The sequence below is a fragment of the Notamacropus eugenii genome, chromosome 1, assembly GCF_028372415.1.
Source record: "Notamacropus eugenii isolate mMacEug1 chromosome 1, mMacEug1.pri_v2, whole genome shotgun sequence".
NCBI lineage: Eukaryota > Metazoa > Chordata > Mammalia > Diprotodontia > Macropodidae > Notamacropus > Notamacropus eugenii.
In genome coordinates, this window is record NC_092872.1 from 539,191,997 (window position 1) to 539,480,354 (window position 288,358).

The 288,358-nt window shown below is 36.6% G+C and overlaps 1 pseudogene; it reads right to left on the bottom strand.

The window, feature by feature from the left end:
* Window positions 1–52,211: 52,211 nt before the first annotated feature.
* On the bottom strand, window positions 52,212–213,901 carry LOC140518807 (ras-related protein Ral-A pseudogene; annotated as a pseudogene).
* Window positions 213,902–288,358: the final 74,457 nt, after the last annotated feature.

Below are 288,358 nucleotides of genomic sequence, written 5' to 3' on the forward strand. Positions count from 1 at the left end.
GAAAAGGCAAATAAATGACTGCAAAAAATGGGATAAGGGAAGGAAGGGTTTTTAAAAGGGAGGGCAGATTGTTGGAAGGGGCAATCAGAATGCTCTGCATTTTGGGGTGGGGGAGGGGAGAGATTGAGAGAAAAATTGGAACTCAAAATTTTGTGGAAATGAATGTTGAAAACTAAAAATATATAAATAAACAGTTAATAAAAAAGAAAGACTTTTGAGATAGCTAAAACCACAGTATGGCAGTAATTAGGCATAGATTAACATCTCACACCACATACGAAGATAAGGTTGAAAGTGATACAAGATTTAGACATAAAGCATGATTCTATAAGCAAATAAGTAGAGGAAATGATAGCTGAACTGTCAGATCTGTGGCGAAAGGAAGAATTTATGATTAAACAAGTGTTAGTGAATATTATGAAATGCAAAATGGACAATTTTGATTATATTAAATTAAAAAGGTTTTGTGCAAAGTAAGACATACAAAGAAGATTAGAAGAAAATAAAAGAGCTGGAAACAATTTTTTACTGTCAGTGTTTCTGATAAAAGCTTCATTTCTGAGAGAGAGAGGGAGAGAGAGAGAGAGAGAGAGAGAGAGAGAGAGAGAGAGAGAGAGAGAGAGAGAGAGAGAGAAAACTGAGTCAAAATTATAAAAATACGAGTCATTCCCCAATTGATAAATTGTCAAAGATATGAACAAGCAATTTTCAGATGAATAATTGAAGCTTTCTCTCTCTCTCTCTCTCTCTCTCTCTCTCTCTCTCTCTCTCTCTCTCTCTCTCTCTCTCTCCACATACACATACACACAAGTGCAAAAGTAGAGAGGACCTGCTATTCATGCACAGGTTGTGTTTGTCTTTTGTTCTAGAAGATCATGACATCAGGGACATGATGACATGAATTGCAGTTGACAGCCAGATATTTATCAGGATGACTAGAGATGACCCAGGATGCAATGCGACACCATGACCATTTTAGGTTGCCCTCTCTACTCGTCTGTTCTCCTCCTCTCTTGTCTCTCTTTACCTGGAGTACTTTGTCCAGAGAAAGATACATTCTGTTGGCCAAATGATGCCTTCTTTCTTTCGGGTTTACTGGCTTGATTTTTTACTCAAAGACCAAATCTTAGGCTCAGCCCTCTGGAGCTCATAGGTTGGAAAATATGTCCCTTCCCTTCTACCAAAGAGTGAATGTAAATACTAAATAGTAGCTGTTTCTCTTTTGGCCAGAAACTCTGAGGGTCGTCTCCTCCCAGTTTGATCCTTTTTTTTTTTTTTTATTAAAGGGACCATGCCTTGAGTAATTACTTAAAGAAGTTTATTCACTGAATAGGTATATCTTATTCAAAGTGAGAATCTGAAAAAAGCCTTAGCCTCAAGCAGTTATAAAAATGGAACCAAAGGAATGAAAAAAGAAGACAACATGAAATTTCTCATTGGGAAAAACAACTGACCTGGGAAAAGGTATTGGAGAGATAATTTAAAAATGATTGGACCACCTGAAAGCCATGACACACACATAAAAATGAACTAGATATCATCTTTCAAGAAATTATCAAGGAAAACTGCTCTGATATTCTAGAACCAGAGGACAAAATAGAAATTAAAAGAATCCACTGATTACCTCCTGAAAGAGATCCCAAAAGGAAAACTCCTAGTATTATTGCAGCCAAATCACAAAGCTCCCAGATCAAGGAGAAAATGTTGCAAATAGTCAGAAAGAAAAAAATAATCAAATATTGTGGAAACAATCAGGAAGACAGAATATTGAGCAACTTCTACATTAAGGCACTTGGAATATGATATTCTGGAGGTCTTATGACCTAAGATTAAAACGAAGAATCAGCTACCCAGTAAAACTAAATATAACCCTCAAAGGAAAAATGGACATTCAATGGAATAGATGAAGTTCAAGCATTCTTGATGAAAAGACTAGAGTTAAATAGAAAATTTGATGTTCAAAGAGAAGAAACATGAAAAGGTAAACAGGAAAGAGAATTCACAACGACATATATACTTATATATGTGTGTGTAGATAGGTAGGTAGGTAGGTAGGTTGGTAGACAGAGGGCACAAAGACAGGTGAATATGAAGGATGATCTCTAAAAAATAAAATCAAGTGGTGCGAGAGAAATGTACTGGGAGAAGGAGATAGGGAAAGGTAGAATGGGATAAATTATTTCACATAAAAGGCAAGAAAAAGCTTTTGCGCTGGACAGGAAGAGGGAGAGGTGAGAGTAAATGAATGAATTTTACTCTCACTGAATTTGGCTTAAGGAGGGTATAGCATGCACACTCAATTGGGTATGAAAAATCTATCTTACTGTACAGGAAAGGAGGGGGAAGGAGAGTAATGATAGAAGGGAGGGGAGATTAAGTAAGAGGTAATCAGAAGCAAACACATTTGAAAGGAATCAGGATTAAAAGAGAAAAAAAGAATAAATGAGGGGAGGATAGGATGGAGGAAAATATACTTAATCTTTCACAACGTCTCTATTATGAAAGTATTTTGCCTGACCACAAATGTATAACATATAACAGATTGTTTACCTTCTCAATGACGGTGTTTGCTGAGGGAAGAAGGGAGAGAATTAGGAACTCAAATTTTTAAAAATAAATGTCAAGAAACTGTTTTTACATGCCACTGGGAAATATATATGCAATGGGGAATAGAAATTTATCTTGTCCTACAAGAAAGAAGCAGGGAAGGTGATAAGAGAGAGCGTGTATGGGGGTTGAAAGGAGGACAGATTTGGGGACAGTATAATCAGAATGCATGTCATCTTCAAATGCGGGAGAGGAGATAGTGAAAGAAAATTTGGAATTCAAAGTCTTGTGGACATGAATGTCAAAAAATTAAAATTAATTAAAAATTTAAAATTCTTGGTAAAACAATAAACATGAGTAAAAATGAACAAAATAATACACACATACACTCAAGTTAAACTCTGTATCTTAAAAGATTGTTCACTCTATCATCTCTTACTTAGCCTGTTAAAGTACTAATCTAATTGATCCCTCAGCTTCCAATCAGTCAACCAGTCAACAAGCATTTGTGGAGTGTTTATTGTACGCCTGACCCTATGATGAGCACTTGGACTACAAAAAAAGGGTTATAATTGGCAAGGGTAGCAATTACCAATAAAATGCTTCTCTCAGCTCCTTAGCCAAAAGACAGTGAGTTGCAGCAAATCATCCCTCATACAGTTTTGGGAAATACAAGAGAACAAAGAACAGGAAGCAATAGAAAACAATACAATTGTTACAAAGACTGAAGTGTCATAGATGATGGAAAACCATATGATTAGTTGGAACTGTGGAATGCAGGAACAGAAACAATTCTGAAAAGCTCATTTTTAGCATCCACTTGTATGACTACTTAGTGCCACAGTAGCAGCAGACCAGACTTTCTTGCAGGACAGCTAGTGTTTTTGATATAACACACTTCCCGGTATCTATCTGCATCTAGCAAATCTTATTAGAAAGATAATAGATCTCTCTTAATTGTGAATGGGCATTAGTAAGATGTCTCCCTCAATTGTGTATGGGAAGTAAGATGTGAAGAGATAATATATTTCTTTGAAGTATGGTGATTTATGGGGCAACAGTTCCATAGGGAAAAGTGAACTTCTAAATTTACCTCAGAGACACATGGCTTAGGCAGTTGCACAATTGAATCAATTGTAGAACGAAATCAAATGTAAAATTAAAAAATATATATCTGAGTTTCTCCTAAGGAAAATAGCTAGTCCCTGGTTACAAGGAACCACAATGAAAAGAGAGATACAACATGAAAGCAAACTTACAAACAAGCTAAATGGGAGATAATAAGAGAGGGAAGGGACTAGCAATATATGAAGAAAGACTCCTTGTAGAAGGTGAGATTTTTACCTGTGACTTAAAGAATTTCAGGCAACTTAAGAGATGAAGATAAGTGAGAAGATAATTTCAGGCATAGAAAAAGAAAGAAAATTCCTGAAGTTAAAAAATGTGATATCTTGTGGGGGAACTGTAAGAAAGTCGGAATCTCTGGAATACAGAATACATGGGTGTTATGGAGAGGAAATTTAGATTTAAGGATACTAGCAAAGCAAGGAATTAACTTATGGCTTTAATAGACCCTAAAAGGGCTTTAAATGCCAGACTGAAGATTTTTAAATGATACTTACAGGTGACAAGAAGTCTTAGGAGTTGTTTTTCTTTTTAATACATCAATCACTAAATAAAATAATCAATAAAAATATTTACTGCATGCCTGAAAATATAGTAAGGACATGAATACATAACTACACCTACACTTCAGGAATTTCAATTTGGCATTTGATCGACAAGGAGACCAACTAGAAGTCTACTGCAATAGTCCCAGAATGAAGTGGAGGACCATAAGGTAGTGGTGGCATGAGAAAAGAGATAGGGGGAAGGGGATAGATAAAAAAGATTTACAAAAATTGAAATTAATGGCAACTGACTATATAAGGGAAATGAGAGGGTGTGAAGCATAAAGGATGACATCTCCTTTAAAAGCCTGTGTAACTAGAATAGGGATATTTCTAGTAATAAAAATGTTAGGAGTTTAGAAGGAGGAGAGACTTGCCTATAAAAATAATGAGTTCACTTTTGAACATGTTGAGTTTAAGATGCACACAGTACAGCCAGTTTGAAATGTCTAAGAGGCAGCTGGGGCGAGAAATTTGGAAATGAGAGTACTGTAGGCCTAGATAGTAGATCAGAGAGTCATTAGCTTAGAGATGGTGACCTTATGGAAGCTGAGAAGATTATCAAACAAAATAGTAGAGAGGTAAAAGAGAGGAGGGCTTGGAAGAGAGAGAGGTATAGACATAGGATTAGTCAGTGGATATGACCTGGATGTAGCTCTAGCAAAGGAAATAGAGATGAAATATTCTGACAGAAAAGAAGAGAACCAGGAAAGAGTAGCTCTTCTGCACTTGAAATCTTCAAAGACCAAAACAAAACTTGTTGGAGCTTTTGTAGATGAAGTTCTTGACTTCATTTGCACTGGAATATATAACCATTGATGTATCTTCCACAAATTTGTTTCTGTCTTTGTATTTCCTGGGCTAATCACTGTACCTGAAATATAATTACAAATGCATAAGAAGTCATTGTTATCTATTTTTTTTTTTTTACTGAAATAGTTCGGAGATATTTCATTTTGTCTTAATAGTACCTTTCCACTGCAAATATGCTTTACACCAAAGCAGATTGCAACTTATATATGATTTAGTAGGTAACTTTCAGAGAGTTTCCTGAAGCATATAAGGGTAATTGATTTCCTCAGGCTCTCAAAGCGATTATGTGTCAGAGGCCCAATTTGAGAACCCAAGCTGAGCCATCACTGACATCTCTTTCTCTTTGTTCTTACATAGTGCTTTCCTTTCCCATACTGGAAGGCTAATGGGAGCAAAGCCCACTTCATTTGAGATTTCTCTCCTTTCTATGTGTAGCCAAAAATCATTCTGTCTAGTAACCAACATATTGCAAACCAACCAATTCATTCCAGGCTAGCCTTTATGCCAGTGACTAAACCCAAAATGTTACACCTGCTTGTTATCATTCTTTTGCTGACTATAGCCAAAATTAATTCTCTTGAGCAACCAGGTGGATGGCAGATGGAAACCCTCAACAGCCTCTTTTACAAGTCCCTAAAGGACAAAAGAGAAACATGTTGCTAAGAGGAAGAACGAGTACCAGCTGGAAATGGATTTAGAATGAATGAAAGCATCCATTGTAGGAATCTCTAATGACACACAGGTTTTATTCCCCACACCTGTACTATGCCTCCTAACAGTTCATCACCGAATTATGAAGATCCTTCCATTTTATCTGGAAATGGATTCGTAAGAGAAAGGAGTTAATTATTCATAAATGTGAATATCATGTTCATCTTTCCCTATTTCCCCACTTCTTTTCTTCTTTGTTTTGATTTATCAAAGCAGCGTACATTCTAGAGGTAGAAAACCTAGGTTTAAATCTTTGCTCTTGTGCTTAATACATGTCCTTAATTATGTAAGAGTAGCATACTGCAAGTAACAAACTGAAACACCCTCCAAAAAGAAGGCTGAAACCTGTACATAAATTAGTAAATTAATTCTAAAGAGTTTTCTAAAGAATATAAAGTTCCTTGTTCAAGTTACTCAGCTTCCCCAAGTTTTAGTTCCTTTATTTATAAAATGAAGGTATTTGGACTTCAGATCTCTAACATGACTTTCAGTTCTAATTCTATAATACTAGAAACAAATGAACATTTTAAAAATTATTTTTTTCTCATATGTAAAAACAATTTTAACATTTTTTTACTTTTAAATTCCAAGTCCCCTCCTTTCAGCTCTTTCTCTTTTCCTTTGCTTTCCCTTCCTTGAGAAAGCAAGCAATTTGAAACAGAGTATACATGTGCAATCATGCAAAACATATTTCCATATCAGCACATTGCAAAAGAAAATTCAAACCAAAAAAAAAAAAAAAGAAATTTAAAACTAAAAAACATACTTTCATTTGCATTCCAACACTATCAACTTTTTCTTTGGAGGTGGATACCATTTTTCATCATGAGACCATAGGAATAGTCCTGGATCATTTTATTGCTAAGAATAGTTGTTGTTTACAGTTGAATGTCATACATTACTGCTGTTACAGTGTACTCCCCAGACCCAGAACGCTTTCCCTCCTGTTTTTTTTTTTAATCCCTGACTCACCTTAAAATTCATTTCCAGTGCTACATTCTTCGAGTTGCACGTCAGTTGTTAGCACTGCCTAAGTCCCCTGAACCATAATTTGAAGATGTTTTGAATATGTGTGAATATATTTTGCAGTGTATTATTGTGCATAGTGACCTGACCTGAGCATCTTGAAGACCTAGTTTTAAGTCTGATCTACATCACATAAGACAATTATAAATAATAGAACTATTTTCGAAGGTGACAGCTAAATCTCAGATCAAAAATTTGAATCAATTTTTACAATCTTAGATGAAACTTACTCTTTCTTACTATTAACAAACCTGAAAATTACCACATCTTGGCTGGGAAAGATCTTAGTTCCACAAACTTTATAATTTCAGAATTGTATTACATGCTTTCAGGAGGGCTGATAAGATTTTATGACCTCACCCAAACAAAAAGGACCAAGGAACCTCAAACTTCTGGATAACTTAAAGAGGACTTTGCTCCTCTTTCTTCCAATAGTACATTATTATTGTCATTATTATCTAATTTTATTATTTATTTTATTCTAAATTTAAGAAATAAAACATGGATTTTCATAACAGTAGAATAAAAAAAATTATTGCACATGAAATTGCTAATATATTATGTATGACTTGCTATTCCGTATATCTATATAACAAAGTTATCATGTAGTATATTTTCTTTTCTTTTCTTCTTTCCAACACTACTGCCCTAGATGGGTTCCATCTGAAAAATACACAAGCACACACACACACACACACACACACACATGCACATGCACACACACAGATGCATATCATCATTTTGTACATATTCCAATCTATCAGTTCATTCTCTGGATACAGATACCATTTTCAAGAAAAATATAGTACATTAAATATTTACCAGTTTTTAAGCATTTTTGCCATATTCTTTTAACAGTTCAATTTATAATCTAAGTGTCCAAATAAAAAATATGTTTATTTTCTATCTTTGATACAACTGTATCCCAATTCACAACATAATACAATAATAACAAAAATATATGTGATATCATGTATTTAAACATGGAACAAAACTTATAGCTAGTCAGATGACATCGATACAGCTGAACATGTATCCTGAGTTAAAATCACACCTCAGACATTTACAAGCTGTGTGCTACTAGGCAAGTCACTTAAACCTGTCTACATCAGTTTCTTCATCCATAAAATTAACTAGAGAAGGAAATGGCAAACCACCCCAGTATCTTTGCCAAGAGAATCCCAAGTAGTGACAGACATGACTGAACAATAATAAGATTAATAAAATGAGTATTGATCCAACTAATAAATTTCTGAAATTTATTTTAAATCTGTTTTACTGGATTTAGGCATTTAATCGCATATTGTGTTTTGTTTTGTTTTGTTTTGTTTGCAAACCACACATTATTACATTTTATTTCCCCTCCAAACCCACACTTTTTCTGCACTCCCTTGTTTCTTTCTTTAATTGAATTATTTTATTCATTTTCAGTGTTTGACAATAGCTTCCATATATGAGATTTTTTTTTCACTCCCTTTGCCTCATTTCCCACTCACTCTCCACTTCCTCTATGACATGGCTTACAATTTTATATAGATTCTACACATACATTCTATAAAATACATGTTGCATAGAAAAATTGCAATGAATGGGAGAAACCATAAAACAAAACAAAAGAAAATTGTCTGTTTCTATCTGCTATCCAGTTCCATAATTCTTTCTCTGCATGTGGAAGGCATTTTGCTCAAGAATCCACTGGAAATTATTTAAGCAATGCATTTCAATGAAGTACTAAGTGTCTCTGAAAAATTCCTCGCATATTGTGGTTGTTGCTGTATACAAAGTTCTCCTGGTTCTGCTCAATTTCACTCAGTATCAATTCATATAAGTCTTTCCAGGCTTCTCTGAAGTCTTCCTACTCATTGTTTCTCATAGCAAAATAGTATTCCATTACGTTCATGTACCACAACTTGTTCAGCCATTCCCCAATTGATGAGCATTCCCATGATTTCCAGGTTTGGGACACCACAAAGAGAGCTGCTATAAATATGTTTGTACTTGTGGGATCCTTTCCCATTTCTATGATCTGTTTGGGACAGAGTCCCAGAAGCAATATTGCTTGGTCAAAGAGTATCCACATTTTTGTAGCACTTTGGGCATAGTTCCTTATTACTTCCCATAATGGTTGAATCAGCTCACAACTCCACCAACAACGAATTAGAGTTCCAACTCTCCCTCATCTTCTCCAACATTTATCATCTTCCTTTTTTGTCGTGTCAACCAATCTGATAAGTATGATGTGGTTATTCAGAGTTGTTTAGATTTGCATCTCTCTAATCAAAACTGATTTAGACCATTTTTTCATATTATTATAGATAGCTTTAATTTCTTCCTCTGAAAATTCTCTGCTCATATCCTTTAACTATTTATCAATTGGGGAATGATGTTTATTTTTGTACGTTTGACTCTGTTCTCTCCACATTTTAGAAATGAGACCTTTATCACAAACACTAATTGCAATAATTCTTTCTCAGTTTTCTGCTTCCCTCCTAATCTTGGTTGCATTGAGTTTGGTTGTACAAAATCTTTTCAATTTAATGTTATCAAAATTATCCATTTTGCACTCCATAATGTTTTCTATCTCTTGTTAGGTCATAAATATCTCCATTCTCCATAAATCTGACAAACATTATTCCTTACTCTCCTAATCTATTTATAGTATCAATCTTTATACCTAGATAATGTATCTATTTGAACTTTATTTTTGTATATGGTGTTAGGCATTGGTCTGTGCCCAGTAGCTGCCACACGGCTATCCAGTTTTCCCTGTAATTTTTGTGAAACAGTGAGGTCTTATCCCAGAAACTGGGGTTAACCAGACAGTAGAAAGATATATTCATTAACTAATGTGTTTTGAGTATCCAACATACTACACTTGTATACCCCTCTTTTTCTTAGCCAGAACCAAGTGATTTTGATGATTGCTGCTTTAAATTCAATTTGAGATCTGGTGGGGCTAAGCCACCTTCTGTAGCATTACTTTTCATTAGTTCCCTCGATACTCTGGACCTCTTGTTCTTCCAGATGAATTTTGATATTATTTTTTCTAGCTCTAGAAACATAATTATCTGGTAGTTTGATTGGTATGACACTGAATAAGTAAATTAATTTAGGTAGAATTGTCATTTAAATTGTATTAGCTCCACCTACCCATGAACAACTGATGCTTTTCCACTTACTTGTAACTGAATTTATTTATGCGAAAAGTATTTTGTGATTGTGTTCATATAATCCCTGGGTTTGTTTTGACAGATAGACTCCCAGATATTTTGCAGTGTCTACCATGACTTTAATTGTGTTTTCCCTTTCTATCTCTTACTGTTGTTCTTAGTAATACATAGAATTGCAGATGATTTATTTGGGTTTATTTCGTAGCCTGCAACGTTGCCAAAGTTGTTTATTATCTGAAGTAGTTTTATACTGTTATATTGATTCTCTGGGATTCTCTACGTGTATCATCATATCATCTGCAAAGACTGATAACTTATTTTATTCTTTGCCCATTCTAATTCTTTAAATTTCTTTTACCTCTTGTATTGCTACAGCTAGCATTTCTAACACCAAATTGAGTAACAGTGGTGATAATGGAAAGCTTTATTTCATCACTGATCTTATTGGGAATGCATATAGCTCATCCCCATTGCACATAATTCTTTCTGATGCTTTTAGGTAGATACTGCTTACTATTTTATGGAAAGATCCATTTATTCCTGTTTTCCAGTGTTTTCAATAGAAATGGATGTTGTATTTTGTCAAAAGCGTTTTCTGCATTTATTGAGATAATCATGTGGTTACTGTTGGTTTTGTTATTGACATGATCAACAATGAGAATAATTTTCTAATATTGAACCAACCCTGCATTCCTGGTATAAATCCTACCTGATCATAATGTATTATTCTTGTGATAGGTTGCTGTATTCTTTTTCCTAATATTTTATTTATAATTTTTGTGTCTATATTCATTAGAGAAGTTGGTCAATAATTTTCTTTTTCTGTTTTGTCTCTTCCTGGTTTAAGTATCAGAATCATATTTGTATCAAAAAAAGAATTTGGTAGGACTTTTTCTTCTGCAATTTTCCCAGATTGTCTATATGGTATTGGAATTAACTGGTCTTTAAATGTTTGATAAAATTCACTTGTAAATTCATCTGGCCCTGAAGATTTTTCCGAGGGAGTTCATTGATGGCTACTTCAATTTACTTTTCTGTAATGGGGTTCTTTAAGTACTCAACTTCCTCTTCTGTTAATCTGGGCAATTTATGTTTTTTAAAATAGTCATCCATTTCATTTGGATTGTCGAATTTATGGGCACAAAGTTGGGCAAAGTAATTACTAATTATTATTTTAATTTCCTCCTCATAGAAGATAAGTTCACTTTTTTTCATTTTTGACATTGGTAATTTGTTTTTATTTTTGTTTTTTTTTTTTAACAAAGTTGAACAATGGTTCATCAATTTTATTGGATTTTTCATGAAATGTACCCTTAGTTTTATTTATTAGTTCAATTGTTTTCTTAATTCCAATTTTGATTATCACTGCTTTGGTTTTCTGTATTTCTAATTTGGTATTTACTTGGGGATATTCAATTTGTTCTTTCTCTAGCTTTTTCAGCTTGCATGTCCAATTCATTGATCTCCTCTTTCTCTATTTTTAATTCGTGTAGGCATTCAAAGATATAAAACTTCCCTTAAGGACTGCTTTTGCAAAATTCCATAAGGTTTGGTGGGTTGTCTCATTATTGTCATTCTGAATGAAGTTGTTGATTGTTTCTATAATTTGTTGTTTAACCTAATAATTCTTTAGGATTAGATTGTCTAATTTCCAATTAGTTTTTGGATTATATTTCCCTGGCCTTTGATCAAACATAGTTTTTATTGCATTATGATCTGAGAAGGATGCATTGACTATCTCTGTCTTTCTACACTAGACTGTGAGGTCTTTATGGCTTAATACATGGTCAATTTTTTTATATGTGCTATGTACCACTGAGAAAGAGCTATATTCCTTTATATCCCCATTAAGTTTTCTCCAGAGATCTATCATATTTACCTTATGCAGAGTTTTGTTTACCTCTTTAACTTCTTTCTAGTTTATTTTGAGTCTAGATTTATCATCTTCAGAGAGGGGGAGATTGAAGCCTCCCACTAGTATAATTTTGCTGTCTAATTTTGGAGTCCTGTAACTCCCCTAACTTCTACTCTAAGAATCTGGATGCTACACCCTTAGAAGTTTACGTATTTAGTAATGAAATTGCTTCCTAACATTTTGTTACTTTGGCAGCATATAGTTTCCTTCCTTTTCTATTCTAATTAGATCTATTTTTGCTTTGTCTGAGATTAGGATTGCTACTCCTGCTTTTTTTACATATGCTGAAACACAAAATATTCTGCCTCAAACTTTTACCTTTACCCATTGTATTTGCCCCCGTTTCAAATATCTTTCTTCTGAACAACATATTATTGGATGGTGGTTTTTAATCCATTCTGCTATCCATTTCCATTTTATGGGATTCACATTCACAGTTATGATTACTACCTGTGTCTTTCCCTCCATGTCCTTTCCCCTTCTTCATGCTTTTAATTCTCCCTTCTTCCTTCCCCTCCACAATACAGTTTTAATTTATGACCCCCACCTTCCTCAGTCTTCCCTCCCTTCTTTCAGCCCACTTCCCTTTTAATCCCCTTTTCCCTTACTACCTCTTCCCTTCCTTTTAGCCTATTCTCACTTATCTTTCTCCCTTCCCATCCTACTGCCTATAGAGCTAGTTACATTTCTATACTTACCTGAGTTTTCTGTACCCTCCTTGAATCCAGTCAGATGAGAGTACCCCTCAAACAATGTTCATCTCCCTTCCCTCTTTCCCTGGACTGTAATATATTTTTGTGCCTCTTCCTGTGATGGAATTTATTTTTTTTCTGCCTCCTTCTTTTCACATCTCCAATTATAATCCTTTAACTCCCTTAAATTCCTTTCAGGAGGTGAATGGTGGATTCTTTCAATGACGATTTTTCCCTCTGTATCTAAGACTTCTGGACAATTTTCCTTGATGATTCCTTGAATGATATTGGCCAAGCTCTATTTTTCATCCTGGCTTTCTGGTAGATAAATAAGCATTATTTTTTTCTCTGCTGGAACTATTTTTCAGGTCAGTTGCTTTTTCAATTAGATATTTTAATTTTTTTTCTATCTTTTCATTCTTTAGATTCTGTTTGACTGATTCTTGATATCTCATAGATTCATTATCTTCTACTTGTCTGATTTTAGTTTTTTATCAAACTGTTTTCTCCAGTTAATTTTTGCATCTTCTTTTCCATCTATTCAATTTTCCTTTTAGTAGTTATTTTTTCCAGTTAGGTTTTGTACTTCTTTTTCCATTTGTCCAATTGTCCTTTTAATTTCTTCTGTGGTTTCTTTTTTCATGTTTTGAAGTCATCAGTCAGTTTTTCTTCTGTTTCTCTAATTTGGCTTTTAAATTCCTTCCCAAGCTCTTTCAAGAAGGCTCTTTGTACTTCTGACCAGTTCATATTCCTTTCTGAAGTTTCAGATAGGAGTACAGTCTCAATGCTGACCTCTTTGGTATTTGCGTTTTGGTACTTGTCCCCTTAGAAAGATTCTATGTTCTTTTCTTTTCTCTTTAACTTCTTACTCATGATAATCACTGTTTTCCTGACTTTTCAAGTAGATCACTGCGTCTGGAGAACAGGGAGCTCTGTCCCACGGTTCTTGTGCCTAACACTTGAGACTTGGTGTGTTGTGGCCTCTGGTTCTTTCAGCTAGAATCTAAAATGATGCAGCTTACCTGGTGCTGAACTGGCTGGTGCTGGAAAGCAGAGACCAGGTGTTTTTGAGTTTCCCCACAGTTACCCTGGAGCTACCTCGTTAAATGTGGGGGAGGGTTGGTCTGGCCACAGGAGGTCTCCTCTGCTCAGTTAGAACATAATTAAGCCCAGTTGTTGGTGATCCCCTCTGGGCTAGTGTCTTCCTGATTCCCCTGGGGTGCTGAGGCACAACTGGGTTCCTGGTGTTAGCAGTTGCTAGCTTCACCCCCCTAGAGGCTCAGGGTCTTCCCCCGATCTGTTGAGGTGGGGTTGTCTGGAACAGCTTTGATCTTTCACTGGTCCCCCTTCAGTCACAGCAAGAAGGACCCTCCTTAGCAATCTTCCTAGCATCAGGTACTAATTGTCTGCTTATCCTTTCAGCTGCTTCCACTGTTTCAGGATTTTTCCTGGGGAGATATTCTTTGGGCTCCTCAAGGTCAAGAAGGGGGAGAGATAGCAATTACCGGATTCCTCCACCATCTTGGTTCCCAGAACCAGAAAATCCACATATGGTTTCAATGCTAAATAGCAAATGCAATTTGCATTAAGTTCTCACTTACTACAATTATCCCAATGTTAGACTACATCTTACTTAATTGAGACAAGAATAAATTCAGTTAAAGCTGAATCTATGTTTACAAATGGAATCATATAGCACTTCAATTTTCCAAAGGTGCCTCTGTTTTAGGTTAGGTTGTGTGAAAGAAAAAATGATAGTGACATTTCTAGACCTCCATAATTTTTCTTCATTTTATTTTAGATCATGCAAAGAGATAAAACAATATCCCTTCTGTTCTAAATCTTCTCCCCAATTTCCCTTAGGCTTTTCAGTTGCAATTCTGGAAAGGTTAAAGATAGGGCCAGAAAATTACATATTAGAAGAAGAGGATGTTTACTAGTAGGATAAAGACAAAGGGTTGAATTCCTGCAACTATTCAAATTCCTAGAAGTTTTTTTTTTTTTTTTGTAATTCTAAAGTCGTTACAGTAAGGGAAGTACTGAAAAAGTCCCTGAACACTTGTAAAGTAGGCATTTTTCTAAAAGCTTAAATTAATCCCATGTTCCCTGACATAAGACTCCATCTTCCTTTACCTTTTCTACCTATTTTCCTCCTAATTCTACTTATTTAAAATTCTTTCTCTTACAGATCTTTTACCTTCACTGTCAACTTGAGTCCATTTCATCTTATTTCCAGCCAGATACTAGTGCAACATTCCACTGAATCTTTGCTGTTGTTCAGCCGTTTTTCAGTATCTCACTCTTTGTGACCCCATTTGGGGTTTTCTTCAACAATCATTGAAGTGGTTTGTCACTTCCTTCTCCAGTTCATTTTAAAGATGAAGAAATTGAGGCAAATAGGTTTAAATGATTTTCCCAGGGTTGTGCAGCTCATAAGTTCTGAGACTAGATTTGAACTCAGGAAGATGAGTATTCCTGACTCCAGTCCTGACACTCTATCCCCTGCCCAACTATCTGCCCACTGAAGTTGTACCATGTAACTTATCTAAACAGTTAAATCCTGTTGTATCATTTCAAACTAGCTTCAGATTTGGTTAAAATCTAGTTGCCTTATTGCCCTCCAGGAAAGAGGAGAAAAATTGGATGAGTTTAACCTTAATCTTCACACTTTCGAAATCTAAGATGTTTTAGGAATTGCCATACTTTGGAAATATCTAGTTAGGGTACATGTTATCATAACTTTCTACAGACTAGAAACAAAGCTTTCTTCCTTTCTTATATAACCATTATTTGCCCTTCCAGTTTGGCCAGAGTCATAAAGGGGAGGGGGAGAGAGAGAAAGAGAGAGAGAGAGAGAGAGAGAGAGAGAGGAGAATTTTCTTTTTTGAAGGTTTTGAAAATTCCTCAGAAAATACATTATTTTCCCTTTGGCTGATAAGACCACTTGTTTCCCACTGAAAGTTAGTCAAAAGAGAGTATACATAATTTTCTAAAAGCAATCCTATAGTCTTTACTTTGAGTAACAGAAAGCCCTTTGAGGAGTGGAGGGCAGTGTTCAGCCCAGCAAACACATAGTTCATTTGGCTTGTTCAATGGTCAATCTCAATTTCTTTAATATATAACAATAAAATGTTTCAAATTTAGGACAAATTGAATTACCAGTTGAATCCCTTGCAGGCTTAGACCCTAGCCATAGTAAACCAGCTTCAGGTTGAAGTGACTGAATCTGCAGTAACAGCAGTGGCAGCTTTTGCAGCACTCATTACACAGACAGTAAGGGAGTCAAACAACTGGTCAGAAGAAGATTACACGGTTGTGTTTTTTTTGTAACCCTGAGGCAGGACTCTGTTGTTTTTCCCATACTTGGAACCAGGGTACCATCTTGGGTGCCAGTCCCAGAGAAAGGGGGAGCATTAGCATAACAGAGCTTGAAGCCACTGTGAAGAGAGGACCATCTTCACAATTATAGGGCATAAAAAACTGCTTGTGATGACTTACAGACCAGATTACCTGCATGAAGTTTAGTAAAAATCTCTCATTAGATCAGACCACCTTGGAAGACCAGAAAACTTTCAGGTCCTTAGAAGAATCTCTGAAAACAGCTGCATAAAACCTCTGAAACTTTGGCCAGTGCACTCTCCACCCTAGAACAGAACTCTACATTAACAATGAGTTATAAATGAAATATTTTGCTGGAAAAAAATGAGCAAACAATGGGAATAAAATTTCTAACCATAGAAAGTTACTGTAGTGATAAGGAAGATCAAAACACTCACTCAGGAAGATAACAAATTCAAATTTCCTATATCCAATGCCACCAAGAAAAATAAGAATTGATCTCAAGTCATGGAAGAGCTCAGAAAGGATTTTGAAAATCACATAGGAGAGGTAGAGGAACAATTGGAAAGAGAAAAGAAACTGATACAAGAAAATTATGAAAACTGAGTCCACAGCTTGCTAAAGGAGACAAAAAAATTACTGAAGAAAATTACACTTTTAAAGACAGACTAGGCCAAATGGTAAAAGAAGTTCAAAAAGGCAGTGAGAAAAATGTTGAAGGAGATATGGAAAAATAGGTAAAACAATACCTTGTTGGTTGAACTGTGAATTAGTCCAAATATTTTAGGGAGCAATTTGAGAACACACCAAAAAGTAAATTATACATACCATTATATCCAACAATTCCATTACTGGATTCATATCCCCAAAGAGATCAGTAAGCTAAGGCACAGAAAAGTTATGTGATTTGGTGATGCCTCTATATTTCTAATACCCTTACATGTGTACATATAATTTTCCCATGTAGATTAGGGTTAATTTTTTAAAGAAAATATCTCCTGATAAAATTAAGTTGGTTTTGATTCCATTTTATAGTTGTTTCTATTCTGTATCACCCCCAACATGTTGTAAAAGTGCCTAGCCCATATTTCTTTGTTTCTGAGTTAAGTTCAGAAGTTTAACTTTCCCCTCTGAACTTTGTTGTCCCACAAATCACCTTAATTCAAAGAAACATATTTTCTCTACACCTCTTACTGCCCAAGTACCATGAAATTAGACCTGTTATCTCAGGAACAAGCCATTCAAGAAGAAGGTAGACACTAGGAAGTATGTTATCTATGCAACATTGGTCGTCCTTTAAGACAATATGGCTTAGTATCTATTCATGTGGATTCTACCAATGAGTCTTCCTTAGCAATAAGATGTTAAGTGGGGCTATTTTTAGCCTACATTCCTAACTTCCATCAAATTGTCTGTAATCTATATTTCACACTTAGCAACCAATAATATCCTTTTATGCTTCCTTTTCTTTATTCTCAAGTACTTTTCTACTTCAGGGTCTTTCGTTATTGAGACAGACCACTGACTCAATTTATTGGTTACTGATTGCATATCCAATAAATTGATCATGCACAGGTTATTGTTCCCCAGCTTACATCAATTTCCAAATATAACTCTCCTTTTTGTTTTTATTTCCAATAAGGGAAAGCTCCAAAAGATATAAAAAATATTTATTGAAGTTCATTTTGTGGTGGCAAAGAATTGGAAACTAAGGGGAAACCCATAAATTGAGGATGGTAGACCAAATTATGACATTTGAATGTGATGGAATATTATTATGCTATAAGAGATTATGATGGTTATGAGTTCAGGAAAACCTGAGAAGACTTGTATGAACTGATGGAAAATAAAATTAGAGTGACCAGAAGAATAGTAACAATAATACTATAAAATTAATTAACTATTGAAAATTAGTAAATCTGAGCAATATAATGATCCACAATAATGCAAAAGGACATATAATAAAAATTCTATCCTCAAATTTAAACATATTTTTTCTCTTTTTTTCTCTTTTGTGTGTGTGAACATTGTTAATATGGTAAGGTTTTGCATAACTTCATACATGTAATAGATATTGCAATCCTTGTCTCCTCAGTGGATGTGGTAAAGCATGAAGAAAGTGAATTATTTAAAACTGACAAGAAAAATAAAAGGAATAAAAATCAATGTAGAATGAGTTCATGTAGTGTATCATCTTTCCTAAGACTTCAGAACTGGTCTTTCTCCTTGACCAGCATTTTACTCTTTACCTGTTAATCTTAGATTAGAAGTTGATGTTACTTGAGCTCTCTTATAAATCTCCTTGCAACCAGTTCAAAGATCTCTAAACATCAAAGCAAATCAGAAACATTTAGTTTACCAAATTAATAATCTTATCTTCATTTTAATTAATATTGAAGTATATTGGGAAAAGTGCTGGACCCATAATCATAAGAGAGTTGAATTCTATACCTGAGAGCTCAATAAATAAATATCTTTTAAATACTTACTATGTTCCTGGAATTCTATTTGTCATTTTATATAGAGAAACAAACAAACAAAAAAATGAGATCATTCTTGTCCACAAGAAACCCATATTCTAAATGGGAAAATGATATGTATATATGTAATAATATATGAAATACAGAGATTTGGCTTTGTCATTTAATTTGTATGTAACTTAGCTTCCAGATCTGCAGAAGAATATCAGTGAATTGTGTTTTTATTATTTATTTCACCTCACTATGAAGATAAAATGAAATAGCACAGAAAATACTTTTCAAAGTCTAAAATGCTATATATAATCAAAGTTGTTAGCATATCTAAAATTAGATTTTATGTGCCTGATGGTACTTCAAAGGTACCTCCAAGCCATATCAAAGGGCTTCTACTAATAATGCAATGCGGTAACAAAATGAAACTAAGCACTTTAAATAAAATGAGAAAATCAGCTTCCCGTTGTGATTTAGGACATTATTTCCTGTCTATTTTAAATTTAGATTTTGTTTTAGTTTGCCTAATACATGCTGAAATCCATTCACCAAAGTTTAAGAAAAGTTCTGGGATAAATGAATGAATGTTTGAATGAATGAATGAAGCAGTATTTATTAAACATTTCCTATAAACTAAGCACTATGCTAAACTCTAGGGATATAAATAAAACCAGATAAGACACTTGTCACCAGGAAGTCACAGTCTAATGGAGGGAGGCCAACACATAAAGGAGAGCTAGAAGAAGGGAGAGGGAGATTATACAGCTGGGCAACATGGTTTGGTACTTGTTAGAGAGTGGTGCAATGGCCCTTTGAGGAAAGCTAAGGAAAAAACCACCTACCATAGTACCAATCCGGGGTGCAGCAACTCACTTCTAATAGAATGGCAATGACCATAAAATAGGGGGCAAGGTTTGCAAATGGCAGGGGAAAATGTCTCTCAGGATGATGTGGAGAAGAATGCTTACATTTTCTGTGATGATAGGGTAACTCTATATCACAAGTTTCCTATCAAAATTTCATTTTGAGTGTTCCCACTGGAATTTATGTTTATTCATCTCTCCCCCCTTCTCTATTTTTCAGTTACATATAATGGCACAATAGACCTGCCTTTCTTGGCAAGGCTTATTAACTGCATCTCTTTCATCTTAATTCTAACAATTTCTTTTGGATAGCCAATTTTATATTTCTTTCTAAATGACAGTCAACCATTATGAGAAAGTTGACTTCTGCTAAGGTAATAATGAATTAATGTGTCAGCTTCCAAGTTTACATTATTCAATGTTTGTAGTAGCTTCTTATAACCTAACGTCTTATCTCAAAGTAACGTCTACTTCTATAATTTCAAGCCCCTAATAGAGACTATCGGATTTAATATTTTTGCACAATTTAGTCTACAAATATCACTAAATCTTACCATGTATATGTAGTACCAGGCCATAGAGTTCACCTATATAATGGGGCTTACCTGTGGCTCATCATATGGTACATTCAACCTCATCCATTATTAAGTTGAATGTATGCCTTGGATATCCATGGTGACTTCCAGATTCATGGTAGTTTTATATAAAACAAAATGTTGTAAAGACTATGGAAAGGGAAAATGAACAGAAAAAAATGCAACCCTGATGTTTCTCAAAAGGAGAGACACATGTGGGAAATGGTATAAAGGAAATTCCCTTTCCACCTTGCAGAAGGTATGTCAAGATGGAAACACTGAAGCGTGTTGCGGTCATTTGGGGAGATAATCTATCCTGATAGAGAATCCTTTAATAACATGATACATTAAAACCAAAATTCAGCTATAGCCTCTAATGAAATTACCGTCTTAGATTTCAGAAAACATTGAGTGCAATTCCCTAATGTTAGATATAAAACAAGGCTTAGAAAAGTCCCATGATTTAACCTAATGTTAAATATTTAGTTTTTTCCAAAGCCAGAACTAAATTAATTTCTTTTGCCTCACGCCCTTTCAATCTTATAGCAATAGTAATAACTATGTATTTTGTTTGTGACAATTGGGACCAACACGATTTTGAAGGCTTGGTAGTTTTTCAGAAGTAAGAAATGTATGAACCCATATGTAAACCCATATATCTATATCCATATCTATATCTATATCTATATCTATACCTATATCTATATCTATATCTATCTATCTATCTATCTATCTATCTATCTATCTATCTATCTATCTATCTATCTATACATCATGCATATAAATTTTATTATTTTAAATGCAAGTGGTGCCAGTCTAAAATATGTTTATTTTATATTTTAAAAGTAAGCATATTTCCACTATATGTCACACCAACAAATCTCTCTGTGAAATTATTTTTACTATGAACTGTAATTATCCTCCATGAATGAGTAGCACCTCAGATTCACAAAACCTTCATTGGAAAATAATACATGATTGATTCCATCCCTTACCTGAACAAAGAACACCCAATTAATATTCGCTAAAAGTGACCATCCAGATATTGCTTGAGGACCCTTGGCTTAAAGATGTAAATATAAGATGGTTATCCTGAACGGGGTTGTTCAATGAAAGTCATTTAGTGGGAGTCTTAGAAACACTAAAGTTTTATTAATGTTCTTATCATAATGATGGGCAAAATTGTTGGAATGAGAAGGAATGTGCCTTTCAACATTACAAATACGTTTCAAGCACTGTTAATAATATCACTTGAAGTGTTTCATTTTCCATCAAAAAATAACTCATCTGAAAACTTCCTAAAAATTAACTAATTGTGTATACAGAAATTTCAAATCAATGAACAAATGGATATATTGTCAATCAACAAAATTCTAATGGGGCATCTAAAATATCAAATAGTCATGGAATGAAAATTTGTCAGGGGTTATCATGTATGCTTTTATAAATTTTATGTTGGCATGAAGTGATACGTCAGATTTACATGCTAACTTTATAAAGAAAATTCAACTTGGAAAAATGCATAGATGGAACACGAAATGTTTAAAAAAGAATATAATTGCTACCTTGGGAAATTATTAATTGATTTAAAAAAAAACTTAATTAAAGTATAATCTTAATGAACTCAAATCACTGATTGATCCCTTTTGAGTCATAGAACTATACAAAGAGAAAACTTTCTCAGGCCATGACTACAGACTTTTATGAGATTATCCATTGTGTTCATGAGATCTCTTGATCAGAGGGATTTAATGAGATGATATGCATGGCTCAATATTATTGTTTCTTAACTACTAGAAAATCTGCTAAACATTGTGCTAAAATAAATAATTAAACTTAGTGTCATTTGATTTGGAATGGGCAGGAACTTTTCTGATCAGATGTCATATTTTTTTTTAATTTAATTATGCTATTTGCTCTAACAAATCAGTGGTTTGAACACAGATGGCTGATTCCAGGGTGTGCCTATGTTAGTAACAAGTCATGTTCTTCTTGATAAATACAAAAGCAATTTCATTTTTCATGTTCTTATTTGGTGTTGCCATATCAATGACCATCTAATACCTTTCTTAATTTATTCATGAGTTATTGGCATTAGGCTTCTGTGAAGTATTGCATTATCTCACTTCTGAACCATGTTTTCCAGTATAGGATTCAGAGTTGGATGGGACCTTAGAGGCCATTTAATTGAAGTCCACCAATTTAAAGGTGAAAAAAAGATGCTTCAAAGAAGTTATATAAGAAAACTACAGTAAGATACACAATGTCAGATGTAGAATATGAATGTGAGTTCCTCATTTCTGCAAAAGGGCTCTTTCCATTTTACTTTGTTGATCAGTAATCATGGTGGGAAAACGCAATGATCTATCTCAGTTAAACAATTTATTAGGTCAAAATAAGTATTTATTTTCATCATCCTCAAGTTTTCTCTTGTTTACTTTGGTCACAACCTCTCAAAAGTATGTTGACTTACTTTGAGAGTATTTATGGAATCCTGTAAATAATTCCTCTACACCTTTATTCTAATTCAAAAGATGACAGAGCATAAGGTCCAAGCGTTTGCAAGGGGATCTTTTTTGTAAATATTTATTATGAATCCTGAAATATAAACTGCTCATTGTCACATGAAATTATATATTTTAATTTCAACTATGTGTTTTTATTGATTTATGCACAATCAGTCCTAAAACCTCTATTAAGCTCAGGTATTGTGCTAGATAATGTAGAAAAATGAAAAAAAAATGACAATTTCTGCCCTCTACAAAGTTGCATTTTGTTAGATGTAGAAAAGATAGGGGATGGAGCCAAGGAGACAGAGTAGAAAGACACACATACTCTAGTGATTCCCCCACAGCCCACAAAATACCTGTAAAACATGACTCTCAATAAATTCTAGAGTAGTGGAAGCCACAGAACAACAGAGCAAAAGAGGCTTCCAGCCAAAAGTAACCTAGAAGGCAGACAGGAAAGGTCTATCTCACGGGACACTGAGCAGAGCAGAGCCAAGGCCTGGACATGCAACACTGGGAGGAAGAGGACCTGAACAGCCTTCCAGGGCAGAGTTCTCAGCAGGACAAGTCCCAGATACCTCGATCCACAAATGACAAAGAAAGCTCCAAAGGTCAGTGTGGGAGAGCTTTTCCAGAAGGGTGAGAGGGGAACGGGATTTCTAATGGCAGCAACGGCAGCAGCAGACTGCTGGCAGGGATTTCCCAGCTGGGCAAGAGAGGAACTGGGTTCATCCAACAATAGCCCCAAGTTGCAGAGGAAGTAGCAGCAGCAGACTTCAGGCAGCTACCGTGGCAGGGAAGCAACCTGGGTCCATTGTACAGGCAGTTGATCATAAAGCCTCTGGCGGTAGGGAGCAGCTGATCTAAACCTCAGCCCTCAGTGATGGCCCCACCCCCATCCAAAGCACCAGGGGAATCGAACAGGTGGGTCTAATCTCAGTCTTGAACACAATACAGGGGAGACAAGGGGCAATAGGACCATCCTCTTGACACAGAATTAAGAAGACAAGTAACTGGCTGGAAAAATGTCCAAGAAAGGGCAAAAATGTTAGACCATAGAAGGTTACTTTCTTTGTTAACAGGAATCTCCTCCCATAATTTCAAATGAGGAAGAACAAAGCATACTGTCACAGGAAGTCAAGGCCCGTGTCTCCAGGGCCTTAAAAGTGAACTTAAATTGGACTCAGGCAATAGAAGAGCTCAAAAAACGAATTAGCAGCTTACTAAAGGAGAACCAAAAAAAAAAAAAAAATGCTGAGGAAAATATCACCTTTATTTTTTTCCTTTTTAAAAATATATTCAATATATTTATTTTTAATGTTCTACAATCACTACCATAAGACTTAGATTTGATTCCTCCTCCCTACCCTCCATCAGTCCCCTCCTTCCCTAAGACAGCATAAAATTCTATATAGGATCTACACATACATTCCTATGGAATACATTGTCACTATAGTCATACTGTGCAGGAGAACTAAAATAAATGGGAGAAATCATACAACAAACCAAAACATAATGTTCACAGACACACACATACACATACAGACAAAATAATCTGCTACATTCTGTGACTGAATTCCATAGTTCCTTCTCTGAATGTGGAAGGCATTTTGTCTTAGAAGACCATTGGGAATTTTTTTTTTTAATGTCCTTGCATGGCTATGAAGATCCAAGTCTACCAAAAAAATTCTCACACACTGCAGTCGTTGCTGTACACAAAGTTCTCCTGGTTCTGCTCCTTTTGCTCAGCATCAGATCATGTAAGTCTTTCCAGGCCTCTCTGAAGTTTTCTCTTTCATCATTTCTTATAGTGCAGTAGTACTCCGTTACTCTCATAAACCATAATTTATTCAGCCATTACCCAATTGATGGGCAGCCCCTTGATTTCCAGTTTTTGGCAAGTGCAAAGAGTGCTGCTATAAATATTTTTGTACATGTGGGACCTTTCCCATTTTATGATCTCTTGGGGATACAGTCCTAGAAGCGATGTTGCTTGGTCAAAGGATATGCACATTTTTGAAGCCCTTTGGGCATAGTTCCAAACCACTCTCCAGAATGGATGGATGAGCTCACAGCTCCATCAGCAATGAATTAGTGTTCCAACTCCCCCACATCCTCTCCAAAATTTATCATTTTCCTGTTCTGTCATGTTTGCCAATCTGATAGGTGTGATATGGTAGCTCAGAGTTATTCTGATTTGCATCTCTCTACTCAAAAGTGATTTAGAGCATTTCTTTCATATTACTACAAATATCTTTAATTTCTTCCTTTGAAAATTGCCTGTTCATATCCTTTGATCATTTATCAATTGGCAATGACTAGTATTGTTGTACATTTGACTCAGTTCTCTATATATTTTAGAAATGAGGCATTTATCCTGAGATTAACTATAAAAATTCTTTCCTAATATACTACATCCCTCAGAATTTTGGTTGCATTGGGTTTGGTTGTGCTAAAACTTTTCAGTTTAATGTAATCAAAATTTTCCATCTTCAACTTCATAATGCTTTCTATCTCTTCTTTAGTCAAAAATTCTTCCCTTCTCCATATATCTGATAAATACATTATTCCTTGCTCCTCCAGTTTGTCCATGGTATCAATGTTTATACCTAGATCTTGCATCCATTTGTACTTTATTCTTGTGTACAGTGTCAGGCATGGGTCTGTGGCTAGTTTCTTTCACACTGTTATCCAGTTTTCCCAGCAATTTTTGTCAAACAGTGAGTTCTTATCCCAGAAGCTGGGGTCCCTGGGTTTATCAAACAGCAGATTGCTATATTCATTGTCTATTGTATATTGAGCACCTAGCATATTCCACTTGTCTATCCTTCTGTTTCTTAGCCAGTACCAAGTGGTTTTGATAATTGCTGCTTTATAATACAATTTGAGATCTGGTAGCTCTAGGCTACCTTCCCTAGCATTTCTTTTCATTAGTCCCTTTGATATTCTCTGTACCTTCTGTTCTTCCAGATGAATTCTGATATTATTTTATCTAGCTCTAGAAAATAATTGTCTGGTAGTTTGATCAGTACGATTCTAAATAAGCAAATTAATTAGGTAGTATTGTCATTTTTATTATATTGGTTTGGCCTACTCATGAGCAACAGATGTTTTTCCACTTATTTAGATCTGACTTTGTTTCTGCAAAAAGTGTCTTGTAATTGTGTTCATAAAGTCCCTAGGTTTGTTTTGGCAGGTAAACTCCCAAATATTTTATAGTTTTTACCTTAGCTTTAAATGAGATTTCTCTTTCTATCTCTTGTTGTTGGACTTTGTTACTAATATATAAGAATGCAGAAGAGTTGTGGGGCTTTATTTTTTGACCTGCAACTTTGCCAAAGTTGTTTATTATTTCAAGTAGTTTTTTTTTTTACTCTGGCATTCTCTAAGTATATCATCACATCATCAGCAAAGAGTGATACCTTAGTTTCTTCTTTGCCTATATTTATTCCTTCATTTTCTTTATCTTGTCTAATTACTACAGATAACATTTCTAGTACCATATTGAATAACAGTGGTGATAATGGACATCCTTGTTTCACCCCTGATCTTTTTGGAGATTCATCTAGCTTATCTCCATTGCATATAATATTTGATGAAGGTTTTAGTTAGATACAGTTTATTATTTTATGGGAAGCTCCCTTTATTCTAATGTTCTCCTGCGTCTTTAATAGGAATGGGTGTTGTATTTTGTTGAAAGATCTTTCTGCATCTATTGAGATAATCATGTGGTTTTTGTTAGTTTTGTTGTTGATATGATCAATAATGCTAATACTTTTCCTAATATTGAACCAGCCCTGCATTCCTGGTATGAATCCTACCTAATCGTAATACATTATGCTTGTGACAAGATACTGTGTTCGTTTTCCTAAAATCTTATTTAAATTTTTTTCATCTATATTCATTAGAGAAATTGGTCTATAATTTTCTTGCTCTGTTTCGTCTCTTCCTGCTTTAGATATCAAAACGATATTTATATCATAAAAAGAATTTGGGAGGACTCCTTCCACAATTTTCAAAAATAGTCTATTCAGTGCAGGAATTAACTGTCTTTTAAATATGTGATAGAATTCACTTGTAAATCCATCTGGCCTTGGAGATTTTTTCCTACAGAGTTCATTGATGTTTTGTTGAATTTCTTTTTCTGAGATGGGGTTATTTAAGTGCTCAATTTCCTCTTCTGTTAATCAGGGCAGTTGTGTTTTCTAAAATACTCATCCATCTCATTTAGATTGTCAAATGTTTCCGCATAAAGTTGGGCAAAGTAATTTCTAACTATTGTTTGAATTTCATCCTCATTGGAGATGAGTTCTCCCCTTTCATTTTGGATATTAATAATTTCGTTTTCTTCTTTCATTTTTAAATGAAATTTACCAAGGGTTTATTAATTTTATTAGTTTTTTCATAAAACCAACTATCAATTTTATTTTTTAATTCAGTAATTTTCTTAATTTCAATTTTATCAATCTCTCCTTTGGTTTTCAGTATTTCTAATCAGGTATTTTCTTGCGAATTTTCAATTTGTTCTTTTTCTAGCTTTTTCAGCTGCATGCCCAAGTCATTGGTCTTCTCTTTCTCTATTTTATTTATGTAGGCATACAAAGATATAAAACTTCCCTAAGAACTGCTTTTGCAACATCCCATAAGATTTGCTAGGTTGTCTCATTGTTGTCATTCTCTTGAATGAAGCTGTTGATTGTTCCTATGATTTGTTGTTTAACCCACTCCTTCTTTAGGATTAGATTATATAGTTTCCAATTGATTTTGGATTTATCTTTCCATGACCTTTTATTACATATAATTTTTATTGCATTACTATCTGAGAAGGATGCATTGAATATCTCTGCCTTGCTGCACTGGATTATGAGGTTTTTATGTCCTAGTACATGGTCAATTTTTGTATATGTGCCATATACCGCTGAGAAAAAGGTATATTCCTTTCTATTCCCATTCTATTTTCTCCAGAGATCTATTATAGCTACTTTATCCAGAATTGTATGTACATCTTTAACCTCTTTCTTGTTTATTCTGAGGTTAGATTTATCAAGTTCAGAGAGGGGGAGGTTGAGGTCCCCCACTGGTATAATTTTGCTGTCGGTTTCTTCCTTCAACTGCCCCAACCTCTCCTCTAAGAATTTCCATGCTATACCACTTGGAGCATGCAAGATTAATAATGATATCGGTTCATTGTCTATGGTGCCTTTCAGCAGGATATAGTTTCCATCCTTATGTGTTTTGATTAGATCTATTTCTGCTTTTGCTTTGTCTGAGATTAAGTTTGCTATCCCTGCTTTTCTTATATCAGCTAAAGCACAATATATTTTGCTCCAAACTTTGATCTTTACCCTGTGTACACCCTCGTTTCAAATTGACTCAATTCATTGCTGAGACTAAATCAGAGACATCTTTAGTTTGGGGAAAAATTTTTAGTCTAAGTTTTCTAGAGTCACGTAACCTCGTGCAAAATTTGGTGTTAATGTAAAAGTTGAGGTTTTAATGGCAAATTTGATTTTTTTAATTTTATTTTTATTTTTTAATGTTTAACAATCACTGCCATACAATTGAGATTTTATCCCCCCCACCTATCCCCCACTACCCCCCTCCCTCCCCGCGACTGCATACAATCCTGTATAGATTCTACATATACTTTCCTATTGAGTATATTTTCACTATAGTCATGCTATGTAGTCAGACTAAAACAAATGAAAGAAATCGTATAAAAAATCAGAACATGATACACAAACACATACACATGCACAGACATGATCTGCTACATTTTGTGAGTGACTTCCATATTTCTTTCTCTGAGTGTGGAAGGCATCTTGCCTTGAGAACCACCTTTGGGATTTTTTTTTTTTTATAAGATGTTTTTGCGTTATTACAAAAATCCAAGTCTACCAGAAAAAACTCTCACACACTGTGGTCATTGCTGTGCACAAAGTTCTCCTGGTTCTGCTCCTTTCACTCAGCATCAGGTCATATAAGTTCTTCCAGGCCTCTCTGAAGTCTTCTTGTTCATCATTTCTTATGGCACAATAGTACTCCATTACATTCATATACCATAATTTATTCAGCCATTCCCCAATTGATGGACATCCCCTTGACTTCCAGTTTTTGGCAACTACATAGAGTGCTGCTACAAATATTTTTGTACATGTGGGACCCTTTCCCATTTTTATGATCTCTTGGGAATATAGTCCTAGTAGCGATATTGCTGGGTCAAAGGGTATGCACATTTTTGTAGCCCTTTGGGCATAGTTCCAAATTGCTCTCCAGAATGGTTGGATGTGCTCGCAACTCCACCAAGAAAGAATTAGTGTTGCAACTCTCCCACATCCTCTACAGCATTTATCATTTTCTTGTTCTGTCATGTTTGCCAATCTTATAGGTGTGATGTGATACCTCAGAGTTGTTTTGATTTGCATCTCTCTAATCAATAGTGATTTAGAGCATTTTTTCATATGATTATAGATAGCTTTAATTTCTTCCTCTGAAAATTGCCTGTTCATATCCTTTGACCATTTATCAATTGGGGAATGACTTGTATGATTATACATTTGGGTCAGTTCTCTATATATTCTAGAAATGAGGCCTTTATCCCCAAGCTTAGCTGTAAAAATTCTTTCCCAATTTACTACATCCCTCCATATTTTGGTTGCATTGGGTTTGGTTGTGCAAAAACTTCTCAGTTTAATGTAATCAAAATTATCCATTTTGCATTTCATAATGCTTTCTATCTCTCCTTTAGTAAAGAATTCTTCCCTTCTCCATAGATCTGATAAATACACTATTCCTTGCTTTTCCAGTTTATTCATGGTATCAATCTTTATAACTAAATCATGTACCCATTTGGACTTTATTCTTGTGTACGGTGTCAGATATGGGTCTATGCCTAATTTCCGCCACACTGTTATCCAGTTTTCCCAGCAATTTTTGTCAAACAATGAGTTCTTATCCCAGAAGCTGGGGTCCTTGGGTTTATCAAACAGAAGGTTGCTATATTCCTTGCCTACCGCATCTTGAGTGCCAAGTCTATTCCACTTGTCTACCTCTCTGTTTCTTAGTCAATACCAAGTGGTTTTGATAATTGCTGCTTTATAGTACAGTTTGAGGTCTGGTAGCGCTAGGCCACCTTCCCAAGCATTTCTTTTCATTAGTCCCTTTGATATTCTGGACCTTTTGTTTTTCCAAATGAATTTTGATATTATTTTATCCAGCTCTAGAAAGTAATTGTCTGATAGTTTAATTGGTATGGCACTAAATAAGTATATTAATTTAGGTAGAATTGTCATTTTTATTATATTAGCACGGCCTACCCATGAGCAACTAATGTTTTTCCACTTACTTAAATCTGACTTTATTTGTGCAAAAAGAGTCTTGTAATTGTGTTCATATAATCCCTGGGTTTGTTTTGGCAGGTAGACTCCTAAGTATTTTATACTGTCTACCGTAGCTTTAAATGGGATTTCTCTTTCTATCTCTTGCTGTTGGACTTTGTTGCTAATATATAGGAACGCAGAAGATTTGTGTGGGTTTATTTTGTAACCTGCAACTTTGCCAAAGATGTTTAGTAATTCAAGTAATTTTTTACTTCAATCTCTGGGATTCTCTTGGTAAATTATCATATCATCTCCAAAGAGTGATAACTTAGTTTCTTCTTTGGCTATTCTTATTCCTTGAATATCTTTATCTTGTCTAATTGCTACACCTAACATTTCTAGTATCATATTGAACAATAGTGGTGATAATGGACAACCTTGTTTCACCCCTGATCTAATTGGGAATGCACCTAGCTTATCCCCATTGCATAAAATGCTTGCTGAAGGTTTTAGATAGATACTGCTTATTATTTTATGGAAAGTTCCCTTTATTCCTACGTTCTCCAGTGTTTTTAGTAGGAATGGGTCTTGTATTTTGTTAAAAGCTTTTTCTGCATCTATTGAGATAATCATGTGGTTTTGGTTAGCTTTGTTGTTGATGTGATCGATAATGCTAATAGTTTTCCTAATATTGAACTAGCCCTGTAGTCCTGGTATGAATCCTACCTGATCATAATGTATTAATCTCGTGATAAGAAGCTGTATTCGTTTTGCTAAAATCTTATTTAAAATTTTTTGCATCTATATTCATTAGGGAAATTGGTCTATAATTTTCTTTCTCTGTTTTGTCTCTTCCTGGTTTGGGTATCAAAACCATATTTGTATCATAGAAAGAATTTGGGAGGACTCCTTATACCCCAATTTTCAAAAATAGTGTATGTAGTATTGGAATTAACTGTTCTTTAAATGTTTGATAGAATTCACTTGTGAATCCATCTGGCCCTGGAGATTTTTTCCTAGGGAGTTCATTGATGGCTTGTTCAATTTCTTTTTCTGAGATGGGGTTTTTTAAGTATTCAACTTACTCTTCTGTTAATCTGGGCAATTTGTATTTTTTAAAATATTCATCCATCTCGTTTAGATTATCGAATTTGTGGACATAAAGTTGGGCAAAGTAGTTTCTAATTGTTGTTTTAATTTCCTCCTCATTGGAGGTGAGTTCACCCCTTTCATTTTTATTATTAGTAATTTGATTTTCTTCTTTCTTTTTTTAAGATTGACCAAAGGTTTATCAATTTTATTAGTTTTTTCATAAAACCAACTATTGGTTTTATTTATTAATTCAATAGTTTTCTTAATTTCAATTTTATTAATCTCTCCTTTGGTTTTCAGTATTTCTAATTTGGTATTTACTTGGGGATTTTCAATTTTTTCTTTTTCTAGCTTTTTCAACTGCAAGCCCAAGTCATTGATCTCCTCTTTCTCTATTTTATTTATGTAAGCATTCAAAGATATAAAGCTTCCCCTAAGAACTGCTTTTGCAGTATCCCATAAGATTTGGAATGTTGTCTCACTATTGTCATTCTCTTGAATGAAATTGTTGATTTTTTCTATGATTTCTTCTTTAACCCAACCCTTCTTTAGAATTAGATTATTTAGTTTCCAATTGATTTTGGTTTCTCTTTCCATGGCCTTTTATTACATGTAACTTTTAATGCATTATGATCTGAAAAGGATGCATTGATTATCTCTACCTTTCTGCACTGGATTGTGAGATTTTTATGTCCTAGTTCATGGTCAATTTTTGTAAATGTTCCATGTACCTCTGAGAAAACGGTATATTCCTTTCTATTCCCATTTAATTTTCTCCAAAGATCTATCATATCTACCTTATCCAGAGTTTTATTTACCTCCTTAACCTCTTTCTTGTTTATTTTGAGGTTAGATTTATCGAGTTCAGAGAGGGGGAGGTTGAGGTCCCCCACTAGTATAGTTTTGCTATCAATTTCTTCCTTCAACTCCCCCAACCTCTCCTCTAAGAATCTGGATGCTATACCACTTGGAGCATACATGTTTAGTAATGATATTGCTTCATTGTCTATGGTGCCTTTTAGCAGGATATAGTTTCCATCCTTATCCCTTTTGATTAGATCTATTTCTGCTTTCGCTTTGTCTGAGATTAGGATTGCTACTCTTGCCTTTCTTACATGAGCTGAAGCACAATATATTCTGCTCCATCCTTTGACCTTTATCCTATGTGTATCCCCCCGTTTCAAATGTGTTTCTTGTAAGCAGCATATTGTTGGGTTATGGCTTTTAATCCATTCTGCTATCCGTGTCCATTTTATGGGAGAGTTCATTCCATTCACATTCACAGTTATGATTACAATCTGTGTATTTCCCTCCAACCTCTTTCCCACCATTTGTGCTTTTAGCTCTCCTGTCTCCCTTCCCCTCCTCAATTGTATTCACTTTTCTCCCCCTCCTTCTGCAGCCTTCCCCTCCTTCTTTTAGCCCCCCTCCCTTTTACTCCCCTTTACTCTTATTGTTTCTTTTTTCCCTTTTAGCCACCCTCCCGTTTCTTCCCCCTTCCCCTCCTGCTACCTATAGAGCTAATTAAGATTATCTACTTAAGATTATTGTTCCCTCCTTTGAACAAATCGGATGAGAGTACCTCTCAAACAATGCTCATCTCCCTCCCCTCCTTCCCTCTACTACAGTTTTGTACTTCTTCCTGTGATACAATTTGCCATTTTCTGCTTCCCCCTTTTCACACCTCCTATTACAATCCCTTCTCATACTTAAATCATATTTTTGACATGACATCATTTACTTTATGCCCGTTCCCTCTACATATATCCCTTTTATCATAATAGCTGCACAGTTCTCAAGATTAACAGGTATCATCTTCCCTTATAGGGAGGTAAACAGTTTGCCCTAATTGAGTAGCAAGTTTTTATTTTTTTTTTTCCCCTCTGTTTACCTTTTTATGATTCTCTGGAGACCTGCATTTGAAGATCAAATTGTCTATTGAGTTCTGGTGTTTTGGTCAGGAAGCTCTGGAAATCCCTTATTTCGTTGAATGACTTTCTCCTTGCCTGAAATGTTATGCTGAACTTTGCTGGGTAGTTGATCCTTGGTTGAAGTCCCAACTCCTTTGCCTTACGGAATATTGGGTTCCAATTCTTTCGATCTTTTAATGTAGAAGCTTCAAGGTCCTGTGTGATCCTGACTGTGTGTCCTTGATATTTGCATTGTTTCTTTCTGGCTGCTTGTAGTATTTTCTCCTTCACTTGATAGCTCTGGAATTTGGCAACGATATTTCTTGGGGTTTTGAGTTTGGGATCCCTTTCGGGAGGGGAACGGTGGATTCTTTCAATGACTATTTTGCCTTCTGATTCTAGTACTTCTGGGAAGTTTTCCTTGATGATTTCCTGAAGATATTGTCCAGACTCTTTTCTTCTTCATGGGTTTCTGGCAGGCCAATAATTCTTAAATTTTCTCTCCTGGATCTCTTTTCCAGGTCAGTTGTTTTTCAATTAAATATTTTACATTTTCTTCTATCTTTTCATTCTTTAGATTTTGTTTGACTGATTCTTGTTGCCTCATTGAGTCATTAGTTTCTACTTGCCCAATTCTAATCTTCATCGTATTGTTTTCTTCAGTTAGCTTTTGCATCTCCTTTTCCATCTGACCAATTTTTCCCTTTAAGGAGCTATGTTCTCCATTTAATTTTTGTACTTCTTTTTCCATTCGACCAATTTTCCCAGTTAGGTTTTGGGTTTCCTTTTCCGTTTGATTAACTCTTCCTTTTAGGGAATTATTCTCTCCAGTTAATTTTTGAACTTCCTTTTCCATTTCTTCAATTTTCCTTTTCAGAGTGATGTTCTCATCAGTGAATTATTTTTTTATAATTTTAAAATCATTGGCCAGTTTTTCTTTTATATCCTCCTTCAGGTGTTCCAGGTAATCTAGTTGTGCTTGCGAGAAATTCATAGTCCCATCTGAGGTTTCAGATGGAAGTACAGTCTCAGCTCTGACCTCTTTGGTGTTTGTGTTTTGGTCCTTATCCCCATAGAAAGATTCTATGGTTTTTTCACTTTTTGTCTGCTTTTTCCGATTCATGATGGTGGCTGAGTGTTGTAGCTTCTGGTTCTTTCAGTCAGAAGATACAGATCTTTTAAATTGAGCTGATGTGTGTCTAGGCTAAAAGCAGGCTTTTTTCTTTTTGTTTCCCAGATCAACCCTGGGGTTAGCTTGTTAGGTGTGTGGGAGGGGTGGTCTGGTCTCAGGAGATCTCCTCAGCTGACCTGAGGCAAAGGCAAGGTCAGGGGATGGTGATCCCAGCTTCCCTATTGTCTTCCCTTTTCCCCTGGAGTGCTGGGTCACGCCTAGAAGCTAATGCGTGTTCCCGCCCCTCCTGGGGCTTGTCTCTCCTCTCTGAGGCTTGCCTGGGTCTCAGTGCGAATTTTCTCTGCCCTGGGTCTTCTGTCCTTCCAGATCGCCTCCGCCACAGTAGGAAGAATCCCCCTTTGCTATTTTTCTAGCCTCTGGTGTTATGAGACTATTTGCCCCCTTCTGCTGTTCCCGCCGATCCAGAATTTATCTGGGGAAGAATTTTATGGTTTTTTCACTGTCATCAGGGTGGAGGAGAGAGCATTTACTGCTCACTCCACCATACTAGCTCCTGGAAGTTCAAGTAGTTGACTTACTGAAGTTTAGTCTTCAGGCTGAAGGTTTCAAGGGCTGCTGCACTGATGTCTGGCGCTCAGCGGCTCTCACCGGCTCGGTTTGGTTTGTGACCTGCTCCGCTGGTTTCGCCCGCCACTCTCGGGCTTCTCAGGTCCCTTCTGCCCTGCTGCCCCAACCGCGCTGCACTGTGCGCTGGGGGCTTACCCCCGCGGAACAGATCCTTCCCGTGGACCTTCCAGTCTAATCTGGGTTCTGAATCTGTCAAAGTCTGTCACCCACTGGATTCTACACCTCCAAAGTCTGGTCAGATTCTCCTTTCAGAGATATCCAGGGGAGTTTTTCCAGGAGCTTAGGTGAGTCGTTGCTTTCACTCCACCATCTGGTAAATTTGATTTTATGGTTGTTATTTAATCAGGAACTAGAGCATGTATAGAAAGGCATTTAAGCCACTTACCACTTGCCTCAAAAGATATTCTTAAGCCAATGTGAAATTATAGTCATGTCTGAAAACTGGTTATTGAAACTTGCTACTTTAAGATTCTATGGGAGTATTAACTGACTGTTCTTCTGAGTCTCACTCTAGGTATGGATAGCAAGAAACGTGGTCTGAGCCTCCAATCCATGATGCCAGTAAGCCTGTGAGATGCTGGTATGAATTGTAAAAGCTGATCTCATAGGAACGACAGGAGAGCAGGTGTTGAGCCTGGGCTGAGGTAGTATTCTCCTGATGCAATTTCCCCACTGATACCTGCCAGACTTTAAGTTTGACTGAATGCAAGTTGACAATCTACTCCTGCCTGGAATTGACATGAAGACGGGGAGATATTGTTTCCCTGCAATGTCTCTACTCTTAGTGGCAATTTCTTATAGTCAAAAGGTTTGTAAGCTTAATACCAGACCCATTAAATTTCAGGCTGTTGGTAGGGAACATCCAAGGTTAAGTCTAAAATCAAGCTATTAGACTTAGGACTTTGGACCAACAAAAATAAGTTAGAGGTCTTTAATTCTTAGTAACAGCGTGGAGACAATTAGATCAAGTGCTTGGGAAGTTAGCATAAAGAGTTATTATTTGTGTCTCAGTTGGTTAAGGTTTAAAAAAATATTCGTTTTTGTTCTACATTGTAAATGCTTTCAAAGAAGTATCACCTGACCAAAAGTTGGAATTGTTTTATGTGATATGAACTGTGTTAAAAATGAAAAATTAAAAAAAAAACATAAAATAATTAAAGAAAGGATTAGTAACAGTTTACAATCCACTTTATGATATTCTTTTAATGTAACTGCAGAAATGGAGGAGAGTCACACAGGACTAATGACCATTTTATGCTTTTTATTCCTTCTTGTGTTACAATGGATAAAGAGTTCATCACCAAGGGAGAGGCAATTTGTGGTGAGGAGCATCTCTGTGTTTACATAGAGTTCTTTTTTTTGAAAGCATAACTAGTCTGTTGCCAGGAGTTTTTCCCCCCAAATTTTGTAGCATGCAGTGCAGGAACTTCCAGAACGTGGAGTTCATAGACCTAATCTTGAGGAAATAAAGATTATTTCAACGCCAGGACTACCTGGAGATTACCTACAAATGGTTCTATAGATATTCCTGTTTTTAGCTTTCATCATTCTGATTACATCAAGACCTAGAATGATCAAAGTTTTTAAATGATAGTGGCAATCACTCAATATAATATAACCTAACAACTGCTAGGTGAAAAATTCAATGAATCATAACTGACTATTTTTCATCTTAGGTCCAGGTAAATTGAAACTCCACTATATATACATCTTGGACATGTAGATGGACAGTTGTTTGAGAATAGAATTTAATAAAATTGCAAAAGCAAGATGGATTGCATTTGAGAAAAAGAACACTCACTTTCAATGAAATAATTCAATAAGCTTTTCCCTAAAACACACTTTATTCAATGCTAATTCAATTCAGTTCATATTAATTATGTACATCCTACACACAATACATACCTACTTGATCTCAGGAAGAAATGGATCCAAGGTTAGCATCTTACACCTCATGACCCTTTGACATTAGGAAAGTCACTGAACTTCTCATTGTTCCTGAAAACTTTTGGATTGTACTGTAACACAAGACAGTTACTGTTCAGCATTAGTGCAGGAGATTTTATTTGAAGAGCTTCTTACTCTGGTTTATTCAAAGCCTTGATCTACTCAACCTCCTGAAAAGAAATAAAGATAATCATATATATGCTGCTTGTCTAGATATTTATTTAGAGTTTCTAATAAGGTGCTTGTTTGTGAAAATTGTCACCAGCATACTACAAAACATAAAATTTTGTCAATGTGCACTGCTTATTCTGATTCAGAATTATTAACCTATTAATCTATCTGCTCATACAATAATCTTCAGTAACTATGGTAATTCAAGATGATTGAAGTTTTGACTTCATATACCTGAACTGTCACCTACATATTGACATCAATAATGAAAGTGACATGAGATTCCTTTCTCTGGTGTGATAAGTATAAAGTGGAAAAGGTGTTTGTGTTTGTGCATGCGTTTATAAATGAGAGGAACTACTCAAATTGAGTAAAGAATTTCAGCAAGTATCTCAATTTACACATACGTTAAATTTGTTAACAGCTATCAGTAAATGTTCATACTATACACTGAATAGAATTTCATTCCAAGTGAAAATGACCTTATTTTAGTGTGAGCTGGCCTGAACTTTAATGGAATCAAGAGAGTGTTCAGAGGCATGCAGGCAAATGTTATTAAATTTTCTGTAGGTACTGAAATAATTTTAGAGATAGTGCCAGTTTAATATTCTTTAATATTATCTGAATAAAATTAGCAGTAAAGAAAATAAATGCAATTTTTCGTTAGATATGGGTCAGATCAACCACATGCTTACATAATAATTTTGGAGGTATTTTTATATAGTATGTCTAGGAGTCATCAAATTGTATGTGTTACTTGTTTGTGTTTGGCCCATGAGCCAAGAGTGTATTTTCCCCCCAGTTTTAAATAATATTTTCTTGTATTTAGAAATGTAACAAAAACCACAATTCTTGGCTCACAAGAAATAAAAACCCCAAAAGATTTTCTTTGGCTTTCAAATAGTTTAATGAGCCCTAATTTAGACACATCCTTATTTCATAGGTGAAAAATATATCAGTCCAACAAAGCAGAAACATTACTTACATTCTTATGATTACTAAGTGTGCAATCCAGGATCAGAACACAAGTTTTCATAGTCCTACTAGTAAGGACTGAAATATCCTACCCACCTTGGTAAATGAAGAGAGTGAAACTGAGGAGACTCAAATCTCCTCAGTCACCTAGGTGAAGTAGATCCTACATTAATAGCCCCAGCCTTTTTCCTAGCTTCCGAAAGTTTCAATATCAGTTCCACAGGGGTGAGCCCACAGTGCACAGTGCAGTGAGTCCAGCGCAGCAGAGCAGGATGGCCCTAGGAAACCTGAGACAGCAGCAGGTAGAACTGGCAGACCTCCAGTCCAGGGTGAGAGACCAGCAGAGCTAAGCAAGTGACAGCCTCTGAGCACCCGATATCAGCCCAGGAGTTCCTGAGACTTTCAGCCTGTGCATTAAACGTTTCTAAGTCACCTTGAACTTCTGGGTGCCAGGATGGCTGAGTGATCAGTAAATGTTCTCTCCTCTCCTCTTGAGGACTTTGAAAGAACCATAAAATATTTCCCCAGAAAAATCCTGGATCAGCGGGAACAGCAGAGGGGGTAAATACTCTCATAGCACCTGATGCTAGGAAAATAGATAAAAGGGATTCCTCCTTCTATGGCGGAGGGAAAACCAGAAGGAAAGGGGCCACAGGGCAGAGGAAACTCGCACTAGGACCCAGGCACGCCTCAGCGCCAGGAGAGAAGTCCCAGGAGGGGTGGAAACTCTCATTAGGATCTAGGTATGCCTCAGCACTCCAGAGGAAACAAGAACACAATAGGGGAGCTGGGATCACTGTCCCCTGAGTTTGACTTTGCCTCAGCTGAGCTGAGGCAATCTCCCTTGAACAGACCACCCCTCCTCTATGTTTAACGAGTTAACCACAGGGCTAAGAGAAACACAAAACAAAAACCTGCTCTTAGCTTTTCCACACAAGCAAGCTCAACACCAAATTCTGCAGCTTCTAACTGAAAGAACCAGAAGCCACAATACACAATCAACATCATGAACAAGAAAAAGCAAAAAAAAAAGGGCGAAAAAACCATAGAATCTTTCTATGGGGACAAGGACCAAAATACAAATACCAAAGAGGTCAGTAGTGAGACTGTACATTCATTTGAAAATTCAGAAGGGACTATGAACTGCTCACGTACACAAAGAGCTCTCCTGGAACAACTGAAGAAGAAAATAAAAGAAAAACTGGCCAATGACTTTAAAATTATAACAAAAGAATTCACTGAGGAGAGCATCTCTTTGGAAAGGAAAATTGACCAAATGGAAAGGAGATACAAAAAATAACTGGAGAAAGTAACTCCTTAAAAGGAAAAATTGGACAGATGGAAAAGGTGATGCAAAAGTTAACTGAAGAAAACAATTTGATAAAAATTAGAATTGGGCAAGCAGAAACTAACTACTTTATGAGACAGTAAGAATCAGTCAAACAAAATCTAAAGAATGAAAAGATAGAAGAAAATGTAAAATACTAACTGGAAAAATAACTTATCTGGAAAATATATCCAGGAGAGAAAATTTAAGAATTATTGGTCTGCCAGGAAGCCACGATGAAAAAGAGTTGACAAAACATCTTCCAGGAAATCATCAAGGAACACTGCCCAGAAATGCCAGATTCAGAGGGCAAAATAGTCATCGAAGGAATCCACTATTCACCTCACATAAGTGATTCCAAACTCAAAACCCCAAGAAGTATCGTTGCCAAATTCCAGAACTATCAAGTGAAGGAGAAAATACTACAGGCAACCAGAAAGAAACCATTGAAATATCGAGGAGCTACATTCAGGATCATACAGGAACTTGCAGGTTCTACATTAAAAGAATGAAGGAATTGGAATTCAGCATTCTGTAAGACAAAGGAGTTGGGACTACAACCAAAGATCAACTACAAAACAAACTTCAGCATAACGTTTCGGGAAAGGAGATGGTCATTCCATGAAGTGGTACAGCATCTAGATCCTTAGTGGAGAGGTTGAGGGAGTTGAAGGAAGAAATTGACAGCAAAACTGTACTAGTGGGGGACCTCAACCTCCTGCTCTCTGATCTTGAGAAATCTAACCTCAGAATAAACAAGAAAGAGGTTAAGGAGGTAAATAAAACTCTGGACAATGAAGATATGATAGACCTCTGGAGAAAATCGAATGAGAATAGAAAGGAATATACCTTTTTCTCAGTGGTACATGGCACAAATACAAAAACTGACCATGTACTAGGAAATAAAAACCTCACAATCCAGTGCAGAAATGCAAAGATGATCAATGAATCCTTCTCAGATCATAATGCAATAAAAATTATGTGTAATAAAAGGTCATGGAAAGATAAACCAAAAATCAATTGGAAGCTAAATAATCTAATCCTAAAGAAGGAGTGGGTTTAACAACAAATCATAGAAACAATCAACAACTTCATTCAAGAGAATGACAATAATGAGAAAATCTATCAAATCTTACAGGATACTGAAAAAGTAGTTCTTATAGGAAGTTTTATATCTTCGAATGCCTACATAAGTAAAATAGAGAAAGAGGAGATCAATGACTTGGGCATGCAATTGAAAAAGCTAGAAAAATAACAAACTAAAAATCCCCAAGTAACTACCAAATTAGAAATACTGAAAACCAAAGGAGAGACTAATAAAATTGAAATTAAGAAAACTGTTACATTAATGAGAAAAACCAAGAGTTGGTTTTATGAAAAAACTAATAAAATCAATAAACTTTTGGTCAATTTGATTTAAAGAAAGGAAGAAGAAAATCAAATTACTAATATCAAAAATGCAAGAGGTGAACTAACCTCCAGTGAGGAGGAAATTAAAACAGTAATTAGAAATTACTTTACCCATCTTTATGCCCACAAATTCGATAATCTCAGTGAGATGGACGAGTATTTTAAAAAATGCAATTGTGCAGATTAACAGAAGAGGAAATTGAATACTTAGATAACCCCATCTCAGAAAAGGGAATTGAACAAACCATCAATGAATTCCCTAGTAAGAAATCTCCAGTGCCACATGGACTTACAAGTGAATTCTATCAAACATTTAATAACAGTTAATTCCAATACTGTATAGACTATTTTTGAAAATCGGGGAAGAAGGAGTCCTCCCAAATTCTTTCTATGATATAAACATGGTTTTGATACCTAAACCAGGAAGAGACAAGCACTGAATGAAAATTATAGACTAATTTTTCTGGTGAATTTAGATGTAAAAATTTTAAATAAGATTTTAGCAAAATGAATACAGCATCTTATCATGAGAATAATACATTATGATCAGAGAAGATTCATACCAGAAATGCGGGGTCAGTTCAGTATCGGAAAACTATTGGCATTATCAATCATATCAGCAACAAAACTAACAAAAACCACATGATTATCGCAATAGATGCAGAAAAAGCTTTTTGACAAAATTTAAAAGCTTTCAACAGCACCAATTCTTATTAAAAACACTGGAGAACATAAGAATAAAGGGAAATTTTCACAAAATAATAAGCAGTATCTACCTAAAACCTTCAGCAAACATTATATGCAATGGAGATAAGCTAGATGCATTTCCAATAAGATCAGGGGTGAAACAAGGATGTCCTTTATCACTACTATTATTCAAAATGGTACTAGAAATGTTAACTGTAGCAATTAGACAAGACAAAGAAATTGAAGGAATAAGAATAGGCAAAGAAGAAACTAAGTTATCACTCTTTGCAGATGATATGATGATATACTTAGCGAATCCCAGAGATTCAAGTAAAAAACTACTTGAAATAATAAACAACTTTGGCAAAGTTGCAGGTTAAAAAATAAACCCACACAAATATTCTGCATGTCTATATATTAGTAACAAAGCCCAACAGCAAGAGATAGAAAGAGAAATCCAATTTAAAGCTAGGGTAGACACTATAAAATACTTGGGAGTTTGCCTGCGAAAACATACCCTGGGACTATATGAACACAATTAGAAGACACTATTTGCACAAATAAAGTCAGATTTAAGTAAGTGGAAAAACATCAGTTGCTCATGGGTAGGCCAAGCAAATATAATAAAAAAGACAATTCTGCCTAAATTAATTTACTTCTTTAGTGCCATACCAATTAAACTATCAGATAATTATTTTCTAGAGCTGGATAAAATAATATCAAAATTCGTCTGGAATAACAAAAGGCCCAGAATATCAAAGGGAGTAATGAAAAGAAATGCTAGGGAAGGTAGCCTAGAGTTACCAGATCTCAAACTGTATTAAAAAGCAGCAATTATCAAAACCACTTGGTATTGGCTAAGAAACAGAAGGGTAGACAAGTGGAATTGACTAGGCACTCAAGACACGGTAGACAATGAATACAGCAACCTCCTGTTTGATAAACCCAAGGGCCCCAGCTTCTGGGATAAGAACTCACTTTTCGACAAAAATTACTTAGAAAACTGGATAACAGTGCAGCAGAATCTAGACATAGACCCATGCCTGACACCATACACAAGAATAAAGTCCAAATGGGTACACGATCTAGGTATAAAGATTGATACCATGGACAAACTGGAGGAGCAAGGAATAATACATTTATCAGATTTATGGTTTGAGTAAAGAAGAGACAGAAAGTGTTATGAAATACAATATATATAATTTTGATTACATCAAACTGAAAAGTTTTTGCACAACCAAACCCAATGAACCCAAAATTAGGAGGAATGCAGTAAATTGGGAAAGAATTTTTACAGCTATTCTCAGGGTTAAAGACCTCATTTGTAGAATATACAGAAATAACTGAGTCAAATGTACAACAATACAAGTCATTTCCCAATTGATAAATGGTCAAACGATATGAACAGGCAATTTTCAGAAGAAATTAAAAGTATCTATAATCCTATGAAAAAATGCTCTGAATAACTTTTAATTAGAAAGATGCAAATCAAAACAACTCTGAGGTACCACATCACACCTATCAGATTGGCAAACATGACAGAACAGGAAAATGATAAATCTTTGAGAGGATGTGGGAGAGTTGGAACACTAATTCATTGTTGGTGGAGCTGTGAGCTGATCCAACCATTCTGGAGAGCAATTTGAAACTATGCCCAAAGGGCTACAAAAATGTGCATACCCTTTGACCTAGCAATATCGCTTATAGGATTGTATCTCCAAAGATCATAAAAATGGGAAAGGGTCCCACATGTACAAAATTATTTATAGCACCACTCTTTGTAGTTGCCCAAAACTGGAAATCAAGGGGATGCCCATCAATTAGCCAATGGCTGAATACATTATGGTATATGAATGTAATGGAGTACTATTGTGCCATAAGAAATGATGAAGAAGATTTCAGGGAGTCCTGGAAGGACTTACATGATCTGATGCTGAGTGAAAGGAGCAGAACCAGGAGAACTCTGTGCACAGCAAGGACCACAGTGTGTGAGAGTTTTTTTCTGGTAGACTTGGAACTTTGTAACAATGCAAGAACTTAAAAAAAAAACAAACCTCCCAGTGGTCTTCTAAAGCAAAATGCCTTCCACACTCAGAGAAAGAACTATGGAATTCATTCGCAGAATGTAGCAGATCATTTGTGTGTGTGTGTGTGTGTGTGTGTGTGTGTGTGTGTGTATGCGTGCATTATGTTTTGATTTGCTATATGATTTCTTGCATTTATTTTAGTTCATCTACACAACATGACTATAGTGAAAACGTATTCAATAGGAAAGTACCTGTAAATCCTATATAGAATTGTATGCCGTCTTGGGGAAGGAGGAGAGTGGTGCAGGGTAGGATGGGGGGGGGGGGCAAAAATCTAAGCTTTTTGGTAGTGGCTGTAGAACACTAAAAATAAAAATAAATAGTTTTTTTAAATTATACTGTGTTATGTGAATGCTTGCTTTATTCCATAAGTTAAGAATAAAATAAAAATTAAAGAAAGTTAAAAAAAGAAAAAGAAAGTTTCAATATCAAGTAGTCATCAATTCCTTAGGCTTCTCTCTGTCACACCCAGCAAGTGAAGGAATCATGAAAATGTAAGAAGCCTATATTCCACCATTTATGATGTGATTTTATATGCCTTTATTTTTTAATTCATTAACAATTGATTTTAATTTTGCTTTGATCTTGTAATTTCATTGGTGAAAATAGTCACCAGTGAGGTGGCTACTTACTCTTTACCAAAGTAGATCTTCAATATTTGAGCAATTAATCATATTAGAGAATCAAGTGAGGACAATCAGGTGATAAATTACTTGTCCAGAATCATACTAGTATTTGTCAGAGTTCTAATATAAATCCAGGTCTTCCACTTGACTCTGAGGCCAGCTCTCTTAACTTTATGCTATGTTTTCTCTCATACTTATAACTAATTTATGACAGTGTTTCTCTTAATCTTTTCTCCAATGTTATTTGCCTTAAATTCTGAGATTTAGCGTAGTTTAAGTGTCTCATCTCCACAAGAGCAAAGCAGATTTTCTATTTTTTTTACTATACCTTCTTATTTACTGCAGCTTTGGCATATGCTTTGAGATATTTAAATTAAATGTCATTTTGATATTTAAATAAACGAATCTGAATTGAGGCATAATGATTACTTTCAATATGTCATCACTTAAGGAAGATGACATAATTAAGCGTATTTGTTCCAGAGGAAAAGACCTGCTCCATTTAGATAACATGTCTATACAGGGAGAAGACAATAGTAAAATTAAGATTTTTGCAATGTTGCAAACTGAAAAATAGTCATGTAGAAATAGAATGTAGAATTTTCTGCACAGTTTTGGCAATGTGATTAACTTACTGAACTGTCAATAAATATCAGGCTTTTAATTCAATAAAAAAAATTAGTACTTATGTGCAAAGCAAGGAATCACCCTAACATAAATTTCAGGGCTGGAAATACCTAGGTTTATGTCCCCAGCTCTGACATAGTAACTTAACTCTAGGCAAGTCATTTAACTTTTCAATTCACCACTTTGAAATGTATCTATATAATCACCACTTTGAAATGTATCTATTATTAATTTTTCAATCACTAAGCATTTGTTAATCTTGATATATATTAGGTATTGTATTTTATTTGGAATTACAAAAAAAATACTACCCATAACAAGTTTACATTCTATTTGGGCTATTCACAAAGAAGCAAATATAAAATTGTAATTAAAGGAATGGTGGAAGAGGAAGGTAATACCTGTTTAAAGAATCAGGAAAGATCTCTAAGAAGTGGTTCTTGAACAGAGACTTAATGGATTGTAAGGTATCCAAGAGGGGGAGATGAAGGGGTGCAGAACTTGAGGTATGAGGAACATAAGTGTATAGGCACAGAAATAGAAATGAAAAATAATGCATGGTGAAAAACAAATAGGTCAATTTGCCCTGAAGGTAAGAGTATGTAGTCTGAAAAAGAAAAATTACATTAATCTCTGAAAGTCTTCAAGTGACAGATAGAGGCAACAAGAGCCAACAAAGTTTCTTGAACGGGTAAGCCACATTATCAACTGGCTCTGATCTTCATTAGAGACAGGATTCCTCAAACAAAGGATTGTTTATGCCTGTAGAAGAAATCCTGAATTCTTTATTTTTTTTTATATTCTCAACACACTTCCTAAATTCTATAGAGAACAAAAAATTTTAGAGTGGGAAGTGATTTCAATATCACTCCAATCCAATTCATGTGCAAGGTTTCTCTACTAACATACCTGGCAAGTGTGCATTTAGGTTCTTCTTGAAGATCTCAAAAAAGAGGCAACCCAGCGTAGCCTAAGGGAGTCTATTGTAATTTTACAGAACTTTTTTTCTGGGCAAATCCAACCCCCCTCCCCAATATCAACTTAAGTCACTTATTAGCAACATTTCTTTCCGTTTCTGTCCATTGGACCATAACACAGTAAATCTAATCCCTCTTCTTCATGAAAGTACTAAAATACTTAAAGATACAAATCTAAATTAAAACCAACACCACTGCCACACACATATCTTCATGTATCTTCATTTCTCAGGTCTGTTTCCAGGTTACGCAACCTTTCCTCATATGACAAGAACTTATTGCCAAAATTATACTGTCTTTTCTGTCTGACATTTCACTATTTCACATTCATACAGGTCTCAAAGTAAAGTTGCAAATAGGTGTTTAATGGTAAAGTCCTAAACCTAGCTTAAAAATTTAACAGTGTAATAGAAACTTTAATATTTCCAAAAAAAAAAAAATGATTTTAATTTATTCAAGCAAAATGATGTGAAAATCATTGGAAAAAGTTTTTGCATTTAAATTTTAAGCTTGTATGCACTAAAACATCCAAAAGTATCTATTGGATTTAACATAAAATTATTTTGCAGCCTTTGGAGTAGTCATTCCATTGGTACTGTCAATATTCCCACTGAGAAGGAGATTCTGACAAAATTTTGGTATAGTACATTGCCTAAGGAAATCATTATCTATGTCTTGTTGTCTTATACTCCTATAATAGACCCAGATAAAGCTATCCCATAAATCTTAACAGCTCTTTCTTTGACCCATGAACTCCTCAGATTGCAATTCCCTTCCATCACACCTTTGACCATATGCATATAATTTTCTTATACTGGAAACAACAGAAGGCAATCTTGCCTATACGTGTTGTCTTTTTGCACAGCTGAATAAGGACTCACATTCAGTTATGGAATTTTTCATCAGTACAATACTGGAGAATAAGAAATCACTAAAAAAAAACCTTATTCTAAAGAAATATATACTTCATAAGGCATACTCAGACACTGTAAATAATCTGTGAATTCACTTACATAAGCTCTCTTCAGATATTTCCACATCTTACTTTATGAAATTCTGTGAAGATAAAAGCAAACAACTTGTACCTGCTGCTAGAGCTTCTGATAATGAAGTCTGGGTTCTTTTTAATCCTCTTCAAGTGGTACTACTATTTCTTCTCCTAGATATCTCTACAATATCCCAGCGATCTCTCTTCCCTGGAAGCCCACTATAGCCTTGGTCTTTTCACACTGAGGTAGCCTTTCCATTTAGAATTCTTCCCCTGATTGCTTAGTTCTCACTAGAATATTCATTTGTAAGGAGAATAACCAGGCACCCATGTCTTCATTGTACTACAAAACATACTAATAATATACCTTCTGAATTACTTTTCTACCATCCCCTCCCAATGTCATCTCCTATTTTCAACCTTCCTTCCCCTCTCTATCTCATTATAGCTTCTTTTTGTGTATTTTATTCCCTTCACTAGAATATAAGTTCCTGAGGGGGCAGAGCCAAGATGGTGGAGTAACATCATGGACTTTCTAAAGCACTGTCAACAAACTCAGCCAAATACATGCAAAAAATATCTCTAAACAAATTCTAGAGCTGCGGAATCCACAGAATGATGGAGTGAAGCAAATCTCAGCCCAAGATAGCCTGGAAGGTAGCCAGGAAGTGTCTATAGTGCCATGCTGGGAGGAGGGTACAGTACAATGTGGGTTGCAAGTGCACAGAAGGAACCTGAGCAGACCTTAGCGGGACTGAACCTCTCACACCTGGTGGCTTCTAGACTTCATGACCCCAAAATGCTGAGGAAAAATTGGAAGGTCACTGCAAAAAGCCTGGGGGACCAATGCAGGAGAGTGGAGTGATCCAACCCCAGTCCCAGGGTAGCCGACCAAGGAGAGTGTGGAGGAACCCACAGAATCAGCAGGGTCAGCTTCAGCTACTGTTTCTGGAGCTCTGGGCCCACAGAATGTGGAGGTATTAAGCAATTGACAGTACACCCACCCACCCCTACTGGAAGCAGAGAACTACCTTGACAAAGAGCTAAAAGATCAAGTAAATGCCTGGGGAAATGAGCAAAAACTGGAAAAAGAATTAGACTATAGAATCTTACTCTGGTAATAAAGAATATCAAAACAGGCAAACAGAAGAAAACAAAGTCAAAGCTCCTCCATCTAAAGCCTCCAAGAAAAATATAAATTGGTCTCATGCCACGGAAATCTCAAAAAGAATTCTGAAAATCAAATAAGAGAAGTAGAGCAAAACTTGGGAAGAGAAATGAGAGTGATGCAAGAAAATCTTAAAAAAACGAGCTAACTGCTTGCTAAAGGAGACATTAAAATGCTAAAGAAAATAATACTTTAAAAAATAGACTAACCTAATGACAAAAGAGATCCAAAAAGTCAATAAGAACAAGAAAGCCCTGAAAATCAGAATTGTCCATATGGGAAAAAAAGTTCCAAAAGCTCACTGAAAAAAATAATTCCTTAAAGATTGGAATGGAACAGATAGAAGCTAATGACTTTATAAAAAATCAAGAAATTAAAAAAGAAAACCAAAGGAATGAAAAAATAGTAGACAATGTTAAATAACTCATTGGGAAAAAAATGACCTGAAAAATAGGTTTGAAAAATTATGGGAATAGCTGAAATTCATGATGAAAAAAGAGCCTAGACATCATCTTTTGTGAAATTATCAAGGAAAACTGCCCTGATATTCTAAATATTTAAATAAATATTGAAAAAAATCCATCGATCACCTCCTGAAAGAGATCCAAAAAGAAAACCTCAAAGAAATATTATAGCCACATTTCAGAGTTCCCAGATCAAGGAGCAAATATTGCAAGCAGTCAGAAAGAAACAATTAGAGTATTGTGGAAATAAAATCAGGAAAACACAACATCAAGCAGCTTCTACATAAAGGCATCCATGGGCATGAACTATGATATTCCAGAAGTCAAAGGAGCTAGGATTAAAATCACAAATCACTTACCCAGAAAAGCCGAGTATAATACTCTAGTGGGGGGAAAAACGGTCATTCAATGAAATAGACTTTCAAGCATTCTTGATGAAAAGACCAGCACTGAACAGAAAATTTGACTTTAAAACACAAGAATCAAGAGAAGCATGAAAAGTTAACAGGAAAGACAAATCCTAAGGGAATTATTAAAATTGAACAGTTTACATTCCTATATGGAAAGATAGTATTTGCAATGCTTGAAACTTTTCTCAGCATTTGGGTAGTTGGAGGCATTACATACATGTCGACAGAGGAAACAAGGTGAGTTGAAGCGGAAGGGATGATATCTAAAGAATAAAATTAAGGGATGAGAGGAATATATTGAGAGGAGAAAGGGAGAAGGAATGGGGCAAATTATCTCTCATAAAAGAGTCAAAAAAGTTTTTTTCAAATGACAGGAAAAGTGGAGAGTTGAGAGGGAAAAAGTGAAACTTATTCTCACATTTGTCTTAAGGAGGGAACAACATGCACACTCAACTTGGTATGAAAATCTATGTTACACTACAGGAAAGTAGGGGATAAGAGGATAAGTAGGGTGTGGGGGATGATAGAAGGGAGGGCAAATGGGAGGAGTGGGTAAATAGAAGTAAATACTTTTGGGGACTGAAAAGATCAAAAGAGAGAGTAGAATTAATGGGCAGCAGGATAGAATGGATGGGAATATAATTAGTCTTTCACAACAAGACTTTGACGGAAGTCTTTTGTGTAACTACATATGTATAACCTATATTGAATTGCTTGCCTTGTCAGTAGGGATGGATGGGGAGGGAGGAAGGGAGAGAAATTGGAACTCAAACTTTTAAAAATGAATGTTAAAAATTGTTTTTACATGCAACTGAGAAATAAGAAATACAGGTAATGGGGTATAGAAATCTATCTTTCCCTATAGGACAATAGAGGTGAGGATAAGGGAAGAAAATGGTGTGATAGAAGGGAGGGCAGATTGGGGAAAGAGGTAATCAGAATGCACGGTGTCTTGGTGTGAGGAGAGGGGAGAGATGGGCGAAAAAATTGGAACTCAAATCTTGTGGAAATGAATGTTGAAAACTAAAATTAAATAAATAATTAAAACAATGTAAAATTAGATTATGAGCTCTAGACCAGGACCTTTGGTTTGCACTTATATTCCTAGCACTTAGCACACTGAATAAAGGCTTATTAACTCTACACACTCTCAAGTTTATCTCATTTGGTAAGTCAATTTGACAGAGGCATCTGGAGATCATAGAGATCTGCATTTGGAACCTCAAAGATATTAATTTTAATCTTATTTCAACCAGCCAGCTTCTTTGAACAAGTGACAATCTGTGTCAACTTTAGCTTTTTTTCCCCTTCATTTATGAAATGAGAATTAACATAGTACCTACCGCATAAGATTTGTGAAAGGACCAAGGCTCAGATCTGATTGCAAAGAATAGCATATATAAATCCAGCTAAAGATATAGATAAAAGATAAAGGTGTATATGTTTATGTGTATATTTAGCATATGTGTGTGTGTGTGAAAACTTCTTTACAAGCCTTACAGTATTGTATAAATGTTACTATGATCTTTTTGGATATTAAGAAATTTGAAAAAAAAATAGACTTTGAATTATAGCCACTTCTTTCTCAGAAGTCAGATATGGTATTATATTTGTACATTCTTAATAACAAATCTTATCAGAGGTAATCATAAAGTTTTTGCACAATTAAATCTTTATTTGAGAGGTACAAGTTCACTGACACGATTTTCCTTCTTGATCATTTTCAAAGGTAAAAGAATGTGTTAGATACACCTGAGACACTGGAGAGCAAGAACCAAAATGCTGTCAAAGTTAAGGATTCCAGATATGCAGAAATAATTGTCTTAGCATGGTAAATATATTCATCTCTGAATTAATTTTCTAATCTGTAAATGTTGGTTATTCTTTGAAATTTTTTTCCTATTTATCTCAAGGCACTTAAAGATATTTTATTCTTTCTTCAAAGAGATTGCACTTATATTTTCAGTTTGATTGTTTATTTTGAAAGGTTCTCAGGCATACTAACCATTGTACTAGTCAAACTGAGTGGTATTTATGACATATTTGTATGTATACACATATACATGTATTTCTATTTTGTATGATTTCTGATATGCTTTATTCCATAAAATTACTCTTCTTTCCTTCATTGATGATAAATCCATGTATTAAACAGATTACTTCCAATTGAACAGAGGTCCTTTTTCATCTATACAAATGACTGTATGCCTGTAATCTTATAGAATATTTAATGATACCATAAGATAATTAGGAGCCCAGTATAATACATTGCATCTTCCATTCACAGACAAGCTTGAATTTTCAATCATTCAAATTTTCTCAAAGCATATTAGTTCATTAAGTAAAATCTTGTGAATCACTTCTTAAAATATTTTGCTAACTTTAAAGCATTACGTAAATATTAGTAATGATTATGAACATAGTCATAATGATTACTTTCCTTATTGCCCTCTGGGAAGCAGCACCCTTAGGGAAAGTACATGCAGTATATAATAGAACTTTGAGAAGAAAGCTCTTGTCACTGGCATTTTCCTCTAAAATAACATCATTCTATCTTTGTTTTCTCTCTTCTCACACTCCTGGAAAGTCATAACTAGTGGTCTGCTGAAAGCACAGAATCAAGGAATCCAGGGATTCAAGATTCAAAATGGACCTCAGATGTCATTCTGACCAACCTACATATGTAGTTGGCTGTATCTGTAATACAGTCTGTTTCATTTTAAATATTTAAATGTATTATTCTGAGATTGGAACCATAGACTTCAGGTTGCTTTTACTGTTACAAGGTCGTTTATTTGTTTATTTTGATGTGGTGGTTGTCATGGTAGTTTTGTGTTTGTTTATTTTTGCTGCTGTTTTGCATTTCTTATTATTGTTTATTTTTCATTCAATCAGTACCACATTTTGCCTCTTTGCAACTTCCATGCTTACTCCTGAATTGTACTGTGGTAGCAAACAAAAGTCAAATCCCTTCTCCACTTGTGAACCTTTCAGTTATGTGAAAACACCTATCATGTTACTCTGAGGCTTCTCTTCTCCAAGGTAAATATCTACAATTCCTTCAGCTAATATCTTGTAAGAACCCTCTCCTAAAGGAACACATGAGACAAGTCACATGAGTGAACCATCATGATATTTAAATCCCTAGGCATCTATGAAGTATTAGATAGGGGTCCTGGATTATGTGGAGGCATAGAAAGTGAAAGATTGAGAAGCTCGCGAATCTCACTTGTAAATTGATTACTTTGCTTCAAATTCAGTCTCTGTAGAATAATAATGTGCCAGTACCAGATGACCAACTCTCTGTCTCCTTCTCGTCTCATATTCAATACTTACAGTACACAATGGTGGAAATCTTGAAAACATTGTACTGTTCGATTGTGGTTTCTTATCTATTCTGCGGTCTCCTATTTCATAAGTGAATTCATCACATTCATAGTCACAGTTATGATTACTAACTGTGATTCCTTCCATATAATCTTATTCTATTTATCTTTCTCTCTCTTTCTATCCCATCCTTCTAAAGTTTATTTTGCTTCTGATCACTGCCTTTATTCAAACACCTTCCATTTTATCACCTGTTCACCTTTTATCCCCTTCCTCTCATTCTTCCTTATTGGGTGAAAGAGATTTCTATCTCTAACTGATTATGATTGTCTAAATCAATCTATCAGTTGATGATCTATTGATATAAATCTAATAATCTATCAGTCTCAATTATCTATTGATCTATATCTGTAAAAATATAGATCTAGATTTATATGTATGTATATATATATTTAATTACAATTCTGTACATTTATCTAGATTTGGATCTATAGACAAATGATGAGAGTTAACTTTTGCCTCCTCCTCCAATTAACAGGTGTTCTCACTACATGAAAACACTCATATTCATTCCTCTCTTTAATATGTTGCACCCTAATGGAAATGCTTTAAAATTATATTTGTTAGTGTGTTCCAGGTTAAGGAAGAAATTTGTTGCTGGCTTTTAAAATACTGGATCTCTCTCTGATCCAGTTAGGCAAGCTTTTCCTCTTCTTTCCGTTCTTTTCTTTACTGTCTTCCATCTATTAGGGTAAAATTTCCTTTATTAAATATTTTTTCAACATTAGCATGTATTTTGGTTGTAATCTCTAGATAGCTGACATTCTACTGTTTGGTTCTGGTTTTGTTTTATTTTTGCATCTTCTACAAAAGCTTGTCTTTTATTTTTTAAATGTGATTCATTATTAACTAGAAGGGAATGTTCTCATCATCTTTGACTTCTAAAATCTGCTTCCTAAAGTCAGCAATTGATGCAAAAGATTTCAACTCTCTTACAAAGAAGACATATAGAAAATACTCCCCAATTTTGAAGTAGTTGTCCCTGCTGGCAGAATAGTCTTTGGTTACAGCAATATCAAGAATGTTGATGTGAACACCTTCTCCATTCTGGACTACCTTCTTTCAGTAGCCATCAGCTTTGGTTGGCTCACAGTGTCCCAAAACTTATCCTACATGAACTGTAGTGTCAAAGTAGATTTCCCTAACCACTACTGACCACCATAATGACTTTGTTTAAAACTAAAGAATTTGGGGCCTTGGGCTTATTTGCTGCCGTATTTGGTTATGGAAGTACGCAAGGAGGAAATGAAACTCTGTAGACTGGCAGGGTTTGAGGCAGGCAACCATCCAAGGTAAAGCTGTTGCCTTCACTGCAGTGGCCACCACCACTACAAGGCTGGCTCCTGCTGGCAATTGCTTCCCCTGGCTTTTTATTCCTTGCTTTATTTGAGGGGAGGTAATAAGGGTTAAGTGATTTGCCCAGGGTCAAACGGGTGGTAAATGTCTTATGCCATATTTGGATTGAGATCTTCCTGACTCCAGGGCCCTTACTTTATCCACTTCATCACCTTGCTAACCCCTACCACATTTTGTTTCATTTTGAGGATCCATTTATATTTTCAGTGTTCCGAACCTGAATATAGTTTCACTCACTGGGGTACAAGGGTACTCAAACTCACCAACATAACTCGTGAAGATGATCTCAGATCTCTTGTACTTCAGTTCATTCCTTAGACTGTGTGTATCTATCCAGCCCAAATGAGTAATATTCTGGAGTATAGACCAGAGACCTCACAAAGACTTACTTGTCCTTAGATGGGGGGAGGGGGGTACCTTGTGACCATGCTATGTTTGTAAGCATAGTAGAGTACCTTAACTACAATTCCTACAGATACATTCCAATGATGCAGAGTAATTGGTAGAGCCACCCTTGAATGAGATGTAATCAGAGACCTCCTGGGCAATTTCTTCAGCTGTGAGGACAAAGACCTTATCAGATTTCACTGGTGGTGACACCCAACATTACTCCACGAATACGTATGCTATATTTCTTTGCACAGGGGAAAAGGTCTTGCTCTCTTCCAGGGTTACTTTGTCAAATGGACTCCTGCTGGGAAATACCCCTTGGCCCTCTGTAAGATGGTAGTGTTTCTCAGGGGTACACTCAGCTTTGCTTCTGGGATTGCTTGAAGGAGAGATCATTGGTCATTTGTTGAAAGAGGACATATTGTTCAGAATCTGAGGAATGAATGCTCCTACACCAGCTTCCACTCCTAAGAATGACAAACAACCCCGCTCTTTGACAGTCTTCCAGACCTACTCCTTTGTACTGCCTCATGTACTAAGTTGACATTTCTAATTTGTGTGGTCCAGTTCCTGCCAGGGGTAAAAGTATTATTTGCTTTTTGCTTTTTTCATACCAGACGGCCTCTACTCCTTCCAAAGACAACCTAATCAAGATAAGAAACTCACTGTACAATGCCACCCCCAACCTTGTCTCCTCTGATCACTTTTTTTTCTACATATCTTAGTTCGTAATGTGTGATTATGGAAATCTGGGTAAGAAAAACTAAGAAAATAACGTAGATGATAGATAACCACATAGATAATAGATAGACAGACAGAGAGATAGATAGATAGATAGACAGATGGGGAGAGAGAGAGAGAGAGAGAGAGAGAGAGAGAGAGAGAGAGAGAGAGAGAGAGATTATTGATAGACAAATGAACAAATCAATTACTGAATGAATTAAATGTTTAGAGGATGTGAATATTGCCACTAATAATTAAACTCTAACCCTTAAACTTCATGGAAAATATGGAAGTATGGAAATAGCATCAAGTGGGAAAAATGTTTTATGAGACTAGACCCTAAACTGATGTTGTTCTATATTTCATAGATTAGCAAAGTGATTAAAAGACCTTTGAAAAAATGGTAGCTTTTTAAATATAGTTGTTAATTTTTAAAATTGCCATTTAGTTTGTTTCTTTAGTTTTTTTATTAAGGATTATAACATTCTTAATAAGGAGATATTTAATAAATGTTTGACTTTTTAATTTTTTAGACATTATTTAAGTGCACACTCTAAAGAAATATTATGTGCACATGTATAACTGTTACACAACAACTTGCAGTTCTAACATATTGTTTACTATTTGTAAGCAATCAAATGTTCCTTATGTGATTGTACCAATGTCAGCATTCACTTTGATGATACTTTTTCTATTCTGTTTTCTTCTCTTCTTAAATTTCTCGTTTACAAATGGAATGTTAACACATAGGATTAAGGGTAAAATTTCATATTTTCCATTACCAAAAGGTATTCAAGTGATAGGTCTACAGGTTATATCTCTTAATGCTTATCTAGCCTGGTCCTTCAAAAGTATTGCTTAGACCTCACTCAGACTTTTTTTTTTCTATTTTGGTAGAACCTGATAGAGCTTGTGTTTCACTGTCATAGCCAGTTTGTATGAATTTTAAGAAGACCATGACAATATACCTAGCACATAGGCAAGAAGAGATCCCAAACACATATGGGAAACTTTGACCCTGTGCAGGATATAGGAATATGTGCCAATTAACAGTCTTGTCATTCCCTACCTTATAATTACTGCTGTTTATATGGATCACACATTATGGGTGAATTGAGGATGGGTCTTACAACTAGATGTGGTACTCCAGGGTGAAGAGCTGTCAAAAGGTACAGGCCATATATTGAATAGAAAACAAGCTGAGAAGAAGAGCAACTCTGTGTTTTTGACTCCAGGGACAGAGTGGGGCCTCAGTTTGAAACATCAATGTATTGTGAATCTTGTAGCATAATAACCATAGTAGGAATCCCAGACAAAATATGAGCCTGAAGTTCTGCCACTAAGACTATTTAGTCTTAGCTAATCCTAAATAATGGATAGATCAAAGAACAAATCACAATTTGATCAAAGAACAAGCTGATTAATAGTTTCATTAAATATAGTGACAACAATGTGACAACATAACATGTTCTTAATCTAGCTGAAGTAGTAGTGGTGAAAAAAAAACAATTTCATCAAAAAAAGAGAATCAGTAGGTAAATGAATTAAGAGAACATCATTTCAAAACTGGAATACTACCAAATTACGTAGCCAAAGGCAAATCTAGGAAATCAAGAAGGATAATTACAAAATTAAGAGAAAAAATTAGATTCACATATAAAATTAGGAACATTTTTAAGGCAATAAAATAAACAAAATGTTAACTAATGTTTAAAGAGAAAGAAAACCAAATTACGAGTGTAAAAAATGAAAAGAGACCACACACAATGAAGAAGAAAATAAATTAATAGAAACAATTTCACCCAAGTATATATCAACAAAACTGATAGTATTATTAATTAAATAGATGGATATTTGCAAAAATATACCTGTTCAAGTTAAGGAACTCACTAAATAGAAGCTATAAATAATTTAATATTAGAAAAATAAATTGAACAGGGCATAAATCAACTCCAAAATGGGGATAGGGAACCCAAGACTGGATGAATTTACAAGTGATTTCTAAAAAGGTTTTTCAGAAAAATTAATTTCAGCATCATATAAACTGTTTAAAAATAAGCAAAGAAGCATTCCATACCAAATCCATCGTGCAATACAAACATAGTTTTGATGCCTAAGCCACAGTGACACAATACCAGGAAGAAAAACATAGAGCAACATAAATACTGGATACTGATGTAGAAATTTAAACTACATATCACAAACACACACACATACATCTATGTATGTATGTCTATGTATGTGTCTATGTACACACATACACACACATTGTGCTTAGGTTAAATTTATAATAGAAAATAAGGGTTGATTTATTAGAAAGAAAACTATAAACTTAATAGGTCATATTAATAACATGAACAGTTATCATATGATTGATTCAACAGATGCATAAGAAAACAAGATTCATCACTGCATCCAATTCAACACATACACACACACAAATACACATACACAGGAATATGAGAAAATCAAATTATTCTGATTCTATTCTGTAATTGATTCTCCTCTGCATCACCATAAATATGTTGTAAAAATTGCCTGATCCATGCTTCTTTGTCTCTATGTTAAATTCAGAAGTTACTTTTCTTTTCTATGCTATGTTGTCCCATAAATCACGTTAAGTCAAAAAAAAATGTTGTCTCTACCCTTCTCATTGCTCACGTACAACTAATGTAGACACATTATCTTATTAATAAATCTTGAAAAAAGCACATTAGTAACTCTAAGTATATTATCTATGCATCACCAGCTGTCTTTAAAGAAAGTCTGGACTGTAATCAATATGACCCTAACTAACTCTGCAGGTATATACCACCAATGACTCTTCTATTGCACAAAGATAGAAGGAGGAGTTGTTGCTATTCCTGATTATGTCTCTTTTCTCCAATGTTGTTGTTTTCCATCATCTATGATATTTAAGACTTTGCAAACAATCAAATTGTTTTATGCTTCCTGTTCTTTGTTCTCTTCCCAAAATTATATGAAGGCTAATGAGCCCTATTTATAGACTTTTACAGAAAGGCCATTAACCAAATTATTGGTTAATACTAACCTAACTAATAAATTGAACATACTCAGACCAAAGTCTATCAGTGTTCCTTAATTTTCAAATGTAACAAATATTTACACCTTCCCAGAATATGATGAGTGATATATCTAAAGTTATTACTCAGAACCCTTCAATTCACATAGACCACAGGACTTTTTATTGAAATTAGGTGTAATAAGAACATGTCCATTATCATTATGACTGTTCAACATAGTTACAGAAATTCACTAAATCAATAAAACAAGAGAAGGAAACAGAAGGAATAAATACAGTAAAAAGGAAACGAAATGGTTACGTTTATAGATAATGCAATAACTTGTTTAGACAACTTAAATAATAAAAAAATAAATAATCTCCATAGTGTAGAAGGAAAAACAATAATCTAAAAAAAACTTTTTTTTTTTTACATATTACCAATAAAACCTACAAGGAAGAATTAGGGGAAAAGTGAATTCCATTAAAAATATCTACAGAGAAGTGTAAAACCAAGATGGCAGAGTAAATGAAGGGAGTCATCTGAGCTTTGATAAAATTCCCTACAAACGACTTTAAAAATAATGCCCCCAAATTAATCTGGAGTGGAAGAAAAAACAAAAGGATGAGGTGAAACAATTTTCCACCTCAAGGCAAGATAGGAGGTTTGCAGAAAAGGTTTGTCTCACTGGGGAAAAAGTGGAGCAGAGAAGATGGTGGAGTGATTAGTAATTGCTCTCTCCCTCTGCTTGTGGACCTTGACAAACCGAGAGAATGTCTACCTTGGAAAAACCCTGGAAGAGTGGGAGCAGCAGAAGGGTCAAACAGACTCTTAGCCCGTGAGGCTAGGAAGATCACTAAAAAAGGTGCCTCTTGCTGTGGCTGAAGGGGGGCCAGTGAAGGATCACAGCTGTCCCAGACAGCCCCATCACAGCAAACTGGGTGAAGATCCTCAGCAACTAGGGGTTGAAGTCACCAACCATCAACATGAGGACTCCAGGCATGCCTCAACACCCCAGGCGAATTGGTAAGATATTATCACAGTTGAGATCATGAACTGCTAAGCTTGCCTATACCCTAGCACAGCAAAGGAGACCTTCTGTGGCCAGACTACCATTACACTCCTCCATACTTAAAAAGCTAACTCCAGGGTAAGTCTGGGGGAATCCAAAAAGAACTCATCTGATCTCTGCTTTTCAACACCAGACAGATCAGCACCAGATAACCTGCAACACTTTGCCTTCTAGCTGAAAGAACCATAGACCACAACACAAAAAACTTCATGTTCTAAGCACAAGAACTGTGGGGAAGAATCCCCTGTGCTGAGACACAGTGATCTACTTTGAAAGCAATAATTATCATGAGGAAGAAGCAAAGTCGAAAAGAAAAAACCGTAAAATTTTTCTATGGGGACAACAACCAAAATACAAATACCAAAGAGGTCATGTGTGTGTTCATCCTTCCTTGCCAAAGAAGAACATGCCATCAGAGAAATAATGACATGACTTGCACTTGACTTTGTTTTGAGTGAGGGAGGGCTGTGCAGGTCACTAGCCTCACTTCTCCTCCAGAGCCATCTGAATCCAGTGGCCAGATATTCATCAAGATGACTGGAGATGACCCAGGATGAGGTGATTGGGGTTAAGTGACTTGCCCTAGGTCACACAGCTAGTGAGTGTCAAGTATCTGAGATGAGATTTGAACTCAGATCGTCCTGACTCCTGCACTGGAACTCTATACACTACACTACCTACCTGCCCAGCAAGTACAAGCTAATGAATCTATGAGACACCAAAAATCAGTGAAACAGAATTGAAAGAATGAAAAGACAGAAGAAAATGTAAAATATCTAATTGGAAAGACAACTGACCTGGGAAATATATCCTGGAGAGAAAATTTAAGGATTACTGATCTACAAGAAATCCACAATGATAACAAGGGCTGAAACAAAATCATCCAAGAAATCATCAGGGAAATTTTCCCAGAAGTCCAGGATCTAGAGGGCAAAATAGTCATCCAAAGAATCTACTATTCCACTCCTGAAAGGGATCGCAAACGAAAATCTCCAAAGAATATCATTGCTAAATTCCAGATCTATCAAGTGAAGGAGAAAGTACTGCAGGCAGCAGGGAAGAAGCAATTCAAATATCGTGGAGTTACAGTCAGGATCACACAACACCTTGCAGCTTCTAATTGAAAAGAATGAAGGAACTGAAATATGATATTTCATAAGACAAAAAAGCTGGGAGTACAACCAAGGATTAATTACCCAGCAAAGTTGAACATAATATTTCAGGCAAGGAGATGGACATTGAATTAAATATGGGATTTCCAGACATTCCTGATGAAAAGGCCAGAACTCAACATAAAATTCAATCTTCACATGCAGGTCTGAAGAGAGGCATAAAAAGGTAAAGATCGGGGAAAAAACTTGTTACTCAATATGGGAGAACTGTTTACATCTCTGTAATGGAATATGATGCTCATTAATAATGAGAATTGTATATTTATTATGAAATATAAAAGAGATGTACATAGATAGTGGGTATAAATTAAATGATGTGAAAAAATGTGATTTAATGGTATGAAGGGATTGTAATGGGAGATGTGAAAAAAAGAGGCAGAGAAAAATTACATTACAGGAAGAGGCACAAAAATATATCACAGCAGAGGGAAAGAGGGGAGGGAAATGAGCATTGTTTGAGAGGTACTTTCATCTGATTGGATTCAAAGAGGGTACAACAAATTCATTTAAATGTAGAGATATAATGAACTCTATAGGCAGTAGGAGGGAACAGGGGAAAGAGTAGAGAGGGGAGAAGAAAAGGGAGGGAAAAAGTAGCAAGGGAAAAGGGGATTAAAAGGGAAGGGGCTGAAAGAAGGGAGGAAAGACTGAGGGATGTTTTGGTCAAAAATTAAAACTCTAATGTAGAGGGGAATGGAGAGGGGGAAAGGAAAAGCATAAACAAGGGGAAAGGGGATGAAAGAAAAGACACAGACAGTAATCATAACAGTGAATGTGAACGAGATGAACTGCCTCATAAAACAGAGAAGGATAGCAGAATGGATTAAAAACCATGCTCCAACAATATGTTGTTCACAAGAAAAATATTTGAAACGGTGGAAAACACAGCAGGTGAAGGTAAAAGGTTGGAGCAGAATATTTTACGCTTCATCTGATGTTAAAAAAAAAAAAAAGAGATAGCAATCCTAATCTCACGGAAAGCAAAAGCAGAAATACAACTAATTCAAAGAGATAAGGAAGGAAATTATATCCTGCCAAAAGTCACCAAAGGCAAAGAAGCAATTTCATTATGAAACATATATGCTGCAAGTAGTATAGCACCCAGATTCTTAGAGAAGAAATTAAGGGAGTTACAGGATGAAATAGACGACAAAATTATGCTGGTGGGGGACCTCAACCTCCCCCTCTTTGAACTTGATAAATCTAACCACAAAAGAAATAAGAAAGAAATTAATGAAGTAAGTAAAACTCTGTATAAAGCAGATATGACATATTTCTGGAAAGAATTGAATGGGAATAGAAAATAATATACCTTTTTTTCAGTGGTACATGGCACATATACAAAAATTGACAATGCACTGGGCCATAAAAACCTCACAATCCACTGCAGAAAGGCAAAGAGAGTCAATGCATCCTTACCATATCATAATGAAATAAAAATTATATGTAATAAAAGGCCATGGCAATATGAATGAAAAAATTAAGTGAAACTAGACAATCTAATCCTAAAGACTGAGTAGGTTAAATTGCAAATTATAGAAACAATCAACAACTTCCTACAAGGTAATGACAATAATGAGATAACCTACAAAATCTTATGGAATATTGCCAAAGCAGTTCTTAGCGGAAGTTTTCTGTTTCAATGCCTACATGAATAAAATAGAGAAAGAGGAGATCAGTTTATTACACTTGCCACTGAAAAACACAGAAAAATAACAAATTGAAAATACCCAAATAAATAGCAAATTAGAAATACTGAAAACCAAAGGAGAGATTAATAAAATTGAAACTAAGAAAACTATTGTACTAATCAATAAAATTAAGAAGGTTGTATGAAAAAAATGATATAATTGATAAACATTTGGTCAATTTGATTTAAAAAAAAAAGAAAGAATAAAACCAAATTACCAATATCAAAAATGAAAAGCGTGAACTAAGCTCCAATGAGGAAGAAATAAAAACAAAAATTAGAAATTACTTTGTCCAACTGTATGTCCATAATTGCAACAATGTAATTTATATGAAAGATTATTTTAAAAAAAATATAAATTGCTCAGATTAAAAGAAGAGGAAGTTGAGTAGTGAAATAAACATCTCAGGAAAGGAGATTGAGCAAGCCATCAATGAACTCCTTAGGAAAAAATCTCAAGGGACCAGATGGATTTACAAGTGAATTCTATCACACATTTTCAGAACAGTTAATTCCAATACTATGTACACTATTTGGGAAAATTTCAGAAGAAAGAGTCCTAACAAATTCATTTCATGGTACAAATATGATTCTGATAACTAAACCAGGAAGAGCCAAAACAGAGAAAGAATATTATAGACGAATTTCTCCAATGAATATGGATGCAAAAATTTTAAATAAGATATTAACAAAAAGAATGCAGTAACTTCCCTCGAGAATAATACATTATAATCAGGAAGGATTTATACCAGGAATGCAGAGCTGGTTCAATGTTTTAAAAAGCGATTAATGTTATTGATCATATCAACAATAAAAGTAACAGAAACCAAATGATTGTCTCAATAGATTCAAAAAAGCTTGTGACAAAATGCAGCACTCATTACTATTGCAAGCAATGAAGAACACAAGAACAAATGGAACTTTCCGTAAAATTATAATCAGTGGGGGATCTGGCAGAAAGATGTATATACTCTAGTGTTTTCCCCACAGCCCACATAATATCTGTGATAATGATTCTTAACAAATTCTACTGCAACAAAAGTCATGGAATAACAGAGTGAAAGAGGTTTTCAGCCAATGGTAACCTGGATGGCCAAGAGGAAAGAGCTATCTCAAGAGACTCTGAGCAGAATAGAGCCCAGCCCTGGCCACGCGTCACTGGGAAGAACAGGACCTGAACAGACCCCCAGGGCAGAGTTCCCAGCAGAGTGGATCCCAGATACCTCAACCCACAAGGGACAAAGAAAGCTCGAAAGCTCAGTGTGGGAGGGCTTTTACAGCAGAGTGAGAGGGGAATAGGTTTTCTGATGGCAGCAACAGCAACAGCAGACTGCAGGCAGCTACAGTGGCTGGGAAGCAACCTGGGTCCATTGTCCAGGCAGTTCAGCATAAAGCCTCTGGTGGTAGGGAGAAACTGATCTAAACCTCAACCATAAGTGATGGCCCCAGCCCCACCCAAAACCGCCGGGGAATCAAGCATCTTAGTTCAAACTCAGTCTTGAACAAGATCTAGGGAGAGAAGGGGCAATGGGATCACCCTCTTGACAAAGGATTCAGAAGTCAAGTAACTGGCTAGGAAAATGGCCAAAAAAGGAAAAAAATAAGACCATAGAAGGTTACTTTCTTGGTGAACAAGTGTCTCCACCCATCCTTTCAGATGAAGAAGAACAAGGCATACTGTCTCAGAAAGTAAATGCCCCTGCCTCCAGGGCCTCCAAAATGAACTTAACTAGGCTCAGGCAATAGAAGAGCTCGAAAAACAAGTTAGCAGCTTCTTAAAGCAGAATCAAAAAAGTGCGGAGGAAAATAACACCTTTAAAAAGAGGCTAACTCAATTGGAAAAAGAGGTCCAAAAAGTCAATAAGAAAAAGGAGGCATTAAAAAACAGAATGAGCCAAATGGAGGAGAAGGGTCAAAAGCTCATTGAACAAAATAGTTCTTTAAAAGAGAATTGAATTCAGGGAAGCTAAGGACTATAACAAAACCAAAAGTTTGAAAAAATAGAAGATAATGTGAAATATCTCATTGGAAAAACAACTGATATGGAAAACAGATCCAGGAGAGACAATTTAAAAATTATGGGACTACCTGAAACTCATGATCAAAAAAGACCCTAGACATTATCTTCCATGAAATTATCAAGGGAAACTGTACTGATATTCTAGAACCAGAGGGAAAAATAAATATCGAAAGAATCCACCTATCGCCTCCTAAAAGTGACCCGAAGAGAGAAACTCCTAGAAATATTGTGGTCAAATTTCAGAGTTCCCAGGTCAAGGAGAAAATACAGCAAGCAGCTAGAAAGAAACAATTCCAGTATTGTGGAAATGCAAAAAGGATAACACAGGATCTGGCAGCTTCAATATTAAGGGATCACAAGGCATGGAATAGGATATTCCAGAAGTCAAAGGAACTGGGATTAAAACCAAGAATCACTTGCCCAGCAACACTGAGTATAATACTTCAAGGGAATCAAAGGTCACTCAGTGATATAGAGGGCATTCAAGCATTCATGATGAAAAGAGCAGAACTGAAGAAAAAAATTTGAATTTCAAACACAAGAACCAAGAGAAGCATGAAAAGGTAAGCAGGAAAGAGAAATCATAAAAGACTTTCTAAAGCTGAACTGCTTGCATTCCTACATGGAAAGAAAATATTTGTAACTCTTGAGACTTTTCTTGGTATTAGGTTAGGTGGAGGGATTGTGCATACACGCATGCACACACATGCGCACACACATATAGACAGAGAGTACAGGTTGTGTTGAATCAGAAGAGATGATATCCATAAAAATTAAATGAAAATTAAGGGATGAGGGAGGAAAATACAGGGAGGAGAAAGGGAGAAATGGAATAGGGCAGGCAATAACTCATAAAAGAGATAAGAAAAATCTTGTTCAATAAAGGAGAAAAGGGAGAAGGAGAGAGGAGAAAAGTGAAGCTATTCTCTCCACATATGGTTTAAGGAGGGAATAACACGCTCACTAAATTTGGTAAGAAAATCTCTCTTACACTACAGGAAATTAGGGGAGGAGGTGACAAATGCAGTGAGAGGAATAATAGAAGGGAGGGCAAATGGGAGAAGGGAGTAACTAGAAATAAACACTTTGGGGAAGGGAAAAGTTCAAATGATGGAACAAAAAAAAAAACAAGGGAGGATAGAGTAGGATAGAGGACAATGTTGTCATTATTACACAACGTGATTACTATGGAAGTTTTTTGCAAAATGACACATATTTAGTACGTATGGAATTGCTTGCTTTCTCTGTGGGGATGGATAGGGAGGCAGGGAGGGAGAGAAGTTGGAATTCAAAGTATTAGAAACCAATGTTGAGAATTATTATTGCATATAGCCGGGAAATAAGAAACACAGGTAATAGGATATAGAAATCTATCTTGCCCTATAAGAAAAAAAGAGAAGATGGGGATAAGGGAAGGGTGGGGTGTGAGAGAAGGGAGGGTACATTGAGGGATGGGGTAATCAGAATGCAAGATATTAGGGGGTGGTTGGAGGGGAGAGATGGGGAGAAAAACTGGCCATGTTACAAAGGGCTGTAAAAGCAATTAGTATTAAAACAAATGACTGAATTAATTACTGAAACTAAATCAGAGATATCTCTAGTTTGGGGAAAAAAAATTTAGTCTAAGTTTCCTAGACACAGGTTACCTCGAGTAAAATTTGACATTGATGGAAAACAAAGTTTTAATGGTAAATTTGATTTTATGATTGTTATTTAATCAGGGACTGGAACATGTATAGAAAGACATGTAAGCCACTTAAGACTTACCTCAAAAGTAGCCAATGTGAAATCATAGTCATATCTGAAATCTGGTTATTGGAACTTTCTACTTTAAGATTCTATGGGACTATACTGTTCTTCTGAGTGTAACTGCAGGTATGTATAGCTAGGAAGGTGGTCTGAGCCTCCAATGAACTGCAAAAGGTGATCTCATGGGAAGGATGGGTGAGAGGGTGTTCAGCCTGGGCTGAGGTGGGATTCTCCTGACTCAATTTCTCCACTGACAACTGGCAGACTGACTGAATGAATGCAAGTTGACAATCTACTCCTGTCTGGAATTGACATGAAGTTAGGGAAATATTGTTTCCCTGCAATGTCTCTCCTCTTAGTGGCAATTTCCTATAGTCAAAAGGTTTGTAAGCTTAATATCAGATGCATTAAATTATAGATTGTTGGTAGAGGAACATCCAAGGTTAAGTCTAAAATTAAGCTATTAGATTTAGGACTTTAGATTAACAATGACAAGTTAGGGTCCTTTTATTTTTAGTAATAGTGTAGAGACAATTAGGTCAAGGGCTTGGGAAGCTAGCATACATAGTTGCTGTTTGTGTCTCAGCTGGTTAATGTTAAAAAAAAATAAATTCGTTTTTGTTCTATATTGTAAATACTTGCAAAGACGTATCACATGACCAAGAAACTGGAATTGTTTTATGTGGCATGAACTGTGTTAAAAATGAAAAAAAATTAAAAGCAATATCTACCTAAAATCATCACAAAGCATTATAAGCAATCGGGACGACAAGGTAGATGCATTCCCAATAAGATCAGGGGTGAAACAAGGATGTCCATTATCACCACTCTTATTCAATATGATATTAGTAATCCTAACTGTAGCAATGAAAGAAGAAAAAGAAATTGAAGGAATTTGAATAGACAAAGAAGAAACTGAGTTATCACTCTTTGCAATGATATGATGATGTACTTAGAGAATCCCAGAGAATCAAGTATAAAGCTACTGGAAATAATAAAAACCTTTGGAAAAGTTGAAGGATGAAAAATAAATAAATCATCTGCATTTCTATATATTACAAAGAAAGCCCAACTGCAAGACATAGAAAGAGAAATTCCATTTAAAGCTACAGTAGACACCATAGAATAGCTGGGAGTCTACCTGACAAAACAAACCCAGGGACTCTATGAACACATTTACAAAACACTTTTCACACAAATAAAATCAGATCTAAGTAAGTGGAAAAACATCAGTTACTCATGGGTATATTAAGCTAATATATTAAGAATGACAATTCCACCTAAATTAATTTACTAATTCTTTGCCATAACAATCATAACAACCAGATAATTACTTTTTAGAGCTAGAGAAAATAATATCAAAATTCATCTGAAAGAACAAAAGGTCCAGAACATCAAGGGAACTAAGGAAAAGAAGTGCAAGGGAAGGTGGCCTAGCCCTACCAGATTTCGACCAGTGGACCAGGTTAGGTACTCAAGACACAGTAGTTAATGAATATAGCAATATACTATTTGATAAACCCAAGGACCCCATCTTCTGGGATAAGAACTCACTGTTTGACAAAAATTGGTGGGAAAACTGGATAATAGTGTGGGAGAAACTGGGCAAAAACCAATGCCTGACACCCTACACAAGAACAAATTCTAAATGGATACATGGTTTAGGTATAAAGATTGATACTATAAAGAAAAATAAGGGGAACAAGGAATAGTGTATTTATCAGATTTTTGGAGAACAGAAAATTTTGTGATCCAACAAGAGATAAAGAACATTATGAAGTTCAAAATGTATAATTTTAAATTACATTAAATTGAAAAGTTTTTGGCACAAACAGATACAATGCAACCAAGACTGGGGAGAAGCAGAAAACTGGGAAAGAATTTTTGTAGCTAGTGTCTGTCATAAAGGCCTCATTTCCAGAATATATAGAGAACTGAGTCAAATGTAGAAGAATACAAGCCATTCCCCAATTTATAATGGTCAAATGATATGAATAGGGAATTTTCAGTGGAAAAAATTAAAGCTATCTATAGTTAATTGAAAAAATTCTCTAAGTCATTATGGATTAGAGAGATGCAAATCCAAACAACTATGAGGAACCACATCACACCTATCAGATTGGCTAACATGACAAAATAGGAAGATGATAAATGTTGTAGGCCATGTGGGAGAATTGAAACACTAATTCTTTATTAGTGGAGCTGCAAGCTGATCTAATTATTCTGGCCCAAAGGCCTACAAAAATGTGCGTACCTTTTGACCCAGCAATATCGCTTCTGGGACTCTATCCCAGAGAGATGATAGAAATTTGAAAGCGTCCCACGTGTACAAAAATATTTATGGCAATTCTCTTTTCGGTGGCCAAAAACTGGAAATCAAGGGGACGTCCATCAATTCAGGAATGGCTGAACAAGTTGTGATATATGAATGTAGTGGAATACTATTTTGCTATGAGAAACGATGAACAGGAAGACTACAGAGAGGCCTAGAAATACTTATATGAACTGCTACTGAGTGAAAGAAGCAGAACCAGAAAAGCTTTGTACACAGCAGCAATCACAGTGTGTGAGGAAATTTTCTGATAGACTTAGCACCTCACTGAAATTCACGGATTTAAAAAATTTCCAATGGAGTCTTGAGGCAAAATGTTTTCCATATTCAGAGAAAGAACTATGGAATTGGTTCCCAGATAGAAACAGATCATTTTCTTTTGTATTATGTTTTCTTTTGTTTTATGATTCTCCCTTTCATTTTAATTCTTCTATGCAACATGTATTTAACAGGAATGTAAGTGTAGAACCTATATAAGACTGTACCCTGTCTAAGAGAAGGATTGAGGAGGGAGTGGAAAAAAATCTCAGCTATTTGGAAGTGATTGAAGAACACTGAAAACAAATAAAATCATCACTTTAAAAAAGTGGAGCAAATTCAAACAGAGGGTGTATCATGGCCAGTCAGTAGCTGGCCTTTGGTGAGACTGAATCTTTGGCAGCCCAAAAATGGTTAGCAGATCAAACAACTTGACAGAAGGAAATTATAGTACACCTTTTACAGCTCTCAGTTCAAGACTCTGTTTCATTGCCAAAAAATGATTCCACATCAGAATCCCAGGACAAGGAGAAGCACTAATACATTAAAGAATCTAGTCATAGCAGAGAAGTGACCCTGATCACAGTATAAGGGCAGAAAAGACTGCTTCTGTTGGTTCACAGACCATAAGCTGGGAGAGGAGTGAGCACACCTCTTCTTACATTATGTCAGTTTGGAAGAGCTGAAAACTTTCAGACCATCAGAACCAGTTCTGCAAACAGCTACGTACAACTCTGAAGTTTGGGCTAGTGACCACTTAACTCTCGGAGCAAAGCTCATTATGAACATAAGGTTAAAAATCCAGTAGTAAGTTGGAAAAATGAACACTTGACCAAAAAAAAGAGAACCTGACCACAGAAAAGTTATATAGTGATAGGGACGATTTAAACAGAAACTCAGAAGAAGACAACAAAGTCAAAACTGCTGCATCCTAAGCCAGAAAAATATACACATGTGAATTGGTCCCAGGACTAAGAAAGACTTCTTTGAAGCTCTAAAAAATGATTTTAAAATCATAGAAGTAGAGGAAAAACTTAGAAAAAAAGTGATAGTGATGCCAAAAAGTGGTGAAAAAAAGTCAACAGTTCAGCAAAGGAACTCAAAAATATACTGAAGACAATAGCACCTTAAAACAAAACAAAATACACCAAATCGTAAAAAAGAAAAGAAGTTCACTGAAGAGAACTCCTTAAAAATCATAGGTGGCCAAATGGATTAAAAAAATGTGCAAAATATTCACTTAAGAAAGTAGAATGAGGAGGGGGAGAAAGCCAAGATGGCAGAGTAAAAGCAGGGACTTTTTGAGCTCTCCCTCAAACACCTCTAAATAACTTTAAAAATGACTATAAACAAATTCTAGAATGAGAGAACTGTCAGAATGACAGAGTGAAACACATTTCCTGTCCAAGACAACCTGGAAGGTCTATAGGAAATGTGTGTTATACCAGAATAAGAGAAGAGTGAGGTCCAACTTGGAATATGCCAGCACAGGCAGGGCAGAGCTGACTCACTGGCAGCTGTAGCAGTTCCCAAACTTCTCAACCCACAAACACCATAAGCAACTTAGAGAGTCAGTAGGAAGAGTCTGTCGAACGTGAGTGAGAGAGGAGCAGAGTCTGTCCTCAGGCCCAGTGTGGTGACAGCAATGGCTGTTTCCAAAGTTCTTGGCACATAAACAGTGGGGGGTGGGGGTGGATCAAGTGCTGATTGAAGGGGGATAGAAGGGATATATTTGCTGTCAGTGAGTCAGAATTCCCTTGCTCCCCTATGCTTGGATCTGAGTCACAGTGCTAGGTGTCTGCCCTGGGTCAAGGAGCAGCCTTGGTGTGATGGAACTTGTTGTGGTAGCAGTGGGGGCAGCCTCCTCACAGTTCCAAGGCAGACGAATTCTTGTGCTTACTCACAGACAAGAGCACAGACTAGTAGAAGAGTAAACACCTCTCTGACCATACCACCTTAGAAAAACTGAAAATTTACAAGGAGCTAGATGTGTGTCTGAAAACAGCTGCATAAAACCTCTGAACCTTGGGACAGTGCACGATCTACACTGAAGGCAGAGCTCTACCCTAACAAATTCAAGAAATTGACTGGGAAAATGAGCAAACAATGGGGAAAATAGACTATAGAATCTTACTTTGGAGACAAGTAAGACCAAAATGTACAAAAAGAAGAAGACAGCAAGGTCAAGTTTCTTACATCCAAAGCTTCCAAGACAAATATGAATTGGTCACAGGTCATGAAAGAGTTCAAAAAATATTTTGAAAATCAAATATGAAAGGTAAAGGAAAATTGGGAAGGGAAATGAGAGTAATGAAAGAAAATCATGAAAAAAGAGTCAACAGTGTGATAAAGGGGAACCCACTAAAATACTGAAGAAAATAAAAAAACTAAAAAAATAGACTAATCCAAATGACAAAAGAGGTCCAAAAAGTCAATGAAAAGAAGAAAGCCTTAAAGAAGCAGAACTGGCCAAATGCAAAAGGAGGTACAGCATCTCACTGAAGAAAATAATTCCTTGAAAATTAGAATGGAGTAAATGGAACCAAATAACTTTCCAAGAAATCAAGAAATTATAAAAATAAAACATGTAGAATAAAAAAATGTAGAAGACAATGTGAAATATTTCTTTGGAAAAACAACTGACCTAGAATCTAACCCAAACTTAGACCTAGAAGAGAGAAAAACAACTGACCTAAAGGCAGGAGAGAGAATTCAAAAGTATTGGGCTACCTAAAAACCATGATCAAAAAAGAACCTAAACATTATTTTTCAAGAAATTATGAAAGGAAAACTGCCCTGAATAATTTTACCCCCAGAGGGAAAAATAGATTTTGAAAGAATGCACCAATTAGCTCCTGAAAGAGATCCCGAAAATAAAACTCCTAGGAATACTATAGCCAAATTTCAGAGTTTCCAGGCCATATAGAAAATAGTGCAAGAAGACAGAAAGAAGCAATTCAACTATTGTGGAAAAACAATCCTGATAATATAAGATTTAGCAGCTTCTACAATAAAGAACTGGAGGGTTTGGTACACGATATTCTGGAGGGTAAAGGAGATAGGATTAAAAACAAAAATCACTTACCCAGCAAAACTGGGTGGAACACTTCAGAGGGCAAAATGGACATTCAATGAAATAGAGGACTTTCAAGCATTCTTAATGAAAAGAACAGAGGTGAATAGGAAAATTTATTTTCAAGTATAAGAATCAAGAGAAGCATGAAAAGGTACATAGGAAAGAGAAGTCATAAGGGACGTATTAAAGTTGAACTGTTTGCATTCCTTCATGGTATGATATTTGTAACTCATTAGACCTCAGTTTTAGGGTAGTTGGAATATGTATATATATATATATATATATATATATATGTGTGTGTGTGTGTGTGTGTGTGTGTGTGTGTATGTGTGTGTGTGTATTTATTATGTATGTGTGTATATACGTGTGTACATATATACTTACATATGTATGTATAGAATGAGAGAGAGACAGCATGCAAAGTGTGAGTTTAATATCAAAGGATGGTATTTAAAAACAAAACTAATGTGAGAAAATTTAATGGGAGAAGGAGAAAGGAAGAGATGAGATGGGGTAAATTATCTGACACAAAAGAGTCAAGAAAAAACTTTCATAATGAAGGGAAAGCCAGGGAAGGTGAGAGGGAATGAATGAACTTCATTCCAAAAATACTTGGCTGAAGGAAGGAATATCATACTCACTTGAGTATGGAAATCTATCTTACCCTACAGAAAAGTAAGAGGTTAGGTGATAAGCAGAGTGTGATAGAAACGAGGGAGAATGAAGGGAGGGTGCAATGAGAAGCCAGCATTTTTTAGTTTTTTGTTTTGGAGGGACAGTGTCAAAAGCCCAAAGTTATCCAAAGAATAAAAGAGGATGAGATAGGATGGAGTGCAATATAGTTAGCCTTACAGAACATGATTGTCATGGAAAGGTTTTGCAGGACTACACATGTATAACATATCAAATTGCTTGCCTTCTCAATTAGGGTGCGTGGACAGGGAAGAGGGGAAAAATGTGAATATCAGTTTTAAGAGTAAATGTTAAAATTTGTTTTTACATGTGAATGGGAATTTAGATATGCACACAATAGGGTATAAAAACTTTCCTTGCCCTACAGGAAAATAGATGGAAAGGGGATAAGAGAACAAAGGGCAGATTGTGAAAAGATGTCATCAGAATGCATGCCATCTTGGAATAGAGAGAGGGAGAATATCAGGAGAAAATATGGAACCTAAAATCTTGTGAAAGTTGATGTTGAGAACTAAAAAATAAATTGATTAATTAATTTTTAAAAAGGAAGTCAAATTACCCAATTGGAATAGGAGATACCTAAACCTTACTGATGAAAATAAGTCACTAAAACTTACAGTTTGTCAAGTGGAAGCTCATGACACCATGAGACATCATGAAACAATAAATCAAAACCAAAAGAATGAGAAAAATAGAAATATCTAATTGGAAAAGCAACTGACCTAGAAAATAAATTAAGGAGAGATAATTTAAGAATTATTGGACTACCTGAAAGCCATGATTAAACAAAAAGAGAGAGAGAGTGAACCTAGATGTCATTATTTCAAGAAATTATCCAGGAAAACAGCCCTGGTATCCTAGAACAGGAAGGTAATGTAGAAATTGAATGAATTCATCAATCACCTCCTAAAAGAGATCTAAAAATGAAAACTTCCATAAATACTATAGCTAATTTCAGAACTACAAGGTCAAGGAGAAAATATTACAAGCAGTCAAAAAGAAATAATTAAAATATCATGGATGCATCATCAGGGTAGCACAAGATTTAGTAGCCTTTACACTGAAAGATTCAAAGGTTGTTTTTTTTTTTTTAATGTAACAGTCTGGAAAGCAAAGAAATTAAGATTATAACCAAGAATCACCTACCTAGCAAAACTGAATTTAATCCTTCAGGTGGAAAATTGAATATTTAATTAAATAGAGAACTTTCAACTATTTCTGATGAAAGGATTAAGTCTGAATAGAAATTTGACTGCCAAATACAAGATTCAAGAGAAACATTAACAGCCTCTAATGAAGGCCTCATTTCACAGACATATAGATAATTGAGTCAGATTTATCAGATTACAAGTTATTATCTAAATGATAAATGGTCAACGATAGGAACAGATAGTTTTCAGATGAAGAAATCAAATCGGCCTTCAGTGATATGAAAAAATGCTCTAAACTACTCTTTATTAGAGAAATACAAATTAAAACACCCACATCTATCAGATTTGCCTATGTGAAAGAAAAGAAAAATGATAAATGTTGGAGAGGATGTGAAAAAAATAGAACACAAATTTACTATTGTTGGAGTTGTGAACTAACTGAACAATTCTGTAGTGCAGTTGGGAAATGTGCCCAGATAACTACAGAACTATTGATACCTTTTAATGCAGCAAAATCACCATTAGGTTTGCATCCCAAAGAAATTAAGAAAAAAATGGAAAGTGACCTACATGCACAAAAAATTTTATAGCAGCTTTTTCGTGGTGACAAAGTATTAGAAGTTCAAGGGATGCCTATCAATTCAGGAATTGCTGAACCAGTTGTAGTATATGATTGTGATAGAATACTGTTGTGCTCTAAGAAATAATGAGCAGGAAGGTTTCAGAAAAAACATAGCAAAGTGAAGTAAGCAGAACCAGGAGAACAGGGTATACAGTAGCAGTGGTACAGTATGATGATAAACTGTGAACGATTGAGCTATTCTAAGGAATACAATATTCCAAGACAATCCCAAAAGACTCATGGAGAAAAAAGCTACCCACAAGAGAAAGTACTTATGGAATTTGATTGCATATCAAAGCACATTTTTTTCAACTTTATTTCTCTTGTGTTTTTTTTGAAGGGGGGAGTTATGTATTCTTTCATAACATGAATAACATAGGGAGCCAAGATGGCGAAGTGAGAGCAACTACTCACCCAAGCTCTTAGACAAACTCCTTCAGATACCTCTAAAAAAGAGGATCTGACCAAATGTTGGAGGTGCAGAATCCAATAGGAGACAAACTATGGCAGAATCATGGACCAGGAAACACTGGAAGACCGACAGGAAGGATCTATTGCACAGGGGTGAGCCTACAGCACACAGCATGACTTGGCTAGGCAGGAAACCCTCAGAGCAGCTTCAGGCAGCAGCAGCATGGCCAAAAGGCACAGTGGCAGCTCAAGGTAGGAGACCAACTGAGTCTAATGAGTGGCATTCATTGAGCCCCAGGTATCAGCTACAGCCACTCCCGAGATTTTCAGCACCCAGATTAAACGTTTGTAAGTGACCTACTTGATCTTCCAGGAGCATAAGTGGTGGATTGATCTGTAAATACTCTTTCCCCCTCCTCTTATTAACATCTAAAGAACCATAAAATATTTCCCCACAAAAATCCTGGATCAGTGTGTGTTTGTCCTTCATCGATGAAGAACACCATGCAATCAGAGAAATAATGACATGACTGGCACTTGACTTTGTTTTGGGTGAGTAAGGGTTGTGCAGGTCACCAGCCTCTCTTCTCCTCCAGAACCATCTGAATTCAGTGCCCAGATATTCATCAGGATGACTGGAGATGACCCAGGATGAGGCAATTGGGGTTAAGTGACTTGCCCTAGGTCACACAGCTTGTGAATGTCAAGTGCCTAACACGAGATCTGAATTCAGATCCTCCTGACCCCTGCACTGGTGCTCTATCCACTATACCACCTAGCTGCCCCTAATCAGCTACCCTGGATCAGTGGGCACAGCCGAAGGGGAAAAAAATCACGTAGTACCTGAGGTTGGAAAATAGCTGAAAGGGATTCCTCTTACTATGGCGGAGGCTAACCAGAAGGAGAGGAGGCCCAGAGGCATGGAACTGGCTACAAGAGGATATCCAGGGGTAGTGGAAACTCTCTCTAGGACCCAGGCGTGCATCAGCGTTAGAAGATGAGCCCCTGTGGGGTGGACACTCACAGTAGGACCCACGCATGACCTGAGCATGTCCTTGCTCTAGCTCAGCTGAGGACACCTCCTGTGACCAGAGCACCCTTCCCCCACACTTAACAAGGTAACCAAAGGGCTAAACCAGAAAAGACAAAACAAAAAGAAAATCAAAGGCACCTGTCCTTAGCTTTCTCAAACTAGCAGCTCAACACAAGTTCTCCAGAGGCCACAGCACACAAAACTCACCATCACAAGCAAGAAGCAAAGAAGGAGGGAAAAGACCATAAAACCTTTCTATGGGGACAAGGACCAAAACACAAATACTAAAGAGGTCAGTATTGACACTCCCATCTGAAATTTCAGAATGGACTATGAACTGTTCACATGCACAGACAGCACTACTAGAACAGCTGAAGTAGGAAATAGAAGAAAAAATAACCAAGGATTTTCAAAGTATGAAAAAAAGAATTCACCGAAGAGAACAGCTATTTAAAAAGGAAAATTGAACAAATGGAAAAGGAAGTATAAAAACTGACAGGAGAAAATAATTCCTTAAAAAGAAAAATTGAACAGATGGAAAAGGAGATGCAAAAGTTAAGTGAAGAAAACAATTTGATGAAAATTAGAATTGGACGAGTAGAAGCTAATGACTCCATGAGACATCAAGATCAGTCAAGTAAAATCTAAAGAATGAAAAGATAGAAAAAAGTGTAGAATATCTAATTGTAAAAACAACTGACCTGGAAAATAGATTCACGGGAGAAAATTTAAGAATTATTGGCCTACCAGAAAGTCATGATGAAAAAGGAGTCTGGACAATATCTTCCAAGAAATCATCAAGAAAAACTGCCCAGAAGTACTAGATTCATAGGGCAAAGTAGTCATGGAAAGAATGCACCACTCACCTACCAAAAAGGACCCCAAACAAAAAAACCCCAAGAAATATTGTTGCCAAATTCCAGAAATATCAAGTGAAGGAGGAAATACTGCAGGCAACCAGAAAGAAACGATTCAAGTATTGAGGACCTACAGTCAAAATCACACAGGACCTTGAAGCTTCTATATTAAGAGACTGAGGAAATTGTAATTTGATATTCTGTAAGGCAAAGGAGCTGAGACTACAACCAAGGATCAATTACCCAGCATAGTTCAGCATAACATTTCAGGCAAGGAGATGGACATTCAACGAAATAAGTGATTTTCAGACTTTCATGACCAAAAGGCCAGACCTCAATAGAAAATTTGATCTTCAAATGGAGGTCTCAAGAGAGGCAAGAAAAGGTAAATAGGGGAAAAGTAAAATTTATTACTCTCTTTGGGCTAACTTTTTACATCTCTACAAGGGAAAATGACACTTGTAATCCTGAGAATTGTACATCTATTATCAAGCACAAAAAGGATATACAAAGATAGAGAGAACAGGTATAAAGTAAATGATATGATGATAAAAATGTGATTTAAGCATGTGAAGGAATTGTAATAGGAGATGTAAAAAGGAAGAAGCAGACAATGATAAATTATATCGCAGGAAGAAGTACAAAATTATATTATAGTAGAGGGAAAAAGGGAAGGGAGGTGAATATTCTTTGAGAGATACTCTCATCTGATTTGGTTCCCTGAGGGAAAAATTAATTTAATCAAGTATACAAATCTAACTATCTCTATAGACAGTAATGGGGAAAAGAGGAATAAAGAGGAGGGGAAGCAAAAGGGGGGGAAAGTAGTAAGGGTAAAGGGGAGTAGAAAGGAGGGGGGTTGAAAGACAGAAGGGAAGACTGCAAGAGATGGTGGTGAAAAGTGAAAACTCTTTTGAAGAGGGGAAGGGAGACAGGAGAACTAAAAGTACAAATGGTGGGAAAGAGATTGGGGGGAAAGACACAGACTGTAATCTTAACTATGAATGTGAATGAATGAATTCTCCCATAAAACAGAGACAGATAGCAGAATTGATTAAAAGCCATAATCCAACTATATATTTTTATAAGAAGCATATTTGAAACGGGGGGATACACATAGGGTAATGGTGAAAGTTTGGAGGAGAATATATTGTGCTTCAGCTGAGTTAAGGAAAGCAGGAGTAATAATCCTAATCTCAGACAAAGCAAAAGCAGAAATGGATCTAATCAAGAGATAAAGAAGGAAACTATACCCTGCTAAAAGACACCATAGACAAGAAAGAAGTATCATTACATTTCCATGCTCCAAGTGGTACAGCATCGAAATTATTAGATGAGAATTTAAGGGAGTTACAGGAAGAAATAGGCAGCAAACTACACTATTAGGGGACTGTAACCTTCCCCTCTCAGAACTTGATAAATCTAACCTTAAAATAAACAAGAAAGAAGTTAAGGAGGTGAAACAAACTCTGGATAAAGTAGACATGATAGATCTCTGTAGAAAACTGATTTGGGAAAGAAAGGAATATCCCTTTTTCTCAGTGATACATGGCACAAATATAAAAATTGACCATGTACTAGGGCATAAAAACCTCACAATCCAGTGCAGAAAGGCAGAGATAGTCAATGCATCCTTCTCAGATCACAATGTAATAAAAAGTATATGTAATCAAAGGTCATGGAAAGATAAACCAAAAATTAATTGGAAACTAAATAATCTAATCATAAGAAGGAATGGATTAACAACAAATCATGCAAGCAATCAGCAATTTCACTCAAGAGAATGACAATAAGGAGACAACCTACCAAATTATATGAGATATTGCAAAAGCAGTTCTTAGGGGAATCTATATCTTTGAATGCCCACATGAATAAAAAAAGGAAAAAGAGGAGATCAAAAAATTGTGCGTGCAGCTGAAAAATCTTGAAAAAGAACAAATTAAAAATTCTCAAGTAAACGCCAAATTAGAAATACTGAAAAGTAAAGGAGAAATTAATAAAATTGAAATTAAGAAAAGTATTGCACAGTGCACTCGAAGGTGACTGAGTACAAAGATGCACATTCTCTAGCTCATCACTCATAGCCCATAAAATACCTGTAAAAATGACTCTCAACAAATTCTAGAGCAACAGAAGCCACAGAAAAACAGAGTGAAAGAGATTTCTAGCCAAAGGTAACCTGGAAATCAGACAGAAAAGTTCTATTACATGGGACATGGAGCAGAGCAGAGCCTGGACCTGGCTGTGGCACCAGTAGTAACAGGACCATAACAGGCCTCAGGGCATAATCCCCAGCAGCAGGGGAGAGTCTCAGGTCCCTCAACCCACAAGCACCAAAGAAAGCTTCAAAGGTCAGTGTGAGAGCTTTCCCAACTGGGCAAGACTGGAACAGGTTCCCCTCGCAGCACTGGTCTAAGGCAGGTGTAGAGGCAACAATGGTGACAGCAGCTGCAGAATATTTCTGTGAAGCACTCTGCCTAAAGTCCCTGGGGGAATTGAGTAGCTGATCTGAATCTTAGCACTGAGCAAGGTCCTGGGGTGAAGAGGAGCACTAGGACACACCTCTTTACAAAGCATTCAGAAGTCAAGATATTTGGCTGGGAAAATGCCCAAAAAAAGTAAAAAAAAAAAAAAAATAAGACCAAAGAATATTATAATCTTAGTGAACAGATATTTCCTTCCATCCTGTCAGACACGGAAGAACAATGCATACTGTCAGAGGAAGTTAAGGCTTCTGCATACAGTACTTCCAACATAAATGGTCAATTGCCTCAGCCATGAAAGAACTTGCAAATGGAGTCAACAGCTTGCTAATGGAGACATAAAAAAAATGCTGAAGAAAATAGTACCCTTAAAAAGAGGCTAACTCAATTGGAAAAAGAGTTCCAAAAAACCAATTGGAAGAAGAAGACTTTAAAAAGCAGAATTACTCAAATGGAAAAGGATGTTCAAATGCTCCCTGAAAAAAATAGATCTTTAAAAATGAGAGTGGAGCAAATGGAAACAAATGACTTCATGAGAAACTAAGAAATTACAAAAAAAAAAAAAAAACCCTAAGCACTAAAAAATAGAAAATAATGTGAAATATCTCAATGGAAAAACAACTGACCTCGAAAATACATCCAGGAGAGACAGTTTAAAAATTATGGAACTACCTGAAAGCCATGATAAAAAAAAAGATCCTAGACATTATCTTTCATGAAATCATCAAGGAAAACTGCCCTAATATTCTAGAACCAGAGGGCAAAATAAATATTGAAAGAATCCACTGATCACCTCCTGAAAGAAATCCAAAAAGGAGAAACTCCTAGGAATATTGTAGCCAAATTTCAGAGTTCCCAAGTGAAGAAGAAAATATTTCAATTAAACAGAAAGAAATAATTCAAATATTATGGAAATACAATCAGGATAACACAGGATCTGGCAGCTTCTCCATTAAATAAAATAAACCCATACAAATAAACCCATACAAATGTTCTACATTTGTATGTACTAGTAACAAAGCCCAACAAGAAGAGATAGAAAGAGTAAACCCATTTCAAGTTAGGGTAGACACTGTAAAATATTTGGGAGTTTATTTCCCAAAAGAAACCCAAGCACTATATGAACACAACTACAAGACAATTTTTGCACAAATAATGTCAGATTTAAGTAAGTGGAAAAACATCAGTTGCTCATGGGTAGGCCTAGACAATATAATAAAAATGACAATTTTACCTAAATTAATTTACTTATCTAGTGACATATCAATTAAACTATCAGATAATTATTTTCTAGAGCTGGATAAAATAGTGTTAAAATTCATCTGGAAAAAAAAAAGGTCGAGAATATCAACAGGAGTAATGAAAAGAAATGCTAGAGAAGGTGGCCTAGCGCTACCAGATCTCAAATTGTATTATAAAGCAGCAATTATCAAAACCACTTGGTATTGGCTAAGAAACAGAAGGGTAGACAAGTAGAATGTTCTAGGCACTCAAGACACAGTAGACAATGAATATAGCAATCTCCTGTTTGATAAGCCCAAGGAACCCAATTTCTGGGATAAGAACTCAATGCTAGATAAAAATTGCTGGGAAAACTGGATAACAGTGCGGCAGAAACAAGGCATAAACCAATGCCTGACACCGTACACAAGAATAAAATCCAAAGGGATACATGGTCTAGGTTTAAAGATTGATAGTATGGACAAATTGTTGTAGCAAGAAATGGTATATTTATCAGATTAATGGAGAAAGGAAGAATTTTTGACTAAAAAAGAGACAGAAAGCTTTATGAAGTGCAAGATGGATGATTTTGATTACAATAAACTGAAAAGCTTTTGCCCAACCAAACCCAATGCAACCAAATTTCAGAGGGATGTAGAAAACTGGGACAGAAGTTTTACAGTTAATGTTGGTGAGAAAGGCTTCATTTCCAGAATATGTAGAGATTTGAGTCAAATGTACAAAAAAAAAAGTCATTCTCCAATTGATAAATGGTCAAAGGATATGAACAAGCAATTTTCAGAGGAAGAAATTAAAGATATATATAGCCATAGGAAAAAATGCCCTAAATTGGTTTTTGATTAGAGAGATGCCAATCAAAACAACTCTGAGGAGCCACATTACACCTGTCATATCGCCAAACTTGACACAACAGGAAGATGATAAATGTTGGAAAGGATGTGGGAGAGTTGGAACACTAATTCATTGTTGGTGGAGCTGTGAGCTGATCCAACTATTTTAGAGAGCAATTTGGAACTGCGCCCAAAGGGCTACAAAAATATGCATACCTTTTGACCCAGCAATATCTCTTCTATATCTATATCCTCAAGAGATCATAAAAATGGAAAATGAGCCCACATGTACAAAAATATTTATAGCAGCACTCTTTGTGGTGGCCAAAAGCTGGAAATCAAGGGGATGCCCATGAACTGGGGAATGGTTGAATAAATTATGGTATATGAATGTAATAGAATACTATTGCGCTATAAGAAATAATGAACAGGAAGATTTCAGAGATGCCTGGAAAGACTTATATGATCTTATGCTGAGCAAAAGGAGCAGAGCAGAACTTTGTGCACAGCAACGACCACAGTGTGTGAGAGATTTTTTCTGGTAGACTTGGAACTTTGTAACAGTGCAAGAACTTAAATAAAATTCCCAATGATCTTCTAAATCAAAATGCCTTCCCCATCCAGATAAAAAACTATAGAATTCAATCACAAAATATAGCAGATCATTTTGTGTGTGTGTGTGCGTGTGTGTGTATTAAATTTTGGTTTGTTATATGATTCTCCCATTCAATTTAATTCTTCTACACAGCATTACTATAGTGAAAATGTATTTAATAAGAATGTTTTTGTAGAACATATATAAAATTGCATGCTGTCTCAGGGAAGGATGAGAGATGCAGGGGGGAGGGAGGGAAAATAATAATCTAAGTTATATAGTAGTGATTGTAGAACAATGAAAATAAATAAAATTAGTTAATAAAAATGAATAAAATGGAATTATTTTGCATGACTTCTCATGTGTATCCTTTATCAAATTGCTTGCTAGTTTTTTTTATCATGATGGATTAGGGAAGAAAGAGAGAGAATTAAAAACTCAAAATACTTTTAAGTTAATCTTAAAGTGTTTTTTACATATAATTGGGAAAAAATAAAATCTTTACTATAGGTCATATAGGACTATGTGAACACAACTACAAAACACTCTTTTACACAAATAAAGACCAATCTAAATAATTGGAGAAATACTGATCAAACATGTGGTAGACCAAGGCAACACAATCAAAGTGTCAATATGACCTGAAATAATTCATTTATTATTAATCACAGTTATAAAAATACCAAAGGCCTAAAGCATGACGTCTCAAATAGGTTATCAGAGGAAGAATGACATCACGATATATAGATAAAGAAAGATTTCATGACCAAAAGAAAAAGAGATAAGTGTGTCTTAGAAGATAAAATGGACAATTATGAATATATATAATAAACCCTTTTTTTTTTTACATGAACCAAATTAGTGGAGATAAATATAGAAAAGGAACAGGTAAATGGGGAAAACGTTTGGCTTAATTTTCTCTCATAATTCTCATTTCTTACATACATAAGAAATTGATCGAATTTATGAATATGAGCAAATCCACAATTCACTTGTTGCCAAAGCTATTAAGAGGTAGTTTTCAGAAGAAGAAATAGATGCACATGATGCCTATAGGGGGAAACAGATTGGCTAAAGTGTGCCTGTCAATTTCAGATTGGCAAGACAAGTTATGGTTTGTGAATATAATGAAACACTATTATAGGAGAATAAATGAAAAAGAAGATCATTCCAGAGAAACACTGGGAGACTTGATGCAAAATGAAGTAGGGAAACCATGAGAATAATTGACATAATGATTGCCATGTTGTTTTTCATTGGTCGAGGAGGGGGTCTAGTACAGGGACATTGGAAGAAGAATAGCAGATAGCCATTTGAAAGAAAATAAATTTTAATTAAAACGAGAGGTGAACTTTTGGGTAGCCATTTTCCTGGATATGTTGGGGAAGCAGGGATTTGGGGCATTTATGTGCAAGTCCAGTGGAGTTTTCTCAGGTCACAACTGTTGAAAACAATCATCTAGGAATCTAAACAAGTCCTATTTAATTGCTATTTACCTTTAACTGTTTCCCTCAATTATTTCTTTTTTTTTTCAAATTGTTTTTCTGCTTGATTGTTCATAGTGAGATTCAATAGAAATGTGGTCAGTGGGCTGTAAATCTGAATAAATTATGAATCTTAAAAGTGTAAGGGAACAAGGGATTGGCCAAAGGAAGTGTGAGGGAGAGGGTAATAAAGGTTGAGCTACAGACCACTAGTAAAATGATTTACTTATGTGTGTTCGTCCTTCCTTGCCACAGAAGACCATGCCATCAGAGAAATAACGACATGACTTGCACTTGACTTTGTTTTGAGTGAGGGAGGACTGTGCAGGTCACCAGCCTCACTTCTCCTCCAGAGCCATTTGAATCCAGTGACCAAATATTCATCAGGATGACTGGAGATGACCCAGGATGAGACAATTGGGGTTAAGTGTCTTGCCTAAGGTCACACAGCTAGTGAGTGTCAAGTGTCTGAGGTGAGATTTGAACTCAGGTCTTCCTGCCTCCTGCACTAATGTTCTATCCACTGCACTACCTAGCTGCCCCGAAATGATTTGCTTATCTCAGATATCAAATGAAGTACATACTTAGTTTTTTCCCCAGTGAATCTGCTGACTACTCTAATATAATAATTGAAAAAAATATTAATACGTATTTTTACACTTAAATTTTCTCTGGTTTGAGGTATTAAGAAATGGATATCAAAATTTTTTTGAGTTTCAAAAACCTAGATTAGAAAACAAGGCTGGAAAATTTGACTGTCTATTAGGGTTTTAAGAATATAACTCAAGTTTCAACTGTAGAAGTTGGATCAAATAAAGAATAAGGAACAATATGTTTGTCATACAATATTACAGAATTCAATTGAATCAATAATTAAGGCTTCTTGATTTCTGTATTTAACAATAATTAAAATGCTCATTGTACCTGTAAATAATCTATCTGAGGCTGGTTTACATATTGGATACAGATACAATATTTTTTGGGTTGAGATGAGATATGCATTAGATGTCACTGATTATGCCAAGGACAAAACTGTTTAATTTTCATGGTGTCTCCCATAAGTGTTCTTAATTCGATGCCTCTCAGATTACTGTCTCTTTTCACAGCCTCTCAATCCCTAGCAATTTAGAATGCTTATCTGGTCCTTTGACTATTTAAAATCCCTCAGTGTAGGACCTGTTATATATCTGTTATACATAGAGATAACGAGATAACTAGAATGATGGATGAATACATAGATATGCATATGTATGTATGCTTATATGTATATATGTATATGTATACATATATATGTGTGTGTATGTGTAAATGTACATATATATTCTGTATGTATATGTGGTATATATGCTGTAGGTGTGTATGTATATGCTACGTGTGTATATATACACAACAAATTGTGATATATAACTTTTTCCTCCTCTGAACTCCATGCAAATGTTTATGAGAAATTCATAAGTAATGAGCCAGTTAGTCTTCTGAACTATCCATGTTAAAATTTTTCAAAAGTAAATGTCTTAATTCGCCTATTGCCTATTTACCTGCATTTCCAACTGTATAACTGTCTCTTAGCAAGGGTATGCTGGAGTCAACTCAAACCAGCTTTTGAGAGCTGATTATTAAATTCTTATTGTGAGTATTTGAACCTTGGAAATCAGCAACTGCTATGTATCATTGCTTGAGTTATTATTTTGTTGATTGTCTTTTATTTAAAAAATGATAGAAAAAATGTTAATGTACAGATTAAACTTAAAGGTGTACCCTGCTGCATTTTCCCCAAGAAAGCTGTTTCTTAAACATTATCCACTACACCCCTTCTACTAGTTATCTCAAATTCAACATACTCAACAAAGAACATTTTACCTCCTCTACGTTGCCTTCTCTATTTTTTCCCAAGCACAAACATCCTTTAGTCCATTGTACACAGTCTTAGTCATCCTTTACTCCTCACTTTTCATCACTCTTCTAAATCTCATCAATTGCTGTATGTTGGTTTTTATCACAAAAATTATTAGAACCAAATTATTCTCCTGTGTGTGTGATTTATTACACTTATTCACTTGATAATAAAGTTATTGTCTTCCACCTAAGCTGTAAAAATTTTAGGACAGAGAGTATTTTTTGTCATTGTCATTTGTCATAGCATAGTATCTGATGCATAATAGAAATTTAGTAGATACTCAGTAGACGCTTAGTAGACAAATAGTATGTATTTAATAAATTTCATTGATTGATTGCCTTTAAAAAACTCCCAACATGCCCTCTCTTCTCAGCTCCACCTCTTATACTCCCTTGAAGTCTCAGTTCTTATTATTTCCTATATGAGGCAATTGTAGATCCCATCCCCACAACCATAACTTGCATAATTACTGAAATTAGTTTTCATATGCTTTGGATGTATCTAGACTACTTTTTCTCACAAAAAGAATGTAAGATCCTTGAGGGCTGGAATTCTTGTTGTCTTGTCTTTGTTTTCAGTATCTTGCACCTTGACTTGTATATAGTAGACACTTATAAGATTGAATTGAACTAAATTACCTAAGTTCATGCATAAAATTTAAAATAAAATTTAAAACTTTGTTAGAAGTAAAAAAAATTCAAACATTTCATTTAAAAGGGAAGAAATAAAGCATTACTGTTGCCAGTATATTATTTTGGGGGTATTTCCCCTGCTTTGTGAGGGGTCCCAAAGCCTTTTATAAAATCAAAGAAATAGGGTCATCTCCCTGTCCATCACTCTCTCAAGCAACTGTATATTAAAGCTCACAATCCATGAGACATCAACAAAAGAAATCCATCTGCACCTTTAGGATATTTGATACTTCCACTTCACGGGATGGAGAATTCAAATGAATATGACGATGAGGAGAATAAGAGTTGAAATATTGTAGAAAATACAACAACCACAGACTGTTCCAAGTGTACTGCTAAGGATTCTAAATAAATGCTGAAAGCCAATGTATTGAATGGGAGCAATTTCTCCATGAGCCTTAGTCACTGCCATTTTTTTCCTTTATGTACTTAAGTGGGTAAGATTACTCTTGCATTGATATATCGCTATGCATTTAGTCTGCCTGCAAATACCAACACATTGTTCTATGACTTTCAATTTAAGGAGCCCTCTGGTACACAAGCTATTTTTTCACAGCACTCATTTTCCTCAGGTTGCTGGGCTTATGGATAATGTGTCAAACAATACGGTACATTAGAATTGCCAGATATCATGGTTCGCCAACAATTCAAATTAAGGACAGATGGGTAGATACAGCCTAACAGTTAAGAGAATGAATTGATTTGACAGGATTCTATTAAGTCAATTTGGACAACAATAGAGGAAGTTGTAAAAATATTTTCAGTACTTTATGGCTGCTAGAACTCTATGGCTTCCTTCTCTTGAGAAAATTGCTAATTCTCCAAGATCAATACGCAAACACATCTATTTTGATGGCTGGGGCCAAAATTCAGCTTAAACTTTCAGACTTGTTCTTGTGCTCAGATACAAAGAAATACAGTCAAAACTTGCACGACTCATCATTGATGGAATGGCGAAATTGGCAGATATTCTGGAAGACTGAGATCCCACTCCCAGAATTTTATTTTTAATTTTTCTTTCACGCAGAAATTTCAACCTCACCCCCGCCCCAAAATGTATTCCTTATTTTCTTGCTTTCTATGGTTGTATATTTGTAGATAGAGATGCAAATTATGAACTATGGAATATAATGATAAATGAAAAATATACTGCATAACTCTGGGGAAATCTCTTAAGTGTCAGGTGTTTCATTTTCTCAACTATAGAAAGCAATATCCAGCTGGAGTAGGGGTTATATTTCAAGGGAAAAGGGAATATTGCTAGAAGTTAAGCCAGAGGAGCTTTAAAACCTGGTCCAAATCTAACCTTTTATGATTCCACATATTGTAAGAAGTACTGGTTCTGGATTCAGAGAAACAGGATTCAAATCTCACATTGTGTGCTTTCTATTTTTATTATTTTGGGTGAATCATTTCATCTCTGGAGTTTTCCATTTCTTCATCTCTGAAGTCTGAGTGTTGGATTCAGTGATTTGTAAGCTCATGCAAAATTCTGTACCTATGATCCTATGGGACTATGCTCCTAAGGTTCTGTGGATCAACATGTCACCATACTACTCCATACAGTGAACACCTTGCCACTACCGCCACCATACTCCTCAACTCTATTGAGTCTTATGCTGTCAGCATAAAATGTCAGCAATGTTGATCCCTTGAGGACCTAAAGTTCTAAAATTCAGTGACTTCTTGTTTCTTAGCTATGCCAAAAAAAAAAAAAAAGAAAGAAAAGAAAAAAATACAGACTTTTTTAATGCACATCATTAATTTAATGACTTTTTTTTTTTTTACAATGCAAAAGGGTATCTTCATCACAGTCTATAGGTGGAGAGCACAGGGATAGAGAATATCAATGGTTATTTAGCTAAAATGGCTTCATGCCGAACAGCAGCTCCCTTTCCCATACAGAGCCAATAGTAAACTTTGAAAGTTAACAGAGGCTAAGATTTGTCCCTGGTTATCTCACCTATATGATTTGATTCTGTTGTAATGTTCTAACCTCCTTACATGCCTGACATTAAATGATGTTAAGATTAATAGACTTTTGTGCTTAAAAAAAACAAAAAGCAACAACAAAATTGCAATTAAAGAGAGTAGCAGATCATACCTCAAAGATAATTTAGCCTGATTCTCCTCTACCAATACAATTCTATGACTACCTCATTATCAATGTGCATTACCCATTTATGAAACAAATCATGATTAGCTCATTAAGATTTTATATCGTAATATGGCAATGTGTACTTATTTCTCTCATGTCTCAATGTATATGACTGAGTATATTGGAATCTTATGATTATGAATTTCATTAGGAAGGTAGTGTCATGTTCTAGGGATTGCAATGCCATATGATGTATCACCAAAGCAGTATTCACAGCACCAAACATGACTATGAATATGCTATGGTAGTTCTGAATCACAAAATATAATATGTAATAAGGTAGAAAAAAACCCCACATAGTTGAATCTTAATGCCAGAAAGCTAAATCGCAACACCAGAAAAATGAATCCATCATAGCAACAAGGAAGTTAATATACATTATCGCTGCAGCGGACACCTCCATTCCCAAACCTCCCTTCCACCCCTTGTCCTACTGGGGCTATCCACAAGTGAACACAATTCTAGGTGTCTGTCTGCCTGTGTCCTCTTTCTCCCTCTATTCTAACTGCTCTCACTCACTCCTTCCTAGTTCTACTCCACCTTTCTTATTCTACCTGTTCAGCAAACTCCTCCCAACACATATGACTTAAGCTTCCATGTAATTTAAGCATATCATATGGGCCTATTAATGGATGGAAAAGATCTTCAAATTAAACAAGAATACATTAACAATACATTCCAGCCCAAGATCTTTCTTATATATTACATAGGTCAATGGGGCAACTGATGTCAACAGAACTTTACAACAATATAACAGAAATAACCCAAAATAGGCACATAAAACAATATCTTGAGCACAAGTACATTATTGTAATCGAGAAACAATTGGGCCCAAAATCTTGGGGTAAGGGGCCAAGGTCTCTTCTTTCTAGGGTGTAGGATATGTTCAGGTAGGACCTGTACCTTGATGTGACACTGCTGAGCCCTTTTGGGGGCTCTTTCCACCTTTGGTATCCACCTGTTCCACCCAATTATCACCTATGGCTCCAAGAAGCTACAACATGTACAGTGGCCATACCCCAGTAAACCTTTTCTGCAGACAGGTCAAACCAAGTTGCCGGTAACCAAGGGTTCTCAATCACTTTGGTGAGTTGGGGGGAGTATCTACCCCAAGGATGTGAAGACTTTCTCTAGTGGAATGGGCAGATGAGAACAATTTGTTCCAGTGGCCATGAAAGCAAAGGAAACAAGCAATGTGGAGCTCTTAGAGCTTGGTTAGACACTGAACACGCCAAGGTCATGCACTGCATCTGAGCCATTGCCAACCTTCTTGACTGTTCTGCCACTGAACTATGATAACTCCAGAGGAAGAGTGAGGTTGGTGACTTAGTGAAATTCTACCTCACTTAAATCCAATTTGTGTACCAATCAAAAGACATCATTCATACCATTTTGCTATTGTGCTTCAAAGACCTGTGGTAACAGAAAAGTGATGAAGCAGCAGGTGCGGATACACTGGGAGCTGTAGTCACAACCCTGCACACAGGCAGCCCAAACCATAGGATCATTTCTCACTGGAAGCAGCAGTGGGCGTTGGCAGCCTCCTGGGAGTCTGAGTACCCTTTTAAAGATAGCACTGCCCACCTCCTCGAGTGAGGAAGGGGAGTAGAAAAGGTGACCTAAACATTGTCTGCTTATCCAACCCTGGCATGATTACCACAGCAGGCAGTGAATTCCACTATGCAGTTGAAACACACACAAAAAATGTAAAAAATATACATAAACATCTGCAATGATGAGTCCACTCACAATTGACACATGGAACATGTGCACACTAATAGAACACAATCCAGGAGACCTGAAAGAAGAACTGGTCTTATTGCAAGAGAACTCAACGGGTATCACAACCAAATAGCAGCCCTGAGTGAAACAAAGTTGGCAAATGAAGGCCAGCTTACTGAAGTTGGAGCTGGATACACATTTTTCTGGAATGGGCTCAGTGAAGGGGATCACTGTGAAGTTGGTGTGGATTTTGCAATCAAAACCAGTCTAGTCAGCAAGCTGGTATGCCTGTCAAAATGAGTGAATGACAGGCTCATGACAATGCAATCACCACTCCCAGGAAAACACAAAACAACTATCATCATTGCTTATGCTCCCTCCATGACAAACCCTTATGAAGTCAAAGAAAAATTATATGAAGACCTAGAGACGTTATTATAAATGTGACAAAAGAGCACAAGCATATAATTCTGTGTGACTTTAATGCTAGAGTAGGCTCAGACTACCACACTTGGCAGGGACTCCTAGGGAAGAATGGGGTTGGAAACAGCAACAGCAATGGTCATGAACTACTGAGAAGTTGTGTATCCCATGACCTCATCAGCAACACTCTTTCCCATTTGCCTACATGCAGTAAAACCTCATGGATGCACCCTTGCAACAAACATTGGCATCTATTAGATTATGTGATTGTAAGAAGAGATAAACAAGATGTGAGAGTGACAAAGGCAATGTCCGTGATGCAGAGTGCTGGACTGATCATACACTTATCCTTTCTAAGCTAAATTTTGGCATTCATCAAATATGCCTCTTCCAAGGCAAAAATGACTACCAGAAGAATTAATGTCAACAAATTATAGGTCTTCTATGAGTGTGAACAGTTTGTTTCTAACTTGGAAGGAAAGTTAAGCCAATGCATAGTTGGCGACAGTGGAGCAGAAAAGGAGCGGGCAGCTTTCAGAGATTTGGTATACATCATTGCATTTGCTCATCTGAGTCAGAACACTGGCAAACACCGAGACTGGTTTGATGAAAATGATGGGAAAATTCAGAAGGTGCCAAACAAAAAAATGAGAACTCCTCAGAATATAACAGCAAGATAGTTCATCCATCTCTAAGAAGACAGCATTTAATTCCATCAACAGCAAAGTACAAGCAAAGCTTAGTGAGACTCAGGATTTCTGGCTCAGTTGAAAGGCAGATGAAATTCAATGTTTTGCTGATAGTAACAATCCAAAGCATTTTTATGATTCCCTGGAAGCTATTTATGGACCAAAAACCCATGCTGTTTCACAACTGCTTAGTGCTGTTGGAGCCATATTGATTAGTGATAAGTACATGGTCCTAGAGAGATGGGCTTAACACTTCCATAGTATTCTCAATCAGCACTGAGGCTATTGACTGTTTATCTCAGTTTGAAGTCAATCCCTCCTTAGCTGAACTTCCAACTGAAGAAGAGGTTTTTAAGGGCCATTAGGTTCCTTTCTTGTGGCAAAGCACCTGGAGCTGATTCTATTCCAGCTGAGATTTACAAGGTAAGGGGAACTATTGCTCACACAAAAGCTGATTGAAATTTTCCAGGTTATATGGCAAGAGGAGCTTCTCTCCTAGGAATCCAAGGATCCCTTCACTGTCCATCTCTATAATGGTAAAAGGAATAGATTGTCCCACCACAGTCACAGAGAGCTCTCTCTCTTAATCATTGCCAGCAAAATTCTTGCTAGAGTCCTCCTTAATTGGCTTATCTTTCACCTAGAAGATGGTCATATACTTGAGAGCCAATGTGGCTTCAGAAAGGGCCAACGAACAGTAGATATGGTGTTTACTCCCTGACAACTCCAGGACAAATGTCAGGAGCAGAACAGAGGTCTGTACAGAACATTTGTAGATCTGACCAAGACCTTTGACACTTTTAGTTGTGAGGGCTTATGGAAAATTATGTCAAAATTTGGTTGCTCAGAGAAGTTCATCAGTATTGTACATCAATTTCATGATGGCATGTTTGCCTGGGTTCTGGATAGTGAACAATGCTCTCATGCCTTCCCATTCATCAATGGAGTGAAACAGGGCTGGGTGCTTGCTCCTGTGCTTTTTAGCATGATGTTTTCAGACATATTGTCAAATGCTTTCATTGAGGATGAACATGACATAAACTTCACCTATTGTACTGAGGGTAAGTTCTTCAATTTGAGAAAGCTGCAAGCCAAGAACAAAGTGGAGAGAGTGGTGGTGCATGATTTTCTGTTTGCAGATGATTATGCACTCAATGCAATTTCTGAAGTTCAGATTCAACAAAGTATGGATCAATTCTCTGCTGTCTGTGCTAATTTTGGCCTAATGATTAACACCAAGGAAACACAGGCGCTCTCTGCCACCACATCATTCACATGTGGAACCATCAGTTATAAAAAATGGAGATTTAAATGCTGTGTATAACTTCACTCACCTTGGTAATGAACTTTCCAGGGATGTACACACTGACAATGAGGTTGATGCCTTCCTTACCAGAGCTAGCTCTGTGTTTGGGAGACTCCGAATAAAAGTTTGGGAGAGAAGAGGTATTTGACTACCAAACTGAAGGATTACAGAGCTGTTGTGCTGAGCTCATTATTGTATGCATGTGAAACATAGATAGTCCACCAGTGCCATGCCAGGAAACTGAATCACTTCCATTTGAACTGTGTTAAGAAGATTCTGAAGATCACCTGGCAGGATAAGGTATTGAACACTGAAGTCCTTGCTAGAGCTGAACTGCCAAGCATTCAACCTCTGCTTCAGAGAGCACAACTGTGGTGGACTGGCCACATTATCGAATGTCAAATGTATGTTTGCCAAAAAGATTAACTTATGGAGAACTCACCTGGGGCAAGTGATCACATGGTGATCAGAAGAATCAATACAAAGACACTCTCAAGAACTTTAGATTTGACTGTGCAACATGGGAGACTAGCACAGAACCACTCAGCATGGCATGCCCACATCACAAATGTGCTGTGCTCTACGAGCAAAGCAGAATTGAGACAGCACAAAGTAAATATAGGATGCACATATTTGGAACAGCAACCACAAATATTCATCCAGACTATCTGTGTCCAACCTGTGGTAGAGCATTCTGAGCTTATATTGTTCTGATCAGTCACAGTCAGATGTACTGAAACTTTACTTTATCAGAGTGATGTTATTTTGCTCCTTTTTGAGAGCAAAGCACAACAACCAACTTCCTGTTGAAATTGGATATAGAGGTGTCTCTCCCTCATGAGTTCTCCTTCAAGAGGTCAGTTTTTCACCTGGTATTCAGAGCTTGGTCGATTCCAAGTCTGGATGACACAGCACAGTCGTGGACAGGGGGTAACATCAGGCATTGGAGGGTGGAGGGAACAAAGCCTGCAGGAAGCAAGTCTAGCAATCAAGTTTAACAGACAAAAAGTAACAATAAAATAAAAGAAGAAAGAAGGAGACAATGACCAGAAGCAGGGTAGATATAGGTAAGCCAAGCTTCTGGAGTCCATGAACCCACTATCATAACCTCACTCAGGGTAGGATATATGAATTAAGGGTATAATTTGATAATCATCTTCTCCTGAATAAACAGTGATTGAGATATTATTTTTCCCGTGTGTGATAATTTCCCCAGCCTTTGGAACATCGTCTGGCTTCCATATTACTGATACTTTAGCTTCCAATTTTATTCTATCAATAGAACCCAATCCTTCAGTTCCCCTGCTAGTTATTTTGAAAGGAAGGTTAATTTTCACAAGGTGTATTGTTTCACTAAGAATAATTATCGGTGTGTGGGGCGGACCCAAGATGGCGGAGTGAAAGCAACGACTCACCTAAGCTCCTGGAAAAACTCCTCTGGAAATATCTGGGGGGAGAGTCTGACCAGACTTTGGAGGTGTAAAATCCAGTGGGTGACGGACTTTGACGGATTCGGAGCCCAGGCTGGACCGGAGGGTCCACGGGAGGGATCTGTTCCGCGGGGGTAAGACCCCGGCGCACAGCGCAGCACGGTCAGCGCGGCAGGGCGGAGGGGACCAGAGGAGCCCGAGAGTGGCGGGCGAGACCAGCGGAGCAGGAGATAAGCCAGGCCGAGCCGGTGAGAGCCGCTGAGTGCCAGACATCAGCGCAGCAGTCCTTGAAATCTTCAGCCTGAAGACGGACTTCGGTGGGTCACTACTTGAACTTCCAGGAACTGGGATGGCAGAGTGATCAGTAAGTGCTCTCTCCTCCCCCCTGATGACCCTGAGGGAACCATAAAATTCTTCCCCAGATTAATCCTGGATCAGCGGGAACAGCAGAAGGGGGCGGGTGGTCTCATAACACCAGAGGCTGGAAAAGTGGCAAAGGGGGATTCTTCCTACTGTGGTGGAGGCGATCTGGAGGGACAGACGACCCAGGGCAGAGAAAATTCGCACTGAGACCCAGGCAAGCCTCAGAGCCGGGAGACGAGCCCCAGGAGGGGCGGGAACAAGGGTGAGCTTCTAGGCCTGCCCCAGCCCTCCAGGGGAAAAGGGAAGACAATAGGGAAGCTGGGATTACCATCCCCTGACCTTGCCTTTGCCTCAGGTCAGCTGAGGAGATAGCCTGAGACCAGACCACCCCTCCCACATACCTAACATGCTAAGCCCAGGGTTGATCAGGGAAACAAAAAACAAAAGCCTGCTTTTAGCCTAGACACACATCAGCTCAACTTAAAGATCTGTGCCTTCTGACTGAAAGAACCAAAAGCTACAACACTCAGCCAACATCATGAATCGGAAAAAGCAGACAAAAAGTGAAAAAACCATAGAATCTTTCTATGGGGATAAGGACCAAAACACAAACACCAAAGAGGTTAGAGCTGAGACTGTACTTCCATCTGAAACCTCAGATGGGACTATGAATTTCTCGCAAGCACAACTAGATTACCTGGAACGTCTGAAGAAGGATATAAAAGAAAAACTGGCCAATGATTTTAAAACTATAAAAAAAGAAGTCACTGATGAGAACATCACCCTGAAAAAGAAAATTGAAGAAATGGAAAAGGAAGTTCAAAAATTAACTGGAGAGAATAATTCCCTAAAAGGAAGAGCTAATCAAATGGAAAAGGAAACCCAAAACCTAATTGGGAAAATTGATCAGATGGAAAAGGAAACCCAAAACCTAACTGGGAAAATTGGTCGATTGGAAAAAGAAGTACAAAAATTAAATGGAGAAAATAGCTCCTTAAAGGGAAAAATTGGTCAGATGGAAAAGGAGATGGAAAAGCTAACTGAAGAAAACACTACGATGAAGATTAGAATTGGGCAAGTAGAAACTAATGACTCAATGAGGCAACAAGAATCAGTCAAACAAAATCTAAAGAATGAAAAGATAGAAGAAAATGTAAAATATTTAATTGGAAAAACAACTGACCTGGAAAATAGATCCAGGAGAGAAAATCTAAGAATTATTGGCCTGCCAGAAATCCATGATGAAGAAAAGAGTCTGGACAATATCTTCCAGGAAATCATCAAGGAAATCTGTCCAGAAGTACTAGAATCAGAAGGCAAAATAGTCATCAAAAGAATCCACCGTTCCACTCCCGAAAGGGATCCCAAACTCAAAACCCCAAGAAATATCTTTGCCAAATTCCAGAGCTATCAAGTGAAGGAGAAAATACTACAAGCAGCCAGAAAGAAACAATTCAAATATCAAGGACACACAGTCAGGATCACACAGGACCTTGCAGCTTCTACATTAAAAGATCGAAAGAATTGGAACCCAATATTCCGTAAGGCAAAGGAGTTGGGACTTCAACCAAGGATCAACTACCCAGCAAAGTTCAGCATAACATTTCAGGCAAGGAGAAAGTCATTCAACGAAATAAGGGATTTCCAGAGCTTCCTGACCAAAACACCAGAACTCAATAGACAATTTGATCTTCAAATGCAGGTCTCCAGAGAATCATAAAAAGGTAAACAGAGGGGAAAAAACAAAAACAAAAACTTGCTACTCAATTAGGGCAAACTGTTTACCTCCCTATAAGGGAAGATGATACCAGTTAATCTTGAGAACTGTGCAGCTATTATGATAAAAAGGATATATGCATCCTTTTCAGATCATAATGCATTAAAAATTACATGTAATAAAAGGCCATGGAAAGAGAAACCAAAAATCAATTGGAAACTAAATAATCTAATTCTAAAGAAAGGTTGGGTTAAAGAAGAAATCATAGAAACAATCAACAATTTCATTCGAGAGAATGACAATAGTGAGACAACATACTAAAACTTATGGGATACTGCAAAAGCAGTTATTAGGGGAAGTTTTATATCTCTGAATGCTTACATAAATAAAATAGAGAAAGAGGAGATCAATGACTTAGGCTTGCAGTTGAAAAAGCTAGAAAAAGAACAAATTGAAAATCCCCAAGTAAATACCAAATTAGAAATACTGAAAACCAAAGGAGAGATTAATAAAATTGAAATTAAGAAAACTATTGAATTAATAAATAAAACCAATAGTTGGTTTTATGAAAAAACTAATAAAATTGATAAACCTTTGGTCAATCTGATTAAAAAAAGAAAGAAGAAAACCAAATTACTAATATTAAAAATGAAAGGGGTGAACTCACCTCCAATGAGGAGGAAATTAAAACAATAATTAGAAACTGCTTTGCCCAACTTTATGCCCACAAATTCGATAATCTAAATGAGATGGATGAATATTTTTAAAAATACAAATTGCCCAGATTAACAGAAGAGGAAGTTGATTACTTAAACAACCCCATCTCAGAAAAAGAAATTGAACAAGCCATCAATGAACTCCCTAGGAAAAAATCTCCAGGGCCAGATGGATTCACAAGTGAATTCTATCAAACATTTAAAGAACAATTAATTCCAATGCTACATACACTATTCTTGAAAATTGGGGAAGAAGGAGTCCTCCCAAATTCTTTCTATGATACAAATATGGTTTTGATACCCAAACCAGGAAGAGACAAAACAGAAAAAGAAAATTATAGACCAATTTCCCTAATGAATATAGTTGCAAAAATTTTAAATAAGATTCTAGCAAAACGAATACAGCATCTTATCACGAGATTAATACATTATGATCAGGTAGGATTCATACCAGGACTACAGGGCTGGTTCAATATTAGGAAAACTATTAGCATTATCGATCACATCAACAACAAAGCTAACCAAAACCACATGATTATCTCAATAGATGCAGAAAAAGCTTTTGACAAAATACAACATCCATTCCTACTAAAAACATTGGAGAATGTAGGAATAAAGGGAACTTTCCATAAAATAATAAGCAGTATCTATCTAAAACCTTCGGCAAGCATTATATGCAATGGGGATAAGCTAGATGCATTCCCAATAAGATCAGGGGTGAAACAAGGTTGTCCATTATCACCACTATTATTTAATATGGTACTAGAAATGTTAGCTGTAGCAATTAGACAAGATAAAGATATCCAAGGAATTAAAATAGCCAAAGAAGAAACTAAGTTATCACTCTTTGCAGATGATATGATGATTTACCTAGAGAATCCCAGAGATTCAAGTAAAAAATTACTAGAATTAATAAACAACTTTGGCAAAGTTGCAGGGTACAAAATAAACCCACACAAATCTTCTGCATTCCTATATATTAGCAACAAAGTCCAACAGCAAGAGATAGAAAGAGAAATCCCATTTAAAGTTAGGGTAGACAGTATAAAATACTTAGGAGTCTACCTGCCAAAACAAACCCAGGGATTATATGAACACAATTACAAGACACTTTTTGCACAAATAAAGTCAGATTTAAGTAAGTGGAAAAACATTAGTTGCTCATGGGTAGGCCGTGCTAATATAATAAAAATGACAATTCTACCCAAATTAATATACTTATTTAGTGCCATACCAATTAAACTATCAGACAATTACTTTCTAGAGCTGGACAAAATAATATCAAAATTCATTTGGAAAAACAAAAGGTCCAGAATATCAAAGGGACTAATGAAAAGAAATGCTTGGGAAGGTGGCCTAGCGCTACCAGACCTCAAACTGCACTATAAAGCAGCAATTATCAAAACCACTTGGTATTGGTTAAGAAACAGAGAGGTAGACAAGTGGAATGGACTTGGCACTCAAGATGCAGTAGGCAAGGAATATAGCAACCTTCTGTTTGATAAACCCAAGGACCCCAGCTTCTGGGATAAGAACTCATTGTTTGACAAAAATTGCTGGGAAAACTGGATAACAGTGTGGCGGAAATTAGGCATAGACCCATACCTGACACCGTACACAAGAATAAAGTCCAAATGGGTACATGATTTAGGTATAAAGATTGATACCATGAATAAAGTGGAGAAGCAAGGAATAGTGTATTTATCAGATCTATGGAGAAGGGAAGAATTCTTTACTAAAGGAGAGATAGAATGCATTATGAAATGCAAAATGGATAACTTTGATTACATTAAACTGAGAAGTTTTTGCACAACCAAACCCAATGCAACCAAAATCCGGAGGGATGTAGTAAATTGGGAAAGAATTTTTACAGCTAAGCTCGGGGATAAAGGCCTCATTTCTAGAATATATAGAGAACTGATCCAAATGTACAATCATACAAGTCATTCCCCAATTGATAAATGGTCAAAGGATATGAACAGGCAATTTTCAGAGGAAGAAATTAAAGCTATCTATAATCATATGAAAAAATGCTCTAAATCACTATTGGTTAGAGAGATGCAAATCAAAACAACTCTGAGGTACCACATCACACCTATAAGATTGGCAAACATGACAGAACAAGAAAATGATAAATGCTGGAGAGGATGTGGGAAAGTTGGAACACTAATTCATTGTTGGTGGAGCTGTGAGCGCATCCAACCATTCTGGAGAGCAATTTGGAACTATGCCCAAAGGGCTACAAAAATGTGCATACCCTTTGACCCAGCAATATCGCTACTAGGACTATATCCCCAAGAGATCATAAAAATGGGAAAGGGTCCCACATGTACAAAAATATTTATAGCAGCACTCTATGTAGTTGCCAAAAACTGGAAGTCAAGGGGATGTCCATCAATTGGGGAATGGCTGAATAAATTATGGTATATGAATGTAATGGAGTACTATTGTGCCATAAGAAATGATGAACAAGAAGACTTCAGAGAGGCCTGGAAGGACTTATATGACCTGATGCTGAGTGAAAGGAGCAGAACCAGGAGAACTTTATGCACAGCAACAACCACAGTGTGTGAGAGTTTTTTCTGGTAGACTTAGAATTTTGTAATAACACAAGAACTTCTTACCAAAAAAAAAAAAAAAATCCCAATGGAGGATCTCAAGGCAAAATGCCTGCCACACTCAGAGAGAGAAATATGGAAGTCACTCACATATTGTAGCAGATCATGTTTGTGTATGTGTATGTGTTTGTGTATCATGTTCTGATTTGTTATACGATTTCTTTCATTTATCTTAGTCTGACTACATAGCATGACTATAGTGAAAATATACTCAATAGGAAAGTATATGTAGAATCTATACAGAATTGTATGCAGTCGTGGGGAGGGAGGGGGGGAGTGGGGGGTAGGTGGGGGGGATAAAATCACAATTGTATGGCAGTGATTGTTAAACATTACAAAATTAAAAAAAATAATAATAATTAAAAAAAAAGAATAATTATCACTTGATCTATTCTATCAGTATCACAAAACTGTATGCATTTTTCACCTAAATTTTGGAATGTCATAATAATTACTCCTTGAGAATTAGAATTTATCACTCCAGTTGATACATATATTCCTTGAGATGCTAATCCAGATTAAGGTAATATCCATCCAAAATGATTTTTTGGTATTCTCATTCATATTCTGGTAGACATTTTCCTTATTTCTTTCCTATACAACCCAAACGCCGTTAAATAATGTATATCATACCCTGCCAAACCAGGTGTTCCTACACATGGTGCTGGGACATCTGGTCTCAGAGTACTATGCTCAAATTTGGGGATATTATGTGTTTATTGTTTTGCAGTTTGCAAATTTGGGGTCATCATTCTGGCTGGAGGTGTACTTCCTCCCAAAGGTGTATTATTCAAATGAAATAAAGGAGTGGACAAATTATCTTTCCAAGGTTAATAAGAAGTATCAGAACTTAGCTTCCTTAACTGTTCTTTCAATAATCCATTCATATTTTCAATTAACTCAGATGCTTGTGGATAATATGGAATATAATATATCCATTCTATATTGATTTTTTTCACATAGCTAACCCATTAGCTACCGCTCATGATTCAGTGAATATATGGCACTATCCATTTTACTCTGTTTTGATCACTTGATATACTGCCATGAATTCAACATATTGATTACTTTCACCAATTCTAGTACTTTCCAAAGTCTGCCTAGTTCACGGGTTATAGGCTACCACTTTCCAGTGCCTTTTGTGGCCCAAATATTTTGCTATCCCATCAGTAAACCATGAATGTTTCCTTTATTCTTCAGTTAATCCATCATGTCCTTCATTCCATTTTACCAAGGACTGTACCAACTGTTGCTTTGGTTCAGAGGGTGTATCATTTCCCTCAGTAGCTATCTGTACTTTAGATTCATGTGGAGCAGAAACTACAATTTTCCCTATTTTAGATCTATTTTGAATATACAATTTTCACTTAATTATCCTAGCCCATTGTGCACATCTAAATCTGTGACAAATTGGGGTACTCATTACCCAGATCATAATCAGGATTCCAGGCCTTAATACTGTTTCATGGCCCAGAGTCTGTTGTTCAGTCTGTACCAAAGCTCAATACGTAGCTAACAATTACGTTTCAAAGGGGTTATATAGAACTTCAGATGAATGAGTTCCCTAGATCAGTATCCTAAGGGTACATTTAGGCTTTGAGTTTTTGCCATGAACTCCAGTTTGCATGTTCATCTTGTACAGTCAATTGTAATTTCACTGGGCCACTTTGCATAGCCATAAATCTAAGGCCAATTGTATAGCAGCCTTTTCTTCTTCACAAGCCTTACTCTGCTTAAGTCCCTAATCAAATTCATATATTTTCCCTAGGAATTTTACATAAGGGTTTCAAAATCTATCCAAGATGTGGAACGTGGTGCCTCTAATGTCCTAATAATCCTGTAAACTTTTGGGCATCTTTCTTATTGGTGGGGATAGGAAAATCCTGAATCTTTTATTTGGCTTGTGGGAGAATCTTTCACAGCCCCTTATTCCATTGTATACCACAACATTTTACAGTTTGAGCCAGCTTTTGAATTTTTGCAGGGGTAATTTCCCAGGCTTTGCTTTTCATATGCTCAATTAAAAGCATCAAACTCTTCTCTACGTCTTTTGCATTTTTTCCCTGTATTGCAATATCATCTATGGAGTCAGTAAGCTATACACCAAGTAGCTTTAATTTATCCAAAAGCTCAGCTAAAATCCTATGACAAATAGTGGAACTATGCAAATATTCTTTTGGTAAGCAAGTGAAAGAATATTGTCAGCCCTGTCAAGTGAAAGCAAATTGGTCCTATTATTTAGAAACTATTGGGGTAGTGAAGAAGGCACTGACTAAATCAAGAACTGACTATCAAGTCCCATCTTCTTTCTGTATCCTTTCTATTAAGGTAACAGTATCATGAATAGCAGCATACAAGTGAGGAGTTACCTTATTCAGTTATCTGCAATTCACTGTCATCTTCCATGTCCCATGTGATTTTTGTACTAGCCAGACAGGATTATTCCATCAAGTGGTTGTAGGGACTAACACTTCTGCCTCAATATATTCCTTTATAGTATTGGTAATTTCATCTTGCCAATCTGGCACATGATACTACTTTAAGTAATTATTTCACAAGATTCAAATCAAATGATTGGGTCCATTATGATTTTCCCCCATAAACTATTAATTTCTAGGTTCTTTACCACAAATTGGCATCTCTACTTGGGTAAACTTAGAATCATACCTCTCAGCATATCTATTCCAGTGATATATACAAGAAAGGGCAAAATTACCACAATTTATTCTTTCTTAGGTAATTGTCCAATTTTCGTCATTAGTTTGACTTATCTTTCTGATATTTCAGCCTCTCCCAGTCTTGTGATAGTTATAAGAGTTTCTTGTTTAAACTTATCGGATTTTCCAAATATAAGGGAGGCCTTTGCCTCAGTGTATATTAATGCCCTACTTACATTATTTGATGCATTTTTCCAATATATGGTCAAATTGATATGAGGTCCATAATCCCATATGTGTATTTCGTTAATCCGAGCTGGAGTTTGACCAATTTCCTATTCTCCCTGAAGGTGTGACAAAAGTGTATGCAATGCTTCAGGAGGATCTATAGGAAAAGTTCTTACTTCTCTAATCTGTCTAGCACCAAGCCCCTTTTCTTGGGATATTTTGTATAGTTAATTAATTGGAATACTATATATGCTTCCAAAATATACCCAAAGTCTATCTCAATAGAATAGCAAATACTGCTTTTCTTCTCAATGTATTCTGACCGAATATGTTGGCTATTTACTCTTCTCTCTTAAGGAAATTTATCTTTGCCCCAGTCCCCTAAATCATTTAACTGTGAAAGCTTGTCTAGCATGTCTGAAAGAGGGTGCTCTATCTCCCCAATTAGTAGAGTTAGAATTAGGTGCTTGTAAGCAGGAGGAGCTGTCTTCACTATAATATTTCTATGGGAAACTGCTAAGGGGATATCATAGCATGCATCTGCGTTTCTGATCATTACAGCAGTCTTCATTACCTCCTTCTTTAACTTTCTCATACAGTCCCCAAGTGAATACCAGAGTCTATCTCCACTAGGCCACATAGAGACAGTCGCATATTGTCTATTAAAAGTGTCTGCTGCTAAAACTAACAGATTCATCTTATTGTTACCCCCTTGCATATGGTACTTGCATAAGGATTATAACTAATACCTATAATTATCAAGCAATTCATGCTATCTATCAATACTCCAACCCCTTCATCACTGATTTTTATCATCCAAGATATTAAAAATTCTCCCTTCCTTTGGGTGAGCGGACTCAAAATATCTGGTACCCCCTGCTGAGTAAAATCCTCAATTATCTCCCTAAACGCTAGGTTGACCTCTCTGTTTCTCCTACTTTCATCTTTGTATTGAGTATGCTTCTGCCTGAGAAGCCTCTTTCTCTAACATTGCTTGATTTTTCTCCTTTGAATTTGATACATTTTCCTCCCCTGCACTCTGCTGGGAGTTGCTGTGGCAACTAGGTTAGGCCTGTACAAGGATTGTATGTACATTCCTTTTGTTAGTTTTTCACTTCCTCTTAGCTAAATGAACAGTAGCTTTTTCTTCTCATCCTCACCTTGCTCTTCTAAAGTAGAGTCTGAATGCTGAAAATTCCCATCCAAACTATCTAACTCATTCCATCTTAATTTTTTCCTTCAGCAACTCCTCTCTGTTTTCACACATAATAACGGTAACCTGTTAATAAAACCCATCCTCTCCTACACAGTACTGCCAATTCTTTTCCTGGTTTTATTTATATTCCTTGCAAACACCTTTCCTAATCTCTAGGTCCCCTCTTCTGTAGCTTCCATTCCCAATTTTCACATGGTCTGGTGCTTTTAACCCATTCCCTTGCTAAGGAGGAATAAGGTATATCTTCCCATAATTGTATATTCATGTCTTCCTTTAAAGCCATTCTGCCTCCAAATGGAGATTGTATACCTTGTGATCCTGTTTGCGACACCAAATGTATTGCAAATGCAATATTCATAGCACCAACCACAACTATGAATATATCAGTGTGGTTCTCAATCACAAAATATAACAGACTCTCCATATAGAAGGCAGAAGAAAAACATTTATTCAGATACCAGAAAGCCAAATTCCAACGCCAGAAAACTAAATCCATCATAACAACAAAGATTTTAATAGACATTATCAATGCAGTGGACACCTCCATTACCAAATCTACCCTCTCACATCCACTGATACCTTCCCACAAGCAAACACTCACAGTCCTAGCTGTCTGACTGCCTTCATCCTCTCTATCCCTCCTCTCTAACTGTTCTCACTCACTTCCTCTGAGTTCTGCTCCACTCTTCCTGTTCTACCCATTCAATAAGCTCCTCCTACCACATGTGACTTAAGCTTCCAGGTGATTAAATTTGGTCACATAGATTGATTAATAAATGAGAAAGATGTACAAATTAAGCAATAATATCTTAATAATACATATGTGAATAGGGACATTTTTAGAACCTCACCATTATTACAATATCCTTCTTCCTTTGTATTTTAGGTAGGATATATTCCTTGAAATCAGTAAACAACTTGGGTAATCAAACATGTCCTTATTGCATATTCTATTTTGAAAGGAAAAAAAAAGCAGAAATAATTTGCTCATATACACATATATTGAAATTCCACAGAAATCATCCTTAGAGCTTTATAGTTCAATGCATTTCCAAGAAATCATGGGCATCAAGGAACAAGTGATCACATGTCCCCAGAACTATCCATGGACCATGGGATCAGGGGAGTTTTGTGAAATTTCTGGAGCAACCTGGGAGATGGAAAAATGTGAGCTAGTTACAGTGACTAAGGTGAGGCAGGGTAGAAGGAATGTCTGCACAAATCAGAGCATTTCTGTATTCATGAAAAACATTAAATTCCCAAGGCACTGCTGTAGAGCCAATTCTGAATAGTGAAATACAACAGATTCTCAACAAAGGAGACAGAATTAAAACATTTATTCAGAAAACAGAAATCCAAATCCATCATAGTAACAACAATCCATACACAGTAACAATGTAAAAAGGAACACCATCCCCACGCCTTCACCTTCCAGGCTTCCCACAAACCAGCTCCATTTAACAAATCACAAGTAGACTTTCTTAAACAAAATTGAAAGTAAACCTTTTCACTCATGCTAGCCAGCAGCCTGCATCCTTTCTAGCTCAGGCTGCTCTCAAGACTAACTTCCTTTCAACTCTGCTCTACCTCCACCTCCTTTTGTTCCACCCACTCATCAAGCTCCTCCCACCACAGTCTCCATGTGACTCAGACTCATGTGACTCATGCTTCCATGTGACCCAGGCAGGTCGCATGCACCTATTAATGGATGGGAAACATCTTCCCATTAAGAGGCAATATTACATTAACAACAAGCCAAAATACATTATCAATACAACTGTGAAAGTCATAAGACCAAATTTTAATCAGATCTGAGGAGTACAAAGGATATATGTTAGAAGAGTAACTGACTGCAAGCTGCTCACTCTCTCTAATGTACAACCTAGATTGACCCCTCTCACATGATAGATGTGTGATTATGGTCAAGTCATTAAAAACCTTTGAATCAGAGCACCTTGTTCTCCAAGATATTCTGACAGTGATGCTATCAGAAAAAAAAATGTTTTAATCTAATGAGTCTAAATCTTTATTGATCAATGAAAATACTTCACTTGGGCCTATTAATTTTGTAATGTGTTTATTAGTCAAATGACTTATATACACAAAGACCCCTACAAATTGTGAGGATCTCACAATCTCTTGGATAAGCCTTGATTGCAAAGTAGATAAAAAAGAATATTTTTCAGTCTCCATATTTTAACAGAAAACTCAAGTGATAACAAAATTGGCTTGCCAAGGATCACACAACTGGTACTTGTCACAATCAGAAATAGAGAGCAGATTTTCTCATGTCAATTCCAGTACTCTTTCTATGTTAATACATTTTCTGATTACAAAATTAAAACCATTCTCAAAACCCAAATAAATATTATAGTCATAAAATTATTTCATTTACACTAGTCTGGGAAAGGAGAACATCCATTATGAGGGTGGTTCTAATGATTAGTTTAGTATTGAAACTCTTGTCATAAACTCCCTGGGGATCACCCATTCCAAGGCATCATCTTGTTCTGCTGAATCTTGTTTATAACATGATTATGTATAAACTATGAGACTGGAGTGTGGCTACTTAGATGTACCAAGCTAATGGAGAAAGGGATCTCAGTAGAATTCAGGAAGGAAAATTTATCTGTCAAATGTGGAGAAATAGGAGAGCTAGTCTATATTAGTGCTAGCCTGAAGCAAAATTGTCAAGTGTGATGTCTGTCTTTGATATCTCCCTATCTTTCTTCCCTGTGTACTCTTTTCTTCATTACCACCAAGCCCCAGGCAATCAAGGCTTTTAGAATTTATCATTTTCACTGTTATGAAAGAGAAAATGTTGATGATTTGACTCACATTAATAGGTTAGTGAGTCAATAGATTAAGCATGCTGTGATGCTAACATTATAAGAGAGTGTCATTTAGAGAGGATAATTCTCAACTTAAAGGAATGCATCTGTTATGAGAAAAATGTAACTGTCAAGGCCCTCTGTCTCATGAAAGACTTTGCAATTCTTAAGACCTTCCCTTTGCTGGATTAGATAATAACAATAACAAGCAAACAACAACAACAGTAATATACCTTGATGATTACGTAATGACCTAATGACTCCAACGCATTTAATTTTTAATATATTATTTGTTCACAAGATTAGGAGCTAAGTATTATATACATTTTTATCGTCTCAAATCTGGAAATCAAAATGGTAATGTATACAAGTAGATTAAAGATGACCAACAGGACAACAAAGAACTGTCTCTCTTGTCAGTGTACAAAAGTCTAACACTGGTGCATAAATTAATGATAATTTGAATTTTTCACATACGAAATTTGGCATCATCAGGAACACACTGGTATCCATAAAGCCTACCAAAGTGCCAGGATTGCACAGTGGTACAAGGAAAAAGAAAAGAGTATCTCTGAAATCATAGGCACTGAATTTCAATTCCATTTCAGATTCTTACTCTCTGTGTGACTTTACATAGAAGGTTTTATCTCCCTGGGTCAAAGTTTCACCATCTGTAAAACGAGAAGCTTCATCATCCTAGATGATATCCAGCATCTCGTTTAGATCTAATTACATAAATCATCCCCATTCTTACTTATTACTCATTCCCAAGTGATATGGTGATAGCTCTCTCAAAGACAAATGGCAATAGACATGGAAAAATTCAACTTATCGAGTTCTGAGTAGCATCTCTGTAGCTCCACTGAGGAGACCAGTATTTTTTTTTAATCTATTTTTATTTGTTTTGCAATGCGTGAGGAAAAAAAAAACAGATTTGGCCTAGGTTGAACATCTTTGCTTCCATCTTTCAGCTTTTCTCTGACAAAACTCTGAGTATCTAAGAGGTATAAACATTTTCTTAGGGGATGATTGAGAGGTGTCAGATCATAACAACTTTTGCATAATTAATTCCTATGGAATATCATTGAAATTCGTCAAATAATTTGAACAGCTGAAAAAAAAATAAAAGCAAGTGGATTCTTTAGAAGTATGCCTGGAGGGAAGACAGAATGCTTCATAAAAAAGCCCAATTAATAGCGCAGTCTTGTGTCGGTAAGTATGTGTGATTAACATTTGTAACAAGATATGAATTTAACCTTTAATATGATCTCTTTGTTCTTATAAAAGAAGGAGATCACAGGTTAAAAACTGAGCTTTAACTGAGGCCATGTTGCTTAATAGGGCCCATTTTTCTCACGATTCCCTAGAATTTTTTCTTCCAAAATGTGGGCCTAGAATGTACCACCAAGATGAGCAATAAATAAAACGCTTAAAGGAGGAATCATTTTCTGTAGCAATTCTGCTCAGAGTTTTTGTTTCTTGACCATCAGCAATGGGTCAGATGGAGGCCAAACTGTATATTAATCATGAAATCGCAATGTTATGTCTTTTGTGTCACATTTGGGTGGTCAGTTTAAGAAACAAAACTGAGGGAAACAAACAGTGATATGGTCTCAAATAAAGACAGTATGAACAACCCCATCTAGTAGTACTATTTTCTTCTATAATGGGAAGTTCTGGTTTCATGATCTTGGCCTCACCGAGCAAGTCTCTGCACATCAACACTGAAGTCAAAATGAATTGTTTTTATTCCAATGTTTACTTTCACATTCTATTCAGTTTGTGCAATAATCTTGGACTCCCTCTGCAAGTTCCAAAATTGATTTCTTATAGATTTCCTGGAAACATTTTACTAATTGTAATCCCCTGAAGGTCTACATGGCTTCAAGACAGAAGCTATTCTTGTCATTTCAGCTTTTGAGCAGGGCCCCCATGCACATGTTCTATTTTGGTTTTCTACTTAGAATGTTTTATTTTAAAGTCCAAAGTTACTCAAATGTGCAAGTGAATGGAACTACTCTCTGTTCATTTAACTGTGCATGCTTATATAACCATGCTTTTGCCAATTCAGTTCTCCTACTTCACAGCTTAGAATTTTGTTCATCGTAGTAGGAGGTCATCATAAGAACTCAACATAGCTCTTTTTTATTTCTAATAGATGTATGATAGTTATGTGACATGTTAAATCTGCCCATTTTTAAACAGGGCTATCACTATTATTGAGAATTTCTAAGTTTTCTTCCTGTTCCTAGCTTTACTGATTCCATGAATCCTCTGGGCTTAAGCAACATCTGGAGAACTGAGGCAAATAGAACCAAGTTTTGATCACCTAGGTATGGTTATTTACAGGGAAAAAAATACACAACTTCCAGATGGCTTCCTTCTGACACACAAAACACTTCTCTGTTTCCTTCTCCTGGTGATACATATTATACTCTATATACTAGAGTATATATACTCTAGTAAAACATATTCATTTTAATGCATTGTTTGTTTGTGGACTTAGATTTGCAATTTTGTTAGTTATGGTAGAGGGCTTGTAATCTTTGAGGACAAAGCTCCCTCTACCAAAACCGATTGTATTTTGACCTACAACTTATCATCTCAAAGAATTTCCTGTAGAATTCAGAGTTGAATATATGTTGCCAGGTTCCACTGATAGTATGTTTCAGAGAAAGAATTTGAACCCATATTATGGTCAGTTCTCTATCCACTACATTTATTGTTGTAATCAGAAACTAAAATATTTGTTAAATGGAAAATCACATATAAACATTATAGATTACTTGTTATTTTGAATTATCCATACTCTATTTCTAGATCATCAAGTCTAATCAATCCCACCCCTAGGAAAAAAAAAAAAAGCCTGAGGACTAGAAATATTAACTGACTTACACAAAGTCATGTAGGTCCTAAATTTTAGGATCAGGAATTGAACCCAGGTTCTCTTACTTTAAAACCACTGCTCTTTCCATTGTACCATGCTACAGGTGGGTGTAAGTTGACCATATTAATATGAAAATAGATGTAATTGAACACATCATAAAATCTTACAGTTTGAAGGAATATGAATGATCATCTATTCTGATGCACATCTGAACCTGAGAATACTGCTTAATATACTGACAAGGGATTAACTAGCTTCTTCCTTAAATATCTATCACAATAGGAAAACCAATACCTCCTAAGGCAGTAGTCTCACTTAGGAACATTTCAGATTTTTAGGAAATATTTTCCTTATGTTGACTTTTAATTTATTTCTATGTAATTTCCACCCATTTCTCTTAAGTTCTGTCTCCTGGAGGAGGGGGAAAAAAAGAATGTCTGTTTCATATGAGAACACTTCAGTTATTTGAAGACTCACATCTTATTATCCTAAGTTCGAATCTCTTTTCAGACACTGAAGGAGCTGTGTGAAGCTGGACAGATTACTTAACTTCTGTTTGCCTCAGTTTCTTCAAGTATAAAATATGGGTAAAAATGCACTTATCTTCCAAGGTGGCTGAGAAGATCAAATTAGACATTTATAAAAAGGATTTAGCAAAGTGCTTGACACATAGTAGTTGTTCCATGAATGCTTATTTCCTTCCTCTTCCTTCTTGCAGCTTCCCACTCCACAAGTGATTTGTTCCCCATCTAGATTAAATATTCTCCAAGAAATTCAGGGTGCTGAGCCAAGATGGTGGAGTAGAAAGACACACATATGCAGACTGTTCTCACACATCCCATAAAATACCTGTAGAGAGGGACTCTCAAAAAATTTTGGAGTAGCAGAAGTGGAGAACAACAGAGTGGAGGAGATTTCCAGCCCAGGGTGACTTGAAAGGTCCATGGGAAACATCTGTTGCACTGGACATGGAGCTGAGCCCAGCCCAGCCTTGGCCATAGCTGGCCAACAGCACTCTGGGGAAGAATCTCCAGTCTCAGACTCCCCAGTCCTAGCAGCAGCAGGTTCGCAGATCCCTCAACCCACAGGTGCCAAAGGTCAGTGACAGAGTTTTTTCAGCTGGTCAGGAAGGGAGAAGGGCCTTCCCATAGTTCTGGCCTTAGGCAGCAGCCACAGAAGCCACATTGGGCAGGTAACAGTTCCTACAGCCGCCCGCATCCATTGTTGGATGGTAAAACCCCTGGGGGCCCTGAGGAGCTGAGTCTTACCTTAGCCCTGTGTAGAGGCCCTGAGGGAGTTGGTCTGTGTCTCACACTGAATGGCTGCCCTGCCCCCACAGCTTAGCTGAATCTTAGCCCCCTAGTGCTGGCTTGGTGGAAGTGGAGCCAGGTGGCTGTGGAGAGGAAACTTTGCTAAGATTCTGGACACAAAAATCTCTCTCTCCTCCCAGACCAGTGTAAGCTCTTGATAGTGCCACCTAGGAGGAACTGAGATCTTACAGATTCCCAGACTATACCCTACTCTTGACAAAGGACTCAAAAGTCAAGTAACTGGTTGGGAAAATGCCCAAAAAAGGGGAAAAAATAAGGCTATAGAAGGTTACTTTCTTGGTGAACAGATATCTTCTCCCATCCTTTCAGGATGAGGAAGAACAATGCTTACCATCAGGGAAAGACATAAAAGTCAAAGCTTCTGTATCCCAAACATCCAAAATAAATATTCAATGATCTCAGACCATGGAAGAGCTCAAAAAGGATTTTGAAAATAGATTAAATATTCTCAGTTTCATCATCTGATGCTTGTGCATCAAATGGTTTATAACCATAGAGTTTTTCAGAAGTTCTTGCTTATGTAGTAGTGAACCAATTGTGTTATGGACAAAGCCACCTTTGAAAAGTCACCAAACAAATTGGCCCAAGACAAAACCTGGACCTTTTATGAAGTAGACAAAGGTTATTATAGTCACTAACAGACCGTATACAGACCTGTTGTCTGAGTTTAATTTTGAAGGAAACAACACTAGTTTCTAACTATACTAGACTAACTAGTAGTTTTTGACTCTGGCCATTCAACCTATTCTTGATTCAAATAATTATATTATTCTATAATTCATATTTCTCTATCACTTCCCACAAAAATGGTAGAAACATATTTTTCAGCTATTTTGCTAAAATGTAGGCAAACCAACTTGAAGAAAAAAGGAAGTGAGGTTATTTGGTCAGCATGGCAATTCCTTGATCTAGCCATTTATTTCTTTTGTAAACAGTTTTTTTTAATCCAATCAATAAATAATACATATTATATCTTTTCTGAAGTATTAAAATTCAGCTTCTCTTGAAACCAAGACATGCCACCTCTTTACCTATTGGAAGGGATTTCTGATACTATTCTAACTTTCTTATTTAAATTGACACTGTTGACCAGCTAGATAGAGTTTCCAACTATTCTCAAGGTATCTGAGGTATTATTTATTATTATTATTATTATTATTATTATTATTATTATTATTATTATTATTATCTCTGACTAGCTTTATACAACCAATTTCTTTTCAGTAATGCAAAATGATACCCACGTAGATCTCTTCTCATCTTATTGCTATAAAGAGCAAGATGGCATAAAATTAAATTCAGTGTATCTTATGTTTCTATGTAAACACAAGATTCTTAAAAAAACAACAAAAACACAGTATTACATAGCCAGGAGGACAATTAGGATCTTGAAGAGGTAAAAAGAATAAAGAAAATCCATTAAACCTCCAGAATCACCTTTCACCAATCTCTCTTTTAATTCTCTCCCAGCTTTCATGACTATGCTCTTCTCCTTTGTGCCCACAAAGTTTAATTAGAATCTTCCAGCTCCAGTTTTGTGTCCAGTCATGGTTTAAAATGTCAGCTACTGACCTCTGTTCAGGGAGTTTCTTCCTCCTCTTGCAAGTCAGTCTTACAAAGTTGTGGACCTGTCACCTACTTTTCAGAATATATATGGACTTATGGAAAGTTTTTCAAATGCCATTTATAAATTGGGAACGTCAAGAGAAAGAACAAGAGGAGTAGGAGAAGGAGGGTTATAGAGAAGGTTGGACAGTGTAGTACACTGGGTATAGAGCATTCTCCACATAAGGAAGACTTCAATTCAAGTTCAGTCTCTGATACATACCAGCTATGTGAATGAAGAAATCAAAACACAACTTGTTGGTGCACCAGTTTACCCTCTTAAGATTAGACAAAAATATCATACGTGCTTATGCATATATGTATATAAACAAAAATTTTATATATGTATGCATATTAATATATGTGTATACTTAAAATATTTTTGTAAACATATTAAACATATACATAATTATATACACATGAGTATATGTTTGTATTTATTAGTAGTATAGAGGCATATGGAGCTCCCTTTTAGGAGCTTTGCCAGCCCAGAGTGGCAGCTTCCTATGCTTATAAATTAGAGAATTTCTTGTAACCCAAAGAGGTGAAGTGATTTGCCTAGGGAGATCAGATTTTTCTCATCAGGTTTCTATTTTGTAAACTACACTGCCCAATCAAAATATACATATATGTTTCTCCCTAGCAAGAATATTTGAAAAATAAAATCTTGCAGGTTTTTAAAACACAACTCCTACACACTTCCTTCCTTTTCTAGATTTTAGATGCCTATTATGTACTATTCCTCCTCACTCGTGCGTCTTGAAATTGTTAGTTTTTCAAAGCTGATTTCAAAATCAAATCCACCATGAGCTTTTCTGAAAAACAATGTTCTTAGTGCTCCCCCTACAAATTACATTGTATATATTTAACATTGTATGTGTAAATAAATATACATATTTTGTTATTTCTCAGTCTTTTGATTGATGTTCAACCCCTTGTCAGTCCATTTGGGGTTTTCTTGTTAAAGATACTGAAGTGGTTTGCTATTTCCTTTTCCAGTGGGTCGATTTTTTTTCAGGCAATCAGAGCTTAAGTGACTTGCCCTGGGTCATGGAGGTAGGAAATATATGAAGCTGAAATTGACCTCTCTTCTTCCTGACTTCAAGCCCAGTGCTCTACCCACTAAGCCACTAGCTCTCTTCATAAGTACATGTATGTATGTGTCTACATATGCATGTATCCAGTATATACACATATATATGTCTATGTAGTTGTCTCTGAGTATCTTTATCATCTTGCACAGTGATAGAGATGTAATATGAGTTTTTGTGTTCTTGATAAATTGATATATTTCAAAGAAAATCTTTACCTAGATCTTATATGTTTATGAATAGCTCTGATTTTTGCACACAACATCATGAAGCTAGTGTCCACAAATGCTCTCACTGAGTGAAGTAGGATGACAAGAAAGGAGAAATGAATCATAACTCAGTGGGAAAAATGAAGATCTAGATGTCACAAACTCTAATATCCATCTTTTTTATGACTGTTTCATAAGCTGCAAAGCTCTCATGTGCTAAGTGAAGTATTAAAATGTATTTCTTTCTTAAATGAGGACTTAGAAACGTGTGTCACCTGGTGAAGAAGATATATCATTTCTCCAAAGATAAAGAACCCACTTTTGGGGGTTGTTCTGGCAAGTATCATCTTCAAAGTTCCAGGATCAAATAAAGACATTTAATAAAATCCCATTTACTCCATTTTGGTGGAATTTAAATTTTGTCTCTCTCCATTTGAAAAAAGTCTCCTTTCCATAGCATCATATTAGCAAGAATTGCTTGAATTAAATGATTAAAAAAACATCCCTAAGGGAAAAAAAGTCAGATATATTTTATTAGATATCATTTTTGTCAATAATCTTAAGCTATTACCCAACAGACAACATTTTGCTTCAGTAACATTTAACATTACTATTGGATTGTTTTGTGAGAATGGTCTTTGTGTGTATTTTATAAAAATGGTTGTATGCTTACTAAAACCTTTCCTACAAAGAAAAATAAGTTACAGAACAGTGAAAGTTCAGTCATTTCGGGACATATGCAATAAAATTATGTCAATGTATGACATGTAGCCTTGTTCAAGACCACATGTTTACCACCTGAGGACTAACCTTTTGCTGTATGGAAAGGCTCAAAAGCAAGGGATCTGCAAGATCACAATTTTTTCAGCCTGAGAAAATTAATAACAGATTAGCTGCAATGTACAGTAGTTGAAGGAATATCCATACTCACAAAATTAAAGATCTTTTAAGATATTAATATAGCATGAATTTCAAGTGTTAATATTTTGTTTCTTAGATTTTCATAGACAGATCCCTTCATTTATTAAAACACAAGTATGTCTTATGGATTTGAATCAATCCTACATATGTATGTATATGCACACACACACACATACATACACACACACATATACAAAATATATAATGTTAGCTACTTGGAAAGCCATCTACTGTGGAATGGTCTTTGGCATTGAAGAAAAAAATGGAAAATTCTGAAGTTTAAATATTAATGAACTTCAACACAATACAACTTATCAATCAATTTTCCTCACTGCTGTTGGTTTTCTTCCAAAGGACTCAGCAAGCACTCATAGGACATTGGTCCTTTCAACATTCAGAAAGCACCTGCTGACAAGTTTTTGAACACTCATTCAGGGATACTGGCAGGTTTCATCAGTAATTATTAGCAAAGTATAAATTCACCTTTCTTCCTGCTTTCCATTTTCTTTCCTTTCTTCCTTCTTTTCTTTTCCATTTTTTTATCTTTTTATGTGCATATGTACACATTCACATGCTGTGAATAAGAATGAAATGTGATCACATAGTTATGCATTAAGGTTTTAAAGATTTCTGAACAGCTGTAGACCTTAAGTCCGTGTGAGTATCAAATGGAAGGTTCCCATTCGCAAGCCAGAATTTGTACAATTAGTTCATAAATCAAGAAACAGATGGGCACCGTACAGTAGATGGCATGTTAATGGGCGTAAAAGAATGGAGGGTTAGCCCTTCCCTGTAATGAACTTTTGACTCTCTCTGCACTAGGCCTAGGCCAAAGGGACAGGATTGTTTGTTGAGAGTTGAGTAGGGATTCGAGAACCTTATTGGAAAACAGGGCCTTAGGATTTGAATAACAATTAAGTATGTGTGTGGCTTGATTAAACAAAAAAAAGAAAAAAAAATCCAAAAAAACTCCAACAATCTTTCATTCCTTTCCTAGGAAAATTCTGATGTTTGCTCTTCCAGATACAAAGTTGGAAATAAAGACTTTAATAATACATTTTTAAAAATAAGGAACATAAAACCTTCACTGCAGTCACTACTTTTACCACCCCTCCCCAAGCAGACATGAAATCTAAATGCCAGTTTTTATATCATGCCAATACTTATATTTAATCTTAGGAAATTTTATTATATATCATTTAATCTTTTTCTTTTACATGGGAGGGAACATATTTAGCCATTAAAATACAATTAACTTGGATATCTATAGTACAAAAGCAATCACTTTCTTTTTTATTTTATTGTGAACTATTTCAAATCACCTACAGTTCTTATAGTATTCCAGCCTCTTCCAAAGCACTATTCCCTATAATAAACAAAAAAATAAACCTTCTGCAAAACTCAATAATTGAAGATTTCTGTAGTGTTTGATATCTGTAATTCCCAGTCTCTGAAAAAAGGGATGGGAAGCAAGAATACTTTGATAGATAGATAGATAGATAGATAGATAGATAGATAGATAGATAGATAGATAGATAGATAGATAGAAAGATAAGTAGATAGATAGATAGATAGATAGATAGATAGATAGATAGATAGAAAGATAAGTAGATAGATAGATAGATAGATAGATAGATAGATAGATAGATAGATAGATAGATAGATAGAGAGATAGATAGACAGAGAGAGAGAGAAAGATAGGTAGGTAGATAGATAGATAGATAGATAGATAGATAGATAGATAGATAGATAGATAGATAGATGATAGTGCACATCTTGCATGCTATGCATTGTTGAATGTCCTGAAATTCCATTACTCAGTTCAGTGAGAAGGGCAACGATGAACGAAGTGAAAAAGAGTGTCAAATGTGTCCTCTAGTACCTTGCTTTCAACTGGTAAAGATTATTGGAAGTTGGAGAAGTGGGTCAAAAAGAAGGATATTCTGAAGGTTGCACTGAAGACCTATAAATTCTTACTCTTGGTACAATTGCACACCTGTGCAAATTCTCCAGCATATACACGAAAAACATCTCTTTCCCTTCAATACTTAAAGAGTCATTAATTCTATCAATGTGTCTTATTCCTTCATTATCTGGTGAAATGGGCATCGCTTCTGGCATGAATTCTCCCAGTTTCGTATCCCATCCCTAATGCTTAATTACTGTAAGACTTCAGGCAGTTCACTTCAAAGTTCTTTGACTTGAGGTCGCTTGTGTATAAAAAGAGAGGCCTCACTAAGATGGCTTTGGAAGTCCTTTTTTTGACTCTGTATCTATGAGTTTTCATCAATGCATTTGCAGTCAATTCATCTAACATCAATTGATGATCTTTGAATTTGTTTTTTCCAGACTCAAATTCATTACTCTACAACAGAATTGATGAAAATTTGTTCATAACTTAGGCTAATTTTTTGACAAGATTGTGATACTACCCCAAACCCATAAAAGAAGACTTCCCAGTTGTTGATTACTTGATGGAGCTTGTCAGTCAATCAATAAACATATCCTAAGTACCATCTATGTGCCAGGCAGTATGTTAGACCAAGAGATAAAAAGAAAGTTAAAAGACAATCCCTACCCTAAAAGAGTTCACAATCTAATACACTTAGCAACGCTTTACAAATATCCCATTTGCTCCTCACAACAACTCCTCGGTGAAGGTGCTATTATTTTCTTTTCTAAGGAGGAAACCAAAATAAACTGAGGTTAAGGGACAGGATTCCACAGCTAGTAAGTATTTTAGGCAGAATTTGAATCTATGTTCAACCTACACTATAACGAATTTTATTGGAATAGAGTTGCATGCAATATGTGTTTCCTTAATATAGTGGAACCACAGCTTATCCATAATTTTCTCTAAATATATTTGACAATATAACATGATAAACAGAAATGTATTCTGTTGAACATTTTTGGCAATGCAAAATCACAACTGATAATACTTTGATTGATTTTGCTTTCTAAGATGAGCTTCAAAATCATTAATTTACATATTATTAATTTGGTGGTCATAAACAGATGACTTAATTCTTAATTACTTATTAATTATTAATATTAATATATAATCACTTTCTAATCTACTTACACACAGACAACATAATTTCTTTAAGAAATAAAAAGTGAGATACTTTGTTTACTGCATTCTATTCTTTTCTTTAAAAAAAGATAAAAAGATTATTGATGACTCCTCTTGTAGTATACTCTGACTCTAAGCTATACATGCATTGATTTTTACTCAAGAGCTTGACTTTTTCTCTGCCTGGGACTTTTGGTCTGTGGCTGTGATTCAAAAGCCGAGATGTCAGTGATTAATAACATCATTTCACAGGACATGGAACATCCAGACCTCAAATCACTAGACATCATGATAGATTTCCACAAATGACTACTGTGCTCATATTCAAGAGTCAAGTCACAACTGAACCATTTCTACAGTAAGCTACTTATGGTAATGTAAGAAATGGAGGAAAGAAGTGTGCACACACCATAATTTTTAAAAAAGTCTTACGGTAAAAGCTTAGAAAAACAGCAATTGTCTTTATGAAATAAAATTCATTGAGAGAAAACATGATGTAATTCATGGAGCTCTAGAATTGTAATCAAGAAATTTAAATTCTGACAAAGACCTTTGCTAGCTGTGTAAGCAAGGATGAGTTCATCACTTTTAATCTCATCACCATGCTGCTAATTCAAGCTTTGCTTGACAACAACTATGTCAATTTCCCCTCCCCTCTGAGTAGAGGACTTGAGAATGGAATATCAAACTACTTTTAACGCCTTCCTTTCGAGAGGGTTAAAAGTCAACATTCAGTTCACTTTACCTTGCATTTGATGCTCTGCCTGGTTTTATCTCCACAGAATATGATGTGTCCATGCAAAGTACACCCTGTTATCTCTCTCACTTTCCACTTCTCTGCCTCCTTTGGTTTGTTATCTCCCCCTATTAGATTGTAAGCTTTTGAGGGCAGGAACTGCTATTTTTTATCAATTATAAACCCAGTGCTTGGAAAAATGTCTGGCACATATCATGGGTTTAATAAATGTTTGTTGGATTTATTCGATTGGCAAGTTACTGAAATCTCTCTGAGTCTGTTTTGTCATCAAAATAAAAATAAAAAGGGAAATTAATAGAAACAAATTCACAATATATCTGTAATACCCAAATAAAATAATGCAAACGAAAAGTATTGTGACATTTAAAATGGCACATAAATGTTATTTATTGTTGCTTATGATTAGAAAGATCATTCACACAGTTTTCATAGAAACCATGGCAAATACATGAAGACTCCTTTTCAACTGACTCATGAAGGAGTGGAGTAATTAGATCGTTATTCAATAATGGTAAAGGTAATCAATGAGTTTGCTAAAACTGCTTAGAATACCTGAAACCTTCTGTTGTAAGAAAATTTTGACACTGAATATCACAAATATTTTTGACACTCAAAATTTAATGAAGGCCCCTTAAAAGGCATTCAGCATTTATGATTTATTTTTTTATTTTATTTATTTAACTTTTAACATTCATTTTCACAAAATTTTGGGTTCCAAATTTTTTCCCCTTTTGTCCCCTCCCCTCACCAAAAAACACCGAGCATTCTAATTGTCCCTATCACCAATCTGCTCTCTCTTCTATCATCCCTCTCTGCCCTTGTCTCCGTCCTCTCTTTTGTCCTGTAGGGCCCAATACCTTTCTATACCCCTTTACCTATATTTCTTATTTCCTAGTGGCAAGAACAGTACTCGACAGTTGTTCCTAATACTTTGAGCTCCAACTTCTCTTCCTCCCTCCCTCCCCAGCCCTTCCCTTTGGAAGGCAAGCAATTCAATATAGGCCAAATCTGTGTAGTTTTGCAAATGACTTCCATCATAGTCGTGTTCTATAAGACTAACTATATTTCCCTCCATCCTATCCTGTCTCCCATTACTTCTATTCTCTTTTGATCCTGTACCTCCCCATGAGTGTCGACCTCAAATTGCTCCCTCCTCCCCATGTCCTCCCTTCCATCATCCCCCCCATCCTGCTTATCCCCTTATCTCCCACTTTCCTGTATTGTAAGATAGGTTTTCATACGAAAATGATTGTGCATTTTATTCCTTCCTTTAGTAGAATGTGATGAGAGTAAGCTTCATGTTTTTCTCTCACCTGCTCTCTTTATCCCTCCACTAATAAGTCTTTGCTTGCCTCTTTTATGAGAGATAATTTGCCCCATTCCATTTCTCCCTTTCGCCTCCCAATATATTTCACTCTCACTGCTTGATTTCATCTTTTTAAGATATGATCCCATCCTCTTCAATTCACTCTGTGCACTCTGTCTCTATGTGTGTGTGCGTGTGCATGTGCATGTGTGTGTGTGTGATCCCACCCAGTACCCAGATACTGAAAAGTTTCAAGAGTTATAAATATTGTCTTTCCATGTAGGAATGTAAACAGTTCAAATTTGGTAAGTCCCTTATGACTTCTCTTTGCTGTTTACCTTTTCATGCTTCTCTTCATTCTTGTGTTTGAAAGTCAAATTTTCTTTTCAGCTCTGGTCTTTTCATCAAGAATGCTTGAAAGTCCTCTATTTCATTGAAAAACCAACTTTTCCCCTGAAGTATTATATTCAGTTTTGCTGGGTAGGTGATTCTTGGTTTTAGTCCTAGTTCTTTTCACTTCTGGAATATCCTATTCTACGCCCTTCGATCCCTTAATGTAGAAGCTGCTAGATCTTGTGTTATCCTGATTGTATTTCCACAGTACTTCAATTGTTTCTTTCTAGCTGCTTGAAATATTTTCTCCTTGACCAGGGAACTCTGGAATTTGGCCACAATGTTTCTAGGAGTTTCTCTTTTTGGATCTCTTTCAGGAGGTGATCTGTGGATTCCTTGAATGATTATTTTGCCCTCTGGTTCTAAAATCTCAGGGCAGTTTCCCTTGATAATTTCATGAAAGATGATGTCTAGACTCTTTTTTTGATCATGGCTTTCAGGTAGTCCCATAATTTTTAAATTGTCTCTCCTGGATCTATTTTCCAGGTCAGTTGTTTTTCCAATGAGATATTTCACATTATCTTCCATTTTTTCATTCTTTTGGTTTAGTTTTGTGATTTCTTGGTTTCTCATAAAGTCATTAGCCTCCATCTGTTCCATTGTAATTTTGAAAGAACTATTTTCTTCAGTGAGCTTTTGAATCTCCTTTTCCATTTGGCTAATTCTGCTTTTGAAAGCATTCTTCTCCTCATTGGCTTTTTGAACCTCTTTTGCCAATTGAGTTAGCCTATTTTTCAAGGTGTTATTTTCTTCAGCATTTTTTTGGGTCTCCTTTAGCAGGGTATGGACCTGCTTTTCATGTTTTTCTTTCATCTGTCTTATTTCTCTTCCCAGTTTTTCCTCCACCTCTCTAACTTGATTTTCAAAATCCTTTGTGAGCTCTTCCATGGCCTGAACCCATTGGGTAGGCTGGGATACAGAAGCTTTGACTTTTATGTCTTTCCCTGATGGTAAGCATTGTTCTTCCTCATCAGAAAGGAAGGGAGGAAATACTTGTTCACCAAGAAAGTAACCTTCTATAGTCTTATTTTTTTTCTTTTTTCTAGGCATTTTCCCAGCCAGTGACTTGACTTCTGGATATTCTCTTCACACCCACTTTGTCTCCAGATCCTCCCAGCCAGCGTTTGGGGTCTGAGATTCAAATGCTGCTTCCCAGCCTTAGGGCTTTGGGCAGGGGCAGGGCTACTATTCAGTGTGAGATTAAGTTCAGGTGCTCAGGTGGGGGCAGAGTCGCCCCACGGGCTCAGTTCCCTCAGGGGATTTATGCAGAGACCTTTAACAATGGATCCAGGTTTCTGCCTGCTTGGGGAGCTGTGGTCTGCTGCCTCCTCCACTGCTGCCTCTCGAGGGGGCCTGAGTTATGGGGGAACCTCACTCCCCTCTCGGCAAGCTGAGAAGACCCTCTCACCAACCTTTGGGGCCTGTGGTTGGAGGGACCCACGAGGCCACTGGAGATTCTATCCCTGAAGGCTGCTCCGATCTGCTCCTCTCGGTGCCGTGAGGCCAAGGCACGGCTGGGCTCGGTTCAGGGTCCGGGGTGATGGACCTTTTGCAAGAGATTTTCAGGTCCCTCTGGAACAGAAATCTCATCTGCTCCGTTGTTCTGTGGCTTCTGCTGCTCCAGAATTTGTTTCGAGTTCTTTTTCACAGATATTTTATGGGCTGTGGGTTCGGAGCTAGTGTATGTGTGTCTTTCTACTCCGCCATCTTGGCTCTGCCCCTCTGCAGAAATATTTTGTTATAATTTTTTTTCAGCTTTGGCAATTTAATTCTTATGATATTGAATACATTTAAGGTGATTTCTAATTTTTGTTACATTGACCTGATCCAAACAGGAGTCATCAATGTCTTTGCAATGATGCAAGACTAATTTCATTTCACTAAATACTGGCTTATAGTTGTATTTCCTAAGTCCTACGTACGTCTTGACAGGTTCCTTTTTAAATATTTTATACATTTTACATTTTAATAACAATTTTTTTTGGTAAAATTCAGAAAGGTCAATAATTTTGTGTTTTTAATATCTTGCTACTTTATAGGTTATCATTTCAATTATTTTTCTTCAATCTTTATTGTTCTCTAAATAGATCACTATGTCACATAAAACAGAAAGATTTTTTCCCCCCATTTTTGGCTGTGATTATTCCCCCACAATTATTTTTCTTGTTAAAGTCAACATTTACAGATTTGTATCAATAATAGTTTTGAAAAGGGGTCTCCTTGTTTTGCCTCTGATCTTATTGGACAGGTCTCTAGTACATATAATGTTGGTTTCTTGGTGTGTGTGTGTGTGTGTGTGTGTGTGTGTGTGTGTTTATCTTGATACAAAGTAAAGAAAGATCAATTAACTTTTATATTTTTCTTATTTGTTAGAAAAATCAATATTGTATATCCTCAGTATACCTCAGTATTTTTTTATATCTCTTAGTAATTTCTTGTGATTTTCATTATTTTTCTTTAAGAAAGACTTTTAGATTCTTAATTTATTTTATAAACAAAAAGGACCATAGCATATAATCCTAAATATTCCTCTGAAGCATTTTGATTGATATTCTATTCAGTAGTTTTATGTCAATATTCATTGAGGATGTTGATTTATAGTTTTCCTTTCTTCCATTTCTTTCCATGAAATAATTGTAAAAAATACTAACATTTGTATAGTGCCTACTATTTACAAAGTGCTTTATAATTTATATCATTTGTATCATTTAATATTCACAAAATCCCTGAAGTGTAAGTGCTATTATTATCCCCCATTTTACTGCTGAAGTACCTGAGACAAACAGAGATTAATTTACTTGCTTAGGGTCACAGAGCTAGTAAGTACCTGAGGTCAAATTTAAACTCAGATCTTCCTAAGTCCAGACCAAGTGTTGGAACCATTGTGCCACATAGCTGATCTATATTTGCATACTGTGTATGTGCCAATTCATATTTAAATCATAGAAGGAATTTGGTAGCATGTCTCATTTTCTATGTTTGTGAATGGTTTGCATAATATTGTAACTGACTCTTTATTAAATACTTGATGGAATGTCCTTTGTTTAATCTATCAGGTCCTGCATCTCCACTACCACCACCTTGGGAATTCATTTATTTAGGAAAAAAAAACATTTTTCTAATATTGCATTACAGAAATTCTCTGGTTCTTATATATCTGAGGTGCTCTATCCTAAATATTCGTCTATTTTACTAATATTTTCTATTTCATTGGTCTACAATTTGACAAAATAGTTTCTAAATTACCTTTATTTCCTAGTAATTTTTTTGAAATCACTTTTATATTTTATTGCTATTTTAATTTTCTTTTCTTTATTCTTTGTTACAGAGATTAAAAAAAAGAAGGGAAAATGCCTCAGTAAAAACAATCCACATGTTGAAAAATAATTTACTTTAATAGGTATTTACTGAAGATGAATGTAGTATTTTAAGTAGTTTAGTTAGGTATAGATTTAAAAATGGATACATTTATGAGAAAGTACCACTGGGAAATGAATTATGTCTCCAAATTTAGGAATTTTGACATTAAAAAACATTTGACCACTTACCTAGTACACCTCATAGACAAAAAGTCATTAATACAAATACCAACACATTAGAAAACAACTTTTGTTCAAATAGCTCCACTCTAGCTAAAAATAAGTATGCATCTCTTTCACCTATTTCATTTTGTATATGAGGAACCTGAGTTCAAGGGAGGTCATATACTTTGCTAAATGTCCCATAGCTCATGATGAGTGAAACAGGAACAAGAGATCAGGCATCTTTATTATGTTTGAATGGATTATGGGATAAAGATTCCAATGGATATATGATATTGGACTGTAAGTAAGAAGACAGGTTTGAGGTATGAATGTGAGATTCAACAGCAGAAATATGACAGCCAAAGCCACGAGAAATGAATAAATTTTCTGAAATCATAGAGATAAAAATTGCAGTTTTGAGAGATATTGTTTGTTGGTGGGTTGGAAAAGAATGGAAACTGATAAAGGAGTTGGAGACAGAAGACTCACAGGATCTGAGAAATTCTAAATTGGAAAGATCTTTAGAAACCCTTAAAACCATAATGACACAATTTGCTCTATAACATTCCTAATAATGGGTAAACAGTATTTATTTGTTCAATTCCAGCCCCTCTTTTTCATTTGTGATTCTGCTCTGCACTGAAGATTCAGGAACATGGAGGCCAACAGAAGAGACAAGAGAAGAGATAATTTTCAGAAAAAAACAAATCAGTTGTTCATCCATTTCAAATGGAGAAGGAATGAAATAGAATGTGAACTAAGGAAGATATAACTGAATTTACCAGTAAGATAGGTCATCATTGCCAAAAGTAGATGGGGTACTTTGAATGCAGTGCTGTGGCCAGAAGTCAGACTGCAGATAGCAAAAAACAAATATGTAGATAGGAAGGGGTACATGTAGACCACATGCTTTAGAAATTTCATTACCAAATAAATAAAATAAATTGGAGACGGCTAGAAGGATAAAAACAAGCAAAGGATTTTTGTCTTGTTTTAACAATAAACACTTATTATAAAAAAAAAATACAAAACAAAACAACAAGAAATTGCTAGTCTATCAGTTCTTAGAAAGATTAGTAATCATTCCCAGAAAATAAGAACACAGTATTTCTTCATTAGTTACCTGTTCACTTGGATATTAGTTTTGCTGTAAAATATGTAATTTTATCCTTGTTAAAATAATATTTAAATAGGAATTCATACCTGGATAATTTACAACATTAACCAAAAGCATGATAGATTACCAACATCCTTCTGGCAGAATAAAAAAGAAATTAATCAGAAGGCATAAATGTTACTTGTAATTATTATTTTTTTCCTTGACTGGAAAAGGTAGAACTAGATTAATACCTCTGAAAGTTTAGTAGTATTAGCATGATCTGCGTTTTACCTTTCCAGTAAAAATAAACATTTCTTTTTAAAATACAGAACAAAATGTTTTTCATTTAAAGAGAAAAAAATAAATAGTCTGACTTTTGTTACAGATATCCAAGCACAATAATATTTACCTGAAACTCTATTTCCATTAACATATTTTAAAATTCTACCAACCAGAATATCATCCTCTTTGGCCATTTGGGAATACTTTCTGAAAAGTCAAATTCAAACTTTAAATAAAATGGAATTTCTGTGCCTTAAAAACATCGTGGTGCAATAGAAAGAATACTACCTCTGAAGGCAGAAGACTTGGATTCACATTTCATGTCTGCTGATAAAAGTATGACATCTAGCAGTTGCTTAACCTTACTTGGTGTTAGTTGCTACATATGTAAAATTAAGGAAATGGACTAGATGACTTTTCAAATGTCTTCAAGAACTATGAACTTGTGATCCTATGGTACTGGTACAAGATGCCAAATATTTGAAAATCAGGTTGTTTATCCTGATTGAAATGGAAATGTTTAGATTCATTACATTTTATACTTAAATGAAGCTCAACAACAATTTTTTTTTAATTGCATTTTAAATTTTGGTATGGAAAATATTTATTTTCTTTCCTGCCTAAATAGGCTTAACAAGGTAAATATAATTTGTTCTCTTTTTCAGTGATTCAATTTAGTTTAAGTCTTTTATTAAATGCCTAGTATATGTGAAGTAAGGTGGCAGATACTAGAGCTATAAAAAAAAAAAAAAGACACCAAGCAGTAGCTCCACTTAAGGAGTCTGCATTATACTAGAGAGAGCAACATTTACACAGCTCAATGTCAACTGATAAAAAGATATCTATTCAAGTCAAGAACTGCCTGTGTCTCTGTATGCCTTCAGTTACAAACTTCTTGGTTTGGCATCTAAAGTTGTTGTTGTTGTTGGGTTTTTGTTTGTTTGTTTGTTTGTTTGTTTGTTTTTAACAATCTACCTCTTACTTGACTGGAGACATTGCTCCTTTAATACTTCTTCTCTCAACCCATTCCCACCTGTTATGCACTCTATGATCTACTCAAACTGGCCTGCTTGCTGCTCACCATCCCCAATATTCCTTCTGTCTCCTACTTCTATTCATTTCTTAGAATGCTCTGATAAAACAATGTTTTCCCTGCCTCTAAGAATTGATTTTCTTCAATATTCAGCTCCAGTGCCACCTCCTTCAACAGGCCTTTCCTGATTATCACTGACCATCCCACCAAAATGTCATTATATTACTATATATATGTCATTTATTTATCTGTGAACACTTTTTGCACTACCTTCACACCACACCAAACAGTAGACTATGACCTGTCTCCCATTTCTATTTATAACCAAAGCATAGAGCAGGGGTAAAGAAGCTGTGGTCTTAAGGACACATGTGGCCTTCTAGGCTCTTGGGTGTGGCCTTTTGACTGAATCCAAGTTTTACAAAATAAATCCTTTTACTAAGGGGATTTGATCTGTGAAGTTCAGTCAAAGGGCTGCATTTGAGGAACTATAGGATCACATGGGGCCTTAAGGCCATAGGTTCCTCATCCCTGGCACAGACCATAGTATTAGCCTATCATAAGACATGGGCAGAAATTCCAGGTGAGAAAATTCCTTCTACCAATATTTTCATTTATTATTATTATGTGTTTCCACTGTTCTACAATCACTTCCATATATCTTAGATTTTTTTTCCTTTCTTCTCCCTCCTTCCCCCCTTCCTCTCCTCTCTGTCTCTGAGATGGCTAACAATTTTATCTAGATTCTACACATACATTCCTATTCAGTACGTTTTCACCTTAGTCATGTTGCATAGAAGAATAAAAATGAATGGGATAAATTATAAAACAAATCAAAACAAAATACAAAAGAAAACGATCTGCTTCATTCTGCGATGGAATTTCAGAGTTCTTTCTCTGGATGTGGAAGGCATTTTATCTAAAGAGACGATTGGGAATTTTTTAAGTACTTGCATTGCAATGAAATGCTACGTCGACCAGAAAGATTTTTGGACACAGTGGTTGTTGCTGTGTACATAGTTCTCTTTCTGCTCCTTTCACTCAGAATCAGTTCATATAAATCTTGCTAGGCCTCTCTGAAGTTTTTCTGTTCATCATTTCTTAGAGCACAATAGTATTCCATTCCATTTATACACCACAATTTATTCAGGCCTTCCTGAAATGATGGGCACACACTTGATTTTCAGTTTTTGGCCACCACAAACAGAGCTGCTATATTTTTTTTTCTTTTACAGTTGGGACCCTTTCCCATTTTTATGATCTCTTGGTGATACAGTCCTATAAGTGGTATTGCTGGGTCAAAGGGTATGCACATTCTTGTAGCTCTTTGGATAGAGTTCCAAATTGCTCTCCACAATGGTTGTATCAGCTGTCAGCTCCACCAACAATGAATACGTGTTCCAACTCTCCCACAATTTCTCCAACACTATTCATCTTTCTGTTCTATTTTGTTAGGCAATCTGATAAGTGTGATGTGGTATCTCAGAGTTGTTTTGATTTGCGTCTCTCTAATCAATAGTGATTTAGAGCATTTTGTCATATGACTATAGATACCTTTAATTTTCACCCCTGAAAACTGCCTGTTCATATCCTTTGACTATTTAACACTTGGGGAATGATTTGTACTCTTGTATATTGGACTCAGTTCTCTATATATTTTAGAAATGAGGTCTTTATCACATACACTAGTTGCAAAAATTCTTTCCCAGTTTTCTGCTTTCCTCCTAATCTTGGTTGTATTGTGTTAGGTTGTGCAAATACTTTTCAATTTAATTTAATCAAAACTATCCATTTTGGACTTCATAATGTTTTCTATCTCTTGTTTAGTAAAAAATTCTTCCATTCTCCATAAATCTGATAAACACACTATTCTTTGCTCCACTAATTTGGTGATAGTTTCAATCTTTATAGCTAGATCATGTATCCATTTGGACTTTATTCTTGTATACAGTATCAGGCATTGGTCTATGCCTAGTTTCTGCCACACTGTTCTTAATTTTCTCAGCAATTTTTGTCAAACAGTGAATTCATATCCCAGAAGCTGGTGTCCTTGGGTTTATCAAACAGTAGATCTCTAGATTCATTGACTACTGTGTCTTGAGTACCTAACCTACTCCAGTCGTCTATCTGTCTCTTTCTTAGCTAGTACCAAATGATTTTGATAATTGTTGCTTTGTAATACAACTTGAGATCTGGTAAAGTTAGGCTACTTTCCCTAGCATTTCTTTTCATTATTCCCCTTGATATTATGGACCTTTCATTCTTCCAGATGAATTTTGATATTATTTTTTACTAGCTCTATTTAAGTAGAATTGTCATTTTTATGATTTTGTCTCATCCTACCCATGAACAACTGATGTTTTTCCACCTAACTTAGATCTGATTTATTTGTGTTAAAAGTGTTTTGTAATTTGTTTATACAGTCCCTGAGTTTTTTTTTGTCAGGTAGACTCCTATAGATTTTATGGTGTCTACTCTAACTTTAAATAGGATTTCTCTTTCTATCACTTGCTGTTGGGTTTTGTTACTAATATATAGAAATGCAGAATATTTGTGTGGGTTTATTTTGTAACCTGCATATTTGTTTATTATTTCAAGTAGTTTTTACTTGATGCTCTGGGATTCTCTAAGTATATCATCATATCATCTGCAAAGAGTGATAACCTAGTTTCTTCTTTGCCTATTCTAATTCCTTCAATTTCTTTTTCTTCTCTTATTGCTACAGCTAACATTTCTAGTAACATATTGAATAATAGTGGTGATAATGGACATTTTTGTTTCACCCCTGATCTTATTGGAAATGCATCTAGCTTGTCCTCATGGTAAATAATTCTTGCTGATGGTTTTAGGTATATACTGCTTATTTTTTTATGGAATGTTCCATTTATTACTATGCTCTCCAGTATTTCCAATCAGAATGAGTGTTGCATTTAGTCAAAAGTTTTTTTTTTCTGTATCTATTGAGCAAATCATGTGTTTCTGTTAGTTTTGATCTTGATATGATCAGTAATGCTAATAGTTTTCCTAATATTGAAACAACCTTGGTTCTAGGGATAAATCCTACCTGATCACAATATATTATTGTCATGATAAGTTGTGATATTCCTTTTGCTAAAATCTTATTTAAAATTTTTACGTCTATATTCATTACAGAAATTGGTCTATAATTTTCTTTCTCTGTTTTGGCTCTTCCTGGTTTAGGTATCAAAACCATATTTGTGATTTTTTCTGGTTCTGGGAGCCCAGATGTCAGAATGATTGGTAACTGCTATCTCTCTCCCCTTGTTGACCTTGATCAGCCCAGAGATTATCTCCCTGGAGAAAAAACCCTGGCAGAGTGGAAGTAGCTGAAGGGATAAATAGACTCTCAACATGGGAGGTTAGAAAGATTGCTAAGGAGGGTTCCTCTTGCTGTAGTCAAAGGCGACCAGTGCAAGATCAGAGATGTCCCAAACAGCCCCACCTCAACAAACCGGGAGAAGATCCTAAATCTAGTGGGGAGGGTGAATCCAGCAACTGCCAACACCCGAATTTCAGATGTGCCTCAGCAACGCAGTGGAATCAGGAAGACACTGGCACAGAAAGCTGAGCTTGCCTGTGCTTTGGCTCAACAGAGTAGCCTCTAGGCATCCAGACCACCCCTCTTCCACACTTAGTGAGCTATCTCCAGGGTAAGTTCTGGGAACCCAAAAAAACCTAAATGGTCTCTTCTTTCAAACATCAGCCAGCTCAGCACCAGATAAGCTGCTGCATTTAATTTCTAGTTGAAAGAACCAGAGGCCACAACACACAAAGACTCAAGTTTTAAACACAGGAAAACTGTGGGACAGAGCTCCCTATGCCATAGACTCAGAGATCTCCCTTAAAAAGCAGGAAATGGGTTATTATCATGAGTAGAAAGTAAAGCAGGAAATACAATAAAACAGAATCTTTCTATGGGGACAAGGACCAAAACACAAATACCAAAGAAGTCAACACTGAGACTGTACTCTCATCTGTCAACTCAGAAGAGTCTATTAACTGGTTGAAAGCACAAAGAGCCTTCTTGGAAGAGCTCTGGAAGGATTTTAAAATCCAAATTAGAGAAATAGAAGAAAAACTGATCAATGATTTTAAATAAATGAAAAAAATTCACTGAAGAGAACAGCTCCTTAAAAAGGAAAACTGGACAAACGGAAAAGGAAGTACAAAAGCTAAGTGGTGAATGTAACTCCTTAAAAGGATTAATTGCACAGATGGAAAAGGAGATGCAAAAGTTAAATGAAGAAAACAATTTGATAAAAATTGGAGGTAGAAAAAATAATGTCAAAATTCATCTGGAAAAACCAAAGGAACAGAATATCAAGGGAACTAATGAAAAACAGTGTTATGGAGGGTGTCCTACCTCTACCAGATTTCCAATTTTATTATAAAGCAACAATTATCAAAACCACTTGGTACTGGCTAAGAAAGAGAAGAGTAGACCAGAGGACTAGGAAAAGTAGTCAATTAATATAACAATATCCTTTTTGATAAACCCAAGGACTCCAGCTTCTGGGATAAGAACTCACTGTTCTACAAAATTTGCTGGAAAAACTGGATAACAGTGTGGCAGAAACTAGGCACAGACCAATGCCTGACACCATACACAAGAATAAAGTCCAAATGGGTTCATGGCTGAATCAATTGCGGTATATGAATTTAATAGAATACTACTGTGCTGTAAGAAATGATGAACAGGGGGGGCGGAGCCAAGATGGCGAAGTAGAAAGACGCACATACACATAGCTCCGAACCCACAAAACACAGAACGGCAGAGGGGACTAACCCAGGGCGAATTCTACACCCAGAGACCATGGAATGTTGGAGCGAGGGAGATTTCTGTTCCGGAGAGACCTGCAAACCTCTCGCGGGGGATCCTTCTCGCCGTGGACTGGGTGCTGGGGAGAGAAGCAGAGAGCAGCCCTACCGCCGCAGCGACATCGTGGGAAGAAGATCCGAAAGGGCTGCCAGACGGGATCTCCAGCGGCCACGCGGGACCCCCACCCACAGAGGGACCTGCAAACCTCTCGCAAAAGGTCCGTCGCGCTGCAGACGCAGCGCCCAGCCCAGACCTGTGGCGGCGGCAGCCGTGGCTCTGAGAGGCACAGTTCTAAGAGGGCTCCGGAATCGGGGTCTTCAGCAGCTGCACGGGCCCCCCCCACCAACAGGTGACTGACAGGGGTAGGTGAGAGAGTCTCTTTGGCGGGTTGAGAGGGGAGTGAGGTGCCCCCATGGCTCGGCCCCCCCGGGAGGTGGGGACTGAGAGGCGGCTGTGGAGGGCGGATCCCCAAGCGGGCGGGAGCCTGGATCCATTGTGGAAGGTCTATGCATAAACCCCCTGAGGGAACTGAGCCAGAGAGGAGGCCCTGCCCCTGACCACCTGAACTTAATTTAACACTGAACAACAGCCCTGCCCTCGCCAAAAGCCCTAAGGCAGGAAGAAGCATTTGAATCTCAGTCCCCAAAAACTGACTGTGAGGACCAGGAGGCGAGGTGGGTATGAGGAGAACATTCAGAGGTCAGGCCACTAGGTGGAGAATATGCCAAGAAAAGGGAAAAGAAATAAAACTATTGAAGGGTACTTTATCGGAGAGAAAAGAACACTTCCTCCCCTCCTTTCTGATGGGGAGGAACAATGCTTGCCATCAGGCAAAGACACAGAAATCGAGGATTATGTGTCCCAGCCCACCCAAAGGGCTCGGGCCATGGAAGAGCTCAAGAGGAATTTTGAAAATCAAGTTAGAGAGGTGGAGGAAAGACTGGAAAGGGAAATGAGACGGATGAGGGAGAAGCATGAAAAACAGATCAGCTCCCTGCTAAAGGAGAACCAAAAAAATCTTGAAGAAATTGGCACCTTGAGAATTAGCCTAACTCAGCTGGCAAGGGAGGTGCAAGGGGCCAATGAGGAGAAGAATGCTTTCAAAAGCAGAATTAACCAAATGGAAAAGGAGATTCAAAAGCTCACTGAAGAAAATAGATCTTTCAAATCTAGAATGATACAGATGGACGCTTTGGACTTTTCTAGAAAGACAGATATCTCAGAACATACCCCGGAGATTCGAAAAATGGAAGATAAGGTGAAATATCTTATTGGAAAAACAACTGACCTGGAAAATAGAATCAGGAGAGACAATGTAAAAATTCTGGGACTACCTGAAAACCATGATCAAAAGAAGAGCCTAGACATCATCTTCCATGAAATTATCAAGGAAAACTGCCCTGAGATTCTAGAACCGGAAGGCAAAATAAATATTCAAGGAATCCGCAGAACACCACATGAAAGAGATCCAAAAAGAGAAACTCCTAGGAGCATTGTGGCCAAATTCCAGAATTCCCAGGTGAAAGAGAAAATATTGCAAGCAGCTAGAAAGAAACAATTCAAGTATTGTGGAAATACAATCAGGATAGTACAAGATCTGGCACCTTCTACATTGAGGGACAGAAGAGAATGGAATAGGATATTCCAGAAGTCAAAGGAAATAAGACTGAAGCCAAGAATCACCTACCCAGCAAAACTGAATATAATACTTCAGAAAAAAAAAAATGGTCTTTCAATGAAATAGAAGACTTTCAAATTTTCCTGATGAAAAGACCAGAACTGGAAAGAAAATTTGACTTTCTAACACAAGAATGAAGAGAACCATGAAAAGGCGAACAGCAAAGAGAAATCATAAGGGACTTACTAAAGTTGAACTGTTTACATTTCTACATGGAAAGACAATATTTATAACTCTTGAAACATTTCAGTATCTGGGCACTGGGTGGGAGTACACACATATACACACATGCACACATGCACACATACATAGAGACAGAGTGCACAGAGTGAATTGAAGAGGATGAGATCACATACTAAAAAAAAAAAATGAAATGAAGCAGTGAGAGAGAAATATTGGGAGGAGAAAGGGAGAAGTTATATGGGGCAAATTATCTCTCATAAAAGAGGCAAGCAAAAAACTTATTAGTGGTGGGATAAAGAGGGGAGGCAAGAGAAAAACATGAGGTCTACTCTCATCACATTCCACTAAAAGAAAGAATATAATGCACACTCATTTTGATAGGAAAACCTATCTCATAATACAGGAGAGTGGGGGACAGGGGCACAAGCAGGATGGGGGGGAGTATAGAGGGGAGGGCAGGGGGAGGAGAATGCAATACGAGGTCGACACTCATGGGGAGGGAAAGGACCATAAGAAAATAGAAGTAATGGGGGACAGGACAGGATGGAGGGAAATATAGTTAGTCCTATACAACACAACTAGTATGGAAATCATTTGCACAACGAAACAGATATGGTCTATATTGAACTGCCTGTCTTCCAAGGGGAAGGGGTAGAGAGGGAGGGAGCCAAAGAAGTTGGAACTCAAAGTGTTCGGACCAAATGTAATGTTATTACCACTGGGTAACAAGAAATACAGGTTAAGGGGTCAAGAAAGCTATCCGGCCCTACAGGACAAAAGAGAAGACGGAGACAAGGGCAGGGAGGGAGGATAGAGGAGAGAGCAGATAGGTCACAGGGGCAATTAGAAAGCTTGGATCTGGGGGGGGAGGGGAAAAAAGGGGAGAAAATTTGTAACCCAAAAATGTGTGAAAATAAATGTTAAAAGTTTAATAAAAAAAAAAAAAAAGAACTATGGATACTGAAAAAAAAAAAGAAATGATGAACAGGAAGATTTCAGAGAGTCCTGGAAACACTTATATGAACTGATGCTGAGTGAAAGGAGCAGAACCAAGAGAACTTTATTCACAGCAATAGCTACAGTGCTTGAGTACTATTCCTGGTAGATGTCGACCTTCATTGCAATGAAAAGACTTAAAAAATTCCCAATGGTCTCTTAAGGCAAAATGCCTTCCACATCCAGAGAAAGAACTGTGGAATTCAATCTCAGAATGTAGCAGATCATTTTCTTTTATATTATGTTTTAGTTTGTTTTATGATTTCTCTCATTCATTTTAATTCTTCTTTCCACATGACTAGGTTAAAATCTGTTTAATAAGAATGTATTATGTAGAACCTATATAAATTGTATTCCATCTCGAGACGGGAGGGGGACAGGAGGGGGAAAGTATGGTGAGGGGAGGGGGAAATCTAAGTTATAGGGAAGTGATTGTAGAATATTGAAAACAAATAAGTAAAAGAAGAAAAACAAATTTGTGTCATGAAAAGAATTTGGGAGGACTCCTTCTTCCCCAATTTTCCCAAGTGGTTTATATAGTATGGGAATTAACTGTTCTTTAAATGTTTAATAGAATTCACTTGTAAGTCCATTTGGGTCTGGAGATTTTTTTTTTTCCTAGGGAGTTCATTGATGGCATGTTCAATTTCTTTTTCTTAGATGGGATTTTTTAAGTATTCAACTTCCTCTTTTGTTAATCTGGGCAGTTTATATTTTTTAAAATAATCACCCATCTCATTTCGACTACTGAATTTGTGAGTATACTATTGGGCAAAGTAATTTCTAATTATTCTTTTAATTTCCTCCTCATTGGAGCTGAGTTCACCCTTCTCATTTTTGATATTGATAATGTGGTTTTCTTCTTTCTTTTTTTAAATCAAATTGACCAAAGGTTTATCAATTATATTGTTTTTTTCATCAAATCAACTTAGTCTTATTTATTAATTTAAAAGTTTTCTTAATTTCAATTTTGTTAATCTCTCTTTTGCTTTTCAGTATTTTTAATTTTTTTCTACCAATATTTTCTCTACACATTATATAGGCTTAGAGAATTTTCTAGAATATGAAAAGTTTAATTAACTTGCCCATGATCAAAGTGCCTAGGTATGTCAGAGGTGAAATTTTTACTTACATCTTACTTGCTTCAAGGGCAGTACCCAATTTGCCAGGTAGATGACATTCAATTGGTTACCTGAACTGATTGTTTAATTAATTGATTCTTATGACTTCACCTCAAAGTGTAACAAAATCTTGAAATGATATGAATCCTTAGAAAATATCATAGTCTGATTTACTATATTCCCTCTACTCTCTAAATTTGATCTATGAGAATTCTATAACAACCTCCTCTCTATACATAGGCTATATTTCTTTTATCTGTAATCTCTTATGAATATTAACCTCTAAAACCTGATATTTTCCAAGTACACCATTTATACTTTCACAATGTTTTTTTTTTTAAATAATGTTGTTATTTATCTAATCACCAAACTAAGCAAACATTTTGATCAGTTCAAACAGTGCCAATGATAATGCTTGTCAACCACAGTTATCAGTAAATATTGACAATTATGAAACAACATACTCTTAGTCATAGGTCAAAATTAACCTATATTAATAAAATGCTTCAGATAAATAATGTTTAAAATAAGAATTTGTTAAATGTGTGAGAAATGATTTAATTTTTTCTCAAAATTAAACAAAATAGGAGAATTGTGAGAAAATGGAAGCACTTCAAACCTTAGAGGAGTCCATATCTACCACAAATACCTGAGTAAAATAAAAAAGAAGTACAAGGAACAATGATAAAGAAAAACAATGAGGATTAGCTATAAATCCATTTGTCCAATCCAGTACTTCATAAAGAGACTAATAGAATCTATCAAAGCACAGAGTTAAGAAAAGCACAGTAAAATGGAATGTCTATAGTAAGAAAGAAGGTCAGAACAGCATTCAGTTTAGTCAATCCACAGAACCTTTCCCATTAGGAACGATTAGATCAGCACTCAGAATTGGCTAACCAGAGATCCAAACTGGGGCAAGAGACAGGACTAGAAAAATGTCTAGCAAGCAGTTACCCAAGGGCCAAATCTCCATGTAGTTGAAGAGAGGACCAGATCTTTGAAATTAAAAGTAGCCAAAAAGAACTCAACAACAATTCAATGAGATTAAAAAGGAACAATAAAATCACTAAAAATTAACCTAAAAAGTGTAAAATATAATACATATCTAATTTAAAAAGAAAACTAAACTGGAAAGGTTAAGAAGAGATAATCTTAGAATCGTTATACTACCTGAAAATGACTGTCACAAAAAGAAAAAAAAAAAAAACATTTGAAAGACACATTAAAAAAGAGAATATCTCACAAATCAAAACTGACCGGATCTTTAAAAAGTTATATGAAAATTGAAAAAAAGAAAGACTCCACTGCGCACTTCCCAAAAATGAAATGTAAGAATCCAGATCTTCCCGTGAAAAAGAAAGCATTCAATATTAGCATTTCTGGAAAGTAATTTCACACATGTGCAGTCATTAAACCATGCATATTATGACACTGCTTTGTCACTGCTAGGTCTATATACCCTAAGGATTTCAAAGAAGGAAGAAAAGCATGCACTTGCACAAAATTACAGCAGCTTTTTATTTAGTAACAAAGAGTTGTAAATGAGCAAAATGTCCATTTATTGGGAATGGCTAAACAAAATATCAAATATCAAGGGAAGGGAATAGTATTCTACCATAAAAATGATGAAATGAATAGTTTCAGAAGAACCTGGAAAGATCTGTATGAATTAATGTAGTGAATTGAGGAGAACCAGAAGTAGACTTGGGGAAGGGAAGGAATGGGAATAAGCGTTTATATGTGCCTACTATGATCCAGGCACTGTGCTAGTCACTTTTTCAAATATTAAAACAGTGCTAGCTAGATGGTATTATTATTCCCATTTTATAGTTGAGGGAACTGAGGGAAACAAGAGTTGTGATTTCTCCATTGTCTCGTATCTAATAAATATATGAGACTGATTTTGATCAAGGCTCCATGACTCTAAGCCCAGTGTTCTATCCACTGTTGTTGCCTCTTTAACTGAAGAATAATTGATTCAACAAGAATAACATTATGAGAAAAAAATGATGAAAGACTTTAAAATCAATGAATTCAGTAACCAATCATTATTTTAGAGAACTAGTTATGAAGACTGTTATACACTTTTTGATATAGAGGCAGACTCAAGGTATAGAACAAAGGATACATTTTATAATGTTTTTTGTTTTCTTTGCAATATCATCTTTTATTTAATTTATTTTTAAAATGCAATATTTAATTCTCCCAATAACATATAATAGCAATGTTAATCTTATTTTTTTTTAATTTTTGAGTTCCAAATTCTAAAATATACATTTTAAGACATAGCCAACATGGGGATTTATTTTACTGTAAAACGTATTTTTACAAAGGCTTTTCTTTCTTTTTTGTTCTTTCATTTTTTAAAATGTGTATATGCAGGTTGGTGGTTAAGAAGCTGAACAAGAATACATATAGAGTTAGTTCCTCTGCCTTTTCCCTGTAAAAAAGGAAATAGAAGAAAGGTATTGAGAAATCTTAAAAATTGAAAGAGAAGGAAATCTAGAAAAACGGCATAGTCTGGATAGCTTTGAAATACATGGTTTGAAGACATTATATGCATAAAAAAAGAAAGCTCTACATAATAGAAATCTACATTTTCAGATTTCACCTTTTTTTCTTTTCATATGCATATGTGTTTGTTCGCATCTTAAATGTATGTGCACATGTCAAAACAAAAATAAGACTAAAAGAGGAAGCAAAACAATAACAAAACTAAGTTTCACCTATTTGTCTTTGAACTTTCAAATAAAAGGGGGAAAAAAGGCCTATCCCAGATGATGTTCCCATTTGTAACAAGAATGGTAATGGTGTTGCTATGGAGTGTACCACTGACCACTGAGTGCATGATTTTTTCCCCCTAATCCCTTTGCCTCTAGTGTCCTACTCTACTAAACCATCTCAAAACAATTAGCTCATCTATTTAGACTAAGAGTAATATAATGATCCCTGGGGTCCACATGTTCATTTTACTGGTTTATGGAGGGTATATCAAATGAAATCTCAGTAATACATAATTACCCTATACTTTTAGTTAGGGGAAAAAAGTATCCCTATTATTCAGGCTAAGTGCTGGCTGTCTGTCATAACATAAATTTCTATTTATATCTAATCAATCCCTGGCTACTTTTTGTTTGAGATAAAAAATCTGGATACATTAAGCTCCATGTAAAAGAAAACATGAGATTGTATTAAAATAGATGTAAGTGGACAGGCATGGAGATGTGGAGGTATTGGGTCAATTTCAGTACTTTTTTTTTTTTTTTGCAACTTTCTTCAGTCCTGGAAGAATTGAATGTACTAGTAACTTCAGTCAATGTCTTCTGCTATTCTTAGATAACTGTAGGAAGGGAATAATAGCCTTCTTTTTACTATATCTTTTCAAACTCTTTTTTAATTTTCTTTTTTTCTCTCTTACCCTGAGTCATTTATTGTTTTTTTAGGTTCTTAGCTCGTTAAATGATTGTGAGGGGCTGTGTATAGAGGGAGAGTTTGCTGCAGCTACTACTGATAACCTGGTGCTCCTCATTCCAAAACTCTTATGCCCCTCTTTCAACAAATTGCATTCTCTCCTTGCTAATACTGACATTGTTGTCTTTAAAATCAATCACCTTTATGCTATTGTCATTATCTAGCTAACATTCCATTCAAAATCCCCTTACCTAGCTCAAAGTACTATACCTTTGAGATTCCTCCACTGTCTTCGAAGGAAAGCAAAAGATGATTTTTTTCTCTTTATTATATACTTCTAAGAATCCATGTGACCTGGAAGCATTACAAAAACAATAAAAAGTTTAGAAAGCACATTCATATATGTTAGATTATTTGATCTTCACCACAGCTTCATGAAAAAAGCAGAACATTGTACAGAAGAGTTAATGGAAATTCAGACATGTCAAATGACCTGTTCAGCCAGTAAGCACAGTTAGGGCCACAAACATCCCCATGGTCCTAGTTCAATGCCTCTTCAACAATACTATAATCTTTATTATTATATTCATTCATTCATTTTATTTCAATTATTCATCTAATTTTAACTTTTTTTGCCAGACAGTCTTTTAACATTCATAGATATTCTACATTTTTTTTTTCCATTTTAAGACAATTCTCAACATACAACGGACACCTAGTACAAAAATTCTATAGGATGGATAGGGTCCTATACTTACAAAATGACTAGTATTACACAGAAAATCGTGCTTAAGCATTTCTCTGCCCCTTACCACATATGAAATGACCAATTAAAACATCTAACTACAGAGTCATCTAATAAACTATGTCATAAAAGATTGGGTATGATACAGTGAATAGAACATTGGATTTGGAATCAGAGCAGTTGGATTCAAATTCTGCCATTGTCACTTCTTACTATATTTTACTGAGCAAGTCCCTAAACTTCATCAGTTATGTGTTTTTTTAATTTAATATTTTTCTTAATCACAAAAACCCACAATTTTTAGCATTAGTTTTGAGTACCAATTCTCTGCCTTTCTGCATCCCATTACTCCACACTGAGAAGTCACGTATTTTGAGAGAAGTTATATATGTGTGTTCATGGAAAACAAATTTCCATGCCATTCAAATTGCAAAAGAAAACACAGACCTCTCCCTCCAACAAAAAAAATCTAAGAAAAAAAATTTTTTTTAAGTTTTTACAAAGTATACTTTGATCAGCAGTCATACTCCATCAGTTCTTTCTCTGGAGATGAATACCACTTTTCATCAGGAGTTCTTCAGAATTATCTTATATAATTATATTGCTAAGAATACCTGTTATTCACAGTTTGTACAAAGTTGATGTTGCTGTGTACAATGCTGTCCTGGTTCTACTCATTTGCATCAGTTCATATAAGTCCTTCCAGGTTTTTCTGAGAGCATCTGGCTAAACATTTCTTTCTTTTTTTATCCACATTTATTGGTTTATTTGTTTCCAATTTTCAATATTCATCATTCCGTAAATTTTAAATTTTCTGCCTCTCACTGCCCTATCCCTCCCCAAGAGAGTAACTAATTTTATATGAGCTCTGGACATACATTCCTTTTAAACACATTTTCACATTAATCATGTTGCGCAGAATAGTTAGAATGAATGGAAGAAACCATGAGAAAAACAAATTGAAACAAAATATAATAAAAGATAAAATAGCATGCTTCATTCTATGTTCTGCTTCCATAGATCTGTCTCTGGATGTGGATGGCACTTTACATCATGAGTCCTTTGGAAATATTTTAGGTAACTGGAAAGGTTGTTGAGAAGGGTTAGGTCTATCACTATCAGTCCTCCACCCTATGGCAGTTATTGTGTATAATGTTGTCCTGGTTCTGCTTTCTTCACTCGGTATGAATTCATATCAATCTTTACAGGTTTTTCTGAAATTTGTCCTGTTCATCATTTCTTATATCAAAATAGTCTTCCTTTACCTTCATATACGACAATTTGTTCAGTCATTCCCCAATTGATGGCATTCCCTCTATTTCCTGTTCTTGGCCAACACAAAAAGAGTTGCTATAAATATTTTTGTACATGTGGGTCATTTTCCCATTTTTATGTTCTCTGGGATAAATCCTAGAAGTGATATGTGCTGGAAAAGAGTATGCACATTTTATAACCCTTGAGGCATAGTTCAATATTGCTTTCCAGAAAGGCTAGATCAGCTCACAGCTCCACCAATGATGAATCAGTACTCCCACATCTTCTTCAACATTTATCATTTTCCTGTTTTGTCATGTTAGTCAATCTGATACGTGTGATGTGGTACCTCAGAATTGTTTTGATTTGCATCTCTCTAATCAATAGTGATTTAGAGGATATGTTCATATGACTACAGTTAGCTGTAATTTCATCCTCTGAAAACTACCTGTTCTTATCCTTTGACCATTTATCAATTGGTCAATGATTTGTATTCTTGCAAATTTGACTCAGTTCTCTACATATTTTAGAAATGAGGCCTTGATCATAGACACTTGCAAAAATTCTTTCTCAGTTTTCTGCTTCCCTCCTAATCTTAGTTGCATTGGCTTTGTTTGTGCAAATATTTTTTTTTCAATTTAAGGTAGTAAAAGTTCTTCATTTCGCATTTCATAATGTTCTCTACCTCGTTTGGTTATAAATTTCTCCATTCTCCATAAGTCTGACAAGTGAACTATTCCTTGCTCTCCCAGTTTGTTTATAATATCAGCCTTTATACCTAGATCATGTACCCAGTTGGCTCTTTATTCTGATATATGGTGTCAGGTGTTGGTCGATGCACAGTTTCTGCAACAGTACCTTCCAGTTTTCCCAGTAGTTTTTTTAAAAATTGAGTTACACAAGAAGCTGGGGTCCTTGAGTTTATCAAACAGTAGACTGATATAATCATTGTCTACTGTGTCTTGTGTACCTAGTATATTCCACTGATCTACCCCTTCATTTCTTATCCAGTACCAAGAAGTTTTGAAGATTGTTGATTTATAATACAGTTTAAGATCTGGTATGGCTAGGTGGGACACAAATCATGACAGCACACCTGAGGGCTGCTGCTAGCTATAATTCCAAGGGTCTTATCACATACTATAATAAACTCTCTATTCAGCAATAAACTAAACATTTTTCATTAAATTAAAGCATAAGATTCATAGCAACAACCTTAAGTAAAACGTATCATTCAGTATATGTGTGCGTGTATATATATGTATCAGCAATAACAACATCCTTAATCAATACCAAGTATGGAAGTAAAGTCCTTTTTTTCCCAAAATATCACCAGTAATAACAATCCCCATAATCAATACAAAGTGTTCAAGTAAAATCCTTTTTCATCTTAACTTGTGATTGGTTGTAAGTCCCATAGTTTATTCTGTGTGGGCTGAACACTCCTTACTCACCTAGATTCACACTGATGCAGCTCTGTGCTCCTGCTCTATGTCTCAGTTTAGGGGGACTGCTCCACTTCACAGCTACTGCCTCTGGGAAAACAAAGTTCAATAGGCCAACAATAATAGTAACACACACCACCAGCATCATCATTTCAATTCACTTCCAAAGTCCAAAGGCTCTGTTATAACAGTTCAGTTCATTTTAACAGTTCTCAAGGGACTAAGTCACATGACCATGTATTTACCCTACAGGTCTATTCCTTTTCAAAGTTCAGAGACTCCTTCAGGAAGTCTCTGTCATCAGAGTTCTCCCTTCTTAGCCCTCAGAGATCTCTTCTCTCAGCCTTTGGAAGTCTCCCTCAGCCCTCAGATGTCTCTTCTCTCAGTCCTCCAAGGTCTCTTCCCTCAGTTCTCAGAGATCCCTTTTCTCAACTCTTTGAGGTCTTTCCCCCAGTTTTCTTCTTTTCAACAGTGGCTCAATCCTTCAACAATGGATTTCTCAATACTAGTTCTTTCTTTATATGCATTTCTACTCAGTATCTGATTGGCAAGAGTCTTCATCCACATAGCGGATTGGTGAAAACTCAATCTAGAAAAGCACCAAACATCCGACTTTCCTTGCTGTTATATTAGGTCACTTTCCCTAGCATTTCTTTTCACTAATTCACTTCATATTCTGGACTTTTTCTTCTTCCAGATGAATTTTGATAATATTTTTGGCTTTGTAAAATATTTTTGGTAGTTTTATTGGTATGGAAATGAATTAGTAAATCAATTTAAGTAGAATTGTCATTTTTATCATATTAGCTCTGCCAATGAGCAACTATGTTTTTCCAATTATTTAGATGTGAATTTATTTGTGGGAAAAGTGTTTTGTAATTGTGTTCATATACTTCATATAGGTTTGTTCTGGCAGGTAGACTCCCAAATATTTCATAATGTCTACAGTACTTGTAAATGGGATGTCTCTTTCTATTTCTTGCTATGGGGATTTGTCAGTAATATAAAGAATTGCAGATGATGTATGTGCATTTCTTTTCTTTCCTGAAACTTTGCTAAAACTGTTTAATAATTCAGGTAGTTTTTCTTTCACTTGATTCCCTAGGATTCTCAAAATATGTTATCATATGATCTGTAGAGAGTGATAACTTTGTTTCCTCTTTGACTATTCTAATTTCTTCAATTTCCTTTTCTTCCCTTTTTGCTAAAGCTCATATTTCTAGCACCATATTTATTAATAGTGGTGATAATGGACATCCTTGCTTCACCCATGATCTTATTGGAAATGCATATAGCTTATCCCTATTACATATAATACTTGATCATGGTTTTAGGTAGATGTTACTTCTTATTTTAAGGAAAACTCCATTTATTCCAATGATCTCCAGTGATTTCAATAAGAATGGGTGTTGTATTTTGTCAAAACGTTTTCTGTATCTCTTGAGATAATCACATGGTTTCTGTTGGTTTTGTTATTGATATGATAATAATGCTAATAGTTTTTTCTAATATTGAACCAGCCCTGCATTCCTGGTATAAATCCAACCTGATCATAATGTATTATTCTAATGAGAAATTGTTGTAATAGTTTTGCTAATAGCTAAAATGTTTGTGTGTACATTCATTAGGGTAATTGGTCTATAATTTTCTTTCGCTGTTTTGACTCTTCCCAATTTAGGTACCAGCACCATATTTGTGTCATCGAAAGAATTTGGTAGGACTCCTCCTTCCTTCCAATATTCAGATAAAGTCAATTTTCCAAAATAGTGTATATAGTAATAGAAATAAGTGCTCTTAAAATGTTCTTAAAGAATTTCCTTGTAAATTCATCTGACCCTGGAGATTTTTTCCTAGGGAATTCATTGATGATTTGTTCAATTTCTTTTTCTGAGATGGAGTAATTTTAATATTTTACAACTTCTGTTAATCTGGGCAATTAAAATTTTTGTAAACATTTATCCATTTCACTAAGACTGTCAAATTTATGGGCATATGGTTGGACAAAGTAATTTCCAACTTTTTTTAAATTTTCTCTTCATTTGTGCTGAATTCACCCCTCTTATTTTTATACTGGTAATTTGGTTTTCTGCTTTCTTTTTTTTTAAATCAAATTGACCAAAGGTTTATCAAGTTTATTGCATTTTCCCCCATAAAACCAGCTATTAGTTTTATTTATTCGATAGCTTTTCTTAAATTTCAATTTTTTAAATATCTCCTTTGGTTTTCAGTATTTTCAATTAGTTTTTTAATTGAGAATTTCAATTTGTTCTTTTTCTAACTTTCTCAGTTGCATGCCCAATGCATTCATCTCCTCTTTCTTTATTTTATTCATATGAGTATTCAATGATATAAAACTTCCCCTAAGAACTGCTTTTACAGCATCCCATAAGTTTTGGTAAGTTATATCATTATTGATATTCTCTTGAAGGAATTTATTGATTTTTTCTTGTTGAGGGCCAGGGTGGAGTGCTGTTGACAAGATCAGGAAAGACCTTCGGGGAAACTGTTCTTTGAAACTGTGCTCATTATCATCTGGAATGGCTCTCCATGCCCCCCAGATGTTGCTGTCTCTGTGAGACAAACATGAGAATTACAGAAAACAAGGGATATGTAAAATAGATGTCCTCTAGGCTAACAGTCTTTAAAGACAATAAGACTGGCCAAATCTCTGGGAGCAGGAGACAAGCAGAATATCACATAGACTTGCAGTTTCTGTCTACAAATACCTTGACCCTCAGATCAATAAACGGAACTGGTCTATCTTTTCCCTCCTCCCGTGTCTCTTTTCTTCAACCACATCACTGAGCCGTGTAGGGACAGGGGCTGTCCTCTACAGTTTCTATGATTTGTTGTTTAAATCATTCATTCCTTAGGATTACATTATTTAGTTTCCAACTAATTTTGCTCTATCTTTTCATGTCTTTTCATTACATATAATTTTGATTGCATCATGAGCTGAAAAAGGATGTATTGAATATTTCTGCATTTCTACACTGGACTGTGAGGTTTTTATGCCCTAGTACAGGGTCACTTTTTTGTGTACATGCCATGATCTTCTGAGAAAAGACCAAGAATTTATGATTAAACAAGAGTTTAGATGTAAAACTGACAATGTTTGTTTCCTTAAATTTCGAAAGATTTTGTACAAAAAAAATGCAAACAAGATCAAAAGGAAAGAAGAAAATTGGGAGAAAAATTTTATAAGGAGTTTCTCATTTGGAAAAGTCTCATATCTCTAATATTTAAAGAACTTTGTTAATCTGTAAGAATACGTGACTGTCTCCAGTTCACAAATGCTCAAAGGATATCAGCAAAGAATTCTCAAAGAAGATACCAAAAACAATTTATAGTGATAAATATAGTAATAAAAAATCTCTAAATCATTCAAGAAAATCATCTCAAGATATCATTATATACCTACCAGATTGCCTGAAATGACTGAAGGGAAAAGTGACAAATGTTGGAAAGAATGTAGAATATTTGGGACACCAATTCATTGTTGAGGAAACTGGAGAACTGATACAAAAAATTAATTATTTTATTGTTTCAGTGTTCTACAATAAGTTTCATATATCTTACATTCCTCTCTCCCTCCTCATTTTTCCCCCTTCCCTCTGCATTCCCTCCCTGAGAGAGAATGCAATTTTATACAGGTACCACACATACATTCCCATTAAATACACTTTCACCTTAGTCAAGTTGCATTCAAGAATTAAAATGAATGGGAGAAATCACAAAATAAAAGAAAACATAATACAAAAGAAAATGGTCAGCTTCATTCTGTGATTAAATTCCATAGTTCTTTCTCTGGATGTCGAAGGTATTTTGCATCAAGGGATCGTTGGGAATTTTTTAAGCACTTGCATTGCAATGAAGTACTAAGTTTACCAGAAAAATTCCTCGCCCCCTGTGATTGTTGCTGTGGACACATTTCTCCTGGTTCTGCTCCTTTCATTCAACATCAGTTCATGTAAGACTTTCCCGGGCCATATGAAGTCCTCCTGTTCATCATTTCTTATAACACAATACTATTCCATTTCATTTATATACCACAATTTATTCAGCCATTCCCCAATTCATGGGCATCCCTTTGATTTCCAGTTTTTGACCACCACAAAGTGAGCTGCAATAACTATTTTTGTACATGTGGGACCCTTTCCCATTTTTAGGATCTTTTGAGGATACAGTCCTAGAAGCAGTATTGCTGGATCAAAGGGTATGCACATTTTTATAGCCCTTTGGGCATAGTTTCAAATTGCTCTCCAGAATGATTGGATCAGCTCACAGCTCCAATAACAACGAATTAGGGTTCCAACTCTCCCACATCCTCTCCAACATTTGTCATCTTGCTGTTTTTTCATGTTAGCCAAATGTGATAGGTGTGATGTGGTACCTTAGAGTTGTTTTGATTTTCATCTCTCTAATCAATAGTGATTTAGAGCATTTTTTTCATAACGACTATAGATGGCTTTAATTTCTTCCTCTGAAAACTGCCTGTTCATATCCTTAGACCATTGGTCGATTTCTGGAATGATTTGTATTCTTGTACATTTGACTAAGTTCTTTATATATTTTAGAAATGAAGCCTTTATCACAGACACCAGTTGCAACAATTCTTGCCCAGTTTTCTGCTTCTCTCCTAGTCTTGGTTGCATTGGGTTTGTTTGTGCAAAAAGTTTTCAATTTAATGTAATAAAAATTATCCATTTTTCACTTCATAATGCTTTCTATCTCTCGTTTAGTCAAAAGTTCTCCATTTTCTATAAATCTGATAAATACATTATTTCTTTTTCCACTAATTTGTTTATAGTATCAATATTTATACCTATGATCCAAAAATTTTGCAGAGCAATTTAGAATTCTGTCCAATTAAACTGCCTCTCCCCTTTGACACAGCAATACCATTACTAGATCTCTTTCCAAAGATGGTTAGGGAAAAAAGGAAAAGAGCTTATATATTTAAAAATATTTTTGCAGTTCTCTTTTTGATGGCAAAGAACTGGAAATTGCATGGATACCCTTTAATTGGGGAATGACTGAAAAAGGTATGTTTTATCATTGTGGTGCAATAATATTGTGCTGTAAGAAAAATGATGAGCTCAATAATCTTAGAAAAACATGGTAAGAATTGCATGAAATTACAAACGAACATTGCAAACAGTAAAAGCAACATTGTTTACAGAATGACTTAGAGTTAATAAGTTATTTTGACTATTATAAATATCAAAATGATAATGAACATATGAAGAAAAGTGCCAACTACATCCAAAAAACTGATGAATAGAGGCATGTATGGAATAATTTTGTATATATAGATATGTACATATATGTTCATACATACAGAATTCATACATACATACATACATACATACTATTTATGTATAATGATAGTTGTATCTAGGGAGTAGGGAGAGAAGAATAAAAATTTAAAAAGAGAAAATAAATGTACATGATGCCTTCATTATATATTTAAAAAGAATAGCAAGATGGACATGATAGGTTTGCAATTTCATGTGCAATCATCTTTCCTTATTATACAATTTTATAGAGATGCTTGTTTTATTTCATAAATTAAATTTTAAGAAAATTAAAATGAATAGATAATATCTAAAATCTCAGTCCTAAGTCTATGATCATATTATCATATTATTTATTCCTAGCCCAAATGTCTTAATGCTTTGATTTCATGGATTACGTATACATTTTAGTGGGGATGTTCAATGACTAAAGAACTGATTCTTTAGAACTTCATCTTCTCTTACCTTTACAGAATTATTGAATAAGATTCCTTTCCATTTACTCCAGAGACCAGCCTTATTGCCCACATTGCTGTTCATCATGCAGATTACATCTCCCATCTCATATCTTCTATATCTCATCTTTGTTCCTTGTAACAGGTTGCTCCTCTCTCCTCCTCAACAAATACTTGACATACTTTCCTTCCTTATCTCTGCCTCTTAGAATAATTAATTTTGTTGAAAACTCATCTTAAATATCACCTTCTTTATAAGGCCTATGAATGTTGTTTTCCTCTTAGAATATAAGTTCCTTGAGGGCAAGGAATGTTTAATTTTTTTTTGTATCCCCAGTTTGTAAGTCAATGTATGTCTAAGAAAAATTTGTTGATTGATTTGCGTACATTGTAAGCATCCTAAAAAGTTTCGTGGAAGAAATACATTGGGAGAAATAAGATCTCTTCTGTGAGCCTCAGAAATTAAATTACATAGGCAAGTGTCTATTCCATCATATATAGAATTACTGTTATTATTCTTATCAATAATCATTTCCTGAATGCATAGCCACATAAGAGCAGGCCACTTTCTTTGGGATACAAGGAAATATGCACTTCTTGCAATAGAAAGGTGACAACAGAAATGATGAAAAAATCTGTCTTAAGAAAGTCTTAATTTATAGACTGTATCTTGTTATCCTTGTTTCTGGTTAGCTGCTAATGTCCTCTTAGAAATGCACTTATTAAAATGTGAACAGTGTCTCCTTCTAAAGTAACGATAGCATCAGCAAATTTCAGAACCGTTGGGGCAGCTAAAGCTACAGAATTGATTAACTCTCTTGCAAAATGACTCTAATTCAACTAATTAGATGTTGAACGGTGTTAAAGTTCAGCTTGAGTGATACATTGCTTTCTTCAGGAGCTCTACCTATCTCATTTAAAGTTATTGAAAGTAAGATGGTCCATATTAATACATATGTACATGAGTTGGCTTTGTGATGGAAAAATCTGTCTGTAATAATTGCAATATACATGCCCTGAGTTTTTCACCAATGATTCAGACCTCAGCAAACAAAGCAAAGAGTGATGTAGGTTTTGCCTATTAAGTTCCTGTGGTTTAGAGAGGCCATTTCCACCATCATTTATCATTAAATGCTAGGTCCTTGACCCATATTAACTATGAACTGAAAATGGGGGGGGGGGGAGAGAATAAAAGTGACACATTCTACATAGATAAAGGAATAATTGATTTTTGAAATATATGTCTGAATTGATAATCGTTGTGTATAGGAAGGCACATATAGGTATATCACTGTAATAGCTTTATTTCTCAAACACATATTGGGAAGAAAGACAGAAAACAACAAAAGAGACATTAGTTGTTATTCATCACTTGTTCAACGAAATGTTTTTTTTAATCACAGTCACTTTTATCTCAGAGATGAGATTGCCACATCTGGATGACTGGCAACAGGATGGAAACCAGGAAAGGAAATGAATCAAAGAGGACGTGTAGGAAAATACTCAGGAATGGTGATCAGGACTTTAGTTGGGAGTTCAAAATCAGATACCAGAATAATCAATCTACTTAGCATAAAAGATGAACTAAGTAGAAAATGTAGTCTCAAGTACAAGACAAATAGGAGACAAACAAGTATACAAGAGGTGTTAACTCAGATTGTAAAAAAAAAAAAAAAATTCAATGTTTGGATTATAATTCTGAAGAAAGGTCATGCCAGGAAAGATGAATAAGGCAGAACAGAAAAGTAAGTGCTATGTGCCTAAGCAGGAATAAATGGTCCAATATCTAAGAGGTCAAGAAAAATAAGAGTGGATGAGTACATGCCACGAAGACACACAGATAAGCAAAATTCAAAATAAGAGAAGGCAGAATAAACGATTCATTAAGACCAATACTTCAAAAAGGTTGCTTGCAGTCTGCCCTGCTTCGATGTCCTCTACTATGAGTGAATGTGTGGGTCAGGATGCAAAATCCGGGACCTGAAAAGAAGCACACATAAAATGTACTTGCAAACATGAGGCATATGAAGCAGTCATACAGGAAAGAGGGTTAAATTGTTTGGTCCTGATTAAAATTCAAACCCATCATTTCCTTTTAGATCTACTTATCTAATCTCTTTTACAAAGCCTTCCCTAACAACTCTTTCCCTAAGTGAAACTGATATCTCCTCTCATTTCTCAAGTAATTTTGCTCAGATTTAATCTTTACATTTTTATTATTCTACATTTAATGTAAAACTTTCTGCATTTAATCCTATTTCCTCCCTCTCCCAATTAGATTATAAACAGCAGGTTGACAATATGCTATAATGGAAAATAATATTGTCTCTGAAATCAATGGACCTTGAAGAAATCTTGCTTCTGACCCTTAGTACCTATGGGTCACTTTAAGCTTTAGGCAAGTCACTTAAACTCCTTGATACTAAGTTCCTCCTGAGTAAAATGAGAGGTTATGATGGAGTTATTGTATCTAGACCCCTAAAAGAAAAGAAAAGCTTCCATATGTTTCTCTGCCCTCAGGCATTCATTACCAATTCATATGGGAGAGTTTAGGTGTATGAAAGGTTTTCCTCCTTTCTGGACACAGGTCCATTCTTAGTGACTTTCTCTAAATACCTGGAAAACAAAGCAAAAAGGAATTAAGAAAAGATGTCTCTGGAAGCAAGCCAGTCCCTGAGTTTTCCCATATATTTCAGTAGCCCAGATCACTGCTGCTTTGACCTAAGGTGACTGGTCCATCCAAGCCCACTTTGATTACTTAATTAGTTTACTAGATATGCCTTATCCCATCTAGATGTTTTTCACTATTGCACGCAAGTTTCCCTCCCCCCACTACTCCAGGCTATTTGCCTCTCCTTAATTTCATCCAAATCTTATTTTTTTTGATATATATATATATATGTATATATAGATAGATAGATAGATAGATAGATAGATAGATAGATAGATAGATAGATAGATATAGATATAGATATAGATATAGATATAGATATAGATATAGATATAGATATAAGTATCAGTCACATCTTCGGCAAATTTGCAGACTCCCTAGGCACTCTGCCCATTCCTATTGGTGATACAATAGCAGATTTGCTAGGAATCTTGCCCACTTCCATTGGTGGGTAAAAATTAACCTTACTATCTTGCTTTAAGAAGGCCTGAGTAGTCAAATTCTTTCAAGACAGATCATCCTCTACCCTTACATTTTGGGGGTTCCCAGAATCCCTAAATTGCAACACTTCAACTTGCAGTCTCTGTGGTCTTGCATAGCTCTAAATGAGGATCCTTGGGAACATAAATTATGTTATATCTGTATGTCTTGTCCACTGCACAGTGACTTGCGCACACAGATATTCAACTGTGTTTTTTTTTTTAATATTTAATAAGGGTCTATACATCACATTACTTGGGAATTGTTTGTCTGAAGGAAATAGGAATAGTTAGGTTGAGGAAGCGAACACTTATGTGACATATTCTTGTTCTCAAATATTTTAAGGACTCTCATATGGAAGGCTTGCATTAGTATTGCTTAGTACAAAAAGAAGAGAGCTAAAAGCAATAAAGGGAAGTTTAAGAGTCAGATAGTTTCAGAGCATATAATAGGCTATCTTCAAAATCAAGAATTAAGTCTCTAGCTTCTGGCTTCAGCTTGGAAAGTCAAGGAGTAGAAAACACAGCTTCCATATGTTTCTCTGCCCTCAGGCATTCATTATCAATTCATATGGAAGAGTTTAGGTGTTTGAAAGGCTTTTCCTCCTTTCTGGACTCAGGTCCATTCTTAGTGACTTTCTCCAAATATCTGGAAAACAAAGCAAAAAGGAATTAAGAAGGGTCCAGGTAAATCTTTTGACTCACTTTTATGGGCTACGTCAAAGGTGGGGATAGCTCTAGCCAACGAAACTTAATTAGGAGGTATCTTTTGTTCTCTTAATGAGGTTCATTCAATAATATTGCTTTTTTTTTTTTTGAATTAAGTCTTTTAATTCATTCTGCTATCTGTCTCTGTTTGATGGGAGAGTGCATTCCATTCACATTCACAGTTATGATTACAATCTGTGTATTTCCCTCCATCCTCTTTCCCATCGTTTGTGCTTTTAGCTCTCCCATCTCCCTTCACCTCAATAGTTATTACTTTTCACCACCACCTCCTTCAGCCTTCCCTTCCTTCTTTTAGCCTTCTCCCTTTTAACCTTAGTGCTTCTTCCCTCCCTTTTAGCTTCCCCTCCCCTTTCTTCCCCTTTCCTCTCCTACTGTCTATAGAGCTAGTTAGGATTACATACTTAAGTTTATTGTTCCCTCCTTGAACCAAATGAAATGAGAGTACCTCTCAAACAATGCCCATCTCCCTCCCCTCTTTCCCTCTACTATAATTTTGTACTTCTTTCTGTGATGTAATTTACCATTTTCTGCTTTCTCCTTTTCACACCTATTGTTACAATCCCTTCAAATGCTTAAATCATGTTTTTAACATGACATCATTTGCTTTATACCCGTTCCCTCTGTGTATATCCCTTTTATATTTCATAACAGATGTACAATTCTTAAGATTAACAGGTATCATCTGACCTTATAGGGAGGTAAAAAGTTTGTCCAAATTGAGTAACAAGTATTTTTCCCCCTTGTTCACCTTTTTATGTCTCTCTTGAGACCTGCGTTTGAAGATTGAATTTTCTATTAGTTCTGGCCTTTTTGTCAGAAAGGTCTGGAAATCCCTTACTTCACTGAATGACTATCTCCTTGCCTGAAATGTTATGCTGAACTTTGCTGGGTAGTTGATCGTTGGTTGTAGTCCCATCTCCTTTGCCTTACAGAATATCGGATTCAAATTCCTTCGATTTGTTAATGTAGAAGCTGCAAAGTCCTGTGTGAGCCTGACTGTAGCTCCTCTATATTTGAATGGTTTCTTTCTGGCTGCCTGTAGTATTTTCTCCTTCACTTTGTAGTTCTGGAATTTGGAAACGATATTTCTTGGGGTTTTGAGTTTGGGACACCTTTCAGGAGGTAAACGGTGGATTCTTTCGATGACTATTTTGTCCTCTAGATCTAGCACTTCTGGGAAGTTTTCCTTGATGAATTCCTGGAAGATATTGTCCAGACACTTTTTTTTCATTGTGACTTTCTAGCAGGCCAATAATTCTTAAATTTTCTCTCCTGGATCTATTTTCCAGGTCAGTTGTTTTTCCAGTTACATATTTTACATTTTCTTCTATCTTCTCATTCTTTAGATTTTGTTTGACTGATTCTTGTTGTTTCATAGAGTCATTAGTTTCTACTTGCCCAATTCTAATTTTTTTCAAATTGTTTTCTTCAGTTAACTTTTGCATCTCCTTTTTCATTTAACCAATTTTTCCTTTTAAAGAGTTATTTTCTCCAGCTAATTTCTGTACTTCCTTTTCCACTTGTCCAATTTTCCCAGCTAGGTTTTGTGCTTCCTTTTCCATCTGTCCAATTGTTCCTTTCAAGGAGTTATTTTCTCCAGTTAATTTTTGTACTTCCTTTTACATTTGTTCAATTTTCCTTTTTAAAGAGATGTTCTCATCATCAGTGAATTCGTTTTTTTATAGTTTTAAAATCATTAGCCAGTTTTCCTGCTCTTTTCTTCTTCAGCTGTTCCAGGACAGCTGTTTGTGCATGCAAGTTTATAGTCCCTTCTAAAGTTTCAGATGGAAGTACAGTCTCAGTACTGATCTCTTTGGTATTTGTGTTTTGGTCCTTGTCCCCATAGAAAGATTCTATTGTTTTTTCTCCCTTCTTTTGCTGTTTCTTGTTCATGGAGGTGATAGTGTGTTGTGGCTTCTGGTTCTTTCAGTAAGAAGCTGCAGAACTTGGTGTTGAGATCACTTATGTGAAAAAGCTAAGAGCCAGTGTCTTTTTATCTTTTTGTTTTGTGTTTCCCTGATATGCCCTGGGGTTAGCTTGTTAAATGTGGGGGAGGGTTGGTCTGGTCAAAGGAGATTGCCTCAGTTGAACTAAGGCAAAGGCACACTCAGGGGATAGTGGTGCCAGCTGCCCTATTGTCTTCCTGTTTCCCCTGGAGTGCTGAGGCACGCCTAGATGCTAGTATGAGTTTCCACCCCACCTGGGGCTCCTCTCCTGCTGCTGAAGCTTGCCTGCGTCCTAGAGCAAATTTACACCACCCTGGAGCCCCTCTCCTTCTGCTTCACCTCCAACATGGTAGGAGGAATCCCTCTTAGCTATTTTCCTAGCCTCAGGTATTATGAGACTATTTGCCCCCTCTGCTGTTTCCACTGATCCAGGATTTTTCTCTGTAAATGTTTTATGGTTCCTTCAAGGTCATCAAGGGGGAAGGAGAGAGCATTTACTGATCACTCCACCATCCTGGCTCAGAAGTTCAAGTAGGTGATTTACAGACATTTAAATTGTGGGCTTAACGTCTCAGGAGCTCCTGTGGCTGATTTCTGGTGCTCAGCCTTGGCTCTGCTAGTCTCTCACCCTGGGCTGCCACTCCACCTATTCTGCCTCTTGCTGTCTCAGGTTTCCTGGGATCCTCCCACTCTGCTGTGCTAGACATGCTGGGCTGTGTACTGTGGGCTCACTCCTGAGGAACAGATCCTTCCCATGGACCTTCCAGTCAGTCCTGGGCTTTGAATCTGCCACAGTCTATCTCCAAGCAGATTGTACACCTCCAAAATTTGGTCAGATTCTGTTTTTAGTGGTATCTGAAGGAGTTTGTCTAAGAGCTTAGGTGAGTCATGACTCTCACTCCATCATCTTCAATAACTATTTCCACATACTATAAGAAGAGGTTTGAACAAAAGATCCTCAAAGTGGTTCATGGTCTTATAAGGTCATCAAGTAGATTAAGGAATTGCCCTAATCAAAATCTTAACCCTTTTATACTTAAAGAAATTTTCATTGCCGTTGTTGACTCTTCTTTAGAAAATAAGTCCCGGGGGGCAGAGCCAAAATGGCGGACTAGAAAGACACACTTATGCAGGGTCCTCCCCACAGCCCATAAAATACCTGTAGAGAGGGACTCTCAACAAATTTTGGAGCAGCAGAAGAGGAGAACAACAGAGTGGAGGAGATTTCCAGCCCACAGTGACCTGAAAGGCCCACCGAAATGTCGGTTGCACCAGATGCAGAGACCAGCACAGAGCTCAGCCCAGCCTTGGCCAAGCGGTGCAGCACAATGAGACTCTGGGACGAGGACACCTCAAGGCAGAATCTCCAGTCCCAGGAGCGGGTCCTCAGATCCCTCAGCCCACAGGCACCAAAAGTCAGTGATGGGGTTTTATCAACTAGCCAGGAAGGGAGAAGTGCTTTCCCATAGCTCCAGCAGCAAGCAGCGGCCACAGAGGCAGCACAGCAGCCCATAGACCGCTCCATTGTTGGAGCATAAAAAACCCCAGGGGCATTGAAGAGCTGAGTCTTACCTCAGTCCTGGGTGAAGGCTCTGGCCAAACTGGTGTTTGTCTCACACTGAATGGCCACCCTGCCCATCCAGCTTCTCTGGAAACCAGCCCCCAGTGCTGACTTAGTGGAACTGGAGGCCAGGTGGCTGAGGAGAGGTAAATGCTAAGATCCTGGGCATAAAAATCCCTCTCTGCATCCAGATCAGTACATGCTTGATCGTGCCACCTCAGAGGAATTGAGATCTCACAGATTCCCAGAGTATACCCTACTCTTGACAAAGGACCCAAAAGTCAAGTAACTGGTTGGGAAAATGCCCCAAAAAGGGGGAAAAAACAAGACCATAGAAGGTTACTTCCTTGGTGAACAGATATCTCCTCCCATCCTTTCTGATGAGGAAGAACAATCCTTACCATCAGGGAAAGACATAAAAGTCAAGGCTTCTGTATCTCAAACATCCAAAATAAATATTCAATGAGCTCAGGTCATGGGAGTGCTCAAAAAGGAATTTGAAAATCAAGTTAGAGAGGTGGAGGAAAAACTGGAAGAGAAATGAGAGAGATGAAAGAAAAGCATGAAAAGCAAGTCAACACCTTGCTAAAGGAGACCCCAAAAAATACTGAAGAAAATAACACCTTGAAAAATAAGTTAACTCAGTTGGAAAAAGGGGTTCAAAATGCCAATGAGGAGAAGAATGCTTTAAGAAGCAGAATTAAGCAAATGGAAAAGGAGGTCCAAAAGCTCACTGAAGAAAATAGTTCTTTAAAAATTAAAATGGAACAGATGGAGGCTAATGACTTTATGAGAAACTAAGAAATCACAAAACAAAACCAAAAGAATGAAAAAATAAAAGATAATGTGAAATATCTCATTGGAAAGACAACTGACCTAGAAAATAGATCCAGGAAAGACAATTTAAAAATTAGGGATCTACCTGAAAGCCATGATCAATAAAAGAGCCTAAACATCATCTTTCATGAAATTATCAAGGAAAACTGCCCTGAGATTCTAGAACCAGAGGGCAAAATAAGTATTCAAGGAATCCACAGATCACCTCCTGAAAGAGATCCAAAAAGAGAAACTCCTAGGAACATTGTGGCCAAATTCCAGAGTTCCCTGGTCAAGGAGAAAATATTTCAAGCAGCTAGAAAGAAACAATTCAAGTATTGTGGAAATACAATCAGGATAACACAAGATCTAGCAGCTTCTACAGTAAGGGATTGAAGGGCCTGGAATATGATATTCCAGAAGTCAAAGGAAGTAGGACTAAAACCAAGAATCACCTACCCAGCAAAACTAAGTATAATACTTCAGGGGAAAAAATGATCTTTCAATGAAATTGAGGACTGTCAAGCATTCTTGATGAAAAGACCAGAGCTGAAAAGAAATTTTTACCTTCAAACACAAGAATGAAGAGAAACACAAAAAGGTAAATAGCCAAGAGAAGTCATAAGGGACTTACTAAAGTTGAATTGTTTGCATTCCTACATGGAAAGACAGTGTTTATAACTCTTGAAACTTTTCAGTATCTGGGTAGTTGGTGGCATTGCACACACAAAGAGAGACAGAGAGCACAGAGTGAATTGAATAGGATGGGATCATATCTTAAAAAATGAAATTAAGTGGTGAGACAGAAATATATTGGGAGGAGAAAGGGAGAAAAGGAATGGGACAAATTATCTCTCATAAAAGAGGTAAGCAAGAGACTTTTCAGTGGAGGGAAAAGGAGGGGAGGTGAGAAAAAAAACATGAAGATTACTGTCATCACATTCAACTAAAGGAAGGAATAAAATGCACACTCATTTTGGTATGAGAATCTATCTTACAATTCAGGAAAGTGGGGGAGAAGGGGATAAGCAGGGTGGGGGGGATGATGGAAGGGAGGGCACTGGGAGGAGGGAACAATTTAAAGTCAACACTCTTGGGGAGGGACAGGATCAAAAGAGAGAATAGAAGCAATGGGGGGGGCAGGATAGGATGGAGGGAAATATAGTTAGTCTTACACAACATGACTATTATGAAAGTCATTTGCAAAACTACACAGATATGGCCTATATTGAATTGCTTGCCTTCCCAAAGGGAATGGGAGGGAAGGGAGGGATGAAGAGAAATTGGAAGTTAAAGTTTTAGAAACAACTGTGGAGTATTGTTCTTGCTACTAGGAAATAAGAAATTCAGGTAATGGGATATAGAAAGTTCTCTGGCCCTACAGGACAAAAAAGAAGATGGGGACAAGGGAAGGCAGGGATGTTAGAAGAGAGGGCAGATTGATGATAGGAGCAATTAGAATGCTTGGCGTTTTGGGGCAGGGGGAGGAGAGAAATGAGGAGAAAATTTGGAACCCAAAATGTTGTGAAAATGAATGTTAAAAGTTAAATAAATAAATTTTAAAAAAAGGAAAAAAATTGCTACCAGAAAAAAAGTCCCTCTGAACATATATGTATTTACATATTTGTATATGTGTAAACACTCACATATATAGACACACATATATGCATATACATACATATATATGCAAATACTAATACATACATAAATATCATACACACACATATTTGTCCTTTGAAAATCAATGTAGAGTTCAAAACTTGGAAAATGCCTCAAATCTTTCCTATGAGTAAGGTTTGGGGCAGCTAGGTGGTGCAGTGGATAGAACACCAGTGCAGAAGTCAGGAGGACCTGAGTTCAAATTTCACCTCAGACACTTGACACTCACTAGCTGTGTGATCTTGGACAAGTCACTTATTCCCAGTTGTCTCATCCTGGGTCATCTCCAGTTATTCTGATGTATATCTGGTCACTGGATTCACATGGCTCTGGAGGAGAAGTGAGGCTGGTTACCTGCACAGTTCTCCCTCACTCAAAACAAAGTCAAGTGCATGTCATGTCATTATTTCTCTGATAGCATGGTCTTCTTCAGTAATGAAGGACGAACACACACACACACACACACACACACACGTATAATGATCCATCCAAGCTTGCACTAGTATAAGCTGCAAATACTCAGGGTGATATTCACAGGACAATGACTCTTTAGAATAGAGGTTTTTTAGCAGTATCTGTTTCATGGGTTGGTCATTTAAAGGAGAAAGGAAGATATTTGACCTTCTAGTTGTCTAAGACAAAAAGGCCCCATTTCTGTGCTGTTTGAGTCAGAGGTTTTAGAGAAATTTCCATTGCTCTTCAGGCACACCTTTCTGATCTAACAGTTCTATCTCCTACAGTGAATATTGCTGTACAAGGAGCAGAGTTTTATTGGAAATTAACCAGAAATTGCATCCTTTTTAATCTTATGAATAAAGTTGTTTTTGTTTTTTTTTTTTTTTTGCATTTTACACACCATAAATGTCTCACTGTTTCTTACACTAGTCCTCAACGAATAGTCTGTCCTCAAATACGAATATCTAACCAGAATAAGGAGTTTTTATATTATTTTACTTTTTGGAGATGGATAGCATATTGATAGTTTTCTCAATATTCGTGCTTAGGACTGACCACAACAGTCTAGATGCACTTTTTTATCTCAGAGAATAGAAACCTGAAAGTACTTGATTAGGTAGTTTGTAGATCGATATCCTTAATTTTTTTCACTGATTATTTTAGTATAATTCACCAGAGTGGCTTACTTGGGCCACAACAATGTTGTAATCATAATAAAGTTATTCTTTAATTTTAATTTACAAATTTTGCCTTCAACTTCAAAGTATAGCATTGAGTAAATTGTCCAAATAAAATAATGATGAAACGTTTAGTTTCCATCTCTCTCTCTTTTTCTTGACGTTCTTTTTGCATTACTTTTGTGAGGGAAGACTTGGGAAAAGTGGTTTCAGCCAAATAAGGAAAACTTAATTTAAAAATATCTTTCATTTCTGTGACTCAGAATGTTAGAAAAATATCTAGTGTTTTAAGAAGCTATGTATCTTGTTCACAGATACTGAATTAGTACATGTCAGAGGGAAAACTTGAAATAAAGTCTCCATCACCCCAGTCTGATACTCTATTCTCTATACCATAAGAATTTAACTATTCAGAAAATTAAGAGAAATGTAATTTTCTTTTTTAGTTCAGGTTATAATTCTTTCTTTCTACTTTCTACTTACATGTGCAGTGCCATACTTAAATGACTATTCAGATTGATGTAATTAAATTTAAACAAGTCTGGAATTAATGAAGTATATATAATGTTTTTGTAGTCCAAATTCTAACCTGATAATTATTTTGGATATCAGTTCTGATATATGCATGTTAACTCTATCTCCTATTATTTTATCATTTAAAATTTTAACATATATGCTATCTCTGCCTTTATAATATATCCTTTATAATAGTTATTGATTTTTGAAATCTGCAAAAATAAAGCCAAATCACAGTATTGAGGCTTTCCATTAAAGATCTCCCTGTTAGTAGACATCAACCCCTACAAGGATTTGATCTTTCAAACAATTCTAAAGTCTCCTATATTAAGACCAACTCAGACCTCTGTCTGTTATAATCCAAGATATAGTCAGAAATTTGCTAAATTTTTTGATGAAATCCAGACATAATACTCGTCTATGAGTTTTATAACCTTTAAATGTATGTCCCACAACAAATTAAAATTATATTCATTATTCTTGATGAATGTATACTGCTTTATAGTGATTACTGCTTTCTTTTCTAAGTTTCCATAAGCCATTCTTTTAATACAGCCCTCCATAATTTTTTAAGTCTTACGTACTTGGACAATGTTACCAGTGTTGACATTTTTTTTAAACAGAAGAATGTATTTCCCTTAAGAACTTATCTGACATCCCATGTATTTTTCTACTTTATTGGGTAATCTGCCATATTTTAGAATTCAAACATCACTGTAATTCATTCCCAAATTGATATATTATTTCTCCCAGTGAAAAAATGTATGAGCTGCTTTTTGAGAAGGCATGGTCCTCTGATTTGTTCATTATTATATTTAATTTGGAGTTTTTGGCACATCAAATTCCAAACTATTGTTTTATACCACTTCACCCTCAACTTGCATTTCAATTGATGCCTTTAGTATATCATTTTTCTCATCTGCTAAATATATTTCAGAATGTTATATGACTTTTCCTGAATTCTCTGTAATAATCACTATAGATTTTGTGAAGCATGTAATTTATCCATTTTTGACTAGTTCACCTCCGAAATTTAAAGAGTGCTGCTAGACAGCAAAGTCAGTACCCATATTCCATTTAACAGCTAATGTTGCATTTCATCCTTTTTTTCTGTTCCATATGGAACCCCCACCCCTTTGAAGTTTCCTGCAGTACGTATGTTTTTTTAATTTCCCAAAATTGTTTCATATATTTCAGTTATTTCATCCTGTGATGGCCTTGTGACTTTTCAGAAAAAATTGTGCAAATATGTGAACATTTGCAGCACTCATTATTAGTGCCTGAGGGAGATCCCATCAAAATTAACTTTGTTGTACTCTGTTCTTTTTAAATTATTGAGGAATTTTAAAGAGGTGTCCTAGGACTCTCACTCAGTCAGTCACTCACTCATTTCTTCATTTGTGTTGTCTGTATAACCAAGGCAGTGTAATGAATGTTTATTTCAAATCAAATGATAAAGAGATGATGATAAACTATTTAAAAGATAAATAGTAAGTTGTAGTAATAAGGCTTGAAACCAAATCCTTGAATTTTGGTTTGTTACTCTTTTCATTAAATGCTGACAAATCACATAGACAAAATGAGATAAGGGTAGAAATTACTCTACTCAGTTGGAATCTCATAGATACCTAACATAAGAATAGTCTGCCTCAGGAAGTGTTAGGTTCACATAGATTGGAGATGTCCAAATCTTTAAAGAGTGGATGGCATTTTTGGGGAAAAAAAGTCTTTTGATTTTTCAGTTATGGGTTACACTATATGGCCTCTTCAATACCTTGTGACTCTGAGACTTGATGAAATTCTTTGACTTGAGGAATTCTATCTTATTACAATGTTATGTTAATAGTCATAGTCACACTACTCATTTCAGTAGTGATTCTGCAAAAATACTTACTAGGTGTTCTGGCAATATAATAACAAAGCTACCAAATGAAAAGATGAATAAATATACAGCCCAGTATGTCAGTCTCTGGTTATGAAGACAAACCTGATGATAACTATAAATATCAGAAGCATAAATAGAATTGCTCCCTTCTTTTTATCTTGATGAATGGCACTGAACCCAGAATCAATGACTTTCTACAAGTACAATATGTTAAGTGCATTATAGCAACAGAAGAGGTCGAGAAGTATAGTCGTTACAAAACCATCTCTCTTTAATAGGTTGGAAATATTTATTGTCATGTTAATAGGAGAGGTATATATACATATATTTGCATATATGTATATATATGTTTATATATATTTATATATGTATCTATGTATTTATATCTACGTATGTATTTATATATATATATATATATATATGGAGAGAGAGATAGAGATAGAAACAGAGAGAGAAACAGAAAGACAGAGAAGAAGACAGAAACAGAAAGAATATTTTTCTAATTAATATTCCACAAAATATTTCCAATTTATTTTGTGTGCATGCATACACAGATAAATTGGAAATACTCAAGTTTTCATATGGATGTACACATATTTATGCATATATGTGCATGCACATTTACACACATGTAATACATATATGTTTATTGTGCATGTATGTGTATGTGCATATATATCTATGTATATATGTGTGCATGCATGCACACTGCACACATATGTATGAATGCATGTGTGTATACACTTTGTATGTTACTTCTCCTATTAGACTTTAAGCTCTGACCAGAGACTGTCTTTTTATCTTTCCTTGCATTCCCATTTTTTACTTTTTTCCCTGACACATAGTAAACACTTTAGTAAATGTTAGGTAGCTGACTGAATAATTTCCACATTGTCAAAATTATTTTCATTGAGGGGACACAGGTCACAAAACTCAAGTATGTCTTTCCTAAAATTCTAGGGTTTGGAGAATAAACATAACTTATTTATAGGTGACTGAGATTTAGAAGAGTTGGGAGGACAATTGAATGATAATGTTTAAATATATTACAATTTTATTCCTTTTTTATTGATTTTATACTTATGAATAACACTGTGTACCATCAAATATGTTGGGCTACTTAGGTGACTACTTTCATTATGCCTTAATATGAAAAGGATTTTTTGAAATGCAGCACAGCATGGGGAAGGTACCTAAGTAGGTAGGGATGTGAAATTTATTTTATTTTATTTCATTTTGGACGGGGTAGGTGAGACAATCAGAGTTAAATGACTTGTCTAAGGTTACACACCTAGTAAGTGTCAAGCGTCTGAGGCAGGATTTGTATTTCAGTCCTCTTGACTCCAAGGGCAATGCTCTATTCACTGCACCACCTAGCTGCCCCTTGAAACTTATTTTAATTAGAGCTAATTCTTACTCAACTTCCACACGTACATACTCACATGAAACAAAAAATTATTCTCTCCTCTCATATATTTCAAATCCATTGTACATATTGTTTCTTTTCAGGAAACAGTCTACATAGTGGTTTCCAACTATGTCTTTTCCACTAAATACCAGCTTCAAGAAAACATTCTGATATGGCTTCATATGTGAGAAGCTTTTTTTTTTGTTTTTTTAGTTATCCATTTATTTTTAAATTACTACATTCGTTTCCACAAAATTTTGAGTTCCAATTTTTCTCCCCAACTCTCCCCATATCACCTTGCATTCTGATTACCCCTTCCTTCAATGTGCCCTCCCTTCTACCATACCCCACACTTGCCTTATCCCCATCTCTCTCTTTTCTTGTAGGGCAAGATAGATTTCTATACCCCATTACCTGTATTTCCTATTTCCCAGTTATATGCAATAACAATTCTCAACATTCGTTTCTAATACTTTGAATTCCAATTTCTCTCCCTTCCACCATCCCCACCCATCCCCACTGAGAAGGCAAGCAATCAATTCAATACAGGCTATATATGTATCGTTTACAAAAGATTTCCATAATAGTCATGCTATGTAAACGTAAAAAATAACTTTGCCCTTTAGATTCTAAGATCTTAGGGTACTTTGTATATTCAACATCACCATGTGATAAGTAGGTTTGACTGATTTTTACAAATTACATATAGCACAACAAATAGAAATTGCAAATAGTTCTGTGGGGAGATAACATAGAAAAGAAAAAAAATCAAAATGGAATAAAACTTCATACAATATTACGACAATAAATAAAATAACACAGCATGAGCTAATGAGTAAATATAGTCTCTAGCCTATCAAACCTACTTATCACATGGTGGTGTTACTTTTTTTTTTCTTCCTGAACCTCTGTTTCTAAAATTACTAAATGAGAATATTAGGTCTTGTATATTTTATAGAGTTGATGTGAAGATAAAATGTAATAAAACTCTTAAGTACTTTGCAAATTGTAGTGTACCACATAAACAGCATTGAATTAATTATTCATGTTATATTCCTTTACCTCATGAATAATGTAGTGTAATATGCAATTATTTACTAATTCAGAGATAAGGTCATGTAAACTTCTAATTTCATGAGTGTAGGGAATGACCCTACTTGCCTAGATTATAAGAAACTAAATATTTAGAACTGATATTATTTATATTTATAAAGCATCAGTGGGTTAGATGTGAATCACAATTATACATCAGTTCTACTGAGGATGACTACTCTAGGTTCAAGGTACTCCATTGTTCTACACTTCTAGAAATTATAGCTGACAAGTCTCTACTGATATGCTTGCCTTGCAATAGAAATACAACATAATTGCCTCAAATCAAAGACATTTACTAAAATGACAGTTTAATCCCTGTATTAATGAATGAATATGCATTTCTTAAGTTTTTATTATATGTAGAGAACTGTGGTAAATGATGAGGATACAAATAAAACTCTATGAAACATTACTGTTTTCAATGGGTTTACATCCCAATTGGGAGTGTGTTGGGGAAATAAAATCAATTTCAACTGTAGCACATAAAGAAAGGATCAGACGTCCTTAGGCTACATATATGAGGAAGGTGACAGACTCCAATTTCGAATCAAAATGTCCAAAAACACAAGAAGTTTTAAAGAGAAATTCTTGGAGGCAGAGGTTAGGTGAGTGAGATTATTACAACATTAAGATAAGGAGAAGGTGGAAGGCAAAAAAGAGGCATGAAGTTTGAAAGGAGTCAAAATATTCTGTATCTTGAGGGAAATGAATGTGTGGACCTTTATTACTCCCCCAGTATTTTCATCCTAAAAGAACTTGAGAACACTTGGTGCCCATAGACAGTGTTCCCATGTGTTGTAAAATGAACTTGGTTTGGTTAAGTTTCCCACTAACAATACTTCTAAACCCTAATAAACTGTCCACAGCTGACATTTGAGCAGAAAGTGTTTTCTTGATTTTTTCAGTCAGAACATCATTGACTCTAAAATTATCCTTTCTGGGCTAATCAGCTTCCCCTCTTATATTGCGTGTTCTATCTACTACCTCTTTTCTGTTCGGATTCATTTTCCCCACTAGATTGAAAAGAAGTACTTTCATGCTCTACTCTTTGAGTTTGTGAATATTTAGGTAGCAATGTATATTAAAAGAAAGGGGTGGGGATATAGCTAGTCTGGATTAGACCAAATAAATTTACCTAGTTCTAGGTTTAAGAGACATCCTTTGGAACTAAAGCATCTCAGAGAAAAAATGCTGGCACAGAACCATAACCTACCATGTTTTAAGCTGGACAAAAGTCCAAGCAAGAATGATGAGAATCAAAACTAAAAACCAGAGGGACAGTGCAACTCGATTGTAATCCTTTAAATAGAGCAAGAACTTTTTTTTTTTAGTGAAAAGAGAGAAATAGAAGAATTGAGCTGTATGAGCATTCCTTCAATCCTTACACATCAGAACTCAACCCCATGAATTGAAAGTGCTCTCTTAAATCCTCATCATGGAATAGTAAAGCAAATTAGGATGAGATGCCTTTTCCATAAACTTTGGCATACTCTCCTATAAAAGCAACTAGTGTCAGCAGGGAGAGGAGAGGTCATACACAGAGAGGTCATATATAGAGAGTAAAGAAGGACAGAGATAGGAAACACATATAGCCTGGGCACAAATAGGGAAGTATGTAAATGGACAACTAGGTGACACAGTAGATAAAATGCTGGGCCTGTAGTCAGAAAGAATTGAGTTCAAATTCAACCTCAGACACTTACTAGTTGTGTGACCCTGGGCAAGTCACTTAACCATTTTGCCTCAGTTTCCTCATCTGAAAAAATGAAAGGAAGCATACAAGAGATAGAGAGCATTACATGTCAAGTTGACAATTCCGAATATATTAAATTAAAAATACAAATACTAGGTCAAAAGAAAGAAAATGACAAATTTTGAGAGGATGTAGGACAATTGGGGCACTAATGTACTGATGGTGGAGTTATGAACTGATCCAACCATTCTGGAGAGGAATTTGGAACTATGCCCAAGGGGCAGCCAAACTGTCCATATCCATTGCTGTCATACAGCAATGACATAATTAGGTTCGTATCCCAAAGAAATCATAAAAAAAGGAAAAGGACCTATATGTGCCAAAAATGTTATAGCAGTCCTTTTCATGGTGTCAAAATATCAGAATCTGAGGGGATGCACATCAGCTGAAAAAAGACTGAACAACTGTGGTATATGAATATAATGGAATACTACTGTGCAATAAGAAATGATGAACAGGCAGATTTCAGAAAAACCTGGAAAGACTTGTATGAACTGATGCAAAGTGAAATGAATAGAACCAGGAGAACATTGTACACAGTAACCACAACATTGTGTGATGATCAGCATCTTTCAGCAACAGTACAAAAATTACAAATGAGTCATGATGTTAAATACTACCCATATTCAGATAACGAGCTAATAGACTCAGAATGTAGGTTGAAACATATTTTTTCACTTCCTTTAGCCTTTCTCATGTTTTTTTTTTCTTTTGATCTGTTTCTTCCTTCACAACTGTGACTAATATGGGATTACTTTTACATGATAACACATAACCCTTTTCAGAAGTGGGGAGGGAAGGAGAAAAATTTGGAATTCAAAACCTTATAAAAATTGATGCTAAAATTTTTCTTGACATGTAAGTGGAGGAATGATAAAGTATTATTTACAAAAACGAACTGGATAAGAAAATGCAAACCACCCTAATATCTTTGTTAAGACAAGTCCAAATAGGATTATGGAGAGTCAAACATGACTTAAACAACTGAACAACAACAATACATGGAGGGAATACATGTGACTAAGGCTGTTCAAGGAGGCGAAATTCATGCCTCTGTTGCTTTAAGGCTTTAAGGGTACTGTTTTCTTCACTATGTCCCTTGTCCCTTGCAGGTTTTGTCTGGCATTACTCCACAGTTCATTTTATATTATCTATATATTATTCTATTATTTGTATTATATCCATCACTTCTAGGTTCTCACTCAGCTTAATCCTCAGGTTTATGATCTGAGTAGGATTCTATATAGGACTCAAGTAGACAGCTCATCAGGAAACCTTCTCTCTATCTTAGATCCAGTACCTGGAACATGGCCACTCCTTGTGTCAGAATTTATTGATAAGCCAAGAGTCAAAGTTAGTGTTTCCCAGAAATCTACCTTCCCAGCTAGAAACCTAGACTCTAGGAGCACATTATCTAGGGAATTCAAGTTTCCTCCTCATCTACATAGATTTTTTAAAAATTTTTTATTATTTTATTTTTTTTAATGTTCTACAATCACTACCATAAAACTTAGATTTTTTACCCCCACCCAACCTACCCCCTACCATCTCCCTCCCTCCCCAAGACAGCATAAAATTCTATATAGAATCTACATATACGATCCTATTGAATACATTTTCATTATAGCCATGCTGTGTAGATGAACTAAAATAAAAGGAAGAAACATATAACAAATCAAAACATAATGCACTCACACCCACACACAAGCATGACATTCTGTGAATTAATTGCATTGTTCTTTCTCTGCATCTGAACGTCATTTTGCCTTAGAAAATCATTTCCTGTTGTGTCATGTTTCCCAATCTTATAGGTGTGCTGTGGTACCTGAGAGTTGATTTAGAGCAGTTTTTCATATGATTATAGATATCTTTAATTTCTTCCTCTGAAAATTGCCTGTTCATATCCTTTCACCATTTATTAACTGGGGAGTGACTAGTATAGTTGTACATTTGAGTCAGTTTTCTACATATTCTACAAATGAGGCCTTTATCCCCCGAGATTAGTGGTAAAAATTCTTTCCCGATTTACTACAGCCCTCAGAATTTTGATTGCATTGCGTTTGGTTGTGCAAAAACTTTTCAGTTTATTGTAATCAAAATTATCCATCTTGCATTTCATAATACTTTCTATCTCTTTTTTAGTCAAACATTCTTCCCTTCTCCATAAACCTGATAAATACACTATTCCTTGCTCTTCCAGTTTGTCCAGGGTATCAATCTTTATACCTAGATAGTCTACCCATTTGGACTTTATTCTTGTGTACAGTGTCAGGGATGGGTCTATGCCTAGTTTCTGCCATACTGTTATCCAGTTTTCCCAGCAATTTTTGTCAAATAGTGAGTTCTTATCCCAGAAGCTGGGGTCCTTGGGTTTCTCAAACAGGAGCTTGCTATATTCCTTGCCTACTGTGTCTTGAGTGCCAAGTCTATTCCACTTGTCTACCCTTCTGTTTTTTAGCAAGTACCAAGTGGTTTTGATACTTGCTGCTTCATAGTACAATTTTTGATCTGGTAGCACTACGCCACCTTCCCTTGCATTTCTTTTCATTAGTCCCTTTGATATTCTGGACCTTTTTTACTTCCAGATGAATTTTGATATTATTTTATCCAGCTCTAGAAAAAAATTATGTGATAGTTTAATTGGTACGGCACTAAATAAGTAAATTAATTTAGGTTAAATTGTCATGTTTATTATAGTAGCTCAGCCTACCCATGAGCAACTGATGTTTTTCCACTTACTTAAAACTGACTTTATTTGTGCAAAAAGTGTCTTGTAATTGTGTTCATATAGACCCTGGGTTTGTTTTGACAGGTCAATGTGCAAGTATTTTATAGTGTCTATTTTATAGTGTCTACCCTAGTTTTAAATAGGATTTCTCTTTCTGTCTCTTGCTGTTGGACTTTGTTGATAATATATAGGAACACAGAAGATTTGTGAGGGTTTATTTTGCAACCTACAACTTTGCCAAAGCTGTTTATTATTTCAAGTAGTTTTTTATTTGAATTTCTGGGATTCTCTAAGCATATCATCATATCATCTGCAAAGAGTGATCACTTAGTTTCTTCTTTGCCTATTCTTATTCCTTCAATTTCTTTATCTTGTTTAATTGTGAGAACTAACATTTCTAGTACCATACTGAATAAGAGTGGTGATAATGGACATTCTTGCTTCACCCCTGATCTTACTGGAAATGCATCTAGCTTATCTCCATTGCATATAATGCTTGCTGAAGGTTTTAGGTAGATACTGTTTATTATTTTATGGAAAGTTCCCTTTATTCTTATGTTCTCCAGTATTTTTAATAGGAATGAGTGTTGTATTTTGTCTAAAGCTTTTTCTGAATCTATTGAGACAGTCATGTGGTTTTTGTTAATTTTATTGTTGATATGATTGATAATGGTAATAGTTTTCCTAATACTGAACCAGTCCTGCATTACTGGCATGAATCCTACCTGATCATAATGTATTATTCTCATGATAAGATGCTGTATTTGTTTTGCTAAAAATCTTATTTAAAAATTTTTCATCTGTGTTCATTAGAGAAATTTGTGTATAATTTTCTTTCTCTGTTTTGTCTCTTCCTGGTTTAGGTATCAAAACAGTATTTGTATCACAGAAAGAATTTGGGAGTACTCCTTCCCCAATTTTCAAAAATAGTCGATATAATATTGGAATTAACTGTTCTTTAAACGTTTGATAGAATTCACTTGGAAATCTGTCTGGCCCTGGAGATTTTTTCCTAAGAGTTTCTCTTTTTGGATCTCTTTCAGGTAGTGATCTGTGGATTCCTTGAATACTTATTTTGCCCTCTGGTTCTAGAATCTCAGGGTAGTTTTCCTTGATAATTTCATGAAAGATGATGTCTAGGCTCTTTTTTTGATCATGGCTTTCAGGTAGTCCCATCATTTTTAAATGGTCTCTCCTGGATCTATTTTCCAGGTCAGTTGTTTTTCCAATGAGATAGTTCACATTATCTTCCATTTTTTTCATTCTTTTGGTTTTGTTTTGTGATTTCTTGGTTTCTCATAAAGTCATTGGCCTTCATCTCTTCCATTCTAATTATAAAAGAACTATTTTCTTCAGTGAGCTTTTGGACCTCCTTTTCCATTTGGCTAATTCTGCTTTTGAAAGCATTCTTCTCCTCATTGGCTTTTTGAACCTCTTTTGCCAATTGAGTTAGCCTATTTTTCAAGGTGTTATTTTCTTCAGCATTTTTTTGGGTCTCCTTTAGCAGGGTATGGACATGCTTTTCATGTTTTTCTTTCATCTGTCTTATTTCTCTTCCCAGTTTTTCCTCCACCTCTCTAACTTGATTTTCAAAATCCTTTGTGAGCTCTTCCATGGCCTGAACCCATTGGGTAGGCTGGGATACAGAAGCCTTGACTTTTATGTCTTTCCCTGATGGTAAGCATTGTTCTTCCTCATCAGAAAGGAAGGGAGGAAATACCTGTTCACCAAAAAAGTAACCTTCTATAGTCTTATTTTTTTTTCCCCTTTCTGGGCATTTTCCCAGCCAGTGACTTGACTTCTGGATATTCTCTCCACACCCACTTTGTCTCCAGATCCGCCCAGCCAGCACTTGGGGTCTGAGATTCAAATGCTGCTTCCCAGCCTCAGGGCTTTGGGCGGGGGCGGGGCTGCTATTCAGTGTGAGATCAAGTCCAGGTGCTCAGGTGGGGGCAGGGCCGCCTCACGGGCTTTTTTGCGGAGACCTTCAACAATGGATCCAGGCTCCTGCCTGCTTGGGGAGGCCTGGTCTGCTGCCTCCTCCACTGCTGTTTCCCGAGGGGGCCTGAGTCATGGGGGCACCCCACTCCCCTCTCGAGACCCCCCCACTCCCTGCCAAAGAGACCCTCTCACCAACCCTTGTCACCTGTGGGTGGAGGGACCTGCATGGCTGCTGGAGATTCCGTCCCTGAAGGCTGCTCAGATCTGCTCCTCTCAGTGCCAAGCGGCCAAGGAGGGCTGGGCACCGCTCCTGGTCTGGTGCGTGAAGGACCTTTTGCGAGAGGTTTTCAGGCTCTCTGGAACAGAAATCTCATCTGCTCTGTTCTGTGGCTTCTGCTGCTCCAGAATTTGTTAGTAGTACTTTTTTACAGATATTTTTTGGGCTATGGGTTCGGAGCTAGCGTATGTGTATCTTTCTACTCCACCAGCTTGGCTCCTCCCCCCCGAGATTTTTTCCTAAGGAGTTCATTGATGGCTTGTTCAATTTATTTTTCTGAGATGGAGTTATTTAAGTACTCCACTTCCTCTTCTGTTAATCTGGGCAAATAGTATTTTTTAAAATAGTCATCCATCTCATTTAGATTATCGAATTTGGTGGCATACAGTTGAGCAAAGTTTCCTCCTCATTGGAGGTGAGTTCAACCCTTTCATTTTTAATATTAATAATTTGATTTTCTTCTCTTTTTTTTTCAAATTGAGCAACCATTTATCAATTTTATTAGTTTTTTCACGGTTTTTTATTAATTCAATAGTTTTCGTAATTGCATTTTTATTAAACTCTCCTTTGGTTTTCAGTATTTCTAATTTGGTATTTACTTGGGGATTTTCAATATTTTCTTTCTCTAGCTTTTTCAGGTGCATGTCCAAGTCATTGATCTCCTCTTTCTCAATTTTTTTTTTTTATGTAGTCATTCAAAGATGTAACATTTCCTCTAAAAACTGCTTTTGAAATATCCCATATGATTTGGTAGGTTGTCTCATTATTGCCATTCTCTTGAATGAAGTTGTGGATTGTTTCCATGATTTCTTCTTTAACCCACTCCTTCTTTAGGATTATATTATTTAGTTGCCAATTGATTTTTGATTTATCTTTCCATGGCCTTTTATTACATATAATTTTTACTGCATTATGATCTGAGAAGGATGCATTGATTATCTCTGCCTTTCTTTAGTGAATTGTGAGATTTTTGTGTCCTAATACATAGTCAGTTTTTGTTAATGTGCCTTGTACCGCTTAGAAAAAGTATGTTTCTTTCTATTCCCATTAACTTTCCTCCAGAGATCTATTATATCTACCTTATCCAGAATTTTATTTACCTCCTTAACCCCTTTCTTATTTATTTTGAGGTTAGATTTATCAAGTTCAGAGAGGGGGAGGATGAGGTCCCCCTCTAGTATAGTTTTGCTGTCAGTTTCTTCCTTCAACTCCCCCAACCTCTACCCTAAGAATCTGGATGCTATACCACTTGGAGCATACATGCTTAGTAATGATATTGCTTCATTGTCTATGGTGCTTTTTAGCAGGGTATAGTTTCCATTATTATATATTTTGATTAGATCTATTTCTGCTTTTGCTTTATCTGAGATTAGGATTGCTACCCCTACTTTTCTTACATCAGCTGAAGCACAATATATTCTCCTCCAATCTTTGACCTTTACCCTGTGTATATCCTCCTTTCAAATGTGTTTCTTGTAAACAACATATAGTTGGATTATGGCTTTTAATCCATTCTGCTATCCACCTCTGTTTTATGGGAGAGTTAATTTCATTCACATTCACAGTTATGATTACAATCTGTATATTTCCCTCCATCCTCTTTCCCACCGTTTGTGCTTTTAGCTCTCTCGTCTCCCTTCCGCTCCACACTAGTATTCACTTTTCACCACCTCCTCTTGCAGCCTTCTCTTCCTTCTTTATCCCTCTCCCTTTTACTCCCCTTTAACCTTACTGCTTCTTACCTCCCTTTTAGTTTCCCTCCCCTTTCTTCCCCTTTCCCTTCCTACTGCCTGTAGAGCTAGTTAGAATTATCTACTTAAGTTTATTGCTCCCACCTTGAAATAAATCAGATGAGAGTACGTCTCAAACAATACTTACCTCCCTCCCCTCTTTCCCTCTACTATAATTTTGTACTTCTTCCTGTGATATAATTTACCTTTTTCTGCTTTCGCTTTTTCACACCTGTTACAATCCCTTCACATGCTTAAATCATATTTTTAACATGACATAATTTACTTTAAACCATTCCCTCTACATATATCCCTTTTATATTTCATAATAGATGCACAGTTCTCAAGATTAACAGGTATAATTTTCCCTTATAGGAAGACCTGCATTTGAAGATCTAAATGTCTATTAAGTTCGGGCATTTTTGTCAGGAAGGTCTGAAAATCCCTTACTTCACTGAATGACCATCCCCTTGACTGAAATGTTAAGCTGTACTTTGCTGGGTAGTTGATTCTTGGTTGTAATCCCAACTCCTTTGCCTTAGGGAATATTGGATTCCAATTCCTTGGATCTTTTAATATAGAATCTGCAAGGTCCTGTGTGATCCTGACTGTAGCTCCTTGCTATTTGAATCGTTTCTTTCTGACTGCCTGTGGTAGTTTCTTCTTTACTTGATAGTTCTGGAGTTTAGCAACGATATTTCTTGGGGTTTTGAGTTTGGAATCCCTTTAGGGAGGTGAATGGTGGATTCTTTCGATGACTATTTTACCCTCTGGATCTAACACTTATAGGAAGTTTTCCTTGATAATTTCCTGGAAGATATTGTCCAGACACTTTTTTTCATCGTGACTTTCTGGCAGGCTAATAATTCTTAAATTTTCTCTCCTGGATCTATTTTCCAGGTCACTTGTTTTTCCAATTAGATATTTTACATTTTCTTCTATCTTTTTATTCTTTAGATTTTGTTTGACTGATTATTGCTGTCTCATTGAGTCATTAATTTCTACTTGCCCAATTCTAATCTTTATCAAATTGTTTTCTTCAGTTAATTTTTGCATCTCCTTTTTCATCTGTCTAATTTTTCCTTTTAAGGAGTTATTTTTTTCTAGTTAATTTTTGTACTTCCTTTTCCATTTGTCCAATTTTCCCAGTTAATTTTTGTACTTCCTGTTTCATTTCGTCAATTTTCCCTTTCAAGGAGATGTTCTTCTCAGTGAATTCTTTTTTTATAATTTTAAAATCATTGGCCAGTTTTTTGTCTGTTTCCTTCTTCAGCTGTTCCAGGAGAGCTGTTTGTGCATGCAAGCAGTTCATAGTCCCTTCTGAAGTTTCAGATGGAAGTACAGTCTCAGTACTGACCTCTTTGGTATTTGTGTTTTGGTCCTCATCTCCATAAAAAGATTCTATAGTTTTTTTCCCACTTATTTTGCTTTTTTTTCTTCATGATGGTGACTGTGTGTTGTGGCTTCTGGTTCTTTCAGTTAGAAGCTGCAGAACTTGGTGTTGAACTGATTTGTGTGAAAAAGCTCAGAGTACGTTTTTCTTTTTTTAATGTTTCCCAATTCAGCCCTGGGGTTAGCTTGTTAAGTGTGGGGGAGGGGTGGTCTGGTCAAGGGAGATCGCCTCAACTGAACTGAGGCAAAGGCAAGCTCAGGCGATGGTGCTGCCCTATTGTCTTCCTGTTTCCTCTGGAGCACTGAGGCATGCCTAGATGCTAGTGTGAGTTCCCACCCCTCCTGGCCCTGAGGCTTGAGTGTGTCCTAGTGTGAATTTTCTCCACCCTGGGTCCTCTGTCATTTCGTTTGCCTCTGCCATGGTAGGAGGAAGCCCCCTTAGCTATTTTCCTAGCCTCAGGTGTTATGAGACCATTTGTCCCCTCTGCTGTTCCCACTGATCCAGGATTTTTCTGGGTAAATATTTTATGGTTCTTTCACAGTCATCAAGGGGGGAGGAGAGAGCATTTACTGATCACTCCACCATCCTGGTTTCCAGAAATACAGGTAGGTGACTTACCGATGTTTAATCTGTGGACTGAAAGTCTCAGGAACTGCTGTGCTGGTATCTGGCACTCAGGAACAGCCACTCGTTCAGCTCTCCTGGTCTCCCACCCTCGACCGCCACTCTGCCAGTTCAGCCCGTTACTGTCTCAGGTTTCCTGGGCTCATCTATATAGTTTTTAACGGAGCAACACTTTTAATTCTTCTCACCCCAACTCTCTAACACATATAAACTTCTATCCTCTGTTTTTTATTATTGTATATTCTGACTCTAAGATTCTACTGTGTTTGAGGACAGGGGAGAAAAAACTACTTTCTCTTTGGTTTGATTCATTCGACTGGAGACAGAAGTAAAGATAGGAAGTACTTGTGTATCACCAAAATTTTGCTCATTAGGTAGTACTTAAACTGCTTCTATCCCAAATTGTTCCTGTTTTCAAACTCTCAGTCATTACTATTGTGAATGAGAAGGATAAAGACACCAAAATAATTTAAATCCAGGGCCAAGTTCATTGTCTCTACCAATTTTCAGTCTTCCTTGTCTCTTTCATAAACAAACACAGCTGAGAAAAATTTGGCGCATCTTCTTTCTGAGTTTTCATTTCTGCATATATTTTTCTATGTACATTGTTTGAATTTTCTCTCCCACTTTAAAATGGGTGTTCCTTGAGGGAAGAGATAATATTTTGGCCTTTCCTCATAACTTGAGCTTATAACGTAGAATCTTGCACATAGAAAATATATAGCAAATGTTTGTTGATTGAATGGCTGAAACCATCAGAACCTATAAAAGGGTATCTTAAATTTTTAGGCACAGCCAATTTATAAATTTTATTGCGGGACTCAAGTGATCACAATTTTTCTAATCAACCCCATGCATATCATTTATTAGAATTTTACTATATAACATAAACTCCAACAATGCTGTATCTTTCTAAAATCAATCACTCTTCAGAGAAAAGTATGGGCTGACAATGGGGGTAATCTAATACAATGAATTTTGAAAGTAGGTATGACCATTTTCTTCTCCTATAGTCTTGACTTTTATAGTCCATCTATGATAAATATAGCTAAGAAAAGGGCAACCTTTTAGTGGATTGGAATAATCAGTTTGGGGGCACTTATCCATTTCTCTTCTAAAGAGTCAGTGTCCCCAACAAGCATTATTAAGTTCCTCAAGGTGTTCACTGGGCTAGGAAATAGGGATACAAAGCCTCCCTCTTTCTCCCTCTGTCCCCTGAAAAAAATGCTTGTCATCAAGGCGCTTATAGTCTAGAAAGGAGAAAGAAAAATAGGTTGAAAATTAATAAATACAAATATATACACACATATTTATTTTTCTATAATCATTATTTAGTACTGATTACATACTTGCCAGCTAGTCCCCTATTATTACCTAAGCAAAAAAGAAGAAATTCTATATTCTCTCTGACCTATTTTTGGTACCAGAAGAAATCAGATGTACATATATATGTACATATATATACATATATATATATATATATATATATATATATATATATATATATATATATATATATATATATATATATATATATATTTATTTATACACATACCCCCCCCCCCCCCCACACACACATATATTCCTTTTAGTGCAGAGGTAATATGGTGATTGGTCTGTTACATCCCTTTCTCCTACTTAATAAAATCCCTTGGCTCCTTACTGTCAACAGGATAGATCAAATACAAAATCCTCTATTTTGAAGTCAAAGGCCTTCACAATCTAGCCTCTTCCTTTGCTTTCTGGTATTCTTGCACTTTATTTAATACCATGCTACTTGTAGAATTAAAGATACTCAGAGGTAGCAGTTGGTAAGTTGCAGAGGTCAGAAAACTAAGGGATAACAATGTTGAGGTTATATTCCTACTAATCCAATAGTAACAATCTGGAATCAGTGGCTGAGATATTCTAATTCATGGTAGGTCACTGAAAGTGACCCCCTGCTTGACCCAGAAGGAATCGAAAATTGAGAATATATTGCCATCTACGGGACTCTGGAAAATCTACCACATGCATGACACATCATTGATCTGAGGTATGATACTCAAAGATGACTCTTGCATGCATGTATTTCTAACAAGATGTTTGCCTAACATATTATTTTCTGCACTGACTTCTTTCTTTCAATTCAAATACACTGGTTGTTTTTGTGATCATTTCCAGAAGTGTGGGTGGAGAAGAAAGCAACAGATTGTAGCAACTATTTTTTCAATTAGTCAGATTTTAGCAGTCTACAAAAAAGCAGTGCATTATTATGAAAGAACAAAAAAAGAAAAGAAAGAAGGTAGGAAGAAAAAAACAATGAATTTCCATATCAGAAAATACGACCTCTAGTCTTTACACCATCAATACGTGTGTGACATTGAGCATAGCTTTTCTCCTCCCCAGATGTCAGTTTCTTCAATTTAAAATTTAAAAATAGATTAAATGATATTTGTCTCTTTCACCCCTTAAAATGTTATGATTCCTTGAAACTGTGCTTCAGTAAGGCCTGGTTCTCCTCTCCACCTCCTCATTCTCTTCCTCTTCCTCCTCTTTCTTCTTCCTTAATTTTTCATAGAGGGCAGACAGTAAATCGTCAAGTCAAAAGGCATAGTAGAGAAAATAAAATTCCACAAAGCTATGACGATTTCTTAATCTATTTCATGATATAGCTAAAAGTAAGTGAATGTATGGGTAGTTCTATTTAGTCTGCTTGGTTTTACATATTTATATTTTGTTAGGAAAGAACTTATTGATTTTTTTAATAAAATATCCTACAAAGCCCTTTCTGAATCATTCTTTCCCATGAGACATTAAAGAGTAGAAAAAGAAACTTGGGCTTAATTAAAAGCAAATAGCAAAGGGGAATATTTCTTTAAAGAAAAAGGATGCACACTAAATGTAGTAACCTGTTTTCAAACTACTTCTGAATCCCACATGCGGGAAAAAAAGATAAAAACTAGAGGGTCTGGAAATTTTACTTGACTGCTAAAGTTCTGTAAGCTAAATTTTCTCCAGAAAAAAATTCTATGTTTCTCTGAAAGTATGCCTTATTCCTACTAAAGGGAGTATCTGTGATGGTAAGCAAAAATGTAGAAAATAAAAATCTTAAGACTTTCTTAAATAATACACTGAATGCAAGAAAAATTGTCCTTATTTTGTTCTCTAATTTGTTTCCATGTTAAAGATGCCACCAAATATTGTCACTTTTTTCAGAAAATTAATCAAAATATTCTTTCATTATCCCTGTGGTAATTAACCAGAAATCTATCTATCTATCTATCTTTCTATCTATCTATCTATCTATCTATCTATCTATCTATCTATCTATAGATATATAGATATAGATATACTCTGGTGACATGAGATAAATTTTCAACAAATAAACAGATACTAGGTTATTTCTTCTCTATGTTCCACTGACACATGAGAGTACCCAGAGGGCTAAAAATGTTTTAAGAGGAGACTGGTGCACTCTCCCATATTTTCTATTTTTCTCTCTGTAGTAAATAAGCAAAATTAATGAAAGCAGAGGACTACTACCTATAGCTGAAATTAATCACATGACTGGAAACTGACTTTACATTTGTCCAGATAAGTTCAATCATTTTCTCTCACCAAAAAACTATGCTATACAGTTATTTCTCAGCCTATTTCTGAAGAATACATACACACATAATATTTATATTTTATATCTGTAAATTAGAAGGGTTTAAGAATTCTGACTTCTATAATATTTAAACATTTAGTTTATATATGAATTTCTTACATATATCAATGTGACAGTAACCCCTTAGCTTGTTAGAAATATCATGGGGACATTCATAATCTAAATCTTCTGAAGTTTCAAGTGAACTATTGGCTGATTATAGTTCTCCTTACAGCTCTGTTGTTGATTAGGTCAGAATCACAAAGGTCCAGCTTTTTTTTTTTAACTAGCTGTTAGAGAAATAAATTTTGTGAGTAATATGGAAATCTTGAATTGAGATCATTTTTGTAACCACATAATAAATATATACTTATTTATATATCTATATGTTCATATAACTAGTATTAATTTGTTTTCTACTTGTTATAAATTTGCTTGTGCATACCAATATCCACTGAGGACAGTTGTGTAAACAAAGGAAGTTTAAGGATCATAAAATCCGAGATTTCAGAGCAGGAAGAGATCTCATTGACCACCAAGACCATCTCATCAATCAAACAAACCTGCAGTTTAACATATCTTATTAGTAGTTGTCCAGCTTTTGCTAAACTTTCAAGGATGGCAGGACCCATACAGCACCTCTTGAGGCAGTCAAGTTCAGGTTTGTGTAGCTCTAATTGTTAGGAAGATTTTTTTGTTACACTACCTAAATGAGCCTGTCCACAGGTTCCACATACTGCTCATAGCCGTTCCCTCTGGAACCACATAGAACAAGCCTAATATCTCCTCAATGTGACAGTCCTTAAGATGTCTGAAGGTAACTATTATTTTCCTTGAGGTTTCTTCATTCTAAACATGCTCCCTTCCTTCAAAATATTTTAACAGGCAAAAGGCAAGAAATAAAATGTTAAAAACCAAACCTGTGGCAGTGAAATTAGCTTTTATGAAATTAATTTAAACACAAAATTTTCAAATCTAGAAAAAAAATGAATATTTGGCAATTGTTGTGTCTTTTTTTTCCTGATAGTCGAGAAGAGTGTGTTAACATTTTAAAAAATATTTCCCTATTTCTGGTAATTTTCACTTCTAATATATTCCTACATTGGCAAGTGAATTTAAAAATAAGACATAAATCTATAATTTGTCCATCAAGAGAAAAGCAATGAATAAGACAAAAATTTCAAGGAAATATCATATTTAACTCACTGGGCTGCTAAAGAAGGTTTGCCTAAAACATACCAATGATATGTACAGTGATAAATGATACGTGTAGGTATAAATAAAGTATTTTACCTTTTTATGTTTTCCTAAATAAGTATGTCCTGTAAGCCTGAAATGTAAGCTTTGCTTGATCCTGGTAGAATTCCCTGGATACCTAGACCTTGGCTACCTTTGTTGAAACCAGATAAAAACTGCTATTTCTGAGTTATGTGATCAAGAGTGACTTTGAATCTGGTTTTGCCCTCAACCATCTCTTCTCAGTTCCACCTGTCTTGGACTCCATACCCTCTTTTCAAGCCTTCCCCATTAGAATTTAAAGTGGCCTGTGGCATTTTGACAAGCATAAGAAAAACCATTGCAAATCACAAGAGTTAAAAAGGAGTGTAATTATCCATAAGTTGAAGCACTGAGTGTAATATGTCAGGATGACACTTTTTTCTTTATGAATACTTTTGGCATTCTGTCTAATACTTTGCTTGACTACCCTAAGGAACTTTAAAATTGGAAAGTCTTGTACATTGTGAAATTGGCAACATCATGCAAACCATAAGATGAAGATGCCTGGTAATAGTGAGAACATCACACATTTTTCAAAGATCAGCTACCTATATTAAATGCTCAAATATTTATATTCAATGTTAAATATTTAAAGACAACAAGCAGAAAGGCCTGAAAGACACAACGCTTATAATGAAATTTCAATAGCTATTACATAGTGATAGACAAAGCTGAAAGGGTCTTGAGAGTTACAATCTGTTTTTCATCTATACTAGTATTTCATTTTGTCTATTCACATTTTAGCAGAGGTCAGGTAGAAAGCCTGGGTTCAAGTTCTAAGTGCCATTATTAACCCCCTCTGTGTTATTGGCTGTTCCACATAATCTCTTTGCAGGAACTTGTTTTCTTCATCTGCAATATGAATTGGATGGAGCAACTGTTAGATAACAATAACAAATATTTATATAACACTTATATATGGGACATATGTACTATGTCCCAGACCCTGTGCTGAATGTTTACGTGCACACACACACACACACACACACACACACACACATCCATATACACACAAATGAAGGTGAATTATAGTGGGAGTCAAATTATATGGTTATTGTGGTCCTCTCCAACTAAAAAATGTTCTTTACTCTGTGATCCAAAGCAAGAACTACCTATTTGCATAAGTCAAAGTTGTCTTTGCCATTTTCTTTTCTCTTTATTCCATGTTTTGCCATAATCATTCAGAGAATGCTTATCTTTTGTTTCTTGCCTCCCATTGCAACCTATACCCGTCTTCTAAAGCCATTCTTTTTCTGCAAAACACACTAGGCTAACAGGCACTATGTAAATAATTGATGTCCCAATGGAAATGTAGCATGAATGACATTTAAGATTAAGAGGACGATACATTCACAAAGCTGATCTGAAAACTTTGCGCCTTCAGGGTTCTTGATTATCTTAAGTTATAATGCTACACACTTCTAACAAGGAAGTGCTACACATAAGAACTGGAAAAGATTTATTCTCAGAAGTAGCATAAGGAAGAATTGTAGGCTGTTGGAGCATCCTTTAGAAAAGGGGGAGGAGAAGCCTTTCCCACTCTTTTTGCTATTATATTGCTTGAGAAGTTGTAAATCTTCACCTTGGCTACCAGCCGATTTTATTTTACTATTGCTATCATTGCCTTTACTAGGGAATGCTTTACAGGCACTTTAGCCCTCAGCCCTTCTGCTAAGCACTTCTACTGATAGCGCGGGATCAATCATGCATTTTCACCAGTTTATTCTGTGCTTTCACACCATGACGGGGAAACCATCGTTCTTGTTTCTTTTCTTTTCATTGTTTTTCCCTCTTGGTCATCCCATCTGGAGGAAACATCTTCACTGTAAACACATTTTAGGAAAACTTGCTTCTATTTTTTAATAATTGAATTTTCTTTGAAAGTAGTAATGAAAGACAGCCTCTTCCTCCCCTTCCTCCTCCCAGGACAGTCTTGGTACCATGGGAAAAGGGGCGGGGGAAATTAGGTGCCTGCCACAAAAGATAAGACTGCTACTGTAAAAAAAAAAAAAAAGCGGGGGGAGCAATAAAATATATATTTTTTGAATCACAAATGCTTGCTTGGAAACTGTCCTCTTCTGCATTGGCACTAAATCTGGTGGCACAAATGATCCTTCCTATTTGGTGAAGGACTGATTTTACAATTAGTTCTCATAAAATGCAGCAAGGTTTTGTTTTGTTTTGTTTTGTTTCCGTATTTAAGCATTTTCAAATCAGTTTTACCCAGATTGCCACCAGTTTAACTCACACCCCAGCATACAGAGAGAGAGAGAGGGAGATAGAGAGAGAGAGAGAGAGAGAGAGAGAGAGAGAGAGAGAGGCAGAGAGAGAGTCTGTATTCTGCTTTCTTCTTCCTTTAAAATGAACCAAATATAAATCTTCCCCTTTATCCTTACCAATGAAATTTCATCTATGATGAAAGCCACTGGGAAAGGTTTCTTTGGTATTATTTGATCCTAAGTGAACAGTACCAATAAACTGAACAAATTAGGCATGTAGACAGCCATTTAACACCCCACCTCCAAAGCAAAAAACAAAACAAAACAAAACAAAAAAACAACAAAAAAGACAGCTTCACACTCCCCCTCACCCAGTATTCTCAAATATTTTTAAAATATTTATCTGGGGCGGAGCCAAGATGGTGGAGTAAAAAGACCCACATACACATAGCTAGGAACCCACAACCCATAGAACATCTGTAAATAGCAACTCACTGCGAATTCTGCAGGACCAGAGGCCACAGAACATTGGAGCGAAGGAGATTTCCTTTCCAGAGGGACCTGCAAACCTCTCGTAAAAGGTCCTTTGTGCCGGGACTGGGTGCCGCGGACTGGGAGCCAAGTACAGCCCTGCCGCAGCTGCGGCACCAAGAGGAACAGATACGAGCGGGGTTCAGGGAAGGGATCTCCAGCAGCCGGGCAGGTCCCTCCACCCACAGGTGACGGGGGTCAGTGAGAGGGTCTCTTTGGTGGGTTGAGAGGGGAGTGGGGTGCCCCCATAACTCAGGCCCCCTCGGGAGGCAGCAGCGGAAGCGGGAGCAGACAAGGGGCTCCCCAAGCAGGCAGGAGCCAGGATTCATTGTTGAAGGTCTCTGAATAAACCCCCTGAGGGAACTGAGCCCGTGAGTCGGCCCTGCCCCCACCTGAGCACCTGAACTTAATCTCACACTGAATAGCAGCCCTGCCCCTGCCCAAAACCCTGAGGCTGGGAAGCAGCATTTGAATCTCAGACCCCAAGCTCTGGCTGGGAGGATCTGGAAGCAAAGTGGGTGTGAAGAGACTATTCAGAAGTCAAGTCACTGGCTGGGAAAATGCCCAGAAAAGGGAAAAGAAATAAGACTATCGAAGGTTACTTTCTTGGGGAACAGGCATTTCCTCCTTTCCTTTCTGATGAGGAAGAACAATGCTTACCATCAGGGAAAGACACAGAAGTCAAGGCTTCTATATCCCAGCCCACTCAATGGGCTCAGGCCATGGAAGAGCTCAAAAAGGATTTTGAAAATCAAGTTAGAAAGGTGGAGGAAAAGCTGGGAAAAGAAATGAGAGACATGCAGTCAAAGCATGAACAGCAGGTCAGCACCCTGCTAAAGGAGACCGAAAAACATGCTGAAGAAAATAACACCTTGAAAAATAGGCTAACTCAATTGGCAAAAGAGGTTCAAAAAGCCACTGAGGAGAAGAATGCTTTCAAAAGCAGAATTAGCCAAATGGAAAAGGAGATTCAAAAGCTCACTGAAGAAAATAGTTCTTTCAAAATTAGAATGGAACAGATGGAGGCTAATGACTTTATGAGAAACCAGGAAATCACAAAACAAAACCAAAAGAATGAAAAAATGGAAGATAATGTGAAATATCTCATTGGAAAAACAACTGACCTGGAAAATAGATCCAGGAGAGACAATTTAAAAATTATGGGACTACCTGAAAGCCATGATCAAAAAAAGAGTCTAGACATCATCTTTCATGAAATTATCAAGGAAAACTGCCCTGAGATTCTAGAACCAGAGGGCAAAATAAGTATTCAAGGAATCCACCGATAACTGCCTGAAAGAGATCCAAAAAGAGAAACTCCTAGAAACATTGTGGCCAAATTCCAGAGTTCCCAGGTCAAGGAGAAAATATTGCAAGCAGCTAGAAAGAAACAATTCAAGTATTGTGGAAATACAATCAGGATAACACAAGATCTAGCAGCTTCTACATTAAGGGATCGAAGGGTGTAGAATAGGATACTTCAGAAGTCAAAGGAACTAGGACTAAAACCAAGAATCACCTACCCAGCAAAACTGAGTATAATACTTCAGGGGAAAAATTGGTCTTTCAATGAAATAGAGGACTTTCAAGCATTCTTGATGAAAAGACCAGAGCTGAAAGGAAATTTGACTTTCAAACACAAGAATGAAGAGAAGCATGAAAAGGTGAACAGCAAAGAGAAGTCATAAGGGACTTACTAAAGTTGAACTGTTTACATTCCTACATGGAAAGACAATATTTGTAACTCTTGAAACTTTTCAGTATCTGGGTACTGGGTGGGATTACACACACACACATGCACACACGCACACACAGATAGAGACAGAGTGCACAGAGTGAATTGAAGAGGATGGGCTCATATCTTAAAAAAATGAAATCAAGCAATGCGAGAGAAATATATTGGGAGGAGAAAGGGAGAAATGTAATGGGGCAAATTATCTCTCATAAAAGAGGCAAGAAAAGACTTATTAGTGGAGGGATAAAGAGAGGAGGTGAGAGAAAAACATGAAGCTTACTCTCATCGCATTCCACTAAAGGAAGGAATAAAATGCACAATTATTTTGGTATGAAAACCTATCTTACAATACAGGAAAGTGGGGGATAAGGGGATAAACAGGGTGGGGGGGATGGTGGAAGGAAAGACATGGGGAGGAGGGAGCAATTTGAGGTCGACACTCATGGGGAGGTACAGGATCAAAAGAGAATAGAAGTAATGGGGGACAGGATAGGATGGAGGGAAATATAGTTAGTCTTATACAACACAACTATTATGGAAGTCATTTGCAAAACTACACAGATCTGGCCTATATTGAATTGCTTGCCTTCCAAAGGAAGGGGTGGGGAGTGAGGGAGGGCAGATTGGCAGACAGGGGCAATTAAAATGCTCAGTGTTTAGGGGTTGGGGGAGGGGACAAAAGGGGAGAAAATGTGGACCCCAAAATTTTGTGAAAATGAATGTTAAAAGTTAAATAAATTAATTTTAAAAATAAATAAATAAATAAAATAGGCTAACTCCATTGGAGAACGAGATCCAAAAAGTCAATGAGGAGAAGAAAGCTTTAAAAATGAGAATTAGCCAAATAATAAAAGAGGTTCAAAAGCTCAATGAAGAAAATAGTACTTTACAAATTACAATAGAAGAGATGGAAGTTAATGACTTTCTGAGAAACCACGGAATTATAAAACAAAGCCAAAAGAATGAAAAAATAGAAGACAATGTGACATATCTCATTGTAACAACAACTGACTTGGAAAATAAATTCAGGATAGACAATTTAACACTTATAGGACTACCTGAAAGCCATGATCAAAAAAATAAGAGCCTAGACATCATCTTTCATGAAATTATCAAAGAAAACTGCCCTGATATGCTAGAACCAGAGGGAAAAATAAATATTGAAAGAATTCACAGATCACCTTCTGAAAGAGATCTGAAAAGAGAAACTCCTAGGAACATTGTAGCCAAATTTCAGAGTTCCCAGATCAAGGAGAAACTATTGCAAGAAGCTGGAAAGAATCAGTTCGAGTGCTGGGGAAATACAATCAGGATAACACAGGATCTAGCAGTTTCCACATTAAGAGACTGAAGAGCTTGGAATATCATATTCCAGAAGTCAATAAAACTGGCATCAAAACCAAGAATCATCTACCCAGCAAAAATGAGTATAATACTTCAGGGGAAAAAATGGTCCTTCAATGATATAGAGGAATTTCAAGCACTCTTGATGAAAAGACCAGAACCGAATAGAAAACTTGACTTTCAAACATAATAATAAAGAGAAACATGAAAAAGCCAACAGGAAAGAGAAAAGATAAAGGACTTTCTAAAGTTGAACTGTTTACATTCTTACATGGAAAGTTAATATTTGTAACTCTTGTGACTTTTCCCACTGTTTGGGTAGTTGGAGGTTTTATACACACACACACACACACACACACACACACAACACAGGATGAGTTAAATAGGAAGGAATGTTATCTAAAAAATAAAATTGAGGGGTGACAGAGGAATATATTAGGAGAAGAAAGGGAAATATAGAATGTGGCAAATTATCACTCATGAAGAAAGCAAGAAAAAGCTTCTTCAGCGGAGAATAAAAGGAAGGATGTGAGAGGAAAAAAAGGGAAGCTTACTCTCTTCACATTTGGCTTGAGGGAATGACATGCTCATTCAGTTTGGTATGAAAGTATATCTTGCACTACAGTAGGGTAGGGGAGAAGGGGACAAGTGAGGTGAGGGGGATGACAGAAGGGAAGGCAAATGGGAGAAGGGAGTAATCAGAAGTAAATACTTTGGAGGAGGGACAACATCAAAAAAGAGAATAGAATAAATTGGAGGCAGGATATCAAGGAGGGAAATATAGTCAGTCTTACACAACATGACTATTATGGAAATCTTTTGCAAAACTACACTTATACACCCTATATTGAATTGCCTGCCTTCTCAGTGGGAATGGGTGGGGTGAGAGGAAGAGAGAGAAGTTGGAAGTCGAAGTATTAGGAATAAATGTTAAGAATTGTTTTTACATACAGCTGTGCAATAAAAAAAAATACAGGTATTGAGATATAGAAGCCTATCTTGCTCCACAAGAAAAGAAAGAAGGGGTTAAGGGACGGGAGGGGTGTGATAAAAAGTAGGGCATATTGGGGGAAGGTGTTATCAGAATGCAAGACATTATGGAGTGGGGGGAGGGAAGAGACAGGGAGAAAATTTGGAACTCAAAATTTTGTGGAAATGAATGCTGAAAACTAAAATAAATAAATAAACATTAAAGGAAAAAAAGTATAGCTGGGGTTTAGAGCAATGGAAAGTTGGTGATAGATACAACATTATAGACAGAGAAAAACCATATGAATGAAAGTACTGAGGGGTGACAGGTGAAGAGAGGAGCAGGAGATCACCCGTGCTGTAGGAGGGGGAAAACTGGAATGGTAGAATGTGACTGGGCATTGGAAGACCTTTGAATGCCAAGGAAAGAGTTTGAACTTGATCTAACAAGCAATGGACAACTGTCGTGCACTCTCGAACTGGGGAATCACATGAAGAAAGACTGTCTGAGGAGAGCTGATATCCTTTGAAAGTGTATAAGAGTGCATTGGGAAATGGAAAAAGACAGAGGAGCCAAAGAAAGGGAGGTCAATATTGCCAAAGGAAATCTCAAGTATTGGCTATAATTAGGTATGCTAACTTCTACTATGGAACTAGCAGAAGCAGTCAAATGACCAGATCCATCTCTACTAAATGGATGAAAAGGTGAAATTTTAATGAACTAATAAAAATCATGAAAATCCAAAAAACAAAAAAAAAAAAGGAATTTACCTAGATCACTAAGGGATTAAATGTGACTTGCGCAGGGTCAAACAAACATCCTCAGTTAAAGGTAAGTTTTGAACCTCTCTCTTCCTGATTTTGGAGTCAGATCTCTGATGACTATACTCTAGTGTTCTTCATCTGGCATATGAAATATACTCAATAAATTGTAAAATAGTAAAGTGAAAAAAATTAGCATGTCAAGTGATCAAAATTAATAAGTTAAAATTTTAAAACTAGCAAATTCCAAACTTACTTGTGACTGTTGTTTATCTACCTCGCTGCCTTTACATTAACAGTTTTATATTCTACTATAGACCTGCACAACTTGGCAGGAGGTAGAGGCCAAAAGTAAAATTAGCTAAACTTCTTTGGGCCACAGATAGGTTAGAGCAGAGACAAACTGATGATAGTTGGTTCCTGTCTGTCATGTGACAAATGGGAGAATTTACAGTGTCAACCCTATTTTTTTCACAGGCCACCTGAAATTCTTTGGCAGGCTGCAAGAGGCCTGAAGGCTGTGTGTTATGCAGGCCTCCTATATTAGTATTTCCAGTGAAAGAGGCTGAGTTCTAATATCTCTGCTTCTCCTTACAGAGCAATGCCAACACCACTCATGCTTCCCCCCTCCTTTTCCCTTCTTAACTAGATGTCCTTTTCATTCTGCTTATCCTCTAATCACTTGAGATCTTTGGCCCAGGCATGACACTCCTAGTTAGAGCTCTTTCCACAGGGATCTAGTCCCTAAGGAGTTCAGCCTGGACACTGCAGCATAGTATGGCAGTGATGTGTCTGCACAAGGGTTGTAAATATCCTTCTATCCATGCAAAACCCCAGGAGGTATATGTCAAAGTGTCCCTCTGCAGTTTTATAAGAATGTGTTCTCTTCTGGGAAAAGCAAGAAGTCCAGCTGACCATAGCCATTTTTCATACTCTGATAAGCCTGCCTGAAGTTTGAGGTCAGGAAATACAGGACCTTCCTGACAACCTCTGCATGATGTGATATTTAAAAATAAAACAAAACATTAACTGTTGGAAAGCAATTGAAAGGAGATGAAAAATTACAATATAAAGGGAGATTAGTGGAGGAGGGAAATGAAACATGAGAAAAAACAGTTAACAATGGCTGGATTTATTTGTCCTAAGGAAAAAAATTAAACCAAAAACCAGAGGATGGTGCTGTGAATAGAACTTAACACTTGCAATCCGTAAGACCTAAATTCTAATCCTCCCTCAGATCCATACTTTGTGAGTGTGAACCAGTCACTTGATCTCTCTTATCCCCAAGGAGTAAACTTTGAAAGAGCTGAGTCATTGAAAGGATTGAAGAAACTGAGCAGCAACCTTGAATAAACAAAGGCAAGTATAAACAGCAATGAATTCTGAGCCATGGGTATGCACTTTGTAAAGTCAAAATTGTTAGCTTTATTAGAGGGAATTAGAGGTCATTTCTTTGTGAAGAGTATATAAATTCAGTTCTAGATAATAATTATACAAGAATGCCTCAAATTAATTTTTAAAACTACAGTGTAGGTATTAATCAGAGGGTATTTCTAAAGTATTTAATTATTCTTAAATAATACGTAAGATACTATTATTTTATTACTAGAGTATCTGATAAAAACCACATGCAAAGCAATTCCCACATCTTGGAACATGGCCTACATTATTTTAGCCCAAGAAAACAAATTTTTTTGGCAAAATGTTTGCTTCTTAGGCTCATAAATAAAGATTTTCATTTGATTGTATTAAAATAAAAATCCTTTGGTGTCAATTATAAAAGCCAATTTAAATCATCTTTATTCATCATCTATGCTATTACATTGCTCACCACTCTTAATTATCCACATTTGGCTTATTTTCATTTGGACTGACACACAAAGCCCTTCCAGATGCTGCACAAACTTCCTCAAGTGGGACTCAAGTCTTACTCTAAGAAACAAGGAAGCATTCTTGGGAAGATTTATGCCTAATTGCTGCTACACTTTTGTGTGCAAAGTAACCCTATTTCTAGGAAGGATTCTGTTTCTTAGTACAGGACTCCTTTAAATCCAAGTTCCATATCATATTTCTATCTTAGGGCAACAACCTTTACTCCTTAGATACATTTTCCCTATTGAAAAGTGAAGGGCTACACTTTTGACCAAGCTAAAGTAGAGTAAAACTGTTTTGTATTACCTGGGTCTTTCTTTATACACACGACAAGAAGGTTGTCATATCTCACTCATTCCTCATTCAATGAATGTTTCTAAAATATTTGCTGAATGCAAACACTTTGGCAGTATTTTTTTAAATCAGTGTGATGTTTTCATTACTGCAGGAACTCCAACAAAGAAGACTGTTAATTATCTGCAATTCATTGCCTTAGAGAGATGCATTTTGCCTGGCAAAAGTGAGAAATTAAGCAACTTATAGAGTCATCTACTAATATGTAACAGAGATATAATGTCCTGTCTCTAGTGTTTACTCTCTATTCAATGTTCAATGAAATCTTTCTTAGAGAGATAAAAATAAAATAAAAAAGATAAAAGATAAGGTACTGCTTTGAAAAAGTATACAGTCTAAAAGAAAAGTCATCTAAGGGGATAACAAAAAGACTATCTGACAAATATTCAAGACACAGTTATATGTAGTCTCTTTTCTTGGTGTTTTTAATTGTCCTCAATATAGTCTTTCTTCATTTTTCTGTGATACCCTTAGATTATTCATATCTCTCTTTCTTAAAGTATATAAACTTTCTTGAAAACCTTTAGATCTATTTGACAATAAGTGTCAACTTTCAATTTATTCTCTTACCACTACTGCTATTTGATCTTGCAATGGAACCTATAGCAGATATTTTTTTTTAAATAACAGTGAATATTAAATGTATTGAGGAAACTAATAATGCCTTTGTGCTTGGCAGAATGCAATTTTTTTTTATTTAGTATTCAAAGCCCTTCATAAACTGCTCCCAGTCCCCAAATTTTCCCATCTTCTTATACTTTACTTTCCGCTATATAGTGAATACTCTTCATTTTGATGACAGTGACCTACCTAGTTGCTCCACAAAAAAGATACTCTGCCCTTCTGGATGTCCAACATATCTGGAATACTTTTCCTTCTCTTTAGCACATGCTGATTTTCCTAGCTCCCTTTTGGTTCAAACTAAAATCCTGTCTTTTACTGGAAGCCTTTCTCAAACCCTCTTAATTCTAGTGCTTTCCCTCTGTTAATTATTCCCTGCTTAGTTTTATGTGTTATGCATAGCTTGTTTGACTTTTATTTCTTTGCATGTTGTATCCCACATTAGATTGCAAGCTCCTTAAAGAAAGGGACTTTTTGCCTCTTTCGATATCCCTAGCATGTAGCACAGTGCCTAGAACATAGCATATACTTAATAAATATTTATCAATTGATCGTTTCCTCTAATAGATTATAAACTCCTTGAGTGCAGGGACTGCTCTTTTACTGTTTTTGTATTCTTAGCACTTAGCAAGGTGCTTAGCAGATAGTAGGATCTTGTTGTTCAGTCATTTCAGTCATGTCTGACTATAACCCCACTTGGAGTGGTTTGCCATTTCCTTCTCAAGGTCATTTTACACATGAGGAAACGAAGGAAAACAGAGTTAAATGACTTGCCCAGGATTGCATAGACAGATAGTGTTTGGGTCCAGATCTAAACACAGCAAGAGGAATATTCCTGACTCTAGGCCCAGCACTCCACCCACTGTGCCACCTAGCTCCCCACTGCGAATTTAATAAATGTTTCTTGATTGATTTGGAGCAGAGTCATTATAGGGTCATTTTAGTGTATGGTTTTCATTTGAATGATTTACCTCTATAATAGCATAATCTGTTTAGTCTGATTTTGCTCCCATTTATATCCCCTCATTTATTGATGGTAGTAAAATTCAGAAACATAAGAATTATGCAATATTTTGGGTCAATATATGAAAATATACTTTAGGGGAGACTGTCTTCTTAGGCAGGAGCTGATTTCTGAGCAATAGGAGGTCTGAGTTCACATCTGGAATCACAGGTAAATGACTGGCAGTTAAAAGAAAATGGGGAGAGATAGGTTCCAACCAGAGGCTTCCTAACAAACACAATGTTGCTATGAGGCTGAAGTTAAAAACTGAGTTTTGGTTCATTCTAAATCATCCCTTGGACAATTAAAAACAATGGGGAGAAAAAAGTGGGGAGGGGCTTTTTTTGTTTCCTGAGCAGTTCTACTTCAAATAGATGTAAGTATTTCAAGCTAGAGAGATCAAGTTTAGAATCACTATAATGAAAGCAAGAAATAATGTCCAGAAATAAATTCAGGGATGCAAAAGCAACAGTATTATTAGGAAAAGGCATAAAACCAAACTGTCTGAAAATATTAAAACTATTTGTATGAAACACAAATGGATTTCATCACTGAAGCAAACAAATCATTAAAAATAAATAACAGCTTTTTAGATAGAAAATATTTGAATAACTATCCAGAAATAATAAATACACTGCAAAAATTTTGAACAGCATCTCATTTTTTGCAAAACACATGGAAATGAACAAACAATAAATGGCCAAGAACTTTTATTTCAATATTTAGTGGTATAAATTTCAAAATTGTTGTAATGGTTTCTTATTTTCACTTTTGTTTGACAACTCTCACCAAAAAAGAACAAATTTAGAGCATAGTAAATGTTTAATGGCCAAGAAGGGTTATCTTTGAAATCCTTATTTAATGCAAAGAATATCTCCATTTAACTGAATTAAGCAAAGAGTCACAGTGCAAGTGATTCTTATCTGTGTCAGGAAGGTTGCTGTTGACACCTCTCACCTCTTAAACATGGCTGCATGGGGTTCAAAGGATAAAATGATCTCCAGATGTTTTCTTTTTCTTTCTGAAGCTTCTGAAGCTCTCTTCTGAAGCTTCTTTCTGAAGCTCATATCAATCAATTAAACCACTAGCGTTTATTAAGTACCTACCAGTGGCCAGACTCTTGTTTTTGGAAACAGAGATACAAATAAAATCAATGAAACAAGCCCACATCAAGAGGAAATTAAAATTTAACTGAGGAGACAAAAAGAGTATACATACAAACATTTTTGCTGCAGTTGTTGCTATGTCATTTCAATCATGTGTAATTCTGCATGACCCCGTTTGGGATTCTTTGGGGTAGTTTGTCATTTCCTTCTGCAGCTCATTTTACAGATGAGGAACTGGGGTAAAGAGAGTCAAGTGATTTGACCAGGGTCACATGGTCTGTAAGTAAGGTCATATTTGAACCCAGTTTCTCCTCTTTCCAGGGATGTTGCTCTATCCACTGTGTCTCCTAGCTGCCCATATAGAGAATAGATAAAAGAGGATAAATACAAATGAACTGTTAAGTAATTTTATACTGGATAGTTTAAAAGGAAGGGCACTAATAGTTTGAGGAATAAGAAAAGGTTTCATGTGGAAAATAATGATTAAGCTATATAAAGCAAGAATTGAGGAGACAGTACATTCCAAACATAGGAGACTGAGTACAAATATATGAATATGGGCTGTGGAGGGTGATATGGGAAACAAGGATAAAATGATTGGATCACAGAGAGGAGAAAGAAAGGAATGTACATGAGGCTGGAGTGATAAGTTGAGACAGGTTTGTGAAGGGATTTACAGGATAAACAGAGTTTACATGTCCTGTTAGAATCAATAAGAAATTACTAGAGTCTGTTAGCCAATATGGCAGAGTGATCATTAAGTGTTATCTCCCTTCCTTTGTTGACCTTGACCATCCCAGAGATTATCTCGCCAGAAAAAACCCTGGAACAGTAGGAGCAACAGAAGGGATAAACAGAATCTCAGCACAGGAGGCTAGAAAGATTGCTAACGAGGGTTCCTCTTTCTGTGGCCAAAGTCCATCAGTGCAAGATCAGAGCTGTCCCAAACAGGCCCACCTCAACAAACTGGGTAAAGTTCCAGAACCCCAAGGGGGTGAAGCCAGCAACTGCCAACACCAAAATCTCAGGTGTGCCTCGGCAACCCAGTGGAATCCAGAAGATACTAGCATAAAAAGCTGAGCTTGCCTATGTTCCTACTTAGCAGAGGAGACTCCAGGCTTCCAAACATCCCACCACCACACTCAGCGACCTACGTCCAACATAACTGCGGGGAAACCCAAAAATACCTAACTGGCCACAGCTTTCAAACAACAACCAGCTCAGCACCAAGTGAGCTGCAGTGTTTAAATTCTAGCTGAAAGAACCAGAGGCCACAACAGACAAAGCCTCAAGTTTTAGGCATAAGAATGGCGGGATAGAGCTCCCTGTGCCACAGATGCAGAGATCTACCTTCAAAGCCAGGAAAAGCGTCCTTATCATGAGTAAAAAAGCAAAGCAGGGGGCTGAGCCAAGATGGCCGAGTAGAAAGACACACATATGCTAGCTCTGAACCCACAGCCCATAAAATATCTGTAAAAAAGAATTCCCAACAAATTCTGCAGTAGCAGAAGCCACAGAATAATGGAGTGCATGAGATTTCTGTTCCAGAGAGCCCTGAAAACCTGATGCAAAAGGTCCGTTGCGCTGTGGACCTAGAGCAGAGCCCAGCCCTGCCTTGGCCATGCAGCACCATGAGGAGCAGATCCAAGCAGGCTTCAGGGACAGAATCTCCAGCAGCCACGCGGGTTCCTCCACCCATGGGCCCCAAAGGTTGGTGAGAGGGTCTTCTCAGATTGCCGAGAGGGGAGTGGGGTGCCCCCATAACTCAGGCCCCTTGGGAGGCAGCAGCAGAGGCGGGAGCAGACCAGGGCTCCCCAAGCAGGCAGGAGCCCAGATCCATTGTTGAAGGTCTCTGCATAAACCCCCTGAGGGAACTGAGTCCCGGGTGGTGGCCCTGCCCCCACCTGAGAACCTGAACTTAATCTCACACTGAATAGCAGCCCTGCCCCTGCGCAAAGCCCTGAGGCTGGGAAGCAGCATTTGAATCTCAGACCCCAAGCGCTGGCTGGGAAGATCTGGTGGTGAAGTGAGTGTGAAGAAGATATTCAGAAGTCAAGTTACTGGCTGAGAAAATGCCCAGAAAAGGGAAAAAAAAATAAGACTATAGAAGGTTACTTTCTTGGTGAACAGGCATTTCCTCCCTTCCTTTCTGATGAGGAAGAACAATGCTTACCATGAGGGAAAGACATAAAAGTCAAGGCTTTTGTATCCCAGCCCACTCAATGGGCTCAGGCCATGGAAGAGCTCAAAAAGGATTTTGAAAATCAAGTTAGAGAGGTGGAGGAAAAACCAGGAAGAGAAATGAGACAGATGAAAGAAAAGCATGAAAAGCAGGTCAACACCCTGCTAAAGCAGACCCAAAAAATTGCTGAAGAAAATAACACCTTGAAAAATAGGCTAACTCAATTGGCAAAAGAGGGTCAAAAAGCCAATGAGAAGAAGTATGCTTTCAAAAGCAGAATTAGCCAAAAGGAAAAGGAGGTTCAAAAGCTCACTGAAGAAAATATCTCTTTCAAAATTAGAATGGAACAGATGGAGGCTAATGACTTTATGAGAAACCAAGAAATCACAAAACAAAACCAAAAGAATGAAAAAATGGAAGATAATGTGAAATATCTCATTGGAAAAACAACTGACCTGGAAAATAGATCCAGGAGAGACAATTTAAAAATTATGGGACTACCTGAAAGCCATGATCAAAGAAAGAGCCTAGACATTATCTTTCATGAAATTATCAAGAAAATCTGCCCTGAGATTCTAGAACCAGAAGGCAAACTAAGTATTCAGGGAATCTACAGAACACCGCCTGAAAGACATCCAAAAAGAGAAACTCCTAGGAACATTGTGGCCAAATTCCAGAGTTCTCAGGTCAAGGAGATAAAATTTAAAAAAAAAAAAAAAAAAAAAAAGAATGTTTCAACGTCTTCTATTTCATGGAATGACCATTTTCCCCCCAAAGTATTATACTCAGTTTTTCTGGGTAAGTGATTCTTGGTTTTAATCCCAGTTCCGTTGACTTCTAGAATATATTCTAAGCCTTTGGATCCCTTAATTTAGAAGTGTCTAGATCTCGTGTTATCCTGGTTGTATTTCCACAATATTTGAATTGATTCTTTCTAGCTTCTTGCAATATTTTCTCCTTGAACTGGGAACTTTGTAATATTACTAGGAGTTTCTCTTTTCATATCTCTTTCAAGAGGTGATAAGTGGATTTTTTCAATATTTATTTTCATCTCTGGTTCTAGAATATCAGGACAGATTTTCTTGAGAATTTCATGAAGATAATGTCTAGGCTCTTTCTTTGATAATTTCATGAAAGATAATGTCTAGGCTCTTTCTTTGATAATTTCATGAAAGATAATGTCTAGGCTCTTTCATGGGCTGTTCCTTCAGGGGGTTTATGCAGAGACCTTCAACAATGGATCTGGGCTCCTGCATTCTTGGGGAGCCCTGGTCTGCTCCCACTTCCGCTGCTGCCTCCCGAGGGGGCCTGAGTTATGGGGGCACCCCACTCCCCTCTCGACCTGCCAAAGAGACCCTCTCACCAACCCTTGTCACCTGTGGGTGGAGGTACCCGCACGACCGCTGGAGATTCTGTCCCTGATGCCTGCCCAGATCTGCTCCTCTTGGTGCCGCGCGGCTGAGGCAGGGCTGGGCTAGGCTGGCTCCAGGTCTGCAACGTGAAGGACCTTTTGCGAGAGGTTTTCAGGCTCTCTGGAACAGAAATCTCCTCCGCTCCATTGTTCCGTGGCTTCTGCTGCTTCAGAATTTGTTGGCAGTTCTTTTTTACAGATATTTTGTGGGCTGTGGGTCCAGAGGTAGCGTATGTGTGTCTTTCTACTCCGCCACCTTGGCTCCACCCCCCGTTGAAAACATTCTTGATGAAAAGACCAGAACTGAATAGAAAATTTGACTTTCATATACAAGAATCAAGAGAAGCATCAAAACATAAACAGGAAAGAGAAGTCAAAAGGAATGTACTAAATTTGACCTGTTTACATTTCTACATGGAAAGATAAAATTTGTAACTCTTGAAATTTTTCTCAGTATTTGGGTAATTGGAGGGATTATACACACACACACACACACACACACAAACTCTCTCTCTATACACACACACACACACACACACATACATATATTCATATATACATACACACACAAACACACAGAAAGCACAGGGTAAATTGAATATGAAGGGGTGATATCTAAAAATATAAAATTAAGGGGAGAGAGGAATACATTGGGATGAGAAAGGGTAAAAAAGAATGGAGCAAATTATGTCTCATAAAATAGTCAAGGAAAAGCTTTTTCAATGGAGAGGAAAAGGGAGGAGGTGAGAGGGTATAAAGTGAAGCTTAATCTCATCAGATTTGGCTTAATAAGGAAATAACATGCACACTCAATATGGTATGAAAGTCTGTCTTACACTATGGGGAAGTAGGGGAGAAGGGGATAAGTAGGGTGGGGAAGGAATGATAGAAGGGAGGTCAAATGGGAGCAGGTAGCAATTAGAGGTAAACACTTTTGGAGAGGGACACTGCCAAAAGAGAGAAAAGAATTAATGGGGGCAGGATAGGATGGAAGGAAATATAGTTAGTCTTACACAACATGAGTATTATGGAAGTTGTCTGCAAAACTACACATATATAGCCTATATTGAATTGCTTGCCTTCTCAGTGAGCATGGGAGGGGAGGGAAGGAGGGAGACAAATTGGAACTCAAAGTTTTAGGAAAGAATGTTGAGAGTTGTTTTTGTATACAACTGGGAAATAAGAAGTACATGTAATGGAGTATAGAAATTTATCTTGCCCCACTACATAAGGGGTGTGATAGAAGAGAGGACCGATTGGGGGAAGGGGTAATCAGAATGCATGGCGTTTTAGGGTGGAGGAAAAGAGAGATGGGGAGAAAATCTGGAACTCAAAATCTTTTGGAAATGAATGTTAAATACGAAGAATCAATAAATAAACATAAAAGTAAGATTTCTTTTGCATATAACTTTTAGAATGTGTAGGGGGACTAAAGTGTTGTCATTAGAGGCAGTGAGAATATTTTTTGTGTTGCACAGTATTTGTTGTGGAGTGGTATAAACTTATTAAGTAATCATTCCCTCTGATTTAGCTTAAAAGGGTACCATCAATTTGACTGAAGAACTCAGGGGGCAGCTGACCACTCCCATGGAAGCATTGCTTTCCTTAGAATTCTAAATCATTTATGGTATCTCCACATTTGTATAATGTCTAGACTCAAAGGTCCCAGAATGAAATTTTTATGTATTCATCATGAGTGCACCTCCCTACCCCCATCAATCTTTATTCATGGGTGCCATTTTTATCCTATCTCATGCTCTGTCATCTCCATGTAAGGCCTTAAGGTGCTATTTATGCCCTTGGAACTCATTTCCAGAGGGAGCAACACAGAGGATGTCCTGAAACTTGATTCCTAAGCCTGAAATCAGTTTCTTGACTATGTCTTTATAAATCTTTCATGTAGAAAGATTAATTGTCCACAGGAACACCAAAGTGCACTGTCTGATGGAGTTGATGCCTAATACCCTTATCCCAGTTTTCAACAGAAAATATGGAGTCAGCATTGTTATCCCATTTGGAAGCAAAATCAGCTTATATAAATAATGATTCCAAAAGCAGAGGAAATTAGTAAAGTCTTTAAAATCCATTAAAATATTTTTACGACCCCCAACCTCCTCAGCAATGCCTTCTGAGTTCTTTCTCTCCTCCTTCTTGGTCATTTCCCTCTGCCTCCATCCCATAACCCATCCCATGTCCCACTTCACTTTGTGTCACTCCAGGCTGATTTTGGGTCCTCAACGGTAGTGAAAAATATGTTATTATTGCTCTGAAATAGAAGAAAGGGATAAAGGAGAGAGAAGTAGGGAGAGGGATGATCATTTCTTACTCATTTTCTCATATGTCTCCCTTACTTGTGCCTGAGCTCAGACTTGAGATGCTGGAGAATGATATTCATTTGTTTGTATGTTATGGTGTGTAATTCTTTAAGCATATCTGTGTGAAAAGGAGTTTGTTGCATAATAAATTGATGATAGCTAGGATGGCTTAGGAATCAGCCAGATACCCACACTATCTTTTGCCTTCTGTTTGCAAGAATCAGCTTTAAGATTAACCTTGGTTGCTGGGCCCTCTCCATTGTTCTACCTTATTGTTTGTTAATTTGCGACCTAATTTACATTTTATGAAAGCAGTTGAGAACGTGATTCCTCTTAGATTGATTCAATATTAACAGCTACAATTTTTTTTTATCATTAACATATATACGAGTGCCTAAATTCATCTTCAATCTCCTCTAAGCCTAAAGATAAAACCATGTGCACATACACGCACATATGTGCATGTGTTTGTCCTTTGTTGCTGAAGAAGACCCCATGCCATCAAAGAAGTAACAACATGACTTGCAACTGACTTTGCTTTGAGTGAGGGAGGGCTATACAAGGCACCAGCCTCACTTGTCCTCCAGAACCATCTGAATCCAGAGACTAGATATTCATCAGGATGACTACAGATGACTACAGATGAGGCCAATTGGGTTGTGACTTGTCCAAGGTCACACAGCTACTGAGTGTCAAGTGTCTGAGGTAAGATTTGAACTCAGGTCCTCCTGGCTCCTGCGCTGGTGAGCTATTCACTGAGCCATGTAGCTTCCCCCATACATGCGTGTGTGTATACACATATATATGTACACAATATATACCTATAGATATACACGTGTACATGTATACATATATGTTTATATGTATGTATTTATGTATATGTGTACATGTAAGCACATATACACATGAACCTACATATATACAGACATATATATGTGCATGTATATGTGTATGTGTTTATCCCTTTTTTACAGATTCATTCAAAAAGTCATTCATTTTCAGGGTTGGAATTATTTTTGGAGGATGACTATACCAGTGTGTGATATCAAAAGTTAACAGCCTGTGTACATCTTTGAAACTCCTCTCTGTCCCTAAAGCTACAGGTTTCTGTAACTTGCCAGTGGGAAACAGGTTGATTCTGCACTGATAAGATGTCTTCTTATTAAAAAACCCTGATGTGCACTGTGATTCTCTGAACATCACAGATTCATAAAACATTCTCCTCCTCCAACATAGTTGCTAGAATATTACCTTTTTTGTAATAATAGATTGTCATTGATCTGAATCCTAAAAACATTTATTTAGCCTTAACAGATATTTTAGATATGATCATTAATTTAGGGCACCTATACAATACAACGAATAAAGAACTCAGATGTAGGAAAGACATTAATTCAAATCCAGCCTTAAATATTCATGAGCTGTGTGACCCTGGAGAAGTCACTTAACCATGTTTGCCCTAGTTTCTTTATCTGTAAAATGAGACTCTTATTAGGAGCTACCTTATAAGAGTGTTGTGTGAACCAACTTAGTAATAGTTGTAAAGCACTTAGAGTCATTGTCACATAGTAAGTGCTTATATAAATGTTGGTTATTGCTACTATTAGAAAGAAAAATGAACCAATTATCTTTCCATGCTGTACTTTTGGTCTGGCCTAATGATCTACAATATAGCACTTCATATCTCATTTGAGGGTGACAACAACCCATTAAGGTAGGTAACACGTATGATTATTTCTACTCTACAAATGAAGAAACTGAGACTTATTAAGTTTAAGGGACATAAAAGTCATATATTTAATAAGTATAAAGAAGGAATTTGAAAAGACATCAGCTAATGCACAGGGTACAGCAGTATCAGTCACATTCCTGTCTTTTCTCATTGGTGAATTGAAGCAAGTTATTGCACGTGTATTGAGCAAATAATTCAGTGATGGTGGATATTCTTGGCAATTTTCTGATCCATAGCATATTCAGCAGTATTGGATGAATAGTTGTATTAATAGTAGCAGTAGCAGTAGTAATAGTACTACTAGCAGTATCAGTTATAGTATCAGTTGTTGTCGTAGTTGTAGCAATAGCAGCAGCCACAAGAATAGGAGTTCTATTTGTGTAGCAATCATAATAATAACAAAAAATGGAAAATCTTTCTCATTCATTAATAGGCCCATGTGACCTGCCTGGGTCACATATTAATCTGAGTCACATGGAGCCTGTGGTGAGACAAGCTTGCTGAAGAGATGGAACAGGAAGCCTGGAACAGGAAGGGACAGAGCTGAAACGAAATTGGTGAGAGTCTAGTCAGAGCTACAAAGGATGCAAGTGAACAGATAGCTGGCTATCATGAGTGAAAGAGCTTGTTTGTCATTTTGTTTAAGAGGATCTGCTTGTGATTAGTTTAATGGAGCTGGTTTGTGGGAAGCCTGGCAGGTGGAAGGCTTGGGGAAGGTGTTGCTCTCTGCATTGTTATTGTGTATAGATTTTTGTTACTATGATGGATTTGGCTTTCCGGCATCTGAAGAAATGTTTTGAGTCTGTCTTCCATGTGGAGAGCTTGCTGTATTTTCTGTTTCAGAATTGTGCCTGGATATTCATGGCTGCCATGGGTGCTATGAATATCACATTGACATTACAAATGGTGGTGAAGATGAAATTGTGAAATATCAGACCTCTTTTGGTGCAAGAAGAAATGAATGTCCCAGCATAGGAGGATTTGCCTTAGTACAGAATGGTTTAAAGACACAGGGCTTTGTGAAAACTGGGAACCAAGGTTACAGAAGGGAGAATGTAGAGACTTAGAAGGATGTTTGCAGGGAAAGAAATGGCAGGCATGTGTAATGGAGGTTGGGCCTTGCTAATAAGCTACTGAATTATATGTAAAAGAAGAGACAAGTTGCTGGAGGAGAAGACTGAGATGGAAAAACTGGTTGGCATGAGAGGCTTTTTATGGTGAAGTATTCAAACTCTCCTTTGGAAGAGTAAGATGGAGGGTCTCAGATGGCAGAAGAAAAAGGTAGTTTTAGTTTATCTCACAAAAAAGTAATGAGAAAGAATGTGTGGGCAGCTTCTCAGGCAAAAGAACAACATGAGAATCAAAGGAGCTGCATATAGTGTTTCAGGATGTAACTGAGGATTTTACTCATCAAGAGGCCAAAATATTTTGAGTAGATTCACCCAAAGGAGGGAGAATCATTGAATTCTCCTTGGATGGCGAGAATCAATGAAAAAGAACTTCCCTTGAAACAGAAATGTAAGGGGGCAGAGCCAAGATGACAGAATAGAAAGACACATATATGCAGGCTCTCCCCACAAAGCCCATAAAATACCTGTAGAGAGGGACTCTCAACAAATTCTGGAACAGCAGAAGTGGAGAACAACAGAGTGGAAGAGATTTCCAGCACAGAGTGACCTGAAAGGCTCAGAGGAAACTTCTGTTGAACCAGACATGGAGCGGAGCCCAGCCCAGCCTTGGCCATGGGGCATAGTATAGCTCTGGGAGGAGGACACCTTGCGAGCAGAATCTGCAGTTGCAACAGCAGCAGCTCCCAGATCCTTCAACCCACAGGTGCCAAAGGTCAGTGACAAGGTTTTTTTCAGCTGGCCAGGAAGGGAGAAGGGCCTTCTCATAGCTCTGGCCTCAGGAAGTGGCCCCAGAGGCCACATTTGGAAGGCAGCAGAAGTTCCCATAGCAGCATGTATAGCTGGCAATATCCATTGTTGGATCCTAAAAATCCCTGGGGGCACTGAGGAGCTGAATATTACCTCAGCCGTGTGTAGAGGCCCTGAGAGAGCTGATCTTTGTCTCACACTGAATGGCGACTCTGCCCCAACAGCTTAGCAGAAAATCAGCCCCCAGTGCTGGCCTGGAGTAATTGGAGGGCAGGTGACTGTGGAGAGGAAACTGCTAAGATTCTGTGCACAAAAATCTCTTTCTTCTCCCAGACCAGTATATGCACTTGATTGTGTCACATTGGAGGACTTGAGATCTTATGGATCCCCAGAGTATACTCTACTCTTGACAAACTACCCAAAATTCAAGTAACTGGTTGGGAAAATGCACAAAAAAGGGGAAAAAATAAGACAATAGAAGGTTACTTTCTTGGTGAACAGATATCTTTTCTCATCCTTTCAGATGAGGAAGAACAATGCTTACCATCAGGGAAAGACATAAAAGTTAAGACTTCTGTATTCCAAACATCCAAAATAAATATTCAATGGTCACAGGCCACTGAAGAGCTCAAAAAGGATTTTGAAAATCAAGTAAGAGTGGTGGAGGAAAAACTGGGAAGAGAAATGAGTGTGATGCAAGAAAATCATGAAAAGCAGGACAACATCTTCCTAAAGGAGACCCCAAAAAATGCTGAAGAAAATCACACCTTGAAAAATAAGTTAACTCAATTGGCAAAAGAGGTTCAAAAAGCCAATGAGGAGAAGAATGCTTTCAAAAGCAGAATTAGCCAAATGGAAAAGGAGGTTCAAAAGCTCACTGAAGAAAATAGTTCTTTCAAAATTAGAGTGGAACAGATGGAGGCTAATGACTTTATGAGAAACTTAGAAATCACAAAACAAAGCCAAAAGAATGAAAAATGGAAGATAAAGTGAAATATCTCATTGGAAAAACAACTGACTTGGAAAATATATCCAGGAGAGACAATTTAAAAATTATGGGACTACCTGAAAGCCATGATCAAAGAAAGAGCCTAAACATCATCTTTCATGAAATTATCAAGGAAAACTGCCCTGATATTCTAGAATCAGAGGGCAAAATAAGTATTCCAGGAATCCACCAATCACCGCCTGAAAGACATCCAAAAAGAGAAACTCCTAGGAACATTGTGGCCAAATTCCAGAATTCCCTGGTCAAGGAGAAAATATTGCAAGCACCTAGAAAGAAACAATTCAAGTACTGTGGAAATACAATAAGGATAACACAAGATTGAGCAGCTTCTACATTAAGGGATAGAAGGGCGTGGAATAGGATATTCCAGAAGTCAAAGGAACTAGGACTAAAACCAAGAATCACCTACCCAGCAAAACTAAGTATAATACTTCAGGGGAAAAAATGGTCTTTCAATGAAATAGAGGTCTTTCTAGCTTCCTTGATGAAAAGACCAGAGCTGAAAAGAGAATTTGACTTTTAAACCCAAGAATCAAGAGAAACATGAAAAGGTAAACAGGAAAGGAAATCATAAGGGACTTACTAAATTTGAACTGTCTACATTCCTACATGAAAAGGCAATATTTGTAACTCTTGAACCTTTTTTCAGTAACTGGGTAGTTGGTGGGATTATCCACACACACACAGACACACACACACACACAGAGCACAGAGTGCATTGAATAGTATGGGATCACATCTTATAAAAATGAAATTAAGTGGTGAGAGAGAAATATATTGGGAGGAGAAAGGGAGAAATGGAATGGGGCAAATTATCTCTCATAAAACAGGCAAATAAAAGACTTCAGTGGAGGGAAAAAGGGAGAAGTTGGAAGAAAAAACATGAAGATTACTGTCATCACATTCGACTAAAGGAAGGAATAAAATGCACACTCATTTTGGTATGAGAACCTATCTTACAATTCAGGAAAGTGGGGGAGAAGGGAATAAGCAGGTTGGGGGGATGAGGGAAGGGAGGGCAGTGGGAGGAGGGAGCAATTTAAAGTTAACACTCTTGGGGAGGGACAGGATCAAAAGAGAGAATAGAAGAAATGGAGGGCAAGATACGGTGGAGGAAAATATAGTTAGTCTTACCCAACACAACTATTATGGAAGTCATTTGCAAAACTACACAGATATGGTCTATATTGAATTGCTTGCCTTCCCAAAGGGGATGGGTGGGGAGGGAGGGAGGAAGAGAACTTGGAATTGAAAGTTTTAGGAACAACTGTTGAGTATTGTTCTTGCATACAACTAGGAAATAAGAAATACAGGTAATGGCATATAGAAAGTTATCTTGCCCTACAGGACAAAAGAGAAGATGAGGACAAGGGAAGGCAGGGATGTTAGAAGAGAGGGCAGATTGGTGATAGGGGTAATTAGAATGTTCGGTGTTTTGTGGTGGGGGGAGGTGAGAAATAGGGAGAAAATTTGGAACCCAAAATTTTGTGGAGATGAATGTTGAAAACTTAAATAAACAAATTTAAATACAAAAAAAGAGAAAACTAAATAGCTAACATATTCATTGTCAGAACATATTGACAAGAAAAAAATAATGTTTCCTGCTCTATTGACAGCAGGGGTAGATTTTGAAGGAATTGATGAAGTTTCAACTAGTGAACTATATAAAATGTATTGAGAAAAGGGGAGTGATAATAGACTAAGCAGAGAAATGAGAATTGTCCCTGGAAATCCTCCTGAAACATTTTATCCAAGTTTGTCACACCTGCAGGGAGAATGGAGGATTGGTCAGGTCCCGGCTCAGATTAAAGAAAGTATACCTTTAACCAAAACAGCAAATTAGAAGACAGTAAACACCAGTGAATGAAGATATGATAGTGGGTTCATGGACTCCAGAAGCATGGTTGACCCTATATCTACCCTTCTTTTGGTCATTGTCTCCTTGTTTCTTTTTGACTTTTCACTTTGTTTGTCAAATTTGTTTTCTGCAGGCTTAGTGCCCTCTTCCTGCAGATGCCTGATCCCTTAAACCAGATGTCATACCCTGTCCAATATGCTGTGTTTACTAAACTCTGGATACATTTAAAGAACTGACCCTTTAAATGGGACCTCTTGGGGCAGGGACAGCACTATGGCCAATTGCAGCAGGAAGGAGCTATGAAAGAAGAGACTTTCACCCCTTATGTCAAGATTTCGGGCTATTCATTTGAGGAGGTCTGAATAAATGTTTCAGCTCTGTCTTCCAGGTAGAGGGTCTGCTATATTTCACAATTCAGAATTGTGCCAGGACATTCACGGCTGCAGAGGGCACTGTTAATATTGTATTGGTGCTACAAGTAGTAGTAATAGGAGTTGTATTAGTAGCAACAGTAGTAGTAGCAAGCAGCAGGTGCAGTAATAATAATAACTCATACCAGGAGCTGGAAGTTGACCTCTGATTATGAAAGTTTATATGAGCAGAGCTCTAATTGGCACAAATTATGACACTAAGTGATATCTACTGTCCAATTGGTTGATTAGAGACAAGCACATATGGGGCAGCTAGATAGTACAGTGAATAAAATACTGGCCCTGGAGTCAAGAAGACCTATTCAAATCTGACCTCAGAGACTTACTTACAGTGTGACCCTGGGAAAGTGATTTAACTCATGCTTACCTCATTTTCCTGAATGATGAGCTGAAAATTTTCCTGAAAAATGAGCTGAAGAAGGAAATGGCAAACTACCCAGTATCTTTGCTAAGTTAAAAAAGTCAGACAAGAATGAACAATAGCAATATAACTAAATATAGAAAGCTCCTATGAAACAAATATGAATATGGAATAAATGTCAGGTGTATGGAGGACTTGATTAAAAACTGAAATGTTGAGCCTCCACTCTGCAGAAAGGAGGGGCTATGTTATGTATGGTGAAATGCAGGTCCTTTGTTTATTATTAACTATTGTTCTTTGATTTAGAACAGGATTCAAGTATGAGTCAGGGAAAAATAGCAGGAAATGATTAAGATGAAAAAAAGTCATTTTAAACAATTTTTTTAAGAAAGAAAAAAGTGGGACAGAGGTCAAGGATCACACCATTTTTGAGGCTCTTAGAAATACCCATTTAAAAGTTGTGACTGGGGGGCGGAGCCAAGATGGTGAAGTAGAAAGACGCACATACACATAGCTCCGAACACACAAACCACAGAACGGCTAGAGGGGACCAAGCCAGGGCAAATTCTGCACCCAGAGACCACGGAGTATTGGAGCTAGGGAGATTCCTGCTCCAGAGAGACCTGCGGACCTCTCGCGGGGGGTCCTTCGCGCCGCAGACTGGGCACCGGGATGGGGAGCAGAGTGCGGCCCTGCTGCGGCCGCGACACTGAGGGGAGGAGATCCGAGAGGGCTACGGGGACGGGATCTCCAGCGGCCATGCGGGTGCCCCCACCCACAGAGGGACCTGCAAACCTCTCGCAAAAGGTCCGTCGTGCTGCAGACGCGTAGCCCAGCCCTGACCTGTGGCGGCTGTGGCGGCGGCCACGGCTCCGAGAGGCACAGATCTGAGAGGGCTCCGGGGGCGGGATCTTCAGCAGCGGCACGGGCCCCCCCACCAACAGGTGACTGACGGGGGTGGGTGAGAGAGTCTCTTTGGTGGGTTGAGAGGGGAGTGGGGTGCCCCCATAGCTCGGGCCCCCCCAGGAGATAGAAGCTGAGAGGTGGCTACAGACAGGGGCTCCCCGCTCCCCAAACAGGTGGGAGTCTGGATCCATTGTGGAAGGTCTGTGCATAAACCCCCAGAGGGAACTATGCCTGAGAGGTGGCCCTGCCCCTGACCACCTGAACTTAATTCTCACACTGAATAGCAGCCCTGCCCCCGCCAAAAGCCCTAAGGCGGGAAGCAGCATTTGAATCTCAGTCCCCAAACGCTGGCTGGGAGGACCAGGAGGCGAGGTGGGTGTGAGGAGAACATTCAGAGGTCAGGCCACTGGTTGGAGAAAATGCCAAGAAAAGGGAAAAGAAATAAAATTATTGAAGGGTACTTTACCGGAGAAAAGACACTTCCTCCCTTCCTTTCTGATGGGGAGGAACAATGCTTGCCATCAGGCAAAGACACAGAAATCGAGGATTCTGTGTCCCAGCCCACCCAATGGGCTCGGGCCATGGAAGAGCTGAAGAGGAATTTTGAAAATCAAGTTAGAGAGGTGGAGGAAAGACTGGGAAGGGAAATGAGAGGGATGAGGGAGAAGCATGAAAAGCAGATCAGCTCCCTGCTAAAGGAGAACCAAAAAAATCTTGAAGAAATTGGCACCTTGAGAACTAGCCTAACTCAGCTGGCAAGGGAGGTGCAAGGGGCCAATGAGGAGAAGAATGCTTTCAAAAGCAGAATTAACCAAATGGAAAAGGAGATTCAAAAGCTCACTGAAGAAAATAGATCTTTCAAAACTGGAATGGTACGGATGGACGCTAAGGACATTTCGAGAAAGACAGATATTTCGGAACATACCGCGCAGATTCGAAAAATGGAAGATAATGTGAAATATCTTATTGGAAAAACAACTGACCTGGAAAATAGAATCAGGAGAGACAATGTAAAAATTCTGGGACTACCTGAAAACCATGATCAAAAGAAGAGCCTAGACATCATCTTCCATGAAATTATCAAGGAAAACTGCCCTGAGATTCTAGAACCGGAAGGCAAAATAAATATTCAAGGAATCCGCACAACACCGCATGAAAGAGATCCAAAAAGAGAAACTCCTAGGAACATTGTGGCCAAATTCCAGAATTCCCAGGTGAAGGAGAAAATATTGTAAGCAGCTAGAAAGAAACAATTCAAGTATTGTGGAAATACAATCAGGATAACACAAGATCTGGCACCCTCTACATTGAGGGATAGAAGGGAATGGAATAGGATATTCCAGAAGTCAAAGGAACTAGGACTGAAGCCAAGAATCACCTACCCAGCAAAACTGAGTATAATACTTCAGGAGAAAAAATGGTCTTTCAATGAAATAGAAGACTTTCAAATTTTCCTGATGAAAAGACCAGAGCTGGAAAGAAAATTTGACTTTCTAACACAAGAATGAAGAGAACCATGAAAAGGCGAACAGCAAAGAGAAATCATAAGGGACTTACTAAAGTTGAACTGTTTACATTCCTACATGGAAAGACAATATTTATAACTCTTGAAACATTTCAGTATCTGGGCACTGGGTGGGAGTACACACACACACACATGTGCACACGCACACATACATAGAGACAGAGTGCACAGAGTGAATTGAAGAGGATGGGATCATATATTAAAAAAAAAATGAAATCAAGCAGTGAGAGAGAAATATTGGGAGGAGAAAGGGAGAAGTTATATGGGGCAAATTATCTCTCATAAAAGAGGCAAGCAAAAGACTTATTAGTGGTGGGATAAAGAGGGGAGGCAAGAGAAAAACATGAGGTCTACTCTCATCACATTCCACCAAAGGAAAGAATATAATGCACACTCATTTTGATAGGAAAACCTATCTCATAATACAGGAGAGTGGGGGACAGGGGCACAAGCAGGATGGGGGGGGAGGATGGAGGGGAGGACATGGGGAGGAGAATGCAATACGAGGTCGACACTCATGGGGAGGGAAAGGACCATAAGAAAATAGAAGTAAAGGGGGACAGGATAGGATGGAGGGAAATATAGTTAGTCCTATACAACACAACTAGTATGGAAATCATTTGCAAAACTAAACAGATATGGCCTATATTGAATTGCCTGTCTTTCAAGGGGAAGGGGTGGAGAGAGAGGGAGCTAAGGAGGTTAGAACTCAAAGTGTTAGGACCAAATGTAATGTTCTTACCACTGGGTAACAAGAAATACAGGTTAAGGGGTCCAGAAAGCTATCTGGTCCTACAGGACAAAAGAGAAGACGGAGACAAGGGCAGGGAGGGAGGATAGAGGAGAGAGCAGATAGGTCACAGGGGCAATTAGAAAGCTCGGGTTTGGGGGAGGGAGGGGATAAAAGGGGAGAAAATTTGTAACCCAAAACTGTGTGAAAATAAATGTTAAAAAGTAATAAAAAAAAAAAAGGTTGCGACTGTGGTTTTGTTGTCTTTTTCCAGCAACCAGTGAAGCAATATACAAACTGGATAAAATTAATGACATACAAAGGGCATCAGCTCTATAAATGAAACTAGGAGACTTGAATAAGTCGAGAGTGACTATAAAGATCTCAAAGTTTCTCCTTGGAAAGATGAATAAAGGAGATTATTTTGTTGTGTGATAAATGGAAAAGGTATATTTAGTGAAGATCTCTCAGGGAGTAGAACAGGTATATTTAGTGAAGACACCTCAGGGGCCCCTTTGTGTCAGCCCCGTTTATCTCACCTGGCCCCAAGAAACCGAACAAAAGAGATTTTGCTTTTTTTTTCTTTCTTAAAACTCTTTTTATGTGGGGAGATAGTTCTTGACAGAGACTGCCTTTACTCACTCCCTGATTTCCTTTCCTCGACATTACTCCATATTACGTGGCAGTCCTTGAACAGAAGTTGCTCACTTCCTTACTCCATCCTCCCTATTTCTAAAAATTACTCTTGTACTCTTAGTCTTTGTTCCTGGAGGAGATGTTTCGTGGATACATTGTACCCTCAAGGGTCAGCCAATGGGCTAAGAGGAAGGGGGTTAGGGTGGGGGTATTGTGATAAGGGTTTATAAAAACTGCTGTGGAGGGCACTCCCTTGTCCTCCTCAGTCATCACCATATTGAACACAGGTGGGAGTGCCGTTTCTTGAGAAAGCTGAATAAATATCTTACCTTTTTACTCCTTTGGTCGAGTCTAATTTTATTAAGAGAGTCGTCCCACACAGTTTTGGTGCACTGGCCAGGAAACTCCTCTTTTCCTTGGAATGTCTTGATACTAACTCAGGGACAGGTACCATGCCAGCTTTACTGGTGGCTCGTGATCCTGGAGCCCGGGAAATCCTCCTTGAGAAGGGAAATTCCCAAAGAGAGTCCTTGACCCAGTAATAACGAAAAAGCAGAGCCTCAGAGGTAAAGAAGAAGTCACTAAGGCCACCAGATCAAAGTGAAACCAACTCGATATCATGAGTTTGAGTGCACAACCCCTCTCCCCCCCCCCACCAGGTAAGCAAGATCTGTGAGACTTGGCATCCTAAGGGGTTAGAGTCCATAAGCCTCGGCTAGCCAAGACCAGTGAGCTCCTGGGTTTGCCTCCCACCTAAGCAGTTAGAGTCTGTAAGGTTTGGGTAGGAGTAGCCCTAAGCAGTTCAAGTCTGTCAGGGCTGTTTAATCTCCCACTTATGACGTGAGAGCCCATAAAGATGGGGAAAACTAATTCTAAGGAAAGTGGTGTCAAGTTACCTAATGTACTGGCTGGTCCTGACTTAGTAATTGGAATGAACTACCAAAGAATAAGGGAAAAGATAACAAGAAAATGGTTAATCATTGTTCCCTACTTTGGGCAGGCACTCAGCTCAGACAAAATGTCTTCTGGCCAAAGTATGGATCCTCCTAAGACTGAGTTTGTCAAAAATTGAAACATACATACATACATACATACATACATACATACATACATACATACATACATACATACATACTTTGTAAGGTTGTAAATTTAGCCAGCCAGGCAGCAAGAGCAGAAAGGCTCAGCTGGACTGTCCTTGACAGAGGGACAGGGAGAGAGGGAATTTATCTTTTTCTCTTAGACCAAAGAAAGGCAGGTCAATCAGCATTTAACCATTTCCTGCCTCACCAAAAGGAGAAAATTTTGTGTAAAGAGACACAACAGAAAGGTAATTGAATTCATTCTGGCTGTATTTGGAATTGTGAATAGGTGAAATACTTCACTCTTAATTTAATGTTTAAGATAGGTTAGAATTTATTAAAGTCTGGTGGAAGTCAGTAGAAGATTAGCAAAACATCTCAAGCAGGCAACTTAGAAGAAGGGCTGAGAGGTTTGAATTTAGGTTTAATTAGGTCCTGAAGCTAAAGTTGGTACTTTATTTTCAGATTAAGTCAATATATTTGATACCAGATGATGGGTTTAAAGTGACAAAATAAATAAATAAGAAGAACAGGTTTTTTCTGGTTTTTTTTTTTTAAGTGATCATTTCAGGATAAGGAAAAAAAGGTTTTATTTTATTTTATTTTATTTCTTTGCAGAGGGGCAGGGGAAGAAATGTGGCTTTCTTGGTATGTATATTGTTAGACATTTAACTCCCTCTACTTTTTAAGGTTTGGGGTAGGACAAAATTGTTAGGCATTTTATTTTTATTTTGAATATAAAGAAGAATAAAGATAATCTGAGTAAAGGCAAAAAAGAAAAAAAAAGAATGATGGGAAGAAAAATGGGCGATGGGGGTACAATAGGCTCATGTGCTTTCAGCCACTTCCTTCCCTATATCAGTTCAGGAGATTTGGGTATGTTGAGAAAATGAAAATTTGTAACTTGATTAGAAAACTGACAGATAGTTATTGTGATTTTAAATTGCTACAATTCAATGAATTTTTAAGTTTCCAGTTTCGCTGCTTGGAGGGTAAGTCAAGCCCTCCTAGTTAACATTGGTTCAGAATTAATAAGATCTCTTTTACCAAGGCTAAAGGCAGTTAACTTAAGCACATTTTAAGGTAACACAATTTTAAACTTTTTCAGAAAAGGAGAAAGTTTATTTAGATTGAATTTAAGTTAATAAGGTAATAACTTACGAGGTACCTTGTCTGATGATTAAAATGTAAAAGAAAGCTGGATAATCCTATTAATGGTATTGAGAGATTTGGAAATATGAATGAAGATATGATTGAAAATATTGGAGGCAGATTAAGTTTGGGAACAAATGGGGGTTATTCAAACCCTCTTGTCCCTAGATAATTATTCTGGACCTTTGTGTTAGTTTCAGATTATTTCAGTAAGTGGTTAGAGTGTGAGGAAGTATTTTAAGGAGACAGAAAAATCATGTAACTTGCTTTGATAATTAATAGCTCAATCAAATTGGAGATGACTCTATCTGATCAGGAGATAGAGTGTGCCCACATGGTGGTAAAGAGGTGAATTGCTGCACAAGGTGATGTGGAAATACATTCACCTGGATGGGTTAATGCTTATTTTTTTAAGTTTTAAGTAAACTTAAACATTTTTAAATTTTTAAGTAAATCTAAATGCTGTTATATTAGAATGGCATTGTTAAATTCATTTTGAATTGGTTAAAAAAAAAAGCGGTTATGTATTCTGTGAAAGAGTTTCTACACTTTAGTATTCCTATTGAGAAAATGAGAATTCTTAAAAAAAAAACATATTTTTATATATGGGTGTGATTTTTAACTCTTCCATCTAAGGATATATTATGTTAAAAAATTTATTTCTGCTGTTAAGAAGGAAGTTTTAACTAAAATTGTTTTTTCTATGTATTTAGCATCTACAAAAGTATGTTTGTAAATGGAAGCTTATGGGCAAATGTGAAAAGGCCTCGGATTTTAAATCTTTTGTAATTTTTGCCAATTAGGTTCATGAGAGCCTTGTGATAAATTGTAAACTGTACTTAAAAGAGGAAGATATTTTATTGTATGAAGAAATGTTTTGTAAAATCTTTTGTATGATTTTTGAAAGGGCTACTCAATTTGTACTTTTGGGTTAATTTGTTCAGTTCTCAAAAGTTCATCTTTTACAAAACTGGGAAAAAATTAGCTTCACTAAAGAATTTAAAAAAGAAAAGTTTGTGTTCTTTTGCAAAACTGTTTAGCCTTAGTATAGCTTAGAAGGTTATGAAACATAGCAAGTTTTGGGGACTTTAAAAATAAATACTCTCTTACAGTTAGAATTTTACTGTGAGCCTAGAAGGAAAATGGATAGAAGTTTCCTACATAATGGCCCTTTCCAGCCCTTAAAACCCTGTTCTCAGAAGAGATTGTGAGATGATCATAATTAAAACTTCCCCCCAAAAAGGCAATGGGGATTAACCAGCTTTGGCCCTCTCCCCCACCCCCTGTCCAGCCACGGGTCTTGCTGAAATGTGACCCTCTGCAGCCCCTCCTCTTGAAGCAGCTTCCATTTAGGCCTCAGGCTCCCACTGCACTCTCTGGGGAATCTCCCCTTTGATCCCTTCTCTTCTTCAGCTCATCTTTCCCCATGCCACCCTGATTTCTTGACCTTGCCACCTAACCGAGTCCACGCAGAATTCCTCATCCCCTCCTTCATGAGAGTGGGACTTCTTATCCCCACAGGGCCTTCAGGGATTTTTCCCCTAAGGGAACTGCCTGCTTCTAATGGAAAAATTACAGCCTACAAGTATCTAAGTTAAGCATATAGCCACAGCTTTGGATAGAGAGTGAATAGGGATGGGTTAGGATGAAGAAGCCAGAGAGTAGCTGTCTGAACTTGGCAAGACAGCCCATCCTGACATGAAAATGCAATTGATGTCATCGGAAGTCTATTGATTGTGCTCACAGCCATAACAATTTTACCAGCACTTATGAACATTGTAAGTTTGCTGTTTTTAGTTCTAATTCTAAAAGGTAAAACTGTTATACTGTGTGTGTATGTGTGGAAAGGAGCAGTCCTCAGACTCATCAAAAAGTACAGCCCTGGGAACTGAAGAGATTGTATAAAGAACTTGCTTTGTTGAGAATTTGAATATGTAAAAAAATTACCTCTAGTGATTGGCTATTTCTGAGTCTAGTTATAAAGTGCAATTGATATCTAATTGAGTGCTTGCTTTTCATCCTCATTGCATGTTTCTATAATCAAAGCAGATAGTCTAAGATGCAAGCACAAAGCAAGTAGTGAAATCTTGCTGTTTTTGAATAATTGGGCAGATGGGTACTCTGCTGTGAATGGGACATTCTTTCTGAATGTTATATGAATAATTAGATAAAAGGAAGGAGAATAAAGTATAAATGTAATGTTGTGTCATTGTTCCATCCAGCAAGACTTGGATTTAAAGTAAATTGTAATTGTATGGAATTGTTGAGGTTGGGGGTGCTTGCGACCCCAAAATAGTGCCACATTGGGTACTGCTCAAATGAATTCAACTCAAGCCTTCGTTCAGCTAAAGAAGGTCAAAGTTTGTTATTTTATCTACAGAGGGACTGAGGAAGGAATCTGGGGGTGGTCCCAGGTGGTCTGGTGGTTACAAGGATGGTCTTAATTGGAGTGGCCAGTTACTTGGACAGTTGGATTGTTAGAATCAAATGTAAGAAATAGAACAGAGATTTGGACATAATGATAAGGAAGAGTTTATTGGCTTCTAGAGAGCCAGATAAAGTAGAGAAATCTAAGGAACTTTCAAGGTGAGGTTTTTCCAGGGTCTTTTTAGGAAAATAGGATCAAAACTCCTTTGGAGCAAGGGACAAAAGTGTTAACTTGTAATAAGGTCTTTACCTATTACAAAATGATGTAAAAGCAATTGGTATAAAAATAATTGACTGAATCAAATTACTGACACTAAAACAGAGACATCTTTTAAATTAATTAATTTTTTTTGCTTTCAATATTCATTTCCACAAAATTTTGAGTTCCAAATTTTCTCCCCATCTCTTCCCTCCACCATCCCACAATGACTTATATTCAGATTGCCCCTTCCCTCAATATGCCCTCCCTTCTACCGCATCCCTCACTTCCTTATTCACACTTTCTTTTTTTTCTTGTAAGATAAGATAGATTTCTATGCCCCATTACCTCTATTCCTTATTTCCCAGTTTTAGGCAAAAACGATTGTCAATATTTGTTCCTAAAATTTTGCGTTTAGAATTCTCTCCCTTCCTCCCTCCCCACCCATCCCCATTGAGAAGGCAAGTAATTCAATATAGGTCATATATGTGTAACTTTGCAAAAGACTTCCATAATAGTCATGTTGTGGAAGACTAACTATATTTTCCTCCATCCTATCTTGCCCCCTATTTATTCTATTCTCTCTTTTGGCGTTGTCCTAACCAAAAAATGTTAGCTTTTGACTACACCCTCCTCCCATTTTTCCTCCCTTCTATCATCCCCCCACCCTACCGGACCCTTGATTCCTTACTTTCCTGTAGTGTAAGATAGATTTTCATACCTAATTGAGTGATCAGGTTATTCCCTCCTTAAGCCAAATGTGAAGAGAGTAAGCTTTACTTTTTCCCTCTCAACTCCTCCCTTTTTTCCTCCATTGAAAAGGCTTTTTCTTGCCTCTTTTATGAGAGATATTTTGCCCCATGCCATTTCTCCCATTCTTCTCCCAACATATTCTTCCCTCACCCCTTACTTTTATGTTTTTTAGTTATCATCCCTTCTTATTCAACTCACTCTGTGCTGTGTGTGTGTGTGTGTGTGTGTGTGTGTGTGTGTGTAATCCCTCCAACTACCCAAATGCTGTGAAAAGTCTCAAGAGTTACAAATATTATCTTTCCATGTGGGAATCTAAAGAGTTCAGCGTTAGAAAGTACCTTATGATTTCTCTGTTTACCTCTTTATGTTTCTCCTGATTCTTGTGCTTGAAAGTCAAATTTTCTATTCAGCTCTGGTCTTTTCATTAAGAACGATTGAAAGCCCTCTATTTCATTTAATGACCATTCCCCCCCCCCCCCCCCCCGCAAAGTATTATACTCAGTTTTGCTTGGTAGGTGATTCTTGCTTCTAATCATAGTTCCTTTGACTTCTGTAATATCATATTCTACTCCCTTCAATCCCTTGATGTAGAAGCTGCTAGATCTTGTGCTATCCTGATTATATTTCCACAATATTTGAATTGTTTCTTTCTAGTTGCTTGCAGTATTTTCTCCTTGACTTGGGAACTCTGGAATTTGGCTACAATATTCCTAGGAGTTCCTCTTTTTCAATCTCTTTCAGGAGGTGATCAATGGATTCTTTCAATATTTATTTTACCCTCTGGTTCTAGAATATCAGGGCAGGTTTCCATGATAATTTCATGAAAAATGATGTCTAGACTCTTTTTTTGATCATGGTTTTCAGGTAATCTCATAATTTTTAAATTGTCTCCCCTGCACATATTTTGCAGGTCAATTATTTTTCCCAGTGAGATATTTCATATTATCTTCAATTTTTTCATTCTTTTCATTTTGTTTTGTAATTTCTTGATTTCTCATAAAATCATTAGCTTCCATCTGCTCTATTCTAATTTTTAAAGAACTATTTTCTTCAGTGAAATTTTCAACTTCCTTTCCCATTTTACTAATTCTGCTTTTTAAAGCATTCTTCTCCTCATTTCCTTTTTGGACCTCTTTTACCATTGAGTTAGCCTATTTATAAAGGTGTAATTTTCTTCAGTATTTTTTTGGATCTCCTTTGGCAAGCTGTTGACTCACTTTTCATGATTTTCTTGCATCATTCTCATTTCTCTTCTAAATTTTTCCTCCACCTCTCTTATATGATTTTCAAAACCCTTTTTGAGCTCTTCTATGGCCTGAGACTATTGCATATTCATTTTAGAGTTTTGGATGCAGAATTCTTGACTTCCTCTGATGTTATACTTTGTTCTTCTTCATCTGAAAGGACAGAAGGAAATAACTGTTCACCAAGAAAGTAACTTTCTGTAGTCTTATTTTCCCCCTTTTGGGGCATTTTCCAAGTCCTTTGTCAAGAGGAGGGTATACTCTGGGGACCTGTATTTTCTCAGTTCCTCCAAGGTGGCACAATCAAGGGAGAAGAGTTTACTCCTCTCCTGGCCTGCGAACTGGTCTGGGAGCAACCAAAAACTTTTCTGCCCAGGATCTGTGAGTAGAATTCCCTCTCCATAACTGCCTCCAGCCCCACCAGGCCAGCCAGAAGTCCTCCTCACCCCAGGGCCACCACACAGGATTGAGATTCAGATCAGCTGCTCAATTCCCCCAAGGGCTCCTAGAGGAGTCCTTCTAAAATGAACACTGCTACTGCACTGGCAGAAGGTCCGGGTCCAGACCGAGATCACTTCAGGATGAAGGAGCTTTCTCCCTGACCTTTGAAGCTGTCCATGGGATCTGTGGGCAAAGAAATCTTGGAAGTGCTGTAGCCTGGTGGCTTGCAGAACCCCACTCTGCGTCCTGGCCCTGCTGTGACATGCAACCCAGGTTGGCCTGCACTTTGCTCTGTGCTGGTACAATAGAGCATTCCTGTTGGTCCTCCAGTGTGTCCTTGGCTGGAAATCTCTTTCACCATGTATTTCTGTGACTTCTGCTGCTCTAGGATTTGTTAAGAGTCATTTTTTAACAGGTATTTTATGGGCTATTTGAGGGAGTTTCTACAGGTCCATCTTTTTTTTTTTTTTTTATTCTTTGTTTCTTTTTTTTTCCCAGGGAAAGTATTGAGATATATATATATATATATATATATATATATATATATATATATATATATATATATATATATATATATATTAGATTTTATTTTATTTGTTAACACAGTTTATAATAGATAAAACAATTCAAACTTTTGGTCAGGTGATACTTCTTTTTAAAGCATTTACAATATGGACCACAAAAGAATGTTTTTTTAAACATTAAGCAACTGAGACACAAATAATATTTAAGTTGCTAACTTCACATGTTCTTGACCTAATTGTCTCCACAGTATTACTAAGAATTAAAGGACTCTAACTTGCTGTTGTTGGTCTAAAGTCCTATGCCTAATAGCTTAATTTTAAACAACCTCGGATGTTCCCCAGCAATAATCTATATTTGAATAGATCTGGTATTAAGATTTCAAACCTTTTGACTATAGGAAATTGCCACCAAGAGTAGGGACATTGCAGGGATACAATATCTCCCCAACTTCATGTCAGTTTCAGGCAGGATTAGATTATCCACATGTATTCAGTCAGGCTTAAGGTCTTCCAGGTGTTAGTGGGGAAATTGAGTCAGGAGAATCTTACCTCAGCCCAGGCTGAACAGCCGCTCTCCCACCCTTCCCATGAGATCACCTTTTGCAGTTCATACCAGCATCTCACCAGCTTACTGACATCATAAGTTGGAGGCTCAGCTCGCCTTTCTTGCTACCCATACCTGCAGTTAGACTCAAAAGAACAATCACTTAGTAGTCACATAGCATTTAACAAATGGCAAGTTCCAATAGCCACTTTTCAAATATGTTTATAATTTTCACTCTGGCTAAGGAACATCTTTTGAGGCAAGTCTTAAGTGGCTTACATGCCTTTCTTTACATATTCTAGTTCCTTTTAAATAGCAATCATAAAATCAAATTTACCATTAAAACCTTAACTTTTCCATCAATGCCAAATTTTACCCAAGGCTACCTTCCTCTAGGAAATTTAGACTGAAATTCTTTTCCCCAAACAAAAGATGTCATTGATTTATTCTCAGTAATTAATTCAGTCAATTGTTTTGATACTAATTGCTTTTACCTCATTTTGTAACATGTCCAATTTTTCTCCCCATCACTCCCCTCTCCCTGCTTCCTAATACCTTGCATTCTTATTACTCCTTCCCTCAATGTACCCTCCTTTCTATCACAACCCACACTTCCCTTATCCCCATCTTCTCTTTTTTCTTATAGGGCAAGACAAATTTCTATACCCCATTCCCTGTGGTTGTTATTTCCAGATTATATGCAATAAAAATTTTCAACATTCATTTCTAATACTTTGAATTCCAACTTCTTTCCCTCCTGCCTTCTCTCCCCAGTCCCACTGACAAGGGAAGCAATTCAATACATCCTGAATATGTTTTCTTTTGTAAAAGACTTCCATAATAATCATTTTGTGTAGTCCTAATTATATTGCTCTCTATCCTATTCTTTCCGCCCTTATTTTTCCCCCTACAATTGGCCTTGTCCCTTCTCAAAAGTGTTTATTTCTGGTGACTTCCTTCTCCGATTTGCCCTCCCTTCTAACAATCCCCTCACCCTACTTGTCACCCCTTCTCCTTCTTTCCTGTGGTGTGATCTAAATTTTCGTATCAAATTTAGTAAGCATGTTATTCCTTCCTTCAGCCACATGTGGAGAGAGTGGTTTTATTTCCCCCTCCTCCTCTGCTTCTCCCTTATCTCCTCCATTGAATAAGATTTTTCTTATCTCTTTTATGAGTTATAGCATGCCCTATTTCATTTCTCCCTTTCTCTTCCCAGAATTTTCCTCCTTCACCCCTTAATTTTTTATTTTATTTTATTTTTCGCATGTGGATATCATCTCTTCTGATATAACACACCCTGTACTCTCTATCTATCTATGTGTATGTGTGTGTGTGTATGTATGTATGTACAATCTCTCTGTCTACGCAAATACTGAGAAAAGATTCAAGAGTTAAAAATATTTTCTTTCCATGTAGTAGTGTAAACAGTTCAGCTTTAGAGTCTTTTATGACTTTTCTTTCCTGTTTACCTTTACAGGCTTCTTTTGATGCTTGTTTTGGGAAGTTAAATTTTTCTATACAGATCTAGTCTTTTCCTCAACAAGAATGATTGAAAGTCGTATATATCATTCAATGACCATTTTTTCCCTTGAAGTATTATGCTCAAATTTGCTGGGTAAGTGATTCTTGGTTTCAATCCCAGTTCCTTTGACTTCTGAAATATCTCATTCCAAGCCCTTCAGTCCCTTAATGTTGAAGCTGCCAGATCCTGTGTAATGCTGATTGTATTTCCACAATACTCAAATTATTTCTTTCTAGCTGCTTGTAGTATTTTCCCCTTGATATGGGAACTCTGAAATTTGGCCACAATATTCCTAGGAGTTTCTCTGTTCAGATCTTTTTCAGGAGGTGATGGTGAATTCTTTCAATACTTATTTTGCATTCTGATTTTATAACATAAGGGCAGTTTTCCTTGATAATTTAATGGAAGATAATGTGTAGGCTCTTTTTTTGATCATAGCTTTCAAGTAGTCCTGTAATTTTTAAATTGTTTCTCCTGGATCTATTTTCCAGGTCAGTTGTTTTCTCCAGTGAGTTGTTTCACATTATCTTCTATTTTTTCAAATTTTTGGTTTTGTTTACTTACTGCTTGGTTTAACTCAGTCACTCATTTCCCTGAACTCAGTTCTCTCTTTCAACGAATTATTTGTTCAGTGAGCTTTTGAACCTTCTCCTCCATTTGGCTACTTGTGCTTTTAAAAATCTCCTTCTCCTTGTTGGCTTTTTGGACCTCTTTTTTCAGTTGAGTTAACCTCTTTTTAAAGCTGTTATTTTCCTCAGCACTTTTTTGGTTCTCCTTTAGTAAGCTACTAGCTTGTTTTTTAAGGTCTTTTATTCCTGAGCCCAGTTTAAGTTCCCTTTGGAGAGAGGGACTTTGACTTCCTCTGACAGAATGCTTTGTTTCTCCACTTCTGAAAGGATGAAGGGAGACATCTGTTCCCAAAGAAATTGACCTTCTGTGGTCTTATTGTTTTTTCCTTTTGGATGCATTTTCCCAGCAAGTTACTTGACTTCTGAGTTTCCTCTCCACAACCCCCTTGCCTCCAGTTCCATCCAGCCAGCACTTGGGGGCTGAGATTCAAATAAGCTGCTCCCAAGTCTCAGGGGCTTTAAGTAGCAGCAGGGCTGCTATTCAGTTTGAGATTAAGATCGCTGCTCAGGTGGGGGCAGAGCCATCACACAGGGCTCAGTTTCCTCAGGGACTTTCTGATGAGAACTTCAACAATGGATGCTGGCTACTGCCTGCTTTTGGAGCCCACGATGCTGCTGCCTCTACAGCTGCCCCCTGAAGAGGCTTGAGTTATGGGGACACCCTGTTCCCCTCTCGGCCAGTCAAAAAGACACTCTCACTGACCTTTGGCACCTGTGGATTGAGGGATCAGCTCTGCTGCTGGAGATTCTGTCCCTGAATCCCATTCAGATCTGTTCCTCTCAGCGCCGTGTGGCCAAGGCAGGGGTGGGCTCTGCTCTATATCTGGTGCATGACAGACCTTTCCCATCTGTCTTTCAGGTCTCTCTGGGACAGAAATCTCCTCCACTCCATTGTTCTGTGGCTTCTGCTGCTCTGTAGTTTGTTGAGAGTTCTTCTTTACTGCTATTTTATGGACTGTGGGGTAAGAGCTAAGAGTATGTGCTTCTTTCTACTCCACCATCTTGGCTTCCCCCCTCCAAGTCCGTCTTTCTATTCCACCATCTTGCCTGAGAGACATCTTTAATTAGGGAAAACGAATTTATGTGGTTTCTTACAGGCAGGTAACCTCTGATAATATTTGACATTGATGGAACATTAAATGTTTCTGTTTTGATTTGAATTCATTTCAGGAACGTAAGTTGAAGTTGATGTTTAAACTAGTCATATGTGAAGCTCATTCTTTTAGACGGAGCAGGGTTATAAAGGTGTAGAGAAGCTTGGTAACATGTAAATTTAGAGCAATAACATGGTTTTAATGGAAAATTTGGTTTTGGTTGTTATTTAATCAGGAATTATAACATGTATCGAAAGCATGTAAGTTACCCAAGACTTGCTTCACAAGATTTTCCCCAGCCAATGTACAATTACAGTCATATCTAAACCTGATTATTGGAGCTTGCTATGTTAATATTTTATGGAACTATTAACTGACTGTTCTTCTGAGTCTAATTCTAGGTGTGGATAGCCAAAAAAAAAATAAATAAATAAATCATCTCAACCATTGATCCATGATGCCAGTGAACCTGTGAGATGCTGGTATGAACTGAAAAGGTAATCTCTTGGGAAGGCTGGGGAAAGGACTGTTCAGCCTGTGCTAAGGTAGGATTTTTCTGCCTAAATTTTCCCACTGACACCTAGCAGACTTTAAGTCTGCCTGGATGACAGTTGCCAATCTACTCCTGCCTGGGATTGACATGAATTTAGGGAGGTTTTCCCCTGAAATATTCTTATTCTTAATGGCAATTTTCTATGGTCAAAAACTTTGTAAGCATTATGGCAGATCTATTAATTAGTAGATTGTTGGTAGGGGAACATCTGAGGTTAAGTCCAAAAATTAGACTATTAGTCTTAGGATTTTAGACCAACAATAATAAGTTATAGCCTTTTATTTCTTAATAATAGTATGGAGACTATCAGGTTAAGGGCTTGTGACATTAGTATACATAGTTATGCTTTTGTCTGAGTAGATAGAAGTGAATTTCTTAAACACGACAATTGGCCAAAGTTATAATTTTGATTTTGTAAGAATGATAAGTGTATAAAGCTCAGGAATGGTCATGAAAAATTGTATTGTATTAAGGTCCATTATGTAGGAAAGTAGACATCTGTATTCCCATGAGGAAATGAAGGAAAAGAAGATGCTGAGATGCTGAGCTGAAGATGGCTTGAAGTATCACATGACCAGAAGTCAGAATTGTTTTATGATGTGAATGTACTGTGTTAACAATGATTGTTTTCTTTTATTTCTTTTATTTCTATATTTCTAAATATTTCTATATTTCTTTTAACTACTAAAGCCTGTTATTGACTCCTTAGTGAAGTCTCATGAAAGGGACTGCCCCTCCCCTTGTGATCAATCAGCCTCATACTTATGTGAAGAGAAAAAATTGATTGGAACAGGTATATTTAGTGAAGACCCCTCAACGAGTAGAATAGGTATATTTAGTGAATGTTACTCACGGCCCCCTTTGTGTCAATCCTATTTGTCTCACCTGGCCCTGAGAAACTGAACAATAGAGATTCCCTTTTGTTGTGTTTTGTTTTGAATTCTTTTTGTGCTATAAGATAGTCCTTGGCAGTGACTGCCTTTACTCATTCCCTTATCTCCTTTCTTAGACTACTCCATGTTATGTGACAGTCCTTGAGCAGAAGTTGCTCACTCCCTCACCACCTCCATCTTTTTCTAAAAATTAGTCTTGTACACGTATTCCCTTTTGCCTGGGGGAGATGCTCCATGGATAGATTGTACTCTCAAGGCTCAGCCAATGAACTAAGAGGAAGGGGGTTAGGGTGGGAGTATTGTGGTCAGGGTCCACCTTCGCCCTTCTCAGCCATTGCCATCTTGAGCACAGGCGGGAATGCCCTTTCTCAAGAAAGCTGAGTAAATATCTTTCCTTTTTACTCCTTTGCTCAAGACTATAGTTTTATTAAGGGGGTCGTCCCACACATTGTTTATGGAAATAAAAACACTATTTCATTTGGCTACTTGATTATCTAGTGTTGTAGTGCTCACAAAATAAATCAGACTACGATAATGGTAATTGCAGCTTTTATGTCAAGAGGTTCCAAAGCCCTGCCTCTTCATTTCACAGATGTAGAAACCATGAGCTTAAGTGACTTGTTCAAGTTCACAGAAGGATTAAATAGCAAAAGTGTGATTCAAACTTATATCCTCTAACTCCATGCAAGATTCATTCTGTTATGCGATGGATCCTAATGATTGCAGAAAATATAAATGAATGAACAAACTAATGAATAAAAAAGTATTCCTACTATGTGAAAAGCACTATGCTAAATCCTGGATACAAATTGACAATTAATAACAGTTTATACTTTTAAGAAGTTCACAATATAATAGGAGACAGAACACATAAAGGTTTCATGTGTAAGTCAAATGAAAAGGTCCTATATTCCTTAGAGTGAAGCAGCAAATCAGATGATCATTCTGTTTCGTTGCTACAGTTTCCACTAATCTAATCATGCTAAATTTTTATGCTGGACAATTTGTCAGTACTGAAGACCTTGGAGACAAAACAAAATTCTCTGCATTTTTGGTAGCCGTGGGTTCAGCCCCCTTGAAAGTGTCTTCCAGGCTGCATTTCCTTAAAGATTGCTTTCACAGATGGTTTGCTTTCGAGGGGTGATGCCACTCTCAAAGCTGTTGGACCTACTTTGGGGCCTGGGGCAGTTGTGCAATAGGTAATGGTGGTGGTTACAAAAAAGAAAAGATTTGGAAGTAGAAAAATTGTGCGAAATGTGATATGATTTTTTAAACACTGTCAACATTTACCACAATAGTAATTTCAATACGAAAGTTCTGTATGCAATGATTTTTGTGTGTATATGTGTATATAATTTTACACATACATACACTCACATATATGTGTGTGTCTGTAGACACACAGAGCTACGTATGTGTGTGTATGTGTGTGTGTGTGTATACACAGAGAGAGAGGGGGTGAGAGGGAGAGAGAGAGGAAGAGAGAGAGACAGAGAGACAGAGAGAGAGAGGAATCTTGTTGAAGATCAGAAAATGTAGGAAGAAAATAAAGATACATAGATGTTTTTATAAATGATTATATGTATGTGTGTGTCTGTTCATACACATGCAGATGCATACAGAGATGTGTATACATCTATGGATAGATAGATTAGCTAGATAAACAGACACACATGTATATTTATTTTTATGTGTTTTTATCATTCTTCAGTCAGTCTTTCACCTCTCTTCTAGGACATAGCATTTTTTCATCAAGCCCTCTGAAGTTACAGGATTTGTGTTCGGTTATTATGTTTATCAGCATTCCTAAGTCTTTCAAAGCTATTTTTCTTTCAATATTGTTGTCGCTGATCAATTCACTCTGCATTGGTTCATTCAAACCTTCCCAGATTTGTCTGAAACCATCTCTCATTATTGATTATAACACAATATTAGTCTATCACATTTATTTTCTGTTTCTGTTCTCAAGCCTTATTACACAACTGGCAAATTCTCTTGGTTCGTGGTGACAGAATTGTAGATCTCTTTTTGTTCTGGAATTTTTTCTATAGTTATTCCTTCACAGTTTTCAGGCTAAAGTAGAAACCAGAACTGCAGTCCACTCTGCTCCTGGGATCCAACAAATCTACCCTTCCACCGCTTACTTTTTAACTTTAATGTTGCTTGTTATACAAGATAGACTAGTCTAGCATATCTTACACCTAGTACAGGTACTATGCTGGGTCTGCCCCAGATCTGTGATGTAGAACTCCGCAGTTATTAAATGAAAAAACTGCCAGTTATCCAGGATGTTCCTGAACTTTGAATGAAGTGGCAGACCAGTGTAGATGTGTGACTTCTTCTTACCCTAGGGCAGAATCTCTGGATGCTATATTTCCCACATGCCTCTCTGTCTTCCTTCAAAAAGGAGAAATAATTTGCCGAGTTTTTTGCAAGACCAATTTGAATCAGATTTTTCTCCCTCTCTTCCTCCCCCATCTCTCCACACCTACACACCCACACACATATATGTGTGTGTATGTATGTATGTATATATGTGTATACGTGCATATATAGAGAGGCATATATACATTTGTGTGCATGTATGTATGTGTATATAAATGAAACTGGAAAGAAAACAAGAATTAGATGTGAAAAGAAATCTGCCATAATTTTTATGAAACTCTACCTTCACCATAAAGGAGCATCTTAAAACTTATTTGGAATATCCTATCCTTTTGTACTTCATCTGACAAAGTGGCAATAGAAGCTAATTGTGTAAACTTGAAAAGAGATATTTTACCTGACAAAATAATTAAATAATTTTAAAGTAATAAAAAAAAATTGTCAAGAAGATCATGGTCTTCAAACATGCGGATACTTTTCAAAAATCAAAACATCACAGAGTATTTTTTAGAAAAATGAAGATGACTAAGCAGGAATCAGAACATTCTAACCCATACATCTATTTCTGTCATTTCTATAAAATCTTTAGAAACATTGCTCTTGCCAATTTTGAGAGTGTCCTTGTTGAAAATTTGAGGAAGAAAACGTCAGACTTTCAAAAATGATTTTCAAAGGGAAAGTACATCTTCAGAAAGAATTGATAGGAAAGTATATAGAATACAAGGTACCACTCTATTTGTTGCTTGTTAATTGCAAATCTTTTTTTTTTACTTGGTGGTATAAAAATTTCCTTTCTTTAAAAATAGGCTCTTCCCGAAAAATGCCATTATATAATATCACAGTAATTCAATGAGAGACATAATCAAGAAGATAACTTCTCAATGCTACAAGGAGCATTAAAAAATAGAAGATGGGTTTAATAATTCCATGTTTAATTTATAATGAACTTAAAAGAAAATCAAGGTTTAGTTTCATGCATATGTGTCTAATTTATGTTCCATCATGTTTGACGAATTGGCTAGTTTATTTGTATTTAAGTTAAGAAAAATAGTCAAATTTTTGAAAGAAGATTGGAGACAAATGATCTGACAGATGAAAAGACATGTAATCACCCAAAATGTTCACTAAAGTTTTTGTGGAAATTCCAAGTAAGAGAGAAATCCCCCACTTGATAAAGTACATTTTCTATATTGCATGTTACATATTTAAATATTGTACATTTTTATCTGTGTTACTTTCATTTCCAAATATATCAGTACCCATACTTAACAAACCACCCATTGCTGAAAATCAAAAAGAAAAAATAAATAAGGGGGAAATAGCAATTCAGCAAAACCAAACAATTTATAAACTGATTCATAGAATGCCTATCTACCTACCTACCTACCTACCTACATATCTATCTATCTATCTATCTATCTATCTATCTATCTATCTATCTATCTATCTATCTATCTATCTATCCATCCATCCATCCATCCATCCATCCAACCGTCTGTCCGCCCGTCCATCCATCCATCCATCCATCCATCCATCCATCCATCCATCCATCCATCCATCCATCCATCTATCTATCTATCTATCTATCTATCTATCTATCTATCTATCTATCTATCTATTTATCTATCTATAACTCATATTTCCCTTCCTCTGCAAAGACAGCAGGGAACTATATTTTCTGCTCTCAATTTTCAAAAACAAGCATGATTATTTTAGTCATAGTATATTCAGTTATTGTTTCCTGATGTTTTCTCCATTTACATGATTTCAGTGATCATGTATACTATTCTGATTCTCCTTGTTTTATTCTTTATCTCTCTATTGAAATTCTCCAGTGCTTCTCTGAATATTTCATCTTCAAAATTCCTCATGACTCAAAAAATTCATATGACAGAGTAACATGAATTATGTACATGTACCACAGTTTATTCAGTCATTCCCCAATCAGTGAATATTAACATTTTCCTACTTCCTTATGCCAAAAAAGGGAGACAATTTTTTTCTAGTAGAGATTTTTATTTGCTTTGCTTTTCATAATTCCTGTTTATGAATGCTAAGTGCTAATTGCACTAAATTGTGGTACTTTAGATAGCCTTGTGGATGAGGAGTATGATAATCAAAGGTTAGGTCTAGACAACAATAAGCTAAAATGGATGAAAAATGTACCTTCTGATGTGAACAAAAATATGGAGAGCTAAACATTTTCTCAGATCCTCAAGAAAAACCAAAGCTTCTGTATCTAAGCACTATGGGTAAGAGGTAAAGCATCACAGCTTTCTCCACAGTCTGAGAAAACAAGAACCTTAAAAATGATATAGCCTAATGAATTGATTACAGAGAGGAGTAATTCTTAATTCCAAATTGCTTAATCAGCCTCCTCTGTCTACCAATCCCCATGGTTCAAGAGAGGAATAAGAATTATAAAAGCAGAATTTATAACCTGCATAACAGAAATAACTGGCAGAACAGAAAGACTTAAATCCATGGTGGTTATTGTCTCTGAAGAAAAAACAGAGTACAACTGATTGGAAATACAAATGCAGAGCATCACAAGACAATTGGGAAAAAGTGATGTAAAAACCAATAACTTGAAAAGAAAACACGATTTCCATACAAACCAACATATTCATGTTGAAACCAGGATGTGAAGAGGTAACTTCGGGATCACAGTTCTCACAAGTCAAAAATCCCCAAATAATACAAGAAAGCTGCCCAGAACTTTGGAATACAGAAAACAGTATGTTAATCAAAGAAATATTTCTGGGTGAAAAAACAACAACATATTCATTCATCATGAATTAATACATAGATGAATAAATATTAACTCTTTAAATAGTCAATTTAAAAAAATGCCACAAATTGAAACTCATACTAATTAAATGTAATTATTTCAAAGGAGACAAATTCTGAAAGTAACCATGAAAAACACACACCACTATTTTTCACACACCAAAACCCGCAGAATGGAAAATAATGTCTTTGGAAGATAAAAGGTGTTCAAGATTCAATAATTAACCTTGAAAACTTGAGTGTAATCATGAATAAGAATAAAGTGTAAATTTAGAGAGAAGCATGTATAGCATTAAAAAGACACAAGTAGATTATTTCCTTTCCAAGAACCCAAGAAAACAGAAATACAAGCCATCTAAGGAAATATAGCAAAGAAGGAAGATACTAATAATGCAGTAAATTACTCTCAGAAAGGCCAAAAAAAAAGTAGAGAAAAAAACATAAAAAGAGAGAGTCATCTATGTGTTTAAAACAACAACCAAAAACAAAAACAAACGACAAAGGACTGGTAAGAAAGTTCTTTCTAAATATATCCAAGGAGACAAGTGAAAAAGAGGAACTTAAGGTTAGGATAAAACTGGTTCTATTCAATTCTATCAGGAAAAAGAGGAACTTAAAGAGAAGAATTAAAACAAACCTGAAATACCTTGGACCAAATATACTTGTGTGCTAGAGCCAGCTCAGACCAACTCCAGAGAGGTGACTTATATTTTCAGTTTAAACATTTACACCTCAGTGTCAGTGAATACTACATATCAACACATACTTTAATGATTTGTTGATTTCTACATTTAGAAAATGATGTAGAAAAATTAATAGTGTGAGTTAACTTTAAAAGTGTGCTGCGTATATAATCTTTATGGGGAGATTACGTTGTTAAACATTTACCAACACATCGCTGATTTAATCTCAAAGTACCCTTACTGTGAAGTGAATAAACGCAGTTTATGGTACTGAAGTGAAAAATGAGACAACACATGAAGGAGGACAGAAAAGGGAGGAAATGTAGAGGCAAATTTTGAAATACTCTAACAGGTTCGATGGTAAACAATGCAGGGAAATAACTCTTGGAATCTCTGAGGAAGAAGAGGATTATAGAAGCATGAATGAGGTAACAAAGAGAAGGATTGAAACAAGAAAAAAGGGGGGAATCTCAATTTTGTAGTAGGAAAGAATGCCACTAATTAATACTTTCATCGGAGGAGAAAGATATTCTTTAACATGAGATGAGTGATTTCAGTGAGTAAAATCTGTAGATATTTGGTGATTAGAGAAACCACTCCCTCTGAGAGAGTATTGTGCCTCCTTGCGTATCATTCTTACTCAGGAGATTAGAAACAAAATCTCTTGGGGACAATTGAAATTCAATCAGATAGAAGATATGAACGTACATAGATTTCACCACAAATCAGTGAAAATTGCAATGAGAAAGGCTGGGGGTTGCAACGAGTCATGCAACCAGGGACATAGCAAAATTTCTACCGGGGAGAAATACCTCTATTCTTCCAGCAGTATGAAGGAATTGATACATACATATATGTGTATATGTGTCTGTATAAAATATCTTCATTGACACAGGATTGTAACTACAGTGAAGGATTTGCAATCTATAATTGTTGATTGAGGATACTGAGAGTTTAAATGACTTATTCTTCATCACAGAGTCAACGTGTACCTTAAGCAAGACTTGAATTCAAGTTCTCCTTATTACAGTACTTTACCATTCTTTGTTTTCACATAGGTGAATGGGAGAAGGAATCTCCCTTGATTACTTATGAGAAATCCAAAGATGATTTGTTTTCATTTTGTCTTGTTTTGAATTTCAAGGTGTTTTGTCTTTTCTTTTTTTGCTGGTTTCAAAATCTATTTTTCATAGCAATACTATTTTTTTCCTGCAATATAGCTACACATGTAGTACAGCAGTCTCTTAAAAATTAAAAAAAGAAAAGGTATTATCTCACTGAGTATAGGCTGAGAGGTGAATGATGAGAATGAGTAGATTGCAGAATACAACCAATGAGGAAATTCAAAGAAAAATAGAAGTGTAAAATATCACTCAGAAACTATAGCATAGAAAAAGAATTTGGAGTAGTCATGTGGTGAGAGCAAGGAATATGAGGGAAGAATACTGAGACCTCTACTAGAATCCTTGTTATATCAGAAAAAAAGATAAGAAAGGCTTCTACTACTAGCCAGACAAACCAGCTAATTTTATGAGAACATATGGCGGAATCACACATGATGGGAAGGTATGGACAGGTTGCAATCTACATCATTGGAGGCAACTTCCAAATTAATGAAATTACAGTTCCATTTGAGAATATGAACGTATTCTTTTGCTTACGCTCTTTTGCTGCTAATCATGGAATTCATCACTGTAGAAGAATCTCAACTGCATGTGTTTTTAATGGAAAGCCATAGTGGCTTTGAGAAAGCAGTGGGATATTATCAATGATAAATAATTTGTGAAAGGCTACCTATAAGATATCATCAAGTAAATGTATGACAAGTAAATGAAGCAGGCCAGTCATGGAACAAGAGGGGAAAATGGTTGAATATCATAGTAGTAATGATGAAGAATTAAAATAAGCAGAAATTAGCCACTAGTGCATTGAGTGGGTGTATCATTTGTTTTTAGAAAGCTTGGACAAGTATTCCACAGAATAAGATGTATCATGGCTAGTAATCCATACAGGAAACATCCATATCAATGAGATTACAGACATCTTCAAATAATGAAGTACATAATAGGAATCATCATTTATATGTATACACTATCTAGCATGTGGGATACATGCACACACATGTATATTTATAGACATATAAATATACACATGTTGGTATATTTGTACACATATTTACACATATTTATCTTTTTCTCCTTTAAGAAAAGTACTTATTTTTTCTCTCATTTGAGTTTCAAAACTGAATTGTAAATTAAGTTTTGAAAGCTTTCACAATGCCATTTAATAAATGGAGAAATGGAATCACATGGCGTATATGACTAGTCCAAGGCTACATATCTTGCAAAGGTAGGACTGACACTATAAGTCTAGTACATTTTCAGTAACATCAGCTAGCTCATTTGAGCACAACAAGGGCTATATATACTCAATGATAAAGTACACTTCATGCATACACCACCCCAATGAAACTGACCTGTTAACTGTTCTATATGTTTGTCATTCCATCCCCTGCCTCCAAGATTTTTTCTAAGTGGTCACTCAGGTTTAGAATACACTTCATCCTACCTCTCACTCTTAGAATATCTGACTTTACAGCATAACTCAATTGCTATTTCCTATCTGAAGTCCTTACAGACATGCATACCCCAGTTATTAACACTATTTCACATTTAATAACATTTTGTATGTTTTTTGTTTTTATTCCAGTTTGAACGTTGCTTCTCTCCATCCCTCAATCCCCAGTAGCCTTTAAGCTCCTTGAGGGAAAACACACATTCATTTCTCTCTACGTATCTGAACAAAGTAGAACAGTTTCTGGCATATACTGAATACTTAAATAATGTTTGTTGAATTGAGTTGAGCCTCCAACCTAAAACTCTAGGTTTCTTATTCCCAGAAAAGCAAATGCCTCAATAACACTAAGAATTTTCCTCGACTAACCTAATCATTACAATGGAAGGTATCCATTAAAAAGCCCTGCATGTAGCTACTGTGTATACCCCTAAAAGTAGTATACAGGTATTTTCACAATGCTGTTAGGTTGTTGTTCAGTCATGTCTGACTCTTGGTGACCCTGTGGAACATTCTATCTATGGAGTTTTCTTGGCAAAGATACTGAAATTGTTTTTCATTTTCTTGTTCAGTGGATAAAGGTAAATAGAGGGTAAGTGACTTGCTCAGAATCATATACCTAATAAGTTGTCTGAGGCCTGATTTGAATTCATATTTTTTGACTCCAGGTTGGTTGTAATGACAGGAGAAATTGAAGATATTCCCTGCCCCTTAATAGGCCCATGTGACTTACTTTGAGCTCTGACCCAGCACACAACTTGATTCACATGGAGCCACTGGTGGGAGAAAGTTGTTGAATGGGTAGAGTAGAATGTGTGCAGCAGGAAGAGAGTATGAGGTGCAGCTGAGAGAAAAAGAGAGAGAGAGAGAGAGAGAGAGAGAGAGAGAGAGAGAGAGAGAGAGAGAGAGAGAGAGAGAGAGAGGAGAGAACAAAATAGAGCATCTAGTGTGAGTAAGAGAGAGTGATTTTGCCTAAGAGAGCTTGTTTGTGGGGAGGCCTGACAAAGGGAAGATTTGGGGATGGCCATGCTCCGTGCATTGATAATGTATATAAATTTCTTTGTTACTATGGCAAAATAGGTTTCTGGGATCTGAATAAATATCTTGGCTTGATTTTTGGGGAAGAGAATTTATATTTTGCAAATTTACCCTGCAAATATACATGTGTGTCCATAGCAGCTTTCTATCCACTGAGCCATCTAGCTGACTCTAAAACGACAGCTTTATTGTTGCTATTCAGTTTTTTCTGAGTCTCTGAGACCACATTTGGGGTTTTCTTGGCAAAGACACTGCAGTGCTTTGCCATTTCCTACTCCAGCTTATTTTAGAAATGAGGAAATTGAGGCAAACATGGTTAAGTAACTTGGGAAGGATTACCCAGTTACTTAGTATCTGAAACAAGATTTCAATTCATTTCTTCCTGACTGAAGATCCAGAATTCTATCCACTATGCTATCAGAAGCCATTGCCTTTAGGGAATGGTGCATAGGATAACAAGGGTAGAGTGTGTGAGAAGCTAACTTTGAGGAAATGTTTGCACATGAAGTATAATTTGAGAAGGTGAGAGACACCATATATTCACTGGACATTCTGGATAAGCAAAGCCTGGAAAAAGTTAAAGGGACGTTGGAAGAAAAAAGTGAATATGAAGCCAAAAAATATCTGTTTCTCCTTTACAGTAAGGACTGGACCCACCTCCAACTGTCTACACAGGTATGAATTACACCAAAAGTTTATGGGAAAAACTGAGGAATAACATCCTTTCTTATTATTCCTTCATTTTCTATTCTGTCCTTACATTTTACATCACCCCTCAAATCTTCTTTGCTTCTAATTCCTTCAGCAAACTGCTTTTATATTTTAATACAAAAGCTGGTAATTCTACTATGGTTATTCCTTTGATGTGGGATAGCTCTTGAACATTGTTAGGTATTTTGCTTCTGAACTAAGAATGACAACTGGAAGCAAGAAATATGTCAGGTCCTGTCTTGACTCTGCTTCAATTGTGTAGCTGCCTGCTGATTTGAGGGTATCATGCCTGAATGAAGTGAAGAGAGTAAATACACTAGTGCCAGATACAACCTGTTGTGAGGTACAACAGGACCAGGTACATGAGATTCACATGACAGACTAAACGTGACAGTGAGGAAACCCTAAAGCAAATAAGATGATATGAGATGCTATCTGCAGAGCAATTAGCATTTAATAAGAACTTAATAAGGGCTTGTTCCATCCCTTCCCCTCCTGTTCCCTTACGTATTTACTTTTCTTTCACTTTCCCTTCCCTTTTCATCCTTCTAGAAGAAAAGTCAACTCAGTAAAATATCTTCAATCTTTTGTCTGATTTAATAAATTTTCATGTTACTATCCACTAAATAAATTTAATTACAGCATAGTTGCTTCCAAATATGTAATAAAATTTGATTTCCAGTACCCTTTAGAATGGGTTGTTCATACTTCCAAGGACTTTAATAGCAAATTTGCCTTCCTCTTTTTTAATAGTGATGGTAGCCAAACAGTTTTAGGTAAGTGTGAGGTTCTCTATTTCCTTCAACCAAAATAATGAAACCATCAACTAAAGCCTTTCTCGTTTCACAGGGAAGCCAGAATATAAATTTTGCTTAAGCTGAGGGGCAAAAATAACAAGTCAAATAGATGCTAATTCTGTTAACTCTCTGTAGAGTCTATACTTAAATCACTCATCCCACATTCACATGCTAACTGAGGAGGAATAAATTTGCCTTTCTAATAGTTTGAATATTGACTATACTGATAAGATATTAATTTTATTAAGGCATTTTATTTCATGAAGTCCAATTTACTTCTTAACATAGTCATTTTTTTCTCTTCACTAGATAACTCCAGTGTAGATCTCCAAATGTTTGCCACCACACAAAATCAAAATTTTCCACTAGATGTTCTACTAATTGTATGGAATTTTGAATTCCATACATGGGAGAGTCTCAATCCTCTCCTATAATTTTCCATAATACCTCACACAAAGAATAGTACTCTCTTTCTATAAAAACAACAAAAACATCATGTTGGAGAACCAGTACTTTGGAAGGAGGTACATTTTACTCATTTTACTAAAAGGTAAGGTAATAGAAATGACATGTTCCTGTTGACATTATTAATAATAAGTCCATTTTTCATTTCCAACCTCTGCTTGGTTTCAAATCCACAAAACAACATTCCCCTCCTAGGGCAAGCTGATCACCTCAAGTCTCATCTCCATGCTTCTAACTCAGCCTTAGGTATTCAAGACTTGCTCAACTCCCTCAGTTTCCTCTCCCCTGTGACTGGAGGGCTGCAAGGTGGAGTACCAAAGTCTTCTCAAAGCTGTCTTTTGTAAAAGACAGAATTTGGACTTTGAGCTCACTATACTTTTTAACTTTATTTATTTATTTTAAGCTTTATTTCCACAAAACGTAGAGTTCAAATTTTCTACCCATCTATTCCCTCCCCCACCCCAAATGCCAAGCATTCTGAATGCCCCTTCCACCAATGTGCCCTCCTTTCTAATAACCCCTCCCTTCCCTTATCCCCATTTTCTCTCTTGTCCTTTAGGGCAAGATAAATTTCTGTACTCCATTACCTGTATTTCCTATTTGCCAGCTGTACGTAAAAACAATTCTCAACTTTTCTTCCTTAAACTTTGAGTTTCAACTTCCCTTCCTTCCTCCGTCCCCACCCATCCCCATTGAGAAGGCAAATAATCCAATATAGGCTATATATGTGTAGTACTGCAAATGATTTCCACAAAAATCATGTTGTATAAGACGAACTATGTTTCCCTCCATCCTATCCTGCCCCCCATTTATTCTATTCTCTCTTTTGGCCATGTCCTTCCCCAAGAGCGTTTACATGTAATTGCTTCCTCCTCTCATTTGCCCTCCCTTCCATCATCCTCCCACCATGCTTATCCCCTTCTCCCCTACTTTACTGTAGTGTAAGATAGATTTTCATCCCAAACTGAGTTTGCATGTTATTCCTTCCTTGATCCAAAAGTGATGACAGTAAGCTTCACTTTTTCCCTCTTGTCTCCCCCATTTTCCCCCTCTATTGGAATAGCGTTTTCTTGCTGCTTCTATGAGAGATAATTTGCCCCATTCCAATTCTCCCTTTCACCTCCCATGATACTCCTCTCTCACCCTTTAATTTTATTTTTTTAGATATGATCCCTTCCTATTCAACTCACCCTGTGCTTTTATACACACACACACACACACACATACACACACTATATATATAAATATATGTATACACACATATACACACACACGTGTGATTACACACACACATACACTATATATATAAATATATGTATACACACATATACACACACACACGTGTGTGTGTGTGTGTGTGTGTAATCACTCCGACTACCCAGCTACTGAGAAAAGTTTCAAGAGTTACAAATATTATCTTTCCATGTGGGAATGTAAACAATTCAACTTTAGTAAGTCCATGGTGATTTCTCCTTCCTGTTTGTCTTTTCATGCTTCTCTTGATTCTTGTGTTTGAAAGTCAAATTTTCTTTTCAGCTCTGGTCTTTTCATCAAGAATGTTTGAAAGTCCTCTATTTCATTGAATGATCATTTTTTTTCTCCTGAAGTATTACTCTCAGTTTTTCTGGGTAGGTAATTCTTGGTCTTAATGATTGTTCCTTTGACTTCTGGAATATCATACTCCAAACCCTTCGCTACCTTAAAGTAGAAGCTGCTAGGTTTTGTGTTATCCTGATCATATTTCCACAATACTCGAATTGTTTCTTTCTAGCTAGATTGCTAGATTCATTGTCTACTGTGTGTCTTGAGTACCTAGCCTATTCCACTTGTCTTTCCTTCTGTTTCTTAGGCAGTATCAAGTCGTTTTGCTAATTACTGCTTTATAAAACAATTTGAGATCTGGAAGAGCTAGACCACCTTCCCTAGGACTGCTTTTCATTAGTCCCCTTGATAATCGGGAAGGTTTGTTCTTCCAGATGAGTTTTGATATTATTTTTTCGAGGTCTAGAAAATAATTATCTGATAGTTTAATTGGCATGGCACTAAATAAGTAAATGAATTTAGGTAGAACTGTGATTTTATTATATGGTTGGGCCTACCTATGAACAACTGATGTTTCTCAACTTACTTAGATCTGACTTTATTTGTGCCCAAAGTGTCTTGTAATTCTGTTCATATAGCCCCTGGTTTTGTTTTGACAGGTAAATTCTCAAATATTTTATAGTGTCTATCCTAATGAGATTTCTCTTTCTACCTCTTGTTGTTGGACTTTGTTACTAATATACAAAAATGCAGAATATCAAGAGGACTAATGAAAAAAATATTCAGGAAGGTGGCCTAGGTGCCACCAGATCTCTGATAGTATTATATAGCAGCAATTTTCAAAACCACTTGGCACTGGCTAAGAAACAGAAGGGTAGACAAGTGAAAATGTTAGGTACTCAAGACACAGTAGGCAATGAATATAGCAACCTAATGTTTGATACACCCCAGGACTCAAGCTTCTGGGAAAAGAACTCATTGTTCTACAAAAATTGCTGGAAAAACTGGTTAACAGTGTGGTGGAAAATAGGCACAGACAAATGACTGACACCATACACAAGAATAAAGTCCAAATGGGTACAAAATTTAGGTATAAAGATTGATACTGTGGACAAATTGGTGGAGCAAGGAATACAGTATTTATCAGATTTATGGAGAAGGGAAAAATTTTTGACTAATGAGATAGAAAGCATTATAAAGGGCAAGATGGATAATTTTGATTACATTAAACTGAAAAGTTTTTGCACAACCAAGCGCAGTGCAACCAAAATTAGGAGGGAAGCAGAAAACTGGGACAGAATTTTTGCAGCTGGTGTCTGTGATAAAGGCCTCATTTGTAAAATATATAGAGAACTGAGTTAAATGTACAAAGATACAAGTCATTCCCCAGTTGATAAATGGTCAAAGGATATGATCAGGAAGTTTTGAGAGAAAGAAACTGAAGATATCTACAGCAATGTGAAAAAATGCTCTAAATCATTATTGATTGGAGAGATGCAAATAAAAACAACTCTGAATTACCACATCACACCTATCAGATTGGCAGACATGACAGAACAGGAAGATGATAAATGTTGGAGAGATTGTGGGAGAGTTGGAACCTTAATTCATTGTTGGTGGAACTGTGAGTTTATTCAACCATTCCGGAGAGCAATTGGGAACTATGCCCAAAGGGCTACAAAAATATGCATACCCTTTGATCCAGCAATATCTCTTCTAGTACTGTATCCCCAAGAGATCATAAAAATGGGACAGGGTCCCATGTGTACATAAATGTTTTTAGCAGCACTCTTTGTGGTGGCCAAAAACTGGATGTGAAAGGGATGCCCATCAGTTGGGGAATGGCTGAATAAATTATGGTATATGAATGTAATGGAATACTGTTTTGCTGTAAGAAATGATGAACAGGAAGACTTCAGAGAAACCTGGAAAGACTTATATGATCTGATGCTGAGGGGAAAGAGCAGAACCGGGAGAACTTTGTGCATAGCAATGACCACAACTTGAGAGAGTTTTGTTTTTTTTCCTGGTAGGCTTGGAACTTCATTGCAATGCAAGGACTTTAAAAAATTCCCAATGGTCTTTCAAGGCAAAATGACTTCCACATCCAGAGAAAGAGCTATGGAATTCAATTGCAGAATGTAGCAGATGATTTTTTTGTTTGTTTGTGTATTATATTTCAATTTGTCATATAATTTCTCCTATTCATGTTAACTCTTCTACACAGCATGACTATAGTGAAAATGTGTTTACTGGGAATATATGTGCAGAACCTATTTGGAACTGTATGCTGTCTTGGGGAGGGAGTAGGGAGAGAAGGGAGAGAGAAGGGAAAAACCTAAGTTATATGTTACTGATTGTAGAACACTGAAAATAAAAAAAAAATGATAAAAAATTTAAAAAAAATAGCTTGCTTGCTATGCTCTCTTTCAGTAGTAAAAAAAAATCCCATATTTCAGTGAATGTCTATCTTTTCCCCTGAAAGATTATGCTCAGTTTTGCTGGGTAGTTGATTCTTGGTTGTAATCCTAGCTCCTTGACCTTCCAGAATTTCATATCCCAAGCCCCTTGATCCTTCAAATTGGAAGTTGCTAAATTCTGTGTAATCCTGACTGTCACTAGCTGATATTAGAATTGTTCCTTTTCTGGTTTCTTTCATTGTTTTTTTTTTCTTCACCTGATGCACCCCAATATATATGCGGGGGCTGCCGTCTCAGGTTCTTAGTAAAAAGAAAGAAACTTCCAAGGGTTAACACTCACTTTTTAATGCTGATTTATTTAATTCTACTTTTTAACATTAATTTCCACCAAATTTTGAGTTACAAATTTTCTCCCCATCTCTACCCTCCTCCACCCCAAAACATTGTGCATACTGTTTACTCCTTCCCCCAATCTACCCTCCCTTCTATCACACCCCTCCTTTCACTTATCCCCATCTTCTCTCTTTTCTTGTAGGGAAAGATTGATTTCTACACCCCGTTACCTGTATTTCTTATTTCCCAGTTGTATGCAAAAATAATTCTCAACATTGTTCCTAAAACTTTGAGTTCTAACTTCTTTCCCTTTCTCCCTCCCTACCCATTCCCACTGAGAAGGAAAAAAATTCAGTGTAGGATATATATATGTAGTTTTGCAAGAAGACTTCCATAATAGTCATGTTGTATAAGACCAACTATATTTCCCTCCATCCTTTCCTGTCCCCCATTTATTCTATTCTCTCTTTTGACCTTGTCCCTCCCCAAAAGTGTTTACTTCTAATTACTCCCCCCTCCCATTTTCCCTCCCTTCTATCATCCCTCCACCCCACTTGTCCCCTTCTCCTCTAATTTCCTGTAGTGTAAGATAGAATTTCATACCAAATGGAGTGTGCATGTTATTCCCTCCTTAATGCAAAAGTTGGTTTGTGCTCTCATCCACGCCAGGTGCAGTATTCGTTTCCTGTGGGGCTTCTAAACAGTCTTGGGCTGAAAACCTCTTTCACTCTGTCGTTTTGTGGCTTTTGCTGCTCTAGAATATGTTTAGGGTTATTTTTTACAGATATTTTATGGACTATGGGGTGATAGCTAGAGGAGGTGTGTCTTTCTACTCCATCATCTCAGCAATAGCTTTTAATCAAGCATGTATATCACTCCTGTAACCAAGTACATATATCATTCAGTTAGTTCAGGGTGTCAGCACCCTGAATTTCAAAGAAAATACAGATAAATCAAAAGATCAACAGATATGGCTTTCTTTGACTGAATTCCACAGACAATGGAACTCCAGCTGTTTGACCATAGTTACCAGAGAGGGAAACATGACATCTGGCTTCTCAAAGCTAAAGGCTACTTCAGTGGCTTCCCAGAGTCCTCATCTGGTCAAACAATCACTTCCAGTCAGTAAGCCCCAAAGTAATTTACAGACATGGCTTCCTCTGCTTGACCATAATTCAAGACAGATGTAGGTGTCTGACCATTTACTAGAGAAGGAAGGAGGACATCTGGGTTCTCAAAGCCAGGGGACTCCTTAGCAGCTTCCCAGAGTCCTCATTTGGCACTCAAACCTTCTTACCAGAACTAATCCCTCAAGTCAAAACTCACACTCAGAGCCTTTGTACCTTTTTTTGAGTCAGAGGGCATCACAACCTTTTGACCAAGTGCCTTAATAGAAAAAAAAACGAAAGGTATTTGAGACCCTTCTACAAAACAACTCCCTTAATCAAGCTTCCCACAATGGGCAGACTTGTCAATGGGTGGGCAAGATCTTTAATCACATTAAAATAATTAACAATACAAATATGTACATTGTTTCTAGTCAAAGAATCACTTATTTCTGTACTTTACTCCTTATAAAGACTCTTGATTGATAAAGGCAAGATTCAATCAGAGGCACTGGATTATACTAAAACAAAAAGAGCAAAAGATCCTATTTTGATTACCATCATACTTGATAATTCTATAACTTGACTACAATATTCCTTGGAGTTCATTTTGTGATCTCTTAGGAGGTGATCAGTGTATTCTTTCAATTACTGTTTTACAGTCTGGTTCTAGGAGGGCAGGGCAGTTTTCCTTGACAGTCACATTAAAGATGATGTCTAGGATTTTTTTTTTTTTTGTCGTGGCTATCCAGGTCAATTGTTTTTGTTTTTTCCAATGATATATACGTTTCTTCTATTTTTTCTGTTCATTTGTTTTTGTTTTACTGATTTTGAGGTCTCAGAATCATTACCTTCCCTTTGCCCAATTCTAATTTTTATGCAATGATTTTCTTCAGTTAGGTTTTATACTCTCTTTTCAATTTGACCAATTCTACTTTTTAAGGAGTTGTTTTATTCCCGTGGATTTTCCCCAAATTTGGACAACTGTATTTTTAAGGGATTTTTTCAATATGTTTTTATCCTTCCTTTTTTCAAGCTTTTGACTCCCCCTTGCATAACTCTCATTAATTTTTTAAATTTTTCTTCTACCTGTCTTATTTGACTTGTGATGTTCTTTTTTGAGCTTTTCCAAGAAGACTGTTTGGGATTGAGAGCAATTCATATTCCCCTTTGTAGTTTCACATGTTGGAATTTCGGTAATGTTGTCCCTCTGAGTTTTTGTTTTGATATTTCCTGTTGTCATAGTAACTTTTTTTGGTCAAAGCTATTTTTCTAGTGTCTTGCTCACTTTTTGCCTATTTCTTGTGTTTTAAAATTGAATTCTCCTCTTAGTGAATAGAGGGCACTGTTCCAAGCTTCTTTTGGTGGGGGCCAGGATTCTGATCACTGACTTTATGAGCTGGGGCTTCAGGTGCTAGTGCCTTTTTTACTGAACTGGAGTTTGCCAGACTAGTTTCTCCTGTTTTTACCTGCATTCTGCAGCTGACAATATGCATTCTACACTGGAGTTGGAGGCTGTGCAATTCGACTGCTGAGTCAGCACCAAGGGACCTGAGTTGCTGATCTATGCTGTAGCTAAAAACTTCCTTCTGGCTTGCCTAGACACTGTCTGTGCTGGGCTATACTCCCCTTTTACCTGAAATAGAACTTTCCTGAAAGTCATTCTAAGTTATCTTAAGTTGGAGAATTTTCTCACTGTATGTTTTTGTAGGTTCTGTTGATTCAGAATCCGTTTAGAGATTTAATTTAATGTGGTTTCCAATAGAAACTGGAGAGAGCTCAGACAAATTCCTGGCTTCTCTGTGTCATCTTGGCTCCACTCCTTCCAATATACCTTTTCTTAGCATCATCCAGCTATATAAATCACATATCATTTCATTCATCTGCTTCAATTTCTGCATTTATAATTTGGTCAAGTTGATTTGAATGATCTCTAAGAAACACCTCATCTCTAAAATTCAGTTTGATTTCTCTCTATTCATTTAAGTCAATAGATATTGTCTGTCCACGATATGTGAGATTTTTCCCCTTCCCTTTCTCCAACGTTCATGAATATTTTCAAGAGTAATATTTTGGAATATTGGTTAAGAGCAAGTGATAATTATACCATAAGTGGTCTAAGTTTCTTATATTGTCAGAAATACAGAAGTTGAATCTGAATTTGAACCTGCTCTTGTTAGTAGATGAGTTCAGTCCCTATTTTTCTAGGTCAATCCCCTAAGTTAATGTTAACTTTCGTACTGTAAAGATTAAAAAAAAAGAGATGACCTTTGCTTTAAAAAACTTAAAATCTTTAGGGGACATATAAAGAAAACAATATAGTAGCAAGTAAATCAAGTTAAAATATAAGAAGTACATAGGTTAGTTATGAGTTCACAGTGGTTTAATTGATTTGAGCAGGGAGGAAATACATTGTTTTTGTTTGGGACAGGATAAGAGGAATAAGGAAAATTTTAATAAAGTGTAAATGTTATGTGATAGTACGAAGAAGGAATTACTTCCAAGTCAAGGAGAGGATGAAAGGTTTTCTGAAGAAGACAACCTTTAGAAAAAGTTGAAGAACAGATGGAAAGTTGTTAGGTAAAGATAAGAGAGTCAGCAACAATCTAACTGAAACATTCCTTAATGATTGAAAAGGCCAGCAATGACATAATGGCATGGGAGCCTTCATACCTACCATGCAACTCTTCCCTACATGCAGTTCTTAGATTCTTAGGTTTCCTGGCAAGGTTTAGTTTACGTTTAACCTCCAAGAAGACATTCATTATATTCATAGTTGCTGTACTAATTTCACTCCTTTAATAATAATATTTATATTAGACATGGACATGTGTATATGTGTGCAAATGTGTACATAGGCATATGTGTACATATATCCACACATATATACTTGTACATACGTGGGCTGTTGCTGTTTAGTTATGCAGTCTTGACCAAGTCTTTGTATCCCCATGAATTTTGTCCATGGGATTTTCTTTTTTTTATTTTCAGTGTTCTACAATCACTACAAGAAAACTTAGTTGATTATTTTTCCCTCCCTCCCCCCATCTTCCCCTTCCCTCTCCAAGACAGTATACAGTTTTACATAGGTTCTACAAATATATTCCTATTAAATACACTTTCACTGTAGACATGCTGTGTAGAAAAATTAAAATGAATGGGAGAAATCAAATAACAAACCAAAACGTAATACAAAACACACACACACACACAAAATGACCTGCTACATTGTGCGATTGAATTCCATAGTTCTTTCTCTGGATGTGGAAGGAATTTTGCCTTAGAAGACCGCTGGGAATTTTATTTTTTAAAGTTATTGCATTACTATGAAGTTCTAAGTCTATCAGAAAAAGCTCTCACACACTGCTGCTGTGGACAAAGCCCTCCTGGTTCTGCTTCTTTCACTCAGCATCAGATCGTATAAATCTTTCCAGGACTTTCTGAAGTCTTCCTGTTCATCATTTCTTATAGTGCAATAGTATTCCATTGTATTCATACACCATAATTTATTCAGCCATTCCCCAATTGATGGGCATCCTCTTGATTTACAGTTTCTGGCCACCGCAAAGAGTGCTGCCATAAATATTTTTATACATGTGGGACCCTTTCCCATTTTTGTGATCTCTTGGGAATTCAGTCCAAGAAGTGATATTACTGGGTGAAAAGGTATGCATATTTTTGTAGCCCTTTGGGCATAGTTCCAAATCAAAAGTGATTAAGAGCATTTTTTTATATGACTATAGATATCTTTAATTTCTTCCTCTGATAATTACCTGTTCATATCCTTTGACCATTTATCAACGGGGGAATCAAGTTTTTGTACATTTGATTCAGTTCTCTATATATTCTAGAAATGAGGCCCTTATTATTGGCTTAAGCTATAAAAATTCTTTCCTATTTTTCTACATGCCTCCAAATTTTGGTTGTATTGGGTTTGATTATGCAAAAGCTGTTCAGTTTAATGCAATCAAAATGATCCATCTTGCACTTTATAATGCTTTCTATCTCTTCTTTAGTCAAAAATACTTCCCTTCTTCATAAATCTGATAAATGCACTAGTCTTTGCTCCACCAATTTGGTCTATGCCTAGTTTCCATCACAGTATTATCCAGTTTTCCCAGCAATTTTTGTCGAACAATGAGTTCTTACCCCAGAAGCTGGAGTCCTTGGGTTTATCAAACAGTAGAGGGCTATATTCATTGGGTACTGTGTCTTCAGTACTTAGCATATTCCACTTGTCTGTCTTTCTGTATGTTAGCCAGTACAAAGTGGTTTTGATAATTGCTGCTTTATAATACAATTTGAGATCTGGCAGAGCTAGGCCACCTTCCATAGCATTTCTTTTCATTAGTCCCCTTGATATTCTGGCCCTTTTCTTCTTCCAGATGAATTCTGATACCACTTTTCCTAGCTCTAGAAAATAATTATCTGATGGTTTTATTGGTATGGCACTAAATAAGTAAGTTAATTTAGGTAAAATTGTCATTTTTATTATATTGACATGACATACCCATGAGCAACTAATGTTTTTCCACTTACTTAGATCTGACTTTATTTGTGGGAAAAGTGTCTTGTAGTTGTGTTCATATAGTCCCTGGGTTTGTTTTGGCAGGCAAACTCCCAAATATTTTATAGGGTGTACCCTAGCTTTAAATGGGACTTATCTTTCTATGTCTTGCTGTTGGAATTTGAAACTAATATGTAGAAATGCAGAAGATTTGTGTGGATTTATTTTGTAACCTGTAACTTTGCAAAAGTTGGTTTATTATTTCAAGTAGTTTTTTACTTGAATTTCTGAGAATCGCTAAGTATATCTGCAAAGAATGATAACTTAGTTTCTTCTTTGTCTATTCTAATTCCTTCAATTTCTTTATCTTGTATAATTGCTGTAGCTAGAATTTCTAGTACCATACTGAATAATGGTGATAATGGACATCCTTGCTTCACCTTGATCTCTTTGGAAATGCATCTAGCTTATCTCCATTGCATATAAGGTTTGCTGAAAGTTTTAAGTAGATATTGCTTATTATTTTGTGGAAAGTTCCTTTTATGCCTTTGCTATCCAATGATTTTAATAGAAATGGGTGTTGTACTTTGTCAAAAGCTTTTTCTTCATATATTGAAATAATCATGTGGTTTCTGTTGGGTTTGCTGTTGATATTATCAATAATGCTATTAGTTTTCCTTATATTTAACAAGCCTTGCGCTCTGACTATAAATCCTACCTGATCATCATGTATTATTCTCATGATATGTTGCTATATTATTTTGACTAAAATCTTATTTAAATTTTTTGCATCTTTTGCAAAGATATAAAACATCCCCTAAAAACTGCTTTTGCAGTGTCCCATAAGATTTGATAGGTTATCTCATTATTGTCATTTTCCTGAATGAAGTTGTTGATTGTTTCTGTGATTTGTTGTTTTACCCACTCCTTCTTTAGGATTAGATTATTTAGATTCCACTTAATTTTTGGTTTATCTTACCAAGGCTGCTTATTACATATAATTTTTATTGCATTATGATCTGAGAAGGATGCATTGACTATTTCTGCATTTCTGCACTGGATTGTGAGGTTTTCATGCCCTGAAAAATGGTCAATTTTTTGATATGTGCCACTGAAAAAAAGATATATTCCTTTCTATTCCCGTTCAGTTTTTTCCAGAGATCTATCATATCTATCTTATCCAGAGTTTTATTCACTTCCTTAACTTCTTTTTGTTTATTTCATCAAGTTCAGAAAGGGGAAGGTTGAGCTCTCCCACTAGTATAGTTTTGCTGTCTATTTCTTGCTGCAAGTCCCCCATCCTTTCCTCTAAGAATTTGGATGCTATACCACTTGAAGCACACATGTTTAGTAAAGATATTGCTTCATTATCTATGGTGCCTTTTAGCAGGAAATAGTTTCCTTCCTTATCTCTTTTGATTAGATCTGTTTCTGCTTTTGCTTTGTCTGAGATTAGGATTGCTACCCCTGTTTTCTGACATCAGGTGAAGCATAATATTCTGCTCCAACCTTTGACTTTTAGCCTGTGTGTATAACCCTGGTTTCAAATGTGTTCCTTGTAAACAACATATTGTTGGATTATGGCTTTTATTCCATTCTGCTATCCTTCTCCATTTCATGAGAGAGTTTATTCCATTCACGTTCACAGTGACGATTACAATCTGTGTCTTTCCCTCCATCCTCTTTCCCACCATTTCTGCTTTCAGTTTTCCTGTCTCCCTTACCCTCCTCAATAGAGTTTTCACTTTTGAAACCTCCCGCAGTCTTCTCATTCTTTTTTCAGACCTCCTCCCTTCTACTCCCCTTTACTCTTACTACTTCTTCCCCCTTCTTTTAGCTTCTCTTCCCCTTTCTTCCTCCTTTTCCTCTTACTGCCTGTAGAGTTAGTTAGATTTATATACATAATTAAGTTTATTGTTCCCTCCTTGAACCAAATCAGATGAAATTATCTCTCAGACAATGCTCATCTCCCTCCCCTCTTTCCCTCTACTATAATATAATTTTATACTGTATTCGTGTCATGTAATTTATCATTTTCTGCTTCCTCCTTTTTAAATCTCCTGTTACAATCCGTTCACATGGCTGAATCATATTTTTATCATTACATCATTTACTTTATACCCATTTCTTCTATCTGTATATATCCCTTTTATACTTTATAAAAGATATACAATTCTCTAGATTAACAAGTTTCATTTTCCCTTATAGCGATGTAAACAGTTTGCCCAAACTGAGTAACAAGTTTTTCTTTTAACCTGATTATCTTTTTATGCTCCTCTTCAGACCTACATTTGAAGACTGAATTTTGTATTGAGTTCTTGCCTTTTGGTCAGGAAGGTCTGGAAATCGCTTATTTCATTGAATATCTATCACCTTGCCTGAAGTGTTATGCTGAACTTTCCTGGGTAATTGATCCTTGGTTGTAGTCCCAACTCCTTTCCTTAAGGAATATGGTATTCCAATTCCTTGAATCTTTTAATGTAGAAGCTGCAAGGTCCTGTGTGATCCTGACTGTAGCTCCTCGATGTTTAAATGGTTTCTTTCTGGCTACCTATAGTATTTTCTCCCTCACTTAATAGTTCTGGAATTTGTCAACAATATTTTTTGGTGGTTTTAGTTTGAGATCCCTTCTGGTAGGTGAACGGTGGATTCTTTCAATGATCACTTTGCCCTCTGGATCTAGCATTTCTGAGCAGCTTCCCTTGATGATTTCTTGGAAAATATTTTCCAGACTCTTTTTTTGCATCATGGCTTTCTGGTAGGGCAATAATGCTTAAATTGTGTCTCCTGGATCTATTTTCCAGGTCAATTGTTTTTCCAATTAGACATTTTATATTTTCTTCTGTCTTTTCTTTCTTTAGATTTCATTTGACTGATACTTGAGGTCTCACAGAGTCATCAGCTTCTACTTGCCAAATTCCAATTTCATCGAATTGTTTTCTTCAGTTAACTTTTACATCTCCTTTTCCATCTGTCCAATTATTTCTTTTATGAAGTTATTTTCTCAGTAAATTTTTGTACTTCCTTTTCTATTCATTCAGTTTTCCATTTTAAAGATCTGTTCTTTTCCCTGAAATCTTTTTTCATGCTTTGAAAATCATTGGCCATTTTTTCTTCTATTTCCTTTTTCAGCTGTTACAGGAGTGCTCTCTGTGCATGCAAGCAGTTCATAGACCTTCTGAAGTTTCAAATGGGAGTACAGTCTCAATACTGATCTCTTCGGTATTCGTGTTTTGGTCCTTGTCCCCATAGAAAGATTCTATGATCTTTTCCCTCTTTCTTTGCTTCTTGCTCATGATGGTAAAGTTTTGTGTGTTGTGGCCTCTGGTACTTTCAGTTATAAACTGGAAAACTTGTTGAACTGCTAGTGTGAGAAAGCTAAGGGCAAATGCCTTTGTTTTTCCTTTTATTTTGTGTTATCCAGCTTAGCCCTGGGTCTACCTTGTTAAGTGTAGGGGAGGGATGATCTGGTCACAGGAGGTCTCCTCAACTGAACTAGAGTAGAGGAAAGCTCAGCTCACATTTGAGTCCTAGTGCGAGTTTCCACCTCCCCTGGGCTTTCTCACCTTCCAGCTAGCCTTTGCCACAGTGAGGGGCATTCCCCTTAGCTATTTTCCTGGCCTCAGGTGCTTGGAGACTGTTTTCCCCTTCATCTGTTCCCACTAATCCAGGATTTTTCTGAAGAAATATTTTATGGTAATTTTGAGGTCAATAAGGGGAGGAAGAGAGAGCATTTAATGATCACTCCGCCATTTTTACTCCTGGAAAATTGAGTAGGTGACTTACAGACCTTTAATCTGAGGGCTGAAAGTCTTACGAGCAACTGCAGCTGATGCCTTGGGCTCAGTGGCTTTCACTCACTTGGCTCCACTGGTCTCCTGCCCTGGGTTGCCACTCTGCAGTTCTCCTGAGCTACGCTGCCTAAGACTGCCCTGGGGGTTTCCTGCCTGGCCTCACCACTGTGAAATACATTTCGCAGTGTGCTGTGGCCTCACTCCTGCAGAATATATCCTTCCTATTGATCTTCCAGTCTGTCCTGGTCTGTGAATCTGCCACAGTCTGTCTCCTATTGGATTCTGCATCTCCAAAATTTGGTCACATTTTCTTTTCAGAGGTATCTGAAGGAGTTTGTCTAAGAGTTTAAGTGAGTAGTTGTTCTCACTATGCCATCTTGGCTCTGTCCCTCCATGAGATTTTCTTAAGAAAGATACTGGGCTCAGATTCAATTCAGCTCAGACTGTCTAGCTGAAATTCTATCTGGCCTGCTTGTGAATACAAGCGTTACAAATGCTTAGGCCCCTTAAAAGGCAACCCAATTTGGTGAATCTTTAATAAACTTTGCTTTCTTTGGCTTTAAGAAGGCTTGAGTTGAATTCATTTGAGCACGACCCAGACTGTTGGTATTTTGGAGTACCTATCACCTCTCAACCTCTTCATTTATGGTTCCCTGACCGTGAAAGCTGCTAATTTCAAGTTCTTCTGCTAAAACTGGAAGGTATATAAGCCACCCCCTCTCTCCATCACCTACTTCCTCTCCAAGCACCTTGGAAGCAGATTTTTGGACCTGGCTTCAGGTCGCAGTATCAGGCAAAGTCTCTGAACTTTCTGGGCTCTAGAGAGTTAGAGACTCATGTTGTTGGTCCAGTGGCTGTGTTTGAGGCCTTGGACCTGGGCATACCCTCCAAAGCACAATTCTCTGAACTTTCTGGGCACTAGAAGGTTAGAGAAATGTCAGTTAAGTGGGTGCCCAATACTCTGGATTTCCTGGGCTCAAGGAAATCAGAGAAAATTCGGTTATTTTTGCCCTCTTGTGTTTTTTTCTCAAGGCTTACTTCCACCTCCTCCTTTAAGTGGGGGGGGGGGGGACTTCCACCCCCCCCCCCCCAAATGTGTCAAAATTCATCATTTCCAAGGAATTCGCTTTTGGGCTGTCTTTTACAAAATTGGAAAAAATTTAACTTCTCTAAAGACCTTAAAAAGAAAAAGTTGGTACTTTTTCGCAACACATTTTGGTCTCAGTATCACGTGGAGGACAAGGAAGTGTGGCCTATATTTGGGACCTTACAATGTAATATCCTTTTAAAATTATAATTATATTGCCTCCAAAAGGGAAAATGGATAGAAATACCTTACATAAGGGCCTTTGTCAAACTCTCTCAGGACCCCATTCTCAGAACAGACTGTAAGATGCTTGTAGCTAAAACCGTCCCACAAAAGGGAAATGGAGGTGAATTGGATGTTTTGGATGACCCCCTGTTTATGGCTTCTAGGGTCTTGACCTCACCTTCTTCTCTACTTCCATTACGGTCATCCCAACCCTCTCCCCCTCCCCCTCCCCAATCTCTCCTGAGCCCTCCTCCAGCTCCCCAACCTCCTACTGCTCCCCCACACCCCTGAGTCCTTCCACCTCCCTGTCAGCCACCTCTACCCCAACCTTTCCTTTATCCCAACCCCCCTCAATTCCTACCTCATTTGCCTATCCTGTATCTCCTCCTGTGTCCCTCACCCCTCCTCGGTAACCCCCTATCAGTTCCCAGCCACTGGGTTTGCTGAGGTGCCTCCCTCTGCAGCCCCTCTCACTGGGGCAACATTCACTCAGGCCCCAGGCCCCACCCCCACGGCAATCTCTACAGTATCACTGCCCATAACCCACCCCTCTTTGGGGACTTTACCTCAGGCCCCAACTACGGGCCTTGCTAGGGTTTTTCCCTCTGTAGCCCCTCTAGCTGGGGCAATATTCACTCAGGCCTTAGCCCCTGCTCCCGTGCCATTCTCTGGGACATCTCCCTCTTTGATCCCTACTCTTCCTCAGGTACCAGCGGATCTTTCCCCTTGCCAGCCAGATCCCCTGGACCTGCAGCCTAATCCAGTTCAGCATGCATTCCCCAGCCCCTCCCTCACAAGAAATGGGACTTTCTATCTCACTCCACAAGTCCCTGTCCCCACTGGGCCTTCAGGGCTGCTTCTCTTGAGAGAAGTGCCTACTCCACCCACTGGGACAACCAGGATGCGTGTTCCACTCTCTCTTTCATATCTCACCCAGATTGAAGAGAAACTGGGGAGATACTCGGAAGACCCCACTACATTTACTGAGGGTTTTAGGGACATATCCCTAAAATTTGAACTTTCTTAGAAGGATCTGCACATTCTTTTCTCTGTTTGTTGTGCCATTGAGGAGAAGGGGAGAATTTGGGAACATGCCCCAAAGTTTGGGGATCGTATGGCTAGCAATAATCCCATAAAATATCCCCCAGGAGCAGCTACTGTTCCCACGAGTGACCCCAGATGGGACTATCAAAAGAGTGAGGACAGGGGAAAGATTATGGTAATTTGCCTGTTAGAATGCCTAAAAACTGCATTTCAAAAACAAGTAAATTTTCAAAAAATTAGGGAAATTACTCAGGGAGAAAAGGAAAACCCTGCCCTTTTTCAAAACTGGCTAGTAGAAGTTATTAAAAAGCATACAAATTTGGATCCTGACTCCATAGAAGGGGCAGCAATCCTTAGCATGTATTTTATTAATCATTCTGCCCCAGATATTCAAAGGAAACTGCAGAAATTGACAATGGGACGCCAAACACCTCAGTCCCAATTACTGGAGATGGCCTTTGGAGTCTTCAACAGCAGAGGTCCAGTTGCAGCAGAGGAAAGGGAATGAAGGAGAAGGGCCAGGGCCAGGGAGAATGCTCAATTCTTGGCTGCTGCCTTGGCTAGGAAAAGACCCAGGGAACACCCCCCCCCCCCCAGGGCACCCCCTTGGAGGAAGGCTGGCTAGTTGGGCAGTGGGGGAACCTGCTTTCAATGCCACAAGGAGGGTCACTGGTCCAAGGAGTGTCCCTCCAGAGCACCCCCCCAGAGGGAGCCCCAGGAACCAATGCCTGTGGAACCATGTCCATGTGACCAGGAGGGACATTGGAGGAAAGATTGTCCAAGTTGCAAAAGTGGTGGAGCCGCCCCCCAGTATCCTGTCCTCCAGTCTTCTCAAGACTTGGAACAACGGGAAAGCCTAGGTGCTGGTAGTGCTCCCACTTTCTCCACCTCTCTCGCCAAGCCCTGGGCAAAAACGAAGGCTGAAGGTAAGGTTACCACTTTAACATGGCTAAGTTCTCTGCTTTAACCAGTCACTCTGGCCCTACCAGTCCCCTGACCCCTCAGGTCATAGGCATTGAAGGGAAAACTAAGGAATGTCTCCAGACATACCTCTTCCCCAGCCTACTTGCGAATCTGTAGTTTAAACACTCCTTCCTTATGCCCTCCTCTGACTTTGCCCCCTTGTTCAGAAGGGACCTGATGGTGAAATTGGAGAGCCAATTTTCTCTAGTTAAACCTCCCATCTCCCTTTTACCACTGTTCACTACATCTTCCACCCCAGCCACTGTTAGTCTCCCAGACCCTAAAGAGCTCCCACATCTCAGCCAGTATCTGATTAAGCCTGAGACCTGGGAAGGACTACAACCTTTAATTGAAAAATTCCTTAAATATAAAATCTTTGTCCCTTGTTTATGTCCAGGCAACACTGCAATCCTTCCCGCAAAAAAAGCCTAGAGGAGAATACTCACAATTTATTTCTGCTTTTGAATGTACTTTTCCTGGGGAATCAAGTCCATATCAGCTAACAAGGACAGTCTTGCCCCAAAGCTTTTGAGATATCCCTCAATTATTTGTCCAGACTTTGGGAAGGGATTTAAGGCACCTGAAACTAGCAGTCAGTAGCTTAATTCAGTATACGCATGATATTCTTATCTGTAGCCCCACCCAGGAGGCTTCTTTGGCTGCTGCCACAGAAGCCCTTAAATTCTTAGGCATTCGAGGCTATAGGGTGTCTTAGAACAAAGTCCAGATAGCATGCCAGTCCATAAGGTATCTGAGCCATGAACTCACATCCATCTCTCTCTCCTTAACCTCTGAGAGAAAAAGGACAATCCTGTCTATCCGTGGTCCAGACAGTAAGAAACAAATTCGAGTGTTTTTAGGCATGACTGGATTTTGTAGACTCTGGATTCCTAATTTTGGTTTTATTGCTAAACCCCTTTATGACCCTACTCAGGGCACTGACTCGGACCAGGCTAAAGTTTTTGAGACTCTGAAAACTAATTTGATCACCATCCCATCACTAAACCTACCCAATCTGGGAAAGCCTTTCTCTCTGTATGTTGCTGAAAGAAGAGGACTGGTTTGGGAGTCTTAACCCATTCCTTCGGACCTGATCCCAGGCCAATTCATGTTTTTATTTATTCAAAATATGTTTTCCTTGTTCTACATACCCATGGAGCAATCTAGAAAGCAAGGGGATATCTGACAGCACAAACTCCCCTATCAAACATGCCCTTCTATGTTTTGACCTTGCCATAGTCATCTTTAATTCTCTCCAGAGAAATTATCTTTTATGCCAGGGAAATTGTCTTTTCTTCATACTCCTTTTGCACCTGCTTGGTGTGTGTTTGCCTAACCTCCTTGCCAGGTCTGTCTTTTCTAGAAGGCAAGCCATCAACTTCCAGATGACAGCCCATTCTGCATACCAACCTCCGTCTGAATCCAAGGTCTCCAGCCCACTGGACCTGGCACCACCCAGGTTCTGAAGTCTGACCCCTTGAACAGGACCCATCAAGGCAGGGACAGCTCTATGCCCCTTGCCAGCAGGAAGAAGTTTCAGAAGCTGAGACCTTCGCCCTTTACCCCAAAAGAATTTGGGTTCAATCTGTTTGAGGGGGAATGATGAGGTTCAGACTCTGTGAATTCCTTGAGCTCCCCTGGAATCTCCTCACTTAATCTGACTTTTCATACTCAAATTGAGCTCTCCTTGTATCTCCTCACAAAATCTGGCCTTTCATACTCAAATCTTTGACCATTGTCTGTTATCTCTTGATTGCTCACCTGCTTCCCACCTAGGTGCCCCATTGTCTGTTATCTCCTGATAGCCTCCAGCTGCTTCCAGCCTTTGACCCTCCTTGGACTTCTCCTTAAGACAGTTCTGAAAACCCTCCTCCCATCACCCTGGACTACCAGACCCCCTACTCCCATCCCTCCTATACTCTTTTCCATATTTAAGTTCCATCTTGAGGCTCTCAGATTCAATCCAGCTCAGACTCTGTCTAGCTGAGATTCTATCTGGCCCAATCTTTAATAAACTTTGTTTTCTCTGGCTTTAAAAAAAAAGAAAGAAAGAAAGGTACTGGTGTGGTATCCTCTGTACCCCAATTTTACAGATGAGGAAGTGAGACAATTAAGGGCTAAATGATTTTCCAGGGTCACACAAGTAGTTAGTGTCTGAGGTCAGATTTTAGCTCAGATTTTCCTGACTCCAGGACTAGTGCTCTGCTAGTTACACTACTAGCTACCCCAAGAGAGGTATAGTTTACAAGAAAAGAGAAGAAATAATACAACTATTCTCTCTCTTCATCATACTTCTCCTGAAATAGTGGGTTCAGTTCTAGACATAGCAGTTAAAGAAGTAAATTGATAATCTGGAGTGTACAGAGAAGGGCAAAAAGGATGGGGAAGGCTTTTGAATTTCTCTTATTTGATATTCTGTTGAAGGAATTATGTATTTTTAATCTGGAGTTGACTAAGGGAATATAGCTTTCCATGTATTTGAAGGAATGTTGTATGGATAAGGGATTAGATTTTTTTTCTGTTGGAGCCCAAAGTGCAGGTCCACTAAAAATTTGTGTACATGGCAAAGAGACAAATTCAGGTTTGGTAAAAGGGAAAACAAATCAACAAGTAAATCCTCCTTAATTTTTATAGCTGCCCCAAAATGGAATGGTTTGTCATAAATAAAGATGCATTTCTTCTCAGAGTTCTTTAGAGAATGCTGTAGTGTATCTTGCATTGGGCTCATGGATTGTACCAGATAAAAACCAAGGTTCCTTTCAACCCTCAAAATTCAGTGATCCTGCATCTTATTTTTGCTTGGAATTGTCTCTACTGAGCCTTGATTTTAGTTCTTTCTTTTTCCTTTTCTGTACAACTGATTTTTGAGTACTTATTTATTAACACCCTACAAAAAGAGATTTTTTTCTTGCAATAAACAGCATAATTCCATATGAGTGGTGCACAAAAGGGAAGACTTTTGATGCCATTTAGTCCAGGCTATTGTCAAATGAGGAGGATAACACACACACACACACACACACACACACACACATATATCTGTATCTAGATACATATATATATATAAACATATATATATATATGTATGTATCATTTCCTTCTGGATCATATGACTTTTGTGTACTTTATTGTGCTCATTACTCATGAGCTTCTTGATTTCATGATGAGCATTATTAATGAACTGATTCTAGAGGTAGCATCTGAAGGATGAGGTAAAATAATGCAGGAAGGAAAATCACTATTTAACAAGAATGTTTATGTCAGGCTGTTGAGACCAAATGCCATTGTCAGAGACGTTTGGGTAGTTGTCAAGACAATTATACTTTCTCTCCAAATAACCCGTGGCCCAACTGACAGAGACAAAATACTAAGATGGATAGATAATTGGCCACACTCAGCATGGAACTTCTTACGTCCCTATGAGAATTTATTGGATATTACAATAGCTTCAACTAATGAGTGTTTTATCAGTCAGGCAGATAGATTTGGAGAACAAACAAAAAAACGAAAACCTTCCTGAATTTTTAAATAGTATTTGTGATTTTTAAATGTAGCTAATTCATACAGGTGGCAGCTAGGTGGCTCAGTGGACAAAAGTGCTGAACTTATAGTCAGGAAGACTCATCTTCCTGAGTAAAAAATATAACCTCAGACATTTTTTAACCTTGTGGTTTTGTGACCCTGAGCAAGTCACTTAACCTTGTTTGCCTCAGTTTCCCCATCTACTAAAAAAACTGGAGAAAGAAGTGGCAAACCAGTATCTTTTCCAAGAAAATTCCAAATAAAGAACTGAAATTACTGAATAACAATAAAAATTTCATAATAAGATGCTTTGGGTACTGAATGTATTAACTGAATATAATATGTAATAGTAATAAAACTCATGTGATGATCATTGATCCCTAAGAAATGAAAAAAAAAGTATATCAATTTGATGGGGCCAAACAAATAAATAACTACTAAGAACCCACAGTACAATCATTATACTAAGCATTAGGGATACAAAGAAGAAAAACAGAATCCGTGTTTAATTTTTTTTCTTTTTCTTTTTTTCCCTTTTATTCTTTTTTTTTATGTTTTTTAATACATAATTTTTTATATTTTCAGTTTTCAGCATTCACTTCCACGAGAATTTGAATTCAAAATTTTCTCTCCATGTCTCCCTCCACTCCAGGGCCACATAAACCCCATCCACCCCTTCCTACAAACTGTCTTCCTTTCAATTCCCACCCTTCTTCCATCCCCTCCCCTATGTTTTCCTGTATGACTAAATAGATTTCTATACCCCATTGCCCGTACATCTTATTTCCTAGTTGCATGCAAAAATAATTTTTAACATTCATTAGTAAAGCTTTGAGTTCCATATTCTCTCCCAATCTTCTCTCCCCACCCATCATCATTGAGAAAGCAAACAATTCAATATAGGTCATACATGTGTAGTCTTGCGAAACACTTTCATAATGGTTATGCTGTGAAAGACTAACCAGATTTCCCTCTGTCCTATGCTGCCCTCCATTTATTCCTTTCTCTCTCTTGACCTGTCCTCTCACAATAGTGTTTGCTTGTGATTATTTCTTTCCTCAATTTGTTGTTCCTTCTAATATCTTCCCTCTCCTATCCCCTTCCCCTCTGACTTCCCGCAGGGAAAAGCTGATTTCCATATCTAATTCAGTGTGTGTTGTTCCCTCCTTAAGCCAAATCCCATGAGAGTAAGGCTAACTTATTTCCTTTCATCTCTCCACTCTTTGCCACCATTGTAAAAGCACTTTCTTGCCTCTTTTATGTGAAGTGATTTACTAAATTCTACTTCTCCTTGTCTCTTACTCCTAGTACATTCGACTCAATACTAAATTTTATTTTTTAGATATTCTTCCCTCATCTCACCCTGTCCCCTCTTTCTGTGTGTATATATGTATGTATACATACATGTATGTATAGATATACATACATATACACACATATATAGACACACATGCTCTCATATACATATACATAACTACAGATATATAATACACACATAATTATACACCCCTTCACACCTGGCCTTTTCACTAATAATGCTTGGAAGTCCTCTCTTTCATTGAAATTCCACTTTTTCCCATGAAGCATTATACTCAGTTTTGATGGGTAGGTGATTCTTGGTTTTAATCCTATCTCCTTTGGCCTCTGGAAAATCATATTCTGAGGCCTCCAATCCCTTAGTATAGAAGCTGCTAAATTTTATGTTATCCTGATTGTGTTTCCATAATACTTGAACTGTTTCTTTCTGGGTGCTTGTAATATTTTCTGCATGATCTAAGAACATTGGAATTTGACTACAATATTCCTAGGAGTTTTCCATTAGGGATCTCTTTCAGTAGTGATCAGTGGATTCTTTCTGTTTCTATTTTACCCTCTGGTTTTAGAATATATAGGCAGTTTTCCTTAATAATTTCTTGAAAGATGATATATAGGCTTTTTTTTATCATGGCTTTCATGTAACATACCTATTTTAAAATTATCTCTCCTGGATCTACTCTCCTGGTCACTTGTTTTTCCAATGAGATACTTCACATTGTTTTCTATTTTTTTTCATTCTTTTGGTTATGATTTGTAATTTCTTGATTTCTCACAAAGTCATTAGCTTCTACCTGCTTCCTTCTAATTTTGAAGCAATGATTTTCTTCAGTGAACTTTTAGACCTCTTTCCAATTTGTCTTATTCTGAATTTTAAGGAATTATTCAACTCATTGATGTCTTGGATCTCTTTTGCCATTTGGACTACTCTATTTTTAAAGGTGTTATTTTCTTCGGCATTTTTTGGGTCTCCTTTAGCAAACTGTTGACTCATTTTTTCATGATTTTCTTGCTGTGCTCTCATTTCTCTTCCCATTTTTTCCTCCACCTCTCTTCCTTGATTTTCAAAGTTCTTTCTGAGCTCTTCCATGGTCTGATCCCATTGCATTATTTTTGGAGGCTTTGGATGTAGGAGGCTTGACCTTGCTATCTTCCCCTAGTTGTATGCTCTGGTCTTCCTCTGATTGCATGCTTTACTCTTCTTCATTTGAAAGGATGGAAAAAAATACTTTTTTCACTAAAAATAACCTTCTATAGTCTTATTTTCCCCTTTTGGGGCATTTTTCCAGCCAATTACTTGACTTTTGAGTTCTTTGTCAAGTGCAGGGTATTCTACCCCAGGCTACAGAAACTTTGCGCTGCTGTTCTCTGAGATATCTCTAGAGACCTGCGAGTTTTCAATTCCTCCAAAGTGGCATAGTCAAAGTAAGGGTGCTTACTCCTCTCCTGTCCTGTACTCTAGTCTTTGAGCAACCAAAAGGACTCTTTCCTGTCCTGGAATTGCGGGTAGGATTCCCTCTTCAAAGCTGCCAGCAGTTCCTCCGCACCAGTGCAACCTCCTCAAAAGCCCTCCAGGACCTCCACTCAGAACTGAGACCCAGATCAGCAGCTTGATTTCCCAAGTGTCTGAAGGACAAGAGCTCCAGAATTTGCCTCTGCTACATGAGTGGCTGCAGCTTACCTGGGACTAGGGCTGGTGCTGGGGCCCTACAGACTCCTTTGAAGCTGTCTTTGTTTCTGTGGGTTGAGAAATTTGGAAACCACTGAGGTTGCCTGTGATCTGTACCTTGAAGCCTGCTCCATTAGCGGCTGTGCCTGTATGGTTCACACTTGTTTGCACCATGCACCACTCTGAGCTCTGTCAGACAGACCTTTCCTGTTAGCCTTCCAAGTTGAAAATGTGTTTCCCTCTGTCATTTTGTGGATTCTGCTGCTCTAGATTTTGTTTAGAATCATTTTTGAAGTTATTTTGAGGGTTTTGACAGGAGACCTCAAGGAGGTACATGCTTCTACTCCACCATCTTGGCTCTCTGCCTCCTTACTGTTTTGATTTTTTTTCTTATTTAACAGGTAATGGGATTAAACTGGACCATTAAGGGCAAAGAAAAGATTCAATTTGTTCTAGGAATTTTTGAAGATAGAGAGGTAAATTTGATTAGCTTGAGATGAAAATGGAATGTTTAATGGAAATAAAATTCTTTAAATAAAGAAATGGTCTTCTACAGGAGGGGATCAGGAGGAGATCAGGAAAGAATATTTACCACCACAAAGGAAAACCTGCGAAAATGCATAAAGGCAAAAGACTCAATAATAATATCAAGGAATACTTAGTTTCAAACTTAGTATATTTTTTCTAAAACCAACCCTCCTGGAAAGAATTATGTGAACTGATGCTGAGTGAAAGGAACAGAACCAGGAGAACTTTGGACACAGCAACAACTACAGTGTCTGAGGATTTTTTTTTCTAGTAAACTTAAGACTTTGTTGCAAAGCAAGGACTTAAAAAATTCCCAATGTTCTCTTAAGGTAAAATGTCCTCCAATTCCATAGAAAGAACTATGGAATTCAATCACAGAATGTAGCAGATCTTTTTTTCTTTTGTATTATATTTTGGTTTCTTTTATGATTTCTTCCATTCATTTTAGTTTTTCTATGCAACATGACTAAGGTGAAAATGAATTTAATAGGAATGTATGTGTAGAATCTATATAAAATTGTAAATCATCTCAGGGAGGGAGGGGAGAGGGAGGGGGAAAAATCTAAGTTATATGGAAGTGATTATAAAACACTTAAAACCAATAAAATAATAATTAAAAATAAATGAAACCAATCCCCTCCTAAACTTCTTCATTTGTGAACAGGACACCATCATATTTCTAGTGAATTTACTTCTCAACTTCCCCCTCCAACACCACTACACCTCAATATCCAATCAGGTGTCATCTGGCAAATTCTCTTAAACCATGTCTCTTGCATCTGCAGTCCATTCTGGAGTGGCATAATCATCATCATAATATAGCTTCTCATCACTTTTCTAAACTATTAAGAGTATTCCTGCCTTTAGTGTCTCCTCTTCCCAACTTATTTTCTACATTGATGCCATGGCATCTTTAATCTTTGCTCATCTTGCCTCTGCCCTGAACAAGAGCTTCAGCACCTCTCTACTTCCCTGAAAATAAAATGCACAGGGCATTGAAATTTTAAAAAATTTGCAATCTAACTTCAGTCCATGTTTCTAAATCGTTTGTATTATTTCCTTTTTTCCCTTTTTATGTTTATTCATTTGATTTTTAGTTTTCAACATTCATTTCCAAAAATTTTTAGTTCCAAATATTCTCCCAATCTCTCTGCCCTCCAGCCACTCAAAAGTGCCATGCATTATGACTACCTGTTCTCCCAATCTGCTCTCCCTTCTATCCCTCCCCTCCCTTTCCTTATACTCATCTTCTCTCTTTCCTTGCAGGGCAAGATAGATTTCTATACCTCATTACCTGTAATTCTTAGTTCCCAGTTGCATGCAAAAAGAATTCTCAACATTTATTCTTAAAACTTTGAGTTCCAACTTCTCTACCTTCCTCCCTCCCCACAAATCCCCATGGAGAAGGCAAGTAATTTCATATAGGTTACATGTGTGTAGCTTTGCAAAAGGCTTCCATAATACACATGTTGTGTGAGATTATGTTTTCCTTCATCTTATCCTGCCCCCCATTTGTTCTATACTCTTTTTTAACCTTGTCCCTCACCCAAAGTATTTACTTGTAATTGGTCCCTTCTCCGATTTGCCCTCCCTTCTATCACCCCCCACCCCACTTATTCCCTTGTCCCCTAATTTCCTTGATTTTCACACCAAATTGAATGTGCATGTTGTTCCCTCCTTAAGCGAAATATGATGAGAGAAAGCTTAACCCTTTCCCTCTCACCTCTTTCTTTTCCCCCTCCAATGAAAAAGTTTTTACTTGCATCTTTCATGAGAGATAACCTGCCCCATTCCATTTCTCCCTTTCTCTTTGCAATATATTCCTCTCTGACCCCTTAGTTTTTAGATATCATCCCTTCCTACTCAACTCACCCTATGCTCTCTCTCTCTCTCTCTCTCTCTCTCTCTCTCTCTCTCTCTCTCTCTCTCTCTCTCTCTCTATATATATATATATATATATATATATATATATATATATGTGTGTGTGTGTGTGTGTGTGTGTGTGTGTGTGTGTGTTTTCCTCTGTGTGTGTGCATGTGTGTATAATTCCTGCAACTCCCCAAATACTGAGAAAATGTTCAAAAGTTACAAATATTATCTTTCCACGTAGGAATGTAAACAGTTCAACTTCAGAAAGTCCCTTATAATTTCTTTTTCATGGATACCTTCTGATGCTTCTCTTCATTCTTGTCTTTGAAAGTCACATTTTTTAATCATTTCTGGTCTTTTCATCAAGAATGTTTGAAAGTCCTCTCTTTCACTGAATGGCCATTTTTCCCCCTGAAGTATTATATTCAGTTTTGCCGGGTAGGTGATTCTAGGTTTTAATCCTTGTTCCTTTGACTTCTGTAATATCATATTCTAAGCCCTTTGATCCCTTAGCATAGAAGCTGCTAGCTCTTGTGTTATCCTGACTGTATTTACACAATACTCGAATTGTTTCTTTCTGGCTGCTTGCAAAATTTTGTCCTTGTCCTGGGAACTCTTTAATTTGGCTACAGTATTCCTAGGAGTATCTCTTTTTAGATCTCTTTCAGGAGGTTATCAGTACATTTTTTGAATTTGTATTTTCCTCTGATGTTCTAGAATATCAGGGCAATTTACCTTGATAATCTCATAAAGGGTGCTGTCTAGGCTCATTTTTGGATCATGGCTTTCAGGTAGTACCACAATTTTTGAATTGCCTGTCCTGGATCTATTTTCCAGGTCAGTTATTTTTCCAAGGATATATTTCAAATTATCTCTCATTTTTTCATTCTTTTGGTTTTGTTTTCTAATTTCTTGATTTCTCACAAAGTCATTAGCTTCTATCTCCTCCATTCTAATTTTTGAAGAACCATTTATTTCAGTAAGCTTTTGAATCTCCTTTTCCACTTGGATAATTCTATTTTTTAAAGCATTCTTCTTCTCATTCTTCTTCTTTTTCAACCTCTTTTGGCAATTGAGTTCATGTATTTTTAAAAGTGTTATATTTGGATGTTTTTCCACTTACTTAGATATGACTTTATTTGTGTGAAAAGTGCCTTGTAATTGTGTTCATATAGTCCCTGCATTTGTTTTGGCACTTAAACTCCCTAATATTTTATAGTGTCTACCCTAACTTTAAATGGGATTTCTCTTCCTATCTCTTGCTGTTGAGATTTGTTACTAATATATAGAAATGCAGAAGATTTATGAGGGTTTATTTTTTAACCTGCAACTGCCAAAATTGCTTATTATTTCAAGTACTATTTTACTTGAATCTCTTGGATTCTCTAAGTATATCATCATGTTATCTGCAAAGAGTAATAACTTAGTTTCTTCTTTACCTATTCTAATTTTTTCAATTTCTTTATCTTGTCTGATTGCTACAGCTAGTATTTCTAGTACCATATTGAATAATAGTGGTGATAATGGATATCTTTGTTTCACCCCTGATGTTATTGGAAATGCATCTAGATTATCTCCATTGCACACAGTGATTGAAGAAGGTTTTAGGTAGATACTGCTTATTATTTTATAGAAAGTTTCCTTTATTCCTATGCTTTCCAGTGTTTTTAATAGGAATTGGTGTTGTATTTTGTCAAAAGTTTTTTCTGCATTTATTGAGATAATCATGAGGTTTCTGTTATTTTTGTTGTTGATATGATCGATGATGCTAATAGTTTTCCTAATATTGAACCAACCCAGCATTCCTGGTATGTATCCTACTTAATCATAATGTATTATTCTCTGGGTAATTTGCTGTATTCTTTTTGCTAAAATCTTATTTAAATTGTTGGCACCCATATTCATTACAGAAATTGGTCTATAATTTTCTTCCTCTGTTTTGTCTTTTCCTACTTTACTTAATAAAATGATATTTGTATCATAAAAAGAATTTGGGGGGATGCCTTCTTCCCAATTTTCCCAAAAGTCCATGTTGTATTGGAATTGACTGCTCTTTAAATGTTTGATAGAATTCTCTTGTAAGTCCATCTGGCCCTGGAGACTTTTTTGCTATAGAGTTCATTCATGGCTTTTCCAATTTCTTTTTCTGAGATGGCATTGTTTTGAAATGGACGAACCAAGACAAGCACAAGCAAAAGTCAATTGAGAATTTGGGAGCATCTTCATTAGCCAGCGGCTGCCTCATGGAAAGACCCAGAGGAGACAGCAGCGAACAAGGTGTGTGTGTGTGTCTTTTAAGCATTTTGGCACTTCCTGGTACAGCTTTGTGGTTATAACATCAAACGTATCTCACAGAACAGTTTTGACAGGGGCCCAAGGGTCTGCTAGGCAAAAGGTACAACAGAGAGGGGGGCCCAAGCAATTGCCAGGCAAAGGGGCACAACAGAGAGGGGCCTCCTAGGCACTGCTAAGCAAGAGGGCACAACAGAGAGTGGCTGGGCCCAACCCTGCCTAGAAACTCAACAGACATTTCTCAACCCAGGGGCTCCGGGGGTGGGAATAATGTCCACTTCAGTTTAAGTATTCACCTTCTGTTAATCTGGGCAATGTATATTTTTAAAAATACTGACCTCATTTAGATTGTTGAATTTATGGGCATAAAGTTGGGCAAAGTAATTTCTAATTATTGTTTTAATTTCCTCATCAGTGAAGGTGAGTTTACCACTTTCATTTTTGATATTGGTAATTTGGTATTCTTCTTTTTTTTAATCAAATTGACCAAAGGTTTTTCAATTTTATTAGTTTTATCATCAAATCAACTATGAGTTTTATTTATTAGTTCAATAGTTTTCTTAGTTTCAATTTTATTAATCTCTTCTTTGGTTTTCAGTATTTCTAATTTTGTATTTACTTAGAGATTTTGAATTTGTTCTTTTCCTAACTTTTTCAGCTGCATTCCCAAGTCGTTGATCTCCTCTTTCTCTACTTTATTTATGTAGGCATTGAAATATATAAAACTTCCCCTAAGAACTGCTTTTGCATTATCCTGTAAGATTTGGTAGTTGGTCTCATTATTGTCATTCTCTTGAATGAAGTTATTGATTATTTCTATGATTTGTTGTTTAACCCACTCCTCCTTTAGGATTAAATTATTTTGATTCCAACTAATTTTTGGTTTATCTTTCCATGGCCTTTTATGGCACATAATTTTTATTGCTTTATGATCTGAGAAGGATACATTGACTATCTCTGCCTTTCTGCACTGGATTGTGAGGTTTTAATGCCCTAGAACACGGACAATTTTAGTATATTTGCCATGTACCACTGAGAAAAATGTATATTCCTTTCTATACACATGCAATTTTCTCAAGAAATCTATCATATCTATCTTACCCAGATTTTTATTCACCTTCTTAAGTTCTTTTTTGTTTACTTTGAGGTTAGACTTATCAAATTCAGAGAGGGAGGAGTTGAGGTCCCCCAGTTGTATAGGTTTGCTGTCTGTTTCTTCCTGCAACTCTCCCATCCTCTCCTCAGAATTTGGATGCTATATCACTTGGAGCATACATGTTTAGTAATGATATTGATTTATTGTCTATGGTGCATTTTACCAGATACAGTTTCCTTCCTTATCTCTTTTGATTAGATCTATTTCTGCTTTTGCTTTGTCTGAGATTAGGTTTGCTTCCCCTGCTTTTCTTACATCACCTCAGGCACAATATATTCTTCTCCAACCTTTCACCTTTACTCTTTGTGTATCCCCTTGTTTCAAATGTGTTTCTTGTAAACAACATATTGTTGAATTATGGCTTTTATTCCATTCTGCTATCCTTCTCCGTTTTATGGGAAAGTTTATTCCATTCACATTCACAGTTATGATTACAATCCGTGTTTTTCCTTCCATCCTCTTTCCCACAGTTTGTGCTTTCAGTTCTCCTGTCTCCCTTACCCTCCTAAATAGAGTTTTCACTTTTGACCACCACCTCCCGCAGACTTTCCTTCCTTTTTTCAACCCCCCTCCCTTTTACTCTCCTTTACCCTTACTACTTTTTCCCTCCCTTTTAGCTTTCCCTCCCCTTTCTTCCCCCTTCCCCTCCTACTGCCTAAAGAGCTAGTTAGATTTATATACTTAATTAAGTTTATTGCTCCCTCTTTAAACCAAATCAGATGAGATTATCTCTCAAACAATGCTCATCTCCCTCCCCTCTTTCCCTCAACTATAATATAATTTTGTAATTCTTCCTGTGATGTAATTTGCCATTTTCTGCTTCCTCCTTTTCGCAATTCCTGTTACAATCCTTTTACATGCCTAAATCACATTTATATCATCAAGTCATTTACTTTATACCTGTTCTCTCTATCTATGTATATCCCTTTTATATTTCATAATAAATGTACAATTCTAAAGATTAACAAGTATCATCATCCCTTGTAGGGAGGTACACAGTTTGCCCAAATTGAGTGACAAGTTTTTTGTTTCCCCTGTTTACCTTTTTATTCCTCTCCTGAGACTTTTATTTGAAAATTTAATTTTCTATTGAGTTCTGACCTATTTATTCATCAGGCAGATCTGGAAATGCCTCACTTCATTGAATGCCCATCTCCTTGCCAGAAATGTTATCCTCAACTTTGCTGGGTAATTTATCCTTGGTTGTATTCCCAGCTCTTTGCCTTATAGAATATCATATCCCAATTCCTTTCATCTGTTAATGTAGAAGCTGCAAGGTCCTTTGTGATCCTGACTGTAGCTCCTGGATATTTGAATGGTTTCTTTCTGCCTGCCTATAATATTTTCTCCTTCATTTTATGGTTCTAGAATTTGGCAATGACAGTCCTTGGTGTTTTTAGTTTGGGTTCCCTTTTGGAAGGTGAATGGTGGATTCTTCCAATGACTATTTTGCGTTCTGAATCTAGGTCTTATGGGAAGTTTTCTTTGATGATTTCTTTGAAGATACTGTCCAGGCTTTTTTTTTTTTTCATCATGGCTTTCTGGTAGACCAAAAATTCTTAGATTTTTCACTCCTGGTTCTATTTTCCAGGTTGGTTGTTCATCCAATAAAATATGTTACATTTTCTTCTATCTCTTCATTCCTTAAATTCTGTTTGCTTGATTCGTGATATCTCATAGAGTCATTAGCTTTTACTTGCCCAATTCTAATTTTTATCAAATCGTTTTCTTCAGTTCACTTTTACATCTCCTTTTCCATCTGCCCAATTGTTCTTTTTAAGGAGTTATTTTCTCCAGTTAGTTTTTGTACTTTCTTTTCCATTTGTCCATTTTTCTTTTTAAAGTGTTCCATCATTTCTTTTTACATATTTTTAAAACCATTGGCCAGTTTTTCTTCTATTTCTCTAATTGGGCTTTTAAAATCCTTCTTCAGCTCTTCCAAGAATGTCTTTATGCTTACGACCAGTTCATATTCCCTTCTGAAGCTTCAGATGGGAGCGCAGTCCCAATGCTGACTTTTTTGGTATTCATGCTTTTGTCCTTGTCTCTGTAAAAAAAATTCTTTTCTGCTTTGCTTTATTCTCACGATGATGATGATGACTGCCCTTTTCCTGACTTTTAAAGTAGATCTCTGTTTCGAGATCCCACTGTTCGTGTGCCTTGAACTTGAGGCTGTGTTGTAGCCTCTGCTTCTTTCAGCTAAAAGCTAAAATGCTGTAGTTTACCTGGTATTGAGTTGGCTGGTGTGAGAAAGCAAAGGCCAGGTGAAATCTTTCTGGGTTTCCCCAGAGTTCTCCTGGAGCTAGCTGTGTTAAGTGTGGGGGAGGATTTGTCTGGCTACAACAGATCTTCTCTGCTGAGCTAAAGCATAGGCAAGCTCTGGGGTTGGTGATCCTGACTGCCTTAGGGTCTTTCTGATTCCCCTGGAGTGCTGAGGCATGCCTAAGTTCCTGGTGTTGGCTGTTGTGGGCTCCACCCACCTGGGGCTCCAGATCTCTTCCTGGTTTGCTGAGGTGGAGCTGCCAAAAACAACTTCAGTCCTGCACTGGTCCCCTTCAGTCAAAGCAAGAAGGATCCTGTTTAGTAATTTTCCTAGTGTCACATGCTAAGAGACTCTTTACCTTTAAATGATTCCACTGTTCAGGATTTTTCTGGGGAAATATTTTATGAGTCTTTCAAGGTCAACAAAGGTAGTGGGAGAGCATTTACTGATCACTTCACCATCTTGGCTCCCAGAATTTCAAGTGGGTGACTTACATGCATTTGATCTGGAGCAGTTGCTGCAGATACCCGGGGCTCAACTGTTCTCACTTGCTTGGTTCTACTGGATTCACCTCCTGGGCTGATATGTCTGAGATTCTGTAGTACTGCCACTGCCTCAGAGCACTTGGAGCTTACTGCTCAGCCCTACCTCTGTGGGGACACATTGGTACAACCTGTGTGCTGTCTCCTGTGTGCTCCTCCAACCCCACGTGATGGATCCTTCCCATTGACATTCCAGTCTATCCTGGGCTGTAAATCTGCCACAGTCTCTCTCTTGTTGGATCCTTCCCCTTTAAAATCCATGCAGATTCTCTTTTCTGAGGTATCTGAAGGCATTTATCTAAGAGTTTACATTAGTAGTTGCTGTCACTCCACCATCTTGTCTCCACCCTGGCAATTTAGGAGTTTCTAAATATAAAATATTCTCAAGGCATTAATGTGTATTCAAAGAAGATCATAACCTTTAAAAAAAAACCTTGTTTAGTAGGTGTTGCCTCCTGCAATTTCTGAGAATCATAGCTTAATCACTTACCTCTTTGGTGTGAAAATTGAAGTCTAGTAACAGAGCACTTATCTGGGATCCTGCAACTTGTATGTGCTGATTTTTTTGCAAGGGAAACTAGACTATAACTTGAAGTGTTACTTATGCTTTTCTTTCCAGAGATATCTTGTCATCTCAGAATTAAATGAGATGTGAAGCTAAAAATGAGATGATGAATACTCGAGCAATTTGTAGAATTTAAAGCAAAATACAAAGGCAAAGTAGTATCATTATGGTCAACATTTTGTTGTTATTGTTGTACAAAATGAAAGAATTATAGATTGTAAGACTTGGAAAGTATCCCAGTGGCCACTTACCCCAACTTGAATCTGTAAAACTACTACCTCTACAACATACCTGACAAGATTTTGTCTAGACTTTGCTTAGAGATCTAGTTTATGGCAAAACCCACTATATTTTATGGCAACAATTCCACTTTAGGGATCGTTCTGTTTAGATATTGTCCTTGTTAGAACAAGCCCAAATTTGTGTCTTTGAAATTTCTATCTGTTTGCGTACTTCTGCTTTCTGAGGCCAAAAAAAAGATGCCTAATCTCTCTTCTTCATATCTCAACCCTTGAAATATTAATAAATTGCTCTGATGTTCCCCATAAACTTTTTCTTCTCCAGGCTAAAAATTCTTATTTCTTCAAATATTCCTTATATGTCAGGAACTCAGGGCCTTTTGCTCTCTCCCCAAAGAAATGTAAGCTTCTTTTTTCACTATTTTTATTTTGTTTTCAGTGTTCTACTAACAATTTGCCAGTTCCCTTCTTAAATATGTTATTAGCAGGAAACATATTACTCTAGATAGGCTATAATCGTGACAGAAAAGTAGAGCGGAATTGACTCTTTATTCCAGGCATGATAACACATTGTGGGCTTATACTGAGCCTGCAATTAAGTAAAATACCAGATGTTTTCCAGATGAACAGTTAGTTATCTGTACTTTCCCTAAATTATGGCATTTGATTTTTAAATCTAAACATAAGATTTTACATTTTATCCATATTCAATTTCATTTTATCAGATTCAGCCAAGTGATCTAGGCTTCTGAGATCTATTTCTAAATTGTTTTTTTTAACTTTGCCATCTCACAAAATATATTAGCTCCTCCTCCCATCTTTTTTTTGACACCTGAAAATATGATGAGGAAACAATGCCTTTGTATAAGTATCTAAAGTCAAATATCTCGTGTCTAAGCAAAGCTTTTAAGGAAGGGAAGAAATAATATTTATCATTTACATAGCAATTTAAGATTTCAAAACCCATTATAATTATACTATTTTATCATCACGACCACATTGGAAGTTGGCATCTTAACTTCATTTTAGAAATGAGAAAGCTGAAGCTGAGAGAAGTTCTGTGATTTTTCCAAAGCAAGTTTTAACAGTTATTCCTGGTTCCAGGTCTAGCATTCTCCCTTACACAAACTAACTGCCAAATTTAATCAGTCAATCAAGTAACTATTTATTAAGTGCTAATCTTGTGACACGCACTGTGCTAAGTGTCAGGGATACAAAAAGAGATGAAAGAGAGTCTCAGTGCTTGAGGAGCTTAAAATCTAATGGAGGAGAGAATATGAAAACCTATGTATATGTGTGTGTGATACACATACACACACAATAAATAGGAGATAAATTAACAGAGGGAAGGCACTAATATTAAGAAGGGATGGGGAAGATTTCTGTAGAACGTGGGAATTCAGTTGGAATGTAAAGGAAGCCAGGAATGTCAGTGGAAAGAACAGAGGTGGGAGAGCATTTCTGGTAGCATGGGTAACCATTAAGCATGGAAATGACCAGAACTTTATGCTATTCCTTGAATGAATGAGTTTTGAATCTACTTAATTCTACTTCAACTAAGCTACATCTCTCTGTTGTATCTGAAGGAATACCTTGAGACTATCTGTAATATGCTATATGGTAATTGAGGAAGTGGATGCTCTAAAGAGGAAATCCTGCTTACAGTCCAGAGCACAAGTCAGGAGAGGAATAAACTCCTTTCCCTCGATTATTACACCTTGGAAGAACTGAGAACCTACAGGTCCCTAGAGTATACCTGGCCCTTGACAAAGCACTCAAAATTCAAGTAACTGGCTGGAAAAAGGACCAGAAAGGGAGAAAAGAATGAAACAATAGAAGGTTTATTTCTTGATAAGCTAGTGTTTGCTTCCATTCCTTCAGATTAAGAGGAATACTTTAGCTCTTCAGAGAAATACCTAAAACTCAAGGCTTCTGCATGCAAAACCTTCAAAATAAATGTGAAATGATCTCAGGCAGTGGAAGAACTCCAAAAGGATTTTGAAAATCAAGTAAGAGAGATGGACAGAAAATTAGGAAGAGAAATGAGAAAGATGCAAGAAAATCATGAAAAGCAAGTCAGCAGCTTGTGAAAGGAAACCCAAAAATCCTGAAGAAATCTACACATTTAAAAATAGACTAACTCAAATAACAAAAGAGGCTCAAAAAAGTAAAGAGGAGAAGAAGACCTTTAAGAGCATAATTAATCAAATAGAAAAAAAAAAAGGTTTCAAAGCTCGTTGAAGAAAACAGTTCTCTAAAAATTAGAAAGCAGATGGAATCTAATGACTTTATGAGAAACCAAGAAATTACAAAACAAATCCGAAAGAATGAAAAAATGGAAGATAATGTGAAATATTTCATTGAAAAAGCAACTGACCTGGAAAATAGGTTCAGCAGGGACAATTTAAAAATTATGGGATTGCCTGAAGACCATGATCAAAAAAGAACCTAGACATCATTGTTCATGAAATTATCAAGGAAAACTGCCCTGATATTCTGAAACCAGAGGGTGAAATAAGTATTGAAAGAATTCACCAATTACCTTCTGAAAGAGATCTGAAAAGAAAAACTCCTAGGAACATTATAGCCAAATTACAGAGTTCTCAGCTCAAGGAGAAAATATTGCAAGCAGCCAGAAGGAAGCAACTTGAGTACTGTGTAAATACAATTAGTATAACCCAGGATCTGGCAGTTTCTACATTAAGGGACTAAGGGCTTGGAATATGATATTCCAGGAGTCAAAGGAAGTAGAATTAAAACCAAGAATCACCTACCCAGCAAAACTGACTATAACACTTCAAGTAAAAAAATTGTCATTCAACGAAATAGAGGAATTTCAAGCATTCTTGATGAAAAGACCAGAGCTGAAAAAAGAATTTGACTTTCAAACAGAAGAATGAAGAAAGGCATGAAAAGATAAACAGGCAAGAGAAATCATAAGGGACTTACTAAAGCTGCAGTGTCTACATTCCTACATAGAAAGATAATATTTGTAACTCTTGAAACTTTTCTCAGTATTTGGATAGTTGGAGGAATTATACACACACACACATATAGACAGAAAGCACAAGGTGAGTTGAATAGGAAGGGATGACATCTAAATAAATAAAATTGAGGGGTGAGTGAGGGATATATTGGGAGGAGAAAAGGAGAAATGAAATGAAGCAAATTATCACTCATAAAAGGCTAGAAAAAGCTTTTCCAATGGAAGGGTAAAGGGGAAGGTAAAACGGAAAAAGTGAAACTTACTCTCATCACATTTGTCCTAAGGAGGGAATAACATGCACACAATTTGGTATGACAATATGTCCTTCACTACAGGATAGTAAGGAAGAAAGGGATAAGTGGGTTATGGGGGGATGATAGAAGGAAGGGAAAATGAGAGGAGGGGGTAATTAGAAGTAAACACTTTTGGGGAGGGATAAAGTGAAAAGAGAGAATAGAATGAATGGGGATCAGGATAGGATAGAAGGAAATATATTCTTACCCAGCATGACTATTATGCAAGTCTTTTGCAAAACTACACATATTTAGCCTATATTGCATTGCCTGTCTCCTCAGGTGGGGATGGATGGGGAGGAAGGAAGGGAGAGAAGTTGGAACCCAGAATTTTAGGAACAAATGTTGAGAATTGTTTTTGCATGTAACTGGGAAATAAGAAATACAGGGGTACAAAATCTACCTTGCCATACAAGATAAGGGAATGGAGAGGTGTGGTAGAAGGGAGGGTAGATTGGGGAAAGGGGTAATTAGAATGCACAGTGTTTTGGAATGGGGGGAGAGGAGTGATGGGGAGAAAATTGAGAACAGAAGAATTTGTGAAAATCAAAGTTGAAAACTTAAAATAAATAAATAAGTAATTTGAGAGAAAAAAAAGAAACAATTTTCAGGGAATCACAACCCTTATAAGTAACAGCATCATTTTGCCAAGGTCTAGTGCTGGAAATGAACTTTTGCTAATGATGACAGAGTTGCAGAATGTGGAGATGGTTTAGAAAAAAGATGGGAGGATGTTGGTCAATGGAGGATTTAAATAATTAACCAGTAGATTTACATTTTGAAGAGCTCATTCTTATTCAATCCTAACTTGTAAGGGAAGTTGTTCTACCTACTGACATGGCTGAGGAAAGAATTTAAAAAAAAAACATCTTTAAATAGAAGAAACTGAAAAAGTAATAAAAGAGAATACATAATAAACCCATTACATTACTGTAATGACAGTAACATTCTCAAACTCTCAATTCTAGAACCAAAGAAGAATATCAGACCTATAGCTGGATGTAGGGATCATCTAGGCCAAAGGTTCCCAATCTGTGGGCTAGGGGCTTCTACCTAGGATTTATAGAAATCAAGTAAAACTTTTGTTTTCTTTTGGCCACCAAAACAATCAGAAATTGACAATTTTACCTACCAAGATCCCCTCTTGTATTTGAGAAGAATGTACATCTGGATTTCTCAAGTGCTTTCATATCTCAGAATTTAATTCTTCAATTCATTATTAAATGTTTTCATGCTTCTTCATTCACAGACAGAAAAGGGAATATCTTGAGGACTCAAACAAAGGGGATTCTAGGAGCTTTTAGTTGACCTTTTGGTGCATACATTCAATAAACTTGAGCCAACTTCACCTTGGAGTCTGTTTTGTTGTAAAAGCAAAAGCCAGATTAAAATGTAATTGGAAAATGTTTAAGAAAAAGAATAATAAAAATACAATACAACATAGATAAAGAGGAATTGAGGTAAAATATGCATGTAGCATTCTCACACCTGCCAATTTGGAAACTTTATAAAAACAAGAAAACAAAGTTAGCTGGACAGGAAGGGACACATATCACCTTTTTTATTGATTGCAAAATTAACTAACCTAATCAATTATTTTAAATTGAATAACACTAAAGCTGTTCTCTGTTCTCCATGATACTGAGTTTTCTTCCAACTTCTCTGGGTACAGAAAAAAAAAATGGGAAGAATTGCTAAGAGTGTATTAGAGGATATTCCTGTTCTCTTCTGTGCTGGGTTATATACAGACTCTGATGTCCCTTAAAATAATAAAGTTCTGTGAATTTTTTTCTAAAAAGGCTTAAAGAGATTATGAATAAAAATTTACTTATATTTATTAGAACTTTCTACATAAAATGCGAATAGAAGCAAAACATTTTATTTTATTTCTAAGGCAGGACAATATACTAACCTAAGGAAAACCTAAAAACAAACATTTGTTGTAATGCAAACAAATAACTGCACCTGAGGTTCAAATAAATTATGAAAAGATCAAGTAGAGCCATTGGTCTCTGATATATAAGACTTCAAGCTCTTTAAATCTACATAGAACAAAATAGTGTATTTCTGGCTTACTGAAATTAGTACATAGTTGAGTATGCTGTCTTTGCACATCATGGGGGAAAAGAGTGCTTTCTCATTTAGGATTAATGTAACCCTCTACTCAATATCTCTAACATTTTTAAAAGGGTATTTTATTGGACTCAAACTTTCTTTTATAGCAGTATTTGATTTTTTTATAAAATGTTCTTTAAACTCCATACTTAGGAAACAATGCAGATCTAGACTAATATAGTATGCAACTATACCTAGGCTGCATCATGGAATTTCAGGCATTTTGATAGATATTCTAATTCCCTTAGCATCGTCACTAATCTATATGCTTTAATATATAAAATTATTAGGTAACACTTTGAGAACTTTGGATCAGTAGGTTTTATAAGAAATTTTATAGGACACTAGAGGAGGCTTTAAAGGTGGGTTATTTAGGATGATAGTAGGAGATCCTGAGATGGATATCATCAACATTTATTAAGAACCTATTTTGGTGCAACAGGCGGCTGTCTGAGTACCAAGTGAGCTAAGTATGGAGAGTTTCATCATATGTAATTTGGCTTGTAGGTGATGCATTCTCTGGCAAGGCAACCTATGAAATGAAATGTTTCAAAAGATCTCTCCATTCCATACAGGTCCATGCCATTTTTTACAGTAATCATAGTGAAGTGGTGAAAAAATGGAACAGCAGATACTATACCAAAGATAACACCTTTTTATTAACATTAACTTAGCTTAAGGTAATTTTAATGTGAGCAAAGAAAAGTGTTATTCAAATAAATATAAATTACAATGTGAACAAAATTAAATTTTCTGATAGACAAAGCCAAGTATGTAGCTTAGTTGAAGCTAAATAAACACTTATCAGTTGATTAAAGATAAACTTCTTGAGAGTAGGAAGTCAATTATGGTTGTCCCTGGATCTACAGCTCCTGGTCCAGTGACAGGTACATGTTAGGTGCTTAATATATCTCTGTTGACTGATGGATTTTATTCATTGAAAGAATCAAACCAAATGCTATTTACAGTCTTATGCTAAGGGGAAAAACAGAAGATGTGGCAATAAATAGAAAGATTCATGTTGTCTCCTTGGAGGTACAAACAAATGAGTGGGCAGCATAAGTTTAATTATGTGCCCCAAAAGGCAATGAGAAACACCACTGCACCTAATACTTGTTAAAAATCCAGAAGATAGCTTCAGTCAAGTTCTGTGAATCAGCTGTGAAGGACTTGGGGATAATGTAGATATGCATTACACGGGACAAGAATATACTGGTTAGTTGTGGTAAGCACAAAAATTGAATGAATATTCTCATCAATGAGGTCACAAAAATCAATTGAAATATTGAAGAACCAAGGACCACACTGTCAAAGTGGGTTAGTCACTGCACTCAGACAGACAGAGAGACAGACAGACAGACAGACAGACACACACACACACACACACACACACACACACACACACACACCCCTAGAGTGTAAAGGGAGTGTATTGGAATATTATTTTATAGGGAGGTCACTTGCAAATAGAGGCAGAGAAGAAAGGACCAAGGATACAATCTTAATCATAAAATTATAGACCTAGAGATGTGAACTTGAAGGTCATACAGATCACCTGTGTTATCCTTCTGGTGAAGAAGCTGTGACCTGGTGGCATTAAATGACTTGCGTTATGTCGGAGAGGTAGAGTCTACTTGAGGTGGAATTTGAATCTAAGTTCTGTGACTGGAATATATGGGTTTTTCATTTGTTTTCCTCTATAGCAATATGAAATCGATTCTTTCAAATTTTTGCCCTATTCAGTTGTGGGATCAGTGAAAACTACATGATTCATTAGTATGGAATAAGAACCTATATTTCATATGTTGCATTGTAGAATTAGAGAATTTTATGATTGAAAGGTATCCCAGTAGCCATCTAGTACAAGTCATACTATATGTTCCAAAATTAGTTATCCAACCTTCTCTGAAAAACCTACAAAGTTAGACAACACACCACTTTCAGTATTGAGATTCTTCATTCTACTTTTGCATAGTGCTAATTAATAGACAATGTTTCCTCTTATCAAGCCAAAATCTACTTGATGTGACTACGATGCAAAATGTCTCGTAGTTCTCACCTCTAATACCAAGTAAAACAAATGAAATCTTTTCACCCAGTTTTCCCTTCAACTATTTTATGATAGGTATCTGATTCTTCTCTTCCCCACACTAAACATTCCAAAGTCCTTTAAATGAAGCACATGTGAAATATTTTTTTTTTTGCTTTTTTGCCATATGGGTTACTCTTTTCTGAATTCTTTCCAGTTTTTTTTTTATATTTCTTAATCCTTAGCCTCAATGAACCCATTTAATCCTTGCCAATGTAGTATTGTCCTTGTATCTGAGGGTGTTCAGAAGTTCTTTCTTCACTTAACAGAAAATTTCCCATTAGCATGAACTTGGAATTTATTTCTCCTCCATCATACTCTTTCATTTAAAATCATTTTTTTTTTACATTTTAATTGGACTAGCCAATTACTAAAACAAGAGATCATATCTTATAAGTAAAGATGATGATTGATTTTCCACTTTTCAAACATAGCCTTTCAAAAGCAGGTTTTTTTAAAAGCTAGAGAAAATATTCATTAAACCTCTAAAATCTTCATGACTATTCATATTTTGATCCATGCTTATAAGTTCTCAGGCTTACAGCTAGATGATTCTAATTTCCCCCATGATTTCACATTCTCTTTTTCTGATCTATATTTTTTTTCTGTCTCTCTGGCCTCCAATCTCCCACTTTGCTTTGGAATTGTAGATTCTTTATATGGATTCATTCAAACAGGTCAAATAACTTTGGTAAGAAATAATAATTGGAAATTTGGTCTAACTCTTGTGTTTCCTCTACTCAGATTTTTAACGCTGTAAATTCAGATGTTAGCACTTGAAAGTGTAGATCAGAAGTTCAATAGGGCAAAACAATAAAAAGCAGCATCTTGAGAACATTTCTAAATGCCAAGTTAAGGGAGAGGGCATGAGGTATATAATAAATATAAAAGTAAAGAAATACAATTATTTAACTGTTTAATAACATCTACCAGAATGTAAAGGAGTAGACAATACTGGATGAATTTTTGGTTGGGAATTTTTTAGAAAAGAATAATAAACTTTCCGTTATATAAATAAGTTTCCTGAATCATTATAAAAGTATTCAGCAAAAAAGAGTGCAAGAACAGCATACCCAGTACTAGAACGAGTAAGAGAGAGACTCAAATCAAGATTCTCCTTGTAATCACGTTTTTCAGCTAAGCCTTCTCCCTCAAATATAGGGACTATGCCTTCTATTATGGGCAGTAGCTGAGGTAGTACTATAGGTTAATGTGCTCTGCCTGAGAAATCAAGAATAAGTGGTTACAGATCCAAATCATTTAGTATCTCAGCAATTTCCTCAACCTCATTTCTGCCTCAGCTTCTTCATATATAAAATTGGAATATGATATCACTGACCTCCCATGCCCATTTTGAGGGTAAATTAAGATAAAGTATGCAATATGCATAGCAAATTCAAAGCTATATATAAATGTTGGTTCCTTGTTACTCATCCCTACATATTCACCTAATGATATCTACTATTACTCACAGACACAATAGAAACTCAATGAATGTAACAATTTTTTACTAACTGACAATTTGTTTATATTTAGTCAATTGACTGGGAGGTGAGGATAATGGAGGGAAATATGAGTTGATTTTTTTGTGTGCTTGTTAGATATTTAAGTTTTAACTGAGTGGTGAATGAAGGGAACAGTGTGTATACTGGAAGGGAAGGACAGAGATAAAAATAAGTTGAACTTGGAAGGTAGTTATTGGATATTTTACATTTTGCAAATTTATTTTCTGATAGAAATTTATAGTCACTACTCAACCTTATTCTTGCCTCCTCGAGGAGGATTCTAACATTTCTATAATTCAGAGCTGAATGGGATACAGGTTATCATCTAATTAAATCTATTTTGGGGACAGAGCCAAGATGGCAGAGTAGAAAGATGCACATACTCTAGCCCTTCCCACACAGCCCATAAAAATACATGTAAAAAATTATTCTAAACAAATTCTAGGGCAGCAGAAGCCACAAAACTACAGAGTGAAAGAGATTTCCAGCCCAGGATAGCCTGGAAAGCTGAAAGGAAAGGTCTATCAAACAGAGCATGGAGTGCAGCACAGTTCATGGAGCCCAGCCCAATCTTGGCCATGCAGCAGTGACAGGACCAGAAGAGACCTCAGGGGCAGAACCTTCAACAGCAGTGGTGGTTCTCAGATCCTTCTACCCACAGTAACCAAAGACACTTCAAAGATCATTGAGAAAGCTTTTTCTCCTCGGTAAGAAGGGAGCAGGGTCCTCCCCTAGCTCTGGCCCCAGGCAGCAGCAGCAGTGGTGGTGGTAGCAGCAGTGGTAGCAGCAGCAGTGCCCATTTTTGGATCTCTTGGCCCAAAGTCCCTTAGGGAACTGAGCCAGAATCTGGTTCTCAGTAATTTCTGGTACCTGGGGGTGAGAAAGAGTGCTGGCTCATGTGGTGGAGCTGGTGGAGGCTCTGGAAAGGGAATTATATGTGCAGAATCTAGGCAGAAAATCTTTGGTAGCTCCCAGAGCAGAGCACAGGCCAAGTGAGGAGCAAACTCCTCTCCCTTGACTGGAGAGAAGCTTGGAGGAACTGAGAACCTACAGGTACCCAGAGTATACCCCCCTATTGACAAAGGACTCAAAAGTCAAGAAATTGACTAGGAAAATGCCCACAAAAGGGAAAAAATAAGGCTATAGAAGTTTACTCTCTTTGTAAAACAGATATTTTCTTCCATCCTTTTGGATGAGGAAGAACAACGCTTACCATCAGAAGCCTATGAAATGGATATGCAATAGTCTCAGGCTATGGGAGAATTCAAAAAGTATTTTGAAAATCTACTAAGAGAGGTGGAGGAAAAATTTCGAAGAGAAATGAGAGTGATGCAAGAAAATCATGAAAAGTGAGTCAATGGTTTATTAAAGGAGACTCCCCTAAAAAAAAAATACTGAAGAAAATAACACCTTTAAAAAAAGGCTAAATCAATTGGCAAAAGAGGTCCAAAAAGTCAATGAGGGGAAGAATGCTTTATAAAGAAGAATTAGCCAAATTGAAAAAGACGTTCAAAAGTTCACTGAAGAAAATAGTTCTTTAAAAATTAGAATGAGGGAGGAGAGGAGCCAAGATGGCGGAGTAGAGAGACACACATATGCTATCTCCGAACCCACAGCCCATAAAATATCTGTGAAGAAGAACTCCCAACAAATTCGGGAGCAGCAGAAGCCACAGAACAATGGAGCAGACTAGATTTCTGTTCCAAAGAGGCCAGAAAACCTGACATGAAAGGTCCATCACACAGCAGACCCAGACCCGGAGCAGCGCCCAGCCCAGGCTTGATCAAGAGGAGCAGATCCGAACAGGCTTCAGGGACGGAATCTCCAGTGTTCACACGAGTCCCTCCACCCACAGGTGGCAGGGGTCGGTAAGAGAGTTTTTTTGGGTGGCTGACAGGGGAGTGGGGTGTCCCCATAACTGAGGCCCCCTTGGGAGGCACCGGGGGGGGGGGGGGGGGGGCGGTGGCAGACAAGGGCTCCCCAAGCAAACAGGAACCTGGATCCATTGTTGAAGGTCTTTGCATAAACCCCCTGAGGTAAGTGAGTCCCTTCTGGTGGCAATGCCCTACCTGAGCACCTGAACTTAATCTCACACTGAATAGCAGCCCTGCCCCCGCCCAAGCCCTGAGGCTGGGAAGCAGCATTTAAATTTCAGACCCCAATTGCTGGCTGGGCGGACCTGGAGGTGAGGTGTGGGTGGAAAGAAAACTCAGAAGTCAAGTCACTGGCTGGGAAAATGCCCAGAAAAGGGGAAAAAATAAGACTATAGAAGGTTACTTTCTTGGTGAACAGATATTTCCTCCCTTTCTTTCTGATGAGGAAGAACAATGCTTACCATCAGGGAAAGACACAGAAGTCAAGGCTTCTGTATCCCACACATCCAAAATAAATATTCAATGGGCTCAGGTCATGGAATAGCTCAAAAGGGATTTTGAAAATCAAGTTATAGAGGTGGAGGAAAAACTGGGAAAAGAAATGAGAGAGATACAAGAAAAGCATGAAAAGCAGGTCAACACCTTTATAAAGGAGACCCCAAAAAATTCTGAAGAAAATAACACCTTGAAAAATAGGCTAACTCAATTGGCAAAAGAGGTTCAAAAAGACAATGAGGAGAAGAATGCTTTCAAAAGCAGAATTAGCCAAAGGGAAAAAGAGGTCCAAAAGCTCATTGAAGAAAATAGTTCTTTCAAAATTAGAATGGAACAGATGGAGGCTAATGACTTTATGAGAAACCAAGAAATCACAAAACAAAACCAAAAGAATGAAAAAATGGAAGATAATGTGATACATCTCGTTGGAAAAACAACTGACCTGGAAAAGAGATCAGGGAGAGACAATTTAAAAATTATGGGATTACCTGAAAGCCATGATCAAAAAAAGAGCCTAGACATCGTCTTTCATGAAATTATCAAGGAAAACTGCCCTGACATTCTAGAATAAAAGGGCAAAATAAGTATTCAGGGAATCCACTGATCACTGCCTGAAAGAGATCCAAAAAGAGAATAACACAGGATCTGGCAGCTTCAATATTAAGGGATCAAAGGGCTTGGAATGGGATATTTCAGAGGTCAAAAGAACTGGAATTGAAACAAAGAATCTCCTACCAGCTAATCTCAGTATAATACTTCAAGAGAATAAATGGTCATTCGATGACTTTCAATCATTCTTGTCGAGGAAAAGACCAGATCTGTATAGAAAATCTGACTTCCCAAGAGAAGCATGAAAAGGTAAACAGGAAAGAACAATCATAAAAGACTCTCTAAAGTTGAACTGTTTACATTACTACATGGAAAGAAAATATTTATAACTCTTCAATCTTTTCTCAGCTTTTGGGTAGATGGAGAGATTGCACATACACTCACACATACACGTATATAGATAGACAGTATAGGGTGTGTTGAATCAGAAGAGATGATATCCACACAAAAAAATAAAATATAAATTAAGGGATGAAGGAGGAAAATATTGGGAAGAGAAAGGGAGAAATGGAACGGGGAAGACTATAACTCATAAAAGAAATAAGAAAAATCTTGTTCAAATGAGGAGAAAAAGGAGAAGGAGAGAAGGGAAAAATGAAACTACTCTCTCCACTTGTGGCTGAAGGAGGGAATAACATGCTCACTTAATTTGATATGAAAATTTACATCACACCACAGGAAAATAAGAGAGGAGGTGACAAGTGGGGTGACGAGAATGTTAGAAGGGAGGGCAAATGGGAGAAGGGAATCACTAGAAATAAACACTTTCTACAAGGGACAAGGTAAATTATGGGGGAAAAGAAGGTGTGAGATAGAGTAGTACAGAGGGCAATATAATTAGTATTACACGACATATTGTTGTGGAAGTTTTTTGTAAAACATCACATATTTAGTCTGCACTGAATTGCTTGCCTTTTCAGTGGGGCTGGGGAGGGGTGGGGAGGGAGAGAAGTTGGAATTCAAAGTATTAGCAACGAATATTGAGAATTTTTTTTGCATGTAATTGGGAAATAAGAAATACAGGGAATGGGGTATAGAAATTTATCTTGCCCTACAAGAAGAGAGAAGATGTGGATAAGGGAAGGGTGGAGTGTGATTGGAGGGTACATTGAGGGAAGGAGTAATCAGAATGCAAAGTATTAGGAAGGGGGGCAGGGAAGTGATGGGGAGAAAAACTGGACATGTTACCAAGTGAGGTAAAAGCAATTAGTATAAAAATAATTGACTGACTTAATTACTGAGAATAAATCAATGACATATTTAGTTTGAGGAAAATAATTTTAATCTAAATTTTCTAGAGGAAGGTAACCTCAGGTAAAATTTGGCATTGATGGAAAAGCTAAGGTTTTAATGGTAAATTTGATTTTATCATTGCTATTTAATCAGGAACTAGAACAGAAAGGCATGTAAGCCACTTAAGACTTGCCTCAAAAATATTCCTTAACCAAAGTGAAATTGTAATCACATTTGAAACCTGGTTATTAGAACTTGCCAGTTTTAGGTGCTACAGGACTACTAAGTGACTGTTCTTTTGAGTCTAACTCCAGGTATGGATAGCAAGAAAGGCTGTCTGAACCTCCAGTCCATGATGTCAGTAAGCTGATGAGATGCTAGTATAAACTGCAAAAGGTGATCACATGGGAAGGGTGGGAGAGCAGCTGTTCAGCCTGGGCTGAGATAGAATTCTCCTGACTCAATTTCCCCACTGACACCTGGCAGACTTTAAGCCTGAATGAAGGCAAGTGGACAATCTAATCTTGCCTGGAATTATCATGAAGTTGGGGAGATATTGCATCCCTGCAATGTCCCTACTCTTGGTGGCAATTTCCTATAGTCAAAAGGTTTGCAAGCCTAATACTAGATCTGTTCAATTATAGAATATTGGTAGGGGAACATCCGAATTTAAGTCTAAAATTAAGCTATTAGGCATAAGACTTTTGACCAACAACAATAAGCTTGGGTCATTTAATTCTTAGTAATACTGTGGAGACAATTAGGTCAAGAGCTTGTGAAGCTATCAACATAAATATTATTTCTGTCTCTGTTAATGTCTAAAAAGAAAAAATTCTTTTGTGATCCATATTGTAAATGCTTTAAAAAGAAGTATCACCTGACCAAAAGTTTGATTTGTTTTATCTGTTATAAACTGTGTTAGAGATGAAAAATAAAAGTAAAAAAATCATATACTGAACTACATGTGTACTTTTGAAGATATTAACTTCTTTTTATTTCTTTCTTAATGTCCTTCTTTTCTCTTCTGTGGGTTAAAAAAACAACTTAGTTAACAGTTCTCTGTTATTTATTTTTCCTTTTATTACTATATCCCCGTATACTCTCCTAGTAGCAAAAGAAACAACTCTCTATCTGTCCCTGTAACAATGAGTATGGAAAAATAAAGCAGATCAAATGACAGTAATGTCCAAAATACGTCTCATTCTGTACCTTGAATCCATCACCTCTCTTTCGAGAGGTGGATAATGCATTTCATTATGAACCCTCTGGAGTGAGTCATGGCTGGTATTGCATTGATCAGAGTTCTTAAGTCCTTCAAACATTTTTTTTCTTTTTCTTTTTTTTCTGCTCAGGGCAATTTTTTTTCTGGGATGTCTAATACTTTATTGAGAAAATTGATATCATTTCTTCATTCTTTTGCGAGCCCCCTCTTCTTCCTTTCACTACATTTCCAACTCCTTGATAAAATCCTTCTCTCTCATCTTTTATTGCAATCTCTGGTAAAGAAGTGTCCTTTCTTCTCCTAAAGATCAGCTCCATTTGCATGTACTTTTGACTCCTTCCCCTCTCTTTCATATCCTATTTCATCTTCAATTAACTCTATCCTCTTTAATCTATAGAGGAACAATAATTTATTAAATGCCTTCAATGTGCCCTTGTGCTGTTTCAAATTCTTTACAAAGATGATCTCTTTAATTCTCACAATAATCCTGTGAAGTGGATGCTATTATCATCCCTGGTTACAATTGAGGAAAATGAAACCAAAAAAAACAAAACAAAACAATAAAGACTAAGTGACTTGCCCAGGGTCACACAGCTAAGAAATTTTTGAGACTGGATTTAAACCTAGGTATTGTTGACTCCAGGTCCACTGTTCTACTCATTGCATCCAATAACCTCTATTGCTTTGCCTACAACCTATTCTTATGAAGTTATGATTTTTCCTCTTTTTCTTAAAAACATACAAAAGTGTACACACACCTGCCATGTCTCAAGTTATCTATCATCCTGTATCTCTTCTCACTCTAATAGACAAATAGCTAGAAAAAAATCTGATGCAACTCAGGGTCTTCATTTTCCAAACTCATGCAAGATGATTTCTTACCTTATCCTTCACCTGAGTTACTAATTATCTCTTAAATGCCAAATCTGATTGGCTTTTTTCCCTAGTTCCGAGCCTTTCAGGGACAATTAAAAATGTTTAACACTTTCAGCTGCAAGAAATTTTGTCTTGGTTTTTATATGTGTGATCCCGTAGTTCTTTTCCTACCTACCTTGTTAGTTTCTCAGTCTCCTTTCTTATATATCTATATCTGTCTATCTATCTATCTATCTATCTATCTATCTATCTATCTATCTATCATCTATCTATTTATCTATGTATCTATCGAGAGAGACAGACATAAAGATTTATATATATATACATATATAGGCATATAGTTAGATAGAAAGATAGAGATGGATATAGATCTATATCTATGTATCTCTACATAGAAATACAGATATAAAGATATAGATATAAACCTATACTGATATCGATATCAGTATAGACAGAAAGATTTATATGTGTGTCTATCTATAAGAGATATGTGCATATATAATAGATATGTGTTTGTATGTGTGTATATGTATGTGTGTATATATAATATATACACAGAGAAATAAAAAATGAACACACAGCACTTCCATACTGCCTGACCATTAACATACATACAGCTTTATCAGAAAGGGAAGCATCAACATGTAGGTTTTCAAAGCTGCGGGGCCGCTTAACAACTTCCCAGAATCTCATCCAGCAAACAAACTTTCTTCCAAAAACTAAGCCCCAAAGTAAAACCTCATCCTCAGAGTATTTATACATTTTTCAGAGTCAGAGAGCATGACCCTCTGACCCAGTGCCTCAATAGAAAAAAACAAAGGTATTTGGTCCCCTCCTACAAAACAACTTCCCTAGTCAAGCTTCCCTCAATGGGCAGGCTCATCAATGGGTGGGGAAGATCTTCTTCAATTACATTCAAAGAAAGGCATTATACTTCTTGATTACAGTAAAACAAAAACAACTAAAGATCCTACTTTGCTTGGCCTCACACTATTGCAACATACTTTCTTCCTTCTGAAAGAGGAGTGGATAACTGAAGAGGCATCATACGTTGTTCCATACATGGGGATTTGAAAATTAGGAGGTGACACAGATTTCTGTGATAGACAGACAGACAGACAGACAGACAGACAGACAGACAGACAGACAGACAGACAGACAGACAGACAGATAGATAGATAGATAGATAGATAGATAGATAGATAGATGGATGGATGGATGGATGGATGGATGGATGGATGGATGGATGGATGGATGGATGGATGGATGGATGGATGGATAAACAGATAGAATAACCCAAATATAAATCAATCACTGTACTAAGTAAAAAATAATAGAAAAATGTCCAAATTGAAAAAAAAATAGGAAAATGGGGTAGTCAGGAGAGATGTCATGGGAGGAGAGATTGATTCAAATTCCTAAAGGCTATAGGTAAAGCTAAGCAAAATTGAAAAGGGAGAAGATATATAGAAAATATAGAGCAAAAATCAGATCATTTTAGGAAATACCATCTATGGAGGGTTGAAAAAATAAGATTGTAAGGAGATGAGGGAATATTTAAAAGGGATGAAAACTTGGAGGAATGTGCTATCTTCAGAATCAGTAGAGGAGAAAAAACGATAGGATGCTATGTAAGTTACCTGATCTATCTCAACATGAATGTTGAATTCTGTGGCCTCTGGGTTGAATTTTGTGGCTTCTGGGTTCCCTTCCAGTTCTAAATTTCTAATCCTGAGAAAGATTGTGACAGAAAGATTCAAATGGATGAAGTCTGAATAAAATATAAAAAGACATTAAGTGTTTCAGGTTGTTGGAGGAAGGAGTTTCTGTAGAGCAATGAAGAAAGGAAATCATTTTGTAAGATGATGAGCAATGTTCAGCAATGAACCTAAATATTACTGTGTCTAAGAAGGGAAGAATAAAGGTTGTGGAAGTACAAGAGTTAACAAAAGCTTGGAGGGGAGGCACTGTGGAGACATATTAATAAATATTTACAGATAGGTGCTAAGGAGGTGTAATGGTAATTTAAATGGGAATATCTTTCTCATTGAATAATAAGCTTATGTGACCTATCTGGGTTCACACGTGGAAGTTTGAGTCACATGAGTCTGAAGTAGGAGGAGCTTGCTCAACAGGTGGAGCAAGAAGGGGTAGAGAAGGAAGAGTAGAACAGGAAGAGGCAGAGCTGGAGAAGAGCTGAGAGGACATTGGTCAAAGCAGTCAGAACTGAAGGAGAGGGAGAAAAACTGGCACCTGGCTAGCATGAGTAAGAGAGCCTGTTTGTGATTTTATTTAAGGCAGCCTGTTTGCAATTTGCTTAAGGGAGATTGTTTGTGGGAATTCTAACAGAAGGAAGGCTTGGTAATGGTGTCGCCTTATGCATTGTTATTGTGTATAGATTTCTTTGTTACTATGATGGATTTGGTTTTCTGGTGTCTGGATAAATGTTTTGGTTCTGTGTTCCATGTAGAAAGTCTGTTGTGTATCACTATTCAGAAGTACATCTCCATATTCATGGCTGCCATAGGTGCTGTAAATATCACATTGGCACTACAGGAGGTAGTTGAGGATAAGAGGATGTAGATGCATTAGAAACAGGGAATGATAGGAAAAGCAAAGAATTCCAGAAGAGTGATTAGACGTGGCAAACAATTCAGATATTTGTCAAAGGAAGAAATAAAGTACCGTGGAAAGAGCACTGAATTTGAAAGACCTGGGTTCAGATCTTGGTTTTATCACTAACAGGGATGACCTTTAACAAATTAATCTCTAAGAACCTCAATTCCCTCTTTATTAAAATACTATATTAACATGGTCCAGTCATGAGTACTGAATATTCTTCCAGCCATTTAAGTTGTCAATTATTTCTTTTAGAAATACTTCATAACTGAATGAATCTATAGAAGCTTTTTTATACCAAACTGAATGTTCAGAGAGATTAAACCTGCTTTGTCCACAAATTGAGCATAATATCTTTCCCACACTCTTGCAACCGCAAACCTCCACTTTTCCAAACATTGCTGTTTCTGTTGAAGGCACCATCACTCTTGCAGTCTCTTAGGTTTGTAACCTTGGAATTATCTTCAAGTCCCCATTCTCCCTCATCCTAGATATCTGATAAGTTGTCAAATCTTTCCATTTCTACCTCCAGAAAACCTCTCACAATCTGGCTCCTCTTTCCCACTCACACATCTGCTTCCTTAGTTTGGTCCTTTATCACCTCCTGCTAGATTGTTCCAACAGTATCCTGATTTTTCTCACTATCTCTAGGCTTTCCCCACATCAGTCCATTTTAAATACTGCTGGAAATGTAATACTCCTGACGGGTAGATCTAGCCACATGATTTCTTTTGAAACTTCAGTATTTTGCATGCTGCTCTTCAGTAATTACTATAGATAAATTGGTGGATAAAATGCTGACGTATACTATTGACGTATCTAAGTAGTAGAATTGGTGTAAGAATTTAGGATGGGAAAACATTCTTTCTTTGATAAAACACAAAGAATTCCAAATATATTTTTTGTGTTGTCTTGAATGTCACTTTGGGACAGACTCCAGAAACTTGGAGAGAGAAAAAGCCTTTGAAATATGCAGATGTGTAAAGCAAGCTGGATGCTCAACATGTCTCTCATTTTCAGATTGCTTAACTAGACATTTTGTATAAATTCTCCTTGGGTAAGAATGGGAATCATTTTGCTTGAGGTGCAATCTTACCCAGCCTCCATCTAAAGAGATCATTCAGACTATTATAGTTTCTGGGATATTCTAGTCTATGGCCTTCTCCAAATTCCATTTTCTCTTTCCTTGGATAAGTGAGTTTGTTTACTCACTATTCACTATTTGGAATGATTTTCAGGGTAATCATCATATATTGTGCAGTTAAACTTGTGAGTAGCTAGAAAGTGACTTTTGTTCTAAACCAATTATGATCTTAAACCAGCAGTATTTGGAGGGAAGATGGGTATATTTTTATTCAGTGATTTAAGAGACAGGGAAGAAAACATCTGCCTTTGCAGGGCTCCCATGCCTATTTACTACCCCTTTACCTATCCTCTACAATTGTTTGTTTTCCCCTGAGAGGAAATCCAGATATCACATTGTATCAATTGATTCCAGTAATTACATATAGGCAACATAAGTGGATATATATATATATATATATATGTATGTATGTATATATATATATGTATATGTATATATATATAGTCATACATATATTATATCAGAAGCAACTAGGTGATTCAGTGAATAGTGCTGAACCTGTTCTCAGGAAGTTGTTATTTTTCAGTTGTTTTAATCATGTCCAGCTCTTCATGACTCCATTTATAGGTTTTTAGCAAAAATATTGGAATAGTTTGCTATTTCCCTCTCCAGCTCATTTTAACAGATGAGAAACTGAGGCAAACAGATTAAAGTGACTTGCCCAGGGTCATACAGCTATTAATTTCTGAGGCCAGATTAGAGCTCAGGAAGATAGGTCTTCCTGACTCCAGGTCCAGAAATTGACACACTGAGCCACCTAGCTGCTCTGGTCTCAGGAAGACCACAGTTCAAAGATAACCTTAGACTTTGCTATGGAATCTGAGGCAAGTCTTCCACAGTTTCTTCATCTTTAAAATATGGATAATGATAGAATCTGCCTCTGAAGTTTGTTGTGTGTACAAAATGAGAAATATTTGTATTTTCAAAAGTTAATGCCCATCATGATCATTGTAATCATCATCATCATTAGTCCTTATTTCATCCACACTCCAAAGTTTCTTGTTTAATTCTTTGTGCTTGAATTACAAAATGCTAGGATAGTCCCTAACACATAGTAGATGCTCAATTAATACTTGGATTGATTTAATCTGAATCCTGGAGTACATATTATGAAAGAAACTCCTTTGGCAGTTTCAGTCGGAGGATAATGATGTATATGACATTGAAAAGGTTAGTGGTCTGTTAATTTACAATTTTCTCTTCTTACTTTGAACCTGACCCCAAAAGAGAACACAATTAAGGGGACTGATGGTGTGGTCACTCATAAATGAAACAGGAGTCAGTACACATGTGTGTATGCAGAAGAGCACACACTCATGTATCTATATGCCTATATAATATACATATAAATATACACATGCACATATGCATGTTCTTTTCAAGGGGAAAAGAAGAAACACAGAAAGTGTTCCAAAAGGAAAAATTAGAAAAGGAAAAAATCAGATAAAGAAAAGAGATCATAGAAGGGAAAGAAAAGTCAGAATTGAAAGGAAAGAATGAGTCACAATTGTGTAGTACATTTAGATTTACAAATTAATTATCCTACAGAACCCCTGTGAAATTGATAGTAAAGTATTATTATTCACAGAGCACAGCCCTGATCATGTCACTCACCTGCTCAAAAAGCTCCAGTTTCTCACTATTGCCATTACAATGTATTAGACAATTCTTTAGTTATCATTTATAACTTTTGCACACTCTGGATCCAGTCTGTTTATCCAGACTTATTGTGCATTACTTATCTTTACACAGACTACAATCTGGCTTAATTGACTTTCCTGCTATTTCTCAAGCATAACATTGCATTTCCTAGGTTCTTGACTTGGAAAGCTCTACACAACACCTAAAATATATTCCCTTTCCACCTCAGTTTTCTAGGATCCCTAGCTTACTTCAAAGTTCAACTCCTGTTGCTTCATATAGTTCCACCTTATATATCAATTGTTAAAGAAACATAATCAAAGATACACACACACACACACATATCTATAAGCATATGTATATGTATATGTGTACATACATATACAATATACACACATAATCGTGCATACATATTTGTATTATATATAGTAAAGTTATAGATAAGAAAATTGTATTAAGTAAGTTCACATGGGATATCATGCCCTTACCTGAGGGTTCCCAAAGGAAGGTAAAATTTGAATGCTGCCCAGATATCTTGAGATTTACTGACTACATTTCTTTTTTTCTAGATCATGCTTTAAATCCACTTCACTCTGGCTCTCACTGATTGGCCAACAATAGATCCTTACCCAAGTATGACTTCGCAATTAATGTTTGGGCCTGCTGGCTCAGAATGAATGCAAATAGGAATTGTTTCTCTTTTGGCCAAAAACTTTGAGGGTCTTCCCCTCCTAGTTTGATTTTATTTAATTAAAGGGGCCATCTCATGGTTCACTTCTTAAATAACCTTTATCACTGAATAGGCATTGCCTCAGTCAAAGTGAGTACTCAGAAAGACCTTAGCTTAAAAAAGACCAAAGTTGGGGGTGTAGCAAAGATGGTGTAGTAGAAGCAGAGACTTACTAGAGCTTACTTCCCAAGCCCAGTCAAATACCTGCAAAAAGTGAGTCTAAATAAATTCTGGAGGTGCAGAACCTGCAGTATGATGGAGGGAAGCAAATCTCCAGCCAAAAATAGCCTGGAAGGTTGACAGGAAATGTCTATCATGCTGAACCTGGAGCAGAACACAGTTCAGCATGGGCCGTGCCAACACAGATGGGACCTAAACAGGCTGTGGCGGACTAAACCTTGGACAGACCTTGCAATTTCCAGACTTCATAACCCCAAAACCCTGAGGACAAATTAGAAGGAGAGTGGAAAAAGCCTTTTGGACTTACATGAGAGAGCAGAGTAGCCTGGCCCCCCAGGGCAGCAGAACAGGTGGAGAAGCCTGCAGCAACTTCATTAGGGACAATGGCAGCAGGTGTTTCAGGAGCTCTAGACCCACAGACTGTGGGGGCATCAAATGATTAATAGTACAGCCCCTAATCCGCACTGGAATCAGAGAACTACCTTGGCAAATAGCTTAAAAGTAGAATAAATGCGTGGAGAAATTAGCAAAAACTAGAAAAAGAATCAGACTATAGAATTTTATTTTGGTGACAAGGCAGACCAAAATATACAAACACAAGAAGACAAAATCAAAGCTCCTACATCCAAAGCCTCCAAGAAGCATTTGAATTGATCTCAAGCCATGAAAGACCTCTAAAAGCAAGTTGAAAATCAAATAAGAGAAGCACTGAAAAATGGGGCAGAGAAATGAGAGTGATGTAAGAAAATCTTGAAAATCGAGTCAATTATTTGCTAAATGAGACTCTCTAAAATACCGAAGAAACTAACACCTCAGAAAAACACTAACACAAATGCCCAAAAAGATGCAAAAATCCAATGAGGAGAAAAATGCCTTAAAAAGCAGAATTGGTCAAATGGAAAAGGACTTCCAAAAGCTCACTTAAGAAAATAATTCCTTGAAGATCAGAATGGAGTAAATGGAAGCTAATAACTTTATGAAAAATCAAAAAATTATAAAACAAAACTAAAAGAATGAAAAAAATTGAAGACAATGTGAAATATCTCATTGAAAAAACAACTGACTTGGAAAATAGATCCAGGAGAGACAATTTCAAAATTATTGGTCTACTTGAAAACCGTGATCACACAAAGAGGCTAGATATCATCTTTCAAGAAATTATTGAAGAAAACTGCCCTGACATTCTAGAGAAAGGGTAATGTAGAAATGGACAGAATGTATCAATCACCCCCTGAAAGAGATCCCCAGACCATGAACTTCTAGGGATACTGTAGACAAGTTCCAGAGTTCCTAGGTCAAGGAGAAAATATTAAAACCCGTCAGAAACAAACAATTCAAGTATTGTGAAAACACAATCATAATAACACAGGATTTAGCAGCTTCGACACCAAGGCACTGAAAGATTTGGAATACGATATTGTATAAGTCAAAGTAGCCATGATGAAAAGCTATAATCACTTACCCAGCAAAACCTAATATCATACTTCAGGGTAAAAATGGAATTTCAATGAAATCAGGGACTTTCAAGCATTCTTAATGAAAAGACCACAGGTAAATAGACACCTTTCTCAATATTAGGATATTTAGAGGGAATATATATCTGTGTGTATACACATATTCATATATGTGCATTTGTATATTACATATGTGTATATTATATATAGGTACATGTGTACATATGTATATGTGTGTATATATATGTATTATGTAAGTGTGTATGTATGTATGATGTATAGACAGAGGGCACAGAGCAAGCTGAATACGAAGGGAGGATACCTAAAAAAAGTAAAATTAAGTGTTGAGAGGAATATACTGGGAGAAAGAGAAAAGGAGAGGTAGAATGTAATAAATTATCGCACATGAGTCAAGTAAAAGCTTTTACAATGGAGGGGAATGGTGGGATTAGGTGAAAGATAGTAAATGAGTCTTATTCTCATCTTATTTGGCTTAAGGAAGGAATAACACCCATTCAATTGGGTATGAAATCTATCTTACCTTGCATGAAGACAGGAGAAAGGGAATAGGAGAGGAAGGATAATAGAAGGGAAGGTAGATTGGGAGAAAGGATAATCAGAAGCAAACACTATTGTATTGGGACAGGTCAAGGGAAAGAATTGAGTAAATGGAGGACAGAACAAAATAGAGGGAATGTGGTTAGTCTTTTGCAATGTGACTCTTATGGAAGTACTTTGTATGGCTACACATGAATGACTTATATTGAATTGCTTGCTCTCTCAGTGAGGGTGTGTGGTAAGGGAGAGACTGTGGAACTCAAAGCTTTAAAAATAAATGTTAAAAATTATTTTAGAATGTAACTATAAAATAAATTGTACAGGCAATGGAGCATAGAAATCTATGTTGCCCTGCAGGAAAATAGAGAAGGGGGGTAGGAGAAGGAGTGGTGATGGAAGGGAGGGCACATGGGGAAAAGGGATGGCTGGGGTGAATACTGTCCTGGGGTGTGGGAGGGGAGAAATGGGGAGAATATTTGAAATTCAAAATCTTGTGGAAGTGAGTGTTGAAAACTGAAAACAAATGAATTATATAAATTAATAAAAAATAAGAAGTGGTCGAGAAGAGAAGGAAACAGATTGGGACAGAAGGTAAGCTGAGAAATACAGAGACAGAGAGAGAAGACCAAAGAAAAGATTCAACCTCTAGAGGGGATATAGGAAAGATCTAGGAACTATTTAGCTCTGTTCCTTTCCAACAGAGAGGAAAGAACAGGAAGGATCCAAGATTGACTGACGAACTTTACAGGCAAAACAGAAAATTTCAATCAATCAATTTTAATTGGTGATTTCACTAAAATAAATTCAATTCAATTAGCAGTTATTAAATAACTGCTGTGTGTTAGGTATTCTGCTAAACTCAGGAAACACAAATGAAATTGAAAGAACTCACTTCTATTTCTCTACTTCTTAGTAATTTGGAACTTTTAAAATTGGTAGTTGTTAATAACTTCAATTTGTTCCTTTGAAAATCACCTATTTATATTCTTTAGTCATTTATCAAATGGAAAGTG